Here is a 288,358-nt window from a genome sequence, read left to right on the forward strand (position 1 = left end):
TTTTTGCATCTACGTTCTCAGGGATATTGGTCACTAGTTTTCTTTTTTGGTGGGGTCTTTGCCTGGTTTTGGTATTAGGGTGATGTTGGCTTCATAGAATGAGTTTGGGAGTATTATCTCCTCTTCTATTTTTTGGAAAACTTTAAGGAGAATGGGTATGATATCTTCTCTGGATGTTGGAAAAAATTCCGAAGTAAATCCATGTGGCCCAGGGGTTTTGTTCTTGGGTAGTTTTTGATTACTGATTCAATTTCGTTGATGGTAATTGGTCTGTTTAGATTTTCTGTTTCTTTCTGGGTCAGTCATGGAAGGTTGTATTTTTCTAGGAAGTTGTCCATTTCTCCTAGGTTTTCCAGCTTGTAAGCATATAGGTTTTCATAGTATTCTCTAATAATTCTTTGTATTTCTGTGGGGTCCGTCGTGATTTTTCCTTTCTCATTTCTGATTCTGTTGATGTGTGTTGACTCTCTTCTTCTCTTAATAAGTCTGGCTAGAGGCTTATCTATTTTGTTTATTTTCTTGAAAAACCAGCTCTTGGTTTCATTTGTTTTTTCTATTGTTTTATTCTTCTCAATTTTATTTATTTCTTCTCTGATCTTTATTATGTTCCTCTGTCTGCTCACCTTAGGCCTCATTTGTTCTTTTTCCAATTTTGATAATTGTAAACATTAGACTATTCATTTGGGATTGTTCTTCCTTCTTTAAGTATGTCTGGATTGCTGTATACTTTCCTCTTAAGACTGCTTTCACTGCATCCCACAGATTGTTGTCATTTGTTTACATATATTTCTGGATCTCCATTTTAATTTGGACATTAATCCATTGATTATTTAGGAACATGTTGTTAAGCTTCCATGTGTTTGTGAGCCTTTTTGCTTTGTTTGTACAATTTATTTCTAGTTTTATCCCTTTGTGGTCTGAAAAGTTGGTTGGTAGGATTTCAATCTTTTGGAAATTACTGAGGTTCTTTTTGTGGCCTAGCATGTGGTCTATTCTGGAGAATGTTACATGTGCACTTGAGAAGAATGTGTATCCTATTGCTTTTGGATGTAGAGTTCTATAGATGTCTATTAGGTCCATCTGTTCTAGTGTGTTGTTCAGTGCCTCTGTGTCCTTACTTATTTTCTGTCTGGTGGATCTGTCCTTTGGAGTGAGTGGTGTGTTGAAGTCTCCTAGAATGAATGCATTGCATTCTATTTCCTCCTTTAATTCTGTTAGTATTTGTTTCACATATATTGGTGCTCCTGTATTGGATGCATATATGTTTATAATGGTTATGTCCTCTTGTTGGACTGAGCCCTTTATCATTATGTAATGTCCTTCTTTATCTCTTGTTACTTTCTTTATTTTGAAGTCTATTTTGTCTGATACTAGTACTGCAACACCTGCTTTCTTCTCGCTGTTGTTTGCCTGAAATATGTTTTTCCATCCCTTCACTTTTAGTCTGTGCATGTCTTTGGGTTTGAGGTGAGTTTCCTGTAAGCAGCATATAGATGGATCTTGCTTTTTTATCCATTCTATTACTCTGTGTCTTTTGATTGGTGTATTCAGTCCATTTACATTTAGGGTGATTATTGAAAGATATGTACTTATTGCCAATGCAGGCTTTAGATCTGTGGTTACCAAAGGTTCAAGGGTAGCTTGTTTACTACCATACTGCCTGACCTCACTCGTTTATTGAGCTGTTGTAAACACAGTCTGATGATTATTTCTTTCCCTTCTTTTTCCTCCTCCTCCATCCTTCATATTTTGGGTGTTTTGTTCTGTGCTCTTTTTAGGAGTGCTCCCATCTAGAGCAGTCCCTCTAAGATACCCTGTAGAGGTGGTTTGTGGGAAGCAAATTCCATCAACTTTTGCTTGTCTGGGAATTGTTTAATCCCTCCTTCATATTTAAATGATAATCATGCTGGATACAGTATCCTTGGTTCAAGGCCCTTCTGTTTCATTGCATTAAATATATCATATCATTCTCTTCTTGTCTGTAAGGTTTCTGTTGAGAAGTCTGATGATAGCCTGATGGGTTTTCCTTTGTAGGTAACCTTTTTACCCTCTCTGGCTGCCTTTAATACTCTGTCCCTGTCCTTGATCTTTGCCATTTTAATTATTATGTGTCTTGGTGTTGACCTCTTTGGATCCCATCTCTCGGGAGTTCTGTGTGCCTCCGTTGTCTGAGCAACTATTTCCTCCCCCAGTTTGGGGTAGTTCTCTGTAATTATTTCTTCAAAGACACTTTCTATACGTTTTTCTCTCTCTTTTTCCTCTGGTACCCCTTTAATGCAGATATTGTTCCTTTTGGATTGGTCACACAGTTCTCTTAATATTGTTTCATTCCTGGAGATCCTTTTATCTCTCTTCATCAGCTTCTATGCTCTCCTGTTCTCTGGTTTCTATTCCATCAATGACCTCTTGCATCTTATCCATTCTGCTTTTAAATCCTTCCAGAGTTTGTTTCACTTCTGTAATCTCCCTCTGGACGTCTGTAATCTCCCTCCAGACATCTGTAATATCCCTCCAGTCTTCATCCCTTAGCTCTTGCATATTTCTCTGCAGCTCTGTCAGCATGTTTATGATTTTTATTTTGAATTCTTTTTCAATGAGACTAGTTAGCTCTGCCTCTGCAGATCCTTTCTCACGTGTAACTATCTTGAACTGGACCAGATGTTTTTGCCTTTTCACGGTGATAGCAGTGGCTGTAGGCAGGTTGCAGTTGTGTCAGCTGGGAAATAAAGTCCTTTCCTGCTTGCTGGATTCCTTGCCCTTCTCCACTACCTGTGATGGTTACCTGCACTCCTGGAGCAGCCACCGGGTTCATCCCATAAGCTGCTGTGGGCGGGGTGTCCATCAGAGCAGCATGGAGCCCTGCGGGGAATGGCAGGCATGCCAGGTGCGCTCCTCCGTGCTAGAGGCGACCCTGCCAGGCAGCAGTGTGACAGCAGCAGCCTTTGGGTCTGGCCCAGGCAGCTGTGCATTGGGCCAGGATTCCGGTCGGCTGCTGGGAGCGCGCCTGCTCCCTCTGGCTCCGCTTTTGGTGCGCACGGGGCTCTTCCAGGCAGGCTTCTACTGGGCTCTGGCTTCACTGCCACCGGTGAGCATGTGCCATGCCCAGGTTGTTCAGTTGTGTCTCTGTGGGCTAGCACAAGCCTCTCCTTCTGCGCACGGATCTGCTCTCTGTTCTTTCCGGCGCTGCTGTCCCTAGTGCGCCTGCCACTCTCCTGCTACTGGGCCCATGTCGGGGTCCGCGCCCATTGGAGGAATGACTGGCAGGCTGCTTAGTGCTGTGAGGGGCTTCAGAGCTGCCCTGCCTCCATTTAGGGTGCCTAAGTTCCCCCAGTATTCCCTGCTGCCGGGACAACTTCATCCAGCTATGGGGTCCCTGTCTCTTTAAGACTTGCAGAAAGCAGTCACTTTTCTTTTGTCTCAGGGGTGCCAATTGTGGGGACCTTCCCACAAGTTTTGTTTTTCTGTTTCTCTAAAATCCAGCACCCCTTGCACCTTGTGTCTGCATTCCGGGTGCAGATTTCTAGAGCTGGTTGTTTAGCAGTCCTGGGCTTTCACTCCCTCCCCATTCCGACTCCTTTCTTCCTGCCGGGTTTTGGGGTGGTGGAGTGTTCGGGTCCCGCCTGGCCGTGGCTTCTATCTTATCCCCTTCATGTGATGCTGAGTTCTCACAGATGTAGATGTATCCTGTCTGTTGTACTGCATCCACTGTTGTCTCTTTTAGGAGTAGTTGTATTTATTGTGTTTTCATAAATATATATGTTTTGGGGAGGAGATTTCCTCTGAACTACTCATGCCGCCATCTTCCCATGATCCTCTCATCTGTATTTTTAAGGTGAATTATAGAAAACCAGTTTTAATAAAAGCTTGATTAATATAAGTCATAATGCCTAAATATCTAAATAAGACTCTGCTCAGAGTCTTATTTTCAATCTTGCTGGTAGCTTTCTCTAATCTTGTGGGCAACCTTTATGTCAAACAAATCTTTAGTTTGAAAATCTATTTGAAGTAAAGAAAACCATAGTTTGGCAATGATTTCTGTAATGTTGAAAATTAGCAACTATTGTCACAAAACAACAATGTACTTAGACTCAAATGTAATTATCTGTTTAATTGTTTCGTGTTTAGATTTCAAAACCATTATTTCATTACATTTTATATATCTTTACCTATCTCAACCCACGTAAGATCATTTACTTGTCAGTGATAGTTACATTTAATTTACTGTAAGTAACAATTGCCTATTTTGTACTGCTTATATTTTATTCCCCTGATTTTAGTTTGGAATTATTAGGCAGCTTATAGCCCTTATATTTAGTTTAATGCCTTCACAATAGACTTGCTGTAAATATTATTATTTGAACTTTTGACCACTCTGGTCATAAGGTTGGCATTCAAATCGATCAAAAATTATTTGTGATTTAAGTGAAATTCATTGAGTGAATACTTGCAAGAATGTATAAGGTGTTTCTTTTTTGACTTACTTTAGAGGTAAGTATCATTATTACTTTTACTTAATAAATCTACATATGTAGATTTGCTTTTGAATATTTTTGTTTCTTCCATCTGGTTCCCTGCTATTTTGAAAAGTTCATTATTTTCTGAGTAGGAAACATAAGTATTGAAATGATCAATAATTGCTTGTCATATTTATTATTTGCTTGGGTTTTATGTCATTATCTGTCACTGAGTCCAATGCCTCACCCCTGAAGGGAGACTATGAGTTTACTTACCTGCAAGCATAAGGATGAAGAATATATCCAGGTTATGGATAACCTGCTAGAGACCTGAGCAAGCATTTAAAGTTCCCTACATTTGAAAATTTTATAAGCCAAAAGATTTTTCTTAAACTACAGAAAATGATTTGTGTTCATCTTAAGTGTTATCTAATTATTTAATGTTGTGTTTAGATCCCAATCTCAATAATGCAAATTCTTTCGTTGAGAGAATAAATGGCACCATTAAAATAACTCTGCTTGTTTTGTTTCATAAAAATGCATGATATCACTATCATGGATATTCAATTTGCTTAGAGCACAGAAAGTAGTAAAATCATCATCATCATCATAATGATAATAATAGAAAAAGAAGAAGAAACTCAATAGGAATGGTTTCCATTTTTAAACTATTTTATGTCCCAAGCATTCTGCTCTGTGCTGTATGTGAATTAACTTATTAAATCATCTCACCAGAACTGGGGTAAGTACTACACTAGATAGATACTCTTGCCTGAAAAAAAATAAAGGAAATCCTAACTCAATAAGGAAAATTTATTATCTCATATAGCAAAACTGTAGAGGTCAAGCACCCCCAGGTTTGTTTAGTTCAGTGGCTGAATGATGTCATCAAGATCCCAGCTTTTTCCTTGTTTTCTGACCTGACCTTTTCAGCAGCTTTGTTCTAAGACTTCCTCCCTTCATGAGAGTAAAATGGTTATGACTGGGTGTATAAACATGAGAAGGTGTAATACAACATGTGAGTAACTTCAGTGTGACTTCCCTTTTCTAATGAGGGAAATTCCCCCAGAATCCTTCCAACAGACTTCTCCAAATGTAAGTGAATATGAATATAAACATAAATATAAATACGAGTAAATTATATGTTTATCTTTTGAGCAAGGTCAGGTCTCATAATCTTCCATACACTGTCCCTGGCAGGGAGGTTGGGATTTTAATGATTGGCTTAGACTAAACAGGATTAACACTGAGTCATCTGAGAGAGAATTAAAAACATGGACAAAATAGACAGTCTAGGGAAACTGAAAGTAAGATAGGGAACCACTTATGTCTACTAGAGATGTTATCCTTACTTTGTAAAAAATTTAAGTAAAGATTAAAGGAATGGTTAGATCAGCATTATAGGGACAGGTATTTGCAGAACATGAAGTCACTGAGGAGTTGTAGGGTTGGAGACATACAGTAGCTGGTGACAGTAAGACAATGTCTAATAGTGGCTTAGAGGGAAAAGAAAGGAAAGGGTAAAGGGAAGGAAAGAAGGAAGGAAGGAAGGAAGGAAGGAAGGAAGGGAGGGAGGAAGGAAGGAAGGAAGAGAGAGACAGAGGGAGGGAGGGAGGGAGCTATTAATTTTCAAGTTCTCTATAATAAAATACTATTCTGGGAAAGAATGGTATTAGAAGTCATTATGCACTTACACAGACTTTGGAACACAAGAACAGCATAATGAAAATATTAACTAAAACAAATATTTAGTGTTGTAGTGACATCCAAATTTCAGTCTGTTGAGCTATGTAAAAAGGTTACACTTTTCTAGGAAAAATATAAAGGTTTATATTAAGAAGTCAGAGTGCCATTTGTACTTTAATCATGTACTCATCTAAGTGGAAATGAGCAGGACTAATTCTTTAGAATTTAGATGCTGAGCTGAAACAAACCTATTATCAAATAACTGGATAATCTAACAGAGCTACAGGAAGTAACTTCTATAAAATAAATTCACTTCTAACATAATAAAATGATTGATTAAATCCAAGGATGATGGATAGTTGCTACCCTTGGATATGCATTTAAATATAAAAAAAAGCTTGTCTAAAGTTCAAAAAAATATTTTTTTTGATATTTAGAATTATGATTCTTTATAAAATATACATTATGATCAATATTTGTGTACCATCTTCAGTGATATTTGATTTTACTCTATTTTTTTATGTGAACAGGAGACATCAGACCAGATACTCATCAATGCTTTGCCTAATATGCAAAAAAGGATTTACTGTAATCAACTCTTCAGGAAACAAACACACAAGTCTACTCACATATAGTTTTTTTCTTTAAACAACACTTTCTAAATCCAGGCATAGAGGAAATATTTATAGGATATTTTCATTTATAAGGAAAAACTCAAGTTGCAATCATAAACAAACTGAGAAAATAATTCTGAAACATTCGATGAAGTATTTGGAAGTACTATAACAAAAATCATATGTCCCCCAGATTCATTAATATATATACTTATATATATATGTGTGTGTGTGTGTGTGTGTGTGTGTGTGTGTATACACTTATGTATATTTAAAAAAAGAACTTAAAGAACTTAAAGGTGTTTTTCCCACCCAAAATGATAGTGTTTATCTCAGATCAAGTTAAATACTACCCTTTAATAGCAAAAGTTCAGAAATTCTTGTGGTTTCTAAAATGTACTTTCTCTAGATTCACAGTGTTAACATCTTGTCTTCCTGGACTCCATTAAACATCATATATCTAAGATATAATAAAATTTATCATTCTGATTAGTGTAAGAGAAATTTCATTACATTTAAAAAATAATCTTGAATATGTGATTATAGGAAAGAAAAATTTATAGCTACTACACTTACTTTAGTGCATTTTTTTCCTATTAAAATCAAGAAGTGATAATTTTGGAAAGAAATAATGAACTTAGATCCTGGAGAATATTTATTTATGTTAAAACCATTTTGTATGTATTCAAATTATGTCTTCTTATAGAGAATTTATCTCATGGCAAACTTATTTTATTTTCAAATTTAGGAAAGGAGTCATTGATTTGAGCAGTTCCAGTAGTCTACATTTTTGTTTTATTTCATGAACCTTTTAAGTGATGTCATTATAACTAATATAATAGCAGGGAGTGTGATAAGTCTTCATTTCCATGGCATGTTTGCCAACAAGTTACAAATAACCTTAATTATTACTGATTTATGTAGCTATGTATATGTGTGTTTGGGAGTGGATTGCTAATTTCAAAAACCAGTTTTTGTGTTCTTTTGTTTTATTGTTTATTCTAAAAATATGATTTAATTTTTAATCTGTTAATGTGTAACAGTTTTCAATTTTCTCAGTAGCTTAGATTTAAAAAGTATTCATGCATATTTTGAAAATATTAGTTGTGTCCCTATTTAGCATTAGCAGCAAAGAAAACACAATTTACTTTCCATAAGTGGTTTTCTTCTGGCATTTTAAGCATGAATTCCTTAGGTTGAACTAATGTACTATAAAAAATAAGTCCAAATAAAATTAATCGCCTTACACTATCGGGTGATGTTCAGGTCAATGTGTTACCTCTCTTCCTCAAGGACCTTATTCCACCCATGGCTCTGCCGTCGTCCCCGGCTGGCCGAAGACAGCCAGGTGAAGGGAAAAGCTTTGAGAAAACATATGGTGTCCAACTTGGAAGTAAAACACATGGCAGATGCATGCAGTTTATTTGAGAGAACTCGGCCTCAAGGTCACAGTGAACATCAACATCTATATGGCTGGCAATATAGTTTAGCTATCTTCTCAAAAACGCAAAGGAATTCGGTGGTTTAGTGGTTTCTACCGTAACCTACAAAAAAATTTTCAGGAACTCAGCTGAAAGGCAAGCCAATGGAACCATTCCTACTTCCTTTTCCTGGCAGACAAATATCTAGCAAGTCAGATTTATTTTCTATCATTTGAGTCTATTTGATGTAGTACAATATACCCATTTTAAAATAAAAAGGTGTAAGAGAAAACAAAATGGAAATTAAAAGCCCACTGAAAACAGTGTACCTATTAGTTATGTCAGGGTGGTTAAAATCCCAAGGAGTCCAAAACCCAAGATGTGCCTTTAACTGGAGGCTGCCTCTCTTTCCAGCGGCTCCAATTTACAAAATATCACTCACAGCTTTCCTTGACTGATGGAAGGTTTAAACATTGTAGATTAAGCCACATATTTCCAACCAGCCTATTTTGGAGAAAAAAATAAATCTGGCACACTCTAGTAAATCTTGTTCTCTATTTTGAAAATTCTATTGGTGAACCACATGCCTAGAGAGATGTTCTATGGTCCCTAAAGGCCCATGCTTATTGTCCAAGATTGGGACTCATGTACATTCACATCCAGTTGCTATTCTGGAGCACTGCTACTGTACCTGGGTGGCTGGGGCTGCAAGGACTCTAACTCTTAACCACATATCCCTAGTCTGGATGCACCTACAGATGCTGGAGTGTTTTGGGGCCTCAAATAAAGGTGCCTCCTTTCTTGTGAATATCTCTGTCAGATCCATGGAGCCTTTAATGTGAGTGGACTTCATTCTGGGACAACTTAATTCTATTAGAGAGGTTCTAATCATGTTTCTTCTCCAAAGAGAAGATATCAAGGTCATAACCTGTGAGCCATCCTCTCCCCTGCAAGGAGTATCTTCAACCCCATGCAATACTTCATAGAGCAAAGAGTTTCTGACATAGTAACCTTTGTCAGGCTACATGTCCCTTGTATCTTTCTTTCACTAGGGCAAAAAGATGCCGAATCACTAGCATCACTGAGAAGGGTGCCAAGCCCTGAAAAAGTCTGAAAAGGGAAGGTCACCCAAAAGGCAATTTGTATTTTTCCCTATACAAAAAACTATGAGTGACTTCTCTACCAATAAAACATTTTTACCTAGCTTCCAAACATTCCATTATTCTTGAAAAAATCAAGCTCCCCAGCTCCTATCCTCAGTTAGAGGTTCAGGTCAAAACACCCTGTATGTCCCATTTTATAACTGGTTTGACATTTTAATTTCCATTTCCTTCCCATCGTCTATTAAGTTATAAAAAGAGGCAGGCAGTTTACCGTGCATTTACCACAATAATTTCAGTGCCTAGTACAGTACTGTAGCATGATGTAGATACACAATAAATATTTCTTGATTAAATGAATGTATCAAAATGTCCCCATTACTTAATTAAGCCAATTAGTTAAAAGTTAGTGGTTTTGTCATCCATATTGCCTCTTTTATCAAAGTGCGTGAAGTAGAAATAAGTCCTTTCTGAACATTGTTACATGTTTACATAAAAATACAAATAAATAAGAATGGCAGATTGAATTTTCTTTCATAAGAAGCAGTTTTCAATACGTGAAAGAAACAATAAGATGAAAAGCACAGTTTGGGTTGTTGACATTATCTGAATATCCCTCAGGTCGCCTTGAAAAATGACCTGTGACCTCTATCTTTTTTTTTTTTTTTTTTTTTTTTTATTGAAGGGTAGTTGACAACAGTATTGCATTACATTAGTTTCAGGTGTACAACACAGTGATTCAACATTTATATACATGATAATTCTAGGTACCAGCTATCACCATACCAAGTTGTTACAATATTTTGACTATATTCCTTATGCTATACATTACATCCTGGTTACTTATTTATTTTAAAATTGGAAGTGTGTTTATATATATATATATATATATTGTGAGGGCATCCCTCATATTTATTGATCAAATAGTTGTTAACCACAGTAAATTTCTGTATAGGGGGGTCAATACTCAATGCACAATCATTAATCCACCCCAAGTCTAATTTTCGTCAGTCTCCAATCTTCTGATGCATAACGAACAAATTCTTACATAGTGAATAAGTTACATGGTAAACAGTGCAAGGGCAGTCATCACAGAAACTTTCGGTTTTATTCATGCATTATGAACTATACACAGTCAGTTCAAATATGAATATTCATTTGATTTTTAAACTTGATTTATATGTGGATTGCACATTTCTCTATTATTATTTTTAATAAAATGCTGAAGTGGTAGGTAGATACGAGATAAAGGTAGAAAACAGAGTTTAGTGTTGTAAGAGAGCAAATGTAGATGATCAGGTGTGTGCCTGTAGACTATGTGTTAATCCGAGCTGGACGAAGGCAATAAACATCCATGTATGCAGAAGATTTCTCTCAGAACATGAGGGGGGAGGTTCTAAGCCTCACCTCTGCTGCTCCCCATTTTCTCACCAGATGGCCCCTGCGACTGTGCCTGTCTTAGGTTGTTCCTCCCTTGAGGAATCTTACCCGTCTCTGGCTAACCAGTCATCTTCCGGGGCCATACAGGGAAATGTTAAGTTGGTAAGTGAGAGAGAAGCCTTATTGTTTGAAAAGGTTAGCTTTTTACTTCTTTGCATATTTATGCCCTGTGGCTTCTATATCCAGCATTTGTCTTGAGGTGTCTTTACCACTTGGAAGAATTATGATACTCGGTAAATTCGACATGTGGCAGGAGTTCTATTTAAAGGTTGTGATTAGGTAGGAAGAAGGAAAGCTATAGAAGTAGCAGGCAGAAGAAAACCTGGGAAGATTGATTATTTCTTTGACATATCTTCTTGTAGAGTAACTTCAGCATGGATAGGTTTTAAACGACTAATTAAATTGTGCACACACATTAACATAATAGGAATATAGTTACCTAACCAAAGCATACCTGTAATTACCAGCCATCTCCAGTGAAACCAAGAAAACCAGTTAGGCACCTTAGGCATTTGTGAAAACTTATCTATGATATGGTGGATATTGTCCGACTGAACTTAAACAGTCTGAGAGAATTCAGATAAACTAGAACCACCCATTCCTGGGGACTGTTCATATTCCATATGTTCTTTTAACGATAAATAGTCTGTGGTTGTAAGATTTTGGAGTACTACAATTTGCACTTCTCCTAATTCTTGGTTGAGTTCCAACAGTATAGATCCAGTCCAATTTTTGTTTTACTGTATGCACAGGCCAGCTTAGATATCTCCTTCATCATTCCCATGGCAAGTCCAGGAACTGGTGGGATGAGTGCATCTACACCTGTGACAGTGCGTGGATCTTTGTTGGAGTTTTTTTTTTTTTTTTTGCTGATCATCTTCTGTCATGAGTCTTCCCGAGAGTGCTGATGTTGGAAGTTCTTTTTCATATCGTATCTTAGTTCATTTTTGGGGTAGCCAAATTAGGCTTTGATCCTCTGTATAAACACAAACAGACCCTTTGCCTACACTTTTATATGCCCTTTATATCATTGTGTAGAACTCATTAGAGGTCACCACATAGGAACTGCTTTTTTTTTTTTTAATCATTAATCTACACTTACATGATGAATACTTTGTTTACTAGGCTCTCCCCTATACCAGGTCCCCCCTATATACTCCTTTACAGTCTCTGTCCATCAGCGTAGCAAACTGTTGTAGAATCACTACTTGTCTTCTCTGTGTTGTACAGCCCTCCCCTTTCTCCCACCCCGCTATGGATGATAATCTTAATACCCCTCTTTTTCTGCCCCCCCTTATCCCTCCCTACCCACCCATCCTCCCCAGTCCCTTTCCCTTTGGTACCTGTTAGTCCATTCTTGAGTTCTGTGATTCTGCTGCTGTTTTGTTCCTTCAGTTTTTCCTTTGTTCTTATATTCCACAGATGAGTGAAATCATTTGGTATTTCTCTTTCTCTGCTTGGCTTGTTTCACTGAGCATAATACCCTCCAGCTCCATCCATGTTGCTGCAAATGGTTGGATTTGCCCTTTTCTTATGGCTGAGTAGTATTCCATTGTGTATATGTACCACTTCTTCTTTATCCATTCATCTATCGATGGACATTTAGGTTGCTTCCAATTCTTGGCTATTGTAAATAGTGCTGCGATAAACATAGGGGTACACTGGTCTTTCTCATACTTGATTGCTGCATTCTTAGGGTAAATTCCTAGGAGTGCAATTCCTGGGTCAAATGCTAAATCTGTTTTGAGCATTTTGATGTACCTCCATACTGCTTTCCACAATGGTTGAACAAGTTTACATTCCCACCAGCAGTGTAGGAGGGTTCCCCTTTCTCCACAGCCTCGCCAACATTTGTTGTTGTTTGTCTTTTGGATGGCAGCCATCCTTACTGCTGTGAGGTGATACCTCATTGTACTTTTAATTTGCATTTCTCTGATAATTAGCGATGTGGAGCATCTTTTCATGTGTCTGTTGGCCATCTGTATTTCTTTTTTGGAGAACCGTCTGTTCAGTTCCTTTGACCATTTTTTAATTGGGTTATTTGTTTTTTGTTTGTTGAGGCATGTGAGCTCTTTATATATTCTGGACGTCAAGCCTTTATCAGATCTGTCATTTTCAGATATATTCCCCCATACTGAATTGTTCCTTTTTGTTCTATTGATGGTGTCTTTTGCTGTACAGAAGCTTTTCAGAATAATATAGTCCCACTTTTTCATTTTTGCTGTTGTTTTCCTTGCCCGGGGAGATATGTTCAAGAAGAGGTCACTCATGTTTATGTCTAAGAGGTTTTTGCCTACGTTTTTTTTCCAAGAGTTTAATGGTTTCATGACTTACATTCAGGTCTTTGATCCATTTTGTGTTTACTTTTGTATATGGGGTTAGACAATGGTCCAGTTTCATTCTCCTACATGTAGCTGTCCAGTTTTGCCAGCACCATCTGTTGAAGAGACTGTCATTTCGCCATTGTATGTCCATGGCTCCTTTATCAAATATTAATTGACCATATATGTCTGGGTTAATGTCTGGATTCTCTAGTCTGTTCCATTGGTCTTTGGCTCTGTTCTTGTGCCAGTACCAAATTGTCTTGATTACTATGGCTTTATAGTAGAGTTTGAAGTTGGGGAGTGAGATCCCCCTACTTTATTATTCTTTCTCAGGATTGCTTTGGCTATTCGGGGTCTTTGGTGGTTCCATATGAATTTTTGAATTATTTGTTCCAGTTCATTGAAGAATGTTGCTGGTAGTTTCATAGGGATTGCATAAAATCTGTATATTGCCTTGGGCAGGATGGCCATTTTGACGATATTAATTCTTCCTAGCCATGAGCATGGGATGCGTTTCCATCTGTTAGTGTCCCCTTTAATTTCTTTTAAGAGTGACTTGTAGTTTTCAGAATATAAGTCTTTCACTTCTTTGGTTAGGTTGATTCCTAGGTATTTTATTTTTTTTGATGCAATTGTGAATGGAGTTGTTTTCCTGATTTCTCTTTCTGTTGGTTCATTGTTGGTATATAGGAAAGCCACAGATTTCTGTGTGTTGGTTTTGTATCCTGCAACTTTGCTGTATTCCGATATCAGTTCTAGTAGTTCTGGGGTGGAGTCTTTAGGGTTTTTTATGTGCAGTATCATGTCATCTGCAAATAGTGACAGTTTGACTTCTTCTTTGCCAATCTGGATTCCTTGTATTTTTTTGTTTTGTCTGATTGCCGTGGCTAGGACCTCCAGTACTATGTTAAATAACAGTGGGGAGAGTGGGCATCCCTGTCTAGTTCCCGATCTCAGCGGAAATGCTTTCAGCTTCTCGCTATTCAATATAATGTTGGCTGTGGGTTTTTCATAGATGGCCTTTATTATGTTGAGGTACTTGCCCTCTATTCCCATTTTGCTGAGAGTTTTTATCATGAATGGATGTTGAACTTTGTCAAATGATTTTTCAGCATCTATGGAGATGATCATGTGGTTTTTGTCTTTCTTTTTGTTGATGTGGTGGATGATATTGATGGACTTTCGAATGTTGTGCCATCCTTGCATCCCTGGGATGAATCCCACTTGGTTATGGTGTACGATGGTTTTGATGTATTTTTGAATTCGGTTTGCTAAAATTTTGTTGAGTATTTTTGCGTCTACGTTCATCAGGGATATTGGTCTGTAGTTTTCTTTTTTGGTGGTGTCTTTGCCTGGTTTTGGTATTAGGGTGATGTTAGCTTCATAGAATGAGTTTGGGAGTATCCCCTCCTCTTCTATTTCTTGGAAAACTTTAAGGAGAATGGGTATTATGTCTTCTCTGTATGTCTGATAAAATTCCGAGGTAAATCCATCTGGCCCGGGGGTTTTGTTCTTGGGTAGTTTTTTGATTACCGCTTCAATTTCGTTGCTGGTAATTGGTCTGTTTAGATTTTCTGTTTGTTTTTGGGTCAGTCTTGGAAGGTTTTATTTTTCTAGGAAGTTGTCCATTTCTCCTAGGTTTCCCAGCTTGCTAGCATATAGGTTTTCATAGTATTCTCTAATAATTCTTTGTATTTCTGCGGGGTCCGTCGTGATTTTTCCTTTCTCGTTTCTGATACTGTTGATTTGTGTTGACTCTCTTTTCCTCTTAATAAGTCTGGCTAGAGGCTTATCTATTTTGTTTATTTTCTCGAAGGACCAGCTCTTGGTTTCATTGATTTTTGCGATTGTTTTATTCTTCTCAATTTTATTTATTTCTTCTCTGATCTTTATTATGTCCCTCCTTCTGCTGACCTTAGGCCTCATTTGTTCTTCTTTTTCCAATTTCGATAGTTGTGACATTAGACCGTTCATTTGAGATTGCTCTTCCTTTTTTAAATATGCTTGGATTGCTATATACTTTCCTCTTAAGAGTGCTTTTGCTGTGTCCCACAGAAGTTGGGGCTTAGTGTTGTTGTTGTCATTTGTTTCCATATATTGCTGGATCTCCATTTTGATTTGGTCATTGATACATTGATTATTTAGTAGCGTGTTGTTAAGCCTCCATGTGTTTGTGAGCCTTTTTGCTTTCTTTGAACAGTTTATTTCTAGTTTAATGCCTTTGTGGTCTGAAAAGTTGGTTGGTAGGGTTTCAATCTTTTGGAATTTACTGAGGCTCTTTTTGTGTCCTAGTATGTGGTCTATTCTGGAGAATGTTCCATGTGCACTTGAGAAGAACGTGTATCCTGTTGCTTTTGGGTGTAGAGTTCTATAGATGTCTATTAGGTCCATCTGCTCTACTGTGTTGCTCAGTGCCTCTGTGTCCTTACTTATTTTCTGTCTGGTGGATCTGTCCTTTGGAGTGAGTGGTGTGTTGAAGTCTCCTAGAATGAATGCATTGCATTCTATTTCCTCCTTTAGTTCTATTAATATTTGTTTCCGGTATGTTGGTGCTCCTGTATTGGGTGCATATATATTTATAATTGTTATATCCTCTTGATGGACTGAGCCCTTTATCATTATGTAATGTCCTTCTTTGTCTTTTGTTACTTTCTTTATTTTGAAGTCTGTTTTGTCTGATACCAGAATTGCAACACCTGCTTTCTTCTCTCTGTTGTTTGCTTGAAATATCTTTTTCCATCCCTTGACTTTAAGTCTGTGCGCGTCTTTGGGTTTGAGGTGAGTCTCTTGTAAGCAGCATATGGATGGATCTTGCTTTTTTATCCATTCTATTACTCTGTGTCTTTTGATTGGTGCATTCAGTCCATTTACATTTAGGGTGATTATTGAAAGGTATGAACTTATTGCCATTGCAGGCTTTAAGTTTGTGGTTACCAAAGGTTTAGGGTTAGCTTCTTTACTATCTTACTGTCTAACTTAACTCGCTTGTTGAGCTATTATAAACACAGTCTGATGATTCTTTATTTCTCTCCCTTCTTATTCCTCCTCCTCCCTTCTTCATATGTTGGGTGTTTTGTTGTGTGCTCTTTTTAGGAGTGCTCCCATCTAGAGCAGTCCCTGTAGGATGCCCTGTAGAGGTGGTTTGTGGGAGGCAAATTCCCTCAACTTTTGCTTGTCTGGGAATTGTTTAATCCCTCCTTCATATTTAAATGATATTCGTGCTGGATACAGTAGTCTTGGTTCGAGGCCCTTCTGTTTCATTACATTAAGTATATCATGCCATTCTCTTCTGTCCTGTAGGGTTTCTGTTGAGAAGTCTGATGATAGCCTGATGGGTTTTCCTTTGTAGGTAACCTTTTTTTTCTCTCTGGCTACCTGTAATACTTTGTCCTTGTCTTTGATCTTTGCCATTTTAATTATTATGTGTCTTGGTGTTGCCCTCCTTGGATCCCTTGTCATGGGAGTTCTGTGTACCTCTGTGGTCTGAGAGGCCATTTCTTCCCCTAGTTTGGGGAAATTTTCAGCAATTATTTCTTCAAAGACATTTTCTATCCCCTCTTCTCTCTCTACTTCTTCTGGAATACCTATGATTCTTATATTGTTCCTTTTTGTTTGATCACTCAGCTCTCTTAAAATTCTTTCATTCCTGGAGATCCTTTTATCTCTCTCTGCATCAGCTTCTCTGCGTTCCTGTTCTCTGTTTTCTAGTCCATTAATGGTCTCTTGCATCTCGTCCATTCTGTTTTGAAGTCCTTCCAGAGCTTGTTTTATTTCTGAATTCTCCTTCCTTAGTTCTTGCATATTTCTCTGCAAGTCCATCAGCATGGTTATGACTTTTGTTTTGAATTCTTTTTCAGGAGGACTGGCTAAATCTATCTCCCCAGATTCCTTCTCAGGGGAAGATGTAGCAGATGCCGAAGCTGTCTGGGTTAGTCTTCTCTGGATCATATTTTTTTGCCTTTTCATGTTGACAGGTGCTATTGACTGTCAGCTGGGAGGGCCAAACTTTTCACTTGCTACTGGCCTTTCTTTACTGGGACAACTGCGACCCTTAGTGGCTTGTGTTGGGTAATTGCGTGTAGACTTGGTCTTTGTGTCTTGCCTGGCCGGAAGGGAGAAATTTCCCTTTCTGTGGGTGGAATTTGTCTCAGGCTGCTTCTCTGCTTTCGCAGCGCCCAGTGGGGTAATGGATGGGTGGGCTGCTTGACTGTTTGCCTCTGTGAGGGGTCTCAGAGCTGTTGCCCAGGGGGTTAGTGCACCCGGTTTTCCCTGTAATTTCCAGCTGCTGTACTCTGACCTGGGTTGTTTCCGTCAAGCTGCTAAGTCCCTGTCCCTTTAAGACTTTCAAAAAGCCCCCGCTTTTCTTTGTCACAGGGGCATCAGCTTCGGCACCCGCTCAGAGGTCTTACTCCCTGTTCCTCCAGTATCTAGGGCCCCCTGGGCACGTACTGTGTCTGCGCTCTGGCCCGGATGGCTGGGGCTGGGTGTTCGGCAGTCCTGGGCTCCGTCTCCCTCCCGCTCTGCCTATTCTTCTCCCGCCGGGAGCTGGGGGTAGGGCGCTCGGGTCCCGCCGGGCCGGGGCTTGTATCTCACCCCTTTCACCAGTCGCTGGGTTCTCGCTGGTGTAGCTGCAGTCTGGCCACTGTCCTGCATCTTCTGGTCTCTCTTTTAGGGCTAGTTGTGTTTGTTGTATTTTCAAAAGTATATATGTTTTTGGGAGGAGATTCCCACTGTCCTACTCACGCCGCCATGTTGGCTCCGCCTCCTCCTGTGACCTCTATCTTATCAAATTAAAATTGAGTATTAATTTTAGCTCTGATAAAATGGTCATATAGTAGTTGACATTTAACATAGATCACAGAAGTAAAGATTGCAATCTTTTAAAAAAGTTTTAGACTTATCAGACAAGGCATTTTCCTTCCATATTGCTGTCAAGAAAACTATGAATAAGGCTCTTTTTTTTTATTGTTGTCAGTAAAAATTAGAACTCCATAAATTAATTGGAAGGTAAATTAAGAATCAGCACGTGAGAAATGTAGAATCAATGTTCGTTTCACACAAAACCTCTGTACCATGATTAAACACACTGATTTGCAGCAATCATGATTTTTCACAGTTTTGTCTCACCTTTATTGATTAGCATAAGAGTGCTGTTGATGAGTGTTGGTATATAGCTCTTTTGGTTGTTACCTATCAATCTCCTTCTCACACAAAGGTATAGAAATATAAAGAGGAAGAAAAAGAAAAAAAAATAAGGGGAGGAAGGAGAAAATGAAGAAAGGAAAAAATATTATGTAATGTGAAGTTTAATTTTTTGTGTCAACTCGGTTATGCCATAGTAAACAGATATTTAGCCAAATATTCTAGATGTTTCGGTGATAGTATTTTTTAGATGAGATTAACATTTAAGTAAGTAAACATTGAGGAAAGCAGATTACCCCCCATAATATGGTTGGGTCACATACACTCAGTAAAATACCTTAACAGAAAATGACTTATCTCCCTGGATGAAAGAGAATTCTGCCAGCAGACAGCCTTTGGGAACATACGGCAGCTCTGCCCTCAATTTGCTGTTACCTAGTAAGTGGATGGCGTGCATTCTGATAAATCCTGTGAATCACTGTCTTCTGGCTGGTTTTCTGGAGTCACATAAAATAGTCTGTCCAGCATTCTTTCTTTTTGCATCATCTCTATCTGCCACATCAACTCAGTTTTGTCTATGTTGCTCACAACGGGACATTATTTTCTTTGTTCTTCTACAGCTGTGAGATTGCCCAGAACTCTCTGTTCCTTGCCTAAGTGTTAAATTCTCATGTACTAAGAATAATTCTTAGTCTTATATTCCAGCCTAGAAATGAAATACCCCAAAGTGCAACCCCTGGGCCACTTTCTTGGCCCCCACCTGTGTTTGTCAGCTAACGCATATGGCTATTTAGTGTACACTCTTCTTTTTGAGGCTCAACACTTTCCAGTTGGATTAGGTTGCAATTTAATGCTAATTATCAGTTTATAACCCAAGAGAGAAGAAAGGGAGCTCTTGAGGGAAAAAGGTCATCTGTTGCCTTTGCGGGGAAGGCCACTTCAGTGTCTTCTAACTGGGATAAATTGCTAGCTTTCACTAGGGAGGGGTGGTGAATCACATATATGAACTCTGAGGATTCAAAGAATCCAGCAGACACAACTTCTTCAGGAGCATCTATTTGGGTAATCTATCTAGATGACCTCATCCCACGTATCAGGGTCACTGATTTTACCAAGAATGGCTCTAGCTTCTTATGTTTCTACAGTGTAACAATACAGCTCATTGAAAACTCCTTGTTTGAAGGCTTGGATACCCTCCAAATAGTTCAAAAGATCGAATTATTGCAACTGCAGTGGCAGTCCCTTCCACTGAACCATTTTCTCCAGTCGCCAAAGGTGAAATCATGATCAGTTGGGACCTCACCTTGTGCTGGGGGCAATCCTCTCCTACTCAGGAGGGCATCTCCCTTGCCTGGCAGTTAGCAAGTGAGGCCCCAAGAGACAGTTCAGTTCCTCCAGAGGGGATAGGATATGAAGAGCTTTTTTTTGAGGAGATACCTATAAAAAAATGAGGGAGAAGAAGCAGGAGTAGGCAAAGAGCGGCTTCAGACTTTCATGCACAGATGAAAACTGTAAAATGAGACACAGAAATAAGGATTTGAGCAAAAGTGTCTCAGATTCTAGTTTAGATCTGCAATCAAGCGAGTGGAAAATTTCAAGCCATGCTTTTTAGGCTCAGGAGTTCCTTGGCTTTCCTATTATCACCCGCCTCAGTCATTGACTGGGACTTAACACTAATATGCTGATGCATCCAGAAGTATGGACCTAGAGCAAGAGATTCGAGTGGAGTGTTTTCAGGGCTACCGTACTGTTGAAGCGCTGACTTCAAAAATATTACTTAAAATATGCAAGCACTCCTATTTGAAAGTAATTTATAATTGTGACTTCTGACTTGAATTTAATAATTGGTCATACTAGCAAATTTCTATATAGATACAATCAAAGCATAGCTCTTGAGGTTAGCAAAATGGTGCTATCACCACCATGTGTTTATTGTTTCTGGACCTACTCTATTCAAATTGCAAAATAATGAAACAGTTTACTATTATATATCATACTGCTAGGCCTACAAACTTTTACACAATGAAAGCTGATAGCTCTACTGATCTCCCATGGCAGAATCTTAAAAGGAAAGGACATAGAGTGTGAGTTACAAATTTCAACATGAGGGAATGATAGCTGCCAGCTGTCTCTGTGGGGATGCTGTGGAATCCTAACATTTCTAACCTTATGAGAGAAAACAAAATTTAAATAAAATTACTTTCATTTCACTTTCAGATGCTGGTCATCTTATGTTAATTGAAAAATTCACTACTTTAATATCTGCATTCTGTCAGTATTCAAAACACAGTCTTCTCAACATATTCTAAGTAAAAGAATTTAAATAATTATATCAAGTCTTGCCCTAAGATTCTTTTTCTTTTTCTTTTTTTGGTCAGATGTTAGGGTTGGAAACTGGATGACATACATATATTCTGAGTTTATAAAAGAAAAAGTAAAAGTAATATTATTGTTCAACAGTACGAGTACATGGTTTTATTTGTCTTTGTTTTGTTTTGATTCCCAGCTTCACTAAGGTGTCATTGACAAAGCGTACCTACTTTCAGTTATAAAATGAACAAGTTCTGGTGATCCAATGTACAGTGTGGTGATACAGGCAATAATACTGTGTTTTATACTTGAATTGTGCTGAGAAGATCTTAAGTATTCTCACCATACACATACACACACACACACACACACACACACACACACACACACACACACACATAGCAATTATACCTGTTCTTTTAAAAGAAGAACAGAATTAAATCTATTCTTTGTTTTTAAGATTTTCTCTCATTACAGATATATTCATGTTCCCCAATTATTTTCTCCTCCCTTCTGTGAAAGATTATATTTCCTTATCTACCTCCCCATACAGGTGTGTCCTTTCAGGGAGAGGCCTAGACATCTGACTTGGTTGACCAATGAGCTTTGAGCAAGCATGACCTATGACAATTCTGAACAAAAGATTTAAACCACTGCATATTTTTGCCAGCTTTCATGCTGGTTTCTTCTGACAAAAGAATGACATGCCTCAAATAGGGAAACACTTCGACTTCCATCCTTGAACGTTTAGAGAGATACAAAAGTGCTGTAACACTAACTCACCACCCTGGAACATAATGAGATGATATAAGAATATTTTTTATAATACATGGGAGCTTTGGGGATTACTTGTTACTGCGGTAAAATTCACTGATAATAAAGCCGCACTTTTTACATTTTTTCTGAGAATGGTAACTGTTTTTCTGATTTCTGAATTGTGAAGTTTAATAGGTATCATGAGATTTAACTGACTACTTTGCTTATGTCTGTCACCAAATGTTGCATATTGTGTTTAATAATTAGAATTCAAATAAAAAAGAAAAAATTACAAAATTACATTGTTTGCCTAATTCAATGCTAAATACCATAAGGTAATTTCAGATTTGGAAAGGAAAAATGTCCTTTCTTTTGACAAATTTATAACCTAATCTGAGATTTCAACACAAACTTTTAAGAATACATTATGTTACGAGAACGAAACATAAATAAGTATGAATTAGCACATTTCTTTGGAAGAGTATACATTAATAGCTAAGTGATAATTTATCATTTGATTGTGTGGATGCTAACAAAATTCAAAGTATTTCATTAGAGCATATTTAAAATTTAATATTTTTATTAAAAAATTAATAAATTAATAATATGTATTTTTAAGATAAACATCTCATTCCATAAGAAAAATGTTTCAAAACATGATAAAAGTTTTCAAAACTTATTTATATAGCTTAAAATAAATATATGGATCTTTTTTCAAAAAGAAATCATACAATTACCTCCTATTATTCCATATTGTCTAACATACTTTCTTTACTAATAGGTAGTTGTCCAGATAATGAAGATAATTAAATATTTACTGTAACCAACTAGATGGGAAAGAATGAACCTCAACCCTTTAATCACATCATAAACAAACAAAACTCAAAATGGATGAGTTCTCATGTAAAAGCAAAAACTATAAAACCCCTAGAAAAAAAACACATGAGAAAATCTTTGTGACTCTGGTTTGGCAAAGGTTTCCTATGTTACCTGTGCTACCTTGAAGCCCCACAGTATTACATATGTCAACACATCACTTGCTGAATGTACCTACTCTCAATTAATAATTATTGGAAGTGATAATAATCATGATGCTACTTTATTCCAGGGTTCAATGAAGATCAAAATATTGTCATCAGGTTAGTGAGTAACCAGGTCCAAATGCTATCCTGAGGTTTGGCATTTTGTCTTTTTAGGAACACTCCTGGAACTATCTTAGCCTATGTTTGCCAACAAGTAGATATCCAAGCAAAAGTTTATATACTACCTTTCTATTAGCAACTGTAATTCCAGGGAATGGAGTAAAGTGTAAAAAATTCAAGTTAGGGAAGGGTGGTGGGAAAGCTAATAACTGGTGCATTATTGAGCTTTCCAGAGATTTGTATCAGATTTTAAAACCATTTCTCATCAGGCATTATGAACAATTGCATGCCAGGATGGTCTTTCGGGAGAAGAAAAAGGAAAGAATTAATTTGTCTCCTCTTCACATCTGTCAAGCATTCTTCCCATGGGAAATTCTCTGTTCTGCATTTTTGGCTGTGCAGATATGAATGGATGCTATGTTATCTCATATCTCAAATCTACAAAGATGCCCCCATGTGAGGGCCAAGACGTGTATGTTGTAGGCATAAGGCAGAAGCATTTTGCTGATGGGAAGACAGTTTGAGCCCAAACCGATGTGCTGTAGCTGAGACTGAACTATTGAGACCTCAAGGACTTGAACTGGTATGTAACAAAGACCTGACCCAGAAAGACAGGGAACATTGTCCATCACAGCATTGTTACTTCAGTCACCCACTTTACTTCTTCAGAGTCAATCACAGGTATTAAATTTCATCTGTACTTCTAGGAGATATTTTGTGCAAATGTTATTTTGTAATGTACTGTGTGCTTATACATGTATATGTGTTTTTACATGTGTATATATTATATATGTGCATATGTCTATATATGTACATATGGCCTATGTATGTACATGTCCATATATATATATTATTTTGTGTCTATGTGTACTACATGAGTATATGTATATTATTATTTGAACAATAAGAAATAAGAAATATAGGATTTATATTATTTTTATATATTTGTTATTTAACTCCTCTACCATATAGTTCATTGGTTTCTCCAGGATCTGCTTCAATTTCTAAGGCCACAATTCAAAACTCCACAAACTAATTATTGTTATATAATAGCACATAGAGCAGAGCATTTATGAAGTCCAATAATATTCAACCATGGTGGCTATATTTAAATGTTGGGAACATTTTAAATTTTGCCCCTTTTATATATTATAATATTTTTAATTTTAGTTAATAAGCATGTATTACTTTCATAATTTACATAGTACTATATAATAAATATTGGAATAAAAATGCATTTATTCAATTTTAATAAATTTAGAAGTGGAAAAAAATGTATGGTGGAATATTTTATTATTTATAATCAATCTCACATTTCATAAATAAACATATAAAAATCATCAAATTTAAATTTTTTATAATTAAGTAAAGCAAAAAATGGAAAAAGTATAAAAGTCCATATCGATGATAATATTTTCTATCATTCTAAGATGACTCTGTCATATCCATATTCTATTCACATTTTGTTTCCATTCTTGATATGTTCTCTATTTCCATACCACACTAATATATTTAGTTCATGAATTACAATACACACTTCAATTTCATAAATAGTTATTTGCATTTATAATTGAATTGAATTCAGGCAATTGTCCACATTTCTTATCCATGTGAAAACATAACTGTATATTTCAAATAACTAGATGTCTACTGAAGAAAAGACATATCTGGAGTCATCCAAATTGAATAAAATACTTTGGAATTTCAAATATATTTTAAATGTATAAATACTATATAAGTATTTATAATGGAGAACAAACCGTTTAAACAAAAAGTTGTGAATATAAGTTGAGAGCATTTAGCAGTTAATTAATGTTCATAGTGCTTCATCAAATCAGATATCAAATATATAATACATATGCCTATTTTCTGTTTTCCAAACATAAAGAAATATTCCCCAAACTGTTGTTTTTCTTTCTACTTTGATAATCATCATGAACATTTCTTATAGCTTCCTTAAATATATTTAAAAAGATATCCCTCTCTACTTCCACCATTTTCCTTCATTATTTGTAAAAGTTTTAACTTAGTAATGTATCTGAATTTTAAAAAAAACTAGAAAAAACATCAGACATTAATCACCAAAATTTGTTTCTAAAATGTGAATCTCTTACTTGACATTCAAGACTAATGTCTTCTAGCTTTTGAATATTTTATAGCTGTTTCTGAAAGGTCTAGTTCTGAACCTAAATATATGGCTTTGGTTCAAAACTAAGATTATCATTTTCCTTTTGAAGTATTATTCAATCTGGGAATATGTAGGTTAAATTTGATTGATGAGGTAACTGTTAACATGATTATCCTGATTCAATGAAAATAAATATTTCAAAAAAAATTATAAATGATTATTAAAAACTACATTGTATAAAGTAAGATCATTTAGACCTCCAATGTAATTTTACCAATATTTGGCTCATTTTTGTTATTACTTAGTTTCCTCAAAATATATGAAAGCCCCCCAAATTTATATTGACACATACTAAAATAAGCAATATTTTGTTATTGGCAAGGTCACAAGTATTTATTTAAAAATAACTGTGTTAGGCAGTGAGGTAGTTATGTTCTCTAGTTTTTATAACTTCATCTTCACAATAATGCTCCAAAATAATGAGTACTGTCTAATTAAAAAAATTGTGAATAATTTACCAACTCTCTTTTCCAGAAAGTGGTAAAGTAACAATTCAAAAGGGTTTTCTGGCTTCACATTATTTTTTTTCACTATATCATACTGGTTCTCTCTTAACTGCTTTGAATTACCAAAATATTTTAAGCAATTACATTGTTTTTAGTACCTGTTTATATTTCCACAGGCTTTTCATCACTCCATTCAACAAATATATATTGAACCAGAAATACTGATATTTAAACATTTTTGACCTATAAATATGACAAGTCCATATAGTTATCTTAATATTCGTTGATGTCTCCCTCTGTGGAGGGGATGCAGCATTCTATTATTTATACTCTGTGTAACAATTACTTAGTTTGTTGTGTAACAAAATAACATTTACTATCTCACACTTTTTGAGGGTCACGTTCTAGCATGCATTCAGCTGGGTCCTTTGCTTTAGTGTCGCTCACAGGTTTGAGTCCAACTACCAGGCAGGGCTTTGGTCTCTTCTGAGAACTTAACTGAGGAAGGACCCAATTCTAAGCTCACTCATGTCATCCAGAATTCATTTCCTTAGCAGGTTTTGAACTAAAGCCCTCAGTTCCTTACTATTGATGATTTAGTCTATTCTCAGATCCTTGCCATGTGGGCCTCTAGAGCTTACTTCATTAGTACGAAGATACAAGAAGGACCACAGAAAGAAAAGAGAAAGGGAAGCAATATGCAAGTCACAGTAATTTGTAACCTAATCTCAATAGTAACATCCTATCACTTTTGTCATATTATATTCATTAAAAGGAAGTCACTAGGTCCAGTTTACACTTACGGAAATGGGATTACGGAGGGCAAGAAAACAAGAGGTGAGGATCAGTGGGTGTCGTTTTAAGTCTGTCTACCACTACGATGAAGTAGATGAAGTGTCTGCTTTCATGGAGCACATTCTAGTGTTGCAAGGAACACACCAAAGGTATATATATATATGTGTGTGTGTGTTTATATATATATATATATATATATATATATATACACATATGCACATGCACACACACAAACATACAAGCACAACAATAAATACACAAAAGTTCTATGGGCTATTTAAAGAATGGAGATCAAAAGCAAAATGCAATTTTATACAAGATACTGAGGAAAATGAAAGGGAGCAAAAACCATGCAGATTTCTAGAAGGAAAACACCCAGCAAAAAAGAATAGGAAATGTTTAGATCCCTGAGATAAGTGGAAGTTTAGTGTTCGGGGAAAAGAAAGAGGCTCTTGTGGCTGGGGAAGCATAAAAGGAAAAAATGGATGGAAATACTTGGCTGAATCATGGAGGGCTTTTAACCTGTGCAATGACTTCAGATGATCCTCTGAGTGAGATGTGAATCATTTAGAGCATTTGCTGTTGAGAAATATCATGACCCAGAAAGGACCATTCTGAATTCTGTGTGGAAAATAAAGTAAGAGTAAAGTCACTAAAATATGACAAGACAATAAAGAAGACTATTTTGATAATCCAGGTAAAGTTATTGATGATGTGGGTCAAAGTGCTGGCTGTGGATATAGGAAGAGATGAAATGCCCCTGAATGTATTTCAGCGTAGATCCAGCAGCATTTCCTGACAGATTTGCTAAGAGAGAAATAGATCAAGGATGACCCAAATATTTTCACCTGAACACATAAATGGCGGAAGTGCTACTTAGTAAGTGGGAAAGATTGTGGAAAGAACAAATAGCATTAAGTGATTTACATTTGAAATAAATATTGGATGTGGAAATATTTATGTTGAGGAGACATTTCTTTATGAATCTGAAATGAAAGGGAAAGGAGGTTTGGAGAAAAAAATTTGTGAGTCATCAGAATAGAGATTGTATTTAAAACCATAGGACCAAATGAGATCCTCTGAAGAGCAATCAGAGATAAGGAAGAGAAAGGTCTGAGAACTGAAACTGGAAATATCCTCAATATGTAGAGTTTGGACTGATGAAAGTGATTCAGTAACAGACTCTGAGAAGATGTATGGTAAAGGAAAAACAACGGTGCTGTGGCAGGTGTAGAAATGAAATGGTCAAGGGAGATGAGAACTAAAATTCACCATCATATCTGACAGCATGAAAGCTGTAAGTGACTTTGATAAGAACTAGATCTGAAAAGGTTCTATCTCTAGTTGAAAGTGTGTTTCTCTAGGACGTCGCTTTTTGCCATGTAATGCTTCCACTAGTTTGAGCTCTCTGGGCTACTCAGCCCTAGCTATGGCAATTCCTGCTGGCTGTCTCAGCGTTCCTTCTGTGCTCCCTGACCAGTACCCACTCCTCTGATAGTAAGCCATTAAAGATGGCTCATTTGATAAACTTGGGGTAGGTTTTCTTCCCATCAAGTCTCTTAAATGATACGGGGGATCATGAATCCTTCACTGGAACTACTGACTTCACAGTACATGATATTTAATGACTAGGGAGCAATCAATACTTTACAGCAATGAAGCTGGTCTTTAGACTCAGGAAAGCTGGGTCCAGCCATGGCTGCTCTTCCTCCACTTCCAAGCAAATACGCATTTCAAAAATGATCTACTGAATTCCATGAGATGATGACAAAAATTATATTATCTTCCATATTAAGTGGAGTTTACACCAAAAAACAACAATAGCCATCTAGATAAAGAAGCAATAGATTGAGAAATGAATAATAATATATACATTAAAAGTAAATTCTAAATCCAATATTCTTTTTAATAAAGGAAACATTTGGCTTATTATTTTAGTGGACTTTAGTTTTAGAGCAGTTTTAGGCTCACAGCAAAATTGAGAGGAAGGTACAGAGACTCTGACTATACCCACTAAACACACACACTTGTGTAGCCTCTCCCATTATCAACATAACTCACCAGTGGCCCATTTGTTACAATTTATGAACCTATATTAATACATCATTTTCACCCAATGTCTGTAGTTTGCATTAGAGTTAACTCTTGGTGTTGTATATTCTATGGGATTGGACAAATTTATAATGACATGTATCCATCAATATGGTATCATACAGACTGTTTTCACTTCCCTAAAATCCTCTGTGTTCCTCATATTCATCCCTCCCTCAATCCTAGACACTAATCTTGTCAGTGGCCAAAGCAAACCGCCAATAACTACGAGTCTTTTTCCATCTCCATAGTTCTGACTTTTCCAAAATACCATACTGTTGGAAAAATAATGGTGGGTAGTCTCTTCAGATTGTCTTCTTTCCCTGGGTAATATGCATTATTTCCTCTTTGTCTTTTCACAACATGATAGTTCATTTCCTTTTAGTGCTAAAGGAGGAAATATTTTTTAAATGGAATATTTTCAGGAGTCAAAGTACAAATTAGATAACAATTGAGGTATTCTGGTTAAATTAGGGATGAGGAGGATACCTGACTGACCTTGGTTCTAGACCATCTCTGAAAAGCCCATTTAAAATAGCTGGTTTGAGAAGAGGGAAAAAGGGAAACAAAACTGTTTATTTGTTTATATCAAAGTTTCTGAATAACCTTTGAAAAATTAGAGCTGAAAAATTCTCTGCAAAATAAATTCAGCTTTTATATATTTATTTATTGTCCTTAATTTGAACATTTATTCCACAAATGCACACATGCTTAGTAGTCTTCTTTGCTGCCCAACAGTTTTAAGCTCATAATTTCTAAGCATCCAAACTAATCAGAAATTATCAAACTCATATGTGAATAAATACATAAGCCATTCACAGATTATACACACACATATCTGTATGCATACATATTTAGAAATTCTGATGAAAATGTCTTTAAATAATAAATATCTGAATATCAAAACTTACATCTATCATATTAAAAGGAAAGTAATAATTACTTCTACATATAAATATGGCTCCAATATTTTCCACAAGCAAATGTAAGTACTAGGGTTTATAAACTTACTCAACCTCTTTCTCATCATCAGAATTAAGCTTGATCACATTTACCAGTGTATGTATTTTTACTGTTGCTGACACAGTAGATCCAGTCAAGGCAGTGATTTAAAGGATTTTACTAAGCTGTTCAAGGCTCTTTTATTATATATTTATTCATGATGACTGGGATTCTGCACTGTCAGCTGGATGTATTATAATCTATCATTTTGGATCAGTAGTATTTCTAGGTTCATTTTGATTTTGTGAAGTCTCTCTTTTGAGTTGCCATAAATTAATTTAAAATTTATTTCCTTACAAAGACTTATGCACATTCCTATACTGATTGAATGCAAGTCCCTCAAGTATTTATTTTGACTTGAAACTACATGCATGGCAAAAAGAATTTAAACCTTGATAGATGGGTATTTTACTTTTACTTTTCGTGCAACAACTCTATATAATGATTAACAATGAAAAATTTAAAATTATGTGTGGTTTGTGAAGTTATTTTTGTTTAATATTATTACTTCTTATCAATATCATATTGAGTCAAGGAGAGGTATTTTTCATTTCTCTGTTATCAGATAATTATTTCATATAGATAAAAATTCCATGGAAAGCTGAAACAATTTTTTATGTGCTAACACTTATGTTGTAAATGACATTTATTCACAATGCTAAAATTTTAAAGACAATATGTTTATACTTAAAGGAATAGAGTAAACATTCTGTTGTACTTTTAATCACTTTTTATGACTTGAACCATCTCATAAATATCAGTTATTGGCTGGCAATACATGTTAGGTGGCTTTATTTTCATTGATCTTACATATGGATTTATATAGGTTCTTTCTTATAAGAGAAGGACCCACCCTTTCTTATGAACTGCCAAGGCTGTCCAGTAATTATGGGTTAAGTTTGTGCATTTAGTGTATTATCTGTGGCTGAGTTTAGATCTAAAATCCATCCCATGCATCTGTAAAAAGTTAATGGGTTTTTGGTCAATTACACTTTTTTTCCTATGAGAGGCTTTTTAAGAAACCACTGAAATCACAGTCCTATTATATTTGATTACACTACCTAAGATGGTCCACATATATCATCAGTGTGATTCAAATTAAAACAACAATGAGATAGCACCGCACACTGATTAGAATGGTCTAAATCCAGAGCACAACAAAATCCAATGGTGTTGAGGATGTGGAGCAGCAGGAACTCTCATTATAGCAGGTGGGAATTCAGAATGTTACATCCACTTTGCAAGAGAGTTTAACAGTTTCTTACAAAACAAAAGATATTCTTAATATACAATCCAGTAATTGATCTCCTTGATATTAACCTAAAGGAGTTGAAAACTTAAGTCCATGAAAAAATCTGCACTCGGACATTGACAGCTGCTTTATTCATAATTGCCAAGACTATATAACAACCAAAATGTCCTTCAGTAAGTGAATAAATTATGTCATATCTAGACATTGGAATATTACTCAGCATTGTAGACACTTTGAATTAAAAGTAAAAATATTGTATTGTGTCTGCAATAGCTACTATACGTGGTTCTCTAAACCAAAGAGTGTAAGAATTACTTGCTTATCTCACTGTCAAACCTGGTTATCCATTTATGGCTTTTGGGCTTCCCATTCTTAAGAACTTGTCATCTGCAGGGTTACAAGAACTGTTCATAGCAAATAGGGAACAATGTTCAGAGCAGAACAATGGTAAATGACTCATTGATCCGGGATGTGTGCAACACTTCGATATTTTGGATTCTTCATTGTAGCGGACAAGCAGGCAAAGAGAAACGAATAGTTTACTCCTTAAAATTAGCAATCCTCTTTACCGTGAAAAGCTAAACTTAACTATCACATGAAGAGAGCAAAAAGGATTACCCTGGAATTGAGAGAATCTAGTACCTTTAGTGTTTCCTAGTCAGGTAATAAATTCACTGGACATTATAAAATCCGGACAGTGATAGGCATTACAAACTTCAGAATCTTTAGGGATTCAGGTTTCAGTCTCCCCACGAGGCAAGCAATCTAAAACAGCCGAAGTTTTGGAAAAAGGGGAAAGGTATTTAGAACAGTTTGGTGAAGGAGAGGTGGTGAATATCTGCTATTGCCTTGGCACCAGCTGGAGTAGCAGGGTCTCCGCTTTTATCTTCCTATTACCTTGGGTTTTCCAGGGACTTGTGACTTACAACCACCTTGAAAGAGACTCTGTAATTGATTGGATGTATATCTAGGCTCTTCGGGAAGCATTAAGTATATTTTATACCTACAAATAATAGTGACCCTATGTTGTACTGTGGGAGCTAGTTATAATGTGGACAAACAATGGGAACAAGTCATATATATATGATCAACAGTTTTTAATGTGTCACCATATTGCTGCAGTTCCCCAACTAAACCCTCAGTTTCCTGCTCTGGCTCAGCTGATTTCACAGCTGGTGGACTCCGCTTTGCCCTTTTGCGTTGTGTCTTGTGTTCTTACAGTCCTGATGGCCAATAAATGCCTGGGAGTCTTTGTTTCCTGAAGGAAACATTAAAGGAGATGGGAACTGCCATTCTAGCTGGCTGAGCAAAGGGCTAAATAATACTTCAAACTGCAGGAGAGTTATCCTTCTGTAGGATGAATTTTGACCATGAAGTTAGGAGATAGGAGAGGCAGGTGATTGATAAATTTCCTTTCAGCATTTGTAACGTAATCACACTGTTGAGAATAGAAACTTCAAATTTCACTAGTTCTTCAATGAAGATTAATGAAACGATAATTTTTGTGAACAGCATAGTCACATTTTAGTCCTTCTTGGCCTTTAAAACTGGAGTTCTAAATTTAGGGCTTTATACTAAGTGTTATACATGAGAGTAAACTAATTTTTCATAATAATCATTTTTTCCCATATGGTTTCTCTAATCAAATTAAAGCATCAGCAAAGATTGCATCTGTAACATATCTAGTTTTATAAGCCTGTAGTCTGAAAAGTCATTTATCTTTTCTGGTGTGTATTTTAGAAAGTCTAATTCAGTCTGCTATTTTGAAATTGTTTGGTTCTGTTGGAGCAGCAAACTAGATATTAGAAGTGATTTTATTTAATTCAACCAATGCTTTCCTCCCTTTATATAGATATATTTACATTTTGAAAATTGAGTATGTGTGTAATAATTTTTAAAATACTTGATTCTTAAAATATATATTATATCAGCATGCTTTAAATCAAAATTCTGTAAAGCATCCTGTTTCTGGATTAAAAATGTATTTGATTTGTTTCTCTATGTAGTTTATATAGATGTTTCTTTTTTTTTTTAAGATAACTATTTTTTATTGAAGGGTAGTTGACACACAGTAATACATTAGTTTCAGGTGTACAACACAGTGATTCAACATTTATATAGATGATAATTCTAGGTACCAGCTATCACCATACCAAGTTGTTACAATATTTTGACTATATTCCTTATGCTATATATTACATCCCGGTTACTTATTTATTTTACAATTGGAATTGTGTATTTTTTTTTTTTTTGTGAGGGCATCTCTCATATTTATTGATCAAATGGTTGTTAACAACAATAAAATTCTGCATAAGGGGGTCAATGCTTAATGCACAATCATTAATCCACCCCAAGCCTAATTTTCGTCAGTCTCCAATCTTCTGAAGCATAACGAACAAGTTCTTACATGGAGAACAAATTCTTACATAGTGAATAAGTTACATAGTGCACAGTACAAGGGCAGTCATCACAGAAGCTTTCGGTTTTGCTTATGCATTATGAACTATAAACAGTTAGTTCAAATATGAATACTCATTTGATTTTTATACTTGATTTATATGTGGATACCACATTTCTCTCTTTATTATTATTATTTTTAATAAAATGCTGAAGTGGTAGGTAGAAAAAAGATAAAGGTAGAAAACATAGTTTAGTGTTGTAAGAGAGCAAATGTAGATGATCAGGTGTGTGCCTGTAGACTATGTGTTAATCCAAGCTAGACAAGGGCCATAAAACATCCACGTATGCAGATTTCTCTCAGAACGGGGGGGGAGGGGAGGTTCTAAGCCTCACCTCTGTGGATCCCCAATTTCTCACCTGATGACCCCCCTGCGACTGTGCCTGTCTTAGGTTGTTCCTCCCTTGAGGACTCTTACCCGTCTCTGGCTAACCAGTCATCTTCCGGGGCCATACAGGGAAATGTAAAGTTGGTAAGTGAGAGAGAAGCCTTATTGTTTGAAAAGGTTAGCTTTTTACTTCTTTGCATATTTATGCCCTGTGGCTTCTATGCCCAGCATTTGTCTTGAGGTGTCTTTACCACTTGGAAGAATTATGATATTCGGTAAATTCAATATGAAGCACGAATTCTATATAAGGGTTGTAGTTAGGAAGTAAGAAGAAAAGTTATAGAAGTAGCAGGCAGAAGAAAACATGGGAAGATTGATTATTTCTTTGACATATCTTCTTGGAGAGTAACTTCAGCATGTATAGGTTTTAAACTACTAATTAAATTGTGCACACACATTAACATAATAGGAGTGTAGTTACATAACCAAAGCATACCTGTAATTACCAGCCATCTCCAGTGAAACCAAGAAAACAAGTTAGGCACCTTAGGCATTAGTGAAAACTTATCTATGATATGGTGGATATTGTCCAACTGAACTTGAACAGTCTTAGAGAAATCAGACAAATTAAAACAACCCATTCCTGGGGACTGTTCACATCCCTTATGTTCTTTTAACAGTAAATAGTCTGTAGTTGTAAGATTTTGGAGCGCTACAATTGGCACTTCTCCTAATTCTTGATTGAGTTCCAACAGTATAGATCCAGTCAAATTTGTTGTTTTACTGTATGCACAGGCCAGCTTAGATATCTCCTTCTTCATTCCCATGGCAAGTCCAGGAACTGGTGGGATGAGTGCATCTACACCTGTAGCAGTGCGTGGATCTTTGTTGGGGTTTTTTGATGATCATCTTCTGGCATGAGTCTTCCCGAGAGTGCTGATGTTGGAAGATCTTTTTCATATCATACCTTAGTTCATTTTTGGGGTAGGCAAATTAAGCTTTGATCCTCTGTATAAACACAAACAGAACCTTTGCCTACACTTTTATATGCCCTTTATATCATTGCGTAGAACTCATTCGAGGTCACCACACAGGAAATGCTTTTTTTTTTTTTATCATTAATCTACACTTACATGACGAATATTTTGTTTACTAGGCTCTCCCCTATACCAGGTCCCCCCTATATACACCTTTACAGTCACTGTCCATCAACATACAAAAATGTTGTAGAATCACTACTTGCCTTCTCTGTGTTGTACAGCCCTCCCCTTTCTCCCACCCCCCCATGCATGCTAATCTTAATACCCTCCTTTCTCCCTCCCCCTTATACCTCCCTACCTATGCATCCTCCCCAGTCCCTTTCCCTTTGGTACCTGTTAGTCCATTCTTGAGTTCTATGATTCTGCTGCTGTTTTTTTCCTACAGTTTTTCCTTTGTTCTTATACTCCACAGAAGAGTGAAATCATTTGGTATTTCTCTATCTCTGCTTGGCTTGTTTCACTGACCATAATACCCTCCAGCTCCATCCATGTTGCTGTAAATGGTAGGATTTGCCCTTTTCTTATGGCTGAGTAGTATTCCATTGTGTATATGTATCACTTCTTCTTTATCCATTCATCTATCGATGGACATTTAGGTTGCTTCCAATTCTTGGCTGTTGTAAATAGTGCTGCAATAAACATAGGGGTGCATTGGTCTTTCTCATACTTGATTGCTGCATTCTTAGGGTAAATTCTTAGGAGTGCAATTCCTGGGTCAAATGGTAAGTCTGTTTTGAGCATTTTGATGTACCTCCATACTGCTTTCCACAAAGGTTGAAATAATTTACATTCCCACCAGCAGTGTAGGAGGGTTCCAATTTCTCCACAGCCTCGCCAACATTTGTTGTTGTTTGTCTTTTGGATGGCAGCCATCCTTACTGCTGTGAGGTGATACCTCATTGTAGTTTTAATTTACATTTCTCTGATAATTAGCGATGTGGAGCATCTTTTCATGTGTCTGTTGGCCATCTGTATTTCTTTTTTGGAAAACCATCTGTTCAGTTCCTCTGACCATTTTTTAATTGGGTTATTTGTTTTTTGTTTGTTGAGGCATGTGAGCTCTTTATATATTCTGGACGTCAAGCCTTTATCGGATGTGTCATTTTCAAATATATTCTCCCATACTGTAGGGTTTCTTTTTGTTCTATTGATGGTGTCTTTTGCTGTACAGAAGCTTTTCAGCTTAATATAGTCCCACTTGTTCATTTTTGCTGTTGTTTTCCTTGCCCGGGGAGATATGTTCAAGAAGAGGTCACTCATGTTTATGTCTAAGAGGTTTTTGCCTATGTTTTCTTCCAAGAGTTTAATGGTTTCATGACTTACATTCAGGTCTTTGATCCATTTTGAGTTTACTTTTGTATATGAGGTTAGACAATGGTCCAGTTTCATTCTCCTACATGTAGCTGTCCAGTTTTGGCAGCACCATCTGCTGAAGAGACTGTCATTTCGCCATTGTATGTCCGTGGCTCCTTTATCAAATATTAATTGACCATATATGTCTGGGTTAATGTCTGGATTCTCTAGTCTGTTCCATTGGTCTGTGGCTCTGTTCTTGTGCCGTTACGAAATTGTCTTGATTACTATGGCTTTATAATAGAGCATGAAGTTGGGGAGTGAGATCCTCCCTACTTTATTCTTTTTTCTCAGGATTGCTTTGGCTATTCGGGGTCTTTGGAGTTTCCATATGAATTTTTGAATTATTTGTTCCAGTTCATTGAAGAATGTTGCTGGTATTTTCATAGGGATTGCATCAAATCTGTATATTGCTTTGGTCAGGATGGCCATTTTGACAATATTAATTCTTCCTAGCCACGAGCATGGGATGAGTTTCCATCTGTTAGTGTCCCCTTTAATTTCTCTTAAGAGTGACTTGTAGTTTTCAGAGTATAAGTCTTTCACTTCTTTTGTTAGGTTTATTCCTAGGTACTTTATTTTTTTTGATGCATTTGTGAATGGAGTTGTTTTCCTGATTTCTCTTTCTGTTGTTTCATTGTTAGTGTATAGGAAAGCCACAGATTTCTGTGTGTTGATTTTGTATCCTGCAACTTTGCTGTATTCCGATATCAGTTCTAGTAGTTTTGGGGTGGAGCCTTTACAATTTTTATGTACAGTATCATGTCATCTGCAAATAGTGACAGTTTAACTTCTTCTTTACCAATCTGGATTCCTTGTATTTTTTTATTTTGTCTGATTGCCATGGCTAGGACCTCCAGTACTATGCTAAATAACAGTGGGGAGAGTGGGCATCCCTGTCTACTTCCCAATCTCAGAGGAAAAGCTTTCAGCTTCTCGCTGTTCAATATAATGTTGTCTGTGGGTTTTTCATAGATGGCCTTTATTTTGTTGAGGTACTTGCCCTCTATTCCCATTTTGCTGAGAGTTTTTATCATGAATGGATGTTGAACTTTGTCAAATGCTTTTTCATCATCTATGGAGATGATCATGTGGTTTTTGTCTTTCTTTTTGTTGATGTGGTGGATGATGTTGATGGACTTTCGAATGTTGTGCCATCCTTGCATCCCTGGGATGAATCCCGCTTGGTCATGGTGTACGATCCTTTTCATGTATTTTTTAATTCGGTTTGCTAATATTTTGTTGAGTATTTTTGCATTTACGTTCATCAGGGATATTGGTCTGTAGTTTCCTTTTTTGGTGGGGTCTTTGCCTGGTTTTGGTATTAGGGTGATGTCAGTTTCATAGAATGAGTTTGGGAGTATCCCCTCCTTTTCTATTTCTTGGAAAACTTTAAGGAGAATGGGTATTATGTCTTCCCTGTATGTATGACAAAATTCCGAGGTAAATCCTTCTGGCCCGGGGGTTTTTGTTCTTTGGTAGTTTTTTGATTACTGCTTCAATTTCGTTGCTGGTAATTGGTCTGTTTAGATTTTCTGTTTCTTTCTGGGTCAGTCTTGGAAGGTTGTATTTTTCTAGGAAGTTGTCCATTTCTCCTAGGTTTTCCAGCTTGTTAGCATATAGGTTTTCATTGTACTCTCTAATAATTCTTTGTATTTCTGTGGGGTCCGTCGTGATTTTTCCTTTCTCGTTTCTGATACTGTTGATTTGTGTTAACTCTCTTTTCCTCTTAATAAGTCTGGCTGAAGGCTTATCTATTTTGTTTATTTTCTCAAAGAATCAGCTCTTGGTTTCATTGATTTTTGCTATTGTTTTATTCTTCTCAATTTTTTTTATTTCTTCTCTGATCTTTATTATGTCCCTCCTTCTGCTGACCTTAGGCCTCATTTGTTCTTCTTTTTCCATTTTCAATATTTGTGACATTATACCTTTCATTTGGGATTGTTCTTCCTTTTTTAAATATGCTTGGATTGCTATAAACTTTCCTCTTAAGAATGCTTTTGCTGTGTCCCACAGAAGTTGGGGCTTAGTGTTGTTGTTGTCGTTTGTTTCCATATATTGCTGGATCTCCATCTTGATTTGGTCATTGATCCGTTGATTATTTAGGAGCATGTTGTTAAGCCTCCATGTGTTTGTGAGCCTTTTTGCTTTCATTGTACAGTTTATTTCTTGTTTTATGCCTTTGTGGTCTGAAAAGTTGGTTGGTAGGGTTTCAATCTTTTGGAATTTACTGAGATCTTTTTGTGGCCTAGTATGTGTTCTATTCTGGAGAATGTTCCATGTGCACTTGAGAAGAATGTGTATCCTGTTGCTTTTGGATGTAGAGTTCTGTAGATGTCTATTAGTTCCATCTGTTCTTGTGTGTTGTTCAGTGCCTCTGTGTCCTTACTTATTTTCTGTCTGGTGGATCTGTCCTTTGGAGTGAGTGGTGTGTTGAAGTCTCCTAGAATGAATGCATTGCATTCTATTTTCCCCTTTAGTTCTGTTAATATTTGTTTCAGGTATATTGGTGCTCCTCTATTGGGTGCTTATATATTTATAATGGTTATATCCTCTTGTTGGACTGAGCCCTTTATCATTATGTAGTATCCTTCTTTGTCTTTTGTTACTTTCTTTGTTTTGAAGTCTGTTTTGTCTGATACCAGAATTGCAACACCTGCTTTCTTCTCTTTGTTGTTTGCATGAAATATCCTTTTCCGTCCCTTGACTTTTAGTCTGTGCATGTCTTTGGGTTTGAGGTGAGTCTCTTGTAAGCAGCATATGGATGGATCTTGCTTTTTTCATCCATTCTATTACTCTGTGTCTTTTGAATGGTGCATTCAGTCCATTTACATTTAGGGTGATTATTGAAAGGTATGAACTTATTGCCATTGCAGGCTTTAAGTCTGTGGTTACCAAAGGTTCAGGGTTAGCTTCTTTACTATCTTACTGTCTAACTTAACTCGCTTGTTGAGCTATTATAAAGGTGGTCTGATGATTCTTTATTTCTCTCCCTTCTTATTCCTCCTCCTCCCTTCTTCATATGTTGTGTGTTTTGTTCTGTGGTATTTTTAGGAGTGCTCCCATCTAGAGCAGTCCCTGTAGGATGCCCTGAAGAGGTGGTTTGTGGGAGGCAAATTCCCTCAACTTTTGCTTGTCTGGGAGTTGTTTAATCCCTCTTTCATATGTAAATGATATTCATGCTGGATACAGTAGTCTTGGTTCAAGGCTCTTCTGTTTCATTGCATTAAGTATATCATGCCATTCTCTTCTGGCCTGTAGGGTTTTTGTTGAGAAGTCTGATGATAGCCTGATGGGTTTTCCTTTTTAGGTAATCTTTTTTTTCTCTCTGGCTGCCTTTAATACTTTGTCCTTGTCTTTGATCTTTGCCATTTTCATTATTATGTGTCTTGGTGTTGCCCTCCTTGGATCCCTTGTCATGGGAGTTCTGTGTACCTCTGTGGTCTGAGAGGCCATTTCTTCCCCTAGTTTGGGGAAGTTTTCAGCAATTATTTCTTCAAAGACACTTCCTATCCCTTTTTTTCTCTCTACTTCTTCTGGTATACCTATAATTCGTATGTTGTTCCTTTTTGTTTGGTCACTCAGCTCTCTTAAAATTCTTTCATTCCTGGAGATCCTTTTATCTCTCTCTGCATCAGCTTCTCTGCGTTCCTGTTCTCTGTTTTCTAGTCCATTAATGGTCTCTTGCATCTCGTCCATTCTGTTTTGATGTCCTTCCAGAGCTTGTTTTATTTCTGAATTCTCCCTCCTTAGTTCTTGCATATTTCTCTGCAAGTCCATCAGCATGGTTATGACTTTTGTTTTGAATTCTTTTTCAGGAAGACTGGCTAAATCTATCTCCACAGGTTCCTTCTCAGGGGAAGACGTAGCAGATGCCAAAGCTGTCTGGGTTAGTCTTGTCTGGATCATATTTTTTTGCCTTTTCATGTTGACAGGTGCTATTGACTGTCAGCTGGGAGGGCCAAACTTTTCACTTGCTATTGGCCTTTCTTTACTGGGACAACTGCGACCCCTATTGGCTTGTGTTGGGTAATTGTGTGTAGCCTGGGTCCTTGTGTCTTGCTTGGCCGAAGTGTAGGAATTTTCGTTTCTGTGGGCGTTTTGCCTTAGGCTGTTTCTCTGTTTTCGCAGCGCCCGGAGGGGTAATGGACGGGAGGCGGGGCTGTTTGGCTGTTTACCTCCATGAGGTGTCTCAGAGATGTTGCCCAGGTGATTAGTGCGCCCTGTTTTCCCTGTAATTTCCAGCCACTGGGCTGTGACCTGTGTTGTTTCCATCTAGCTGTTAAATCCCTGTCCCTTTAAGACTTTCTATAAGCACTGGCTTTTCTTTGTCCCAGGGGCATCAGCTTCGGCACCCGCTCAGAGGTCTTGCTGCCCTGTTTCCCTTGTTTCCAGCCTTCCACGCATGCACTGTGTCTGTGTTCTGTTGCGGGTGGCTGGGGCTGGGTGTTTAGCCGACCTGGGCTCCCTCTCCCTCCCGCCGGGAGCTGTGGGGATGTGTGCTCGTGTCCCGCCGGGCCGGGGGTTGTATCTTACCCCTTTCACCGGGCTCCCGGCTCTCGCATGTGTGGATGTAGTCAGGCTGTTATCCTGTGTCTTCTGGTCTCTCTTTTAGGATTAGTTGTATTTGTTGTATTTTCAAAAATATATATGTTTTTGGGAGGAGATTCCCACTGTCCTACTCATGCTGTCATGTTGGCTCCGCCCCTACATAGATGTTTCTTATAAAATTATTTGGAAAATATAAAAATACTTTATATTGAAATTATACTTTCCCTTTTTTCCAACATTTGCAATGCAACTACATTATTCCCTCTAAAGTACATATTGACCTTATTTTACTAACCCTATTTTAAAATGTACACAATGGATTTTATTATTTCAATGACAAAATAAATATTTCAATATAAAAAAATGAGAATTTAGAAAAGACAAAATAGAATGATTTGCAGTTTTGGAAAGGACTTGTTTATATATGTTTGAATCTTCTTATTTAGGAAAATATGAACCATTATTTTATTTACAATTAATAAAGAAAACACAAACTAATAACAGAAATTTGTTAACTGAAGAAACATTTTGATATCCAAACCGCATAGGCCATAAATAGTTATGCAGTTTTTTTTTAATGCCAAGTGGTAAATTATTAGGGTAAAATACTATTAATTTCAAATTCACACATTGCAATTAAATGTCATGAAACTCTTACTGATGTTCTGCCTATGCTGAAAAAGAAATTGCTATTTCTTTACTCAGTGTGGATAGTTCTGCTTTTTAATTAACATGAAGCCAAGAATCTTCCTTTAAAACACTCTATTCCCAGTAGTATCCTCTTCCAATTGTTAATGAAAAATAAACACTGAGTCTACTAAAATTGGTGCGTGGTTTATTTGGGACTCATTTCATTTTTCTTCCCACAAAGTCCTGGATCAAATATGTGATTTCACCTCTACTACAGAGGATGTTCTGTCTTATTTTTTATGCACTCAATGGAGTATTATATTTATTCTCCCCTGCCTTATTTCTCCAATTTCATTCAAATAGTAATAGAGGAATGAGGAGTAAAAAGGGTTTATAATTTAAGGAGACAGATGCACTAACAGATGGACTAGATAATTTTGCTTTAATGCCTATGGAAAAGGAAACAAGGTGATATATTTCTCTGATGGATAAGAGGGAATAAAACAGCAGACAAATAAATAAAACATTTGTTAGACATCAGCTAAAGGTGATGATGAGGAAGGAAATCTCTTAGTTTTGTAAACTTCTAAAAGTTAAGCTAGCCCATGACTGCTTAATGAAACCTGACAGGCCATTTTTTTAATACTTTTGGATTTTTTAAAGGTATATATGTATTTTGTTTTCCTATGATTGGTATATAATCTCACAAGTGGAAAAACAATTATTTCCCAAAATGGGGCAGCAGGGAGGGGAACCCCTCCTTCTCTCAGTGGATAGCTAGCAGATTAGCAAAAAGATAAATACATCCTTTTATTAAGATTTCTCAACTTCATATCCTCCCCACATTTGGACAATTTTGAACACATTTCTTTGTTGCAGATGTTTATAGGAGGGCAAGCATCAGGGTGATCACTCTATTCCTTCTAAACAATCTAAAGGTAGTAATGGGAAGGAGAAGATATGCCATTTCAATTTTAAAATACCTTATTATAAAAAATCTTAACCATACAGATAAAAGAATGTACCCACATTTTTACCCCCTACATTCTAGAATTAACAAATCAGTATATTACATGTCTATCTGACTACTCATGCATACTTCTGTTCCTTTGCAATCTATCTTATTTTTCTGATTCATAAAGAAGGATCAAAAGAAAGCCCTTGATCTTTCAACATAGGAAACTGAGCCTAAGTACATATGACCTAATCTCAGTGACGGTCTGCTCACTTGGTGGGCCCTATCGCCTCTTTCAGGGCTGAAAGTGTAATGAAACAGGACAAGAGAAAGGAGAGGTGGAGGCTCGCTCTGAGAGATACGTGTTGGGCCAGTGCTTAAACCCCACAATTAGTTATGAAAAGGCAATTTAGATTTTTATCCAAAATTCATCTTTTCTTCCTTCTTGTCTTCACCAACACAGTAATGAGAAATATAATTAATATGGAATCTGGTAAACAACTCAATGCAATACAAAGTACTTTTAGAAAACATTCATTGTATTTAAACAAAATCCTGTATTTTTAATAGCTTTGGGAATTACTATGTACAATTATATACAGTAAAAACTAATAAATGAATTGAAGGGATTACTCAAAAATATGTAAATTATGCTGCTGGATTTTCAAAATTCCTCCACACTCTTGTTAATTTGTTGTAAAATGTACTTTACAGTTTCCATCCCAACCTGTCTCATGTTTAAACTTCTACTTGAATATGTCTTACATATTCAACTATTCCAACTAAGACATTTGTCATACAGAATGAATTACAGTGAACTTGATAAAGAGTATCAGAAATTAGAATCAAAATTGATTACAAATTTCAAACTGTGTGCATCACAAATGAAAATGAAAATGTTCTGAGTTAAAACCATTGTATTTCCAGATGGGAAATTCATTTTACAAATGCACAATTCTTAACATGCTCATTAAATATGATTGCAAAATGAACAGTTGAAAGGTAAAGTCTAACAACTGAAGACTAAATGTGACTGTCAATGGGAAATATGGTGATACATTGAGATAGAAGTGTACACAATTAATGACAATATTTAAACCAAACTAAATTATAATACCTGTCTCTCGGCACTCAAAGAATCAAGAAAATTGAGGCAATCATGATTATAATTAGGCTGAAAATACAAAAGCATTTTTAAAAGATATGATTTACAGTATTTTAACTAGATCTGAGTAGGATATCAAAAATTTTGCAGTGCATTTCTTAGTCATTTCCTGATCTCTGCTACCAGTTTCAACAGTGTGTGTGCTGGGATTTCTTGGTTCCAGTTGTGGATTCCTGATTCCCAATCTTTCTGATTGTGGCAGAGGCTGTAATATCCCTATAGGGTCAGTTTTGTGATGTTCTGGAAGTCATTTCTAGAGTAACAACTGAGACATTGTATAGCCTACCTGTTTTGGACTGAACTGCATCCGCCTAAAATTCACATGTTGCAGAACTCAGCATGTGACTCTGTTTTGAGATAGGGCCTTTAAGAAAGGTCAGTTATTTAAAATTAGGTCATTCAGTTGACCTCATGAAATCTAACTGGTGTCCTTCTCAGAAGAGAAGATGAGTACATACAGAGCTGCCCTGGGGCACAGAGGGACATGCTCAGAGGGACAGCTTTAGGAAGAGACAACAACAGGGTGGCTATGTTCAAGCCAAGGAGAGAAGTTGCAGAGGAAACCAACCCTGGCAGGACTTTGATCTTTGACATGTGCCCTACAAAACTGTGAGAAAATAAATCTCTTTGTTTAAGTCACACAGTCTGTGGTATTTTTTAATGGCAGTTCTAGCAAGCTAATACACTGCCATTCCTAAGATTGTTAACCTAAATTCCTATACTTAACTCTTTCTGGTAAAATACATAGACTATTCCTTTCCCTGGATTGAATACTGATGGGCATACTATTTAAGAGGAAAATTAAGTAACAGATCCTTAAATTGTAATCTGGGATTTCTTAACTGAACCAGTTGGATGTGAAGGATAAGATGATTCTGTTCCTCTTGGAAAAAGGAATTAATTGCATACAACACACAGTGACATAACAGTGAAATTATCACTAAAGTAACCTACTACAGACAAGACTTGGGCAGGGTGAGTGGTCTCTGTTTGACTATAGTTTGAATGAGTCATTTAAGTGGGGTGGGAACAATGATGGTGACTTAAAGTACTGAGACTAGAAAAATGACAAGCTCTGGGCTTAAAACATCACTTGAAGGAGTGAAAACAGTTAAATAGATAAACCAGAAAAGAGAATATTTGAATGCCCTATTAGATAAAAAATTGGTCAGTGTAATTTTTCATTAGTCAAATATATTTTAAGTATATTTAAAAATGAAATAAAATTTCTAATTCTAGTAAAGATAAAGTAAATGGTACTAAACTAGTCCTACCACCACAAATAATATAAAACAATAATATGCATTAAGTAACAGTTTCTTGTTAATGAATGGCAGATACCACAAAACAACAGTCCCTGAGAGGACAAACTAATGAGGTGAGCAAGGGGTAGTCATGGATCTTGACCTGTGACACTTTTACCCACTGAAGAACCAGGAGCTGAGGACCATGTAGAGCAGGAAGCCTCACTAGCTGAAGACTTCTTCTTCCTTCTTGTTCCAATTGTTGCTTTTATATATAACATTCTCTTACCTGTTTCCAGAAAACTCTTTATTTGTACTTTCATTACACACCTGAAAATTCTTAATCCCTATTTGACATTGATCTTCCCTTCTAGTCTAGGTTGGTTATTGTTTCATCATTTACATGGAGAAATATCAGTGCATCCACTTTGGCTCAGAAAAATTGCTGAAACAGAAATGACAAAGCAGTTGAAAAATGTCAACCAATTTTGTTACCAAAAACTAAAGAAAACAAAACAAAAGATTTAGTTATCATCCCATTAGTGAACAAAAAATATTACTTGTTTGTCAGTTGTTACTGAAAATACATTGTGGGTAAAATGGCAACATTTCCAGAATCTCTCACCTGGCCTTAGTACATCTGCATATCAATAGGTTCCAAAGGGTGGAGAGAGGTAGTCCACGTTCATATCAGTAGTTAATTACAAGGGGGAGTGAGAGCATGTCTGGACATGAGAGGTTGGGTGGGGTCCCTTTTTCTGCAGCTGGGTCATGAGAGACTCGGTGAGCAGAAGTGAATGACTGCTTGTCAGCAATAAATGGTTTCTCCCACTTTATTTCTCCCTTTCACTGATTTAGGTTCCAATAGTATTTTGCCCCAGGATTTTCCCCCAGAGTTATACACATATACAAATACTTTTAAAAGTTCAACCTAGGTTTTATACTTCTCTAGGTTTTAAATTAAAAAAATTGTATGCAGCACAATTTTAAATTTAATGAAAAAAATCAAATGCTATGAAAGATTTTTGTTGACTGATTCAGTGGAGTAGCAAATATTTTGAGTTCATTTTTTCATGCCATACATACATAAAACCATATCACATCAACCTTCATATTAATTTTATATTCCAAAAAAATGATCAAGTATCTTTCCACTTCTGGGAGCTATAAATGTTCTAGAGAGCCTGATTTAACTTCATCCTGTATGTGTAGCTACAACTTAAACATCTTGAAGTTTTGTAAAGAGTACTAATAGATAGTCCCATACATGTAAGGCAGATTTTAACTGTTTACCCAAACAGTTGAAATAGTTTATATATGCATGATGTTAAATAATGAAGTGAATTATTATGCTAGAAAGACTTGCAAACTTAGTATGCTGAGCAAATATACAATGCATTATCTAAGACTTGATTAATTTTTAAAGTTAATCTTAAAAAATAAAGTTGGTTTGATTACTTCTTTATGGCAATTCTGGTGGTTTTCACATGTTCTCATTACTTCTCAGCAGAATCCAAGATAGAAAATTTAAAAGTACAGCATTGAAAATATGCGGGGGAGAGTTTGAATGGTTATATATTTCATTAACACATAAAATTGTGTAAGAAGATGAGTGGAAATTTTTTAAGACAATCACAGAATACTGGTTTCTCCCTCAAGTTTTGTATATTTTACAGAAGCAATGTAATAAGAATTTGTACATGTTAAGGAAGTGTCAATTGTTCAATGGCAAATTAGCTCATTTTGTGTCCTTGAGTTTAGTTTATGCAATTAAATTTAACATACATTTTTTTTTCATTTTCTGCTAAGTGCCAAGCTATTAGGTACAGAGAGATGGAAAGGGAAACAAGGAATCATCCTTTTCTTTAAGAAGTCTCTCTCAATAGTGAGTGTTAGATCAAAACAAAACACCAGCAACAAAAACCAACCCCAAAATCCAATATGAACTTTGCTATCTATATTTGATTGCATTCCCCAGATGTTAGGACTAAATTGCACCCCACCACAACCTGCAATTTCATATGTCGATGCCCCAACACCCAGTGTCCCTGAAAGTGATTGTATTTGGAGGTAAGTCCTTTAAAAAGGTGATTAATTTAAAATGAGGTTGCTAGAGTGGGCCCTAATCCACTGTCAGTGGTGCCCTGATAGGAAGAAGAATTTTGCACACAAAAGAGACACCAGGGATACACATACAAAAGGAAAGGCTATATTAGGATACAGCAAGTAGACAGCCATGTACATGCCAAACCTGCCCTCAGCAGGATCTTAGACTTGCAGCCTCTAGCACTGTGAGAAAATTAACTTTGGTTGTTTACAACAACTAGTCCGTGGCATTTTGTCACGGTAGTCCTAATAAAATAATATACAAGATTCCAGTTCATTTTTTAAAAATTATAAATTTATTTAGCATATATTTGACAACCTGTTTTTCACTGGGTGTTTTGCAATTAAAAGCAATGAATAAAAAGACATCATCTTTTTTTTTATTGAAGTATAATTGATACACAATATTGTATTGGTTTCAAGTATACAACAAACTGGCTTAATAGTTACATACATTAATACATTTTTACCCCAACTAGTGTGGTTACTATCTGTCAACATAGAAAGATATTACAGAACCATTGCCTCTATTCTGTATTCTCCATGCTACACTTCCATTCCTGTGACCCACTTACATTATGACTGAGATTTTTGTGCCCCTGTACCCCCTTTGCCCATGTTAACCACCACTTCTCAGTGTCTCTGAGTCTGCTACTGTTTCATTCATTTTGTTTTGATTTTTTTATTTAGATTCCACAGATAAATAAAATCATATTTATTTTGTCAAGAAAGATATCATCTTTGTAAGTTTGAACAACTAAAAGAGTGGAAAAAATACTGAATAAATAATGACAATTTTGAAGACAGTGACATTTTTTGGTGGTTTATTACAACAACAATTAACAAGAGACCTCAATATGGAGTTATTTCAAATCTTTTAAATTCCTGTAGGTTGTGTTTGGGTTACCAAAGAAGGTGTCAGAGAAGGAAGAAAGTATTCCTCATGAAAGGAACCCAAGGAAAGAGAAGTCACTGAATTTTATTAAACTGAAACCTAGTTGGTAAAGTTGATGCAGACAAACTGAGTGGAAAACTGATTTGGGGGCAAAACTGAGAGAATGGCAAGGATGTAAAAAATGGCTGTGCAGGTTGTGTTTATCTACAATATATTCAAATGGCAGAAAAATGTTTTCAACAGAGCAGAGATGAATTTTTTTATTTTATTGTTTTCACAGTTTTGTTGAGGTACAATTTATCTACAAAAAATATCTTGTATAAAAATCTCTTTTATGGCATTCAGTTTTATGAATTTTGGCAATGTTATATATTCACTAAACCTCCACCACAACTGAGATATTGAACAGACAAGATGATCCAAGGAATTCCCTTTAGTGCCTCTGTGGTTGATCCCCCAGCCTCGCCATTCCTGCACCACACAATCACATATCTGCCTTGTTTCATTTTATCATTATTATTTTTTTACCCTAGAATTTCATGCAAATGGAATCATATAATTTATATAGAATCTACTATGTTCAAAATTTTTTCACAGCCTGTTTTAAGTATGTTTCCAATATTTTATTTGCTTTCTGATCAGCCTTCTGTATAGTATTTATACACTACAATTTGTATGGCCATTTACCAGTTGATGAGTATTTGACTGTTTCCAGATTTTAGCTACCATGAGTAATGCATCTATGAACATTCATATGAAACTCTTTGTTTTGATATATGCTTTCTTTTCCCTTGGATAGCTTTTTAGGTCCATTATTTATGTTATATTTGGGTAAAATAATTGACATAAGTTCATAACTGATTTCAAGAAGGTGATCATGACAAGGAAGAATTCAAGTATAATTCATAATGTTCGGTCTTGAAAGAGTGTATGAAAATGATTTTGGCATTTTCGGAGATGGAAGGAAGTTTAAAGAGAAAATTGTGACTTACAGTTTAAAGTCATTAATTTGAGAGTCTATCTTAGAGGTAAGTGGTGATATTAAATATTGAGGTGAATGAAGATCTTACAGGTAACAAAAATGTTTTTGGCTAGAAAGCACATATATTGTAATATGATAAAGGCAAATAAAATTCATGAGATAGAACAAGATTAGTGACCAGCAAATTAAGTCCAAGGGCCAAGTTACCTATTTTTGTAAATTAAATGCTTTTTTACAATTGCTGCCCCCGTTGGTTTATCCATTGTCTATAGTTGCTTTTGTACTATAACCCAGAATTATGTAATTGTGACTAAACCCAGATGACGCACAAAACCTAAAATATTTACTCTCTGGACTTTTACAGAAAAAAAGTTTGCTAACCCCTTGGCATTATTATCAAGAGAATATAGAGTTATAAGTAGAAACAGGAAGACAGTGTAGACAAGAGAGTCAAAACATTCTGCCTTTAAAAATAATGTGAAGGACAGAATCTAAATAAAAGATCCAGAGAGGTGTATAGACTATAAGGAAAGAAAAAATAGGAAAGTGTGCTGTTACTGAGTCCAAGGAAGCAGAGTTTCTAGGAAGAATGTGAGAGTGACTGAAATCAAGAAACATGAGGATTGAATAAATGAGTATATGGAAGTAACTGATGGATTTACAAGAACAATTGTAATAGAACAATTGAAATCCAATGATGCTGAATGGGATTGGAGGACAGTGTTAGCGCACGTAATGAGGTAATGATTGTATTCAATGGTTATGACAGTGGGAAGAAAAATGATTGAGTTGTTGTCCAGGAACTTTTTGCCTGTTCTTCAGCAGGATAGTAGGGACCATTGGCTGTAGTCTAATGGAACAATAGGTATCAGTTAGTTCTCTTGGAGAAATGGCTGAGTATAAAACTGGGGCAGGAAATGAATAAGATGAGTTTGGAGCATCTGGCATTGGCAGAGTAAAGAAGTACTCATGCGAGGGAAAAGAAATAAGGATGGCCGTATGTGAAAAGGACATATAATCCAATAGAAAAAGTCCCCAATAATCAAAATTAGAAAATTTGAGGTACAAAATAAATGAAGTAGTATCGTATTACAATCCTTGATCTAATATATACACATCCAAGAGTTCATACTATGGTAAATATATAATTCAATAAAATAAATAAATGGTGGATTATAAACAATATCCCTTACAGATAAATTCCTAACAATTATGAAGATTCTCCACCCTTAAGAACATGAAGCATAGCTGCCCATTCTTTAAGTATAATAACTTTATTCCAAAGAGTATAGTGTGAAAAGGGGGGCAAAGAGGTAAACAGTGGAGAAACCTGACAACTTCCATAACTTTTCTCTCCAAAACCCACAATCTCAGTCTAATAATGAGAAAACCATCAGATAATACCAACTGAAGACCATTCAACAAAATACCTGACCAGTTTTCTTGAAAACTGTCAAAAACAAAAACAAGAGTTTTTATTACTGCCATAGCTGAAAAGATGCTAGAGAGACTTGACTATTACATGCCATATGGCATCCTCAATAAGGATCTTGGAATTGAGAAAGACAACTAAAAATGAGTAAATCTTAATAAAGAATGAATTTTAGTTAATAATAATACAACAATATTGGTTCATTAATGGTGTCAAATGTACTATTCTAATGCAAGATGTTAATAATAGGACAATTTGAGAATGAAGTACATGGAGGTCTTTGTATTATCTTTCTTTGCTAATTAAGCCTATGGTAGAAAGTTCCTTAAGAAATTAGGCAGTATTTATAAGAATTCTCAATAAACTGTTTCAGTTTGTTATTCAGAAATCCATTATATTTTTATTGAAGTAAAATTGACATACAATGTCCTATTAGTTTCAGGTATACATCATAGTGATTTGAGGTTATATACATTAAGAAATGATCCCTCAGTAAGTCTAGTTACCATCTACCATTACACAAAGTTACTAAATATTATTGAGTATATTCTTTGTGTGATACATTACCTCCCCGTGACTTATTTATTTTATGACTGAAAGTTTGTAACTCTTACTCTCCTTTGCCTACAATATAAAATACATTACGTTTTAAAACTTAGTCTTTCTTCCTGGAAATATACACAATGGAAGCTATGCCAAGGTCATTTTTGTGGTTTTTCAGTATCACTATCAAGGAGATACAAAACTGGGTCAGCAGGCAGCATGCTCGGGTGGAAATAGGAAGGAATTGTGGTTGATAGAAAGGAGGCGCAAAGATGGATAAAGAAACCAGAAAAGGAAGGTATCACTCTTATCTGACTTAACTTCACAAACCAGATAATGATTTTCTTAGCTGTTTCTTTTAGGTTTGGTGATTAGTTGTGTTCAAAGCTGGGAGAAGTCCCAAATTTCTTTTCCATCAAAAAGGGGAATTTAGCTGAAGCCACATTTTAAGATTTACCCCAAAACCACCTGAATCATTTGGAGAAAAGACATCAACCAGGATTTTTTGATGACTTCCTGATTAACAGCAGTTGATTTATTATTTCTAAGGAGCATTTCTTGCTTGGGTTTATCATATTGTTTCTTTTATAACCTTAAAATGAATACTGCCTTAGAATTAAACCACATGGCTTATGACTGGCAGTAAGCAACTGTTACACGACATGGCTAGTGTGGATAAAATGAGAGTTCCTGGGCCAGGATTCTCACCTGGCCCTGGTTGACTAGCTCACTGCACACCTGGGGGCAATTTGACTCTATATAAAGAGCTCTGCCCAGTGCTCTGGGTGCAACACGCTGGCACGGCTGCAAGGCTTCAGGAGAGCAGAGCAGAGGCTGGAGTGGTGGCAGCACCAAGGACAGAGGCCCAGAGGACGGCTGTGCAGACAGAGGGTCCCAGAGGCAGAGACAGGCTTGCTGCATGCAGACTCGCTCTGAGTGAACAGGATTTTAGTGACTGACCTGCCACCTGGAAATAAAGTTGGGTATAACCCTTTCAGCCTAAGGTTTTGCTGTTATTTCTTTGGTCACATTGAATTCATAGCGAACTCGCCCAGAGCTGAAACCCTTTGGCAAGACAGCTGGAAACCAGGTTCATTGTTTTCAAACACCTACAGGAATATGAAGTAAAGGCATTTTCACTGCATGCTCCTTTGTCAGATTCTGCTTTGTTCTTAGACCATATGTGAATATGGATGGATCATATAAGTAGCTACTTAAGGAATCAGAATAGTGTCTAAAATTGTGAATGTTGGTGTGATATAAGGGCTACAAATTACTCATTATTTGTTGCTGAAACTTCAGAGAAGACAATTATGTGTAATATTTTTTTTTTCTCACATTGACTGAATTGCATCTTGTAACCCATCTGTGAATATAATCAGCTCACAAGTGCCCAGGTGATGCCCACAAGTGTGTATGATTTACTTGAATTTCTCCATCACCTGAGGTGCTCAGCATTTTTGATGACTCCACCGTCACTGGTCCCATTACAGTAAGATGTGCTTGGGGTTTAGGAAACTGGATATAGTGTGGCCTGAAAGTGGAAAGGATTTTTCTGGAAGCTCACCTTGGGCATAATACAGACTTGTTAACTTAGATAGGGACACAAGAGGGAGCTATTTTCAAGGAAACTGACCATGCTCAAGCCATGCACCTTCAAAGAGGAAGAAAAAGTCTGATCAAATTAAAAGATGGTGATCAGGTGAGCTGGTGGCTCAGGCTGTATGTGTGGACACATTCTGACCGAGTTAACAAATGGCAAACCATCATTGATAAGTGTGGGTAAATACACAACCTTATTTATCATGACCACATATCAAACTGTTAAGGAATTTGAATTTGCACTTGTATCTCAAAAAATATATTGTGCTGTTGCTTTGAATGCTATATTGTTATTCTCATAAATTCTTAAAACGAAGTTAACTTAAAGCAAGGACATTCCTGTTTTATACTGTGCATTTAATTATGATTCTGAACCCAAATGAATGTGCGGGTTGAGCAGACTGGGACTCCATAAATGGAAATATATCCATGCTCAATAGATCTAGTAATGCCACACCAAATACAATCATATTGAAGTCTTCCCTTTTCATATACACAAAAGATTTAGAGAATAGTGATGTATATGTTGAAATACGTGCAGCTCATAAATCTCTATGTAGATGAGTTCTCATAAATCAAACTTGCCTGTGCAATAAGCAATCAAAGAAATAGTGTTTTCAGCAAACCAGAAATCTTTGAGTCTTTATGTCCATCCAAGATAACCCTTCTGACTGCTAATAACATTGGTGTTTTTCTGCCATTGTTCAAACTTTATAAAACTGGAGGATGCAAATCATAAGATTTGATTGTCTTATTTTAAGAATTTTCCACCACATTCAAACATGTTGTTGTGTGGAGCAATAATTTGTTTATGCTTATGGCTATATAATATTCCTTTGTATGACTACTCCATAATTTGTATATCCATTTGGAGAGGCACTCTTTTAACTTCTCATTTTAGGTTTTCTCAGGAAAGATGATTATTATTCTGTGTTTTGAATCTCACATTAATAAAGTCAGAGAAAACTGAATTTTATTCTTGAAGTATTTCTCTAAAAGACTGATATTTTTTCACCTTTCTTTTATTTAGAATGTTCTTCTCACAAGGGACTGATCTTTATGTCTCAATTTCAACTGCCCCTCCCATTTTATAGTGGCTCAAAGCCAAGTTACTCATCCTTCAACAGTCTTTAACATCCATCACATGACCAGGATGGACATTTGGCCCCTATGGTGAAGCCAGATGCCACATTTTACTCACCCATCTGTTTTCAGCTTTTATTTTTCTGTTATTTTGCCTTTGGGGAATTCCTCTTGTTTTCTATGAGCTTGCAAAACCATTTAAAAATAAAAGTAATGATGCTTTATGTAACATGTACTTATTTCACAATATGAAGACTTGTCAGACATTCTAGCCAACTGAAACGTCACAAACAGAAATATCGTGCAACTTTTTAGCGTTGATCATTTTACTTCTATTCACATAGAAGTTGTGAGAAGAAATCCATGTTAAGTTTTATTTCAGGAATAAGATGTGTGAGTTAATTACTTTAAAAAATGCACACTCCAGTTGTTTATCATTATTTGCTTTTTTCAATGACTTCATGAACATTATCATATTAATTATTCTAATAACCTTATGTGGATTTAAAATGTTGAAGATCCTACTATCATAGTCACTGTATACATCTTCCATGTAAATATCAATATCATATTTCTTGTTTTAGAAATATGAGAATCTTATGTGGTCTTGGTGAATACAATGGATAATGTGCAAGTAGATCGCTTTATTCCCACTTCAAACAAAAGGCACTGAAACACATGAAAAAAATATAGCAAAATGAAAATGTTTAATGTTCTTAAGTAAAACATCTTTGTATTGTGTATAGATGAAAGATGAGTTTTAATATAAGTATGTTTTCTTTTATTTTTAATTGAAAAGAATTTCAATACTCTAGATATAAAAATATAGATAAAAATGGTTCAAATCATACACATTAAGTAAAAAATATTCTGCTTTCAAATCTTGTGCTTCTATTTCTTTAGTATCTCTGAATGTTCCATTTTTGGTGAGAGCCCTTTATGGATCATTAACTCCATTTCATAATTATATTTCATAGACTGTCAATACTGGATCAAAGTGTCACAGCTCTTATATTCATAATCATATGACTAGAATTGCTGGTGACAGAAGTAACTGGCTTACTACCACTTTTGGACCTCTGGGGATAAACAGTCAAATGTTAATTAAAAAAATAGTTCTATTTCTGATAAAATGCCATGAAAAATTCTTATTTGTTTTCCAGTTTAATAAAACACTAAGCTCTATAAATATTTGCAGAAGTGATTCACAAATGTGTCCTTTCTTTGCATTTACTATCATGTTGTTCTTACTGGAATAAAAATAGAGACTATAGAAAGGTATGACATCAGTAATTCCAATTATATAATGAAAATTTCATTGAGCCCTTTAAAATAAATTATTTATAATACAATTATAGTATTCAAGCAGCATATGAAAATATCTTGCTGAAGCTAAGATTAATTCTTGAAAGATGTATTTTATTGAATACTTCACTTTGCTACATGTACACTCAATGCAAATGTTTGGGGTTTTAAATGTGAAGCCCAAAAGATAGTAATATGAGGTTTCTTTCTACTTTGTGAAGTTGAGACCTTGCTAATTCTACTTAATATAAATGGCCAATGTTCACCATACTAATATTATGGATGTAAGGTAGATGGCTACTTGAATTTGAAAAATATTGGAACTTTTGGGAGAAAGGAATTGAGGGAGGCAAATAACTAGAATAGTGTATGTATGTGTGGTCACAAATAATTGGATATCAGGAATGCAATGAATTAGGTTATTTTTTATAAAATCTGAGGTAGAAAATTTTAGATAATTGATTTAAGTTAAGTAAATACACAATACTTTCCAACTGATGCTACAGAGGTACTAACTATTCAAAACAGTTATTAACACAGTCATATCAATAATAAAAAAATGGATAGGTATATTTCTGTGTATGAATGGATTACCATCTTCTTAAGCCAATACAAAAATGAAATATAAGTATTTAAGTAAAATCATACTAATTTATATATTTTATATATATATACATAATTTCTATAATATATTGGTTATAAAGATGAGTATATAAATGCATGTTTACATAAATGTTTATGTAATTTATATTTATACAAATTTGAATCACATATACTTTCTTCATTAGATTGATTATATAATATTGATGTATTTCTGAACTTGTGGAACTAACCTATGCACTGCTCCTTTCATAGATGTTTAGGTACATCTATAAATAATGGAAAAATCAAAAGTTAGTAAATAATAAAAATAATTCATTAATGTGGTTTCATAATTAGATAAACTTTGGGGTTTAGCTATGATGAATTGTCATAACATATCAATGAAGAAATCATGAGGTGCAGAAAGAAAGAGAGACAGACAGAGACAAATAATAGACACACACAGAGTTTAATGTTACCTCTCTTGACCTATTTACAATTCTTTGTTAGCACACTTTCTTTTATTCTTCTGATTAAATAGTGTGACTTCACTTTTTTCAATAATGTATTTGAATCTTTTTTCAAATATAATTTTCTCTTTTCTTTTTCAAGTCCTTTTTTGAACTTCTTTGCTTGAGCTCATAAGGCCTTTTCTGTCTTCTGAGGGTTCCAAAGGAATTCTTGAAATTTTGAGGTGCGGAATCAGGCTTTCCTGTGTATAAAAAAGCAGCTCTAAAATCAGTGTACAGACTAAGGAGAGGCGATTGCAGTTGCTTCCTTTTCTTTCCCTATGGGCAACTCTTACATGGGATAGAGTCATCATTTTTCCATAATATTATCTGAAATTTTTACAGAAGCAAACTTTTAATTTCTTAAGGTTAATCTTCTAGTTATTTTCCTAGTTTTGATAAGATCCCTGAGGCCAGGAATTTTAACATAATAATTAACCCCTTTTGCAACACAGGCTGCACACATAATAGGTCTGACATGAAATAATATTTCATACAGTTCATACATTTTAAAAGGTAAATTATTATTCTCTAGTAAGATAGCAGTTTCAGTTTGGGGATTGGGGTGAACCACTTACTGTAGATCACCAGAAATCTTAAACAAGGATAAAAAACTTCTAGTTATATAAAGTTGTTCATGAAATCTCTTGAAATCCTTGTAATAAATGTATTATAATAGTATATTTAGATATTAAAATATAGTTAATTTTATTTCATGAAGTACATTCATTTAAAATCATTAAAGATAAAACTCTCAGAGAAAGTAAATATATTTCTAACTATGCGGCAGTTTGAGAGACTTTAAAAATGTATACAATCCTGACTCATTGTGTAGATTGTGTCCTAAATCACTATTTTTAAGAGATGAAGAAACACAGTAATATGTTCTTATAGTGTTCTCATGATATATAATATTACACATTCTGTTTTATGCATTATTCTTATGCATATATTATTTTTATACCAGTTGGACTTATGGCTTCTATAATATGACTAAATTCTATACACACCTCTATCTTTTACATGACCATAATACATAGGTACAAATTAGAAATTAATGATACATTTAAGGTATAAAGAAAGAAATATAATTTAATACTCTTAGTCTACTGTTATCACTAGTGAAACACTACTACTGAGAATACAGGAATTTAATTCAACTACTGGTTCAAAAGAAATTTAAACTTTAGGAACAATTTAGGAAGCAGTTATTTATTTATAGGAAAACAACAAAAATTGACAACATGAGTAAGATGATTTGGAAAATATTTTACTTTTATACTATAAAGTAATAAAATCTTTTGTATTAGTATTAATTTTATAATTTTGTTATCATTAATCTACAATTACATGAAGAACATTATTTTTACTAGGCTCTCCCCTACCCCAAGTCCCCCCCACAAACCCCATTACAGTCACTGTCCATCAGCATAGTAAGATGTTGTAGAATCACTTCTTGCCTTCTCTGTGTTGCACAACCCTCCCCTTTCCCTCACCCCCCACATTATACATGCTAATCATAATACCCCCTTTCTTCTTCTCCACCCTTATCCCTCCCTACCCTCCCATTCTCCCCAGTCTCTTTCCCTTTGGTAACTGTTAGTCCATTATTGGGTTCTGTGATTCTGCTACTGTTTTGTTCCTTCAGTTTTTCTTTTGTTCTTATATTCCACAGATGAGTGAAATCATTTGGTATTTGTCTTTCTCCGCCTGGCTTATTTCACTGAGCATAATACCCTCTAGCTCCATCCATGTTGTTCCAAATGGTAGGATCTGTTTTTTTCTTATGGCTGAATAATATTCCATTGTGTATATGTACCACATCTTCTTTATCCATTCATCTACTGATGGACACATAGGTTTCTTCCATTTCTTGGCTATTGTAAATAGTGCTGCGATAAACATAGGGGTGTATCTGTCTTTTACAAACTGGAGTGCTGCATCCTTAGGGCAAATTCCTAGAAGTGGAATTACTGCGTCAAATGGTAAGTCTATTTTGAGCATTTTGAGGAACCTCCATATTGCTTTCTACAATGGTTGAACGAATTTACATTCCCAACAGCAGGGTAGGAGGGTTCCCCTATCTCCACAACCTCACCAACATTTGTTGTTCTTTGTCTTTTGGATGGTAGCCATCCTTACTGGTGTGAGGGGATATCTCATTGTCATTTTAATTTGCATTTCTCTGATAACTAGTGATGTGGAGCATCTTTTCATGTGTCTGTTGGCCATCTGAATTTCTTCTTTGGAGAACTGTCTGTTCAGCTCCTCTGCCCACATTTTAATTGGATTATTTGCTTTTTGTTTGTTGAGGTGTGTGAGCTCTTCATATATTTTGAAAGTCAAGCCTTTATCGGATCTGTCATTTATGAGTATATTTTTCCATACTGTAAGGTTCCTTTTTGTTCTATTGACGGTGTCCTTTGCTGTACAGAAGCTTTTCAGCTTGAGATAGTCCCACTTGTTCATTTTTGCTGTTGTTTTCCTTGCCTGGGGAGATATGTTCATGAAGAAGTCACTCATGTTTATGTCCATGAGATTTTTAGCTATGTTTTTTTCTAAGAGTTTTATGGTTTCATGACTTACATTCAGGTCTTTGATCCATTTTGAATTTACTTTCGTGTATGGGATTAGACAGTGATCCAGTTTCATTCTACTACATGTAGCTGTCCAGTTTTGCCAGCACCATCTGTTGAAGAGACTGTCACTTCCCCATTGTATGTCCATGACTCCTTTATTGAATATTAATTGACCATATATATTTGGATTAATGTCTGGGGTCTCTAATCTGTTCCACTGGTCTGTATCTCTGTTCTTGTGCCAGTACCAAATAGTCCTGATTACCGTGGCTTTGTAGTAGAGCTTGAAACTGGGAGTGAGATCCCCCCGGCTTTATTCTTCTTTCTCGGGATTGCTTTGGCTATTCGGGGTCTTTGGTGTATCCATATGAATTTTTGAACTATTTGTTCCAGTTCGTTGAAGAATGTTGTTGGTAATTTGATAAGGATTGCATCAAATCTGTATATTGCTTTGGGCAGGATGGCCGTTTTGACGATATTAATTCTTCCTGGCCAAGAGCATGGGATGAGTTTCCATTTGTTAGTGACCTCTTTAATTTCTCTTAAGAGTGTCTTATAGTTTTCAGGGTATAGGTCTTTCACTTCCTTGGTTAGGTTTATTCCTAGGTATTTTATTCTTTTTGATGCTATTGTGAATGGAATTGCTTTCCTGATTTCTCTTTCTATTGGTTCATTGTTAGTGTATAGGAAAGCCACAGATTTCTGTGTGTTAATTTTGTATCCTGCAAATTTGCTGAATTCCGATATCAGTTCTAGTAGTTTTGGAGTGGAGTCTTTAGGGTTTTTTATGTACAATATCATGTCATCTGCAAATAGTGACACTTTAACTTCTTCTTTACCAATCTGGATTCCTTGTATTTCTTTGTTTTGTCTTATTGCTGTGGCTAGGGCCTCCAGTACTATGTTAAGTAACAGTGGGGAGAGTGGGCAGCCCTGTCTTCTTCCCGATCTCAGAGGAAAAGCTTTCAGCTTCTCGCTGTTCAGTATGATGTTGGCTGTGGGTTTATCATATATGGCCTTTATTATGTTGAGGTACTTGCCCTCTATACCCATTTTGCTGAGAGTTTTTATCATGAATGAATGTTGAAATTTGTCGAATTCTTTTTCAGCATCTATGGAGATGATAATGTGGTTTTTGTCTTTCTTTTTGTTTATGGGGTAGATGATGTTGATGGATTTTCAAATGTTGTACCATCCTTGCATCCCTGGGATGAATCCCACTTGGTGATGGTGTATGATAATTTTGATATTTTTCTGAATTTGGTTTGCTAATATTTTATTGAGTATTTTTGCATCTATGTTCATCAGGGATATTGGTCCATAATTTTCTTATTGGTGGGGTCTTTGCCTGGTTTTAGTATTAGGGTGATGTTGGTTTCATAGAATGAGTTTGGAAGTATTACCTCCTCTTCTTTTTTTTGGAAAACTTTAACGAGAATGGGTATTGTATCTTCTCTGTATGTTTGATAAAATTCCGTGGTAAATCCACCTGGCCCGGGGGTTTTGTTCTTGGGTAGTTTTTTGATTACCACTTCAATTTCTTTGCTGGTAATTGGCTTGTTTAGATTTTGTGTTTCTTCCTTGGTCAGTCTTGGAAGGTTGTATTTTTCTAGGAAGTTGTCCATTTCTTCTAGGTTTTCCAGCTTCTTAGCATATAGGTTTTCATAGTGATCTCTAATAATTCTTTGTATTTCTGTTGGGTCCATCGTGATGTTGCCTTTCTCGTTTCTGATTCTGTTGATGTTTGATGATTCTCTATTTATCTTAATAAGTCTGGCTAGAGGCTTATCTATTTTGTTTATTTTCTCAAAGAACCAGCTCTTGGTTTCATTGATTTTTTTCTATTGTTTTATTCTTCTCAATTTTGTTTATTTCTCCTCTGATCTTTATTATGTCCCTCCTTCTGCTTACTTTAGGCCTCATTTGTTCTTCTTTTTCCAATTTTGATAATTGTGACATTAGACTATTCATTTGGGTTTGTTCTTCCTTCTTTAAATATGCCTAGATTGCTATATACTTTCCTCTTATGACTGCTTTTGTAGCGTCCCACAGAATTTGGGGCTTTGTATTTTTGTTGTCATTTATTTCCATATATTGCTGGATCTATATTTTAATTTGCTGGTTGATCCATTGACTATTTAGAAGTGTGTTGTTAAGCCTCCATGTGTTTGTGAGCCTTTTTGCTTTCTTTGTACAATTTATTTCTAGTTTTATACCTTTGTGGTCTAAAATGTTGGCTGGTAGAATTTCAGTCTTGAATTTACTGAGGCTCTTTTTGTGGCCTAGTATGTGGTCTATTCTGGAGAATGTTCCATGTGCACTTGAGAAGAATGTGTATCCTGCTGCTTTTGGGTGTAGAGTTCTATAGAAGTCTATTTGGTCCATGTGTTCTAGCGTGTTGTTCAGTGCCTCTGTGTTCTTACTTATTTTCTGTCTGGTGGATCTGTCCTTTGGACTGAAAGGTGTGTTGAAGTCTCCTAAAAATGAATGAATTGCATTCTATTTCCTCCTTTAGTTCTGTTAGTATTTGTTTCACATATGCTGGTGCTCCTGTGTTGGGTTCATATATATTTATAATTGTTGTATCCTCTTGTTGGACTGAGCCCTTTATCATTATGTAGTGTCCTTATTTATCTCTTGTTACTTTCTTTGTTTTGAAGTCTATTTTGTCTGATACTAGTACTGCAACACCTGCTTTTTTCTCCCTATTGTTTGCATGAAATATCTTTTTCCATTCCTTGACTTTTAGTTTGTGCATGTCTTTGGGTTTGAGGTGAGTCTTTTGTAAGCAGCATATAGATGGGTCTTGTTTTTTTATCCATTCAGTGACTCTATGTCTTTTGATTGGTGTATTCAGTCCATTTACATTTAGGGTGATTATCGATACGTATGTACTTATTGCCATTTCAGGCTTTAGATTCGTGGTTACCAAAGGTTCCCGGTTACTTTCCTTACTATCCAAGAGTCCAACTCAACTCACTCAGTATGCTGTTACAAACACAATCTAAAGGTTCTTTTCGATTTCTCCTCCTTTTTCTTCCTCCTTCATTCTTTATATATTAGGTATCATATTCTTTACTTTTTGTCTATCCCTTGGTTGACTTTGGGGATAGTCAATTTAATTTTGCATTTTCCTCACAATCAACTGTTCCACCCTCCCTACCATGGTTTTACTACCTCCGGTGACAGCTATCCAACCCTAGGAACACTTCCATCTATAGCAGTCCCTCCAAAATAGACTGTAGAGATGGTTTGTGGAGATAAACTCTCTCAGCTTTTGCTTATCTGGAAATTGTTTAATTCCTCCTTCAAATTTAAATGATAATCTCACTGGATAAAATAATCTTTGTTCCAGGCCCTTCTGCTTCAGGGCATTAAATACATCATGCCACTCCCTTCTGGCCTGTAAGGTTTCTGCTGAGAAGTCTGATGTTAGCCTGATGGGCTTTCCTTTGTATGTGATCTTATTTCTGCCTCTGGCTGCTTTTAACAGTCTGTCCTTATCCTTGATCTTTCCCATTTTAATTACTATGTGTCCTGGTGTTGTCTTCCTTGGGTCCCTTGTGTTGGGAGATCTGTGGATCTCCATGGCCTGAGAGAGTATGTCCTTCCCCAGACTGGGGAAGTTTTCAGCAACTACCTTCTCAAAGACACTTTCTATCCCTTTCTCTCTCATTTCTTCTTCTGGTATCCCTATAATGCGAATATTGTTCTGTTTGGATTGGTCACACAGTTCTCTCAACATTCTTTCATTTTTAGAGATCCTTTTTTCTCCCTGTGCCTCAGCTTCTTTGTATTCCTCTTCTCTAGTTTCTATTTCATTTATTGTCTTCTCCACCATATCCAACCTGCTTTTAATACCCTCCAATATGTTCTTTAAAGATTGTACCTCCAACCTGAATTCATTCCTATGTTCTTGGATGTCTTTCTGTACCTCCATTAGAATATTGATGATTTTTATTTTGAACTCCCTTTCAGAAAGAGTCATGAGGTCCATATCATTTAAATCTTTCTCAGGAGTTGTATTAACAATTTTACTCTGGACAAGGTTCCTTTGGCGTTTCATGTTTGTACATGGTGCCCACTAGTGTCCAGAAGCTCTACTCTGGAGCTTCTCATCCCCTGAAGCAATGTCAGGGGTCGCAGGTGAGCGGTACTGGTACCTGGGGGGAGGAAAGAGCTTTTTCCTGCCTCCTGGCTACTGTGCCTGTCTCCACTGCCTGAGCCAGTGGGCTGAGCACACAGGTATAAGTTTTTGTCCCAGAGCAGCCGGATATGGATCCCTGCTTTCCACAAGCAGCCGGAATCCCAGTCTCCCCAGGAACTCTGCCTGTATTAACTTTGCAACCCGGTAGTCATGCGAGTCTCATGAAAGCACCATGAAATGTAGGTTTGTGCTCCCAGCGCAGATCTCCGGAGCCAGGTATTCAGCAGTCCCAAGCCTTCCGCTCCCTCCCTGATCAGTTTCTTTTCCTCCCGCTGGTGAGCTGGGGTGGGGGAGGGGCTCGGGTCCCAAGGATCCACAGCTCTGGTAAGTTACCCTGTTCGGTGAGGTCTGCTCTTTTCTCCAGATGTGTGCAGTCTGACACCATCCTCTTTCCTGTTGCTCTCTCAGGATTAGTTGTGTCCAGTTTTAGGAGGAAACCTCTGTCTCTCCTCTCACGCCACCATCTTTAATCCAAAAATCCGTATTAAGTTTTATATGTTTGCCATGTGATATATATATATATTGATCTGTTAAATGTTTGAAGGAAATAATTATCAGGCAACTATTCGTGTTATTTAAATTAATTAATTGTCTAAAGCCTTTCTGCCATCCTTTATCTGAAATATTCAGGACCAGGTGTTTTTCAGAATTCAGACTTTTTAATTAAATAATTTAGTACAGTGAATATTTCATGTATCATAGAATGCTCAAATGGATCTGGAGTAACATTCAGAATCAAACAAATTAATATTCATAACAAATGTGATTTTTCAAGAGTCTATTAGTAGCAAAAAGTTTATTTAACATTTATTTGCAGAGTATTAAAATTATTTTTTAAATTGTGGGACAATAATTAACATAGTATATGTTACTTCTACGAGTAGAAAGGTCATAGGCCAAGCTAAATACTTCTACACTTGCAATAAGTGTTAATTACCCCTGGTTGTTTGAAAGTCTTTGAGAAACAGGCAATTCACTGTTCTATCACCCTCACATTAAAGTTGGACCTTTGATGATGAGAAAGATAGAAGGTCCATAATTACTGAAGCTGTGCAGAGTAGATAGCCTTTGTAAAGACCTCTTCCAGTCGTATCTGCCTCAACAAAAATTTCTAAGCAACCTTAAGACCAAACGTTACATGATGACATATTTCTATCATGCCAAAAGATTCTTCTTTTCAAAGAGCTCATAATATCATGTTTATCATCACTGCTATCCTCATCCATTTCTATGGTAAGCCCTAGTTTAGTAATTTCACCTTCTCAAGAAATGTATAAATAAATAGAGCCTCATAGTGAATAGGCACCATGTCATGGATGTCAGCTCTCACTAAATTATTTTATGCTTTCAGCTGATAAATATCGACATATATAGCAGAGTTTGAAATGATTTTCTAATTAGTGACACAAATCTTTTATAGTCTCCACTTGCAAATTCACTTTCAAACACGACTGAGTCCAAAGTCTCTACTAGGCATTTGCTAATGGTGACTTACCAGATTTGCTCTTAATAACTGGGTAAATAGCATTCTTAACTTTCATCAAGTGTTGAGCCTGAGAAATGTGTTAATAATAGCAAGTTCACAGCAAAGCAATCAGTCAGTGTGATTATATGTGTTATTCGTGGAGGATAAAGTCCTTGTCCCAATATTGTATTAGAGATTTACACTGAGTGGAAGTAAAACTGCTGAAAAGATCACATTTTGCAGAACTGGGAGGTAATGTGAAGGGCAGTTTTCCTGGAATAATACAATTATACTCTTTTATGCCCACACATCTTTACTACAAATAGGTTGCACTACTGGGGCACTGTGATTATTAGAAGTGTCAGAAAATATTTCACTTACCTATACTTTCATGTTTTCATTAAACTACTTATCTAAATTGCATACACCTTTCAAATATCTCAGATGTTGGCTTTTTCCTGAACATGAACTACAACTTTTTAATTTATGTGCCTGCAGCATTTGCGTATCAAGAACTACTTTTGTGTGTTTAGCATTCTTAAATATTTTGTGATATTCATTTAGAAATGATCACCTCTTTTGAAAGATGCAGCCAGTCTTTTCCCTAGTGCTATAAACTATATTTTCATGACTAAGATTTTTATAACATATTTAATGATACATTTTTCAATGTTATTCTAAGTTGTTTCCTGATCAGCATTTTTCACCATACATTTTATTATATTTTATTTTATTTATTTATTTTTTGGTATCATTAATATATAATTACATGAGCAACATTGTGGTTACTAAATTCCCCCCATTATCAAGTCCCCACCACATACTGCATTCCAGTCACTGTCCATCAGCGTAGTAAGATGCTATAGAATCACTACATTTCTTCTCTGTGGTATACTGCCTTCTTCATGTGCCCCCACTACATTATGTATGCTAATCGTAATGTCCCTTATTCTCCTTCTCCCTCCCTTCCTGCTCTCCCCCAACCCAACAACAGTCCGTTTCCCTTTGGCAACTGTTAGTCCATTCTTGGGTTCTGTGAGTCTGCTGCTGTTTTGTTCCTTTAGTTTTTGCTTTGTTCTTATACTCCACACATGCGTGAAATCATTTGGTACTTGTCTTTCTCCGCCTGGCTTATTTCACTGAGCTAATACCCTCTAAGTCCATGCATGTTGCAAATGGTAGGATTTGTTTTCTTCTTATAAATGAATAATACTCCATTATGTATATGTACCACATCTTCTTTATCTATTCATTTATGATGGACATGTAGGTCGCTGCCATTTCTTAAGTTTATTTCTCCAGCCTCTTGAATATTCACACTAAATTCAAAGAGTGAATCATTGTATAATGTAGCCTATTTCATGGCCAAATGGCTGCTAAGTGACATGTTCACTTCCTCATTGAGTATCCACTCAGGTAACACAAAGTCAAGATCTTCATTGCATACCCATTCAGTATTTCTCTATATTTCCCTGGCTCTTGGTCATTGCTATCACTGTATGACTTCATAAACTGGCTCAGATTCCTTAAGTTCTACTTGGCAAGTGTCTGTATTTCATATTGTTTGGCAAGATACCTCAGAAATGCACACTACCACATTCATTTTGTTTTTATCATTTCTTATATATTGATGTTGAAAAATACCACCTTATCATCTAGCTCTCCTCATGCAAATATTTTTATAAATTTTTTATATTTTTCATGTTTAGACTATTACAGAAAAATTAAGCAATGTCACAAAATAAGAACACTAAGCTAATCATCAGTAATTAGCACAGGCTTTTGTTGGTAGGAGTGCTGAGACCTAAGAAATCCCTCATGCCATTTCAAATACTTTGGGGCGTCAAACATATGGTGAAATAAAAGACACCTTTTCTGTTCTCAAAACTTCTACAATGTCATGATTTTGGATTAATATTGTGGGCCTATAAATATAAACATATGAAATATTCAAATCATAAAGCATGAAGATGTAACAATTCACTATATTTGCTATATAAAATTTAAAAAGTGTGTTCATTGCTATTGAAAAATTAATAGAATTGCATTTGTGAAGCTAAGAATTAGAGTTTAAAGTCCATCTTGTAAATTTATTCCACTAAATTATTCTAAACACGGTATTTAATAAAGATAACACATTTGCACATTAAATTTTGTATTTATTCTCACTGATATCCTCTCATCTGATCTCCACAAAATAATTGTGAAGTAAGACAAATATTACTATCATGTCTTATGAATAAAGACATAATGGTTGATGGATTAGATGGAGTTGAGAAGCATAAAGAAAGGTAGTTACTTGATATTTAATTTTTAAATATGTTCTTTCACATTTTATGCAGCAGTTTCTGGATTTGCCTTATAACAAATTGATTTTATAATTAAAAAAGTGATTCTGACTTACAAAGCATAGTGAAAGAGATATGAGATAATCCATTGTACTATCTTGTGCATCAGAAAAAAATGCATAGATATAACCTCGCCTGGCAATCACCTCCATCCTACCACAAATTTGTATAATACCTTAATATCTGTGTAGAAAATTCATTCATATGTCTGTCCAAACATAAATTAAATATTGGACTACACAATAGGTTGCATCAAGTGTATAAATGATGACAGTATTATCCAAACCAATAATTGATTAAAAATTTTTCAATTAATTCATTTAAAAGTCTTCCAATTATAAGATGAATAAGTTTTGGGGATCTAATGTACATAATGATGACTTTAGTTAGCAATATTATATTAAAGACTTGAAAATTGCTAAGAGAGATTTAAATGTTCTCACAAAAAAATGAAGGGTTATTATGTGAGGTTATGAGGTGTTAGCTAATGTTATATGTACATTATACATGTTCTATATATATAGAATATGAATATATGTAGATGTATATATACCTGCATTAAATCAACATGTATGTACATGCATTAAATCAGCAAGTTTGCACCTTCAATTTACACAATCTTGTATGTTAACTACAATTCATAAAGCCAGGAAAAAAGTCACTGAATAAATGAGAATTAAGTTCCAAATTCTGTGTTCTGGATTGGGAAGCAAATATGTAGACATAATCCTTACCATTAAGGGCTCACATACTTTTCTAGAAAGCTTAGACATATAAATTATTACTAATGAATAATGCAATCACTCATAGGAAAATAAAGTAGCTGAGACAATCATTAATGGCAGAGTTGTGATTCTTCAAACCAATGTTTATCGTTATCCTCTACTACTAAGTAATTTTGTTTCCATAATATCTAGACAGTCACAACTTTCTCTGAAAATTTTAAGTATTTAGAATCTAATCATGCCATATACTGTGAATTGCATGTGCATTGAAATATTTTTTAATCATTAAAGCATGTTTCAATCAACATTTGAAGGTAGGCAAAACTGTAATGAATAAAATGGCAAGTAATAGAATTAGATAGAAATTATTTGTTCAGAATGTCTGAAATTTTATTTAATTATATGCCCATACAAACACATATACTCATAGAAATATTAAAAGAAAAGCATCAAACTGATATTTTCATCCTGTTGCGTAATTGAAATATTAGTAATAATTGTTTTATTTATGTTAATTGGTATTTCCAACCTCTCAACAATGGCTTTATAAAGACTTTATTTAATTAAAAAATATGTGAATATATAAAATTTTACCTGAAGTGTTGGATCTTGTTTATTTTTCCTTAACTGCACTGAAATTTTAATGGGTAAAAAGAAAACGAGTCCAATCCAGAAGATTCATTTTAATGTAGCAGGAATAAAGGAGTTAAGTTGTGTAGTTTTCTATTAGAGGACAAGTAAGAAATATTGGAACTGATGCTACTGACTTTTATTTTATTATATAAATATTAATTACTTTGGGAAATACATATGTGTGTGTGTGTATACTTATACATATATTATAGTTCTCAATAAATGTATTACCACAATTTTTTTCAGGTATAATGTCTCATGCTTTATGCACATAGGATTAAAAAAGGAAAAAAAATAAAATAAAGTCACTGAGCTGTTAATGATGCAAAGTGGGTGCCTTATAAGACTGCATGCTCAATGCTTTTAATTTAAAATGAAAGAAGTGTCTCAGAAACATTTATTTATAAAGTGGAAAAGATGATGCAATTAAAATAAATTGGCTGGCATGGGTTAATTATCTTTTTCTTACATTTCTGGATGAATCTTTTCTTTAAGAACAGGTTATAATTTAAGTCAATGCAACGCTCTATAGAAATATCCACATGAGAACCAGAGTTTGACTAGATATTATTTACTAGTGCCTTTTTCAGACCATTGGATTACTTCTCACAAATCATTAATATAGTTCTCCATTATGCTCTTCAAAGTCCTAATTTTAATAATCCTATTTCTGTCTGGTAGATATTGTATCATAAATATGAAATGACTTCACCTGACTTCACTTGAAATTCACTTAATTTTCAACTCTGTTAGCAGTGAGGTGAGAAGAAAATAATTTCATTCAAAATTATAGAACAAGGTTGCTTCTATCCTAAGAAGCTTTGTAGCTACTCAGTGTCCTAAATGGAGTTATGGTTTATTTCATAGCTTTATATGAGTGATTACATCCAAATCATACACTTTTTTCTTTCTGTATCTTTTGTGTCATTGCTTATCAATTTCATGATTATTTCCTGATCATTTGTGACATCACAGATTGGTCAAGTTCCTGTATCTTGATTTGAATCAGGTAAACTTCAAGACATAGACTTGAGCATTATCTCTCTCTCTCTCTCTCTCTCTCTCTCTCTCTCTCTCTCTCTCTCTGTCTCTTTGAAACCTAAAGCATTCATAGCTAGTTTGATCCTTATCATTTCATTCTTGTGATAATAGAGATATATAATGAATGAGTTTCCTATTTTTAAAAATGCATGCATTATTTTTAGTGAGTATATCTACATCCAGATGCACTACTGGTGTGTTGATAATTGCATTAATCAGTACATGATTTTCTATTTGACTGTACAAATTCTCATATTAGGAATTTATGCTGTAGCAACACCCACATATAGGTGTGTGAAGGTGAATACGTAAAACAATCACACTCAATATTATTTATGCTGGTGACAAGGGAATATTCTCAGCAATAGGAAAATGACTGACAAGATTATTCTACATTCATATTTTAGCTAATCTTAATAAGGAGATATAACTATAGATGCTATTGAATATATTCTTATCTATTTTGTAGTGAATAAAGGAAATCTGTCAAAATATTTTTGTACTCAGATTTCAATGTTGTAAAAAACAACAATTAAAAGAAAAAATATTGGTTTTTGTATGGCTTCCTATGAATATGCCTTTTGATCAAATGATAAAGAAACTAACTACCTTTTTAAATCACTGGAGAAATAATTCTTCCTCCATATCTATGTTCTGTAATACTTTCTTAAGCTATACATGCAATCTTCCTACAGAAATATTTTTTAAAAACATTTTATAAATTATATAGTATTTTCCCCCAAATAAATATTAACATGATAATAGTCACCCTTCCCACTAACAGATTTGCCTTATCCAATAGAAAATGTTTCTTCTGCTGTGCAAGGGTTTAATTATAAGTACAAATCCCTTCTTATATATAACTGCTCTCCTCGTATCAATTTCCCATTAATTTTTAAATATGTTTAAACATCTCCCAATTCAAAAATAATAATTAAATTAAATTTGAAACACTTTCTTCCTTGGGAATAATTGTATTTCCTTGGGACTATATATTTCTGATTTTCATCCAAACTTTCTAAACACTTTCTTACTGCCTTTTTGGGCACAGCCTGTCCCTACAATGTCAGCTTCAGGGTTTCAGCATTAGTTCCTTATTTCCTTCTCTGACTTCACTTCCCATGTATCTGTAGCCACTTCTGTGCCTTCAGTCTTTCTTTGCTGAAAGCTCTTCTATATCTCCCAACCAGGAGTTTTTCTTATATCCTACACATTTTATAAAATTTCTTAGCGGATATGATATCAGCCTCTCAATACTAATAATTATAAAATAAATTTAATATCAAAACATGCTTCCTGAAATATCAGAACAAATGAGCCATCACGAAACAACCCAGAATCCCAGCCCCAAATCTGGAAATCATTTTTCCCGCATCACTATGCTAGTCAATAATGAAGCATTCTGATCCTGTCCAATCTATATTCTTAATATCTCTGAAATAAGCCCAAACCTGTCTCTTAAGAAACATTTTCTTCATTCAGATAATTATTGTTTCTCACCAGAATTATGAGAAATTATCTCCTAAATGAATGAATGAAAGAGATGTTTGTACAGTGCAGCTTTGATGAAGCCAATGCTCTGTTTTTATGCTTGAGTCCTTGTTAGCGTGGAAATAAATTATTATTTACATTAGTAAACTTCTTTAATATTGCTATGAATTGTGACTTTGTGGTTTGGCACCTTTTATCTCTCCAGTCTCAGATATCCTATGTTCATCAGCGCCCCACTGTATTCTTGTCCTTCTGAATAAAATATACTATAAATTTTTCCTTTGCTTATGTTCTAGTCCCTGCAGCCCTTTAAGTCAGAAAATTGTTAGAGACAATCTCCACGGAAAAGTCTTTCTCAAAACAAGCCAGGTTAGATATTACCCCTGTGTACCTAAATATTGTTTCTCCCTATTATGATACACATCACATAGTATTGCAAATGCCTAGTCACTCAATAGCTTCTCTGTTACAGGCTACCAGACAGGTTCAGAGTTCTGTTCATTATAGAATATATTTTCAGTGCCCAGCAAAATTCCTGTTAGGAAGGAGGTGCTTGTGAAGTACTATTTTAATAAATGAACAGATCAATGAAAGAATGAAGTAAAGACAATATATTTTTGCCTCCCCTGGGAATGATTCACAATGTACCCTTATAAAAATATCGCCCTAAAAGATACCTCAAATAAAGTTAATCTAATTTAGCATGTACTTAAAGAAAACACTTAGCAAGGTCTAGTATAGCAGAAGTTATTCAAAAGAATTCATTCAAATTGTTAATTCCATATCATTTTAATTAAAAATGTGGTGAGTTAAAGTCTCCCTGACCATTGAGTTATAAGGTCAGCATTCCCTTCCCTTTAATATTGAAAGGTCTGTGAGTGTTTTGATGGGTAGAAAAGATGGTATTTGACCTTAGTTGGAAAATCCTGGTTATAAATTGTTTGTAGTAGATCAATTCCAGATCTGTGGTTTCAGAGGCACAGATTCATAGAGACTGTCAGGTAAAACAAAGAACTCCTCTGGAGAGGAATGGGAGATGCTTGATCACTGACCTGCTCATTCTGCCTGGGAGGTAGTCCGCCACAGTGAAGCACCTGGAAACCAAACCTATTATTCTGGCAAGAGAGCACAGGTCTGATGTGGGAATAATGGATCAGAAAAACAGTTCATAATGTCCCAGACCTTGCTCAGCTGTGAGTCTCTTCATTGCCTAATTATCACTAAAGACAATAATCTTAAACTCAATTGAAACCTCGATTTATAAATCTGATTTTACATCATGATTTTTTGTGTTAGATCATGGACCCACAAAACTGTATAATGTTAAAAAATTACGATTTTTAAGTAAGTTTTGTGGTTGTTACACAGTAATAGATAACTAGTAAAACAAAGGGAATTAGGTTAGTCTCAATTGAAAAATACATGAAGATGAAAACACAACTAATTTAATTTGGCCATGAAAGCAGATTTGATTTTATGTAAACAAAAAAATCCTTTAACAAATGAAAATAATTGCATATTATGACTACAAAAGTGTGAGTAATTTTCAAAATATCAAAAACCCGGTCATGTGTACTGAAAAACACATTCCTTGTTATAATGAAGTTGTCCACATTTACTAAGACATATATTATTATTGATGGGAGCATTAAAAGTGGGGCAAATTTAGGTGCATGGTAGGTTTTGTGCCATTGGTGCTTACAAAACAAAGGACAAGTTGAACATTTTAACAGCATTGCACCAGCTGTGCTCAGAGTATTAGTGCTCTGGCAATAATCACAGCATAGCACACACCCTAAGGTGCTAAACTCACTTCCTGCTGAGAGTAATGCTGAACTTGCATACATACTCAAAGTACTAAGTAGGCAACATTTCATTTCAACACAAATAGCAGAGAGTAGTTCTTCAGTTGTTATTTTCTGGGCAAATGAGCACCTCACTAGAAAAAGGCCATATCAATAAATCTAATTATAATAACAAATTCTTCATTTTTTTGTCCACAATACAATTTCTTACGAAAATTACCAATGTATACTAATAGAGAAAAAATATTTTAGGAATACGTTCTGCTATCTTCTCAAAAGCACCTGCAGGGCCGTCTGCAGAGCACGAGCAACATCTCCCTATTCAGGGCTGAGACTTCCAGGGACCAGCCACTGAGAATGCTGCTTGCAGACAGGTCACAACTGAGTCCTTTCCCAGTTCTCGCCTGCCGTTGAGGGAGGTATTTCCCTCATTTTCTTTATTTCTCATTCATTTTTAAAGTCTGATTTCACTGGGTACAGACTTCTAGATTGGTGGGGCTTTATCTCTCAAAACTTAAGTATTAAAACAAATTTTTTTGCTCAATATTTAAATATTTAACTCTCTCCTTGCTTTCATGGTCTCTGAGGACATTTGGATGTAATTCTTATATTTGTTCCTTTATAGATAACACGGATGTTTTTCCCTCTGGCTTCAGGATTTTTCCTTTATTTTGATTATCTTCATTTTGGAAATGACATGCTGTGATATGTGTGTTGTTTTAGGCAGTTATTATTCTTGGTGTTCTTTGAGCTTACTGTATCTGGGTTTTGGTATTAATTTGGGGAAATTCTCCATCATTATTATTTCATATATTTCTTTTGATCCTTCCTCTCTTCCTTCTGTTACTGCTTTTCCCATTACACATACATTATACCTTTTGTGGTTTTCCCACAGTCCCTGGATATTGTTTTTTTTTTCTACTCTTTGTTCTCTTTGCTTTTAAGTTTTTGAGGATTCTGTTGATATTTCCTCTAAGAGATTTTTTTTTTACTTTAGCTGTGCCCAGTCTACTAATAAGACCATAAAAGGCAATCTTCAGTTCTGTTGCAGTGATTTTGATCTTTAGCATTTCTTGTTTGTCTCTTTCTTTGAATTTTCATCTCTCTGCTTCCATTGCCTATCAGTCTTGCATGCTGTCCACTTTTTCCATTAAAATCCTTAGCATTTTAATCATAGTTGTTTTAAGTTCTCGGACTGGTAATTCCAATACCCTAGCCACCGTGTTTGGTTCTGATACTGGTTCATCAAACTATGTCTTTGGCCTTTTGGTATACTGTATATTATTTCTTGATAGGCAGACACAATATGCATGGGACAAAGGGAACTGCAAAAAATAAGCCTTTAATAATGTGATGGTGAGGTGTGGGGGAGGGGGGAGCAGTCTCCAGTCACAAGTGTTTTTCATTTGTTTTCCCCTCCACCCCCATGCCTCTTGGGTGAGAAGGCATGGCTACAAAGTGCTAACACTGGGTATGTCTCTTCCCTCAGGTTGTGAGGCTCTGATAATAATACCCTGCAGTTTAGGCTCTGGGGAACCAGTTTCCCCTGAGGAAGGCTTTAGGGAGAAGAGCAGAGCGCTTCGGGATATTTCAAGGGGTTCCCTCACCCTTTCCCCTGCCAAAAGTCTGAGAGGATTTTTGGCTGATACTTAACTGACAGAACCTGAACAAGCTCCTGAAAGTAAATCTCACAGTATTGCGGGGACCCTATGAGTGGGTGCCCCTGGAATTTTTAATGCTCAGACTTGTCCACAATGAGCCTCCTGAAATTTGTTGACTTCAGTTCGGATCTTCTGCCCCTGGCGCTGGTTGCTTCGGTGATTCTGGTCACTAGCTTCCGCTCCGGTAAGCCAAGACTCCTTTTCTTGCCGTTCTCTCCAGTGTTGGGTGTAAAAGTTTGTGCTACGTCTTCTGTTTTCTTATGAATCCAAGAAGAGCTGTCAATTTTTCAGTCTGTTGAGCATTTTGGTATTGTGAAGTAGAGACTTTCAAGCTGGGTACACGTGGAATAGGAAATGTCGAAAGTTGAGAAATAGCAGTTATAAAACCAATGACTCACAGAAGTTTATTAGAAAATGAGTAAAAATTTTTTTTTAAATGCAACAAAATGACCGTTCTGGAAATGGAAGCACTCAAGTCAAAATGTGGACTGAGCCTCGGGGGTGTATTGTCCTAAAGCAGGTTATGTACTGGGAAAGTGGTGACTGTTTATTCCTGATTATCACAGTGATTGCTGACAGTATTAGAATGTTCTTAAGTGATAGGGAATTGGTTAGTGGTTCTCTTTGTCAATTTTAGGGAACAGTTCAAATTTTGTTTATGATTTCCAGAGGCATAAGCAAGAAATGACTCAGGTTCAGTTTCTTGCAAAATAAGTTACATTAAGCTTTACTTGTGCGACTAAACAGGTTTGTCTGCTTAAGAAATTTTCAAGACTGGTCTCCATTTGTGTTTGATTATAACAATTCTCCCCTTTCGGTCATTCTTTTAGCAGGCTGAGAGGATGACCACCAGGATAGCCTAATTCTCGGTTACCACTTTTGATGTAGTCATGCCAAAGAATCACATGTTCTGTTTCCATTAGTTGAATCATCAGGCTCATTTATGTGGTTATTGTTAATTTCACCCACTTGTCCCATCCTGATGAATACATTTGGTCTGTGAGTGGCTGACAACAGGCACTCAAAACCCTTGAAAGTATACATCTTAGAGAGGTTAATATAATTACCATAAGGAGAAAAACAGCCAAGGATTGAAAAATTCCCCAAAGCAGAGTCCCAGGAGCCAAGATTGAATGAATTAAATAACTCCAATGGGTTATAAGATTCAGGTTCGACCTTTCTAAATCAATTTACAATGTTTTGGATAACATATAATTGGGGTTCCAATTTTTTTTGAGTTATTTACATAGGCACAATGTGATGCACTGGCAATCACATACCCTCATTACTGATACAAACATACATGAACATGAGGATGTTTTATTTCAGAAGGTGGTGGTATAGGTGGGCTTCCACTTAAATTAACTTCTATGGTGTGAGCAACCTGATAATTGAACTAGAGTTTTTATGAAAGCAAAAGAAAAGCAAAGGTTAATATTTCAGTCAAATTATAAATTTGGTTTCTGAATGTGGAGAATAGCCAGTTGAGAAAATTTCTAGATTTGAGTTTGGAGCATCTTTAGATGGTGGAATGAGGACTGTAGTTTTAGTTTGATGGATTTTTCTAGTTTGTAGTTGGACTATCTTTGATGACATCATCAAGTGTTCTGTTGAAATCTCCTGAGTGGCCCATACAGCCACAGGCCTGAATGTAGTCCTTACACAATCTGTGGTGGTGGATTTCTGAACTTTGCAAGTAGATACAAATAGGATTAGAGACCCAGGTCAACTTAGTCTTGCAAAATAAGCTAAATTGAGCTTCACTTGTGTGACTAAATTGTTTTTATTCCACTCAGGGAATGTTCAAGGCTGGTCTCCATTTGTTTTTGATTTGAATAGAAACCAGAAGACATCTAGACATTTTTAAATACAGGTTAAAATTCATACATATTTATATGTTGTGAATTGGTATTTAGTAAAATATCACTTTGCTTTAGATACATTATTCATAATTTAAGTAATGTTGACAAAGTTTACATATATTCATCATAATAATATTGGAAAATGCAACATCTTGCAACTAAACATTATTAAATGTATATACAGCAGTGACACTGGAGAAGAAAACTAAATCCAAGATTAATTTATAGTAGTTGAAATTCCTTGACATCTTTACTTTTAAAATCTAAATTTACTTTTGTAGACATGTCTTAGAACCATTATGAATGGGATTAAAGATAGATTTTATTTCCAAAGTTAAACTGTATACTTTGTATTAGTGGTCAAAATCATGTAAAAGTAAAATTATTTACATGTTTTTTTTGTAAAAGAAGAATGTCTCAGCAAAAAATTGATCATATGTAGAAAGTCAATTTAATTATAACTTGCATATTGCTCTCTAGGTGTTTAGTTAAAAGTTTGCAGGTAGTATTTTGTACAAAGTAACCCCTAGTAAAGATATATAAAGATAGGTCAACTCTCAAGTGACATAGAAAATCTGACCACTTTCTTAAGTTAGAGATGAAAGGACCCAATTATGTTTGATGTCAGTCTTCAATGGAATCCTAAAGGATCTATGTCCTGGAATGCTGCATTTACAGCTCATTCTGAGTCTTGCAAAAGGATAAATTTCAAGATCCAAACTATTCTAATGAATAGGGTATCTGGAAAGCCATTCTTCATTTAAGTGCATTTAAATTACATGGGCCTACAACATCTGAGCAGCTGTGTGACTTTGGTCAATGTTCTCTTTGTTTCCTTCCGACTTATTTCTTACTCTTACTACATGAATAATGATTTAAAAAAATAAATTTCAGAATTTGTATTATATAGAATAAACAATTGTGTGTTAAGATACTGTTTCACTAATTTTCAGTGTAACAAATCTGTATATATATCACTGCATTAACCATTTGTTTATTCGCATAAATGTGCACAATAGGATATAAATTCCTTATAATAATTTATGTAGTAGACTACATAAATAAAAGTAATTTTGTGAAATAAAAGTAAACTGTTCATATGAATAACATAATTTCAGTAACTACATATTGAATGTATAATATAAATATTATTTGCCATTTAATTGTTTTTAAAAACAAAGGAAAATCAACTCATGGGGTTTACTAAATTTTGAATATTCTTATATGAATATTGTGATTGTTCATAAGTTATATTTGCTATCTGCAGTAATACCAAAGGTACCTGTTGAGGGAAATGTTATCTTTGGAGTGTTTGTTTTTTATAAAACACAGCTGAGTCCCCTCTATACTTTGGAGGTCTACATAAACACTCTTCACATAGTTTTCTCCATTAAAGAAAGGAAGGGGAAAAAATAAAAAAAGTAATAAAACCTAATAAAGACAAGCATCATTAACTTTGATAAATTTACTGAAAATTTGTGGGGCCACATTGCATATTGCATGGCTATCTTCCCTCTCCTTGGTTTTTCTAGTCTCTTCTGGATTCTAACCCACCTTCAGCCGAGAACTCAGTTTATTTTAATTTTTTTCCTTTTATCTGGATTGAAAAGGCTCTCATCAAATTTTATCTAGGATCTCAGCTGAACCAGATTCCTTACATTTATAAGGATCTACGTTCACTTTAAGGTAGTTCTGGTTAGGGGAAGCTTTTTTCTTTGTCAGAGATTAAACATTGGTAGCGTTTTGCAAATTTGCTCCCAAAAAGCTCTTCTAGCAGGTAAGGATAATACAAGGCACTTACTTATTCGACTGGAGATTCCTTCTTGGTCATCTCTAATTCTTCTCTCATTTTTTTTCTCAATTTTATAATCTTTTGGCCTAAATTGGGTCACTGATTCTTGATTCTGTTCTATTCCTTTGATATTATGTGAGCTTCTTATATTCAACCTTGACCCATTTTACACAGAAGGTCTGTTTCTCTCCAGCCTGGTCAGATCTGAACTAGACTCTAGCAGATCCTAAGTAGCTGAATGATGTGTAGCGGCCTTTCTTTCTGAAGGGGAAGCATTAGAGTTTATTTGTGGCTTGGAAAGAAAGATGAGAACCCAGTCTGTGCCTTCCCTTGCTTTCCCATACTCGGAATGAGCATTATCTTTATGGTTCAGATCCCTACATGCTGGGATAAATAACCAAAGGTAAATCTCTGCACAACTTACCCGTATGTCCAGACTGCCTCCTTCCAGGTGAAAAAAACGTTTCTTCTATCAAATCTGTTTATTTTTAGAGTCAGAACACTTCACACTTCTGTCACTATTACCATTTTATTTTAACCTCTTGACTACAGTTGAATTCACCTCCAAAGATAGTTTGATGAAAATTTGGCATGTTCTCCATTACTGCAACAGAAATGTGGACATCTTTTAACAGTCTTACGTTTTTTTCCTTTAATTTCACAAGTGCTGCTCTCAGCTGATGATAATCACTGAGTTATTACTGGTCACATAAAATCTGTTAGAACTGACTCCAGCTTGGTAGTAAACTGGTAGGTTTATTCTGATAAGGACAATTCATATTTTTTGAGAGATTTGACATATAATAATGAAACTATTTTTTAAAAGCAGAGAAGGTGCTATTCGGGTTATCTATTTCTTACCAAGGGAGTTTTGTACTTTAGGTCTTTTGTGTCTTTCAGGGAGTTTGCCCACTTAACTCTAAGTTATTTTGTGACATCCATTGTTCATAATATTTCCTTACTAGCCTTTTTTAATATTTGTAGAATTAGTAGTGATATGACTTTCATTTCTGATATTGGTGTCTTTCCTTTTTCTTCTGATTAGTCTGATTAGAGGTATATCAATTTAATTGACTTACTTAAAATCATCTTTGGGTTTCATTTTTTTTTTCATTGCTTTATGTTTTGATATAATTCCCCTTATTCTGCCTATTTGGAGCTTAATTTCATGTCTTTTTCCTTGTTTCTTAAGGTGAAAACTGAGTGGTTACTTGAATCTTTTCTCTTTGTTAGTAAGAACATGTAGTTCTACAAGTTTCCCTCTAAGTATTGTTTAGGTTGCATCCAACATACACATTCTGTTCTTATTTTAAAGGTCAATATAAGATTTCTTTTTATACTTTTTATGAAAGTCATTTACCAAATGTTTGTTTTGTCAGTAATTTCTCCCAGAATGTGGCTTATCTTTTCAATCTCTAACAGTGAGTTTTTCGTAGCATAGCTTTAATTTTATTAAACCCCAATTTATTAATCTTTCATGGATTGTTTTTGATAATGTGTCAAAAACTCATCATTAAACTTGAGGCCACTTGGATTTTCTCTTGTGTGGTCTTCTGGATTTTAAAAAATAATTCTACATTTTACTTTTAGTTGCATGATCTTTTCTGAGTTAATTTTAGTGAAAGGTGTAATATCAGTGTCTTATACCTTATCATGTTTCATATACACTTAAATTGATCCTGCACCATATGTTTAATAAAAATATTCTCAGTTGAATTGCCTTTGCTTCTACTAAAACTCAGATGACTACATCTCTGTATGTTTAATCTGGAATCTTTATTTTTCCTATCAATCTATATGTTGATCCTTTCTCCAATACCGTGCTGTATTGAATATTTTAGCTTTATTAATTCTTGAAATTGAGAAGTGTAAATCCTAAAACTGTTCTTCTTCAGTATTGTGCTGGCTACTTTACATGTTTTGATTTTACATGTAAATTTTCTAATCAGTTTTTCAACACCTGCAAAATAGCTTACAGGTGTCGAATTTGGATTACATTGAATATGTAGATCGAGTTGGAAAAAAGTAACATTGTAAAAGTATCAGTTCTTATCTCTGAAGAGACTCTCTCCATTTATTTAGAGAGATTTTGTAGTTTTCTGCATAGAATCTGCACATATTTAGAGATCTTATAATCAGATTTATGTAAAAGTATTTGGGTTTTTATTGCTGTTGCCAATGGCAGTGATTTTTTAAAATGTAATTCCATATTATAATTGCTCATTCTAAGTATATTTACCATTTATCTCATAACTTCGTGTACTTATGTATTCTAGGGTTTTTTTTTATTCTTTGAAATTTTCTAAATAGACAATCATGTCATCTGTGAACAAATACAGCTTTATTTCTTCCTTCTGTTGGGAAGGAAAGGACTCGGCTCGGTGTCGTAGGGAAGTCAGATATAATGAGACAAGAGATCAAAGTCAAGAAAACAAAGTAAGTTTTAATACACTCTGCACAGAGTAACAAAGCAGGTCTGCCTAAGTTAAGACAGGCTGCTCATTCTGAGGCTTCTTTTTTGTGGTTTTGGCAGGGCAGAGAGGTCCTTGATTGACAGCTGTCAGCTCTCTAGGCTTGTTCTGATTGGTGAAATAGGGACAGGAGCTGTGCTGTGCCTGCGCCTCTGATGTTTCTGATCGAGGGGTCCCTGGACATTACCTGAGTCACTCTTGGCCCCTGTGGCTTCATCTGATCAACCCTCTGAGTCATTTCTGGCTTTCTGGCTCTATTTGAGCAACTCCCTGAGTCATCTTTGCGGGCCCATGCTCCTTTTCATCCCGCTCATTTCTGTCTGTTTGCCTAACACTTCAAAATCTGCGTGCCTTCCATTTTCTTTCCTTGCATTTTTGCCCTGCCAGTCAGAAGTGCCATGTTCAATGTTGTTGAATAGGAATGATGAAAGAGTACATTCTTCCATTGTTTAAAATTCTGATAAGAAAGTAACAGTTTATTACCATTACAATGATGTTGAATACATGTTCTTTTCCAGGTTGACACAGTGTCACCGTATTCCTAGTTTTCTGACATTAATCACTGTAAATTAATGTGGATTTTTTCACATGCATTTTTTCTCTGTCAATTGACATATCATATGATTTTTCTTCTTTTGCTTATGGATGGGGTAAATCCCATTGTTTGCTTTTCAAAAGTTGAACCAGCATTGTACACGTAGAATAAGTGTGCCTTGGTTGCATTAGTTGAGAATTCTTACATGTATTTTCATGAGAGGTATCAGCCTGCAATTTTCCTTTCTTGTAATACCTTTATCTGTTTCTGATATTAAAGTAGTGCAAGTTAGGCAATGATTGCTCCTTCTTTTTTAAATTTTTCTATTAAAACATGTAAGAACTGGTTCCAATTCTTCCTTAAGTTCTTGGTAGAGCTGACCTATGAAACTATCGAGGACTGATTTTCTTTCGAAGAAGGTTAATAATTATTCATTCAATTTTTCAATAGGTACAGGCCTATTTAGATTACCTTTTTCCTTGTAAAAACTATGGCTGTTTGTATCTTCAGTGGAATTGTTCCATTTCTTATCATCACCAAATTTGTAGATATAAAATTGGCCTTAATATTCATTTATTGTCCTTTTAATGTCCATTAAGTGTTCATGAGATTGAATTAATGTGCATAAGACTGTTAGTGATGATTCACTCTTCAGTTTCTCATATTAGTATTTTATGTCTTTTTATTATTCAATTTGGTTAGATGTTTATCAATTATATTGATCTCACTGAAAATACAACTTTCTGGTTCCATTGATTTTTCTCTGTTGTTTTCCTGTTTTTCATTCATTGGCTTTGCTCCTATTTTTATTGCTGCTTTTCACTTGATTGCTTTAGGCCTAAAATGATCATCATTCTGTTTTCTAATGTGGAAGTATAGATTATGAACTTTAGATTTTTTTCTAACATGCATTTTACTGTTATATATTTTCCTCTACGTAACTGCTTTCACTGTGACCTACAAATTTAGGTAAATCGTGTTTTCAATTTCATTAAGTTCAAAACTTCTTTTAAAGTTCTCTTCAGATTTCTTCTTGATACAAATGCTATTCTGAAATGTGTTGCTTAATCTTCTAATAATTGAGTATTTTTTCAGCTACCTTTCTTGTATTGATGTATCTTGGAGTTCCATTAGTCTTACAATAGCATTATATGATTTGTATTTTTTTTATGTTTAATTGATGGGATTTTTGCCCAGAAGGTGACCAGATTTCCACATGGGCTTGGGAGGAGTGTTTCTTCTACAGTTGCTGGATGGAGTGTTCTGTAAATGCCAATTAGATCAACTTGATCAATAGTGTTACTTGGTCAGCTAGTACCTTACTGATTTTCTGCCTGCTTTATTTATCAGTTACTAAAAGAGGGGAGTTGAAGTATCCTTTTTTTTGGTCTTTTTCACTTTCTCTCTTGCCCCATTTTGATTCTTCTATCCTTTAGTGCACTTGACTGATTATGGCCTCCATCAAAATATTCTGTCTTTCTCTCTTGCTCTCTCTCATTGTTACATCATTGCAACAATAAAGTATATAACAATAATCAATGCATATGGTTATGATTGTACTTTAGCACACTTGTTTTGACAAGCCAACTAACTGTATTTTAAACTTTAAAAGACATACAAATCACTTGGGAATCTTGTTAAAAATGCAGATTCCTGAGCTCCACTCTAAGACATTAATATTGGATTTGTCTACTTTGATTTGAAGTTCTATCATTTTTTGCCTTGCCTATTTTGCATACATGTTAATATGCAGACATATTAAGTGTTAGTGTGTCTCATTGGGAAATTAATACCTTTATGCCAAGTCTGCTTTCAGCCTGATATTTTCCATTGTTCTGAAGTCTGCTTTTTCTGAAATGATTATAGCTACTCTTTTTTTCTTTAAGCATGGTATATCTTTCTTTACCTCTTCAGTTTAACTTATCAGTGTCTTTATAATTAATGTTTCTTGTAGACAACATATATTTTGATTTTTAATTTGTTTAATGTACACTGACAATCTCTGTTAATGCTGTAGTTAAAGCTTTTACATTTAAAGGGTTGTGGATATTGAGATAATATATACAATATCTGTAACAGTCTTTTATTCATTGCTTTATTTTTTCTACTTTTATTGCCATCTTGCTTTAATTGAGGATTTTTTAAATTAAAGTATCATAGATACAATCTTTTGATGGTTTCTCATATACAAACGAGCGGTTCAACATTTACCCATATTCTCAAGCCCTCACCCCCTCCACTGAGGTCCTTGTCTATCAATTAAGTAATGTTAGAGAGTCATTAATTGTACTCTTCATGCTGTACTACCATCCCAGTGACCTACCTATATTGTGATTGTGAATTATTGTGGCCCTTAATCCCCTTTTCCCTCCCTCCCCAACCAACATCCCCAACCCTTCTGCTTTGGTAACCACTAGTCCCTTCTTGGTGTCTATGAGTCTACTGCTTTTCTTTTGGTTCCTTCTGTTTCACTTTGTTTTTATACTCCAGAAGTGAGTGAAATCATTTGGTATTTGTCTTTCTCCACCTGACTTATTTCACTAAGCATAATATCCTCCAGCTCCATCCATGTTGTTGCAAATGGCAGGATTTTTTCTTTTTATGGCTGAATAGTATTCCATTGTGTATATGTACCAATCTTCTTTATCCATTCATCTATTAATGGACACTTAGGTTGTTTCCATATCTTGGCTATTGTAAATAGTGCAACAATGAACATAGGGGTGCCTGAGGAGATGTGTTCAGGAAGAAGTTGCTCATGTTTATATTTAAGAAGTTTTTTTCTGTGTTTTCTTCTAAGAGTTTTGTGATTTCATGACTTACATTTGGGTCTTTGATCCATTTCAAATTTACTTTTGCATATGGAGTTAGATAATAATCTAGTTTCATTCTCTTACGTGTAGCTGTCCAGTTTTTCCAACACTAGTTGTTGAAGAGGCTGTCTTTACCCCATTGTATATTAGTTGACCATATATGTGTGGGTTTATAACTGGCCTCTTTATTCTGTTTCATTGATCTATGGTTTGGTGTTTGACAATTTTGGAGAATTCTGACATTATTAGTTCAAATATTTCTTTCCTGCTACTCTTTTATTACTTCAATTTTTTATGTTATTTCAGTTACAGATGTTACTCCTTTTTAATTATCCCACTGTTCTTGGATTTTCTTTTTATTCTGTTTTTAGTTCTTTTTTCTTTTGCACATCAGTGTGGGAACTTTCTATTGATGTCTATTAACATATCTTCCAGCTAACTGATTCTTTCATTGGCTATGGCCAGCCTACTGACACACCCATAAACAGTGTTCATGTCTGTTACATTGTTCCTGATTTTTAGTATTTCTTTTTCTTTATTTTTGCATCAGAGACCTTATCATATTAAGCACAGTTATTTTAAATTCCTTTCTGATAATTGTAAACCATGTCATATTTAAGTGCAGTTCTGATGCTTGCATTATTTATTCAGTGTCATACAATTGGTTTGAAATTTTGTTGTTGAAAAGCAAAGACTATGTTTTGTGTAACTGGAACTGGGGTAAATAGACCTTCAGTATGAGGTTTTTTATGGTAATTTGGCTCAGAGTTGGGCTTTGGTTAACATTTGCTATAGCTGTAGGTGCCAGTGGCCTCAGCTTCCTCTGTTATTATAGTTTTTGACTTCCCTGTTGTCTTTGAGTTACCTAAAAACTGCTCCCTAGACACTCTCTGTTAGAACCTTTCACTGTAATCTACTGGTATTATATTGGAGTCTTGTTTATGTGGTGGTAAAGTATGGGGGACTGGAAACATCCTGTAATCATATAATTAATTCTCAGTTCTTTCAGTGGCCCTGTGCTCCTGGGTTCTGACCTTCATTAGGGTTTCTTAGCTTTCCACTCCCCTTATGTGAGATTTGGAAAGTGGGAAGGGATTTGAGTCCAGGAGATTCCCTTCCCCCAGGTGGGATAAGGCTCTGATAAAGTCTTTTCCAGAGTAGCCTGTCATATGGTGATGTCTCTGGGAATATTTAATAGAGTTTTTTTTTCCCTCCTGTCAGAGCCAAGAGCATAACTTTATTGGTTCTTTGCTTTCAGAAACTAGTGGGGTTCCTGGAATTAAGATGCATAAAAGTATAAGGACCTTCATAAGACTATGACTAGGAGTTTCCTTCAGCTAGTCTATGCTCAGCTTCCAGCATGTGGTCACAGTCACCATGTGTTTCTCTCAGCTTATGGCTTCAGGTCTCCTGTTTTAGATAAGATTGATATTGGCTATATCTCTCTGGTAAGATTGATCTTGACTAATTCTCTGGTTTAACTGTTTCCAGATTTTAGGATGACATTCTGCCCTGTGACCTCAGTTCTCTAACAGATACTAGAAAAGTTGACTTTCAATTTGTTCAGCTGTTTTTCTTCTGTAAGGAGCAGAGCAATAACCTCCAAGGTCTTAACATGTCAGAGCTGGAAACCAGAAGTGTGTTCAAATTTTAAAATTCTATCTGACATATATGCCTTTCATTTCTATGAAATATAATTAATGCCATTTTAGAATTTCCAATCTGTTATCTTTTGTGTGCCTGATTGTTGTGACTTTGTGCTTTTTTTGAGATTAATTATTTTTCAATCATTACAAATTTCTCCTCCACTAATTTTACACTTATAATGCATACTATTTCCATATTTTTAGGTCATGAATCATTGTCATCACATTGAATATTAAGGTACTTTTACTTACGCTTTTATTTGCTGCCCCACTTATATATATTTTGTCATAGATTTAAATTGTTTTAAGAAACCAACACACACTTTATTACTATTTTACACAGTCATTGTAATTCAGAAGTTCCAAATATTTAGTCCTTTCTATGCTCTTCATTTCTGATTGTGTATGAGAAAATCCTCACAAATTCATTTTTCTACTGCCTAAATATATCCTCTAGGATTTTATTTCAGATAATGTACTTGTTTGTCTATGCTTTTAGGGTTTTAGTTCGCTGTTTTTGGGGGGATAGGATCTTCTATTAAACTACCTCAACTCATTTAGATACTGAGTTTTCATTTTTGTCTCCTTAATCTCATAAAATTCTCAAAACAAAATTTCAATTTTCCCAAATTGGCAAATGTACTTAGGTAAAAGTGGCTTCCACATGTGTTTACTTCTTTGTGTTTGAATTTCACTTCAACTGTGGTTGGTAAATCCTTATTCTCTGAAATACCATATGATTTCAAAAAGATGTCTTTCATGTATCTGTTTATGGTATTAAGCAGGATGGTTGTCTGAATAACCTAACCTACCATTTCTGGAAGTGAGAACTAATTTTTATTATTGGTAAGTAAGAAATGAAAAACAATATTCATACAGATGTCTTCATCTGTGTGTGTGTATATATGCATGTATGTAGGGATGTATATATATGTACTTGTATACCTTTATACCTTACAGCATGTTAGGATACTTCTCTTAGGTACTTAAAGGAAATGGTGATGATACTCTTAGTAGCAGTGTGAGCAGCAGTAGTGAAAATCAAAGCAGAGAGGTACTTTGTTGTATTGCTCTTAGGACTTAGTCACTCCAAAAGCCTTAAACACATCTAACTAGAAAAAAGTTATTATGCCAACATGATATTATTATAGTGCCAACATGATAGAAATACAATAACAAGCATTTTGACCTTTTGACAAATATACTACATTGAAATAACAATTAATTTATTCTTAGAATGATAGTGAGATACATACTAAACTTATCTCCCTTTAATGGGAGAAAGACATTCTGAAATTTAATGTAATTTGTTCAATATTATATAGCTAATTTGTGGTGGAGTTGCCTTAACCTGGAAAATCAATTGCCATTGTAGGTGGCCTTTGTAACTTGTAAAGACAAAGCAGGTAATTTTAGTGGATCCATATAACACTTAAAATGATTATATTGTGACACAATACTTACATAATTCTGTCAAACCAAAGCTGAGGCTTTTTCATGTGTATTTACTGGTCAAAGTTAATTTAAATTCAAGTTCATTATTGTCATATTCTTGACAATAAGAAAATATATTATGTGGAATAGCACTAAATATCTTGGGCCCAAAGAAATTAGAATGAAAAATCAGAATGAGAAAAGTACTGAGAACACTGAAATTAGTAGAACACCTAATAGTCAAAACTAATACTTACAGACTGCTTATTAGCAGGAATACTTTAATTTTAAAGCAAGAAATAGAAAAGTATCAAACTTTTCACTGGAGATAATGATTCATATCCTTTAGTGACATGAGACCAATTTCAGCAAGCATTTCACCAAATTATTTTCCATTTCCTTTTATGGCTTCCAAAGCAAAATATGAACCGAGTCAAAAGCATTTTCTAAGTTTTAAGTGAAGTTTTCAGTGTAGAATTCAAGTCTGAAGCATGTTGACTTAGTTTTGCCCAAACCTAAGATCTTTTCTAGCAACAAAGACAAACCTTATCTTTGTCTGGCTACACCCCTCCACTGTACAGTGTGTGATTGTAAATTCCTATAGCCATCCATCCATCTGTCATCCCAGTTTTGGTCATCCCAGGATTAGTCTCACTTTTATGATCCTAGTAATTATTACTTAATAGGACTGACAAACACCTATATGTAATAATAGTGACATGAAGGAATGGATATGTTTTTAATACAGTTGTGCAAACTATAAGATACAAGACGAATTATTGTTTTAAATGTCAACTCCGAGAGTCATCTTAAATTTTAAATGAAATAATCAGGAGGAATAATTTCAATGATTGAAATGTTAGGACTTTCTGTCATATCCATGAAAATAGTTTTGACCATGATTTTCTTCTGTAGATAGAAACACCAACTCAGTCCTTGAAAATATGAAACTGCCAAGTGTACAAGTGGGAGCATATTTTTAAATAAAACAAAAGTACTGAGGAATACAGAGTTGAAAAATTGAAACAATTATTGTCCCTGAGAGCTTAAATTCAGATGATTTGCAGTATCCCATAAATATATGATGCTATTTGCTCTATTTATAAAATGTACCATTTGACTCACTTACTTTATGGTATTTATATCTCCTATGGCCACACTTTTAGAAAGCTATTTTTATGAAAGCTTTGGAAAGGTCTTTAACTTTTTTGCTGTCATAAACTTTTCAAAGGTGGTGACACAAACATTGAGTTTTATAAAAGAATCCACAACTAATACTATGACTTTCTCTTACTCAATATTTTGTTGTAAATTTCAAGGAAAACATATACTTGTATTTTTAAAAATGAGTTCATTTTCATATTTAAGCTTTTTAAAGTTACATATACACATTGATTTTAGAAATAAGCAAAAATGTTTTCCTGTGCTAAGTAAATGTGATTTTATGTATGAATTTCTAGTTCTATTTTTCTTGAGCTCTCTTGAAATTCAGCTCAGATAAAGGCGATTAAAGTCAAATAAAAAGGTTATATAATCAGTTCTGTGTAATTTTTCTACCTTTCCCTTGTTTATGTACAGCACCATCCTTGGTTTTCTGTAGATACAGGGGGAAAACCCTTCTTAACTCAGGTCACAAATATTACAGTTACAATCAAACTCCAGAAACAGAAGTGTCCTTTGTAACAGATCCCTACCCTTTTCTAAAACAACAGTAACAATAAGTTTGGCTAAGGACCTGTGAGAATTTAAGTAGCTCCTTTTCATTTTGGGCCTTTTATTATAATGGATGCCTGCAACTGAGAATCAGTTCCCTTATGGGGAAGTGGGGGAAACCTGGCTGAAAAGAAAACTAACAACAAAACCAAACAAAAATTAAAGCAATCTGGGAAAACATATGTTGAGGGTTTTCTTTTAACCCATTCTCAATTGAAAGCATGCATCACACTTCTTAGGGGAAAAGGAGAATCCAATTTTATACTATAAAACTTTCTACAAGGAAAATCAGAGGTTATTTCCTCTTTTTAGATAACCTCTGAGGGTTATATAAAAATTCAGAGTAACAAAATCTTTTTATGTTTGAATAGCAAAGAGTTTAAGAGAAAATACTTTGTTAGTTTCAAAAAGGCAGTTCTATTTTCTTTCATTCAAATGTGAGGCCTTATAGCTATTATCTTTAGGTATCTTAAGGCTAAATATTCATGTAATTCTAAGTTATGAGGAGAAAGTAATTAAAATACTTGGAAAACTTAGTAAGAGATTTTGGAAGGAATGCAGATAGCAAGCTGTTTGAAGACCTTTGGATGCAGCAGTTATGAAGACCATATCTTATGAAGCTGAGCGGGTATTTTATTTTCTTTTATAAATAGTGATTTGCTATTTACAGTCACTTACTATTTATGAAAAATGCTATGCTTTAGAGAATAAGCATGTACAAGACTTATATTTAAAAGATCCAAGAAACAGCCAAGTTCTTCCTCCCAGAACAACAGCAAAATCTCAAGGTCCACACTTATCCACCCTTACAGTAACTATTCGTGATGCATTTCCTCTATTGAGAATGGATTTTTCCTCCTATTTATTATGGTTACTAAATATTTAAAAATCTGGGGTCTCTATTCTGGAATTAAGCTCTGTAGTCAGTATTTTTTTTAATGTATATATATTAAAGAAAGCTAACACATAGATATTTATAATATTTTAAAAATGTATCAGACCATAGTACCACATCATCCAAATACTCTAAATATTTTCATTTTAATGAATTAAGTTTATAGTATCTTACAAAAACTCTTAAAATATTTAAGGGAAATTGCACAATTGACTAGAGAAATCATCTAATGTAAGAATTATCTCCATGGAAAATATAATTGTACATAGTTTATAAATATTACTTTCCTGGTTGCAGTATGTTCAAACATACTGCCAAAAGAAAACCCTAGAGGCCAATTATAAGATTCTTTCTTCATAATGATATCTACAAAAAAGAAACTTTAGATAATGGCTATTAGATTAGAAACAAAGGAAACAGTGTTTGTGTAAAAATATAAGACACATGGTTGATATTACCTGGGTTTGTTAGTCACTAGATTCCCATGCATCTGGATATTTTCTTCATCCCATCAAGTTGACCAGAAAGAGTTGCCTAAGCATTTTCTCAGGAATGTAGTATTCTCCCCAAAAGAGGTAAATATTATGCAACATAGATGCCCTAGATCAGGTTGGAAACAATTTTTGTTTGTTTGCAACCCTGTAAACTGAGATTTGCAAAATGGCAGGAATCATTAAAGAACCATAGAAAGCTAAACTCTGATTAAATTTCATTCAATGTGAACACACCCCCATTCCTCAATGAATAGCTCTGGGGCACTGAATCCTGGCACTCTAGTTAGTTGCAAATGCAAAATCTTTTATAGTAGGAAGAGCAAAGTTCATAACTCTTTTCAATTATTTTTGATAAACCATAAACAAGGATTTATTTGCATTTTTAATTCTATCTTTGGGTATGTTAAAAGCAATATAGTTTTATTATTATTTGGGAAGATGATTTATGGTATCCATTTAAAAAATTTTGAATTTCAAGTTTAGGGAATATGGGTCACACTTGAAATAGGTACAAACAAATGTTTCTGTTTGCATATTTGTTTTTGTGTCAAAATATGGCCAGTCTATCAGATCAAACTGACAAATCAAACAGGCTGCAAACTCCTGTTGTCCTTCAAAAAACACTCTGCCTTTAACTAACTTTAACTAAATATTCCTCTCCTGGACTTTGCCAACTCTTATTTCCTATAACCCATTGAGCCTCTTTCCTTTGATTGGCCTACACATCAATGGCTTCTCTTCAAGATATTACTAAAACACAAATATCTCTTATTCCTCATTCCAACTCTGCCCATGGCAACTGTCCATGTCTTAGAATCCAAAGGCTTAACTATATTTTTTAGATGGGAAATGAATAATGTGTCTCTCTCTTCAACATTTACCATAGCAGCAGGAAAAGAACAAGTTAATATTTTAAATAATTATCTCAACAAATTATTTGTTTAGCATATATGTTCTTTCACTCCATTTAGTAGAAACTGGTGAAAAGCCTAATTTCTAGTAAACTCTGGAATATGGATTTATTCATGTATATATGCCAATAGAAGTTTATCATATTAATGTAAAAGTGATTATATTCCTTTGAAATATTTTATTTGTATATATGTACACACACACACACATATATATACATATGCATATACATCTAAATTGGCTGCAAAATGAATAGGAGTAAACTCATATTTTTATTACTTTATTCTCAACACTGACATAATGTACTATTTATTTTTTTATTTTTCCTGAAGTACACAGACTTCAAATAAGATATTTCACATGGTAGAATTTGGGTTATGGTCTAAAATAATAATATTATTAAAGTTAACAATGCCTTATGACTTCCATTAACTTATCATTTTCTGAGCATTTTTAATGAAAACTGTTATAGTTATGCCATTGGATTACCTAATGTAGGTCTTTTCAGATGTTATTTAATATTAGTATTAATGGAAAAAAACACTTAATTTTATTGTCCATTTCTACCATTTTACATTCTACTTTAAGCTATTAAAATAAATCATAGCTAATATACATGTAACTAGGTTTCATAGTTCAACCAACTCTCCAGCAATCTTTCATATATTTTAGCTTTAATAAACTAGAAAGTAAACATAGAGCAGTATTTCAATACTTATAAATATTTCAATGCTAAAATATTGCTATACTTGATTTTCTGATTATTTAGAAATAAAATGAACCTGAGATATGTAATTACAATAAATTTGGGATGGCTAATTATAGTTTCATGGTGTATTCCAGCTGTAGCTGAATGAAACATCATTAAAATATGTATCTTTTAGGTCTGTTTTCTTCATTATAGGGTAAAAGAGAGTCAAGGTTAAGTGTGGTTTTTCCAAGTTCATGAGCAAATTTTATCATCTGTCATTTTAAGCAAGTAATATTAAATATTAATCTTACACAAATTTAAATTCACATAAAAATATGGCAGATACGCATTTTCTTAAAATCTGTGATATTCTAGACAATGTATTTTTATTCAATCTTAAAAAAGAAACAGGTTATTAAGACATGAAAAGATAGAGGAACCTGAAATGTAGATTAATAAGTAGAGGAAGCCAATCTGAAAAGGTTGCGTTCTGTATGATTCCAACTATGTGCTATTCTGAAAAAGGCAAAATTATGGAGACATAAACAAAAATTCTAGAAGAAAAACAAACCAAAAAAAGGACATATTTTTATTAGGCTAACGTAATCTTAGGATAAATAAGTGGAAATGTTTGGAAATAAATTTCAAATATTTCATGGGTGGAAAGATACTCTGTAGAGTCTTGGTTACCAAAGTGTAAAGTTTTACTTTTGCTCTAAAGTGAGTGAGAAATCAGTTGAAGCTTCTAGGCAAGAGAGTACTATGATAGGCCTGGTTTCTGGAAAATGGATCTCACCATAACAGTTCACCCGACTGCATAAGAGATCAGCATTATGATAGTGCATTAATAATGAGATGATATAGATATAAAGACATTTGACTGAAGAAATTACTTTATCCTGACATATTCTACCACAATAATATTAATGGACACAATTTTTTCTTTGCTCACACATGCTTTGTTGTAATTACCTTTTTATAAATTTAGAAATTTAAGTGGGAAATTTAGTATAATCATTTGTTCAGGAATCTTAACCTGTATTCCTTTTGTTTCTTAACTTGCAATAATTTGACAGTCAACTCTACTTTTCCACTGAGACCACCTTCCTACAGCCATCAGCAATCTCTATTGTTCTCACTTCAGGGAAGCCTTCTAGATGGTTGTTAATATTGGCTATTGCAGATTGGAGCCAAGATGGCGGTGTGAGTAGAGCAGTGGAAATCTCCTCCCCAAACCACATATATCTATGAAAATATAACAAAGACAGCTCTTCCTAGAATAAAGACCAGAGGACACAGGACACCATCCAGACCACATCCACACCTGTGAGAACCCAGTGCCTTGTAAAGGGGATAAGATACAAGCCCCTGCCCCACGGGACCCAAGCACCCCTCCCCCAAGCTCCCTGCGGGAGAAGAGTAGGCAGAGCGGGAGGGAGACGGAGCCCAGGACTGCTGAGCACCCAGCCCCAGCCTTCCAGACCAGAGTGCAGACACAGTGCGTGCGTGCGGAGCCCTGGATACTAGGGAAATAGGGCAGCAAGAACAGTGAGCGGCTACCGAACGCCTGGCATGGGAGGACATAAAAAAAGTGAGAGGCCAATTTTTTTTTTTTGCTGTTTTGTTTTGGTGAGCGCTTTTTGGAAGTCTTAAAGGGATAGGGACCCCAATACTAGGGAAACAGGGCAGCAAGACAGGTGAGCAGATGCCTGAGGCTGGTGCCAGAGAATAAAGAAAAACAAGCGGCCATTTTTTATTGTTTATTTTTATTTTTTTAATTTAACAAATTTCTTTTTTTTTTTTTTGTGGTTGTTGTTTTGTTTTGGCGGGTGCTTTTTGGAAGTCTTAAAGGGGCAGGATGGGACACTTAATCCAGAGGTAGCGAATCCGGGGTTCTCTGGGCACCCTAATCCCCTGGGCTGCAGGGAGCTCGGAGGCCCCTTATGGAGAAAAATAGCCTCCAGGCCGCTCCCCCTCCAACGGGAATCCACCATTTTGGAGCACCAGCCTGAGCCAGGCCACGCCCACAGCAACAGCAGAGATAAACTCCATAGCAGCCGGGCAGGAAGCAGAAGCCCTGTCTGCGCGCAGCTGCCCAGCACAAGCCACTAGAGGCCGCTGTTCTCCCAGGAGAGGAAGGCCACAAACCAACAAGAAGGGAAGTTCTTCCAGCCGTCACTCGTCCCAGCTCTGCAAACTATTCCTATCACCATGAAAAGGCAAAACTACAGGCAGACAAAGATCACAGGAACAACACCAGAGAAGGAGACAGACCTAACCAGTCTTCCTGAAAAAGAATTCAAAATAAGAATCATAAACATGCTGACAGAGATGCAGAGAAATACGCAAGAGATATGGGATGAAGTCCGGAGGGAGATCACAGATGCCAGAAAGGAGATTACAGAAATGAAACAAACTCTGGAAGGGTTTATAAGCAGAATGGATAGGATGCAAGAGGTCATTGATGGAATTGAAACCAGAGAACAGGAACGCATAGAAGCTGACATAGAGAGAGATAAAAGGATCTACAGGAATGAAGCAATGTTAAGAGAACTGTGTGACCCATCCAAAAGGAACAATATCCACATTATAGGGGTACCAGAAGAAGAAGAGAGAGGAAAAGGAATGGAAAGTATCTTGGAAGAAATAATTGCTGAAAACTTCCCCAAACTGGGGGAGGAAATAATCGAACAGACCACAGAAGTACACAGAACCCCCAACAGAAAGGATCCAAGAAGGACAACACAAATACACATAATAATTAAAATGGCAAAGATCAAGGACAAAGAAAAAGTTTTAAAGGCAGCTAGAGAGAAAAAGGTCCCCTATAAAGGAAAACCCATCAGGCTAACATCAGACTTCTCGACAGAAACCTTACAGGCCAGAAGAGAATGGCATGATATATTAAATGCAATGAAACAGAAGGGCCTTGAACCAAGGATACTATATCCAGCACGACTATCATTCAAACATGATGGTGGGATTAAACAATTCCCAGAAAAACAAAAGCTGAGGGAATTTTCTTCCCACAAACCACCTCTACAGGACATCTTACAGGGACTGCTCTAGATGGGAGCACTCCAAGAAAGAGCACAGAACAAAACACCCAACATATGAAGAATCGAGGAGGAGGAATAAGAATGGAGAGAAGAAAAGAATCTTCAAACAGTGTATATAACAGCTCAATAAGCGAGCTAAGTTAGGCAGTAAGATACTAAAGAGGCTAAACTTGAACCTTTCGTAACCACGAATTTAAAGCCTGCAATGGCAATAAGTACATATCTTTCAATAGTCACCCTGAATGTTAAATGGACTGAATGCACCAATCAAAAGACACAGAGTAATAGAATGGATAAAAGGGCAAGACACATCCATATGCTGCTTACAAGAAACTCACCTCAAACCCAAAGACATGTACAGACTAAAAGTCAAGGGATGGAAAAACATATTTCAGGCAAACAACAGCGAAAAGAAAGCAGGGGTTGCAGTACTAATATCAGACAAAATAGACTTCAAAACAAAGAAAGTAACAAGAGGTAAAGAAGGACACTACATAATGATAAAGGGCTCAGTCCAACAAGAGGTATAACCATTCTAAATATATATGCACCCAACACAGCACCAGCATATGTGAAAAAAATACTAACAGAACTAAAGGGGGAAATAGACTGCAATGCATTCATTCTAGGAGACTTCAACACACCACTCACCCCAAAGGATAGATCCACTGGGCAGAAAATAAGTAAGGACACGGAAGCACTGAACAACACAGTAGAGCAGATGGACCTAATAGATATCTACAGAACTCTACATCCAAAAGCAACAGGATACACATTCTTCTCAAGTGCACATGGAACATTCTCCAGAATAGACCACATACTAGGCCACAAAAAGAGCATCAGTAAATTCCAAAAGATTGAAATCCTACCAACTAACTTTTCAGAACACAAAGGCATAAAACTAGAAATAAACTGTACAAAGAAAGCAAAAATGCTCACAAACACATGGAGGCTAAACAACACATTCCTAAATAATCAATGGATCAATGACTAAATCAAAATGGAGATCCAGCAATATATGGAAACAAATGACAACAACAGCACTAAGCCCCAACTTCTGTGGGACACAGTAAAAGCAGTCTTAAGAGGAAAGTATATAGCAATCCAAGCATATTTAAAAAAGGAAGAACAAGCCCAAATGAATGGTCTAATGTCACAATTATCGAAATTGGAAAAAGAAGAACAAATGAGGCCTAAAGTCAGCAGAAGGAGGGACATAATAAAGATCAGAGAAGAAATAAATAAAATTGAGAAGAATAAAACAATCGCAAAAATCAATGAAACCAAGAGCTGGTTCTTCGAGAAAATAAACAAAATAGATAAGCCTCTAGCCAGACTTATTAAGAGGAAAAGAGTCAACACAAATCAACAGTATCAGAAATGAGAAAGGAAAAATCACGACGGACCCCACAGAAATACAAAGAATTTTTAGAGAATACTATGAAAACCTATATGCTAACAAGCTGGAAACCCAGGAGAAATGGACAACTTCCTAGAAAAATACAACCTTCCAAGACTGACCCAGAAAGAAACAGAAAATCTAAACAGACCAATTACCAGCAACCAAATTGAAGTGGTAATAAAAAAACTACCAAAGAACAAAACCACCGGGCCAGATGGATTTACCTCGGAAATTTATCAGACATACAGGGAAGACATAATAACCATTCTCCTTAAAGTTTTCCAAAAAATGGAGGAGGAGCGGATACTCCCAAACTCATTCTATGAGGCTAACATCACCCTAATACCAAAACCAGGCAAAGATTCCACCAAAAAAGAAAACTACAGACCAATATCCCTGATGAATGTAGATGCAAAAATTCTCAAAAAATACTAGCAAATCAAATTCAAAAATACATCAAAAGGATCGTACACCAAGACCAAGCGGGATTCATCTCAGGGATACAAGGATGGCACAACATTCAAAAGTCCATCAACATCATCCACCACATCAACAAAAAGAAAGACAAAAACCACATGATCATCTCCATAGATGCTGAAAAAGCATTTGACAAAGTTCAACATCCATTCATGATAAAAACTCTCAGCAAAATGGGAATGGAGGGCAAGTACCTCAACATAATAAAGGCCATCTATGATAAACCCACAGCCAACATTATATTGAACAGCAAGAAGCTGAAAGCATTTCTTCTGAGATCGGGAACTAGACAGGGATGCCCACTCTCCCCACTGTTATTTAACATAGTACTGGAGGTCCTAGCCATGGCAATCAGACAAAACAAAGAAATACAAGGAATCCAGATTGGTAAAGAAGAAGTTAAACTGTCACTATTTGCAGATGACATGATACTGTACATAGAAAACCCTAAAGACTCCACCCCAAAACTACTAGAACTGATATCGGAATACATCAAAGTTGCAGGATACAAAATCAACACACAGAAATCTGTGGCTTTCCTATACAGTAGCAAAGAACCAACAGAAAGAGAAATCAGGCAAACAACTCCATTCACAATTGCATCAAAAAAAATAAAATACCTAGGAATAAACTTAACCAAAGAAGTGAAAGACTTATACTCTGAAAACTACAAGTAACTCTTAAGAGAAATTAAAAGGGACACTAACAGATGGAAACTCATCCCATGCTCATGGTTAGGAAGAATTAATATCGTCAAAATGGCCATCCTGCCCAAAGCAATATACAGATTTGATGCAATCCCTCTGAAACTACCAGCAACATTCTTCAATGAACTAGAACAAATAATTCAAAAATTCATATGGAGACACCAAACACCCCGAATAGCCAAAGCAACACTGAGAAAGAAGAATAAACTAGGGGGGATCTCACTCCCCAACTTCAAGCTCTACTATAAAGCCATAGTAATCAAGACAATTTGGTACTGGCACAAGAACAGAGCCACAGACCAATGGAACAGACTAGACAATCCAGACATTAACCCAGACATATATGGTCAATTAATTTTTGATAAAGGAGCAATGGACATACAATGGCGAAATACAGTCTCTTCAACAGATGGTGCTGGCAAAACTGGACAGCTACATGTAGGAGAATGAAACTGGACCATTGTCTAACCCCATATACAAAAGTAAACGCAAAATGGATCAAAGACCTGAATGTAAGTCATGAAACCATTAAACTCTTGGAAGAAAACATAGGCAAAAACCACTTAGACATAAACATGAGTGACCGCTTCTTGAACATATCTCCCCGGGCAAGGAAAACAACAGCAGAAATGAACAGGTGGTACTATATTAGGCTGAGAAGCTTCTGTACAGCAAAAGACACCATCAATAGAACAAAAAGGAACCCTACAGTTTGGGAGAATATATTTGAAAATGACAGATCCGATAAAGGTTTGGCTTCCAGAATATATAAAGAGCTCACACGCCTCAACAAACAAAAAACAAATAACTCAATTAAAAACTGGGCAGAGGAACTGAACAGACAGTTCTCCAAAAAAGAAATACAGATGGCCAACAGACACATGAAAAGATGCTCCAATTCGCTAATTATCAGAGAAATGCAAATTAAAACTACAATGAGGTATCACCTCACACCAGTAAGGATGGCTGACATCCAAAAGACAAACAACAACAAATGTTGGCGAGGCTGTGGAGAAAGGGGAACCCTCCTACACTGCTGGTGGGAATGTAAGTTAGTTCAACCATTGTGGAAAGCAGTATGGAGGTACATCAAAATGCTCAAAACAGACTTACCATTTGACCCAGGAATTCCACTCCTAGGAATTTACCCTAAAAACACAGCAATCAAGTTTGAGAAAGACAGATGCACCCCTATGTTTATCGCAGCACTATTTACAATAGCCAAGAATTGGAATCAACCTAAATGTCCATCAATAGACGAATGGATAAAGAAGATGTGGTACATATACACAATGGAATACTACTCAGCCATAAGAAAAGGGCAAATCCTACCATTTGCAGCAACATGGATGGAGCTGGAGGGTATTATGCTCAGTGAAACAAGAAAAGCAGACAAAGAGAAATACGAAATGATTTCACTCATCTGTGGAATATAAGAACAAAGGAAAAAATGAAGGAACAAAACAGCAGCAGAATCACAGAACTGAAGAATGGACTAACAGGTACCAAAGGGAAAGGGACTGGGGAGGATGGTTGGGTAGGGAGGGATAACGGGGGGGAGAAGTAGGGGGGTATTAAGATTAGCATGCATGTGGGGGTGGGAGAAAGGGGAAGGCTGTACAACACAGAGAAGGCAAGTAGTGATTCTACAACATTTGCTATGCTGATGGACAGTGACTGTAAAGGGGTTTATAGGGGGGACTTGTTATAGGAGAGAGCCTAGTGAACATAATATTCATCATGTAAGTGTAGATTAATGACACCAAAAAATAAATTAATTAATAAAATAAAGCAGTTCCTGTGTGGAGACCTCCAATGAGTTCTACACAAGGGTATAAAGGGCATATAAAAGTGGAGGCAAAGGGTCTGTTTGTGTTTATACAGAGGATCAAAGCCTAATTGGACTACCCAGAAAATGAACTAAGATACGATATGAAAAAGAACTTCCAACATCAGCACTCTCTGGAAGACTCATGCCAGAAGATGATCATCAAAAAACCACAACAAAGATCCACGCACTGCTACAGCTGTGGATGCACTCATCCCACCAGTTCCTGGACTTGCCATGGGAATGAAGAAGGATATATCTAAGCTGGCCTGTGCATACAGTAAAAGAACAAATTTGCCTGGATCTATACTTTTGGAACTCAACCAAGAATTAGGAGAAGTGCAAATTGTAGTGCTCCAAAATCTTACAACTTCAGACTATTTACTGTTAAAAGAACATATGGGCTGTGAACAGTCCCCAGGAATGGGTTGTTTTAATTTGTCTGATTTCTCTCAGACTGTTCAAGTTCAGTTGGACAATATCCACCATATCATAGATAAGTTTTCACAGATGCCTTAGGTGCGTAACTGGTTTTCTTGGTTTCACTGGAAATGGCTGGTAATTACAGGTATGCTTTGGTTATGTAACTATACTCCTATTATGTTAATGTGTGTGCGCAATTTAATTAGTAGTTTAAAACCTATACATGCTGAAGTTTCTCTACAGGAAGATATGTCAAAAAATAATCAATCTTCCCATGTTTTCTTCCGCCTGCTACTTCTATAGCTTTTCTTCTTCCTTCCTAATTACAACCCTTAAATAGAATTCGTGCCTCATATCAAATTTACCGAGTATCATAATTCCTCCAAGTGGTAAAGATACCTCAAGACAAATGCTGGACATAGAAGCCACAGGGCATAAATATGCAAAGAAGTAAAAAGCTAACCTTTTCAAAGAATATTGCTTCTCTCTCACCAAGTTTACATTTCCTTGTATGGTCCCGGAAGATGACTGGTTAGCCAGAGACAGGTAAGATTCCTCAAGGGAGGAACAACCTAAGACAGGCACAGTTGCAGGGGGGCCATCAGGTGAGAAATTGGGGATCAACAGAGGTGAGGTTTAGAACCTCACCCCCTCTGTTCTGAGAGAAATCTTCTGCATACGTGGATGTTTTATTGCCCTTGTCTAGCTTGGATTAACACATAGTCTACAGGCACACACCTGATCATCTACATTTGCTCTCTTACAACACTAAACTATGTTTTCTACCTTTATCTTTTATCTACCTACCACTTCAGCATTTTATCAAAAATAATAATAATAAAGAGTGAAATGTGGTATCCACATATAAATCAAGTATAAAAATCAAATCAGTATTCATATTTGAACTGACTCTTTATAGTCCATAATGCATGAGCAAAACCAAAAGTTTCTGTGATGACTGCCCTTGTACTGCTCACCATGTAACTAATTCACTATGTAAGAATTTGTTCGTTATGCTTCAGAAGATTTGAGTCTGATGAAAATTAGGCTTGGGGTGGATTAATGATTGTGCATTGAACACTGACTCCCCTATACAGAATTTTATTGTTGTTAACCATTTGATCAATAAATATGAGAGATGCCCTCACAACAACAACAACAACAACAACAACAAAAAAAAAAGTACCCACTTCCAATTGTAAAATAAATAAGCAACCGGGATGTAATGTATAGCATAAGGAATATAGTCAAAATGTGGTAACAACTTGGTATGGCAATAGCTGGTACCTAGAATTATCATGTATATAAATGTTTAATCACTGTGTTGTAGACCTGAAACTAATGTAATGTAATACTGTGTGTCAACTACCCTTCAATAAAAAATAATTATCTACCAAAAAAACAAAAACAAAAACAAAATATTGGGTATTGCAACTCCAGGGGAAAATATATTTCTAGCCTGGGGCATAAAAACCTTTGAAACCAAAATCAGCCAAAGGGAGAAATAAAGTACGAGAAACCCATTTATTGCTTACAAGAAGTTGTCTACTACTGCTCGCCCATGTCTCTTGCTACCCAGCTGCCAAGACCCCACCAAACCTCTCTGGTCCAGGTGTGCACTTGCTCTCCACACCCCTTGTAATCACCTACTGCTTTAGAGGTGGACTACTTCACACACCTTGGAAACAGCTATTGATACCCACAACTATTAAGCATTATTTGACATTACAGATAATATTTTTCCTGAAACATTGTAAAACAAGTTCTCTGACTCACTTCTTACTTAGTGACTGCTTATTTTTAGAAAACTTTGTGATCTCTTCATGTATGCAGACCATAAATGTTGGCATTCTTTGCTGAATTTGGCCATCTTGTGTTCCTGTTTTTTATGTCATTGTGCTGTATGATTTTATTTTCTTCTATAATGAGCATTGGATAATATACATATATTCAACATAGACTCTGTAGACTCCATACCTGCACTTTTATGACATTCTGAACAAATCAAATTTCCCACTGACACCAAAACTTTAATTTCCCACCTCCTAAATCTTTTCCTTTTCCACTATTCCTTTTCTATGTGAATTATATCTACACCATTCATTTACTAAACTATAAACCCACCTTGCCTGTGTTAGTAAGCCAACTTCCTTAGTAGGTCATCCAATTTAATTGCATTTCCACTCTGTTGGCAGAAAGGTCTTTCTAAAATAAAAATTTGATATTGTTACTGCTCTGGTTATCTCTTCAATACTTTTGCCAAATCTGGCCCAAGGTGGTAAGAATCACTTGTAACAGTTATGGTGTAAACTATGATGTTGCATTAAATAGACCCCAAAAAACAACATAAAGTGATTGAGAAAGATGGAAGTATACTTCACTTGGCTGTGGTGCAATCATTTTTCAGGGAACTTCTTCCCTTTCATCATTCTGTCCAAGTGTTTCTCTTATCTACATGATTCAACAAGGTCCAGATAGATATTCCTATACCAGAATGTGAAAAGTGAAGGAAAGGAATTCTAGGGCCAACACCTTTGAGTTTAAGGAAATCACCTGAAATATTCTATCAATCCTTACATCCCACTGTCCCAAACTTAGTTTCCAACCTAAATGAAAGAAAGCAAGGGCATAGAGTGTGTAAATGAAATGTCTATCTAACAATTAGTAAATTATCTATAAGGTAGAGGAGGTGTACCTCTAGCACAATTTACCGCACCATCAAATTCAGCTCATCCTTCTCATGCTCATATTCTGTGTTTCAGCCATTGGGATTCATATTAATTTCCTTTAATTATCTTTACTTTCTTGATTCTTCATGTAGGTCATGCTGTTCTCTTTCTAAGAATAGCTCTGTTTACTACTGTCAGTTTCTGTTACTTGTAGCTAGTGAAAACTATCTAAATTACAGTGTTTCACAAGGAACCACTAAGGACGTTTTGACTTATGATTGGCTTATATTTGTTGATACCTTTATTCAAAAAATATTTATTATTCATGTTTTTCCCTTTCAATAATTGAAGTATTTTTATTAATAATTTTACAAAGCATTATCAAAATATGTATGTATGAATGACTAGAAAATGTTTTCCTCAAAGCTACTGAGGATTTTGGTCTATATTCAGTCTTCTATGAGTTCTGGAATGTTTCATGTATGTTCTTAGATAACCTCTGTTCCAGTTATTCTGGTATCTTCTGGAATGCAGAATTCTAAGATTGGGTCTCTATTTTCTGTCTTTTATAGGTATTGCAACACTTATCCTTTTATCTCTGTCCTTTCCATTTGATTGTGTCAGATTTTCTTTTCAATTTTATCTTTCATTATCAAGTGTATGAAGTTTTCTTCTTGAATTGTAATGAGATTTAGACATTTTTGTTCAAAAATTTAACTAATTTCTCTAATAAAATATCCAGAGTTCTGCTCTTACTTTGATAATTCAAAATGACATTCTTACAGTCTACTGCAAGATTTTGTTTTATAGGTGTCAAGTCAGAATATCTCCCTCTTTATTTACATTCAATTGAGGCTCTCCATGCTATCCCACGTTTTGCCAACAGATGGAACCACTTTTAATTTGCTTTCTTAAATGTACAGAGGAATTAGCAAGATGATGTCCATAAACTGTAGATCAATACTTAGTGTCTAGGAAACATTGACTATTATAGCTTTCCTTGAATTTGTCTTATTCTCTACAATCCAGTTTCTGACAAGAAAAATAAATGGATTCTCTAAAACATTAATTCTGCAATCTTCACTTCTACATACTTCCCTTCCATTTCCTGACCTTAAAACAGTCCTGTTTTGTGTGTGAGAAATCTCTTCCCATGTGTAATATGCATCCAATCTACTTCTCTAAATTTGTTCACATACGCTCATTCTCAATATATTTCCCTCTCTCTCTCTCTCTCTCTCACACACACTCATATGCACATACACACGAACTCCCCAAGTGTCACATTCTCCTTGGAGGTTTAAGAAAACATTTACAAACTGCAACAAGAACTATTGATGCATACTATGTGCTAGGCATTATTCAAGGTGATTGGAACACAACAGTGAAGGTATTAGGCAGAGCCTTTATCTAATATATTTCATATTTTAGAGACCTGATATAGATAACAAACAGCAAATAAAATTATAAAGTATGTGAGAAAGTAATACACCTAACATAAATCGTAGACTAGAGCATAAGAATTCTGAGACTTATTTATTTTAAAGAGGCTGGTCTAGTATGTCTTTAGAAAGCCTGACCACAAACAGGAAGGACTGGAGGTTGGTATTCATGCAGGTATGGGGAAGGGGGTTTTCTAGGTAGTGGGGAAACCCAGAGCAAAGCCTTGGTGTCCATGAGAAATAGCAAATGGGTTAGTGAGACTCAGGGAGGCTGAATGAACAGAGGCAAAGAAGAGAAGAGATGATGTCAGAAAGAGAATGGGAGGTTACATTGCCTGTAGCCTCCTAGGTACTAGGCTTTGACTTGGTTTTTGAGCTCAGAGCTTTGTGCAGTAGAGAATCGTGATCTGATCATGAGTTAACAGGATCTCTTTGGCTGCTATATTGAGAACAGACAGTAGGAGCAAGGGACAGAGCAGTGGAATTGTGCAGCAATCCATACTAGAGGTGGTGGAAACTTAACACTCTTACCAGATAGAGCGAAAGAGGTGAATTGTAGTTGGATTTTTTAATATAATTTGAAGGTAGAGATAATATCTCATTCAATATTTCAGAAAATCATGGTATGAGAGGAGAAGGATGCCTCTGAGATTTTGAGACCAAATGACTGGAAGTTTAAAGCAGCTGCTGTTAACTATAATGGAGAAAATTGTGGGAAGAAAATAATTTGGAGGAAACATCAGTAGTTCACACTAGAGCATATTGAACTCAAATCTTTATGACTTCTATTGTCAGTAAATAGTGGGATGTGTGAGTACAGAGTTTATGTGTGTGTTAGCTCAGGCTGCTGTAACAAAACACCACAGACTGGGTGGCCTAGACAACAGAAATTTATTTCTCACGGTTCTGGAGGTTAGAAATCCAAGATCAAAGTGCCAGCCATTCAGTTCTTGTGAAGGTTTGCATCCAGTGTTGTAGACAGCTGCTTTCTCACTGTGTTCTCACATAGCAGAGGGAGAGAGATTTCCCTCTTGCTTCTTGAGGGCTCCACCCCCATAACCTAATTAACTTCCAAAGGCCCATCTCCAAATACCATTACTTTGGTGTTAGGGATTCAACATGGGACTTTGGAGGGGGCATAATTCAGTCCGTAATATTTAGTCAATAATAAGAGAAGGAGATATAATTTGAAATTTATTGTAGCTAATGCCCAAAGATATTGCCCATCTCATGAACCACATCTCCCTCTATCTATGATCTTGGATTGTCTTCTCCTCTTAAATCTGAGCTGGTTTTATGATTCTTTTGCAACCAGTAGAATGTGGTCCCAGTGATGATGCATGGCTTTCAAGTGTTGATAAGAAATCTTGTGGCTTCCATGTGGATTTATTGTAACACTTGCTCTGGAGGAAGCCAGTTGCCATATTAGAAGTTTGACTAACTTGAGATTATTATGTTGTGAAATGCAAGGTTGCCCCAAGGACAAAAGAGGGTATCTCCATAGCCCCCAGTTGTCCCAGCCATACCAGGCAAGACACCAAACATATTTTAAGTGGAAAACTCATTCAGCCTTCAGATGACCCCAGCCTGTCCTACCAATAGAGTACCAACTGCATGAGAGACCCCAAATGACCACTGTTTAGCTGACTGCAGTCAACCTGTGTAAGCCTTGATAGAAAACAATACATTTTTTTCAGCAAAGTGTTATTAGGTGGTTGTTACATCCCAAAATTTCAGTGTACAGATAGTACCTAAATCCACATGTTGGGGTACATTCTCCAAAACAATGAATATAATAAGAAATAAGAAGTAAGCCATATACAGAGCCCCAAACAATGTCTTTAACTTATAGGGGAAGACAATGGCAATAAATAAGGATGCCAAGTCTAAAATTTTTTAATCAAAAGGGAAAGAATCACCAGGTACAATTTATTCAGCTAAATAGATTATTCTGATCTAGAGTTAACTATTGGATTATCATTTTGGGATTGAGAAATTGGTAGCCTTGGAAAGAATGGCAAAAACCTTAATTTAGTTGAAGAGAACATAAGAGAAACATCATTTGGAGGCAAAATAAAGGAAAAATTAATTTATGGGGAAGGGAAAAGAGTGAAGAAATTTTAGTAAAGATTCTATAAGAGAAACATCATTTGTAGGCAAAATAAAGGAAAAATTAGTTTATGGAGAAGGGAAAAGAGTGAAGAAATTTTAGTAAAGATTCTACTAACAGTTTTGACCATATTTCATAGATCAAACATGGAATGCTGAAATACTCAGTGATCTACAATAGTAAAAAGCTGTTAGTACCTCTCTCAGTGAAGGAGGGAAGAGTATACTTTAAGGCCAGAGTTAGGTAGAATCATAGGACAGGTGCCAGAAAATAAGCTCCAAAGTAGAAAAGTAGCAGGAGAAACTCAAACTCTCTTCCTTCTATTGTCTGATGTCTCCTTTGACCAACGTGTGTCATTGCAAGTCAGTCTGGGGAATATTAGTAGGGCCTGCCTACCAGGTGCAGTGCATGGCAAAGAAGACTGGGGCATGGAATGGTGTGGGATGCAGATGGGAGAAAAATATGTCACTATGGAATACAAAAAGGAAAACGAGTTTAATGAAAGGAAGTAAGGCTGAGGATTGATGACAACAAAATCAATGTGGTTTTCAAGAAGAATATTTGACACTGACTCTGTTACATCTACGTTTAAAGCTTTAAGTTTTTAGTGTCTATTCGACAGGTGCCTTCAGATAAGATTTTTAAATGCTATTCTTTGACATTCTTTTCACTGTTTGTGTACAATGAACTTATTTGCATTGGTCATAAGCGTGTGCATTTCCACTTTGACGATTAAAAATGATATGGCAGAATGAAAATAGGAAAGTGTCAAAGGGGAGCAGAAAATTGTGCTTTTGCTAAAATAATACATTAGCATCCGAATAGAAAGCAAGAAAGAAATCTATCTAGAGAATCCGGAATTTGGGTTGTGGGCTGGGTTAAAGGTGGGAAGGAGGCTAGGAAATATAGACGGTCAGTTAGCACAGGGAGGTGTTTTTATGACTGTGTATACATGTATTGAGGGTATTTCATAGACTCTGTTGCCTTTCACATGAACACAGCACATCAGCTGAACAGGGGAGGCATGTTTACAAGAATTTTTCCATTAATAGATTCAAAACATAAACTGGACAACTCAGCAGATGCATAAATGCCCAAGGATTTGGCAGGTATTACTGTAAGGCCCCTGTGGACCCACCTTCTTCATTATGCCTGACCATTCACAAACCCTCTTTGCCTAACACAGACTAGAGCTCTTCACACTTACGATGGATTCTATCCATTGCCTTAGGTGTCCTTTGGGTTTTGTTTTGTCTTTAAATAGCAGAGAAGCAGAGTAGTAGTTTCAAAGGATGCATATGTACTTGTAGGAAAGATTTATGAAATTGGAATGAACTGATATGTGCCCCCCAATTAAAAAAAGAGTATTGACTTTTATACAGAAGAAGGAAGTTCCCATATAGGTACCCTTCCTAGGAATTTAAAGGAATTGGGAAAGTCCGAATAAACAAAGATGCGATTAATAAGAAGAAAACTATTACTTGCACTGCATATTTTGTATTTTATTTTAATTTTGAATTGATTGCACTTTGTAATAGTTCACATAAGCCAAACATTTTTTTAAAAAGCTTGTTTTAAAAAAAACCTTGTTTAAAATTTGCCACTAGAGGCAAATTTTCTTAGATTTATGCATTCTAAAATGTAAAATGAGACCGTACACCACTCCTTTTCTTTCTCATTTTCCTCCTTTAATGATTTCCTAAATTCCATGGAGTTCAGAGAATTATAAACATTAAATCACCCTGCCTGAGCTCAGGCCTTTACTGGTGTACTATTTCAGCATATTGCCATTCGGTAGGAGGAAAACTATTTCTAGTTATACTTATGGGTGGATATCTTGTACTCTGTGAAAGAAAAAAGTTTCAAATAAAAAAATAGGGGCTAGAAAAGAGTTGATTTTGTTAGTTGAGAAGTCATGTATCGCCTTTCCAGTGTCTCATTTCCTAACACAAATCACAATGATCCCATTTCTCTCTATTTTAAGAATGCAAAAGAGGTTTGTAGAGATTATTAAGACAATCTACTTAATGTAAACTCTTTTGAATTTGCCAAATTCTCAGAATTATATTTAGATATGTTATATACTGACTACTTAAATAATTATTGTCAAAAATATCAATACTGCTAATGCTAATCCTTACAATATATAGCAGTGAAAAAAACTGCAAATAAAAACACTTTAATCTCTCTTACCTGAAAATATTTTTATTCATAAAATTATTTCTATTGGAATAAATAAAGCAGTTTGAAAAAAAATCCCAGTAAAGGTGCTGAGCCATTGTAATTGCTTTTTTCCTCTTGTGAATGGAAAAGGGAAATAATAGTAAATCAAGAGATGTTATTATGTCAAATAGAATTAGAAAGATCAAGTTCATGCCTAGAAGTTTTAGGGTGCCTATAAGGATATAAAATGAATTATTAGAGCTGAAAACACATTTTAGTTACATTTGAATGTTGTTTAACTGGGGTAGATTGTTTAGTTATACTACATTAGCCACAAATGAATTCTGTACCCGACTAGATTTGGCAATACTGAAGAACAGTGGAAGAGAAAAAATATTGTGAAGCATATAACAAAATCACAAGTAATCATTGTTTTCAAAGAAAGAAACTTGTTTTAATATATTCAAACATCAATTTTTCCCTCTTTCCAAAACTAGTCATTTGAGGTTTTTCAGCAATCTTTCAAAAGCCACTTAACAAACAAAATCTGTCAAATAACAATGCTAGTATATGTTTTATTTGACAGACATAGTTTAGGCTTTTTAAAAACTCTGTTTATTGCTATATACCATACTAAGGTATATTTGAACACTAACTGATCTAGAAATACGATTATTCAGAAACTTTAACTAATTTTACTGTTTTTATGTGTAGAGTTTGGCATGAGCTATGATTCAAAGAAGGTAATTATTTTAACACAATGGAATTTTTGTAAGGGCTACACCTTGCATATGTATTTTGTTCTTATTGCAATCTTTGAGGAAGTATCAGTTTTCTTTTTAATATTGCATTTATTTTATCCAGATTATAGTTCTTTAACACAATTGCATACATTACAAAACATAGATTTATTGCTTTTCCTATCATGAAGTAATCAGATCTTGCAAACTGCTAAACACGATATTTGATTTGATTTGATTGTTTGAGTCAATGACATAATTGTTTTCACAATACAATTAGTTGGTGGCTTTTTAAGTTCTAGTTTCCTCATTTTCTTAATAATGAACACAAATATTTACCCAATTATTCTAGGTTACAATCATGGGAAAAAGAGATTGTTTTGACATACATGGGCCAAATATATACATTCATCAGAATCATTAATCTATTGAAAATTATTTTAAAAATACTTGGAATGGAAGAGGAAAGTTTTGGAAAAAAGACAAAATCTCAAAAATAATGTAAAACAATGGATATCTAATGTATAATGAAGATGGAAATATCCAGTAAGATATTTAGGGGAAAAGAGAAGATGGCATTGTACACGAATCTCTCTTAAAAGCCTATATACTAATGAATAATGCACAGAATAAACAGAACTAATAAGAATTTCATCATAAGAAATTTCATCTATTTGACATTATTGGGGAAACAAAATTAAAAACTAATAACCCTAACTTTGATGGCAAGAAAAAATGGAAGGCATGGCATGACATGTCTAATAGAACAGAACAGAAAGAATCTTAAGTACATGTCATGACAGCGTAATCCTGTTTACCCATCTATGTGACTGATGCTTTTGAAATGATAAATTGTTCCAAGGTGAGAATAAGAGACAAAAAGGAAATAACACACCTAGAAAACTGATGAACTGGTCCCTTTACTTGATGAAAGATTAAATTAAATAACTACTAATATACTGAATCTTTGCAACTTTGGTAATGATATAACTATTTTAAAACACCATGGATCTAATAACAACCCTTTAGTAGAATTAGTGCCTCATATCGAAAATTACCGAGTATCTTAATTCTTCCAAGTGGTAAAGATACTTCAAGACAAATGCTGGACATAGAAGCCACAGGGCATAAATCTGCAAAGAAGTAAAAAGCTAACCTTTTCAAACAATAAGGCTTGTCTCTCACTTACCAACTTTACATTTCCCTGTATGGCCCCGGAAGATGACTGGTTAGCCAGAGACGGGTAAGATTCCTCAAGGGAGGAACAACCTAAGACAGGCACAGTCGCAGGGGGGCCATCAGGAGAGAAATTGGGGACCAACAGAGGGGAGGCTTAGAACCTCACCCCCCCTGTTTTGAGAGAAATCTTCTGCATCCATGGATGTTTTGTTGCCCTTGTCTAGCTTGGATTAATACTTAGTCTATAGGCACAGACCTGATCATCTACATTTGCCCTCTTACAGCACCAAATTATGTTTTCTACCTTTATCTTGCATCTACCTACCACTTCAGCATTTTATTAAAAATAATAATAATAATAATAATAAGGGAGAAATGTGGGATTCACATATAAATCAAGTATAAAAATCAAACGAATATTCATATTTGACCTGATTGTTTATAGTTCATAATGCGTGATCAAAACCGAAAGTTTCTCTGATGACTGCCCTTGTACTGTTCACCATGTAAGAACTTATTCACTATGTAAGACCTTGTTCACCATGTAAGAACTTTTTTGTTATGCTTCAGAAGATTGGAGACTGTTGAGATATAGGCTTGGGGTTGATTAATGACTGTGCATTGAGTCCCCTATACAGAATTTTATTGTTGTTAACAACCATTTGATCAATAAATATGAGAGATGCTCTCTCAAAAAAAAAGTATGTAAAAGGTATAATTCTAATAATACAGTAGTTATTTTAAGTGAAATAAGTAATTCAAGATGTATACATTCCAAATGTATACATTTTTGCAAACCAGTTTATTATAATTTAAATAATTTACCCTATTATTTAAATAGTATCAATTTGGCAGAGAAACAAATTGGATTTATTAGAACATGTTGTACAGCATGGTTAATATAGTCAATGATATTGTAGTTTGTATTTGGAAGTTGCCAAGAGGGTTAATCTTAAAACTGCTTGCCACATGGAAAAAAAAGTAAATTGTAAGTTTGTATAGAAAAAAAAAAAATACCATGGAACGATTGTTATAAAAAGGATATGCTGATTTAAAAAGCTGACAAATAGGCAAGTGCTTAATTGTGATAAGTATTTTGTTCCATGAATTATAATCTCAAGGGAATAATAATAATAAGTGGTTAGAAATGGACATAGATGTAGAGTACTGTTTTTGCAGGCAAGTGGTCCCTAAGCAAAAGCATTTCCAAAAAATACTATATTCTATGCTTTGTATTCAAACCAGTTTTACTATTGTAAAACCAAAAGCTTCTTTATCTTTTCAATTCTTGTACCCATAATGTTGTTTCCGTTTAGATATAGTGATAATCAAGATTTCTCTACATAATGATCTTCCCATTTCATAATATAATCTTAATTTTTAATCTTTTGGAAATTGTTAATTAAAACTCATTCTGTAAATCTTAGGATATATTTTACAAAAACATCTATAATGATATCCTTTAAAGAATAACCCATAAAATAGAAATGTATTGTAATAATTCAATTTCCCCAAAATATGGCAGAGAAGGAAGCTTGATTGTAACTGACCCTCATAATTCTAGTGCCCAGTGAAGAATAAGGCCACACAAACTAAAGGATAGAACCACTGAATTAACAAGGACATTTAGGCCTATCTATTTTCTTTTTCTGATGCTTGCTTTTCTGCTTTTCTGCTGACATTTGAGTTTAAGAAACAGACTACAGTCCCTGAAAATAATTGTGTCAATGTCTTTCCTTCAAGTATCTCCCAAGACCTAGACTTAAGTCTGGAAAGTAAAGAGAACCCCATAATTGCTTTGGATGTAAATTATACTAGTCTATCAAGCTTACTAGGTTACTAATAATTATCCAATAATATGTTCACTGCTTTTCATTTGGCTGCTTGTCAGTTTCTTAGTTTGGAACGGAGAAAAGGTCAACAATTTTCAATCTCAAAATTACAACAAAATAAGCACTTTTCTTGGCCATACACACTCCTCAGGTGAGGAATGTCTCTTTTTCCCTTAGTGTCATCTTTCTTAATAAGCCGTATTTTGTGTGGCTTAGACCTAGGACAAACATGAATAAGGTTAGCAGAAATTCTAGAGGAAGTACAAGAAAAGTAAAGAGCATAGAGTAAGGGAAAAGACGAGAGTGATCTGGATCCCAGCAGGAACTGTAATTCAAGAACTCAAATGCCCTAGTTTGCTTATCTCTCATGAAAAATATGATCCAGATTAGGTAGAATATATTTTACTGGATGTGTGATTATTTTTAAGGTAATTTCAAGGAGATATGGCAAATTATTCCTTTTGCCAGATTCTATCTAACATGAGAGTCATGGGACCATTTGAATATAAAGACATTTCTGCTTAAGTGTTTCACTAGATCTGTCTCCTGATGTGATGGTGTTAAGGTGTATAGCTGCATTTAGAATTTCCTTCGGTCTAAGAGTAGCCAGGGTTAAAAAGTCCTTTCAAGCCTTGTGAATGTGTGAGCCCTACAAGTTCATTTTAATATAATTACTTTTCATTGAACTGGAAGTGTATTTAATTTGGAATGCTATTAAACATGTGACAGTGAAGTCAGGTAAGGGGCCCAGCATTAGGTGTGCAATTCACGCCTTTTATCACTGGAGGAAAGAAGAGGTTAAAATGGTCACTAAGGAACACACAGGATGGATGGATTTTTGAAGCTATTTTCTGAGAACTCTATTTTTGGGGAATAACTATTAAGGGGAGGTGGAGCAGGAGATTTTCTTCACTTAGAGGAAAAGATGACACTTGCCCAGTAATTCAGTGTTGTGTCAATTTTCCTAGCGTGGTACAATTGTGTCATGAATCTCCTCTGCCTTAGGACTGAGGGGCTTAATGGAAACATAAGAGGGAATATTTTTGTTATTGATTTTTGTTCGTTTGATTTGCCATGTTTTATTTTTAGGATAGTCATATGCCAGTTTTGACTTCAGCAATCTTTTCATATTAAGGAAAGGGAGACAAAGTATATTCTCCTAAATATTTTAGCAAATGTGGACTTGATTCACTTTTTCCTTTATTATTTAAGGTATTATTAGTGTCCTACCTTCAGACAGCTTTTTTGTTTGAAATGGCACAATTCATGAACAGTAGCTAAGTAATCAAATAAATTACGATGAGGAAAGGAGTTTTCACATAATAGAATGATCATTTGAGAACGATGTATTATCATTCTTTCAGTGGAGATTCCTGTCAAGGAATAAAAACGGCTAACATAAATGTCAGTTAACTATAAAAAGGAAGCAATCTCTTCCTGAAACATTTTTATATCCTATTAAAAATTAGAATGGAACAATGACGAACATATAGGCGTATCCCTACAATTACATGATTTCAATTTAATCATGAAATAATCTTATATTTACAGAAAAAAATCATAGAAGTGTGGTTTTTTTTCTTTCTTTCTTTCTGTGAATGAAGCAGAAACTTTCCAATGTATAGGTATTTAGAAGGATTCTCTCTTTGACCAACTCTAGTTTGGATTCTCTGAGACCTCATCTTAAGTAGGTCTCAACTTGGCTTATACTAAACAAACACTAACGTGCAGCTCAAGATTGTGTCCTTACAATGACTTTAGCCTAAGAAAACTCGAGGCTGCCAAACTGTTTCCTCTAGCCAATACCTGATAAGGACCACAGCCTTCTAGTCGTGAACACGTGTGAGTGCACATCAATAAGTACCAGTTAGCAAACCCAGATGGGTTTCACATGGACTGAACCCCGCTTCCCAGTTTCTGTAATTTTTTCCATTTCTGATTCTGCTGAAGACCCCACTGTTCCCCCTCCCTACTGCCTCATTCTTCATTCATTCATTCATATAGTCACTCATTATTTATGATATAATTGATATGCAACTTTGTATAAGTTTAAGGTGTACAGCCTGTTGATTCGATACTTCTATATATTGCAGTAAGACCACCACTAGACCTTTAGTGGACACCTTTATCACATCACAAAGTTATCATTTCTTTTTTATGGTGAAAACATTAAGATCTAGTCTCTTAGCAATTTTGACATTTATAATAAAAGATTGCTTAGTATAATCACTATGCTGTGTCTTAGATATCCAGAACTTATTTATCTTCTAGTTGCAACTTTGTACACTTAAACAACATTTCCCCAATTCCCACATCCCCCACACAATGGAAACTACAATTTTATTCTATTTTATTTTCCCTTCACAATGCCTGATACCCTCTGCATAAATCAGAATGGAGCTCCATCTTTTAATAGTATCCATTATCTGAAACCCTACATAATATACAGAAAATACAAGAATTAGCCATGTCTTCAGTAGCCAAAATAAATTGTCAGGTTTTCACCACCTCACAGCTCTGATGCCCTCAGTCACAAAGCAGAGTCATCACTGCCTCCAAGTGGTGTTGCTATGGCTGACATATTAAGTGCCTTTCATGTTAACTAGTTATAATTCAACTTGTGTTAATACAGCATTTTGCAACTGGTTTAGAATATTTCTTCCAAATGCTGAATTAAGTGTATTAGATTTTAGAATTTTATTTCCATAATAGTACAGACCCCTTTCATAAGCCAGCTCTGTGAGATTGTACTATTAAAAATAAGCCATACAAAAAGAGAAACACTGCCATTTGCAACAACATGGATGAATCCAGAGGGTATCATGCTCAGTGAAATAAGCCAGGCAGAGAAAGACAAATATCATATGTTTCACTTTCTGGTGGAATATAAATAGAAAACAGAACAGAATGAACAAAACAGCAGTAGACTCATAGACACTGAGAAGTGACTGGTGGTTACCAAGAGGGAGGGGTTGGGGTGGGTGTGTGGGGAGGGGGAGGGGGATAAAGGGGCACAAAAATTCTCAGTCATAATGTAGGTTGGTCATGGGAATAGTAGTACAGCATGGAGGATATAGTCAGTGATTCTGTAGCATCTTCCTATGTTGACAGATATTAACCTCACTAATGCGGGTGAGGACTTAATAGTATGGGTAACTGTTGAACCACTGTGTTACATACTTGAAACCAATATAAGACTGTATATCAAAGATTCAATTTAAAAACATTAAAACATAATAAAAATCATTCACTATTCCTCCTAGGGAACAATGATACTTCCCCACTCCAATGATTCCAGGATTGACATGTAACTTACATAATCGTATTAAATATAAGCAGAAATGTAACACCTCTGAGGGTACTTGGAGAGCCAGGGCATGGTTTGCCATGAGTTCATTTTCTCTCTGGTTGGGCAGTCCCATCAGTGTGGGTTGTTAAGTGAATCTATGGGCTCACTTAGAAGGGTGACATGCAGTTGACTTAGGATAGACATGTTGATTAGCTGAGAAATACAATGTAGTTTCTGTAAGCCAAAAAGATTTGGGAGTTCTTTGTTATGTAGGCGTAACCTATCCCATCCTAATATACCAAGAAAATTAATGAATTAGCATAGTATGGGTATTTTTGCCAGAGCACAGGCAGTGCCACAAGGAGAACATTACAGGTGAGCTCTGAGACAGCCATAACAAAATGGTACTAGATGCATCATAGTTAAATCAATAAAACAAAAAGAATAAATTAGATCTGCTATATTTTTGCTGTAGTTTTTAAAAAATTCACTCACTTTGTTTAAATGCCTTCTATGTAGTCCTACTTAAACAAATTCAATTGCATTCCCCTTGCTGTATAAAATAATTTTTCCCAGTATAATGTTCATCCTTCCAGCCAACTTTATGTACCTTTATAAACATATGCACTCATACTATATTGTTTTGTTATGTAAATTTTTGAAAGTATATTCCTGACCTTGAGACTTTCTATTAATATAATTATCTAGTATATTCATTTTAACAACTGTATCATATTCCACAGAGTGTATACTTCAGTTTGTTTACATGTTGATGAGCACCTATTTCTAATTTTTCACCATTATAACCAAAGTTCCACTAGATTTTCTTATACTTTCTACCTATTCCCTGTACATATGCTTATGATATGAACTAGTAATCAGATTGGCTGTGAATTCTTCCAGCATTTTCCTCTTTTCTTATAAAAAGTATAGCAATTCACACTTGCATAAGCAGAGAAGAGCAACACTAATTACTCAGACATCTTTACAAACATGTAATACTTTCATATCATTACTTTCACAAATGAAAGGGTAAAAATTAATCTCATTTTTTGAATTTGCATTGCTCAAATCAGTAGTGGTTTTGAGAATTTCTTAATATATTCATTGGCATTGTGTTTGCATTTGTGTGATTTTCCGATTGCATTAGTTGTGTATTTTTCCTTTGGATATTCATCATTTTATTCCGTTGTTGTGTACGATTTATCTTGCGAGTGATCTCTGGTAAAGATTGTTGATTACTCTTCTGATTTTTGGTAAATTATTATCACACATCTTTGAAATAATCTTTTTCCGTTGTTTTCATTGTGCCTGCAGTGATCTTTCTGATACCTTTTGCTATAGAATAGCAATGTTTGTAAAACCAGGTAGTGTTTCTTCCTTACTCTTGAGCTTCTATGTAGAATCATCCTCAGTGGATTCCTGAACTGAAGCTGTGATAGATGTTTCTGAAGCTTGAAGCCCAGGAGTCCCATAGGTTGCTTGAATTGAATGATATATTTCCTTTACCTTTTCTTTTCTATCTGATCCAGACCTTTGCTTTTCTAACATTCTCTTGCACATTTGATGTTTCAGTGCCTCTCATGACAGAAATACGAAATCAGATTCTCATGTTTCTCCCAGAAACATCCATTATTCCAAAAAGTTGTGTGTACCTTTTTTTCCCTCAGTTAATAATTTCACCAACAAAATATTTTTCACTTGGTTCAGCCACACATATACTTAATAAAGAATTACCTTACTTGAATCTCCTTTAGTACCTTTCATCTATTTCTACCTTTTTACAAGGTTCTATAATGCCTTCTATACTCTTGACCTTTGGGGGAAGATAAGCCCTGAACACATAATGATTAAATAGATAAGACCACCTAAGTATTTATTCAGTATCAGGCTCATCTTGAACACAGACCTAAAGCCTCCTTTTTTTCTGTCAGCAATAAGGGTGATATTTTGTTATTTTCTCATTTTAAAATCTACATTTCAAGTTCTTAAGAACCCAAGTAGGGAAGAAGTGTGCAATTTATTGATCCCCACATCCCCTTTTGAAAACATTATGTTTAATACCTAGAAATTGTTTATTATAGATAATACAGCTATAGTTTGAGTTCAACACAAGCTAAATATGTTTTTTCTTTCCTTATTATTAATTTCCTATTCTATTTTCTTATGGTTCCCTATTTTTGCTGCTTCAAGTTGACTTATTTATATCATTGCTATCTTGGTAAATCTCCTGTAGTTCTCCATTTATTTATGATTATAATCTTTCCTTTCCTGGTATTCAGTATCATCAGGTGATTTCTCTAACCATTCGTTCGAAGTAATATGTCAAAAATTTCTACTACAAATTACTCATATGTGTTCTAATCCCTCACCCCAAATCTTTTTTAAACATTCTGCATTTAAATTGTATTTCATTTAGTTCCAGAAAGACTAGCTTTCACTTTTTATTCAAATCTCTCTCTGTCATCCTCTCTCAACTAAAATAAAAAAAAAATCTAGGAATAGGAAATTTCATCTTGATAAAATACAATTGATAATCAATGAGTGGGCCAATGGATGATTTGTGGTTTATTACAACAACATATTGTACACTTATCAAGATGAATACACAGTTGAAGTAAAAAATATAGACTCATTTTGGCACTATCATATTTTAAAAAGTCACAGATACTGAATATACCCTGAATCAATTTTTATAAATTAAATATTAAATAATAGTGTAAATACATTTTCAGGAATACTTAGAAGCATACAGGGTAGAAATGTTAAAGATCAAATATATTAAAGGAAAGCAATGATGCTTACAAGGCTCAAGAAGGAGAAGCAGGGTGGAACAATGGGGAAGGGTGTAGAGAGTTTACATTAGTGCTGAAAAATTAATGTCTTCAATTTACACATCCCTTAGGCAACTTTATTTTTATTTCTATAACAATAGACCACTTTTACTTGTTCTTTAATCTCCTATAAATAGAATCATATGAATCTTTTTGAAACAGGATTCTTTTTTCTTAACATGTTGTTGAGATTCCTCTGTTTTTAGTATAAACAGACTGATTTTTTGTTTAATAGCTAGCAATGCTTGATTTTACAAATATGACAGTATTTTATTTTTCTTATTGATGTATACTTGATTTGTTTCTAATTTTTGAATAGTATGACTAAAATTGATATAATTATTTTTATAAGAATCAAGAACCTGACCTGGATGGAGACAGGAATATTGAATTTATGAGGCTTCAATAAGTTCTAATTCCATTTCTTGGGAAGACAGATCTGACTGGCAGGAAATAGCAGCAAAGACCCTTAGAAATTGGAAAGTGACATTTTAGGATATAATGTAGGATTCATGATATTTTCATTATGAGATTACATGGGAGATTCCTTCATTTCTCCCAAAATGTTTGGAATTTGTTCAGATATTGAGATGGAAAAAATAAAAAAATCAACAAAATGCCCATTTACCAAGTCAGATTGTAAGCTTAGCCCAAGTTGTAAGTTGACAACTCACAGATTCAAACCTTCCACATAGTCTCATCTGTTGCAGCTCAGCTGCTCCTAACAGTAAGTGGTTCTTTAGTACAGTCAGAAAATGCCCGTGGGCTGCAGCCTTTGCCTTAAGGAATTTATGTAGAAAATTTTACCTTTCCTTTTGTAAACTGTCCAAGATGATTGGGAGAATTTCCTCACCCCATAGACCTTACATATTTTATATCCTTCATAGTGTTCTGTGAGAGTAGTCATTCAGTCTCTTAAATCTTTGCTTTCACTGTACACCTTCTCCAGGTGATCACAGATTACAATTTAATATATTTTTTCCACTGCAGGCCAACATGGCCAAGATCACCCAATAAGACTAGCAGAATTTAAAATGCCTTCACCTTTTTTAAAAATTTGAGGTACAACATAAAACTTCATAGTAATTTCAAGTGTACAACATTATGATTCAATATTTGAATACAATATTTTTGTGTACAGTAAATTTGTATCATAATACATCCAGTTATCCATCACCATAGATAGTTACAGTAATTTTTTTTTTGCTTGTGATGAGAACTTCTGAGATCTCTCTTAGTGTCCAGCAGAAAGACAAACATGAGTGGGATGAAACAGAGAGTGGTGTTTACCAAATGATTCAGGTTGTTGATCAGATAGAGCCAGAGAGCCAGAAATGACTAAGAGGGTTAATCAGATGAAGCCTCAGGGGCCAAGAGTGACTCAGAAAATGTCCAGGGTCTCCTCCAGATAAGAAACACCAGAAGTGCAGGCCTGCCCATCCTATGTCCTCATTTCACCAGTCAGATCAGGCCTAGAGGACCAAGAGTTGTCAGTCAAGGACCTCTCTGCCCCACCAAAGGTCATAAAAGAAGCCTCACAATAAGCAGCCAGGCATGGCAGGCCGCTCTGTCACTCCGTATGGAGTGCATTAAAACTGACTTGGCTTTCTTAGGTTTCCTTTCACATCTCACTCCAACTGACTTCCCTGCAACTCTGAACCGAGTTCCTTCCTAACATGAGCAACTTTCAAATACGCAGTACAGTATTATTAAGTATAGTCACTATGTTGTGCCCCACATCCACAACCCATGACTTATTTACTTTAAATATGAACTCTTGTACATTTTGACTCTGTTCACCAGTTTATCCCACTCCTGAGCCTGAAATTCTGGCAACTACCAATCTGTTCTCTGCATTGATGACCTAGGTAAGATGCCTGCATCTTTAACATGGTCAGACAAGAAGGGATTGCAACATTTCCCTAAATAATTGCCCACAACTCCTATTGACAATGTCTGAAACAGTTGGCATTTATTTGGATGGCACAGAAAATGACTGGGCAATTTTTAGCACAGATTGTCAGTTAGCTCACAGAAATCCATGGGATTCTAGATCTTGAAGACCAGAAGCTAGGCAGAGCTGGAGCTGCCTCAAAACCATGCCACAGGATCAGCACAGCTCCTGCCTCCTGGAAAAAAAAGAAAAAGAAAAATTTACAGGGCAGTTTTCACTGCTGCTTTTGCCAGCATCAAGTAAGAGATATTTTTTGTCCTGGAAAATGCACATAGCTAATCCCGGGACCACTACCAACAATGTATTCTCCGTTGTTTTGTATATTTGTCACTAGCTCCTACTTCCTGGGTGTTTCCAATGGGTTGAGGTTAGGTGACATATCCGTATGTTAGGTAGGACACAAAGTGTGTTGGACAGCACCTTTCAGGTTAGTTGCAACATGTATAACCTTCCAATTTTAACAAGATAATGTGTATCTTATGTACAGGCCAGTTTTGTGTTAACTGAGGTTCAACTCCTCTGAGTTCTCATTTCAGGACCTAGGGTGAGTGAGCAGAATGGTGTGATATCTGTGAAATATGCTTTGATGTTACATACAGTCACCTCTGCTCACATTTCATCCATGGAAAGCAGGCTACATGGCCAAGTATGATGTTAATAGGACCGGAAATTAGGCTCCTACTATAAAGAGGAACTTAAAATAACTTGGCAAAAGGCAAAGATGTAAAATCCTTTTATAGTGAAGATAGTGGATAATTGGAAAGAATAATAAAATCTACTAAATCATTGTATTTTCTTTCTATTGTGTGAAGTGAGACTCATTGATCTTTTTTTGGTAAAATTCACCAAATATAGGAAACGATTTCAGATGATGGGCAGAGACATTATAATTGTTCACTATAGTTCAGTGACACTTCTTTTGAAGATGTATAGGGTTTACAATTGTTTGGCTTCTTTCTGATTCTTCTAGGATTATTAGTCACAAAGGCAGCATCTCCAGAGACAGCAGACATCATTCCTACCTGTTCAGATAATACATTAATACACACGATAAAGCTTACCTACTAAGGGCCTTAAACTGTTCCCTTTAGAAATATTTCATTTTTAGAATTTTATGGAAGTACCCCCATGGATTTAGCTGTAGTACTACAAAAGATGTCTAATTAGAGCTAGATTAGATATTATCTGATTAAGAAGTATGGTCTAAATATAGCATATCCCTGAGATAACATACTTTGGAAAAATGGCAGAATTTCTTCAGTATACTTTCAAAATATCTGTGATCAGGCTACCAATGTTAATTGTTTGGTAATAATGATAAATTTTTTTGAAATTTAACAATGCATTCCAAGAGGAAATGCCCAAGAAACTGAATGCCGTTTAGAGGAATCTTAAAATTCCATAAAACTTAATTCTACAGGAGCAGAGGGTCTATTCCTGTAGGGAGGATACAGATTATCTTTCATATTTCCCTGTTGATATGATACTGAAGAGATTTAATATGCCCAAGTTACCAGCCAGGATACCTCCTGTTCAGATTGGGAAACTAGGAAATAAATAAAGGCAATTTTTAGGAGTAAATTTAAGATTTTAAAACATTTTGTTGATGAAGTTCTAAAATTCTATTTTTACAGTTTGTTCTTGCAAGTCACTTACAAAAAAAACATAAAACACTTTGTATTCTGGAAAATTCTAGATTAAGGGGTTTGTTCAAAAGAGAGTAAAAAAAGGAAGACATGCATAATTATGGAAAAATGGAAAGAGAGCAAAATAATTTGGAAGATTTAAAAGTCAATTTTGTTTTCAATGGGGACAGGATAATATAGGTTAATTTGCTTTTAAATTCATTAACATCTAAATAAAGACGATAACTTAAGTAGCACTGAAGTCGTACTCTAAAAGGCAGTTTTTCAGAAAGAAAATTACACAATATTTAAGTGAAAAATAAAGTGTCTTTTTAAAGTAATAAGAAAACTCTTGACCATTCAATGACTGCTTTTGGATAAGTTTGCTTACCACTTGGGGAATGAGATATAATGATTCAAAAGACGTATAAAGTTAGTAACTCAGATGACCAAATACATACTTTCAAGGTATATTTTGGTCTTCATCCACAGTTCCTGAAAACACCTCATAGTCTTAGAGTTTAAAAGGTATGTTATCATGTTAATGAGAGACTTTGGATCCCACCCAAGGGCAGAGGCTGGAGGTTGAATCAGCCAATGGCCAATGATTTAGTCAATAATGGTGACTCAGTGAAACCCTCACAAAACCCATGTGAAGAGCACATCTCCCTCTGGCATCCTGCTTCTCTGTCAAAGAGAGCTTCTACCTGCCACTTAGCTAGTCCCCAACCTCCGCAAGGATAGATGCTCCTTTATTTGGGACTTTGCCCTGTGTAGCTTTTCATCTGGCTGTTAACTTGTATCCTTTATGGAATCTTTTATTAAACTGGTAAACGTGAGTGTTTTCCTGAGTTCTGTGAGCCACTTTAGCAAATTAATTCAACCTAAGGTCATGGGAACCTCCAATCGGTAGCCAGTTGGTCAGAAGCACAGGTAACTGCCTGGGGCTTGCTACTGGCATCTGGTGTGGGGTGTGGAGGGCAGTATTATCAGATGGAAGTCTTAACCGGGGAAATCTGGAATCTGGTGCTGTTTCTGGGCAGACAGTGGCAGAGTTGACTTGAGTTTTTGAATACCTTGCTGGTGTTCAACAATTGCTGGGACTTGTGGAAGACCGCCCCACCCCCCCCATCTCCTCTCTCTCTCTCTCTCTCTCTCTCTCTATCACACACACACACACACACACACACACACACACACACACACTGGAATCGCTCAAAAGGAATTATACAATTACTGTTACTACTACTGATGTATACAAAACACAGGGATAAACCTCAAAAACATGAAACACTATTCTACAAAGGGAGAAGGGGTACAGCACAAAAACTTACGAAGAACCTAATTTTATCAACCAGGGCTGTGCCAGGGAGAGAGAAACCACACCAGTAAATGAACAGGAAATTTTTATTTAAAAGAAGTTTTATTTAGTAAAAAGGTCAATGGAGAACTTTAAGAAATACAGATGTTGGAATTTCAAAAGATAATTACTATTTTAAGGCTGAGAGAAAGTGAACAAGTATAAAACTAGAAATTCTAGGCAAGTGCACCAACCTGACACTGAGCTTCAGGCATCTGAGGAAGAGGACTGCGGCCGAAGGAACAAGCAGTCTCTCTGTGACAATGACACACAGGGGGGTCCAAAGCACTGTGCAAACCTCAGGTGGTCTGTAGGAGAGCCCACTGCCTAATGATGGAGACAGAAGCTGTGGCTGTGAACCACAGCAGGTCTGAGGCGTGCCCACCACTGGCTGAAGGAGAACCTTGCCAGTAAGTGCCAGCCACAGTTTATCTGCAGAGAAAGTTACCAGTGTCCCCAGTGATCCCAGCTGAGTCTCTGGCCACTGTGTGAAAAATAGCCCATTACAGGTAACAAAGAAAAAACAAAAAAAACTTTGTTCCTCTGCGTCTTAACAGTGTCCTTCCACACCCTCTGTTGGCCAAGTCAAATATAAAGCTAGCTGAATAAGGAAAGAAAATGTCTAGAGTCCATCTTTGATGTTTCTAGATTTTTCTTACAAGTCTATGTAAGCTTGAAATTATTTCAAATGTAAAAACTTAGAATTATTTTTCATAAATTGTTTAATGGCTATATGAATAGATATTCAATCACTTTAATAATCAGAAACAAAATGTAAGATATTTATGATTGTCATTAAAAAAAGTTCTATCATGGTTTATTGTTTGAGGTTAAAATATAACTATTGAGAATTAAATGGTACAGAAATTGAAAACAAAATTTAAAGCAAGACTATTATTTGAATCAGACTTTCTACTTTTAAAATGTATTCCAAAGAATTCATCACACATATATGCCAAGATATGGGCACAAAAATTTCAATGGGTCATGCTTTGTAATATTTAAAAATAAAAGGCAATGTAAATATATATCAAACAGGGATTGGTTAAGTAGAATATGACAATAAATGCTCTGGAATACTATGAGTATAGTTATCCAATCTATTAACAAGTAAGGAAAGAAGTCAATGTAAACGATGATAAAAATCACCAGTTGGAAGTTTCAGCTGGCATGTGTGTGTGTGTGTGTGTGTGTGTGTGTGTGTGTGTGTGTGTGTGTGTTTGTATTATATATATATGTATATACATATATGTGTGTATTTATCTCTAATTTCAGCTGGATATATATAAAGCATATTGTTGCAATAAAAAGTCTCTCTTTCTCTCTATATATAAATATATATGTTAAGGGTTGAAAAAAATCTTACCTGATCTGTGAAAATGGTTAGCTATAGACAGATCAAGTAGAACTAAGTTATAACCACTTTACAACTGATTATTATTTTATTTGTGATTATTATTTATTATATTTCAGATATTAAAAACTATAATGCAATAGAAAACACATATGTGTACCTAAGATTTATATATATTTATAATTACAGATCTTAAGTGCTATTTATATCACATTAAATCTGTAAATATTATGTTTTGGAGAACATAAAGTTACATTTGAGTTCCTTTTGTCCTGTTTACTCACTTGGGAATTATCTTGTAGCAATGACTAATAAAACATGGTCAAAGTTATACCTATCAATAAATAAAAAAACGTTCAAAAATTGATTAGTATAATGTATTTTTTTAACATATGCTAAAAATGTAATTCTATGTTTTATATCTAGATATAATAAAATAAGTAAAAAAAATTACGGTAGAAACCCATACTAGTCATACTAATATAAGACTGAGAGATAAAAAGTAACTGATATAAAATTGAGGCTCAGACAAATCACCTTGTGTAAAATTGATACAGATCTTTCTGTATAATGCCAACACACACACACATGCTCACACAAACTATAGTAACAATAGTAAACTTGATTTAAAAATATGTTGGTAAATGATGTAAAGTTTATAGTGAATTTTACAATCCAGTAGAATTTCAATTTGCATAATATTCTTTATGAAATTTCTCCCCAAAATGCATTTAAAAATGAGAAAAATCTTTGGAACATATTTTTATTAGGAAAAAGCAAGTGCAAAAATGATTAATGGCAGATAAAAAAAACAGAGAAGGATCTGTTCTTTTGTACTAAATTTTTAACCATCTTCCTCTGCCTTCCATAAGTGAATAGTTTTGGATTCCACATTCCTCCTGTACATTTTCCTATTTCTAGTCATTAATCTCTGCTGATTTTTTTTCTTCAGTACTTCCAGTTTTACCCTTAATTGTTTTTTTAACCATTAACTTTTACTGCTCCACATTCAATCTTCACAGCCTGTTTAACTTGTGTTACTAGTCTATCTCCCCCAAACTTGTTTCACTTAGTTCAGTTTCATCTACAATTTAGACCTCTCTAACATGTTAGCTTTGAGCCAAAGGTGATTACATTTATTTAAAGGAAAAAATTTGCCACATTTTAAGTCTTAATTCCCACATTTGGCTTTTGGCTGCTATATAAGACAGTCTCGATTTATAGAATATTTCTATCATTGCAGAAAATTTTCTTCAACAGTATTGATGTATATATATTTTTAGCACTGTTTTGCTAAATTAATTTTATTCTTAAAAATTTGTCATGGTTGCCTATTGTCTTATATCTTAATCAGAGGAAGCAATACACTATAAAGAACAGAGTAAAGACTTTTGGAGGACAGAATGTTAACTCTAAATTTATTCTGAGTATATAAATTGGAGGTGAGAATTAATTTTAAATGAAGTTGTGGTGATTACCTGAGAGAAGCTTTGCAATGAATTAGTATTTCTCTTGTCCCTTTTCCACACTTGACATCCCAGGTCATTTTAAACTTTGAGAATTACTGATATTTACAGCATTTTGAAAAAGTAAGTGGATGCCTACATATCACACACTTGTAATATCAGTGAATTTCCCTTTTCTTAAAATAGAAATCATCCTTATATATAACAAAGAGATTACATTTATTGTATATAATAACATGGTGGAGTTATGCATCAAATCAGCAGTATTTTAGAAGGATAATTATTTGAGACAATAGTTTTGCTATAATATTAAATAAAAACTTGACATTCAGTGTGATAGTGTGTGTGTGTGTGTGTGTGTGTGTGTCCCTGTGTCGATGTAACTATAACAAAGCATGTGAAAAACAGACTAAAGGAAGTAAGCTATTGGCATCATATGTTTTCTTTCTTAAATTCATTCATGCTATTCCGTGCTTTTCAAATATTTCCAACATGAACATGTGTTACTTTCATCCTAAAAACCAGAACAACAGCCAAAGCCTTTTTTTTTACTCAAAATTGTGAAGAATGAAGTATAAGATGACAAATATAATAGCATTTAAAATTCAGAAAGCATAACATAAACCTGTTGTTAATGATACAAACCTGTCTTCTGTTTGCAAGTCCTAGCTCTATGACCTTGATCAAGCTACTTAGGGCTTTTTAACCCTTTCAAAACTCTGGAATTATAATATTTACTATTTTGAATCATTGCTTAAATTAAATAAAGAAATCAATATACCTAACATACTACTTGGAACAAAATAACCATTTTGTAGATATTAGCTAACAGTGACATTACAGCCTTTTATGTACCTTTATAATCAAATGGTCAGTATGTATAAGCTTAGATTTCCTATAATGTTTTGTGTATCACTGGTACTAACACATATTAATAATAAATAAGAACCTTTTAAAGGCACACCTGACCCTGGAAAAGTTCAATTGATTTATACTCATAATTTCTAAATGGCGATCAGGGCAAATCAGAAATTTGAGCTGGCATTTCACCTTGCCATGCCAACTGTTATCTCTAAAGTTACTTTTGCTTTGATTGTAAACACTTAAATAAGTACTCCTTTGCAAATCAAATATTTCTTTGACTGGTGATTACATTTTAGATTTAATGAACATAATCTGACAATGCTACCAAAATCAAATTTCTACATTTGAGAATCTTGAAATCCCTGCTTTCTAAGGAGACGATCCAGGGGAGTTGGGCTGATGGATTTGGGAGATCAGTGGAACCAAACATGCTGTAAGAATGAGGAAATGAAATATTTCTCTTCTCAGTTGCCGCACATTAACATTCCATATCCAGTATTTGATAATTTGTAGGGTAAAGTTGAATCAAGTACTGAATTTGGCCATCATCTAGGGTCAATGATAAATTCATAGAAATAAAAGGATCAGTTTCTGCTCATGAAAGTCTGATCCACTTAAAGCGAACATATAAGTCATGAAAAATGAAACTATACAACAGATGAAATGAGACCTGGAATTATCAACTGTGCTTAAATTAGAGGCTCAAATTTCAGAGGACAAGTGTAGCCACTTTAATTTCAAATAGATGAGATTTCATGGGATGGGATTAAAATTTAGTGCCAAAACAGGGTGATATTGTGACTTCCTAGAGCAATTTTGTATCCTCTTCTGTTCTTGCCTGTTATATAAGCGATGCAGTATGATCCCTCTAAGAGTATTTTTAACTACTAAATAATTATTATTGAAAGCTACTTCCATCCTATTTCAGACGAAACCTTGTTCAATATTTCTGGGGTGACAAAAAATGATATTGCCCCTGAAATCAGGTATTCACCAGTTTTGTTGTTTTTGTTAGAGGTTGTGTGGGGTAGTGGCAGAGGTATATGAAATATGAAAGATTTGGGAGATTATATGGTTTTCTTGAGCAAATACAATTTTCTGGAATCTAATGAGTGTTTGAAAATTCATACCTTCAAAAGTCAGTTTCTATCATTTATTCCCCAATAGAACTTGGAAAAAACATGCCCATCACTCCTAGACTCAGTATGTATACATTTATATAATATGCATTATAAATACAATAAATACAGTAATATAATGCATTATAATCAATGAATCTATGTTTCTCTTACACCTTTAAAATCTAATATGTTATCATCATATTTCACACCATTTTTTATTGGATTTTAAAATCATATCAGTAATAGCAAAACATTATTTGTATACTTCTATATGCCTGGCATATTACTAACTGCTTTCTCTGAACCATACTCAAAATGAGCACATGAGGTATATACTACTATTATGCAGCTTTTGTTAGGTTATGCGCAATTCTGCTCCACCTTCAATACCTTAGTGGCTTACAAGAGTGAGTTTTATATTTTACTCATGATACATACTGTCTGTGGGTTATCTGTGGCTCTATTTATCACAGCCTCTTTATTCCGAGATTCAGGTTTAAGGATCAGCTTCTATCTGAGACATGCAGTCCCTGTGGAAGAACTTGGCAGGTGAAGGCAAAATTTCACGGCGTTACACACACTTCTGCTGTGGAGTGGTATGTCCTACTACATTCACATGTTATTGGCCAAAGGCACATCTCAGTATTAATCTTGTCAGTGATCAAGAGGTATGCATTCCCCCAGGTGGGGGACACTACAAATATTCTGGCACCAGGAGTGGTGTATATGAGCCTCTTGTGGAAAGGAGGAAATAATCTGAAAGAATAAAATCCTTTAGGCACTTTTCCTATTTTACTGATAAGATAAAAACCTTAATCAGTGTCACACAGCTGGTCAGAGTTATAACTGGAGTTCACCTCAAGCAATTTAGTTCCCACGTCTACTTGATGATATCCTATACTATTTTGTGCTCTGACACTACTTATTCAACCCTATGTAATCTTGTATCCCAGACACAAGACCCTCATTACTCTGTGCCTTTGCATTTGACTAATGAGCAAGCAGAAGGGATCTCTGCTGTTGAGACTTCCTAAGTGATTCATAGTGAATGTTCAGTTACTATAAGCAAAATATGTGGCCAGGCATATCTGTGAGAGAGGATCTGCATTTCAAAACACAACTGTTTTATACTTCTGGAAGTGTCATTCCAGAAATCAAATTGCAACAGCTTCATGCCCAGGAACAAGTGATGGGGACTCATTTGGTCCTTTGAAGAACTTGTAGTCTAATGAGCTGAAATACAAAGGACTGGAAATTCCTGCACCATGGTGCATCTATAATTGCTACATTTTTGTATTTGTCTCTTGCTTCAAATCAGCAGGTTGTCTTGAAATAACCTACTACTTAACAGAGAATATTAAATATATGCATTAATGTTCTAGTTGTGGCTTTTATCAGAAGGTGATTAGTGTCATTATTTTAAGATATAAATAAAATGTTCTGGTTTATTATAAAGAAATATAGGTCTTTAATGATAACCACATGATAAACTATTTACTGAATGTCCTGAAAATAGAATGTAAATAACTATAATAGCACATTTATAAAACACCATTGTTCTAAAGAAAGCCTAACGTTATGTTAGCAGTAGGGAAATCAGGCATTAAAGTAGTACATACCCTAATATCCTTTAAATGCTATTTATTGAAAATTATGAAAAAATTTATTATTATTTAATTATTTCAATTATTAAGACATGGTTTAATAGGAAGGGGAAACTTTAAATCTGTAGGGTAATAATAGATAAATGATCATGAAATTAAATAAATTGCTTTTGAAATGCAGTAGTGTGTAAACATGTGTAATAGGCTGAATAATGTCCCTCAAAAATATCAGGTGCTAATATACAGACTCAGTTAATATCAATTTATTTAGAAAGAAAATGGTCATTTTGGCATATTTGGTAAAGTTTAAGATCTTAAGTGGTGAGTCTTAAATACAATCACATTTATCTTTATAAGGAGTAGGCAGACGGAGATTTGAAATACAAAGTAGGAGATATGAAGATGGAGTCAAGAGATTGGGGTAATGTGGTGCAAGCCAAGGAATGCTGGCAAGCACCAGAAGTTGGAAGAGGCAAGCAATAAATTTCCCCTTAAGCTTCTGTATGGAGAACAGCTGTGCCAATACCTTGATTTCAGCCCAATAACATTGATTTTGGGCTTCTGGTCTCCAGAACTATCAGGCAATCAATTTATGTTCTTTTAGGCTACCAAGTCTGTAGGAATTATTACACAAGTCACAGGAAACTAATACAGATTTTGTACAGGAATATGGGAGTTGTGTAACAAATGCCTAAAAATCTAGCATGGGCTTTGGAATTGAATAATGGGTAGAGGCTGGAAGAATTTTATAAAAACATGATAGAAAGTACCCAGATTTGTATAAACACTGTTGGTAGAAATGTGGATTAAGGGCACTTCTGGCAAGGGCTCAGAAGAAAATAAGAACATGCCATTGGAACCTGGAGGAAAGGCAGTCCTTTCTGTGCAGCAGCAGAAAACTTGGTTGAACTTCATCCTGTGTTTTTGGAGGAGGAGAATTTGTAAGCAAGGAAGTAAATATTTAGCTGAGGATATTTCCAAACAAATCATTGAAGGTGTAGCCTGCAAAATGCTAACTGGGCAGAGATAAATTTAAGAAAAAACTACGCAAAAAAGAATCAGCACTTGATGGTTTGGGAAACTATCAGCATATTCAGATGGTGGCAAAATATGATAAAGTTAGGAGATTAGCTGTTAAGAAAGCATGCTTTGAAGAAAAGATCAATGGTGTAGCTTTTTAGTAGTACTGAAGAGATTACATACATGATTCATGGATTTCCTCAACCATGTCAGCAGAAGCCTGGGATGGAGATGGATTATCTGGGAAATATCTGTAAAGAGTGCCTCATCTAAAGGTGTAAGTCACTGTGATATACATGGGCAACCTACAAGGTTTTGGAGAATAATATACCACCACAAATCCTATTGGCTTGGATTAAAATGCATAGACACTGGACAAAGTGAAGAAAGACCTTTGAACTACAAAAAATCTACAGGCAGGAAACAGCATGATAAAACTATTGAGCCCCACACATACCACTCAAGTAAAAAGGAAAGGTAATTCTAAGGGCAGAGACTATCCCAGAGACCATAGCAATAGACTCAGAAGAAGAGGTATAAGCCACAGCAACAGAAGCTGAAACTGTGTTGCAGATGGCAGAATCTTGATTTACAGAAGGTAGGTCAAGAACATATATTTCATGTGCACATAAATGTTTGGAGATTGGAGAGAAGACTAGTAGGCTGAATAATGTTCCCTAGAGGTATCGGGACCTAATCTCTTGAGAATATAACCATGAGGTATATGTTACCTTATTAAAAAAAAAATGCCTTTGCAAAGTCTTTGTAGAATCAAATCAAATAAAAATACTTGAGATAACTATATGGAGTTATCTCGGTGATCCCTAAATACAGTCACATATATTTAGGTAAGGAGACAGAAGAAGACTGGATATATACATGAAGAAGACTGGAGACATACATACACAAAGAAGGCAATCTTACTGTGGAGGCAGAGATCGGAGTGATGTGGCACAGAGCTAGATAAACTGGTGGCATCAAAAGCTAGAAGAGGCAAGGGAGATATTCTACCTTCAGTCTTCTGAGGGACTGTGGCCTTGCCACTAAACCTTGAGTATAATTCAGTGATACTGATGTCAAACTTTTGGCCTCCTGAAGTGTGAGAGGATGAATATATTTATTATTTAAGCCACCAATGTTGTGGTCATTTGTGGCAGTCATAAGGAACTCACATACTCTCCTCTATCTGAATTATAGTAACATTTTCTTAATAAACTTAAGATATTATAAAAAGTTCCCAAGTTTCATAGTGTGAATATCTACTTTTTTACAATTACTTATACTTATTTCATTAATAAAATCAAATGCCTGTCTGCACAAATTCCAAGTCTGTATTTCCTATCTCCAGACAACTGTGAAGATCAAATTGTCTAGCAAATATGTCCTAATGTGGTTTTAATTCTGAAGTGACATGTAACCACGGAAGAGTCATTATTTTTTTCTCTGTGCTGTTCTCACTACAGTCTGGTAGGCTTCCTTGTAACCTGAACACCTGCATCTCTCCCCAGAGCTTCCTTATTTTTCCAGTCCTCTGGATTTCACTGAGATTTGTCCAGAGCTCCATTTTCACCGGTTTTTCAAACTGAACACAACTGCAAATAACTAAAGTTTGAAAGTTATGCTCTTTCTTACAGGGAAGAGCAAATGTCCTGCAGCATTTATCTATATTTTTTCATCTCTGGTAATTATATTTGATGATGATTACATGAATGATGATGATGACTGTGATGTGTGTGTATCCAGAGTATGCTGTGTAGTGTAATGTAGCTTATAGCCCTGGGATAGGGTGATTGCATACAAAAATGAAACATCCTCACATGGTAGTTTTAAGCTAATACTTAACACAGTTTATACATATATTCAATTTATCCATTAGCTGGTATAACATGAATAATATAAAATATGTTTTTAGTTTACATTGCCCCATAGTTGTTTATCTAAAGATGAGTCCATATCTAATGGTTACACTCTTACTCACTCTCAGTATAAATGTCAAGGTTTTCCAACTTAAATCTCCTCAGCAAGGCATTCAAAGCTCCCAGCTCCATATTGTCTTTGTAGATTAATTTCCTACTAAAGTCACTTGTGTATTTTCTGAAATATTGGGTGTTTTTACAGCTCCATGCTTTAGAAATTTTGTTTCCTATTTCTGAAATAAATTTACACCCTTATCTTTGTATATAACTTCACATGCTTCAAATTGAAAAAGTAACATTCTGTATACAGTTCCCTCTATTCCCCCAGGAAAATTTAGCTGCACTGCAGACCATTTGTCCTTTGCCTTTATATATCTCCATTATAAGATTTACCATATAATAGTACCATACAGATCAGTACCTGCTTCTGTAGACAAAAACTGCTCAGGGAAAATGTCTATAATACAATCATTTTGTTGCTATAGCTTTATAATCAGATATTTTTGGGCTAATTTATGAAGTTATTATATGTATGTTTCGGAAAAGATGATATAAGGTGAAAGATACAGCATTTTGCAGAGAAAAATATTTATTTCTGGCCAAAAAGATGATACAAACATAGACCCACAAATTAAATTTTTGAATTTGTCAAAGAATTCACTTCTCTTCAAAAATTCCAATAAGCACTAATCTGTTTTTATCCATAAGTATAATTTAAACTTGAATAACTCTGATTGCAGTTTTCTAATTCGACTGCAGCACCATTCTTTTCCTAAAGTTAAATACATTCTCTACATCAGACATGTTTTCCTAGCATTTTCTCAAGAATATTAAAAAATGATCAAATCTCTTATTTTTATTGAGAGGAAAGTTGAGATATAGTGTGATTCTTCAATATATGTGCAGCAGATCACTGTAGATGAAACAAAGTGGACCTTCAGTCTATCCCAACTGTGTTTTTATAATTGGTGTTGGCATTGAATTGCCTTCCAAGCAATTTGACATGGTTTCCAAGCATTTTCTTAATATTACTTAAATGACCTCTACTAGACTTTGGCTCTGAGAATATTGGTATGGGATATTCCTCTATTGTAACTTTATTATTATCATTATTTTGGTGCCCTAAAGATTAACAGTAACAGTTGTGAGAAAGGGCATTTTCACAGTTAAGTAACAATACACATGTGAATTCAGTATTTGGGATTATTATATAGTATAAAAGCCATCATCTATGGTGTTTTGATGGATGATGAGAGTTCAAATAGGATTTTCAACATGGAATTCAAGGGATATTTTTTAAACCAATTTACAAAGGCTAAAATGTTAAGGTTTCTGAAGTCAGTGAGAAGAGAATGATTGTTTTTCTTTCACTAATACAGAGCATCCTGGAACCCATTGGGAGTCTTGCATGTTTCTTAACTGAAAGCAATTCTAGGACTAAGAGTTGCGGTCAATGTTTTTTTTTTTTTTTGACTATCTCTCAACGGAAATATCAGAAAGGTCACAGTGGAATCATTTCTCATATTCACATTACATTCAATGGCCTGATTGATCCAGAAACTAGAGAAGATGTAAAGATCTCAGAATACCTACAATACTGCCTTCTAATGCTACCTGGGAAGGAAAGAATGTCAGGGGATTCAGTGTTTGAAAGAGTTGGAGTACTGAAATAGGATATGCTTATTGGTACCATCTCTCAACAAAGTACTGATTCACATTTGATGAAAATGATGATAGAATTTTATATAATTCTAATATTCTGGCAAACTTAGCTTAAATGCACTGTAGGAATAGATCATCCTTTTTGTCCCTAATTCACAATAGGGTGCACACTTAAGTTACAGAAATATTAGAACTCTGAATTCTGAATTTTTTGAAATCACAGTGAGGTGGGATCTTGTTTCAAGTCTAACTGAAGTATTTACTATATATTTGTTTTTTCTCCCAGATCTCCATTAATATTTTTTACCTAACCAAATTGTGTTTGGATTAAATTAAATATGAACACATAATGGGCAACTGAGAAAAATTCTCTTCATCTCTTAGCTTTCAAATAAACTGTTAGGCAGAGAGAATTATCCTGAGCCTGTTTCAGTTCTAGGTGTGAATATCTTACATGTCCTGGTTCACTATTATCTAAACTACAGCCAACAAAATTTTATGTACAGACTCATTTTGACATGATATTTAAAATTAATTTTCTCTATGTCTTTATAGTAAGTCAGCAATGAATGGAACACAGTAAAGATGGTATAAATGAAATGCCAAAGATAGAGCAGTTGCAATTGCAATAATATAGAATGTAATTAACAAAAAAATCAATTCTAATTAAAAAAATATGTGCTTAATGAAATGAAAAAAGCTCACAATGTACTGATAATTAAAAGTAAACAGATTATGACATTTTCTGTATAGGGTCCCCAAGTTTATTTTAGAATACACAGATATGTGTCTATATTCTGTGTAGTATCAGTGCACAGATAAAATATATTAAATAAGTTAATATAGATGTTTTTTTACTAACTGACATACGTATTTTCATTACCGTCCACCTCAGTAATCCCCAGTGTAGAACTGCAGGTTTTTGTTCTTGCCGCGTCGTTTTCCTACTTTCAGGAAATTTCGAGGGCTTTGCGTTGCCCTTAAAGGCAGAGCTTTGCTCTTCTAACAGGATTGCTTGTGCCTGACTGGGAGTGTCTATTTCAGCTGCAGTGTCCTGATCCTGGATACTGTTCTATTAAAATTGTTTCCTCTACTTTTCTCCAATTTCTGCCTTCCACTCTCCTCCTTATAAAAACGCACAGCTCTGGGCTTTCTGCAACATCAATTATATATGATTCTGCTGATTAATCTACAAGGGAAATATCAACACATTTAGCTACAGAAAAAGTTACATTGGACTGCCTCATTTTTTGTTTTTTCATTTTTCTTATTCATTTACTTTAACTTTTCCTCCTAGGAGTTGGCTGTCCGTACGTCTGTTTAGCTTAGTGGTCAGCCAATTATTGGGCCAAAGGGCGTGCACACTGCAGGCGCGTGAAGGCTCCATCACTGCCAGAGGATGGGCATGTGAGTTGCGCAGAACATTCAAGGGCCAGGAGGACTTAGCTGTGCATACACTTGAGCTCTCTGTTCACTCTTGTTTCTCTCCTGCCCAAGCCTGTGATTCCCAGCAGTCACAGATGTGTAGATACTTTTTTTTTTAACTTTCATCTCTCTCTCCATTTCCAGGATTTCCCGATTAAGTTTCTGGCTGGCCTTCTGTTCTTCTAACTAGGATCCTAGACTTAGGCTTTTAAAGCTTTGTTTTTTTTCCCCCCCTTAAGTTCCAGCTGAGTTTGTTAATATTACTGAGAATGACGCTGGGCATGGGTGAGCTTTTGCCCTCCACACCTCTGTGGAAGCAGAGTTGCTGCATTTCACCACCAACCTTGACCTGGCAAATCAACTACCAAGGATTAAAGAAGTAATTGTAAAGCATTTTACAAAACTTTGAAGTGCATGCTAGTAAAACCATACCGTATCAATGTTAATTATATGAGGCAGCTAATGCTGGGCCAAAAGTGTGCTAAGTGAAAAGAAGAATCTTTAAACCTTTTAATTTATATTAATAGTTTAGGAAACTAGAAACAAATGAGCAAATTAAAAACAAGCACAAACAAGGAAAACATAAGAAGCAAAACAGTAACAACAATATTAGATAACAGATGAAAAATACAAAAAAATTGAGAGTTTTTAAAAATTAATTAATAAACCAATAAATTAATAGCCCTCTAAAAAGATGAGATTTAATAATATCAAATCAGGCAAATATTAAGACAATATTGAAATAACTAGATTTTGTCAAGGCTAACCATGGGTTAGAAGCTGAGGATTAAATGTAGAATGGAAGTTAAAGAGCTAAATATCTGAAATAATGTATTCCTGTTATTTTCTAGGATATTTGGAAAAAAGTAACTGATACAATTAAAATGTAGATAATAGCTTATAGGGTGATTACTTCATTAGTGTCCATGACATGGTTTCAATACAAACTGTTCATCTTATTTTCTATGCATCTTATAATGATTTTAGCTCACTGGACTCAGTAAAGAAGGAAACCAAAAAATGAGTGACAGCTGACTAGTTTAGCATATGGGGAAATAATTGGAATTCTTCAATGAAGCCAGATATCCCTGCATATAAAGTTATGCCTTACATGTAAATTATACTAATCAGCTAGAAAGAGTTAATGCGGCTTCCAAAGGCACTATTCTTACTAGGGAAGAACAGTTAATGAACTGAGTGAATCTGATTCATAGAGCTTAAGAGCTTAATATAGTCTAATCTACACTTCTTTTTTTTACAGTTTAGGATCTTGAAGCATGGAAAATTTATAAGTTTCTAAAATTCATGCCAGTAGTTAGAATAATTCACCCAATTCAGTGTCCATTCTCCTACAGCACATTTTTAAAGCCAGTTTAATAAAATTTATTGAATTTATTTTAAATTTAAACATCTTTAATATTCATCTTAATATGTAATTTTCCAATGGTAAAGAAGGATTGGCTTTTGCACAGTTACTTGTGCTGAGTTTATTTGTACCAGTTTTCTGTCTCATTTTTGACTTCTGGGAGAAAATACATACTTTTACTGATGTTTGTAATGTTTGCTTTATATGAAGAAATAAAAGAACAGATGACCTCTACATGAAAATTATTGCCAAATAATATCATACCTTTTATAATCTATGTGTATAATTAATTGATTTGTTTTAAAGCAAGTAATTTTAAAAGTTCATGGAATGGAGTTATAGTACTTATTCTCCTATACTAGAAATATGGCTAAATCTAAACATAAGTATAAATATGGTTACCACCATATTGTCGATAGTCTCTAATTATCATCACCATGTGTTCTTGGAAAAAGTTTTCTGAATGTGTAATTTTCTATAATAAAATTAGGATTATACAAAGGCTGCTGTCCTACTTACATTCTGACCTTTAATGCATAAATTAAAGTCAATCTTTGCCTTATGGTTTTACCATTATTTTGTTAATTTCATCATGTATTTATATCATGAGTAAATGTACTTTATGTTATCCTATACCTCAAAGCTATAATGAAGAAAAATATAGCTTCATCCTCCAAAGATTCACATTCCAGGGGAAATTGTTTTATTTTCTGTTTTCTTATATAAATCAATATACACAGACTTATGAAATACGTCTTCTTTATCCATTCATCCAGTGATGGACACTTAGGTTGCTTCTGTATCTATAAATAATGCTATAATAAACACAGGGGTACATGTGTCTTTTCAAATTAGTGTTTTCTTTGGATAAATACCCAGAAGAAGAATTGCTGGATCATACAGTATTTCTGTTTTTAATTTTATTTGGAGCCTGTTTTCAATAGTGGCTGCACCAATTTACATTCCTACCAAAGGTGCATGAGGCATGTACCTTTTCTCCATATTCTCACTAACACTTGTTATTTCTTGTCTTTTTGATAATGGCCATTCTGATAGGTATGAGGTAATATGTCATTGTGGTTTTGATTTTAATTTCCCTGATGACTGGGGATTTTGAGAATTTTTCATGTGTCTCTTTGGAATCTATATATAGACATCCGATTATCCCCTGACTGGATATATGACTTGCAAATATCTTCTTCCATTTAGTAGGCTTCCATTTTGGGTTTCACTTCTTATGTTCAAGTCTTTAATCCATTTTTAGTTAATTTTTTTTGTTTATGGTATAAGATGGTACAGTTTCCTTCTTTTGCATGTGACTGTTCAATTTTCCCAACACCAACACCATTTACTGAAGAGACCATGCTTTCCCTGTTGCATATTCTTTCCCCCTTTGTCAAATATTTGACCATGTATGTGTGGGTTTATTTCTGGACTCTATTCCACTGATTGATGTGTCTATTTTATGTCAGAACTCTGCTGTTTTCATTACTTAAGTTTTGTAATATAGTTTGAAATCCAGGTGTGTGATGCCTCCAGCTTCCTTCTTCTTTCTCAAAATTGCCTTGATTATTCAAGATATTTTGTGGTGCCAATTTTAGAATTCTTTATTCTATTTCTGGGAAAAATGTCATTGGAATTTTGATAGGAATTACACTGAATCTGTAGATTGCTTTTAGTAATATGGGCATTTTAACAATTTAATTATTCTAATCCTTGTGCATGGAATGTCTTTTCATTTGCTTGTGTCTTCTACAATTTCTTTCATCAATGTTTTGTAGTTTTCTGTATACAGGTCTTTTATCTCCTTAGTTAAAGTTACTCTTGGGTATTTTATTCTTTTTGATTGAGTTATAAATGAGATAATTAATTTATATTTCTGACAGTTCATTGTTAGTGTATAAAAATGCAACAGATTTTTATGTACTGATTTTGTACCCTACAAGTTCATCAAATTTTGTTTCTTATTCTGTTAGATTTTTTGGTGAAGTCCTTAGAGTTTCCTATATATGCATAAAATCATGTTGTCACAAATAGTTAGTTTTGTTCCTTTCTTTCTAATTAGATGCATTTTATTTATTCTCCCTGTCTAATTGCTCTGGCTAGGATATGTTGAATAAAAGCAGTATCTTTGTCTTGTTCCTGACCTTAAAGGAAAAGCTTTTAACTTTCCACTGTTGAGTATGATTTTACCTAAGGGTTTATCATATGTGATCTTTATTGTATTCAGGTATATTCTTCCAATAACCAGTTTTTTGGGAGTTTTTATTATAAATGAATGTTGAATTTTTGTCAAATGCTTTTTCTTTAACTATTGAGATGATCTTTTGGTTTTTAGTCCTTCATTTAATTGTGTGCTGTATCATACTGGCTGGTTTTTGGATGTTGAATCATTCTTGCATACTTAGATTAAATCATACTTGATCATGATGAATAATGATCCTTTCACTTTAGTTAAATTCAGTTTGCTGGTATTTTGTTGAGGATTTTTGCATCTATGTTGATCAAGGATATTGGCCTCTAATTTTCTTTTATGGTGATGTCCTTGTCTGGTTTTGCTATCAGGATAATGCTGGTCTCATAAAATGAGTTTGTAAGTATCTCTTCATTTTTTTTGAAAGACTTCAAGGAGGGTAGGTTTTAAATATTCTTTGAATGGTGAAATTCACTGGTGACACTGGTTGGTCTTGGAATTATGTCATTCAGAATTTTTGGATTACTGATTTAATTTCCTTCCAAAGGATAAGTCTATTGATTCATTCTTTGAAGATTATATGTTTCTAGGAATTATCCATTTCTTCTAGGTACAATTATTTTTTGGCATATGGTAATCTCTTATGATCCTTTGTATTGCCTTGCTATCCATTGAAGCATCTCTTTCAGTTTCTGATTTTATTTTTCTGAGGCTTCTCTTTTTTTCTTATTCAATCTAGCTAAAGTTTGCCAATTTTGTTTCTTTGAAAAAATCTAGCTCTTATTTTCTCTGATCTTTTCTATTGTCTTCCTAGTCTCTATTTTATTTACTTCTGCTCTGATCTTTATTTTTTCCCTTCTTGTATTACCTTTGGGCTTTGTTTAAATAGGTTTTCTAGGTGCCTTAGGTGTAAAGTTAAATTGTTTATTTGAAATTCTCCTTGTTTCTTGGTGATAGTCTTTATTGCTGTAAATTTCCCTGTTAGAACTGCTTTTGCTGAACTCATAGATTTTGGTATGTTGTTTTGCATTGGGATGTAGATTTTGCTTTGTGCTTACCATGAGGTGTACATATAACAGCTTATACATATCTTATATATATAAGTCCATTTTAAGTTGATAGCTAGTTAAATTTGAGCACATTCTTAAAATACTTTTTGTTTTCAATGTTACATTTATATCTTTTTTATTTTGCATAGCTCTTAACTAATTTTAGTTATGCTTATTTTTACTACTTTTGTCTTTTAGCCTTTATACTAGCTTTATAAGTGATCAATCCACTACATTTATTCTATATTTACCTTTTCCAGTGACATTTTCACACTCACATGTTTTCCTGTATCAGTTCCTTTTCTTTTCAGCCTAAAGAAGTCCTTTTACCATTTCTTGCAAGCCTGGCTTTGTAGTGATGAGCCCCTTTAGTTTTGCTTGTCCTGGAAACTATCATTCTTCAATTCTGAATGCTAACTTGCTGGATAGAATATCCTTAGTTGGAATATTTTTTTCTTTCTGCACTTTGAATATATCATGCCACTCTCTTCCAGACTGCAAATTTTTTGCTGAGGAATTTGCTGTTAGTCTTAGTGTGACTATGATTGAGGCATGCAAATATATAAAAACTTTGGGACTACAATAATAACTCCGCTAGACTCCAGTCCAGGTGATCTAGAGGTGTCCCTTTGGCAATAGTTACAAAATTTGGGGCTCTAGATGTGTGTATGAGCTCCTTTCTGGGAGCTCCTGATGAGATATAGTGAGGTCAAGGGAGAGCATAACAAGTTGCCCTTACATAACAAGTTGTTTTCCTCTTGCTACTTTGAGATTCTCTCCTTGTCTTAAACTTTTGACATGTGAATTATAATATATCTTGGTGTGAGTCTCTTTCAGTTTTGTCTTGTTTGGGACTTTTTGGGCTCCTTGAATCTGGATATCTGTTTCCTTCCCCAGGTTAGGGAAGTTTTCAGCCCAACCTTTCTTCCATTATTTATTTAAGTAAGTTTTCTCTCCCTTTCTCTCTCTCTTCTCCTCTGGGACCATATAACATGGATGTTTTTTTCTGTTTTCTGTTGATAAATAGGTCCCTTAAGCTATTTTCAGTCTTGATTTTTTTTTTCTTTCTGCTGCTTTGATTGGGAGAATTTATTGCCATGTTTTCCATAGCACTGATTCTTTCTTCTGCATCATCTAGTCTACTGTTGGACACCTCTTGTATATTTTTCAGTTCAGCTATTGTATTCCTCACATCTGTGACTTCTCTTATGCAAATGGTCTATCTCTTTATTGAAATTCTCACTGTGTTCATTCTATCTTCTCCTGAGTTGGATGAACATATTTATGACAATTACTTTGAGTTCACTAACATTTTTGAGGTTTTGTCTTTTTTTTTTTTTACAATGGAACATATTCCTCTGTGTCTTCATTTTGTTTGACACTCTGGTTTATTTCTATGTATTAGGAAAAATAGCTATCTCTTCCAGCCTTGAAAGAGTGGCCTAGTATAAGAGATGAACCTTATTATTTAAACTTGCCCCATAGTTCTTGGTTGCCTCTCAGAACTTTGTGTCTAAGGACACAGTTGTTGAGAGCATGCCAAAACTTGTGTGTGTTCCAGAGGGAGGGATTTCAATAAGTATCTAGTTTGGGGATGGGAAAATAGACCCTCAGGTAGAAGATTATAAAGTATGCAAATATATAGAAAATTTGGGACTATAATAATAACTCTGCTAGACTCCAGTCCAGGTGATCTAGAGGTGTCCCTTTGGCAATAGTTACAATATTTGGGGTTCTAGATGTGTGTATTGAGCTTTTTTCTGGAAGCTCCTGGTGAGATGTAATGAGGACAAGGGAGAACATAAAGATGACATCTGCTGGCCTGTGTTCCCAGACTACACTTCTGTAACATCTAGATGTGTGATAAACCTGAATACTGACTCTCAGTCTTAAGTCCCAGGACAAGTAAATAGGCCTTTTTCACAGGAAGATTGGGGTTGTGTTTCAGTCTGCTGTTGAGGTAGCCTTTGAGACCCAGAAATGAAATTCCCTTTGGCCACCAGAGCCAGGTGCTCAAGTGGTGTCCCCTTATGGGCAATGCATGCATCTTTGTCAGGGCCACAGGAGCAGCATGGGGTCAGGGTATGCTCCCCAGCATTAGCAGGTTAAGGGGAGAGAGTAAAAATGGTGCTCACCAGCACAGGTCCTAGCAAGGAGAGGGAGAACCAAAGAATGGCACCTGCCAGTGCCTCAGTTACCCTTAGAGAGTAATTATAGATTCCTGCCTCTCTGACAGACTCTTTAAGATTAGCAAATGAATCCCATGTGTGTTGGCACTTTTTAAACCGTTGAGTCTGTGGTGGTCCTAGTGCAAGTGGGTCTGCACAGCAGCCCTTAAGAGCAGAATCTCTGTTCCCTAGAGCCCTATGGTTGTCCTGGATGTAAGCCCTGTTGGTTTTCAAAGCTGAATGTTTCAGAGGCTCATCTCTCCAGTTCAGGTACCAAGGCTTGGGGTGCCTGATAGAGGATACAAACTCCTCACTGAGGGTGAAGCTCTGTGTTTTTTAGATTCCTCTGCATTGTGAGTTGCTGTCCTGAGTATGGGGTTTTGGTAAGGCCACATTTCTGCCTCTCCTACTTGTCTCAATATGGTTCTTTAATCTTTTGTTGTGGAGATGTGGTTCAGCTGCTTTTCAGGTCTTTTTGAGAAGCAATTGTTGAATGCATAGTATTGTTATGTCTGTGGGAGTAGGTGTGTTTAGTATATTTCTGCGTTGCCATCTTGAACTACTGTTAGTAATTATTTTGCCTTTAGAACCATTTTATTTAATTTTAGTAGTTAACCAGCTTTTTCAGGTTCTATTCTTGCAGTGCAATACATCTAGAATTTAATACTAATAATAAAAATAACAAAATTGCCAACCCATAGAATAGATTCTTTAACATAGTTTTGGAAAAATGGAAACTCAGGCCAAATTTTCAGAATGGTATATAAACTATTGAATGACAATAAAATATTCATTGTTATAAAATATGTAAATGAAAAATTTGCTATGTGCATAAGATTGTCTTAAAACAATGATTCTTAGTCTTAAAAACAAAGCAAAATAAAATGTTGGAAAACTGGAGAAAGTTCAATTGATTAATATCATTGTAGGAATTAATAAAATATCAATAAAATATGCAAAGTAAATTTGAACATAAAAATCTAATAAAAAAGAAATGATTGTAAGTCATTTTAGAAACTGAAAATAAAGAGTATAAATAATATAAAATGAATACTGAATGTATGTGGAAAAAATTTAAAAAAAAATTTTTGAAGACATATATCCCCAGGGTAGAACATATTACTTTGTTAGTATAATTTTCATGCAGTAAAGAATAAACCCTAGAATCAGGTGTTTTATGAATTTCATTACACTATGTTCAGCAAATGTGGTTGGCATTATAGGAACTTGTTTTAGGGAAAATAAGAGTTTAAGTGTTTAGAACAGTTCAATTTTTTAATGTATTGTATGAGCACTTGAAAAGATATGTTTACATTTAATCATGGCATAATTTAAAAGGTTCATATTTGCTTAGAGACATTATATATATTATTCCATTCATCTCTTTCTCCTCCCATTTTTTTCTCTTAGTGTTCTGATATAGATACAGATCACTTAGTGTCTTATCTTTAATCTGTGTCTTTACATCTCTATTTGTACAATTTAATTGGCTATATATATTTTCTATTTAGTATATGTCCATGTCAGTTATACCTGCATTATATAATCTATTATATAACATTTGAAAATTTAAGTTTTTTTATTCAAATGTTTTTGCCTTAAATCAACATTATGTGAAATGAAATATCTGGCCCTCTTAATTTATTTCACTTTTTCTGGACTGTTTTATTCATTCTTACTCTTTCTTCTACATATATATATATGGAATATATAAATACAGGATTTCTTTTTCATGCTACTTAAATTGATGTATCTTACTAAAAATAATTGCATTAAAATGTATATTCGGTACTATTGTTATTGTCTTATTTTACATGGATTTTTTTTTGATTATTAGTTTGTAATAATTTGATATTCTATCTTTGATGGTATATACATATTCTACATTTTGACATGTGTTCTGCATTTCTTTCCTTTTTTGTCTCACATTCCACTCGGCATGGTCTCCTGTAGCTGTTCCCACCAGTCCGTCATTTCTCAGGAGTTACCGGTGTCTGTTTTTCTGCTTTGCTGTGTTTTGATGGCTTTAGAAAGTAGGGCTCAGCTGGGCTGTTGGTAGTATAAATTGTTGGATTTGCTCTCTCCATTTTTTCAGTTATTGAATTGAAAGTACTGTGCAAGGATTTATTCTATTCGATAAAGAGTACTGGATAATCCCTCAATTCAGGATGGACTCCTGAGCGTTTGCCAAGGCTAGAAGCAATTTGATATTTATATCCTTCTGTTGCCAACATGTAACCAAAAACTGCTCTTCTCTTCTCACTTTCCAAAGCAGATACAGAGAAGAAAAAAAAATACTGTTTTTGGTTTCAGTGATAGCAGAAGACAATTGCATGGTGCTTTGGGACATTTTTCTTTTAATGCCATATACTCATTACGACTTGCTGACATTTTGTTTGTTTTGTATTATTTTCTTTTTTTATTTTATCAATATTATATGTAATTTTATTAGAGAATATAGAGCAGGTTATTGTGTTATAATAAACATGCTTCCAAATATCAGTGGATTAGCACCACAAGTTTTATTTCCTGTTCACATCACAGTCTGTTGCAGGCCAACCATTACTCATTGGTGATATGAGAATCAGGTCATTTTATCATGTGGATGAAGATCTTGAACACCCAAATTCCAGGGTCACTGCAATGGGAAATGGTGTGCAATAGTCCAACAATTAAAGAGCAAATCTGGAATTGTTTTACATCACATATGCCTATATGCTACTAGTCAGTATTCAGTCATATGGTTCCTAACTTAACTGCAAGAAAGATTTGGAAAGTCAGATTTCTGTGTGCCCAAGAATACATCCAGTTATTTCTGACACAGTAGTTTGGTTCCAAATCATTTTATTCCTATTTCATACATAAACATTCTCACCCCTCCCTGAGAGAGGCAATATAAAGTCCCATCTGGTCACTGATTATTGCTTGGAGTCTATGTGTCCAGCTGCCATCAGCTCCAGATGTTACTGCCTTTAGTCTGGAGACCTACAAATTTAAGAGGTGAATTATCTTCCCCTTTCCAGCACAAACACACAATATGGAGTGATGGAGCAGGCACAGGATACACATAACAATGACTCTCTTTTGTAAAGGGAAAAAATGGGAGGCATAGCATAGGAACTGAAAAACAAAAACTTAAATCCCACTGGGAAGAGATTTTAATAAATTTTCCAGGCACACACATACACAGGGAAGGGGTGTGTGTGTGAAAAAATTACCTTAATTAAACTCTGCTCACTGGAAGGAACACCTTGTCCACTGTTCTTTGTGAACTCTCTCTTACTCTGACCTCTGAGAACTTCTTGTTCATATTCCCCTTGGCCACATCTAATTTGGGGAATGGAGGCTGGGCATTCCTTGAAGGTAAAATTCCTTTACATTCCTCTGTAAATGAGCCTTTCATCTCCTAAAAGAAGGTTGGGGCCCAATGCTTTAAAAAAATATATCTGGAAGATTTAAAGTCTTTTCTGGATTAGCTAATGGTTTCTTGGGGAAGCCTGCAAAAACTTAATAAACTTCAGATCCATTTGTTTCTGCCACCTAAAATTCCCTTTTGGACACAGATGTTAAGTATATCAGCTTCCCTGCTTTCTGGCCCCATGTCTTGCTTGCTCTCATTCTCCTACTAGAAATTCTCTCTTATTCTCTAGCTAGAAACACATTAGCAGCTATAGTGTTTGTGGGAAAAAAAAAAAACAGATGCGTGAATTGTCTTTGATGTTTTTTTCTGGGTCATTTTGTTAAATCAAGATTCTTTTAACAGTCTCTTTTCCTTAAAATGTTTTTAAACTGCATTTCAGAAACATTCTCCCCTACTCTTAGAAAATCTTGCATTTCTATATTGTCTCTTATCCTTCTCAAATATTTAAAAAATCTGCTAATAGCCACAAACACATACTACTGTCTTTTCTAATTATTGTACGCTAGAAGTCTGCCTTCAAATTTATAGCAGACGGCTTTCAGATTTTCAGTCTCATACATCTGTTGCCTTCCTGCTCCTCTTACAGCTGTTATATTGATGCTTGAACTTGAGAATTAAGGCTTTGAGGTATATTTTCAGCCCTTAATAGTGTATCACCCCACCTCTGTATCAATTTATTTACTAATCATAATACACTAGATTTTCCTATGGCAATAAACTGCCAAGTCCCAGTGTCATAATGCATTAAAATTTTATTTATTGACCACCTCATTGTGTGCACAGCCTCTCTCTCTCAAATGATGATTTTGTGACTTCCATTTTGCAGCTGTGCTATCTAACCCCGTGCTTCCAAGGAATCATGGAAGGGGAAAAACGGGCACCCATAGAATGTGTTTAAAAGTCCACCTGAAAGAGGCTTGCTTCAATTTTCTTTATATTCTGTTCCCTAGAACTTAATTGTATGTCCTCCAAACTGACTTCAAGGGAGGCTTCAGAACGTGATGTTTCTGTGTCCCTAAAGGAGAACAATGTTGAATTTTCTGCCATACCTGCTGTCACAGCAAATTAGCATTAAAATTAGAATGATCGTTCCTGTGCCCTTTTCTGCTTTAACCCAAGCCAAGAAAAAAAATAAAAACACCCTGTTTACTTTTTAAAATGCAGCAGTGGACACCATTCATCTATTTTTGAGTAAATGAGTTTCCTGTTACTGAAATCAATTACCTATCTGTGTGTGTAGACTGACAACCTATATCCCCTAACTCAGCATTCCCTTAAATATGAGTTCTCATAATTTCCCTACTTTTTTTCTTTCCTTTGGTTTCTCAGTCACTCCGGCCTTTTTTTTTTTTAATTCACCCTACCTTTGGAAGAGTAACCAGGATCAGGGCATAGATTTCATTTTAAGGAGGGTGCATAAAGCTGTAACTTTGCAAATTCTAAATAAACATTGACCTATGTTAGAAAATACATATGAAATACAATATAAAACGACAATTACATCATTTCTTTCTCTAACCAAATCTTTGTAAATTTTTACCCCCTTGTGGCAACTTCCAGGTATAACTGTATTATTCTGCTATTCATCCATAATAAAAACTACAGGATTTATCCAATGTTATTCTTACTGGATGTTTTTTTTTGTCCTCAAATGCATTGTTATGGATCATAGGGGCCTAATTCAATGAAATTTTTTCTTTAAAAGTTGACTCAGCTGGTTGAAAAACGTGCTTTTCTTGACTAATTAAGTCTGGTCAGTTTGGAAGTCTGGTCACTTTAATTAGCTATCTGAGATAATGAGCTCCATTTCTCATTATTCCAAGATATTCTACTATTTGCATGACTTTGCAGCTAACTTTTAAAAATCTACTATATCTGCAAGAATTACTACTTTCCTTCTTATCTTTGAGATTCTCTCTGAAGATACACAAATAAAGAATAGTAGCTAAGATTCTTTGAAGGTGATGCCTATTTTTTCCCACAACTTTATTCCACAAAAGAAAAATTCTTATCACTTCTCCAACAGTCTTATCACATAAAGTAACACATTCATCTTTAAAACAAGATTGATTTTTATCATAGGCTTAATGACAAGATCTCTAGGAAAACCTATACTGTTTGTTGGGGGCCAAGGTGAGAGGAAAAGATCATCTTCCACCTTAAGTCTAAAGTATAAGTATTTTAGACACTTTTTTCTTCAGTTAGAGCACAAGAAAATTATTTATCTTTTAGGTAAAAAGTAAGGACAAGGCCAAAATATTACTTTTCCCTACACTGGCAATGAGGCTTTGATACATAAACAACACTCTTTATATTGCTATCCTAATTAAGATGTTATGAGCCACATCTATTAATTTGATTTCATGACCATAAATAGGAGGATAAATACAGGGCAGCTTATTGATTTTATTACCAGCTATTGTCATAAATATAAATATATGGACACATTTACCTGAATAAATCAAATAATCATCTAGATGCACTTATAACTTAGACATATTCCCCCAATGCAAGTGACACATTGTAGTCTCATTTTGGGAGAATGTTAATGAAATATAATTTAAATTGGGTACTTTCTGCAGTTTTCAGTATGGCAATTTTTGAAAGTACAATAAATATTCCATTCCCATTGTACTATATTAGTTTTTTAGGTAACCCTAAGAAAATTCCATGCTTAGGCAGTTTATTATAATTTCATAATTAAACCAACTTCCTTTTAGTTTGCTGAAATCTGACATCTCTCAGAAGTATATTAGTAACAACATTTCGTTTCTTGTTTTAAAGTGTGTTTACCTATTAACTCAGGTCCAGTTTTATAACTGTAAGGCCCTGGGTAAAATGGAAATTTGAGTTTCCTTCAAAAAGTAGGAAAACCCCAGGAAAGTGCCATTAATGGTACTTAGACACACATTTTTTTAATTATTATTTTTCCCACAGTCTCTCAGCTTGTGATGGTGATTTTTATTTGCTATTTAATGCCATTCTAAGTAAAGAGAAATTTAAATTTACTAGCCAGAATTTTGCCATTCATCTTTATATAGTGCAATGTCATTTTTTAAAAACTGATTTTAACTATAAGAACAGTGTAAAAACTACACATAACTGTTTAGGTTTTTATGTTACTTCTTGATAGGTGACCATCCTTCCAGCGTGTCCTACATTTGACTTACTGATGAATTAGGAAAGAATGAAAGGAAAAGGAACCAACATGGGGCCCCTTCTGAGTGGCTTGAGTACCATTCTTCAGAACCGAGGAATTCAAACATGAATTGTGACCAGTTATTCACAAGAGAATATGAGTGAATTTGCTTTTGCATTACTAATAGAAAGAATCTCATAGGAGAGGAAGTAATGATAGCAAAGTAGCTCTGAATTCCTCGGAGTCTAGAAGTTTAGAAAACATAAGAAGGGGAGGAAAAGTTCATAAATATTTCCTAAGGCTGAACAGGTCCAACTCTTCACATCTGGAGAATATTTCTAAAGCAGAAACTTGCCTTTAAGTCTAATCGCTTGACAAATATGTGCCTTTTATTTTGCAAGTTTTATTTTAAACTTACTGCATAGAGGGCATGAATCACATCCCACATACATGGTCTGCAGATATGGTTTGTGTATCTGGACTTAAATTCAAATTCGGTTACCATTTCTCACGTTGTGAGACATGTAATACTAATTTAGTGTCATGGGGTTTCTATGGATTTCTAAAGAGCAAATGGTTCTAAGATAGAGGGATAATAGCATTGTCCTCTAAAGACATTGACACTCTATAGCCAGAGGGTCTCCTTGGCATTATTTTTCCCTCTCAGACATCTTCCTTCTAAACTGATGTTTGTCCATCATTTGTCCATGCCGGGCACTGCTGTTTTTCTCATGCTCTCTCCTCTTCAGGCCTGTGGTCTCTGTATTTGATCTCTGCCACCTCCATGTGCACTAAAAATATTATAAGGCATCTCTCTTTTGGGGCTACTGGGAAAGGTGTGATCCTACTGTAGGTGTCTCTGGTAAGTCAGGCCATGTAGACATTCCTTCCACCGTGTGGACCCAAAGAACTGGAACATTCCCCAAGCTCACTCTGAGGTTTAGGGAACACATCCTCTGCTCTCAGAGACCCCACTTACCCAAGTTCTGTCCTGGAGCTCTGTCTCTGGGGTCCACCAATGCTGAACACTCTATCCTCTTCACTAGTGCATTTTCTATTTGTATCTAGAATGGGGCACAAAACAACTTACATGTATCTTTTACCAAAAGTGAAAACTTAGGCTCATCAAAGTCAAAAGCCCAGAATAGGGTATTTCTATGGACTTCTGTTGTCCCTCATTACCTCTTTTCCTAGGGCCATGAACATGATATACAACATCTGCATGCAATAGGAAGAAAAATGCATAGACTAAAAGTACAGTATATGGGATGGGAAGGAACAGTTGCTATCTAAAAATATTTATATATGCAATAATTGCTTTTGGGCATAGCTCTCTGAAATCAATGAAATGAAAAAAAAACTTTCATTTCTTTTTCTTTTTGTAAAGCAATCAAATAGAAGTGAGAGTTCAGTCAGTAAATGACTCATTTCTTTTCTTTATATGAAGGGAAAAAAAATTAATGGAAGATCTTGCAGAGACAGCATTTGTTATATTACTAAATGCAAAGAGTAGATATGGTATGGCTCATTATGTAAAACATATTGAGGAATATAATGGACACCACTTTTAAAAGCATTTTTCTGAAGACACAGATTTAAATGACCTAAATTTAGTTATGTATTTTTACACATTCATTAATTTATTGTGGAGATATTCAATATAATGTACCAATTCCACTGTAAAATTACCTATAATAATCTTACTCTTAATACACATACCACATACACTTTGAAATAGGCGTGAAAGTCCACAGTGCCCTAAACTCTAGGAGGGTACAAGGAATTCCTTGACCACCTCGAGGTATGAATGAGCTCCATCTCTCTCCCGCTAGCTCCTCTGTCACTGTAGATTAGATCAAGGAAGAACCTCTGGCAGAGATTCAGTCTTCAAGTATTTAGAGCTGATATGGAGGGACATCAGGCATCTAAGCAAGAGACCAGTGTACGGTTTGTTTTTTGTGGTTAAGGTTTTTGTTGATATATATTTTTTATGTAAGTATAGTTGATATATATTATATTGGTTTCAAGGATACAATATAGTGACTCAACAGTTATATACATTATTAAAACCCCACCCCAACTAGTGTAGTTACTGTCAACATAGAAAGATGTTATAGAATTGTTAACTTTATTCTCTGTGCTGTATTTCATCCCTGTGACCAATTTATATTGTGATTGTGATTTTGTGCCTCTTTCACTTATTTTAACCATCTGCCCCAACCCCTCCCCTGTGGTTACCACCAGGCACTTCTCAGTGTCTATGAGTCTCCTGCTTTATATGCATTTTTTTTTTTGTATTTTTAGATTTCCTATATAAGTGAAATCATATGGTATTTGTCTTTCCTTACCCGACTTATTTCACTGAGCATAATGCCCTCTAAGTTCATCCATGCTGTGGCAAATGGCAGGATTTCTTTCTTTCTTTATGGCTGAATGCCTTGAGGTTTTTTTTGTGTTTTTTTTAACTGCTTCTAGCCCATCACCCTTTATATCCTCCCAACACTTTTTTCTTCCAACATATGAAATGTATTTTAAATCCAATTTATTCTTTATATCCCTAAAAGTTTTAGGATGGATTCTTATTTTCGTAGTTTTCAACTATAGAAATTAATTTTTAACTGATTTCTTTGTTGCTATTCTTTACTTTCTTCAATTGATCATTATTGTGGCCACTGGACTATCTTCTGACAAGTGTTCATTTGTCAAGATAACAGCCTACTCACAAAATCTTGGCATCTCCTTGTTGCTTATCGAATGGACTGTACAAAACAGGGACCTCATGCCACAGAATTGCTCCAGGAGCCTTGATCCTTGGTATATAAAAATGTTGCCCCAGTTAAAATATTCTTTTGATTTCCTTCTTTCTTCATCCAAATCTCTTCCTTTTTTGCACTCCAAATATTTCAACAACCCTAGAAGTTTCCAAAGTCAACTTAAAAAGGAGGCGTCTCCAAAATTGGCCATTTACTTAGATAAATTATTCTTCACTCAGTTGATTTTCCTCTGTACTCCCTTTTACGTTTACAATAGTTCCTGCAAGGATCTTTTAACCACCCGAAGCTATTCTACCCCAGAGGTCTTAATTGGAAACACTCCACTCTCTTACTCCAGATACTAGGTTTCAAGGAATCTCACATTCCCAGTTAACAATATTGCTCGCCTAACTGTGTTCTAAAGTTTTACTTATTTATGGATTTTTTCAAATGTCAGTTCTGGGAATGCTTTTTCTCAACACCCATTATCCATCAACTGGAAAAGTACATCTTTGTCAGCTGTTATCAAAATCTGTGATTATTAATTTCAAAGGCATTCCGTTATAGTGGCATAATGATCATTACAAAATCTATATAGTTATCTTGGACTAATTTGATGACTAAATTTATTAGTAACTTTAAGAAGATACTGTCTTACACATCCCTTGATGTAACAGAAAAATAATTTTATATGATAATCTGAGAATGAGTTTTCCTATAGATTGCAAACTTTTGCATAAAATGATTAAAGGTTTAAGCAAGTTATCATGCCTTCTGATATAAGGCACAAATTACCCAAAAATGTTGTTTACCCTATTTTGCTAGTTAAAAAATAAAATGGAAAGTAAAAATTGAATACAAATAATACTTTAGATAACCAACCATCAACCTCTATAAAAAAAAAAGCCATCTTATCTGGCTTTGTAATATATGCTTAATAAAAAGCATTTCAGTATTAAAACTGTACTATACTATGACAAAAAAATATTTTCTTGCCTAAGACTCTGAATTCCTCTGTCCCAGGTTATCCTAAAGAAAATGTCAGTTTAAGTGTTGGAATATCAATAAATTGCTATACACAAGCCAACAGCAAAGGAAATAGAAACAGACCAGAAGGCAATATTTATTTGTCTCTTCAGAAAATAGCTTTTTAATGGTTTCAGCCCTTCAACTGATGAAGCTGTATTAAAGATAAAAACAGATTAGTTACTTAAAAAAAGTGATAAAATAAGACAGGAGGTAATACTGTTTGGGAAGGTAGTATATTTCTGGCCCTGCTTGCACCATATTCTCTAGGTTTCAGTGTATTCTCCCATAAAACAAGGGACCCTGTGTGGCATAAAACTTTCAAACAGTAGTTCAACATTGTTTCAAAAACCTGATTAATAACTGTAGACCAAAAAGATTCTCCAAAGTTTCTTCCTATGTTGAATCAACTGAAACACTGCTTACATTTTCAGTTTGCTTTAAAGTTTTTGACTTAAATAACTGTCTCTGCCTTATTTTAATAGCAAAACAGTATTTCAATAGATTTTATAGAGTTATTGGACTACTTTCCATTTTTCAAAACTATTTCATAAAAGAACAAATGTAAAGAATTATCTAAAGTTTATTTTTAATTTTTATAACTTGTTCATTTTGAAATAGTTTTAGACATATTCTCAATAACAATTTTCATGTACCTTCACTCATCTTCTACAAATATTAACATATTATATACCATATAAAATTATCACCCTACTAATACAATCTTATTGTATCAGGTGACAGTGATACAGTCATATTAAAAATTAATCAACACTTGTCAGTCATATGTCGCCAATAGTCACACTTATTTCCTTTTATTTTTTTCTTTCATCTAAAATCCAGTCCAAAGTTTCACATTATTTAATCAACATGTGTTCTTAATATCGTCAAATCAGGGATAATTTCCAGTCTCCCATTATCTTTGATGACATTGATACTTAACAAGTAATGGCCAATTATTTTCTTCCCCTTCTAAAAACCATTCTGCAATTATTGGAGATAAAAAGGTTGAAGAAACAAAGTAACCACTTAGTCAGACTCTCTCCTATTGAAATTTAGCCTCTATTTCAAATGCAATGTGTCACATCTTGTTTCATGCTGGATTAGGGTTATTATGTGAACATTTATTTCCTCACCCATATTACACAGGTGAAACAAATTTGACTTGTAGAGCCTTTTCCCCTTAGTTTAACTTTAACATTTTTGTTTATTTTCCTGCTTTTATTAAAAGAAAATTTATGGGGGTATAATGAAAGGCAGTGAATTGAATACCCCTAATTATTTTATTCTGCTATTCAAAACATGAAATATTGTTACTAAAAATAGACACAAACTTAAGTAGTTTGTTATTTTATTTACTGTTTTTGAGACTTTGAAAATATAGAATTTGGGCTCCAGGAACTCTAAAGTCCTTTTTCCCTCTGGACTATATTAAGCCTTTAAACCCTTAAAAAGAATTCCTCTGACATTTTATTCAGAAGTAATCATCTATGCCAAAATGAAAAGGTATCAATGCAACATTCAAATATGTAGTCACTAAATTAATGTTTGTGAGATAAATGGCTTCCCTATTCATTCATTTGAGCATCTAATTCTCTCTTAAATCTGAACAATAACAACTCCCAACAAATTGGACACTTTACATTCCAAAAATGGAAATAGAGAGTAAACCTTAAATAATCAGAATAAGTAAGAGTTTTAATGCATAGGAAATTGTAAACTGTTTTATGTAGTCTCCTGGTAAGTGTTGATTGATTGTGGACTTAGACTCCTGTTACTGGCAGAGGCATTTTCTGGTCTGATGTTTCTTCTGCCACTGATTAAAGTAACTAGGAGATAATTCTAAAAACAACACATGGAAAATGGTGTTTAGACTCCTAATGCTGTTTAATCTTAGGAACAAAGTTAATTTGGAGTAAATTATGGGAAAAATAGCATCAATATAATAGAGCTCATTCAAGTCTATGTTGTAGATAATTCTTATTGTTTTTGTATTTACATCTTTTTTCTTTAATACTTCTCAAATATTTTCAAATTCAAACTACAAATAATAGCATATATACATAGCATGGTCAATTTCTTATTAGGAAATTGAAAACAAAAACCACATGAGATGGCATTGTACATCCATTATAGGACTAAAATTAAATGACTAACATATCCATGTGTTGGCAAAGATGTGGAAAACTGATATTCTCCTAAATTCCTCGAGGAATGTTAAATAGTACAACTGTTTTGCAAACTTCTTCAAGAGTTTCTTAAACAGTAAGTGTACCTCTATGAAGTAACTCAGTATTTGCATACAGCAAATTTGTGTAAGAAATTTGTGTAAGAAATACAGCAATTTGTGTAAGAAAAAATACTAATACAAGTGGAAATTAATCTATGGTGGCATCAGTGGCTACTTGGATGCACTACAAAGAGGCATGAGGAATCTTTTGGGGTGTTGAAAATGTTCCATATCTTGACTGTGGAACTAGCTGTAACATATGAAACTCAACTCCTGTACTATTTACTTAATTTAGTCTGACTCTTCTAATTATAATGTGTCATTACTTATTAGGAGGTATTCTCAATTTATGTTGACTATGAGTTACATATGCTGCACACACCACAAATCAAATTTCCAAGAGACCTATTTTCATTGCACTATAATGCAAACATACTGCACCCCCTCACTAAAATTTTCCTAAATAGATAACTTTCAGTCCAGCCCTTACCAACCATTTTTACCAGGCTTCTGAAGAAACAGACTAACATTTATGAGTGCATATTCATTCCAAGCGTATCTTTATATTCTAATTCAATAGCTTCCATTCTAAAATTATCAGATTCTACAAAAATCAGATCTAGCTGAGAAAATAATATGAGCAATGATTATTGTAATTTTATACTTTAATTCCCATGTAGGTCAAACGTGAACATAGTAAGTTTAGATTTATAGAAAACTAAGTAAATAATGACTGATCTCAATTACAAATGTGAACTACTTTTTATGAATTCTTTCAAAGTGAGCATTGGAAGTTCTCTCACTTTTGGAACAGCTAACCTGCAACAGATCATGAATGAGCTTCTGGTTTCATGACATCATATTAAGGTACAGTGTATATGAGGACCTTTGGTTAGTTAACAATATTGTCTGCTAATGTACATATTAATATCACAGCTGGAGTCTGCAGGAGGAGTATTTAGTGATCCTAGTTGCAGGAAGCTTGGGAGGTTAGATAATAAGGCGAGATTCTATGATGAATATTCAGGATAACCTTTGGACCTTTGGCATGAGATGAAGGCATATATATTATATGTTTCTGCTTTATTCTATCATTTCAACCTCACATACAAGGATCAGGTAATAAAAGTTAATTTATAAATGAACTGGATGAAATATAATAGAGAACTCTGTGGCCTGTAGCAATCAGGGAAATGATACTTTTTAAATAACACTCATATTTATTATTTCTATCTAAACTATAGGGACTGGATTAAGTCTACAGTATGTCAGGTTGAAGACTAAGAGAAATAAAAAAAATGTAATTCTGTCAAAAATATATGATGCTAACAGTATTACATTAACAGTGCTTTCTCCTACACCCCCCTAAGCAATTTCAGTAAACAACTGGTTGTCTATGGTCTGATTTTGTCCTCAGCCTAAAAGTAAGAACAGTGATTTATTACTATCAGATTAATGTATTCATTGGTCTTAATTTTATATTTCTATCTATCGGCAATCAACTTTCACAAAATAACTGATATAGAAAGACAGCAACAGAAGTAAAAATTAAAATGATTTCTTTCTAATTGTGGTAAGAATATAAGACCTGCCAACTTCTACATCACCCTCTTCCCTCCCCACTTCTCTCTCCTTCCTTCTATTTCCTTCCCATGGGCCTCCCCACTCTCCTTTCAGGAAAGTCATTAATCTGGAGATGGAGATGGGGTTCCTATTGATGCTTTGGCCACAGTGATTACTCTTACATTTTGTATTGTGGTTCTTCTAACCTTTGTCTGCCTCTGTGGGTTTGTCTCTTTAAGTTACCAGAAGCCTGGTGCTATTCTGTATTTCACACTGGAGGAAGAAAGAGGGATCTAGATGCTGGTAAGGACCTGAGTTGTTAGTTTGGAAATAGAATGGTGGTGTGAACAACTCTCACAGAGGTCATCACTTTATGCCATTCCTGTTAAATTTCACAATTAATCTTAGTTCAGGGAATGCAAATAAATGTGTTAATAACAATAACATAACAATGACAAAAAACCCTGGGAGTGATTATTTTAACAAATTTAAACATGCATAATATAGTATTGTTAGCTATAGGCACAGAACAGAAGAAATCTAGAGCTTTTCATCCTGCAGAGCTGAAATTGTATAACCATTGAAGAGCAACTCCCCATTTCTCTTCCCCTCCTTCCCCCACCTACCTCAGCCCCTGGCAACTTGATTCTACTCTCTAATTCTAGGAGTTTAACTATTTTAGATACCTCAGTAGGTGGAATCATGCCGACTTTGTTCCTTTGTGATTGGTTTATTTCACATAGCATATCACCCGGTTAATCCATGTTACTGCATATGCAGGATTTTCTTTTTTATGACTGAATAATATTACATTATATGTATATACCAAATTTTCTTTCTCCTTCCATGGAAATTTACATTGTTTACCTTTGCTATTGTGAATAAAGGTGTAATGAACTTGAGAGCGTAACTATCTTTGGATGTATACCCATAAGTGGAATTTCTGGATCATACAGCATTTCTATTTTTAAGTTTTTGAAGAATCTCTATACTGTCTTTCACAATGGCTGCAGCAATTTACTGTCCCAGCAACAGTGTGTAAATGTTTCTTTTCCTTCACTTCCTTGTCAGCACTTGTTATTTTATTTTATTTTTTCTTGATAATGGCCATCCTGACAGGCATGAAGTGATACCTCATTGTGATTTTGATTTATATTTATCTGATGATAAATGATGTGGGGGAGCTTTTCTTATCTGGCCTTTTGTATCTCTTCTTTGGGGAAATGTCTGTTAAGGTTCTTTGCCCATTTTTAAATAAGTCTCTTTGTTGTGTTGCTGTTAAGTTGTTCCTTTTTTATTTTGGATATTAATCTCTTCTCAGATATATGGTTTGTAAGTATTTTCTCCCATTCTGTAGGTTGCTTTTCTACTCTGTAGATAGTTTGCTTTGCTATCCTTTGCTATGCAGAAACATTTTAGTTTGATAGAGTCCCACAATTATTTTCCTGATATGTATATTTTTGTTATCATTAACATATAATTACATGAAGAACATTGTTTACTAGGCTCTCCCCTTCACCAATTTCCCCCAACAAATCTCATTACAGTCACTGTCCATCAGCCTAGTAAGATGCTGTAGAATCACTACTTGTCTTCTCTGTGTTGCACAGCCCTCCCCATGACCACCCCCACAACACCATACATGCTAATCATAGTGCCCCCTCTTTTTCCCTGCTCTTATCCCTCCCTTACCACCCATCCTCCCCAGTCTCTTTCCCTTTGGTAACTGTTAGTCCATTCTTGGGTTCTGTGATTCTGCTGCTGTTTTGTGCCTTCAGTATTTCTTTGTTCTTATACTCCACATATAAGTGAAATCATTTGATACTTCTCTTTCTCTGCCTGGCTTATTTCACTGAACATAATACCCTCTAACTCCATCCATGTTCTTGCCAATGGTAGGATTTGTTTTCTTCTTATGGCTGAATAATATTCCATTGTGTATATGTACCACATCTTCTTTATCCATTCATCTACTGATGGACATTTAGGTTGCTTCCATTACTTGGCTATTGTAAATAGTGCAGCAAAAAACATAGGGGTGCATCTGTCTTTTTCAAACAGGGCTGCTGCATTCTTAGGGTAAATTTCTAGAAGTGGAATTCCTGGGTCAAATGGTATTTCTGTTTTGAGCTTTTTGAGGGACCTCCATACTGTTTTCCACAATGGTTGCACTAATTTACATTCCCACCAGCAGTGTAGGAGGGTGCCCCTTTCTCCACAACCTTGCCAACATTTGTTATTGTTTGTCTTTTGGATGGTTGCAATCCTTACTGGGGTGATGTGACATCTCATTGTGGTTTTAAATTGCATTTCTCTGATGACAAGCGATGTGGAGCATCTTTTCATGTGTCTGTTGGCCATCTGAATTTCTTCTTTGGAGAACTGCCTGTTCGGCTCCTGTGCCCATTTTTTAATTGGATTACTTGCTTTTTTGGTTGTTGAGGTGCATGGGCTCTTTATATATCTTAGATGTCAACCCTTTATCGGATCTGTCATTTATGAATATATTCTCCCATACAGTAGGATACCTTTTTGTTCTATTGATGGTGTCCTTTGCTGTACAGAAGCTTTTCAGCTTAATATAGTCCCACCTGTTCATTTTTTATTTTCTTTCCCTTGCCCAGGGAGATATGTTCATGAAGAAGTTGTTCATGTTTATGTCTAAGAGATTTTTGCCTGAGTTTTATGGTTTCATGACTTACATTCAGGTCTTTGATACATTTTGAATTTACTTTTATGTATGGGGTTAGACAGTTATCCAGTTTCATTCTCTTACGTGTAGCTGTCCAGTTTTGCAGTACCATCTGTTGAAGAGACTGTCATTTCCCCATTGAATGTCCATGGCTCCTTTATCAAAAATTAATTGACCATATATGTTTGGGTTAATGTCTGGAGTCTCTATTCTGTTCCACTGGTCTGTGGCTCTGTTCTTGTGCCAGTACCAAATTGTCTTGTTTACTGTGGCTTTGTAGTAGAGCTGAAGTTGGGGAGTGAGATCCCCCCCACTTTATTCTTCCTTCTCAGGATTGCTTTGGCTATTCAGGGTCTTTGGTGTTTCCATATGAATTTTTGAACAATTTGTTCCAGTTTGTTGAAGAATGCTGTTGCTGATTTGATAGGGATTGCATTGAATCTGTAGATCCTGCTTTGGGCAGGATGGCCATTTTGATGATATTAATTCTTCCTAGCCAGAAGCATGGGATGAGTTTCCATTTGTTAGTGACCTCTTTAATTTCTCTTAAGAGTGTCTTATAGTTTTCAAAGTATAGGTCTTTCACTTCCTTGGTTAGGTTTATTCCTAGGAATTTTAGTCTTTTTGATGCAATTATGAATGGAATTGTTTTCCTGATTTCTCTATTAGTTCATTTTTAGTGTATAGGAAAGCCACAGATTTCTGTGTGTTAATTTTGTATCCTACAACTTCACTGAATTCTGATATTAGTTCTCTTAGTTTTGGAGTGGAGTCTTTAGGGTTTTTTATGTACAATATCATGTCATCTGCAAATTCTGACAGTTTAATTTCTTCTTTACCAATCTGGATGTTGGCTGCGGGTTTATGATATATGGCCTTTATTATGTTGAGGTACTTGCCCTCTATACCCATTTTGTTGAGAGTTTTTATCAAGAATGGATGTTGAATTTTGTCAAATGCTTTTTCAGCATCTATGGAGATGATCATGTGGTTTTAGTCCTTCTTTATGTTGATGTGGTGGATGATGTTGATGGATTTTTGGATTTTGTACAATCCTTGCATCCCCGGAATGAATCCCACTTTGTCACGGTGTATGATCCTTTTGATGTATTTTTGAATTCAGTTTGCTAATATTTTGTTGAATATTTTTGCATCTATGTTCATCAGGGATATTGGTCTGTAGTTTTCTTTTTTGGTGGGGTGTTTGCCTGGTTTTCATATTAGGGTGATGTTGGCTTCATAGACTGAGTTTGGGAGTATTCCCTCCTCTTCTATTTTTTGGAAAACTTTAAGTAGAATGGGTATTATATCTTCTCTGTAAGTCTGATAAAATTCTGAGGTAAATCCATATTGCCCAGGGGTTTTGTTCTTGGGTAGTTTTTTGATTACCCCTTCAATTTCTTTGCTGGTAATTGGTTTGTTTAGATTTTGTGTTTCTTCCTTGGTCATTCTTGAAAGGTTGAATTTTTCTAGGAAGTTGTCCATTTCTCCTAGGTTTTCCAGCTTATTAGAATATAGGTTTTCATAGTATTCTCTAATAATTCTTTGTATTTCTCTGGGGTCCGTCATGGTTTTTCCTTTCTCATTTCTGTTTCTGTTGATGTGTGTTGATTCTCTTTTTCTTTTAATAAGTCTGGCTAGAGGCTTACCTATTTTGTTTATTTTCTCAAAGAACCAGCTCTTGGTTTCATTGATTTTTTTCTATTGTTTTATTCTTCTCAGTTTTGTTTATTTCTTCTCTGATCTTTATTATGTCCCTCCTTCTGCTGACTTTAGGCCTCATTTGTTCTTCTTTTTCCAATTTCAATAATTGTGACATTAGACTATTCATTTGGGATTGTTCTTCCTTCTTTAAATATGCCTGAATTGCTATATACTTTCTTCTTAAGACTGCTTTCACTGCGTCCCGCAAAAGTTGGGGCTCTGTGTTGCTGTTTACATTTATATCCATATATTTCTTGATCTCTATTTTGATTTGGTTATTGATCCATTGATTATTTAGGAGCATGTTGTTAAGCTTCCATGTGTTTGTGGGCCTTTTTGCTTTGTTTGTACAATTTATTTCTAGTTTTATACCTCTGTGGTCTGAAAAGTTGTTTGGTAGAATTTCAATCTTTTTGAATTTACTGAGGCTCTTTTTGTGGCCCAGAATGTGGTCTATTCTGGAGAATGTTCCATGTGCACTTGAGAAGAATGTCTATCCTGTTGCTTTTGGATGTAGAGTTCTATAGATCTCTATTAGCTGCATCTGTTCTAGTGTGTTGTTCAGTGCCTCTGTGTCCTTATTTATTTTCTGTCTGGTGGATCTATCCTTTGGAGTGAGTGGTGTGTTGAAGTCTCCTAAAATGAGTGCATTGCATTCTATTTCCTCCTTTACATCTGTTAGTATTTGTTTCACATATGCTGTTGCTCCTGTGTTCGGTGCATATATGTTTATAATGGTTATATCCTCTTGTTGGACTGACCCCTTTATCATTATGTAGTGTCCTTCTTTATCTCTTGTTACTTTCTTTGTTTTGAAATCTATTTTGTCTGATACTAGTATTGCAACACCTGCTTTTTTCTCCCTGTTGTTTGCATGAAATATCTTTTTCCATCCCTTGACTTTAAGTCTGTGCATGTCTTTGGGTTTGAGGTGAGTCTCTTGTAAGCAGCATATAGATGGTCTTGTTTTTTTATCCATTCTATTACTCTGTGTCTTTTGATTGGTGCATTCACTCCATTTACATTTAGGTGATTATTGAAAGATATGTCCTTGTTACCATTTCATTCTTTAGATTCGTGGTTACCAAAGGTTCAAGGTTAACTTCATTACTACTTTACTGTCTAACTTAACTCGCTTGTTGAGCTATTATAAACATTGTCTGATGATTCTTTATTTCTCTCCCTTCTTATTCCTCCTCCTCCATTCTTTATCTGTTGGATCTTCTATTCTGTGCTCTTTTGTGTTTCTTTGACTGCTTTTGTGGGTAGTTGATTTTTTTTTTTGCCTGTAGTTAGTATTTGGTTGGTCTACTTTCTTTGCTGTGATTTTATTTTCTCTGGTGACATCTATTTAGCCTTAGGAGTGCTCCCCTCTAGAGCAGTACCTCTAAAATACCCTGTAGAGGGTATTCCCTCAACTTTTGCTTGTCTGGGAATTGTTTAATCCCTCCTTCACATTTAAATGATAATCGTGCTGGATACTGTATTCTTGGTTCAAGGCCCTTCTCTTTCATTGCATTAAATATGTCATGCCATTTTCTTCTGGCCTGTAAGGTTTCTGTTGAGAAGTCTGATGATAGCCTGATGGGTTTTCCTTTGTAGGTGACCATTTTCCTCTCTGTAGCTGCCTTTAAAACTCTGTCCTTGTCCTTGATCTTTGCCATTTTAATTATTATGTGTCTTGTTGTCGCCCTCCTTGGGTCCCTTCTGTTGGGAGTTCTGTGTACTTCTGTGGTCAGAGCGACTATTTCCTCCCCCAGTTTGGGGAAGTTTTCAGCAATTATTTCTTCAAATACACTTTCTATCCCTTTTTTTCTGTTTTCTTCTTCTGGTACCCCTATAATGTGGCTATTGTTCTGTTTGGATTTGTCACACGGTTCTCTTAGTACTGATTCATTCCTGGAGATCCTTTTATCTCTCACTGTGTCAGCTTCTATGCATTTCTGTTCTCTGGTTTCTGTTCCACCAATGGCCTCTTGCATCTCACCCATTCTGCTTTTTAATCCTTCCAGAGATTGTTTTATTTCTGTAGTTTTCCTCCTTACTTTGTCTGTTAACTCTTGCATTTTTCTCTGCAGCTCCATCAGCATGGTTATGACTTTTATTTTGAATTCTTTTTCAGAGATATTGATTAGGTCTATCTCTCCAAGCTCCTTCTCAGATGTTGTCTCTGTGATTTTGGTCTGGATCAAATTTTTCTCCCTTTTCATGGCGATAGAGATAGTTGTGGGTAGCTGGCACATGTGTCGGCTGGGAGAACATCCCGTCTTGCTGGTTTGTGGCCTTCCTCTCCTTGGAGAGCAGCGATCTCTAGCAACTTGTGGTGGGCAGCTATGCACAGACTTTGTCTCTTATTCTTCCCCAGCCACTGTGGAGTAAGGTCCATGGTTGCTGTGGGCATGGCTGCTCTCAGGCCGCTGCTCTGCTATGGTGAAGCACTCAAGGAGGTGGAACGGGCAGAAGGCTGTTTATCACCATGAGGGGCCTCAGAGCTGCACTGCTGCCCAGGGGGTTAGGGCTTCCGGAGTTCCCCGGCATTCCCAGCTGCTGCGTTAAGTGTCCTGGGATGCTTCCGTCCAGCGGTGGGGTCCCTGTTCCTTTAAGACTTTCAAGAAGCACTCACTTTTCTTTGTCCCAGGGGTGCTGGCTGTGCGGACCAGCTCGCAGGTTTTAATGTTCCATTTCCCTAGTATCCAGCACCCCACACATGCACTGTGTCTGCGCTCTGGTGCAGATGGCTAGGGCTGGCTATTTAGCAGTCCTGGGCTCCCTCTCCCTCCCTGCTCCGACTCCTCTCCTCCCACCGGGAGCTGGGGTGAGGGGCCTCGGGTCCCACCGGGCTGCAGCTTGTACCTTACCCCTTTCACCAGGTGCTGGGTTCTCGCAGGTGTGGATGTAGTCTGGCTCTTGTCCTGTGTCTTCTGGTCTCTCTTTTAGGAATAGTTGTATTTGTTGTATTTTCAAAAATATATATGGTTTTGGGAGATTTCCGCTGCTCTATTCATGCCACCATCTTCCTGATATGTATTTTTTTCTGATATTTTTAAATGTAGTTCTGCTTTTACTCTTTTTGTTGTCTATTATTTTGATGTAATTTAAAAGATCATTCCAAGAAACCAGTGTCAGAAGTTTTCGCCTAATTTTCTCTTGAGTTTTACAGATACAGGCTTTACATCTGGATCTTTAATTCATTTTGAGTTGAATTTTGATAGGAACCTTTTTGAATATGTGAATGCATTGAACAGTATGACTATTTTAACTACATTAACTCTTCCAATTATTGAATGTAGAATGTCTTTCTATTTATTAATTTCTTTCATAAATGTTTTGTAGTTTTCAGCGTACACATTTTTAACATCCTTGGTTATGTTTATTTCTAAGTATTTTATTTTTTTTTGATGATTTCATATATAGGATGTTTTCTTAATTTCATTTTCATATTACTTGTTAATGTGTAGAAACATCTGATTTTTGTATATTGTTTTTGTATCCTACAAGTTTACTAAATCTGTTGATACAGTTCTAAAATCTTTTTCTGCGTATGGAGTCCTTAGAATTTTCTACATGTAAGATCATGCCATCTGCAAATATAAGTAATTTTACTCCTTTCTTTCCTGTTTAGATACCTTTTATTTTTCTTGCCCAGTTTCTGTAGCTAGGAATTCTAGTATTGTGTAGAATAGAAGTGGTGAGAAGAGTGGGTATCCTTGCCTTGTTTCTGACATCAAAGGAAAAGCTTCCACTTTTCATCATTTAGTATGATGTTAGCTGTTTTTCACATGACGTATTATGTTGAAATAAATCCCTCTACCTACTTTGTTGAGTTTTCATCATGAAAGGGTGTTAAATTTTGTCAAATTATTTTTCTGCATCTATTCAGGTTACTATGTGATTTTTATTCTTCATTCCATTATGTAGCATATCAGATTAATTGATTTTCATATGTTGAAATATCCTTGCATTTTAGGTATAAATTTTACTTGATCATGGTCTATAGCACTTTTAATGTGCTCTTGAATTTGGTTTGTCTTTTTTGTTTTTTTTTTAGAATTTTTGCATTTGTGTTCATCAGAGATATTGGTCTATCATTTTCTTTTCTTGTAGTATCTTTATCTGGCTTTGGTATCAGGGTAATGCTGAACTCATAAAATTAGTGTGGAAGTATTCCATCCACTTGTTTATTTGGATGAATTTGAGAAAGATTGGCATTAATTTTTCTTTAAATATTTGTTAGAAATCACTAATGAAGCCACAGGGCTTATCTGTTTCAGATGGTTCTTGATTATGGATTCAATATCCTTCTATGTTATTGATCTTTGCATATTTTCTCTTCACTCATGATTCAGTCTGGGTAGGTTTTCTGTTTCTAGGAATTTATCCATTTCTTCTAGGTTGTCCAAGTTTTGGGGGCATATGATTGTTCATTGTAGTCTCTTATTCTTTTTATTTCTGTGGTATCAAATGTAATGTCTGATCTTTCATTTCTTTACCTGATTTATTTACCTGATTCTTCTCTTGTTTTTTCTTAGTTTAATAAAAGGTTTGCCATTTTGTTCATCTTTTCAAAAAATTAATTCTTAGTTTCATTGATTTATTTTGTTTTTCCATTTTGTATTTCATTTATTTCTCTTCTAATGTTTATTATTTCCTTCCTTTTGCTAACTTTAATTTTAATTTGTTCTTCTTTTTTGGGTTCCCTATGATGTGAAGTTAGGTTATTTGACATCTTTTTTAACATAGGGATTTTTGCTATAAATTTCTCTTTTAGTATAACTGCTTTTAGTGAAAGTTTTAGTATATATTGCTTTTGTTTGTTGATATTTTCTGATTTCCATATATATATAAAGAAATATATATATTGATCCACTGTTTGTTATAGAGAATGGATTTCTACATATTTGTGAATTCCCCAGTTTTTCCTTCTCTTATTGATTTCTAATTTCCTTCCTAAGATACTTGGTGTAATTTCAAGTTTGTTAAATTTCTTAAAACTTATTTTGTCTAACTTGTGATCTATCCTAGAGAAGTTCCATGTGCACTTGAGAAAAATGTTTTCTGATGCTCTTGAGTGCAATGCTATATATATATCTGTTAAGTCCTTTTGGTCTATATTGTTGTTCAGCATATGTATGTTATGTTGTTTTTCATAAATCTGGGTTCCATTTCCCCCCTCAAATGTGGGAAGTTTCTGCTTTCATTTCTTGAAATAAGCTTTTTCCCCCTTTACCTCTGTTTTCTCCTTCTGGGCATCTTATAATGCACTTCTTGGCGCCCTCTAAATCCCTTAGTCTTTCTCAGTTACTTTATTTTTTTGGCTTCTCTGATAGGCTAATTTCAAATGGCCTTTATTCTCGTTCACTGATTCACTTTGCTTGATCAAGTCTCTTGTTAAACCCTTCTAGCAAATTTTTCAGTTCTGTTTCTATAGCCTTCATTTCCACAATTTACTTTTGGTTCTTTTTATATTATCTATCTCTTTGCAAATATTCTTAGGTACTGAAACTACTTAATTGAAATCTGTATCTTTCATATAGGTATTTTGGTTCATATTATATATTGCTAAATTGGTGTTTCTGTGGGTGATCAAGGGCTAGGACTCACTATTCTACCATGTTACTCTATGTAAAGATCAAAGTAAGACTGATTTTTATGCAGTTTCCATTTCCTCACCTCCTGTCTTCTTTGATAACTGATTGTAATATATGCAGCTCTATACCACTTCTCCTCTGAAACTACTCTTTCCAAGGGAATCAATAACTTTTTTTTATGGTATCATTGATATCATTATGAATGTTTAACAAGAAAAACAATGTGGTTACTACATTCACCCTTATTATTGAGTCCCCCTGCCAAACCCCATTTCAGTCACTGTCCATCAGTGTAGTAAGATGCCACAGAGTCCCTGTTTGTCTTCTCTGAGCTACACTGTCTTCCCCGTGATCCCACACACACCATGTGCACTAATCATGATACAGAACAATCCCCTTCTCCCTCCCTCCCTCCCCGCCCTCCCCTTCCCCTCCCCTTTGGTAACCACTAATCCCTTCTTGGAGTTTGTGAGTGTGCTGATATTTTTGAACCAATAACTTTTTAATTGAAACATGCATTGATTTTCTAGACCTTTCTGATGAAAATTAAAATATTGATGACTTCCACTCTGAAATTCTCAATTTGGTTCTCTTTCTTGTATGTGGACAGTACTTCTTTGAGCACTTGAGTTATTTGTAAATCACCACATATTTGTGTACTAGGCTAGGGATTTTCTGGGAGGAATTGTTGTTTTAATAAATAGGCCCTCAGTTTTTACTGAATTGATATCATCAATGACAAAAAAACCTCTTTACTATTGCGGGATTGGACATTTTTTTGAATGCTGACTATCCAATCATGGTTTTTCTATCTGTGCCATGTGAAAAATGCACAGCATTACTAGGAAAGATCATATTAATTACTTTAGTTAACACGTGACTTCAGAAACCTTATATAAATCTGCACGTAACTTCTGGTTATTTGTACAGTTGTGGGAATTTTTCACCACCAAATGCAAATACCAGGCTAAAAATATTGCTTTGTTGTACGTGGAGGGTATATTCATCACAGTAGTACTGTACATCTAAGAAAGAAAGTAACTAAAATGTTGATTACTATAGTAAATCTCTAAAAAGAAAAGAAAAGATCCTTGATCCTTAATTATTATGTCTCACAAGTTCCCTGCTGAGTTTCCTCTGTTTCTCTATATGTAAATTTTAGAGTTTTTAAAAATTTTTTTTCTCATATTCTAGCTATCATCAGTATCTAATGAACTTTTCCATATTCAAGTTCCTTAGGCACTTTAATGTTAATAAAAAATAGACTGGCCTGCTCACACATCTTTTTATTTTGTTCCCTCTTTACTTTTTTCCAGTGATGACATAACTATATAACTTGACTCCCAAGTTATAGATAACAAGATAAACTGTGGTATCATCTACTTAGACTGATTTTACTTCCTAATTTCATATATATTTTAATTGGTTAGATGTTCATATCTATTTTATCATCTTATCTTGATTTTACTACATCTACAGAATGATTCTATGGTTTAAAAAATGTGTTTTATTATAACATATAAATGTTTAAATCCCACATATGTGCTCATTACTGTTCTTAATGCAATATTTCCAAATATTTAGGTTTTTTCATATCAAATATATATTTTTAAAAGTTTATTTTTTACTTAGTAGCTCACATCATTTTAATGAGAATTTTTCTAATAATTCAAACAGTACTGATGGCATATCTTACCTTTGTTTTGCTAATCTCTAACTGCAAAGCCTTTGAGTTTAAGTTCAATTTCCTTATTTTTTTCTGATTTTGGAATCACTAACTGACATAATTCTCATATCCAGACATAAAAAATTCAAAGGAAACTAAGTTAATAAAAGTACTGTAAGATTATTATCTTTAACTACTTGTGAAATTTTCATTGTCTTTTTGACCTAAAAAATCAAGTAACTTCTCACACTTCAAAATAAACGTGTGATAAAAAGAAGACACTTCCAAGTAAAATTTTAAAATTACTCCTTAATACTTTTAACCTCATTCTCTCACTGGTCTTAGCACCAAATGTGAATGTTTAAAATCATTAGTTACAATTTTATAAATGCATATTATATTTTATACCAGATGGCCTTTTCAGTTGCCTATATGTAGAAATCTGACATTCAAGTAAAATAAACACCTATGAGTTCGTAAAATAGGTATCCTTTGAGCACCTCAATAATAATGTTTGGAAATATCATGAAACATCAACCTACTTCAGGTATGTTCTGGATATGTTTGAGATGAGCAGAGATGTTTGGTGGAAAACATTGGAAAGCTAGTTGATATGCCACTGTGGAATAGCCTTGTGAGGACATGAGATAATCAGTGTACAAGGGAGGACCTCACTAAAAAGGAACTAAGATAATTCCCTAAAGTTGACAAGAGAAAAATGGACATATAATACGACCAGATCTCTTATTCGATCTATAAAATAAAGGTAATAGACTAAGTGTATTTTGGAGGGTTTTTCATTGCTTTGTCTCTAAAAGCAAAGACTGGCAACCAAATTTGTCAAAAATAAAGAAGTTATTATGTTAATAAGCTAATGAGGAAGAAAACATCCAACTATTCAATTATTAACAGAATGTGTATCCTTATATAAAACACTCTAATATGGTTTTCAAGTAAAGAACCATAAGGTGATTTTCCAGTAAAAGAAGTATAAAATGTATATTATATATTCATTCATATATACATATATATGAATATCATTTTTAGTATATGTATATAATAATATTTTCATAAGTAGTAAAATGAATATTTTACAACCCACATGTTCATTGACAGATGAATGGATAAAGATGTAGTAGATAAACACAGTGGATTATCATTCAACCTTAAGAAAAAGAAAATCCTGACATAAGTGACAACACGGAGAAAACTGGTGCCCATTATGCTGAGTAAGATAAGCTGCTCACAGACAAATGCTGAATGATTCCACTTATATAAGGTATCTAAAATGTTCAAACTCACAGAAACAAAGATTATAGTAGTGGCTGCCAAACGCTGGGGGATGGAAGAAATGGGGAGCTTCTCTTCAATGGGTATAAAGTTTCAGTTGTCCAAGGGGAATAATTTCTAGCTATCTGCCATACAACATAGTGCTTATAGTTAAAGTACAGTATAATGAACTTCAAAATGTGTAAAGGTAGACCTCATGCTAAGTATTCTTTTTTTTTTTTACTTTTTTTTTTATCAGACCCTTAGTTCTTTTTTTTTTTTTTTTGTAGATAATTATTTTTTATTGAAGGGTAGTTGACACACAGTATTACATTACATTACTTTCAGGTGTACAACATAGTGATTCAACATTTATATACATGATAATTCTAGGTACCAGCTATCACCATACCAAGTTGTTACAATATTTTGACTATATTCCTTATGCTATACGTTACATCCCAGTTACTTATTTATTTTACAATTGGAAGTGTGTACTTTTTTTTTTGGTTTGTTTGTTTGTGAGGGCATCTCTCATATTTATTGATCAAATGGTTGTTAACAACAATAAAATTCTGTATAGGGAAGTCAATGCTCAATGCACAATCATTAATCCACCCCAAGCCTAATTTTCATCAGTCTCCAATCTTCTGAGCCTTAACAAACAAGTTCTTACGTGGAGAACAAATTCTTACATAGTGAATAAGTCACATAGTGAACAGTACAAGGGCAGTCATCACAGAAACTTTCGGTTTTGCTCATGCATTATGAACTATAAACAGTCAGTTCAAATATGAATACTCATTTGATTTTTATACTTGATTTATATGTGGATACCACATTTCTCTCTTTATTATTATTATTTTTAATAAAATGCTGAAGTGGTAGGTAGATACAAGATAAAGGTAGAAAACATAGTTTAGTGTTGTAAGGGAGCAAATGTAGATGATCAGGTGTGTGCCTGTAGACTATGTGTTAATCCAAGCTAGACCAGGGCCATAAAACATCCACGTATGCAGAAGATTTCTCTCAGAACGGGGTGGGGTGAGGTTCTAAGCCTCACCTCTGTTGATCCCCTTTTTCTCACCTGATGGCCCCCCTGCGACTGTGCCTGTCTTAGGTTGTTCCTCCCTTGAGGAATCTTACCTGTCTCTGGCTAACCAGTCATCTTCTGGGGCCATACAGGGAAATGTAAAGTTGGTAAGTGAGAGAGAAGCCTTATTGTTTGAAATGGTTAGCTTTTTATTTCTTTGCATATTTATGCCCTGTAGCTTCTATGCCCAGCATTTGTCTTGAGGTATCTTTACCACTTGGAAGAATTATGATACTCGGTAAATTTGATATGAGGCACGAATTTTATTTAAGGGTTGTAATTAGGAAGAAAGAAGAAAAGCTATAGAAGTAGCAGGCAGCAGAAAACCTGGAAAGATTGATTATTTCTTTGACATATCTTCTTGTAGAGTACCTTCAGTATGTATAGGTTTTAAGCTACTACTTAAATTGCACACACACATTAACATAATAGGAGTATAGTTACATAACCAAAGCATACCTGTAATTACCAGCCATCTCCAGTGAAACCAAGAAAACCAGTTAGGCACCTTAGGCATTTGTGAAAACTTATCTATGATATGGTGGATATTGTCCAACTGAACTTGAACAGTCTGAGAGAAATCAGACAAATTAAAACAACCCATTCCTGGGGAATGTTCACATCCCTTTTGTTCTTTTAACAGCAAATAGTCTGTAGTTGTAAGATTTTGGAGCGCTACAATTTGAACTTCTCCTAATTCTTGGTTGAGTTCCAACAGTATAGATCCAGTCAAATTTGTTGTTTTACTGTATGCACAGGCCAGCTTAGATATCTCCTTCCTCATTCCCATGGCAAGTCCAGGAACTGGTGGGATGAGTGCATCTACAGCTGTAGCAGTGCGTGGATCTTTGTTGAGGTTTTTTGATGATCATCTTCTGGCATGAGTCTTCCAGAGAGTGCTGATGTTGGAAGTTCTTTTTCATATCGTATCTTAGTTCATTTTCGGGGTAGCCCAATTAGGCTTTGATTCTCTGTATAAACACAAACAGACCCTTTGCCTACACTTTTATATGCCCTTTATACCCTTGTGTAGAACTCATTGGAGGTTACCACACAGGAACTGCCTTTTTTTTTTTTTTTGGTATCACTAATCTACACTTACATGACAAATATTATGTTTACTAGGCTCTCCCCTATACCAGGTCCCCCCTATAAACCCCTTTACAGTCAGTGTCCATCAGCATAGCAAAATGTTTTAGAATCACTACTTGCCTTCTCTGTGTTGTACAGCCCTCCCTTTTCTAAGTATTCTTACCATAAATACAAACACAAAAAATTAAAGGGATAGAACAAACTTTGGGGGTGTTGTTTATATCTATTACCTTGATTCTGATGATCTCATGGTTATTTTCCTATTAAAAATATGCATTTCTTTGTATATTAATTACAACTCAAAGTTCTTAAAATGATTATGCGAAGAAATTTCTGTCATATTTTGTTCTCATATGTAAATGAAAGAGCTTGATATAGTCCATAGTATAGACAGATTTAATGTATGAGTTTTATGTTTTCTTTATAAATAAATGTTGATTTTGAGAAAATGAAAATTTTAATTGACATCATTGGCTCCCAGTTATATTTGATTTCCACCTTCTAAAAACAACTAAACTTTGTTTCAGGATAACTCTATCTCTACTTCTCAGAAGAATGGGGTTTTTATTTTTAGCTACAATAAAATGGCTTTGTTTAATTGCCTTGAGCTTTAAAAATTTTTCAAGAAAATTATCGTCATTCATGCTGTGCTCTTTCTTTTAGAATAACTCAAAATTGACTGAGTATTTTGGAAATCTTTTCATTATATTGAACAACAAAGCACATGGGTTAACATTTTAAAATGTCAAACACTTTTGCTTAATTTAACTTGTTTCTTCCAAGAAGTTAATAGGCAATATCAATAAATGGAAAATACAATTTTGACCTTCTCAATGGTCAAATTAACATTTTGTAATAAATCTATACATATTGAAACATGACTTATTTTTATGGAAATATTGCTTATCAATTCATGGAAGATTAAATAATGATATTGAGAACAAAATAAAAATAAAATAAATTACTCATTTTTTGCTTCACATTGAAATACCAATTTCTAAATTATTTTTCAATATGTAGTCATATCCTTAGATGCAACAAAAGAATTTTCTACAAATATGTCTTTTGATTTGTGAAAATAATAAACAGTCATTTGCCATTTATTATTATCAGTCACTAAGTAGTTTAGCAATACTAATTCACTTTCTCATTTTATAGCAATTCTGAGAAAGTCATTAGATGTGGAAATTGATGAATACTAAATTTAAGTAACTCATCCAATACTTGCAGCTAAAAAATGATAGAACTGAACTTTACCCCCTTATGTCTTGGCGACATTGAATTGTCACGTGTATGAATTTTACCATAATTAAGGATATCTGCTTTCTGCCAACAATCACACACACATACACACATATATAGCATGTATAAAATTGTATTCATATATATGTATATGTGTGTGTCAATGTGTATTACACAAATATTGTGTTTGTGATTCCCCAAGTCCTTTCAGTTTATTCAATTACCCAATCCAAATAATTTTTCTTCTTTGTTTCTCTGCTTGATCCTCATAAACAGAATCATTTCATCCTTTGGGTATTTCCTATTTTTACCACTCTACAACAGATAGATTTTAATTATGTAATTGTTCACTTGCTGCCTTTGTAGCTTCTCTCCTTGGCTTTCCAAAATCTCAGGTGCAGAGATGACAGATGAATAAAAACGAGGTTGTGGTCGTTCTATTTGAGCCAGTATCTTGCTGAATGCCAAAACCACTTCTGGATTTTTCAACCATATAAAGATATAAATTCCTTTTATTTTTAACACAAGTATGACTGAATATTCTGTTATTGATAAATACATACAATCTATCAATACAAGTTTGAAAATCTTATTTTATAAAATATCCTTTTATAACACAGTAATTAGTTATCTGAGGAGAGTAAAAACTCATCCCAAGACCTCTGATACAAAATCTTAAGCTTCATGTCAATAAGCTTGCACTGAATATTATTTTATTTAATTTTAAAAGTGAAGAAGAGTCAATATGTTTTTAAAGTTCTTTGAAATGCAACTTGCTTTCTGTCCTTGAGGATTTGCATATAACTTTTGTGGTTTGAATATTCTAATGTCTAATGTCTGGGTTACAGAGAGATAATGCATATTCCCTGCTCCCCAAATGTTTTCTGTGATCCCTGGATAGAATCTCCCTCCTCTCTCCATTGAGATGTTGTTTATGTCTGCAGAAAGAGTGTTATTGCAACTGTCTCTTTTGAATATCAAATTTATCTCAAGCAAATATGTACATATTGGATCCAAACAGAAGAACTTCAAAAGCAATACAAATAGCTTAGGTCCCTTCAGCTCAGGAATATAAATAGCAGATAGATAGTCATGGCCTTTAGTCATACAGATTAATTGTAATTTAGACAAAGAAAAGCAGAAAACTATCTGTACAGCATTAATCATAACAAAATCAGTCACTAATAAAATAATAATAGGCACCGTCTGAAAGTTCAATGAAATAATTTTCTAAATATGATCCTTTTGATTTCAATAGGAAATGTGCATTTAAGCATGTTTTATTCACCAATTAAAACAGTCATGGGATTGCAATAATTTAGTTATGTAGAAACTTCAAAAACACTTGAAAATTATATATTTTACTGATTTAGTTAGTTCATGTCATTTTCTTAATTAAATAATTAATGTTCCCTTTCACTATGTAATAACCAAATGCCCTTTAAATGTTTCCTCAGTGAATAAATTACATGTATAACTAAATTTTAATTTTTGGAAAGATGTAATTGAATAAAGATAAGAAATGCATTCTCAAAATGGACACATTAAATATAATTTCTAAGATTGTAGATATTTTCTTAGGAACAATCATATTTTTAAGTGAAGTGCACATAATTTATGATTCTAGTCATTATTTATTGTTTACATTGCGTCAGCTTTCCTTATTAAAACTAATAGAAGTGTGGTTTTTATAGATGTCTATTTGGATATTATTTAATATCCCTATTGATTATATTAAACAAGAGCTAGTTCCCTAAAAGCATCTATGTGTATCACATTATATGTTATCTTTTCTGGTCTCTAATCCATTTATATCCATTGAGATTGGTGCTAGAAAGTCTTATTACAGAAGAAGTTATGAACAAGAATCTGACTAGTAGTTTCTCATTTTACACAGAATGATTTCACATTTAAATAAGAAGATTTGTGTGAGTCATGATGATGAGATTCTAGAGAAAGTAAGGTATCATTTACAAGTGTTGAAAAAATATAATGGAATCTAATTTGCTGTATTCTTTGAAGTATGATATTCATGTTACATATTTCATAAGCAAAATATTTATACCTTGGTAAATTTGCAAATAATTTGACCTCTCTTACTTATCTTTAATTATGTTGAATAAGTGTTTGATTGACCAAGCACAGTATACATAATCAAAAGTCTGATCGCTTATCTAACATTCTGTATTTTCCAGATAGATAAGAAAAGGCAATAGCTGGGATATCAAGTGTAATTACTTTATAAATATTGTCAAGGTACTATTTTAGAATGTCAAAATTGTATTTATAATCTCAGAATTTTAGCTAAAAATTGGAAGCTGTGGACAATGGTGGATGACTGCATCCAGTATCTAATGTCTATATAGAACTTTTTGCTGGCAAAATCTATCCAGCACTATTAACCCCTAAATATGTCTACATGACAAAATAATAGAAATGTCAAAGATATGTTAATGAAAGAAGGAATTTGTAGCATTAACATGTATCTTCTGAATTGGATGACTTTCTTCATGAAGCTAAAGGAAGGTTGGAGAAGAGAATTACTGACAGAAGTTGAGTTTGACTGTAAGAGAGACAAGTGGCATCTCACTACCCGAATTGATAATTGGTGACTTGAAATAGCTTGGAAGTTGCTAATATTGCAATGGAATATTATTTTACTAATACTGTACTAATATTGAAATGGACACTTGTATAGTTATTTTTCAATTTTTATTTGCTCATGAGGTGACTTGACTGCCATATGAGACCTTACAAAAAGGGATAGGGAAAAATAACCAATGTTTCTTTGGAATAGTTCTAACATGTTAACAATGAAAGGCATCCTCTCATGAGATACTGTAAAGTATCCATCCAGGAAGACAAAAAAGACTAAGAACAAAGCCACTTGACTTCTTTGAATTAGACCATTAAATTAGCAGATCTGAGGTTCCATCTTAAATATGGTTAGGTTGGAATGAGGAAGGACATCTTTTTAGATCTATAGTATTTTCCCTTGCCTCAGGAACATTTGAGGTTTTAATCCTTGGTAGAATCTTCCTGGCTACAATAATTATGGTGAGGCTAAAATGAGCATACTGTTTCTAAGGTTAGTCAGAGTTCTGCTGCATATGCTGTGTATGGAATCTCCCACCTATACCATCTTTTGGAGATTGGTTCATAGATGTCATCCTCTATGGAAATAGATCACAACAGGAAGTAAGAACCTAGGGAGGTTTAACAAATGATGTACTGAAAGTAGTGGTTCCACTCACCCTGGTGGCAGATGAAATAAATGCCTCAATATGGAGATGGAGAAACAGTGAAGTGATCAGTTAACTAGAGAAGTACTGGAGTAAGAATTAAAAGACACAGTTGGCCATTGCATACAGGTAGGTTTAGACCTCAGGTATTGTACCTTTGTAGAGACATTAAGGAAAGGTCCAAGTAGGAAAAATAGTGTTTCATTGGGCATGGATCCTGGAAACCTAGAGACCAGATCAGTATTGTCTTAGGACTAGTGGAGCACCACACAGTAGCACAGGTGACCTAAGGTTGCTATGTAGTTACCTTAAGTTTGTACTAGATGTTTTCTTAGGGAGATAAGTGGGAAGAATTTGCATTAAAAGCCAGTGTGAGCTATGATTGACTAAATATTTAACCATAAAAAATAAATTTACTTGGAGGCCATTTTAAACCAGAGAATTGTTATCCTAAAAATATTTTTTAAATTTTTCCTGCCTTCAGAGGGATGAGCACTATGAACAAAAGGAAATCAGTTACAGGCCATTAAGATTTTTTATTTTTGGAACCTAATTTCCTACATTTCAAAAACTTAATGATTAATTTTCTCTATTGCACATGGTGCCAGTTAATTTACTCTTATAGAAATTTCCACTTGCATCAGCCCAGTTACTTTTTTCAATTTAGCAACCCATACCTGTTTTATTTGGATTTGCTACCAAGTCCTGAATCACCCACTGTGTAACTCATCTCATTAACACCCACTACCTAAAATGTCTTCCCTTTTTTTCCCTTTTTATTTCTTTCTTCCATTTTTCCTTTCTTTTAGCTTTGTTTTCCTTTTATTACTTGTCTATGCTTTTACCTTTCTAGGACCCAGTAGTGATAGGGGTGCTAATCCAGAGTAGTCTCTTCCAAAGCCTTCCTGGCTTTAAGTCGGCCCAGGTAATTGCCTTTCAGTGATATTACTCTCTTTGACCTGAAACTGTCTCCACAAATATTTTGTGTTAAATATAAGCCTGTACATCATCTAGCTGCGTGTTATAGAGACAGTTGAGTCACACTGAAGTTCCAGTCTAGGTGACTTGCTCAGACTCATAACCTGTAAATGGCAGAGCAAGAAATGCCATCTGGCCATGTGCCTGAGAAGTAGTCTAATGGCTTTTCCATTAGGTAGCCCTGAATTTTTTACAAGAACATTATGTGTAACAGATACACATTTAAATTTAGTTACATTCTTAAATATTTTTGACTTTTAGAAATAAAGATGACAGCTTTTCCTATATCCCATGGTTTTCAATATTGTATTTTAATATACATAGGTAAAAAACATAAGTTTGATGTTGGATATATTACCCAAAGTATTTATTGTCATCAACATCTCAAGCTCCTTTTAATTTTTATAGAAATACACAATTTGATATTGTTTCCAATATAACTAACAGGGATATGTATCTAGATCTTTCTGTAATGTTATATTAGTGGTGGATGAAATAACACTTTGTTTCTCAAATAAAATGTCCTCTGAAATTAACATATCAGTATAGGTTGAGTCTCTCCACAGTGAAGTTTGATTTGCTTATTCTTTCATTTAAAACTAGATGGCAGTATTTCTCAAGATGTATTCAGCGAAAAATGACCAGATTTCTGGGTTCTCGCCAGACATTCTGATTCAAGAGTTTTGGGTTGATGGCACAGAATTTGCATTTCTAACAAGTTCCTGGGTGTGAGTGATGCTGATAGTCCAGGCTCTACGTGATTACTTTTTTTTTTTTTTCACGTGATTACTTCTCTAAGTGAAAATACTAATTTTCCTTAGGGAATTGTCTATACAATAATTTCTTATATCAATTCATGCAATTGTGGGAAAATAGTAACTTAAAGTCCCCAATTTTATTTTTGAATTAACATTTCTTTAAAGATAAATTCATAAGTGAAAGCATAAACATAGCTATATATGTATAATATTTATGCACATGTATGCATTAACTCATGTATATAGAAACACACCATATATATTAGAAAGTGTGTATGTATATATATATATATATTCCTTTAAAAAGTATTATAGACACTTTCAAGGAGTATTTCCAATGTAATCTTAGGCAAAACATAAGAACTAAAGGCAATGCATTGAATATTATTCAAAATACCAGCTTCATTGTGAGCTCCTTGATACCAGGGACATTGTCTCTATTTTCCACCCTTATATTTCAAGGGTACAGTTTTGTTATTTTTACTGGAAAAAATTGTATTTGCTCTTCTTATAATAACAGCATTTTCTATTTTCCTTGGAATCAAATTACCCCTTACTATATACAGACATGTTGAGGCAACTAAATAAATTTCTATACCTCCCAGACCAAGTGGGAGAGAAAACAAAATTTTTTAATTGACTTTACTTATTTATTTTTTATTAAAGTATCATTGACATACGATCTTATGTTGATTTCAAATGTACAACACAGTGGTCCAACAGTTACCCATATTATTAAATCCTGACCCCTCTAGTGTGGTTACTGTTTGTCAACATATTAAGATGTTACAGAATCATTAATTGTATTCTCCATGCTGCACTACCATCCCTATGACCAATGTATATTGTGATCTTGAATTATTGCGCTCCTTTATCACTTTCCCCTGCCCCCACCCACCCTCCCCAACCCTTTCCCCTTGGTAACCCCTATTTACTTCTTGTCTATGAGTCTACTGACTTTATTTTTTAAAGTAGGTTTAGGTTCACAGGCAGAGATAGAGAGATTTCCCATATACAACCTACCTCCACAGATGCACAGCCTCCTCCAGTATCAATATCCTCCATTAGTGGTACATTTGTTATGATTAATGAATCTATATTTGATCCATTTTGAACACCCAATGTCCATAGTTAACATTACAGTTGGTTCTTGGTATTGTATATTCTGTGGGGTTGGAAAAATATATAATTACATGCATCCAAAATATATCATACAGAGTATTTTCACCACCCTAAAAAGCCCCTGTGCTCTGCCTGTTCATCCCTTCCAATATCAAACCCATAGTAACTGCTGATCTTTTTTCTGTCTCCATAGTTTTACCTTTTCTGTAATGTCATATAGTTGGAATTATACAGTATATAGCTTCTTAGGGTTATTTCCTTCACTTAGTAATATGCATTAAAAGCTTCTCTATGTCTTTTAATGGCCTGATAGCTCATTTTGTTGTGCTACATAATATTTTATTGTCTGAAATGTTCCACAGTTTATTTATCTATTCATCTACTAAAGAACATCTTGGTTGCTTCCATATTTTGACTATTACAAATAAAGCTGCTATACATATCCACATGTAGGTCTTTGTGTGGGCATAATTTTTCAGCTCCTTTGGGTAAACACTAAGGAGAGTGGTTGCTGGATCATATTGTAAAAGTATGTTTAATTTTGTAAGAAAATTCAAATTATTTTCATGAATATCTGTATCATTTCTGAACTCCCAGCAGCAAAAAGTGAGAGTTCCTGTTGCTCCATGTCCTGGCCAGCATTTGTTGTTAGTGCTCCAGATCTGGGCCATTTTAATATGTGTTTAGTGATAATGAAACATATTTATCCTTTCTGTGATAGACTATATCACAATATTGTGAAGAATATATATACATATACTCTCATTGTGATAGAATGTACACAATATTATTTTTACCATTTAACTACTTTAAGTGTATATGTATATATATTCATATATATATATATTATTGTGGTAGAATGTACACAATATTATTTTTACTATTGAACTATTTTAAATGTATAGTTCAGTACATAAAGAACATTCATATTGCTGTGTAATCATCACTAATATCCATCTCCATAATTTTTTCATCATCCCAAATTGAAATTCTATACTATCAAACAGTGACTCTCCATTCCTGTTTTCCCCAACTCCTGTTACCATTATTCTACGTTTTTTCTCTATAAATTTTACTATTCTAAGTTCCTCATATGAATGGGATCAACACAACATTTGTTTTTATATTGGTGTTATTTCACTACTCATAGTGTTTTTAAGGCTCACAACATTGCAGCATGTATCAGAATTCCATTCCTTTTTAATGCTAAATAATATCCCATTGTATGTATATACTACCTTTTTTTATCCATTTATTCACTGATGAACATTTGATTTGTTTCTACCTTATAACTATTATAAGTAATGCTGCTACAAACCTTGGTGAACAAATATCTGTTTGAGTCCCTGTTTTCAATTATTTTAGTTATATATTTACAAAGGGGATTGACTTTTTAAAATTTCTAATTTTAGTATATTTACTTCAAGTTTACAATTATTGTATTTCTTCCTTCTTTCAAGATATTGGTGTTAACATATTCATAAAAACATAACATTTAATGAAAGTTAATAAACTGTATTGTCCATGGAATATAATATACCTAAATATTTTAAAGTATTGGCTATATATGATATTTCAACTTGCCATTTTTCATTCAATGTATCTATTACATATCAAATACTATATTGGCTATTGTACAGGAAATAAAATGGTTCTGTTTACCCAAACTCTTGAGAAATGGTAAAAAATAGCAAGCTCTTAAACGAAGTTTTGTATTCAAGGTTTTTTATTTTTTTGGATCAAGTTCCTTATTTTATTTAACATATTATTACATACAAATGACAGATTTTTTTATCCTATAAAGAATACATACACTTTCTACATCTCCATTCTAGATAAGGTCATTGAGACCAACTTTCCACTGAAGGTTATAAAGAAAGCTGGATAATATAGTATTTAGAAATCTGCTTGTCAGCCACCAAGAGCTAACAAAATTGCCAAGAATTTCTGGGCCAACTTCCCTGGGAAGAAAACAAAACCTATACTGATATCTAAATATAGCATTTGGAACCATTTTTCCCCAGGGTGCGTTGACTTTGGTGAAAAAGGCAGCAAACTAAGAGGTGCTTCTGAGAACCTCGTAGGTACATGGGGACAAAATGTGGAGACCAAACTTGGCCATGCAGGGGAGTTCTGCTAACTCCTCACCCAAACTTTCATTCTGTGACCCTGAAAGAGCCAGGCAAAAATTTTCTGGCATATAACCAGAAACTAGCTTTGAATCACTTTAACCCTTGAAATTAATGTATTAAGACCTTGGTTTACTAATGGCCTGAGATGTCTGGAAAAAGCAAACACATTACATCAGAAGCAAAATATCATATTAATATCCAATATTAGGAAACATGTTTTAAATGTACTTTCTACATCTGATCAAGGTGACCAGACATACAAGGAGAAAAGAAAATATAAATATAAATAACAACTAGCAAGATTAAAAGATACTAGAAATACACCTATGGTGAATTCAGATGCTGGATTCATCAAGAAGAAAAAAATATGAGATGAAGATTTTATAGATATCTGAAACATCAACGAGCATAGTGATATCTTAAAAAATGCATTATTTTTTAAATTATAGAATAAAAATTCTTATCTTGAAGTAAGGAATATAACTGAAGATAGAAAGTCATTGAGATAGGGTAAGAAAAAAACAGAAACGAAGAATAATACAAATGATAGCTGTGTCAGTAAATTTAAGTTAATTATGAATGCATAATAATATCCTTTGTTAAAATATTTTTCATTGAAGTACAGAATGACAATGGCATATAATTTAATAGAGTGAACTGGATACAAATTTTTTATGTTCTTTGCATTATCCTGGAAAAAAGTGAACCTGCCAACTATCAGTGGATTTGACAAACTAGGAATACGTATTTAAAAATAATGATAAGAAAATTGTTTTAAAGTGCTTTGTAACTTACAAGAAAATAGAAGGGACATGCTATAGCAGAAAATATAATTTACAAATTATAGTCCATATGAGCTATAAAAACAGGATAAATATTTGATCTGTTGATTTATACAAATTCTTATGCATTACATAATTTAAAATAAATAAACATTTAGAATAACTGCTTTTCCCAGAAAAAAACAAATTAAAAAAACAACCAACCCAAAAGCTTTTTGTCCTATTTTAAAATGCTTTACAGAAAAAAGTTATTTTTACTAGCTATAAATCATTACTAGCTATAAATTATTTAGTTTATAGCTAGAAAACTAGGTGACCATATTCTATATTTTCTTTATATGTGTTTATAGGTTATATAACATCTAATATAGTTATGTATTTCAATATAAAATAAAGTATGTACACTATATATATAACATACATGTAGTTCATATAATCAATATAAATTGATTATATACATAAAATATCTATGCATAATATTCTATGTTGAGAGAGCTGTTTCACCAAAATTCTGTGACAGAAATGCAACTAAGTTTCTGTTTCTTTTAATTTTGTTAGAAACTGGAATACAAAAAAATCAAGAAATTGATACAATTTTTGATATAATAAAACTTGAAAGTGCTTGCTGGACTTGAACAAAATAAGTGTTGACACATTGGTTAATACAGAATTATTTTATTGTTATGAAGAAGAGCTAAACCTGAAACAGAGTAATGAAACAATTTGTTAAACAGTAATTTTCAGGGTATACTGGAGAATTTTCTAGCATACTTTGTCCCAAGATGGGGTTAGTGTCATTTTATCAACATTTGGGAGACCAGCATTTTTGATCTTTGCTTTATATAGTTGGTTGCATATTTTCTTTTATTTCTGTAACAACATTCAGTACTCTGTATATTCAAGCACCACCTATCAAGAAGTCGAAGGAAACAAAAGGACCATAGTATCACGTCTCATTGTAAGCCTAGCACTTCTGCTTGTTTAAATAGTTTGATCTTCAGCGGAAAAATTTAACAAAGCACATTAGTTACAGCTGCCAGTATAAAGCCTTTAAGTCTTGAATAATCACAATCCGGCCCCACCTCCATCTCTTTATGAAGATTTCCTTTACCAAGGTTAACTATTCTATATGCTTCTAAATTCAATAACACTTTTGAGTTCTTTCATTTCCAGAATTTTCAGCATTAGTCACTGTTGACAACTCTGTCCATATTCACACACAAACACACGCACACGTACACACACACATACATACAAGCATGCATGTCATTGTTTCTGAATGAATATAATGAATAAATGAATATAATACATTTATTTCACATCTATTTTGAATAGATGGCAGATATCCTTAATACAAATCCAAACATATACAGTAATTGTCCTTTGTAAACAATGACTTGCCTTTATAGAATCCCGCCATTTGGTTCCACAGTTTACTCAATTCTTAAAGGAATCAAGGAGGTCGTCTTTTATTTCTTTCTGTTCTTCATGTTTCCACACTTACCTCACAGGAAATACTGCATATTCAACTTAGTGTACATTTTTTCTATTTTTATTTTAGCATATGTCTTTTTCTATAAAGAATGCTTAACATGAGATTTATCCTTTTAACACATTTTTAATTGTTCAGTACAATATTGTTGACTGTAGGTGATCTCTATAGCTTATTCATCCTGTACAACTGAGATTTTATACTCATTGACTAGCAACTCCCGTTTCCCTTTCCTCTTAATGTTGGCAACCAACATTCTACTCTCTGCTTCTATGGATTTGACTATTTTAAATACCTCCTGGAATGATAGTATTTGGCCTTCTGTGACTGACTTCACTGAGCATAATGTCTTTCAGGTTCATCCATGTTGTCACATATTGCAGGATTTCCTTTCTATGGCTGAAAAATATTCCAATGTACATATCTATTTCAACTTTTTTCCCATTCGTCTGTCAGTGGGCATTAGGGTTGTTTCTATAACTTGGCTATTGTGAATCATGCTGCAGGGAATATGGGAGTACAGGTAACTCAGGATTCTAATTATAATTATTTTGGATACTCAAAAATAGGATCACTAGATGATACTACAGTTTTACTTTTAATTCTTTGAGGAGTCTCCATACTGTTTCCCATAGTGGCTGTACCATTTTATATTCCTACAAACAATACCCAAGATTCCAACTTTTCTTTATCTTCTCCAACACTTTTTAAAAATAATGCTTACCCTAACAAGTTTGGGGTGATATCTAATTGTAATTTTTATTGGCATTTCCCTGATAACTAGTGAAATTGAGAATATTTTAATCTATTGGTAACTTGTAGGGTTCTTTTAGAAAAATATATATTCCAGTAATTTGTCATTTTTTTAATCATATTATTTGATTTATTTATTGTATTTTATTTTTTGCTGTTGAGTTGGAGGAGTTACTCTTAAACTTTGGATATTAATCCATTACCAGATATATAGTGTGCAAATACATTCTCCCTTTTCTTAGGTTGTTTTCTCACTCTGGCCATGTACTCTTTGCTAGTTTGATGTAGTCCCACTTGTTTATTTTTACTTCAGTTGCCTGATATTACTTAATCTATTTTTAACATTAACATGCATATTTTTGGTTTGCTCATTTTACCTACACACTGTATTTGCAATATCTATATTCTTTAGAATAAAAAACAAAACAAAACACTATTTTGCTTTGGAGGTAAAAATCCAATTTAGACAATTCTAAAATTTCAAGTAAAGGCTCAAACAAAACAGAGAGATGGGGAGTACTGTATATAATAAGATTTTTGCTTTATAACTAATCATTTATATCTTATAAAGCTACTTCATTATTTACACAGGCACTGTAAATTTATGCCATGTTGACTTAGTAATTCACTCAACAGTATTTATCATGCATCAGATACTCTTGTTAAATGCTAGCAACACTGCAGTGAACTAGAGATATGCAGTCTCTGCTGTCAAAGTGCTGGTTTTCCAGACATTTTGAGCAATTAAATACATAATAGATGCTGCTGTCCAGTTTTCACCAAAATTCCCACTGGATAAACTTAACTGCCATGCTAGCCTTAAAACAGACTTGAAATGATGCTGTGCAACAGTGACAGCTCAGATATGGTTCCAATTCACAAACATTATGAGATACAGAATTATCATTGCTGCCAGAGGGCTTTATATGGAACACCAGAAGTCATTCTGTAAAGGACTCATTTATCTCTGTATGATGTGGTCCCTAATAATTAACATGGCCTCTAACCGAAGAATCTTGATCCTCTTCCGTAAAAAAAAAAAATTAGATTATTTTGGCAAGGTACACTGCCTACAATGTGCTTTGTATTTTTTTAGTTTATGGCTAACGTCCACATTGTTAGGCAAGATATTTCAGCCAATACTTGCAAGTGAAAAAGTCCCTAATCAGCTTCGTATAATGAAGCCAACACATTCACAACTTTCCTGGCATAACAATGTGTTTGCTCCACAAAAACAGTCCATTTAGGAAAACTCTCACTACTGAGGATATGTGAATAGCCTAAATACATTGGACAGCTTTTCTCTTGGTCACAGCTCCATCACCCAGTTTGAGACCAAGTGTTAATCTGTTATCTTCATTTTGCCATGGTAATTTATGATGCTGGAAATGGATCAGATAATTTTGAATCAAAATTTTCAGTGTATGAGCACCAATATAAAATTTTTTAAATTTTTCTAATTTTGATAAATAGCTGGCAGTGTCACAAATCATAAGAAAATGCATTGTCCCTTTAACAGGTCTGGAAGTTGGGTACATTGTTGGTTCTGCTACTTAACAGTGACAAGGCACAGTCACATCTATGTCATTCTTTTGACCCATTTCTCAGAAGATACTGCATTTAAACCACTTCAGTGTAGAAAGCAGTAAGGAAGGGCAGAACATACACATAGCACCTTCAGTGCTTTGATTTTGGAAATATTTTTTTCAGTATATAACAGAGTTTGTACAGCTGATTTCTTCTCATGACTCTAACTGAATTATAAGTACATCCTTAGACTAAGCACTGTATAAAAGTGGAATGAGATTATCATTATGGGCTTTAGTCATCATTCACTCTGGTAGTGCCTTATCTTCTCTAAGATCTAACATATTTCTTGTCTTTCTTGAATGAAATGGAATTCTATTGCCTAGTAACAAAGGGAGGGTAAGTGAAGATAACAAATATTGAACAGTGTTTCATGACAGCCTAAAACATAGGAACTGCTAAAGCTTTGGGCATTTCTCCTCACTGTTAAGGAAATGTAGGATTGATTATAACCTTTAGGAATTAGCATGTGATATAATTAAGTGTATAAATTTATTTTCTATAAAATAGATTTGGAATTAATATAAATGTTAAAGGTAAAACAAATATAATTGTGGAAATTTCTAATTTTTAAGATTAGTAAATAATACAATTTCCCAATTCAGCAAATTTTTGTCTACAGATTATATAGTTTAAAAGTAGCAAACAGTAGGCTTCTACATTTATGCCTCCACACAGTTATGATAACATAAGGCAAGATATTATTTTTAAGAAACAGCACTGTATATCTACTTTGATCTACTTATGATTTTTTAATTTTGCTTTCTCTACTTGCCCCAAAGTGGCCAGTTTATAAGAATTTTATCTATAATTATTCACTATTCATTAAATATTCATACTTTTTTCTTTATACAAACTATACATTTCCAATAACTTCAAAAAATGTGCAAAAGGTAAGAATGTTTACAATATTCATTACCTGCTTTTGATGAGTCTGACATAATAAAGATGATGAATCCACTTCTGAAGAAGTACTAAATAAGTTATCCTATGAAATCTTGAAATAATGCTTGCTTTAAAATAAGTAGATATTTTCACTGAATATCTTTCATTGCTTTTGACACAGCCTGCTGCATTTCAATGCACACAATTAACGGGGTTGATTGTTAGAAATGTGATGTCTAGGTTTCCACTAGCAGAGATTATGATTCATTGGAACTAGGATAGGGCTGTAGAATTTGGCCTCTTTATAAAGTCTTTCTATGAGAAAACATTGCAGTCAATGAGTTATTTTATAGTAAATTGCTGAATCAAAGCTATGTCAAATTTCCTGAAATCTTTCAAGATTATCCCCTATTACTCTTATTTCCTATATACCATTGAAATATAACAATAATTATTATTAGAGTTAGTATACGCAGTTGGTTATCTACTTAGCAATAACCCTCCTTCCCCTCATCTACACATACCCACCACTGACCAATAGAACCTATGTAAGGGGTGAAGTTTTTCATACTATGGGTATACTACCCCTCTCACCAATTATTTTAAGACACCAAATAACCAAATCATGTTATTTTTCAGAGAACAAGGCTGGATACAGGAATGGGTCTAGAACCTCAGTTTTTAAAAATGAGGAAAATTTCAATGCATTTTGAAAATGTTTCTTCAATATTTTAAGAAAACCATAGAAAGTAATAGCTGTGCCATCTCACTTCCAGTCTGAGCACACAGTATGTACTCAAATGAGGGCAGAGGCATAATATTTTGTACTGCTATGTAACTATTTTATGTATCTAGTATTTAAATAACCATAAAAAGTAACTACAGCTCCAAAGAAGCTCAGGCCTCAGTCTAATAGTTGGAAAATAGTTCTACCAAGTGCACTCTGCTGCAGGGGAGAAGAGCTACAACCCAGATTGAAGCAAGACTGACCACCGTATTCATAGGTTTTCAATTACACAAGCCAATGAATTCTCTTATTACTGGTCATTTTGAATACTTGTACTTTTTATTACATGCAGTTAAAGGAATCTTAACTGATCAAATATCTACAGGATTCTAGACTTCCCAAGTCTAGTCTTAGGTATCTAACTTGCTATCATATATATACAAGCTGTATGACTTACAAGTACCTCAAAAACAATATGCCCAAGCTATTGTTACCTCCAAAAGCCCGCTCCTCCTCTTACACCAACATGATGGCACATACCACATGACTCCACTGGGGAAATGGAGCCAGAAATCTGCAAGTCGTTACTGATACTTTTTGGTTCTTATTCTCTATACCCTGGCATCTAGATGTTAAACAACTTGGCCTACAAATAAAAGTCCTCACTTGAATCTTTTTCAAATTTGTGTGATGTAAATACTCCCACAGTGGCTGATTTTAATATACCAACATTCTCAATTTTCTCTTCTGCCAACTGTAACCAAAACATTTGAAGACAGTGTAGGGGTTCTTAGAGGGAGGTGCCTAGATCAACAATGTCACAGTCTCCTTTGAACCTGTTAGAAGTGCCCAATTCTTCATCCCTAACTCAAATGACTGAAAAAGAAAGAACCCTCTCTTGCTGGGATCTGGTAATCTATGCTTTAACCTGGTGATTCTTCTTTGTGAACCCATTACTCATGGATATTTTTAATTGTTATCCCAGTATATTGATAAGACTTTTCCAGAGAAACAGACCAGTAAGAGTTGTGTGTGCGTGTGTGCCTGTGTGTGTGTGTGTGTGTGTGTATGATTTATTTTAATGAATTGACTTACATGATTGTGGGAGTTAGTATATCCTAAATATGCAGGGCAGCCCAGAAGGCTGGAACCTCGGGAAGGATTTGTAATGCAGTCTTGAGGACGAATTTCATCTCTGAGAAACCTTGGCTGTTGCTTGTAAGAATCAATTGATTGGATGAAGCCAGCCCACATAATTGAGAGTAATCTCTTTCATTTATAGTCAACAGATTGTAGACGTTGGCCATATCTATGAAATACCTTCTCAGAAACATGTAGATTTATTTTTGATTAAATAACTGAGTACTATAGCCTACCCAAGTTGACACATAAAATTAATCATCACAAACAGCTAGCATTATCTTAATGGACAGAATTATTTTACTATATGCATATGTGCATAAATACATACACATAAATATATATATCTGTCAATCTCTATATACATAGTTATATATTTATATCAAGTGAGAAAAAAGAGTAAAATTAATATACATATGTAAGTATAAATATGGTTTAAAAGATGCCTGTGGGTGACAATTGGACAAGGGGTGGACTTAATGATGGTTGATTTTATTCGACAACTTGGTTGGGCTCTCATGCCCAGACAGTCGGCCAGACATTCTGGATATTCCTGTGGGGATGTGTTTAGATGTGATTAATATGTAAATTAGTGAACTTCAATAAAATAGTGTGCCATGTATAAAGTGGGTGGGCCTCATCTAATCAGTTGAAGGCCTCAATAGCTCCAAAAGACCTTCACCAAGTAAGAATAAACTCTGCCACAGACAGCACTTCAGCTGTAAACTATGGTATCAGCTCTCTGAAGTCTCTGGCCTGCTGACCAACCTTGAAGATATTAAACTTACTGGCTGCTGTAATTACATGATCCAATTTCTTAAAATAAATATTTTTATATATAAACACATCTTATTGTTTCTGTTTCTGTGAAGATCCCTGACCACCTGATTTATAATGCAGAGTTTTGTAAACACCCAAAATTGCATATATGATCAGATGTATAAAAAGCTAGGAAAATGTCTCTTTGGTCTATTTAGATAGATACAAAATCAAATATAATGGCTATAACCAGGTTGTCAATTTTAAGGCTAATGTATAGCATTTCTTCACTGTGATTTTTAAAAGAACATGAGACTTGAATACCCTCAGTCACAGTACACTCTTAATTCTCAGTTTTCTAAGAGGAAATTCTTGGTAAATAACTAATTCACATCTCATGTAGTTCCACTGATTTCTCAAGTATTTAAATTACTTTTCATGCATAGGATGTTTGAAAGTTAAAATTATGAAAAAAATCTCTAAATCTATACAATTAGTGTGTGGGTGAGTAGAATGCATTGTAAAGGAAAATTATAATATTTATCTATGAAAGATAAGCATGTTGGTGAATCACTACTCTTTTTTCTTATGTTCCCAAAAATTTAAAATATGAATTTCATAGGTATTCATTAAAGTTGTGAAGAAAGGAAGAGATAAAAGAAACAGGTAAATTTTACTGCTAAGTAACTATTTTATGTATCTAGTGCCTAAAATAACCATAAAAGTAACTACAGCTCCAAAGAAGCTCAGGCCTCAGTCTGATAGTTGGAAAATAGTTCTACCAAGTGCACACAGTTCTATTGGAATATTTCCCAAGATAATGCCTTCAGTATACTGCAGTCTAAAGCCCTGTGGTTTAGCTTCTTTCAATCCAGCTTCATCATACCTCCTACTGCATTGAACCTCTTCATCCCCAACATACACTAGAAATAAATTATTATCTGTGGTCTAGTAGAAACAAGTATGTGTGTTTGACTGCTCCTGGGAGACAGTTTAGAGATCACAGAGAGAAATACTATTACTATTTCTCACAATGAGATTTGTATGTTTTGTTCTCAAATTTTATTATTTAAAGATCTTCTGAACTACGAATATGTTCTTGTTCTTTCATTTTGGAGTAATGCATATTTGCTAACAATAACAGAGTCCACTTGTCTATATAAAGTGCAAGTTAAAGAAATTGCAAAGTAGTTTGTTCCATATATTAAAATAAACTATTTGTAAGAAATTGATTTTTTCCTTTTTTATAGAAGCAATTCAAATAAAAACATTACAAGTATCTTTATTTTCCTTGTTCATTTTGACAGGTTATTATTCACATGTACTTGTAAATTCTTCCCCTTTATCTTTCTGTCAAAAAGAATAAAAAAAAGGGGGGGAGGTGTTTATAGTATTATATTTGCTTAGAATTTTCTTGAATATAGTGTTTCAAAATATCAATCAATCTAAGGCTCATATTTGTTCCAAAGTCAGAATTTGTATTGAATTGAAAGAATAAAGGAGAAGGAAGCCAACAATGAAATTACAGAAATGAACATGGTGACTTAATGAAATGTTTCAAGCTTTTGCATCTGTGTATAGAATTTCTTCTTGCCCAGTATAAACACCACTTCAATCAGAAATTATTCCATGAATAAACTTATTAGTGTTGAATCAATTTAAAATGTTTACTGTGCATTTCTAAATGAATCATTTTATCAGTAACATATTTATTTAAGGGGTTGGTAGCCTTAACTAATTTGTTCTCCTACTGTTCATGAGAAAAATGTGGCATTAAGGTTAAAAACTTTCTGTCCTTCACTTTGTTGTTATTTCTCAGCATTTTTCAAAGATTCAAAATATTGGTCATGTCTTTTAGAATAAAATTTGTAATATTTCTTTGATTAAAAGGAAGTTTTTAGGTATCTCTAACTTATTTGGAGGACCATGTGATTATGATTGTAAATGTTGATTTCAGGAAATGTTTGGAAGGGAGAGCTTTTTCTATAATTTACTTTGAATATCTGAAATGCAACTGCAATAAAAATAACTCTTTATAAGAACTACCAGATTCAAAACAGACCTCAATGACTTAAACTAGTGGATGTGGTATGTAAGTGTAATTAAAATACATAGCTATGAATTATCAGCTTTCAATCAAAGCAAGTGAATACAAAGAATTATGGAAAAAAACTTAATGATTTCCAGATTCAGTGGTCAGCATTTCCTTAAAATGATAGTAATTGATGTTATCTAAAATAAACTATACCTATGATAGACTTCTATTTAACGCTCAATTTTCATTTCTCTGAAACTTTAACTATACCATAATGGAAACTTTATTTAGGTACTTAAATATTCATTTTCAGACTACATGTGATATAAATATTTTCTCATAAGATTTGAATGTTATGTCTACAGGGAGACATTTTTAAAAGACTCATTTTCCTTTCTCACTTCATCCTTTATTTTGGGGAAATAGTAAATTGTATAAAAGGCATTTTTTCTTATCTAAAGTAATTTGCTTGAACTTATATTTATTTAGTCTTTTTTTTAACATATAGTATTTATTTACTTGTATGTGTGTATTTTATTACCTTTTTTTGTTTGTTGTTCATATTAAGCAAAACATTCTTATGATTTTGATGATGTATTACTGTTCAATATATATGTAGGAAATCACCATACTTCTCAACATACATACCCAGGATTCCTTAATGTTCCTTTTTAGTTAATCTTCCCTAGAAATATGTCATTATAGATTCATTTTCTTCTCTTTAAAGTTTGTGTAAATTGCATTACTCAATATGGGCCTGATTTCTTTTGCTTAAAAGTTTTAAGAATACTAAAAAAGTGTTTTTAAAAATAGTCGTTCAAATTTTTACTATCACTAGGAATGTGTAGGACTTCAAGTTGGTCTACTTTTTTCAAAATACCAGTATTTTCTGCCCTTTTTAATTTTAGACATTTTGATGGGCTGGTACAGTAGAAAAATACTGTTGTCATAATTCTATTACCCTTGATGACTAATGATGTCAAGTATATTTTACTTTTTAGGCATTTAAATACACTGGGCTTTTTAGATTTATTCATTTATTTATTTACTAATGTCTCAAAAATAAGTTATTAGGTCGATTATATTTTTTCTTACTGATTTTCATGAATGTTTTACCTATTCTGGATGCAGTATCTTTCAGATATAGATATTGGAAGATCTTCCACCAATCTATGGCTTGTTTTACTAATTTAACTGTGTCTTTTGGTAAATGAGACATCTTAAATTCAATGTAGCCTAACTTATCTTTTTAAAAATGTAGTGACTTTTAACATATTTATTTACGTATAATTTACATACAGTAAAACTCATCCATTTTAAATATACAACTTGTTGATTTTGTGCCACTTAATAAAATCATATTACAAAAATCACTCTTAAGATTCAGCATATTGTTATCACTCCATGAAGTCCCATCAAACTCTATTGCCGTCAATTTCCTACATTAACAATCCAAACATTAATCCTCTTTCTGTAATTATATTTTTACATTTTGTGTATGCATAAAATAAAAACAAAACAGTATGTAATCTTTTGTAAGCTTTCCTCAATGAACATGACTTTTTGCGATTCAGTATGGTGCTATTTATTAATACTTTGCCCTTTATTATGACTGAGAGGTAACCCACTCATTGTAGAGATATACCATATTTTAATTGTCCATTCACCCATGGAAGAATATTTAGATTGTTTGCAGTTGGGGCTAGTATGAATAACGCTATTAAAACACACTCACCAGAAGTCTTTCTTAGGATCACATACATTTATTTATTCTGGAGATATGCGAAGAAATGTAATGGCTTTATAATCATATTATAAATCTGTATTTATCTTTCTAAGGTATTTTCAAACTCATCCAGAGTGGTTACACCATTTTGCATTCTCAGCAACAATGCATGAGAGTTTCCACATCCTTGACAATAATATTGTCAGTTGTTTTAACTTAAACCATTCTTATGGTATATAGTGGTATTTCAATGAAGTTCAATTTTTGTTTTCTGGAAGACTAGTGATATTGGGCACCTTTTCATATTCTTTATTAGTTATTAGCATAGATTCTTTATGAAGAGTGTTGTTGAAGACTGTCACTGTTTTATTTGGGCTTTCTCTTCTTTATCAAGATAAAAACATTGTTTTATTATCTTTATAATTTTTGCATTGGTTATTTAAAAATTTTAATCAGCCTTGCATTTCTTGTATAACATTCAATTATTTATAATTATTTTTACATTTGCTAGATTTGATGTGTGCTCATATAATGGTAAGGATTTGTGTACCTACATTTATGTGTGGTCTTGTTCAGCAGTTTCCTTTCCCTGGGTTATATTTGTCTGTTCTAATAGCAATGTAACACATAACTTATAAAATAAATTGGGTAATACTTCTACTTTCTCTGTGCTCTGATACTGTTTCTGTAGGTTTGGTATATTTTTCTTCTTTAAAGTTTGATAGAATTCACCGGTGAAAACACCCGAACCTAGATATTTTACCATGAGAATTACATATATTTATGAATCAACTTAATTGACTTAGGGCAATTCAAGTTCTCTATTTCTTCTTGACTCCATTTTGGCACAATGCCAATTTTGTTGACTTTACATAGGATTGCACCCAATATATATGCCAGATTCCTTCATCCAGAGATAAGATAAGATGAAATAAAAGAAAAAGAGAGGGAGGAAGAAAGTGCAGCATTTTATAGCTCTGCTGGTGCAATGACATTTGGATTGATTCCAGTTTGAAGTAATATTAATACCACTTCTTCATATGCAATTGGTCCTACAGAACAATGCTAGTAGAATATTGGAGGGGACTTCAAGAGACTGTGAATATAAGGAGGTTGGAACCATTGGGGGTATTCATGGAGGCTGGCTAATAAAACACCCTTAATGATTCTATACAAAAATTTTTTTTTCATGATAAAACTCACAGAACCCAAGAATGGACTAATAGTTACCAAAGGGAAAGGGACTGGGGAGGATGGGTGGGAAGGGAGGGACAAGGGTAGGGAAAAAGAAAGGGGCATTGCGATTAGCATGTATAGTGTGTGCGGGGTGCACGGGGAGGGCTGTGCAACACAGAGAAGACAAGTAGTGATTTTACAGCATCTTACTACACTGATGGACAGTGACTGTGAAGGGGTATGTGGGGGGGACTTGGTGAAGGGGGGAACCTAGTAAACATAATGTTCTTCATGTAATTGTAGATTAATGATACCAAAATTTTAAAAAAACTGCATGGAAGTCCTCAACTATCTCCAAATAATAATTTAAAAATATTAATTTTTGCATCCATTAGGTTTTTCGTGGATTTTGAGACCTGTCTTAAGGTTGCATAATCCTTCATAATATCTTGTTTTGATATCATTGTTTTGTTTGATTTGATTTGAAATCAAAGCTTGTTTTGATTTCATTGTGAAATATTCCTGCTTATTTTAAATGATAATCCATGCCTTAAAATGTATTTAATTTCATATTAGTATATGAAATATATGATGATAGCAGGCAGTATGCTTGGTCTCCACTGTGACTGTGCACCCTCAATCTCAGTATCTCAAAAGGGGAAAATTTGTCAGTGACTTTTAATTAAGTGTATTTTTTATTTCTACCATTTACATTTATTTATTTCTCACAGATTCATCTCTCTGCTGAAATTCCCATTTCTTTATCCATGCTGTCAACTTTTCTTACTTGAATTTTTAGCATATTATTTCTTTCCTTTTATTTATGTAATTAACCTGGTCAAGAGTTGATCTGAATTTTGATTTTGTTATTGCTATCCTTCACTTCAATACAGTACTTCAAATTTCTCTAGCATTGTGTTGTGATTTCCCTGTATTCTTGCTCCATCCTCAGCTTTAGTCCTACTGTGTGTTCCCATATCTCGGAGAAGCTCCCCATGTTCTTGTTCTTCACAGTTGTAGACTGTGATTTCCTGTTTTTTAGTGCTAGCTAACCTGTTGATGGGAGAGACAGTGTACTTGGTCTCTGCACTGCTGGTATGGCCTCAGTTTTAGGCAGACCATATCTCTGCATCTCAAGAGGGGGAATTTCTCAGTGATTTTGCCCATCCCCCATAATAGGTGATCTCAGTGATCTGGCCTCAGAATGACTTTCTCATTTCCTCTAAGGCATAAAGATTTTATTTTTGCAGTTTTTTCCCCCATCCTTTCTTACAGCTTCAAAAAATCTTCAACACTGTTGTGGGAGCAATAGTGTTTGATGTTTTTTTCCCTTAGATTTTAAGTATGATGCATTTTTTTTCTTGTAGCCATTGCTTTCTCATGTACCCTGCCACAGATGGGTACATACCTACATCTCATCTGTCTCGGAAGGGTCTGCATACTCTAGGATTTCTGGCTTGTTGGTTTCTCTTCCTACTCAATTCAATAGTTTCAGGGAAAACTATACCTTTTAAATCACCTCAAATTTTCTTGCTGACAGAATAAGTATGATGAAGTTTCTGTCTTTCTACTTCCTCAAGGGAACTTAGAATGCCCAAGTCTCTTATGTTTTAAATGAATATCCTCAGAAAGTATATAGATGAGCCTTGACTTTTGCTATTTGTTGTATATTTTTCTTACCTCATATTTTTACTCTATTTTCTCTCCTTTTCTGCTTTATTTTTGTTATGCAAGTATTTTAACATACCATTTTAATTCCATTGACTTTTAGTATTATTTATTTGCATTAATTTTTAGCTGTATCTGATCTAGGATTACAAATGCATCTTTATACAATAAAAAACAATTAAATTTAATGTAGAAATATTTTGGAGAACATAAGAACTTTGTAGTGACATGTTTCGATTAACATACTCTCTTTGTGATATTTATATTACATATATACATCATCTTTGTATGATGCAAATATATGGTGGTGTAAATGTTGTTTTCCATTGTATTCTTTACACAACTTAACAGGATTATATATTTATAATAAATTTTATATAATATGCAACTAAAATAATAAAAAAATATAAAATAATGCACACATGTTCGTAATCTACCACATATTTATCATATCTATTATTATTTATTCATTCCAATGTATCAAATTTACCAACTAGTGTAATTTCCTTTTGGCCTCAAGCATTTTACCTTTCTTTAAAAGTGAAGCTCTAGTAACAATGAATTATGAATATGTAATCATTTCAAATTCTCTCTTGAACAATAGATTTACTGAACATAGAAGTGTTTGGTGAAAATTTTTATTTCTGCATTTTGAGTACAACATTTTGGAACCTTCATTATTTATAATAAGTAGTAAACCATTAAGCTATTATTTCCTTGTATACAAAATGTGTTATTTTGATTCAGTGATTCCTCTTTACATGCTAGTTTCTTTTCTCTGAACTTCCCATCATTTGCCTCCTCAAGATGATAATCCTGACCTTCTTGGCCATCTGAGATGCAGATTATTGCATTGGGTCTAGAAAGGGCAGGCTAAATGACCTATCAACTTGCATTTCTAATTAGGTGTACTAATACTCCTTTAAGAGTAAAATGTTCCCAAGTGTCTGTCTATTTTTGCCCTTTTGTGTTTTCATATGTTTGTATCTAATATTTTTGTCCAGTATTTAGTATGTTTTTTGAAAAAGAAACTGGCTAGTATTTTCACAGCATTAGTAGAAATACAATTTTTTAATTAAGTTCTTTTACCTGTCTCCTCAAGCATTAAATAATGATGGCAAACAAAAGTTGGAAATGTTCTCTTAAAAAGTAATAGATTCATATGAATTATATCAAAATTTCTGATAAATTGTGTATGGACAATGCATCTGCATTTATCAGGATTCTCCAGAGAAACAGAACCAATCAACCAAGACATATAGACACATGAGATACGTGTGTGTGTAAATATATATAATTTATTATAAAGAACTTGCTTACATGATTATGGAGAAAGGCAAGTCCAAACCTCCAGTGTGGGTCATCAAAGTCAACAGACAGATGAGGTCTGCAGGCAATTTGCTGGAATTTTATCTTGCTCAGATGAGTCTTACTGTTTTATTCGGGTCTTTAACTAATAAGAATGAGGCACATTCACCTTATGAATGGTAATCTGATGACTAAAAGATCAGTAATTTAAATGTTACTGTTATCAAACACCCTCCAAGTTACATAAAATTAACTGTCATAGCATCCTGATATATGGAAAGTATTTCATCTAAGATTTCTTCTTCTTATTGTTATTATCATTGGGAGAAATAGAAAGGTAAGAGGCAGGAGAAGTGAGCAAGTTCTGTTGCAAGAAAGTTTTACTTTTTCATTCTATTATGATAAAAATGATCTTCACTTTATTCGCAAATAGTGCATGATCTTTAGCTTACAATTCTTCGAATGTTTTCTTACTTATGGATGTAACTATTACTTTAGAATATTCCAAGGGTTCATTCATAAAATCTTATGAATCACATGAGTAGCCCTTAATAAATCTTATCCCTTTGGTGGAAGGAGTAATTTGGGTAATTAAATAGATACATATCACTTGCTAGCTACTTTATGAATAAAGATGGCAAAATAGAGAATTTGAGCTAGTGTAATTTGATCTTTGACTAAATAGGTATATATCATTTTCTAGCTATGTTATGAATAAAGAATGGCAAAATAGAGAATTTGAGCTGATGTAATTTGATGTTTGATTGAAAATAAACATGTCAAAAGTTTCTTGAACAGAATCTCAAAGACAAAACTCCAAATCTATCTATTTGTTGTTCAGATTATTTCCCAGGATAAAATAAAGGAGGACTACTCTAATTTTGACTGATAGAAAAAAACTAAAGATGAAGTAGATAAGTCACAGAAATTTGTAAGAAGTCATTTGAATAAAACTACGCAAAACTCAAACTGAGAAACTGATTATCCAAATTACTTTTTTGAAACATATTTTAAAATACATAGAAATGTTGAGTGACATAGTTAATTGAGATCAGAATATAATAAAATATTGTAAGAATGACATTAAATGTTTTTCTCAGAATGTGAATATTTGAGATTATGTTGAAAGTTTTATATATTTTTTGTTGCTAGTAGCTAATATTATTTAACTTTTGAAAAGATATTGGTAAATTTCAGTACATCTTTGAAAAGTAAAATATCCAATTAATGTCAAAAGGGAATTTAATTGAAAATTACTGAAGTAAGGACAAAATTCAAAATTTCCTTCTAAATTTGTTTATATTCTCTTAGGCTATTAAAATTACTTTTGGACACTAAATTGTACTTATTAATGATTTCTAATTCTGTGGGAATATAAATGTCATTAATCAAACTAAGGAGTATCTTCGAATATAATAGTAAATTCTCAACTATAATGCTATATAAAATATAAAATTTTATAAAACAAAATATGTATATGAGCTGAAAACATTGTAAAATAGATACACTGTTAGGAAGAACAGTGGATTGTGTATTTAAGAATTAGCTCAATGAATACACAAACATTCTAAGCATATGTCATTCTAAAATCATTAGAAATGCCCTAGTCTTTCTTCTAACTTATGAAATCAATTGTTTCATTTGAAGAATAGATTTGAGCATTCAAACTAAATAAATAAGTGCTTCTTTTTCTCTTGATCTCAATTTTTACATGCAACATTAAGCACATGTGGCTGTATTCTGCTTTTTCTGTTGCTGAGGTGTATAGCTTCAAGTGTCTATAGAGGTTAAACCACTTCATCTTAAATGACTCTTCGACGCTCTTCCTCAGCCTATTTGGCCTAGAAATACCTTCAGGGGAAACAATTGTGTGTCTCGTGTTTTATGTCCTTTATTAGAATAGAGAAAATCGACGTGATTTTATGCAGTCATGATTCTAACATCTTTAAAGCTTAATTGAAGTAGAACCAACAAGGGATGGTAAATTAGCCAGAACAAGCAATGGTGAATGGCAATGAGGAAACCCTTATTATCTCAGTTCTGAGGGGCAAAGGGAGAGATGTGTTAATGGAACCTAAAGAGAATGGTACGGAGGGAGATAGCACCCAGAAAGGAATTAGGGAAATTCCACCAGTACCAAACTTTTACTCTGCAAAGACAGAACAAGATCATGGACCCAAACTGTCTTTCTTCCCAAGCCCACTGAAAGCAAAAAGGTAAGGAGCTTTAGATGATGCAGCCCATTGAAGTCAGCCTACTGCATCAACCACAGGGTCACGGGAAGAAACAGAGTGGTGAAAGGAATATATCCAGAACATATTTCCTGGACAGTCATTAAAATATTTCTTCTGTGAAACATTATATATTACTAGTTCACTACTTTGTTGGAAATGTATAACTTATGTATTCTAATGGGACAAGCAGAACTTCCTAGCACCAAGACAGCAAATCATTTCATTCATTTTTTTCTGATGAAAAAGATTAATACAGCCAGCTAAGATACAAGATTTCCTTAAACTATAAACAGAGTTGTAAAAGTGATTTTTGTAAGAATACTCATAATCACTTGAGAAGAAATCTGAGTTTCTGGAAATCTAAAGATAATCACATAATTATGCTATTTATAATTTAAAAATATTTTCTAATAATATGCATAATTTGGAAGCTAACAGAAACAACTTATATATATATACCTATATATGCTCCCATAATTATATAGTAATTTTTTCTTTTGAAGGATAGCAAAGCAAAAAAATAGTTATTTTGTTATAAACCAGAATACAGTTTCACAGTCTGCAACTTTCCCTTTGAAACATAAAATATGATACTGTTAAGACTCAAATATAATATAGAAAATGAGAACGTTTGAAGGGAAGCCTAAGGAATATAGCTTAATTAAAGTCTAATTTACATAAACAGAGTTGAATTTCTGAATGGATATGACAGTATGAGTTACAATAAATAGGATTTGAAAATACTGTGACAAAGTGACTAATCAAACAAGTTTATTAAAATGAAGCAATAGAAGTGATTGCATAAAGTCCAGTTATAGAAAAAAATAGGTATTCAAAATGTATGGCTCTCATTTTTCTTTATTCATGCTTTTCCAATTCCAGAAATCTCTTTTTCCTGTTTTATATCTATCACTGTAGATTGATGGGTGGATGGGTGGATAGATGATAGGTAAATGGTAGATACTTAGATCTCTCTCTCTTTATATATATATATGGAATGAATGTGGTCCCCGAAATTTGTATGCAGAAACTCTACCAACCCCAGTGTGATGGTATTAGGAGGTGGGGCCTTTGGAATGTGATGAAAATTAGATGAGGTCATGAGGGTGGAGCTGTTGTGAATGGGCTTAGTGTCCTTGTAAGAGTCTCTAGAGATCTTGCGGCTCTCTGCTCTCCATTATGTGAGGATACAACAAAAAGCCAGTGGTTTGCAGTAAAGATAGGCCAAAAACACCCACCCAGAACACTGAATACTGACATGGTGTTTTTCAATTGTGAAGTCAACATGTTTTAAAATGGACATCTGCATGCAACCAAATTACAAATCAATGTCAAGGTCAAATAAAGATATTTTTGGATTTGCAAACATTAGGAAATAATCTCTAAGACTTTGTTACAGTTAATTGAGTATCTTAGTCTGTTCTAGTTGCTATTAAAAAAATATCATAAACTGGGTGGCTTATAAAGAAGAAACATTTGTTTCTCACAGTGCTGGAGGCTGAGAAGTCCAAGATCATGATGCCAGCAGATTGGGTGTTTGGTGAGAACCCACTTCTTCATTGACATCCCCCTTCTCACTATAATCTCGCATGACAGAAGGTGTCTCTTCTAGGGACACTAATCTCATTCATGAGGGCTCCACCCCCCTGACCTAATCAACCACCAATTACCCCACCTCATAACTATCACCATGAGTCAGGGTTTCCACTTGCGTATCTGGCTTGGGGAGTGCGCATTAAGATTCAGTCCACTGCAGATGGGATGCAGCAAGATGAATTAGTGAACGAAGAAGCAGAGACATGTGAGGCCCGGTAAGGAAACATTCACAATGGCTTGAGAGTTTTATACTGAGGAGTATAAATCACCAATTTATGTAGGGAAGGGTTCCTGAGTGGCCTGGAATACCATGTGAGAAAGCTGGCATTTGCCATCTAGAATGCAGAGAAATTCACAAGTACATCAAACAAGACATCACAGAGATCTAGTTAATCTTAGTGCAATGACAGACAGCCTGAATGAATTTTTAAAGTTACAGACCCATAAGCAGCCAGAACAATCCTCAGATGCTGAAGGGATCCCAGAAGCAGAAAGCTTGTCCAGGCTCAGAAAAGTAGAAGTTTAAACACCAGGAAGACGTTTTCAAATGTGCACAGTATAGAGTCTGGGATTTAGGGGTGAAATTTAACATTCTATAATGTGAAAACACTAAGAAATAAAATCACATTCATAGACTAAGGGAGGGAATTCATTCTCTGAACAAGGCACTTTCTCAATATCCCTGTGTGAAAAATGTATAAACAAATTTAGTATTTATAATAGTGTTATTCTAGATATTCTTTTTTTTCTACACTGCAGGTACAATAGCTAAATATGCATTTGAATCTCTTAGTGGAAAGGAGTAGTTGCAACTATAATACTGCTTCACAGTGTAGCACTTGGGGAGGGCCCTTCGGGCATGTGATAATCCTCTGTACCACCACTTCTAGATTAGCTCCATCTTTGCAGCTCATTTCCCTTTCTTTCTCTCTATGGGTCCTCTAATTCTTGCCATCTTGCCACATTTTTTTTTTATCATTATACATGAAATTGTAGTGAACACTCCTACTGTTCCTCCCTTTTTCTGCCTTCTAACACCAGAACTGCAAAATATGATTAGCAATATTCAGCAAAACATGAATTTTCCATGTTTTCTGAGCTCAGCTGGACCTGAATTGCTACTCAATAACATTCTCTTATTTCCTATTATGTCTTCCAGAGCAGAATGATTCTCTGCTTAAATGAAGCCATCTCCCTCTTCTGTTATGATTCAGCATGAATGAAAAGACTGCTTAACCTTAACCTTTCTGCCATCCCGCATATTTTCTTTCCTCCTCTCCAAAGAAAGAGGTGGGGAGAAGAGGGAGAATCTTCTCCAAATTAAATCTGTGTAATCTGAGCCAATCAAAAACTATTCTCTAAGAACCTCGTCTATTAATTATTTACTGCTGCTTTGAACACCTCTCATTTTTGCACCAAGGGTCTCAGGCGTATTCAATTGCTCTCCAACAGTGACGATGACAGGAAACAAATGAATGAAAACGCAATATTTCTCCATCCTTTTCATTTCTCTACTTTTTCCTGCTAGCCTCGAATAAATGGCTAAGGGGCCAATTTGCCCAATTTACCCAACCTTCTGTAATTCAACCCCACACCATTTAAAGCTCTGGGTTAGTTTCTTGACACTTTTTCACCAAAACACTGATTCTTTTAGATCCATGGTCACTAGGACTATTATTTTTTTCAAATTCAAGGAATTTGTTTTCATACTTTTCGATTTCCTCAAGCTCATTAGAATATTTCATTGCAAATCTCTTCCTCCTTGGAATGCCTCTTTTGAAATATAGTTATTTACTTGTTTGTCATTTTCTTTCTAAATTCACATTTTAAGAAGTTTTCTTTAATGAACTTCCAGTTTTATTGGTATTAGCTCTCTCTCATGATCAGATTTCACATTATCAAATAAGTATTGAACTCTCACTTTCATTCTTTCATTTATGAATAGATTTATGGTGCTCTTCCTGGGCTTTAGACACTGGTCTATGCAAAATAATTTGTACCGTAAATGAAATTGAGAGCAGTTCCTGCCATAATTGTTTACATTTTAGCTTTACTATCCAAGACAATAGCCACTGGCCATATGTTGCTATTTGAATTACAAATATAAAATAAGTAAGTTAAATAAAATTAAAATCCATTTTTTCAGTCCCTTTTTCCACATTTTGTGTTATCAAATTCCACATGTTATAGCAGCCACCAAATTGGTAAGCCCAGATATAGAGCATTTCCATCATACAGAGAGTTCCATTGGACAATATTGCTCTAGCCAGAGGGGACAGATAAGTAAACAAAGTATTAAAGAAAACAAACAAACAATAAACATTGTACATTGCATGGGGAAAACAAATCATGGTGAAGTTATAGAAAGTGTGGGAGTGTGGAAGTGAGGAAAAATCTTCTTTAATGGTGTTCAGGGATAATTTTGTTAACCATTTGGTGCAAGTTATCAGTCCCTTTCTAAAATCTCTTCTCCATCTGTTTTTTAGGACACCGCACTCTCTTAATTTTGTTCAAAGGGATCAAGTCTTTTTTTGATTTCTTAGCAAAAGTTTGGAAAATCCAGGGCTCCAATCTTGGATGTCTCCATTTTACTCATTCCCTTATGATAGGTTCCATTAAACAGCTTGATATAATACCTGTGGGTTGCAAGTCATACCTTTCTATCCCTGTCCTAAACTCTAATAATATATCTTTTTTTTTTTTTTTAATTGAAGGTAATTGACAACAGTATTACATTACATTAGTTTCAGGTGTACAACACAGTGATTCAACATTTATATACATGATAATTCTAGGTACCAGCTATCACCATACCAAGTTGTTACAATATTTGACTATATTCCTTATGCTATACATTACATCCAGGTTACTTATTTATTTTACAATTGGAAGTGTGTTTATATATATATGTATATATATATATATATATTTTGTGTGTGTGTGTGTGAGGGCATCTCTCATATTTATTGATCAAATAGTTGTTAACCACAATAAATTTCTGTATACGGGGGTCAATACTCAATGCACAATCATTAATCCACCCCAAGCCTAATTTTCGTCAGTCTCCAATCTTCTGATGCATAACGAACAAATTCTTACATGGAGTACAAATTCTTACATAGTGAATAAGTTACATGGTGAGCAGTGCAAGGGCAGTCATCACAGAAGCTTTTGATTTTGTTCATGCATTATGAACTATACACAGTTCAAATATGAATATTCATTTGATTTTTAAACTTGATTTATATGTGGATACCACATTTCTCTATTATTATTTTTTTTAATAAAATGCTGAAGTGGTAGGTAGATACGAGATAAAGGTAGAAAACAGTTTATTGTTGTAAGAGAGCAAATGTAGATGATCAGGTGTGTGCCTGTAGACTATGTGTTAATCCGAGCTAGACACGGGCAATAAAACATCCACGGATGCAGAAGATTTCTCTCAGAACATGAGGGGGGAGGTTCTAAGCCTCACCTCTGCTGCTCCCCATTTTCTCACCAGATGGCCCCCTGCGACTGTGCCTGTCTTAGGTTGTTCCTCCCTTGAGGAATCTTACCCGTCTCTGGCTAACCAGTCATCTTCCGGGGCCATACAGGGAAATGTTAAGTTGGTAAGTGAGAGAGAAGCCTTATTGTTTGAAAAGGTTAGCTTTTTACTTCTTTGCATAATTATGCCCTGTGGCTTCTATGCCCAGCATTTGTCTTGAGGTGTCTTTACCACTTGGAAGAATTATGATACTCGGTAAATTCGACATGTGGCACGAGTTCTATTTAAAGGTTGTGATTAGGTAGGAAGAAGAAAAGCTATAGAAGTAGCAGGCAGAAGAAAACCTGGGAAGATTGATTATTTCTTTGACATATCTTCTTGTAGAGTAACTTCAGCATGTATAGGTTTTAAACTACTAATTAAATTGTGCACACACATTAACTTAATAGGAATATAGTTACCTAACCAAAGCATACCTGTAATTACCAGTCATCTCCAGTGAAACCAAGAAAACCAGTTAGGCACCTTAGGCATTTGTGAAAACTTATCTATGATATGGTGGATATTGTCCGACTGAACTTAAACAGTCTGAGAGAATTCAGATAAACTAGAACAACCCATTCCTGAGGACTGTTCATATCCCATATGTTCTTTTAACGATAAATAGTCTGTGGTTGTAAGATTTTGGAGTGCTACAATTTGTACTTCTCCTAATTCTTGGTTGAGTTCCAACAGTATAGATCCAGTCCAAATATTTGTTTTACTGTATGCACAGGCCAGCTTAGATATCTCCTTCATCATTCCCATGGCAAGTCCAGGAACTGGTGGGATGAGTGCATCTACACCTGTGACAGTGCGTGGATCTTTGTTGGAGTTTTTTTTTTTTGCTGATCATCTTCTGTCATGAGTCTTCCCGAGAGTGCTGATGTTGGAAGTTCTTTTTCATATCGTATCTTAGTTCATTTTTGGGATAGCCAAATTAGGCTTTGATCCTCTGTATAAACACAAACAGACCCTTTGCCTACACTTTTATATGTCCTATATATCATTGGGTAGAACTCATTAGAGGTCACCACATAGGAACTGCTTTTTTTTTTTTTTTTAATCATTAATCTACACTTACATGACGAATACTTTGTTTACTAGGCTCTCCCCTATACCAGGTCCCCCCTATATACTCCTTTACAGTCACTGTCCATCAGCATAGCAAACTGTTGTAGAATCACTACTTGTCTTCTCTGTGTTGTACTGCCCTCCCCTTTCTCCCACCCCGCTATGGATGCTGATCTTAATACCTCTCTTTTTCTGACCCCCTTATCCCTCCCTACCCACCCATCCTGCCCAGTCCCTTTCCCTTTGGTACCTGTTAGTCCATTCTTGAGTTCTGTGATCTGTTGCTGTTTTGTTCCTTCAGTTTTTCCTTTGTTCTTATATTCCATAGATGAGTGAAATCATTTGGTATTTCTCTTTCTCTGCTTGGCTTGTTTCACTGAGCATAATACCCTCCAGCTCCATCCATGTTGCTGCAAATGGTTGGATTTGCCCTTTTCTTATGGCTGAGTAGTATTCCATTGTGTATATGTACCACTTCTTCTTTATCCATTCATCTATCGATGGACTTTTAGGTTGCTTCCAATTCTTGGCTATTGTAAATAGTGCTGCGATAAACATAGCGGTACATTGGTCTTTCTCATACTTGATTGCTGCATTCTTAGGGTAAATTCCTAGAAGTGCAATTCCTGGGTCAAATGGTAGGTCTGTTTTGAGCATTTTGATGTACCTCCATACTGCTTTCCACAATGGTTGAACAAGTTTACATTCCCACCAGCAGTGTAGGAGGGTTCCCCTTTCTCCACAGCCTCGCCAACATTTGTTGTTGTTTGCCTTTTGGATGGCAGCCGTTCTTACAGGTGTGAGGTGATACCTCGTTGTAGTTTTAATTTGCATTTCTCTGATAATTAGCGATGTGGAGCATCTTTTCCTGTGTCTGTTGGTCATCTGTATTTCTTTTTTGGAGAACCGTCTGTTCAGTTCCTTTGCCCATTTTTTAATTGGGTTATTTGTTTTTTGTTTGTTGAGGCATGTGAGCTCTTTATATATTCTGGATGTCAAGCCTTTATCGGATGTGTCATTTTCAAAGATATTCTCCCATACTGTAGGGTTCCTTTTTGTTCTATTGATTGTGTCTTTTGCTGTACAGAAGCTTTTCAGCTTAATATAGTCCCACTTGTTCATTTTTGCTGTTGTTTTCCTTCCCCGGTGAGATATGTTCAAGAAGAGGTCACTCATGTTTATGTCTAAGAGGTTTTTGCCTATGTTTTCTTCCAAGAGTTTAATGGTTTCATGACTTACATTCATGTCTTTGATCCATTTTGAGTTTACTTTTGTATATGGGGTTAGACAATGGTCCAGTTTCATTCTCCTACATGTAGCTGTCCAGTTTTGCCAGCACCATCTGTTGAAGAGACTGTCATTTCGCCATTGTATGTCCATGGCTCCTTACTCTGTATCTTTTGATTGGTGCATTCAGTCCATTTACATTTAGGTGATTATTGAAAGATATGTACTTATTGCCTTTGCAGTCTTTAGACTTGTGGTTACCAAAGGTTCCAGGTTAGCTTTATTACTACCTTACTGTCTAACTTAACTTGTTTTTGAGCTATTATAAGCACAGTCTGATGATTATTTCTCTCACTTCTTATTCCTCCTCCTCCATTCTTTATATGTTGGTTGTTTTGTTCTGTGCTCTTTCTAGGAATGCTCCCCATCTAGAGCAGTCCCTGTAAGATACCCTGTAGAGGTGTTTTGTGGGAGGCAAATTCCCTCAACTTTTGCTTCTCTGGGAATTGTTTAATCCCTCCTTCATATTTAAATGATATTCGTGCTGGATACAGTAGTCTTGGTTCGAGGCCCTTCTGTTTCATTGCATTAAGTATATCATGCCATTCTCTTCTGGCCTTTAGGGTTTCTATTGAGAAGTCTGATGATAGCCTGATGGGTTTTCCTTTGTAGGTAACCTTTTTTCTCTCTCTGGCTGCCTGTAATACTTTGTCCTTGTCTTTGATCTTTGCCATTTTAATTATTATGTGTCTTGGTGTTGCCGTCCTTGGATCCCTTGTCATGGGAGTTCTGTGTACCTCTGTGGTCTGAGAGGCCATTTCTTCCCCTAGTTTGGGGAAATTTTCAGCAATTATTTCTTCAAAGACATTTTCTATCCCCTTTTCTCTCTCTACTTCTTCTGGAATACCTATAATTCTTATATTGTTCCTTTTCGATTGGTCACTCAGCTCTCTTAAAATTCTTTCATTCCTGGACATCCTTTTATCTCTCTCTGCATCAGCTTCTCTGCATTCCTGTTCTCTGTTTTCTAGTCCATTAATGGTCTCTTGCATCTCATCCATTCTGTTTTGAAGTCCTTCCAGAGCTTGTTTTATTTCTGAATTCTCCTTCCTTAGTTCTTGCATATTTCTCTGCAAGTCCATCAGCATGGTTATGACTTTTGTTTTGAATTCTTTTTCAGGAAGACTGGCTAAATCTATCTCCCCAGATTCCTTCTCAGGGGAAGATGTAGCAGATGCCGAAGCTGTCTTTGTTAGTCTTGTCTGGATCCTATTTTTTTGCCTTTTCATGTTGACAGGTGCTATTGACTGTCAGCTGGGAGGGCCAAAATTTTCACTTGCTACTGGCCTTTCTTTACTGGGACAACTGCGACCCCTAGTGGCTTGTGTTGGGTAATTGCGTGTAGAGTGGGTTTTTGTGTCTTGCCTGGCGGGAAGGGAGAAATTTCCCTTTCTGTGGGCGGAATTTGTCTCAGGCTGCTTCTCTGCTTTCGCAGCGCCCAGTGGGGTAATGGATGGGGGGGCTGCTTGACTGTTTGCCTCCGTGAGGGGTCTCAGAGCTGTTGCCCAGGGGGTTAGTGCACCCGGTTTTCCCTGTAATTTCCAGCTGCTGTACTGTGACCTGGGTTGTTCCCGTCAAGCTGTTAAGTCCCTGTCCCTTTAAGACTTTCAAAAAGCCCCCGCTTTTCTTTGTCACAGGGGCATCAGCTTCAGCACCCGCTCAGAGGTCTTACTCCCTGTTCCCCCAGTATCCAGGGCCCCCTGGGCACGTACTGTGTCTGCGCTCTGGCCCGGATGGCTGGGGCTGGGTGTTCGGCAGTCCTGGGCTCCGTCTCCCTCCCGCTCTGCCTTTTGTTCTCCCGCCGGGAGCTGGGGGGAGGGGCGCTCGGGTCCCGCCGGGCCGGGGCTTGTATCTTACCCCTTTCACCAGTCGCTGGGTTCTCGCTGGTGTAGCTGCAGTCTGGCCACTGTCCTGCGTCTTCTGGTCTCTCTTTTAGGGCTAGTTGTGTTTGTTGTATTTTCAAAAGTGTATATGTTTTTGGGAGGAGATTCCCACTGTCCTACTCACTCCGCCATGTTGGCTCCACTAATAATATATCTTTAACACTGTTTGATTTCTTTAATTGCATAACATATATGTTTCTCAAAATTAAGTTGACCCAAACCCATCTCCTGTTTGGAGACCCCAGTAAGATTCTGCTAATCTTAAACTAGTACTTACCTCTCTTGAATTAGTAAGTATCCCACCCTTCTTGTGGTTCAGGCCGTGATCTTGAAGTCATTAGTCACATAAGACATCCATTCCATCAGCATATATTGTTGGCACTTCCTTCAGAATATATTCTCTATCTGGCCAGTTCTCCCTGTTGCTACTGCCACAAATCCTTTTCTTCCTTCTCTCATTATTGCTCTTCATTAGACATGCAGTTGTCCATGTTCTTTCTGGAACAAACTACGCGCACTTATACCTTAGAATCCAATCACATGCTAATCTCTCCTCCCTCCTGGAACTCTCTTCTCTATCATCTGCAGCACTTGCTCTCTCCTTCATAAGTCTATGCACAGCTCTCTTACACTACAAACAGGTCAAGCAAAATGAAATAAGGAAATTGATCAATTGGACTTAGCAATGTGGAGATCACTGATGAACTTCAAGAACAGGTTTGCTGGAGTGGGCGTGAAGATGAAGTTCTAAATGCAGTCACTTAACATATCCATGAGGAAATACCTCAGCCTCCCTATCATTTGCTTCATTATCTACAGAATCAGCTACCAAAGATTATGTTGCTGGTGTTTGCCTATATTTACCATAAGGCTCTCCAATTTGCAGTTAAAAACCATTTACATGTTGCAACAGATTCTATCTTTTCAAGACTATCACATAAGTTCCCTTATTTTTCTATTCCATCTCTCTGCCATCAATGCACATCATATTCAGAAGTCCACATATACCCATGATTGCATCAGCATTTGCAGTTTTTCTTCTCTCTTTCAAGGTGGACTTTAGTTCCAAGTCATCATTTTTTACCTTGGCTGTATTAATTTTCAAAATGAAATTTCCTATTTTGTCATTTGTTATTGGGAAAAATTACTGGGTAATGACAGGTACCAAATGGAATATAATTTCTTTTCAGCTCCATTTTCCATTGAAGATACTCAATAGTCCAATATTTAAAAGTCCTCCATTTTTGTTATATGCTTCTCCAGTTAGAACTCCATCATCCCCTATACAGATCAATCCTTGAAATACTTACCTGGAAACACTTGCTCCGTTTCCTCACCTGCCCCTCTTTAACCCACACAACTTCTCTGACATAGCATTTCTAACATCCTCATTGATTTCTCTATCTGGAAATCTCATGGTCAATACCCCTTTACTTGGCCTGTGAACATTTACTGCCTTTGTTGAGTCTTTCTTAAAACAATTCCATGACATCACACTCTTACATTTCTCTTAACACTTCTTTCCCAATCTCCTTTCAGTCTTATCCTATTCTATTTGGTTAGTATTTTGGGGTATATTTTTACTATTTGCTTCCCCTAGCAATACCCCTTAACTGCTGTAACACCAATAATTACCTATATAAAGATCATTCACAAACTTCCATATCCATTCTAGACTCACTCTTTGAAGTTACAAATCTGCACCTTTGCTTGGATGTCTACTTCAAATGAAACTCATAGGTCCCTTAAGCTGGGTTTATAGTCTTCCCCCTTGGAAGAATTTCATTTCCCAGTCTTGTTTGGATTCTATATCACAGTGAATATAACCACCATTCATCAAATGTTACAATCCACTGACAAAAATAACTAACTTTGGGTGACTCTGTCTCTCTAATTTCTAATTCTCTACTACGTACTTTTCACTTTAAATCCTACATATTTCTTAATTTAGGACATATATCTCCATCTCCAAACCACTTATTTGTAATGATCACTAGCTCTCAAGTTTCCCACTGTAGTGACATTTTCATTTCCTTCCCTCCAAATCTCTTGCCCCTTCCAACTCTTCTTCACTCAACAGTATGTTTTATTTTTAAAATGAAGTTTTGATAATAAAGTAAATTCCTCTTATTATTCACTTAAATAGTTCCCCATTACTTGTAGGATAAAAAACAAAATAGAAGACCCTTCAACATCTGGGACTGACCTACTTTTCCTAGCTCCTGCAACAGGATGCCACTTGTCTGTGATTCATTTACACTGACACTCCATTTGTATGTGCATTCTCACATGCACTTTCTCATCCTCCTCTCACCTCTGTCCTTCTGAACTCACATTTTTTTTTACCTTCAGAGAATTTTGCTTGATTGATATGATGAGGTCATATTCATATCATAGATTCCCTAGCACTGTGGGTCTCTCTGTCCTAGCTTCCTGAGAACACATAATTGTAGTTGGAGATACATTCAAGTAAATATGCCATTCATTTCTATTTTCCTCCTATACTGTATCCTTCCAAGACCTGGTGTTTCTTGTCACATGAAATATGGATTCTTAGTGTAATGGCTCTGAAACTGTGATCCAAAATAAATTATTTGTTGAGTTAATTAAATTAGTCTACAATCTGATTCTAAACTACTTTTCTGATTTTATATATTATTATTATTCCTGTATATTTTTTCACTCTAGAATAACACTTTATGGCTTGTTCTTTTTGAACATGATTTTTATTTTTACACATTTGCCCCACATCCTGTGCTTTTCTCTCTGATTGAGGTACATTTTCACCTGGTTCTCCAATTCATCTTTTGGAATTATATACAAATTTGAAAGCCCACATTGAATGCTATCTCACTACTATAACATTTACTTCTTTTTAGTTTCCTAATTTAAAAGAATCTCTTCAAAGGCTTCACAATCTATGTTATGTTATGATAACTTTTATACTTTGCTAACTTTCATGTATATCCAAAAGGGATTGTCAGCTGGTTGAGTGTATGGACAGTATTTCCCTTTGTTTCTACACCTGCAATATTTGACTCAATACTTTGATGGCTAAACTCAATAATTTATTTATTAAGTTGAAATGCTCAAGGTTACAAAAGAATGATAAGTATCAGAATTCAGGTCAACTCACACCATTATATGAAGTAGTTATATTGCATAAAAATTTGTTGACAATATAATGAATAGACTCTTATTTAAAATCCAAGTTCAAATGGGTATGAAAATTATAGGTACATGACAGTCATACTTTGTTATTCAGGTTTATTTTTGATTAAATTAAAAGGAGTCCAAATGCAGAGTAATCTATTAGGCTTTCATTTGTCCAGTTGCCTAATACTTCACATTCTTGTGATCTGGGGATGTTACATAACACATACTTTAGTTAGCTCAATAACTTTGTAATGGTACTCTTTAGAATCACATTCTTAAGAGTAAATCATTAAAACATTAAAGCAATTTAAAAAATGATAGTATTAATGTTTCTTACATTTTGTTTATAGTTCCTAGCCTATGTAATGATGCACTTATTGATTTAAATTTTCTAAGAATATCAGGATTAATTATTTCTCAAGTTGCCTAGATAAAGATATACAATGTGGTCAATAAGTTTTGATGTTCATTTTAAAAAGTCAATACCTACTCATAAATTATGTAATATTCATTATATTTATAACTGAAGAAATAATTCCTTCTTTCAACTGAGCATGCACTTTTAAAACTCCTGTCTTTGAGAAAGATAGGTTGGAAAATAGAACTAATTTGCTGAAATGAATATAAACTCTTTTTATTAATATGTTTTACTTTAATACTCCTTTTTAATGCATGAAATTTTTATTACTGAGGAAACTTACAGGAATCATAGAACTGACTCAAACAGAATAACAAAAATCAAAAATATAGCAGCTTACATGTATCATTTATATAATAATATAATGATTTATATAATATCACCAAAATATCATTAGCAGATTGAAAGGGTAGGGAAGTGGCTGCCAGGTAGTAACATATAATACACGGAAAATTTGTTCTCCTTGTAACACCCACCTCCCCAGTTGGTAGCAACACACTCCATTTATACTACTGATGTATTTCCCCAGGGAATGAAGAAAGATTCTCTGAAGCAAAAATAAAATTGAGAGTATATCAATTTGAACATGAAATGACAGGACCCCTATTACTATGAATTGAATAGTGTGCCCCCCCCTACCCACATATTAAAGATTTAACCCAAAATCTGATGTTTTTAGAGATGGAACTTTTGGGAGCTGCTTAGATTTAGATGAGGTCATGAAGAGGGACACTCATGATGGGATCAGGTGAGAGGAGATCCCAGAGAGCTTGCTCTCTCCCTTTTTCTCTGTCACTGAAAGACACAGTAAGAATACTGCCCTGTGCAAGCCAGGAAGAGATGCCTCACCAGAAACTGACTCTGCTAGTAACTTATTCTTGGACTTTGAGACCCAGAACTGTGAAAAAATTAGTTTCCGTTGTTCAGCCATCTAGTCTATATTATGTGTAATGACTACTATAACTACCAAGAATCACACATAAAAATCAGACATTGTTTTTATATCACCAAAGTATGTTTAGAACTTTGAGTATGGCTGGAATTTGTCATTACAAGATATTTACCTTTGGGGAAGGAATTTAAACTATATAATGATCTTCCAAGAAAAATCTTTTATGTACTTTTTATTTGCACAAAAAAGATAGATTTATGGTTTCTGACAATTGCCTAGTAACTTGTAGTCTGTTCCTATCATCACAATCTGAAATACAAGTTTGTTCCTCAGTTAAAAACATATACTCTGAAAAGTGTTTAGGTGGTTTTCCAAAAATTCAGTCACCATTTATGGAATATCTTAAAAATTTTGCCAAGCAAGATATTAGCTTTACCTTCATACAACTCTACCTAAAATGAAAATTCAAATCAAGGCAATCAAATATTCTTTTGTTCTATATTCTTGAATATCATCCCCCTTTCCTTTGAAAGATGGTCATCTATTCATACAAAGATATTTTGAAACTTAACTGCCCATTTAAGACAGAATGAAGGAGTCTTGAAGTATCTAAGCTAAGCATTGTCTTGACTGAACTGAAGCAAGAACTCTGTGAGGGTCCCCTTGGTCCTCCCAGCCACGGCTTTCTGCAGCTACAGAACCTCATCTCTGGTGGTCATCACACCTGCTATGTCTAAATTTGCTCATTTACAATGAGTCACAGATTCTTTCAGGAGCACTGCAGCTGTACATGCTCCTGCACATCTGTATTTTCAGGTGTTATTAACATTAACAAGTTGGCAATCTATGACCTACCTTGTATAACGTTCAAAGGGAGGCATCCTTCAGACACAGTCCCCTGTTTCAGTGGTGCTCTTAAATAATTTGCTCCTCAGCCAGGATGAATTGGTAAAGACCCCAAAACTATTCCCTTGGAACCTTTTAGAGCAGCAGCATTGATGAGGGTCTTGGATTAAAGGTGTGAACATAACAGAGCATATATGAGCTATGAGCCTCCTCTGGACATTTGTTATCAACCTGTATGGTCTCCCTGTTCTTAGCAAAACAAAATCAATTTTCTTTAGATTTAGTTAGTAAATATCCTTAATAATGTGATCAGAGCCCTTTCAAGTTGTTAATTTGGTTGTGAGTTTTTTAAAGGGTGTATCCCAAAAGTTATATTTTATGGGATGTCATTTTACTTATGGCAACATCTATATTTCTGTGGGACAGTGAGATTCACCCTCATGCCATACCTCAGGGATAGAATTTTTCAGAGTAAAAACATGATGGACTAGGCAATGAAATATATTGGGAATATTTCAAAATTTCAACTACTTAGGTCTAAAATCATATAATTGTGTAGCTGGAAGAGATTGCTCCATTATCTTCCTTTATATCTTATAGGTGAGGAAGCAGTGCTTCAGAATCATTTACAAAGCGATTTATAGATCCAGGAATGGTACCAGGTATTCTAACATTCCACTGAGTCACAGTGAGTGTCTTTATAGTATTTGTTCTGTGTATTATTTAAACACTTTTTAAAATTCCTAAATCATTGCTAACTTTAAATCAAATATGGATACTAAACAACTGTATAGTCTTTGCAAAAATTAAGTTTATTTATTTGAACATTGAAATGGTGTTTTTTCCCCCAAACAAAAGTGAAGTGCTACGGTACTTTTTATCTGTATTCTATTATTTGAACTGTAACTCCACTGATAATCTAATTGACAATTGATGACATATTTTGAACTAATATTATGATAATATTTTTAATTTCAATTGGAGCTATGTAAACATTATTCATACAATTAACTACCAAATGATTTGAATTATATTTAATATATAATCTGGCATTTAATAACAATCAACACTAATGAAAGCATTATTTTTAAAATTATATGCCTAGAGCATGGAAGGGATCACATGTCTTGAATAAATAAATAAAACAATAAGTAAAATATTTTCTCCTTTTTAGAAATCATTCTGAATTCAGGAATGTTCTGTTAGTAAAGGATACTTTAACCATATATTTTAGGAAATGCACAAATATAAGCATAAATTATTAATTTTAATTTGTTTCACTAAAAAGTAAGCATTCATTGAAATATTATTTATTTCCAGGCATTTTAGGTCATTATTTATTAATTAGAGTCTCTGCTGTTCCACAGAGGATACATAATAAGTGTGGATATTTAAAAATAAATTCTTATGAGGAAAAGAAATTATGGCATATTTGTGACAGAAAAATAAATGTAAGAAAATCAAAGTAATGTAAATTTGCATTTGAATTTTAAAAATTTATCTACATTTATTATTGCTCATTATTCAGATACTTTTCTCATATACTCAGTTCCCTAATATTTTTGTTCACAAAAATGCTTCTTCTTGTATGTATCACCCTTTGACATAAACACAAAAACAAATCTGTTCTTGAATTTAGTTACAATGCTTTTAGTCATTATGTGAAAGTGCTAGTTAGCAAACAGTTCTACCAAATAAACTATCCTCAAATATTTCAACCAATACAGTCATAAAAATGTGTTAAAAAATGAAAGTTATTTTATTATCTCTGGGGCATGCAGAGCTTTAAAGAGGCAATATGGCAAGGGTGATAAAATCATGGATTTTGGAAACAGACTTTCTGGATTTAAATACAAGCTCTGTTTTAGCTTTTTAATGTTAAGGAAATTACTAATTGTTTCCATTTTTATACATACCTAACCAAAGTAACATTTGCTGAGTGATGGCCAATTCTACACTTCATCATCCCATACCTTGTGGAGGTTCTTGATTGGGTTCATACAGCCCAGAAATAGACAGGAAATTGGATTCTGGAAAATTTAGTTCCCAGTTTAACCAAATAGACAATAGGATAATCAGATACAACTTCCTTATTAGACCTGTGAGGATTATATAGTTCAATATATGTAAAGATATACAAACTACTCCTCCTGTCTATGGAACAGTCACCACTGTAGTACTTATGTCCCACTCCACCATGACCACATACAATTAGAAATCTTAACACCAACATGAGGGATATTATCACATATTGGAAAACAGCAGCACAAGATCATGATACCTGGCACAAGGGTAAAAAGAATACTGTAATTTCCCCTACTTACTTTCTAGTCACACTTTCCAGGACTCAAACAAGGAAGAGAGAATTCAAAGAGCGGCCAGCATTCTTCCTGATTTGAAGAGACAAAGATCAGATTTTGAGGGTGTAGAGGTAACTAGAATTTGCAGGACATAATAACAGACAAAAAGAGCTGCACAGAGAAAACTTTGGAGATATTCAAGAGAGTCTCCTTGAATCTCTGGGTGAATGCTGGTATGTGCATGTATAGAAATAAATTATAAGAAGCACTGAGAGACAGTAAGCTTAATAATTTTCTGTAGCTCATGTGGAGATGAGAATAGTATATGTTCTTATCAGTTGGACTGGAAAGACCTCATTATACACAGGCCATGAGAGAGGATCTCAGAATGTTTTCACCTTATTAACAGGGTCAAATTAGCCTTAGGTAAAGGCTGGTCTGGTCTCATTTTAAGAGTTACAAGTGAATCTCAAAAGGACCAAACTGTCTCTAAGTAAGCTAAGTACATGTCCCCACCCAAACAAAGAGTCCAGGACCACTCATTATAGTAATAAAATTCTGAACCCAAGAATTAAATTCACACCTGGCATCCAAATAACAACATTAATCTGACACAGAACTGACACAGTTAATGGACTTCAAAAATAAGGGTATTAATTTGGGTATTATAAATATGCTAAGTATGCTCAGTAATGTAGAAGGACACATAGAAAAGCAATAGCAAATATAAAAATGACCTAAGTGTAATCACCAGAGGTGAAAAATACAATATGTGAAATGAAAAATACATACTAGATGTGATTATCAACAAATTAAACAGTAGAAAGTTAACTGAACATGTAATCCTAGCAGTACGTACTATCAAAAATGAGTTTCAGAAAGAAAAAGAAAACATAGGAAAAATGAAAAAAGCATCAGTGAACTAAAGAATAATATCAAGTGGTTTGAAATATATGCTATTAGTGTTGTAACTTAATATTTATAAGAATAATGGCTAAAAGATCAAAATTTGGTTAAATCCATACAGCCATTAAGTCTAAGAAATAAAATGAGCCACAACTGCAATAAACATTAACACACACACATAATAAGGCTTACCTAGTGGTAAAAATAAGGTCTTAAAATCAACTAGAGAAAAAGACACAAGGTGTACAGAGGAACAAATCAAGTAAAATCATAACTTCTTATCAGAAATCCATACATGACAGACAACAAATGAAAATGACCATATTAATTTTCTTTTATGAAAGTCAGTCTAGGATTCTAAACACAGAAAAAAAGGTGTATTATAAAAATGAAGGGGAAATAAAGAATTTTTCAGGCAAAAAAAATCCAGATTTATTCCCCATGAGCCTGCCCAAAGGAAATGTAAAAATCCTAAAGGTAGAATGAAATTATACCAGATAAAAAGTAAAGAAAATTTTCAGAAAAAGTAAATACATGCGTAGAGTGTAGATATAAACAATGATGATTTTTATCTTGTTTTAATTATCTTTAAAAGATAATGTACTTTCTACATAAAAAATAGCAATGCTCTATGAAATATATGTGCCAGTAAAATTTCTGAACAATAATAAAAATTGAAGTGTACTTTTGCACTATTTATACATTATAAGTAGCTCAATTTAATCTGAAGGTAGGATAGTATGTTAAAGATGTCTATTTAAAACCATAAAGCCATCACTAAAAATGCCCAGTAGATCAAAAGTAGGTAGCTAATAAACCAATAGGAGATAATTTGTAATGACATTTAAAAATCCATAGAAGTTATGAAATAATGACAACAAAAGATAATAGAAAACAGATGGGAAAAGAAAAAACAAACAGGAAGATCTCAAATTTAAACTATACCAAAATTTACAAGAAATGTGAATGTTCCAACCATACTAATGAAAGTTCATCAAGTATAAAGCTAAATGATAAAGAAGACAAAAATAGTCACTCTGCAGACATCTCACATTAAATACAAAGGTATAAATAAGTTAAAAATAGAAGAACATCAATAAGTAAAATGAAAAGAAATGCCACTTAAACTTAAAAAGAACCTTGAGTGTCTCTATTAGTATTGGAATAGAGCAAGGATATCTACTTTCTTTGATATTTTTTTATTAAGGTATGATTAATATACACTCTTATGAAGGTTTTACATGAAAAAACAATGTGGTTACTACATTTACCCATATTATCAAGTCCCCACCCATACCCCAATGCAGTCACTGTCCATCAGTGCAGCAAGTTTCCAGAGATCCACTATGTCCCTTTTCTGTGATACTCTGTTCTCCCCGTGATCCTCTACAACATGTGTACTAAATATAATACCCCTCAGTCCCCTCTCCCTCCCTCCCCACCCACCCTTCCACACCCCTCCCCTTTGGTAACCACTAGTTCATTCTCGGAGTTTCTGAGACTGCTGCCATTTTGATCCTTCAGTTTTGCTTCATTGTTATACTCCACAAATGAGGGAAATCATTTGGCATTTGTCTTTCTCCACTGGCATATTTCACTGAGCATAATGTCCTCCAGCTCTATCCATGGTGTTGCAAATGGTAGGATTTGTTTCTTTCTTATGGCTGAATAGTATTCCATTGTATATATGTACCACATCTTTATCCATTGACCTCCAGATGGACACTTAGGTTGCTTCCATATCTTGGCTATTGTAACAAGTACTGCAATGAACATAGAGGTGCATATATCTTTTTGAATCTGAGAAATTGTATTCCTTGGGTATATTCCAAGAAGTGGGATTCTGGGGTCAAATGGTATTTCTATTTTTAGTTTTTTTTAAGAACCTCCATGTTGCTTTCCACAATGGTTGAGTTAGTTTACATTCCCACCAGCAGTGTAGGAGGGTTCCCCTTTCTCCGCATCCTCGCCAACATTTATTGTTCTTAGTCTTTTCCATGCTGGCCATCCTTACTGGTGTGAGGTGATATCTCATTGTGGTTTTAATTTGAATTTCCCTGATGACAAGCGATGAGAAGCATCTTTTCATGTGCCTGTTGGCCATCTGAATTTCTTCTTTGGAGAACTGTCTCTTCATATCCTCTGCCCATTTGTTAATCGGGTATTTGCTTTTTGGGTGTTGATGTGTGTAAGTTCTTTATATATTTTAGAAGTTAACCCCTTGTAGGATATATCATTTACAAATATATTCTCCCATAGTGTAGGATGCCTTTTTGTTTTGTTGATGATATCCTTTGTGGTACAAAAACTTTTTAGTTTGGTGTAGTCCCATGAGTTCATTTTTGTTTTTGTTTCCCTTTCTTGAGGAGATGGGTTCAGGAAGAAGTTGCTCATGCTCATATTCAGGAGATGTTTGCCTATGTTGTCTTCTAAGAGTTTTATGGTTTCATGACTTACATTCAAGTCTTTCATCCATTTTGAGTTTACTTTTGTGTATGGGGTTAAACAATAATCCAGTTTCATTCTCTTGCATATAGGTGTTCAGTTTTGCCAACAACAACTGTTGAAGGGATGTCATTTCCCCATTGTATGTCCACGGCTCCTTTATCATATATTAATTGACCATGTATGGTTGGGTTTATATTAGGGCTCTCTAGTCTGTTCCATTGGTCTATGGGTCTGTTCTTGTGCCAGTACCATATTGTCTTGATTACTGTGGCTTTGTAGTAGAGCTTGAAGTTGGGGAGCATATTTCCCTGTGCTTTATTCTTCCTTCTCAGGATTGCTTTGGCTATTCGAGATCTTTTGTGGTTCCATATGAATTTTAGGATGATTTTCTCTAATTCATTGAAGAATGCTGTTGGTATTTTGAAAGGAATTGCATTGAATCTATAGATTGCTTTAGGCAGGATAGCCATTTTGACAATATTAATTCTTCCTATCCATGAGCATGGGATATGTTTTCATTTATTGGTATCTTCTTTAATTTCTCTCATGAGTGTCTTGTAGTTTTCAGAGTATAGGTCTTTTACTTCCTTGGTTAGGTTTATTCCTAGGTATTTTATGCTTTTTGATGCAATTGTGAATGGAATTGTTTTCCTGATTTCTCTCTGTTCTAGTTCGTTGTTAGTGTATAGGAATGCCACAGATTTCTGTGTATTAATTTTGTATCCTGCAACTTTACTGAATTCAGATATTAGATCTAGTAGTTTTGGAGTGAATTCTTTAAGTTTTTTTTATGTACAATATCATGTCATCTGCAAACAGGGATAGTTTAACTTATTCCTTGCCAATCTGGATGCTTTTATTTCTTTGTGTTCTCTGATTGCCGTGGATAGGACATCTAGTACTATGTTGAAAAGAAGTGGGGAGAGTGGGCATCGTTGTCGTTTCCAATCTTAAAGGAAAAGCTTTCAGCTTCTCACTGTTAAGTATGATGTTGGCTGTGGGTTTGTCATATATCGCCTTTATTATGTTGAGGTACTTGCCCTCTATACCCATTTTGTTGAGAGTTTTTATCATGAATGGATGTTGAATTTTGTCAAATGCTTTTTCAGCATCTATGGAGATGATTATGTTGTTTTTGTCCTTCTTTTTGTTGATGTGGTGGGTGATGTTGATGGATTTTCAAATGTTGTACCATCCTTGCATCCCTTGCATAAATCCAACTTGATCAAGATGGATGATCTTTTTGATGTTTTTTTGAATTCAGTTTGCTAATATTTTGTTGAGTATTTTTACATCTATGTTCATCAGGGATATTGGTCTGTAATTTTTTTTGTGTGTGTGGTGTCTTTGACTGGTTTTGGTATTAGATTGATGCTGGTTGCATAGAATTAGTTTGGAAGTATTCCCTCCTCTTCTATTTTTTGGAAAACTTTAAGGAGAATGGGTATTAGGTCTTCACTAAATGTTTGATAAATTCAGTGGTGAAGCCATCTGGTTCAGGAGTTTTGTTCTTAGGTAGGTTTTTGATTACCAGTTCAATTTCGTTGCTGGTAATTGGTCTGTGCAGATTTTCTGTTTCTTCCTTGGTCAGCCTTGGAAGGTTGTATTTTTCTAGAAAGTTTTCCATTTCTTCTAGGTTGTCCAGTTTGTTAGCATATAATTTTTCATAGCATTCTCTAATAATTCTTTGTATTTCTGTGCTGTCCATAGTGATTTTTCCTTTCTCATTTCTGATTCTGTTTATGTGTGTTGTCTCTCTTTTTTTCTTGATAAGTCTGGATTGGGGGGTTTATCTGTTTTCTTTATTTTCTTGAAGAACTAGCTCTTGCTTTCATTGATTCTTTCTATTGTTTAATTCTTCTCAATTTTATTTATTTCTGCTCTAATCTTTATTATGTCCCTCCTTCTGCTATCTTTGGGCCTCATTTGTTGTTCTTTTTCTAGTTTCATTAATTGTGAATTTAGACTACTTATATGGGATTGTTCTTCTTTCTTGAGGTAGGCCTGTATTGCAGTATACTTTCCTTTTAGCACAGCCTTAGCTGCATCCCACAGATTTTGCAATTTTGAATTATTGTTGTCATCTGTCTCCACATATTGCTTTATCTCTGTTTTTACTTGGTCATTGATCCATTGGTTATTTAGGAGCATGTTGTGAAGCCCCATGTGTTTGTGGGATTCTTCATTTTCTTTGCATAATTAATTTCTAGTTTCATAGCTTTGTGGTCTGAGAAACTGGTTGGTGCAATATGAATATTTTTGAATTTACTGAAGCTCTTTTTGTGGCCTAGTATGTGATCTATTCTTGATAATTTTCCATGTTCATTTGAGAAGAATGTGTATTCTGTTGCTTTTGTGTGTAGAGTTCTGTAGATGTCTGTTAGGTCCATCTGTTCTATTGTGTTGTTAAGTGCCTCTGTCTCCTTACTTATCTTCTGTCTGGTTAATCTGTCCTTCAGACTGAGTGGAGTGTTGAAGTCTCCTAGAATGAATGCATTGCATTCTATTTCCCCTTTTAATTCTGCTAGTATTTGTTTCACATATGTGGATGCTCCTTTTTAGGGAGCATAGATATTTATAATGGTTATATCTTCTTGTTGGGTTGACCCTTTTATCATTATGTAATTTTCATCTTTGTCTCTTGTTACTTTCTGTGTTTTGAAGTCTATTTTGCCTGTTACAAGTATTACAACTCCTGCTTTTTTCTCTCTGTTAGTTGCATGAAATATCTTTTTCCATCCCTTCACTTTTACTCTGTGTATTTCTTTGGGTTTAAAGTGAGTCTCTTGCAGGCAGCCTATAGATGGGTCTTGTTTTTATTATCCATTCAGTGACTCTATGTTTTTTGATTGGTACATTTAGTCCATTTACATTTAGGTGATTATTGATAGGTATGTACTTATTGCCATTGCAGGCTTTAGATTCATGGTTACCAAAGGTTCAAGGTTACTTTCCTTACTATCTAAGAGTCTAACTTAACTCACTTAATATGCTGTTACAAACACAATCTAAAGGTTCTTTTCTGTTTCTCCTCCTTTTTCTTCCTCCTCCATTCTTTATGTATTAGGTATCATATTCTGTATTCCGTGTCTATCCTTTGGTTCATTTTCAGGATAGTTGATTTAATTTTGCATTTGCTTAGTAATTAGCTGTTCTACTTTCTTTACTGTGATTTTCATTTCCTCTGGTGACAGCTATTCAACCTTAGGAACACTTCCATTTATATCAGTCCCTCCAAAATAGACTGTAGAGATGGTTTGTGAGAGGTAAATTCTCTCAGCTATTGCTTATGTGGAAATTGTTTAATCCCTCCTTCAAATTTAAATGATAATCTTGCTGGATAAAGTAATCTTGGTTCCAGGCCCTTCTGGTTCATGGCATTAAATACATCATGCCACTCACTTCTGGCCTGTAATGTTTCTGCTGAGAAGTCTGATGTTAGCCTGATGGGCTTTCCTTTGTATGTGATCTTATTTCTTTCTCTGGCTGCTTTTAATAGTCTGTCCTTTTCCTTGATCTTTGCCAATTTTATTACTATATGTCTTGGTGTTGTCTTCCTTGGGTCCCTTGTGTTCGGAGATCTGTGGAACTCCATGGCCTGAGAGACTATGTCCTTCCCCAGACTGGGGAATTTTTCAGCAACTACCTCCTCAAAGACACTTTCTATCCCTTTCTCTTTCTCTTCTTCTTCTGGTGTCCCTATAATGCAAATATTGTTCCATTTGGATTGGTCACACAGTTCTCTCAATATTCTTTCATTCTTTGAGATCCTTTTTTCTCTCTGTGCCTCAGCTTCTTTGTATTCCTATTCTCTAGTTTCTATTTCATTTATCATCTACTCCACTGTATCCAACCTGCTTTTAATACCCTTCATCATGCTCTTCAGTGATTTGATTTCCAACCTGAATTCATTCCTGAGTTCTTGGATATCTTTCCGTACCTGCATTTGCATGTTGATGATTTTTATTTTGAACTCCCTTTCAAGAAGAGTCATAAAGTCCATGTCATTTAAATCTTTCTCCAGAGTTATATTAATTTTACTCTGGACCAGGTTCCTTTGGCATTTCATATTTATATATGGCACCCTCTAGTGCCCAGAAGCTCTATTCTGGAGCTGCTCAGCCCCTGAGGCAATGTCGGGGGTCGCAGGGGAACAGGATTGGTGCCTGGGTGGAGGAAAGAGCTGTTCTCCACTTTCTGGCTGCTGTGCCTGTCTCCATTGCCTTAACCAGTGGGCTGAGTACACAAGTATAAGCTTTTGTCCCAGAGCAGCCAGATATGGATCCCTGCTTTCCACAAGCGGCTGGAATCTCAGTCTCTCCAGGAATTCTGCCTGTATTAACGTTCCAATCTGGTAGTCATGAGACTATCATGAAAGGACCATGAAATGTAGGTTTGTACTCCCAGAGCAGATCTCTGGAGCTAGGTATTCAGCAGTCCCAGGCATTCCACTCCCTCCATGCTGTTTCTCTTCCTCCCACCGGTGAGCTGGGGTGGGGGAAGGGCTTGGGTCCTGATGAGCCACAGCTTTGGTAAGTTACCCTGTTCCATGAGGTCTGCTCTTTTCTCCAGGTGTATGCAGTCTGGCACCATCCTCTATCGTGTTGCTCTCTCAGGATTAGTTGCACCAACTATATTTTCTAATTGTATCCAGTTTTAGGAGGAAGCCTCTGCTCTCCTCTCACGCTGCCATATTTCTGCTAACCTACTTTCTTATATTTTTATTCAACATCTGACTAAAGGTTTTAGGCAGTTCAAAAAAGCTAAGAAAGATTTAAAAATGACTTCTTGAAAGGTAAGTAGAAAGTCCATCTTAATTTGCAAAATGAACTATTCTGTAGTTAAGTGATGAAGAAATAAACACTAGATTTACATGTATCTCCAGCATTTTTGTAGGCTAAATGGGATGACATATATATTTATATTGTTATATAATAGGAGCCACAAGGAATAGAAAAAAGGAATTTTATAAAATAGCAACAAAACAGATGTTAAAGGGTATCAGAATAGGTAGTATAATTCTGTTAAGATTAATAGTATTTGAGGGCTTAAATGACCTGCCTTGAAGAATTATTCTAGAGCCATAGTAAACAGATCTTGTTACTATAGGCATAAGAAAAAATATATCAATTGAGCCAAAAAAACAGAAGGGAAATAGATACACACACACAAGAGCAATTAAGTTTGGAAAAAGTACAAAGCAATACAAAGAGGGAAAAGAGAATATTTTTTGCAAATATCTGTGGTACCACTGGAAATTCTTTAAAATGGGAGATCTCTGCCTCTGTGCAATTTTTCTATGAATCTAAAACTTCTCTAAAAAGTCTATTAAGAAGGGGGAGCCAAGATGGTGGCATGAGTAGAGCAGTGGAAATCTCCTACCAAAATCACATATATTTTTGAAAATAAAACAAATTCAACTCTTCCTAAAAGAGAGACCAGAAGACACAGGACCATAGCAAGACTACATCCACACCTGCGAGAACCTAGTGCCTCACAAAGGGGGTAAGATATTAGCCACGGCCCGGCGGAACCCGAGGGCCCCTCACCCCAGCTCCCAGCAGGAGGAGAGGAGTCGGAGTGGGGAGAGAGAGGGAGCCCAGGACTGCTAAATAGCCAGCCCTAGCCATCTGCACCAGAGTGCAGACACAGTGTGTGGGGTGCTGGATACTAGGGAAACGGAACAGTAAATCCTGTGAGCGGGTCCCCACAGCTGGCGTCCCTGGGACAAAGAAAAGCGAGTGCTTTTTGAAAGTCTTAAAGGGACAGGGACACAACAGCTAGACGGAAACATCCCGGGACACTTAGCCCAGCTGCTGGGAATCCCAGGAAACTCTGGGCACCCTAAACCCCTGGACAGCAGGGCAGCTAGGAGGCCCCTCACGGAGATAAACAACCTCCTGGCCGTCTCTCCTCCAACGCGGCTCAGCGATATCAGAGTAGCAGCCTGAGGCAGGCCACACTCACAGCAACCGTCGAGCTAAACTCCATAGCATCCGGGCAAGAATCAGAAGCCCCGTTTGTGCACAGCTGCTGAGCAGAAGCCGGTAGAGGTCGCTGTTCTCCCAGGAGAGGAAGGCCACAAATCAACAGTAAGGGACGTTCTCCCAGCCATCACATGCGCCAGCTCTGCTAACAAACTCTACCGCCATGAAAAGGCAAAAGAATTTGATACAGATCACAACCCCTGAGAAGAAGATAGACCTAACCAGTCTTCCTGAAAAAGAATTCAAAATAAAAATCATAAACATGCTGGCGGAGCTGCAAAGAAATATACAAGAGCTAAGGGATGATGTCTGGAGGGAGATTACAGAAGTGAAACAATCTCTGGAAGGATTTATAAGCAGAATGGATAAGATACAAGAGGCCATTGATGGAATAGAAACCAGAGAACAGGAACACATAGAAGCTGACGCAGAGAGAGATAAAGGGATCTCCAGGAATGAAACAATATTAAGAGAACTGTGTGACCAATCAAAAAGGAAAAATATCCACTTTAGAGGGGTACCAGAAGAAGAAGAGAGAGTAAAAGGGATAGAAAGTGTCTATGAAGAAATAATTGCCGAGAACTTCCCCAAACTGGGGGACGAAATAGTTGCTCAGACTACAGAGGCACACAGAACTCCAGACAGATAGGACCCAAAGAGGACAACACCAAGACATATAGTAATTAAAATGGCAAAGATCAAGGACAAGGACAGAGTATTAAAGGCAGCCAGAGAGAGAAAAAAGGTCACTTACAAAGGAAAACCCATCAGGCTATCATCAGACTTCTCAACAGAAACCGTACAGGCCAGAAGAGAATGGCATATATTTAATGCAATGAGACAGAAGGGCCTTGAACCAAGGATACTGTATCCAGCACGATTATCATTTAAATATGAAGGAGGGATTAAACAATTCCCAGAGAAGCAAAAGTTGAGGGAATTTGCCTCCCACAAAACACCTCTACAGGGTATCTTACAGGGACTGCTCTAGATGGGAAGCATTCCTAGAAAGAGCACAGAACAAAACAACCAACATATGAAGAATGGAGGAGGAGGAATAAGAAGGGAGAGAAATAATCATCAGACTGTGTTTATAATAGCTCAATAAACAAGTTAAGTTAGACAGTAAGGTAGTAATAAAGCTAACCTGGAACCTTTGGTAACCACAAATCTAAAGACTGCAAAGGCAATAAGTACATATCTTTCAATAATCACCTAAATGTAAATGGACTGAATGAACCAATCAAAAGATACAGAGTAAGGAGCCATGGACATACAATGGCGAAATGACAGTCTCTTCAACAGATGGTGCTGGCAAAACTGGACAGCTACATGTAGGAGAATGAAACTGGACCATTGTCTAACCCCATATACAAAAGTAAACTCAAAATGGATCAAAGACCTGAATGTAAGTCATGAAACCATTAAACTCTTGGAAGAAAACATAGGCAAAAACCTCTTAGACATAAACATGAGTGACCTCTTCTTGAACATATCTCACTGGGCAAGGAAAACAACAGCAAAAATGAATAAGTGGGACTATGTTAAGCTGAAAAGCTTCTGTACATCAAAAGACACCATCAATAGAACAAAAAGGATCCCTACATTATGGGAGAATATCTTTGAAAATGACACATCCGATAAAGGCTTGACGTCCAGAATATATAAAGAGCTCACACGCCTCAACAAACAAAAAACAAATAACCCAATTAAAAAATGGGCAGAGGAACTGAACAGACAGTTCTCCAAAAAAGAAATACAGATGGCCAACAGACACATGAAAAGATGCTCCACATCGCTAATTATCAGAGAAATGCAAATTAAAACTACAATGAGGTATCACCTCACACCAGTAAGGATGGCTGCCATCCAAAAGACAAACAACAACATATGTTGGCGAGGCTGTGGAGAAAGGGGAACCCTCCTACACTGCTGGTGGGAATGTAAGTTAGTTCAACCATTGTGGAAAGCAGTATGGAGTTATATCTAAATGCTCAAAACAGACCTACCATTTGACCCAGGAATTGCACTCCTAGGAATTTACCCTAAGAATGCAGCAATCAAGTATGAGAAAGATCAGTGCACCCCTATGTTTATCGCTGCACTATTTACAATAGCCAAGAATTGGAAGCAACCTAAATGTCCATCGATAGACGAATGGATAAAGAAGAAGTGGTACATATACACAATGGAATACTACTCAGCCATAAGAAAAGGGCAAATCCAACCATTTGCAGCAACATGGATGGAGCTGGAGGGAATTATGCTCAGTGAAACAAGCCAGGCGGAGAAAGAGAAATACCAAATGATTTCACTTATCTGTGGAATATAAGAACAAAGGAAAAGCTGAAGGAACAAAACAGCAGCAGAATCACAGAACTCAAGAATGGACTAACAGGTACCAAAGGGAAAGGGACTGGGGAGGATGGGTGAGTAGGGAGGGATAAAGGGGGGGAGAAGTAGGGGGGTATTAAGATTAACATGCATGGGGGGATAGGAGAAAAGGGAGGGCTGTACAACACAGAGAAGGCAAGTAGTGATTCTACAACATTTTGCTATGCTGATGGACAGTGACTGTAAAGGGGTTTATAGGGGAGACCTGGTATAGGAGAGAGCCTAGTAAACATAATATTCGTCATGTAAGTGTAGATTAGTGACACCAAAAAAAAAAAAAAATGGCAGTTCCTGTGTGGTAACCTCCAATGAGTTCTACACAAGGGTATAAAGGGCATATAAAAGTGTAGGCAAAGGGTCTGTTTACGTCTATACAGAAGATCAAAGCCTAATTGGGCTACCCCAAAAATGAACTAAGATACAATATGAAAAAGAACTTCCAACATCAGCACTCTCTGGAAGACTCATGCCAGAAGATAATCATCAAAAAACCCCAACAAAGATCCACGCACTGCTACAGCTGTAGATGCACTCATCCCACCAGTTCCTGGACTTGCCATGGGAATGAGGAAGGAGATATCTAAGCTGGCCTGTGCATACAGTAAAACAACAAATTTGACTGGATCTATACTGTTGGAACTCAATCAAGAATCAGGAGAAGTTCAAATTGTAGCGCTCCAAAATCTTACAACTACTGACTATTTGCTGTTAAAAGAACATAAGGGATGTGAACATTCCCCAGGAATGGGTTGTTTTAATTTGTCTGATTTCTCTCAGACTGTTCAATTTCAGTTGGACAATATCCACAATATCATAGATAAGTTTTCACAAATGCCTAAGGTGCCTAACTGGATTTCTTGGTTTCACTGGAGATGGCTGGTAATTACAGGTATGCTTTGGTTATGTATCTATACTCCTATTATGTTAATGTGTGTGTGCAATTTAAATAGTAGCTTAAAACCTATACATGCTGAAGTTACTCTACAAGAAGATATGTCAAAGAAATAATCAATCTTCCCATGTTTTCTTCTGCCTGCTACTTCTATAGCTTTTCTTCTTCCTTCCCAATTACAACCCTTAAATAGAATTCGTGCCTCATATCAAATGTATCAAGTATCATAATTCTTCCAAGTGGTAATGATATCTCAAGACAAATGCTGGGCATAGAAGCTACAGGGCATAAATATGCAAAGAAATAAAAAGCTAACCATTTCCAACAGTAAGGCTTCTCTCTCACTTACCAACTTTACACATCCCTGTATGGCCCCAGAAGATGACTGGTTAGCCAGAGACGGATAAGATTCCTCAAGGGAGGAACAACCTAAGACAGGCACAGTCGCAGGGAGGCCATCAGGTGAGAAATTGGGGATCAACAGAGGTGAGGCTTAGAACCTCACCCCACCTTTTCTGAGAGAAATCTTCTGCATACATGGATGTTTTATTGCCCTTGTCTAGCTTGAATTAACACATAGTCTACAGGCACACACCTGATCATCTACATTTGCTCTCTTACAACACTAAACTATGTTTTCTACCTTTATCTTGTATCTACCTACCACTTCAGCATTTTATTAAAAATAATAATAATAAAGAGAGAAATGTGGTATCCACATATAAATCAAGTATAAAAATCAAATGAGTATTCATATTTGAACTGACTGTTTATAGTTCATAATGCATGACCAAAAACGAAGGTTTCTGTGATGGCTGCCCTTGTACTGTTCGCCATGTAAGAACTTATTCACTATGTGTGAATTTGTTCTCCATGTAAGAACTTGTTTGTTATGCCTCAGAAGATTGGAGACTAATGAAAATTAGGCTTGGGGTGGATTAATGATTGTGCATTGAGCATTGACTCCCTCTATACAGAATTTTATTGTTGTTAACCATTTGATCAATAAATATGAGAGATGCCCTCACAAAAAAAAAAAAAAAAGAAAGATACAGAGTAATAGAATGGATAAAAAAGCGAGACCCAACTATATGCTTCTTAGAAGAGACTCACCTCAAATCCAAAGACATGCACAGATTAAAAGTCAAGGGATGGAAAAAGATATTTCATGCAAACAACAGGGAGAAAAATGTAGGTGTTGCAATACTAGTATCAGACAAAATGGACTTCAAAACAAAGAAAGTAACAAGTTAATAAAGATGGACACTACATAATGATAAAGGGCACAGTCCAACAAGAGGATATAACCGTTATAAATATGTATGCACCCAATATAAAAGCACCAATATATGTGAAACAAATACTAACAGAATTAAAGGAGTAAATAGAATGCAATGTATTCATTATGGGAGACTTTAGCACACCACTCACTCCAAAGGACAGTTCCACCAGACAGAAAATAATTAAGGACACACAGGCACTGAACAACACTCTAGAACAGATGGACCTAATAGACATCTATAGAACTCTACACCCAAAAGCAACAGGATACACATTCTTCTCAAGTGCACATGGAACATTCTCCAGAATAGACCACATACTAGGCCACAAAAAGAGCTTCAGTAAATTGAAAAAGATTGAAATTCTACCAACCAACTTTTCAGACCACAAAGGTATAAAACTAGAAATAAATTGTAGCAAAAAAGCAAAAAGGCTCACAAACACATGGAAGCTTAACAACATGCTCCTAAATAATCAATGAATCCACGACCAAATTAAAACGAAGATACAGCAATATATGGAAACAAATGACAACAACAACACAAAGCCCCAACTTCTGTGGGAAGCAGCAAAAGCAGTCTTAAGAGGAAAGTATATAGCAATCCAGGCATATTTAAAGAAGAAAGAACAATCCCAAATGAATGGTCTAATGTCACAATTATTGAAATTGGAAAAAGAAGAACAAATGAGGCCTAAGGTCAGCAGACGGAGGGACATAATAAAAATCAGAGAAGAAATAAATAAAATTGAGGAGAATTAAACAATAGAAAAAAATCAATGAAACTAAGAGCTGGTTCTTCGAGAAAATAAACAAAATAGATAAGCCACTAGCCAGTCTTATTAAGAGAAAAAGAGAGTCAACACACATCAACAGAATCAGAAACGAGAAAGGAAAAATCATGATGGACCCCACAGAATTACAAAAAATTATTAGAGAATACTATGAAAACCTTTATGTGAACAAGCTGGAAAACGTAGGAGAAATGGAAAACTTCCTAGAAAAATACAACCTTCCAAGACTAATCAAGGAAGAAACACAAAATCTAAACAAACCAATTACCAGCAATGAAATTGAAGTGGTAATCAAAAAACTACCCAAGAACAAAACCCCTGGCCAGATGGATTTACCTTGGAATTTTATCAGACATACAGAGAAGACATAATACCCATTCTCCTTAAAGTTTTCCAAAAAATAGAAGAGGAGATAATATTCCCAAACTCATTCTATGAAGCCAACATCACCCTAATACTAAAACCAGGCAAAGACCACACCAAAAAAGAAAACTACAGACCAATATCCCTGATGAACGCAGATGCAAAAATACTCAGCAAAATATTAGCAAACCAAATTCAAAAATACATCAAGAGTTCATACACCATGACCAAGTGGGATTCATCCCAGGGATGCAAGGATGGTACAACATTCGAAAATCCATCAACATTATCCACCACATCAACAAACAGAAAGACAAAAACCACATGATCATCTCCATAGATGCTGAAAAAGCATTTGACAAAAATCAAAATCCATTCATGATAAAACTCTCAACAAAATGGGCATAGCGGGCAAGTACCTCAACATAATAAAGGCCATATATGATAAACCCACAGCCAACATCATACTGAACAGCGAGAGGCTGAAAGCTTTTCCTCTGAGATCGGGAGCAAGACAAGGATGCCCACTCTCCCCACTGTTATTCAACATAGTACTGGAGATCCTAGCCATGGCAATTAGACAAAACAAAGAAATACAAGGAATCCAGATTGGTAAAGAAGAAGTCAAACTCTCACTATTTGCAGATGACATGATATTGTACATAAAAAACCCTTAAGATGCCACTTCAAAACTACTAGAACTAATATCAGAATTCAGCAAAGTTGCAGGATACAAAATTAACACACAGAAATCTGTGGCTTTCCTGTACTCTAGCAATGAACTAATAGAAAGAGAAATCAGGAAAACAATTCCATTCACAATAGCATCAAAAAGAATAAAGTACCTAGGAATAAACCTAACCAAGGAAGTGAAAGACCTATCCCTTGAAAACTACAAGACACTCTTAAGAGAAATTAAAGAGGACACTAACAAATGGAAACTTATCCCATGCTCCTGGCTAGGAAGAAATAATATCGTCAAAATGGCCATCCTGCCCAAAGCAATCTACAGATTCAATGCAATCCCTATCAAATCACCAACAGCATTCTTCAGCAAACTGGAACAAATCGTTCAAAAATTCATATGGAAACACCAAAGACCCCGAATAGCCAAAGCAATCCTGAGAAGGAAGAATAAAGTGGGGGAGGATCTCGCTCCCCAACTTCAAGCTCTACCTCAAAGCCACAGTAATCAAGACAATTTGGTACTGGCACAAGAACAGAGCCACAGACCAGTGGGACTGAATAGAGTCTCCAGACATTAACTCAAACATATATGGCCAATTAATATAATATAAAGGAGCCATGGACGTACAAAGGGGAAATGACTGCCTCTTCAACAGGTGGTGCTGGCAAAACTGGACAGCTACATGTAAGAGAATGAAACTGGATCACTGTCTAACCCCATACACAAAAGTAAATTTGAAATGGATCAAAGACCTGAATGTAAGTCATGAAACCATAAAACTCTTAGAAAAAAACATAGGCAAAAATCTCATGTACATAAACATGAGTGACTTCTTCATGAACATATCTCCCTGGACTTCTTCATGAACATATCTCCCTGGGCAAGGGAAACAAAAGCAAAAATGAACAAGTGGGACTATATCAAGCTAAAAAGCTTCTGTACAGCAAAGGACACCATCAATAGAACAAAAAGGTATCCTACGGAATGAGAGAATATATTCATAAATGACAGATCCGATAAAGGACTGACATCCAAAATATGTAAAGAGCTCACACTCCTCAACAAACAAAAAGCAAGTAATCCAATTAAAAAAATGGGCAGAGGAGCTGAATAGACAGTTCTCTAAATAAGAAATTCAGATGGCCAACAGACACATGAAAAGATTCTCCACATCGCTAGTCATCAGAGAAATGCAAATTAAAACCACAATGACATATCACCTCACACCAGTAAGGATTGCCATCATCAAAAAGACAAACAACAACAAATGTTGGTGAAGTTGTGGAGAAAGGGGCACTCTCCTACACTGCTGGTGGGAATGTAAATTAGTTCAACCATTGTGGAAAGCAGTATGGAGGTTTCTCAAAATGCTCAAAATAGAAATATCATTTGACCCAGGAATTCCACTTCTAGGAATTTACCCTAAGAATGCAGCACTCCAGTTTGAAAAAGACAGATACACCCCTATGTTTATCGCTGCACTATTTACAATAGCCAAGATATGGAAGCAACCTGAATGTCCATCAGTAGATGAATGGATAAAGAAGATGTGGTGCATATACACAATGGAATATTATTCAGCCATAAGAAGAAAACAAATCCTACCATTTGCAGCAACATGGATGGAGCTAGAGGGTATTATGCTCAGTGAAATAAGCCAGGCGGAGAAAGACAAGTACCAAATGATTTCACTCATATGTGGAGTATAAGAACAAAAGAAAACTGAAGGAACAAAACAGCAGCAGGAGCACAGAACCCAAGAATGGACTAACAGGTACCAAAGGGAAAGAGACTGGGGAGAATGGGAGAGTAGGGAGGTATAAGGGCGGGGAAAAAAGAAAGGGGGCATTACAATTAGCATGTATAATGTGGGGAGGGGCACAGGGAGGGCTGTGCAACACAGAGATGACAAGTAGTGATTTTACAGCATCTTGGTATGCAGATGGTCAGTGACTGTGAAGGAGGATGTGGGGGGGCCTTGGTGAAGTGGGGATCCTAGTAAACATAATGATCTTCATGTAATTGTAGATTAATGATACCAAAATAAAAAATAAAAAAAAATAAGTCTGTTAAGAAGAAAAAGTATGTATATTAAAAACATCCTTTGATGCATACCTTTGTACGTCCCATCAAATATAAATATTGATTCAGGATAGATTATAGACCTAAATGTAGACCTAAAATTAAGGCTGAACATAGAAATTAACATTAGTGGGAAATATTTGTTAAGGCTGAAATTAGAAAGTAACATTAGTGGGAAATGTTTGTTATCATTTGTAAGGCAAATATTTCTCAGATATGACATAATAGCACCAAACAAAAAAAAATGAAACATTAGCCTTATTTAAATTAAAAAATAAATAAAACTTCTTATCACCAAATATATTTCAAACACTTTAGAAAAACAAGACTGAAATGGGGAAAAGCATTTGTAAACTATAAATCTGACAAAGGGCTAGTCCTAAGGAGAAAAAACTTACTGCAAAGTCGCCCTGATGATGGAAGTTTGGTGGAAAACTGCACCATAAACTTGGTGTTGGTGACATAACTGTACATTTGTTAAAACTTATCTGAGTATCAATTTAAAATTGGTGAACTTGGGGTATATTAATTGTAATGAACGTTTACTAAAAAAAACATGTTTATTGTCATGGCAATTATTAATGCATGGGTTGCAAAACTGATGAATTGCAAATAATGTAAACTTATTTTAAAACATATCTTCAAAAAGCTAACATAGCTTAGAAAGTTAACTGAGTTTTATACCTGTAAAGGGATATTACATACACTGTTGTGATTTGAATTGTATTCTCGCAAACATATAAATTCAAGTCCTCTCCCCTGGGACCTATCAGTGCAGCCTTATTTGGAAATAAGATCTTTGAAGATGTAATCGTATTAAGATGAGGTCATGCTGGTTAAGTGTGGACCCTATCCGAAAGACTGGTGTCTTCAAAAGAGAATAGAGATGGAGATACATGAGGAGATAGATGACAATGGAGATAGAGAATGGAATGATGCAACTCTAAGAAAAGGAAAGTCTATGATTATCGTAATCACCAGAAGCTAAGAGAGATAAGATTATCTTTCAGAGACTCCAGAATGAAACAGTCCTGCTGACATCTTGATTTTAGAGTCTAATCTGCTGCACTGTGACAAAATAAATGTCTTTTAAGGCACCAGGTTTATGATTATTTGTTATGGAAACTCTAGGAAATGATTGCATAAAATTTTTATAATACTGTTGTCATTATAAAAGCTATTTTGAAACATCCCATAAAAATTGCCTCAGGCAACGTTATGTTTTCAGCAATGTTCTCTATGCTGGAAAGACTGAGTTTTCATGGTGGATTTGATATATTAAATAATCAAAACTGATTATAGTACTTCACATTACTATAGATGCTGTAGTATCTGTAAAATTCTGTAATAAATCTTAAGATTCATCTTTAAGAAAGTTCTGAAAATATTTTAATAAGAAAATTAGTACATCTAGTAGTTACTGAGAGTTTGCAATATGCTGAGCACTCTGCTTTGCTTTGTCTCATTTAATCTTGACGCAATTCTGAGCAGTATATACGTTATTATTGCACTTTTAAGAAAAGGCCAAGGAATTTATAGGTTAGATGCTATACCCAAAGGTAGATAGTAGTACACAGTGGATCTACTAATTTCATTAAAACAATATTGTTAAATACCTACTCTATGCCAAGAAATCTTTTAGTGAATAAAACAGTGAACAATGGAACAAAAATGAAATATACAAATAAATAAATAAAAAATATATATATAAAACTTCTCTACAAGTAAGAGAATAACTCAACATAAACTGCTTCACATGAAGAAATTCATTAAAAGACAAAAAATATCCTGAAATATTCCTAACTGGAATTTAATATAAAAATATTTTCCTTTGGAAGAAAATACCATCTTTTCTTTAGATCTGAGCTTTTTAAATGAAAGAAAACCATTTCATGGTCCACAAAGATAACTCAAGAGAAATCAGAAACAAATTACTCCAAGATTTACCTAAATCTCCTGGGGTTTTATCAAGACTGATATTTAAAATTAACTCTCTGGGTGCTGACAGAAGCAATGCAGCATGATCATAGAGGAATTTAAGCAGAATTTTTGCTGAGCATCAATTTTGAAGTAAAATCCCTGTTGCCATTCTAAGTCTAACCTAAATTAATATTAACTGGTTTTTGGGAAATGTGATTTTGAAAAATTATTTCTGAAAGAACAAGAACAGCACAGGCAATGAGGGAAAAAAGAATGCAATATTTTAAGATTAGATGTTATCATATCTTACTCATTTTCTATACAAGTGTCCAAAAGACTTGCAACTAAGAATGAAGCCATTACAAATTGCATTCTGCAGACACATAATTTATGTGAGGAACAGTCATTAAAATGAAAACAAGTATTTAATGGAATATACATATGGAACAATGATGCGAGCAGGATTCTTCCTTACTGCCGTAAGGATATTATATAATTTAAGATTAACTATACCAAATTATACCAAACTTCAACCTAACTATACCAAATAATTAAGGCATAATTTAATAAGGTAAGGTGCAACCAAATCTTGGAAAGTTCTTTCCACATTTTGCTATTGAAGAATTTTAGGTGCGTTATTCTCAGGAAGAGATTTACCTTTTAAAAAGGTGTATCTTTTAGCCTTATATAGTGTGATTTGAAAGGGAGATAGACAAAAATCATGTGGATCAGTAAGCATGCAACTGAAATCACACAGGTATGATGTGATAAAACAGGAAAGAAAGAAAAAATGAGAAACAAACAGCTCATGGAGATATATCAGAGGTAGAATTTAATGCTATTGTCTAAAGTTATACTAACCAAAGGAAAAAATTACTAATACACAGGATTTCTTTTAAGATATTCATAAGGCAGATGGCAGAGGCCAGGGAGATGTAAGACATTGGGTAGGTAAGACAATCATGAAATAATAAAATATGAGTTCTAGAACATTTCAAGAAAAAGACTGATTTGATGAAAAGGAAGATATGAGGGCATTAAGATCAAACTGAAAACATGATGTAAGAATTTAGGGTAAAAATAAAAGTGGAGATTTTTGTGGAAAACTGTTTCTTAACATGGCATTTTCCCCACATCTTCATATTAATGTTATATCTTCACGTCATAAGAGAGATTTCAAGGGAACAGCCTCAAGATGATCTCTCAATTTTCAATAATCTTCTGTGTCTTCCATCATCCTCAATTCTTAGTATTTTTCTAGATTAGCATAAATGTATAAGTAGTAGAGAAATTTATTCTGGGCTACTTAATAAAGTAGATAAAAGATATATGCATATTGTATATGTGTATGCATATAATAATAGGAATGTGACCAGAATATATAAAGAACATTCAAAAAACAATAAAAAGCAAGGCATTCTAATGGAATAATTGGCAAATCAAGCTCTTCACAATAGAGGATATTCAAATAGTCAAAAACATATGAAGAATTATTTTGTTTCATTAGTCATAAAGAGTAAATGCAAATTAAACACGACTGTGATCTTGCCATAAAGATTAAATGGAAATAATAACAATTCCATGCATTGGGAGGACATAGAACAATTGGGGCATCATATGCAATAGGTAGGAATGTACATTAATAAAATCATTTAACAAAGGTGTTTGGTAGTATTTACTGTAGCTAGCCTATTCATTACTATGACCAAGTAACTTTATGTCTATGTATATGTCTACTATATATGTCCAGCCAAATACATTAATACTGTTCATAACAGTGACATTTATAACAGCTAACATCTGGAAAGTAGTCAAATGCCCATCTGCTATAGAACCTATTCATGAATTGTAATACATATATGAAATGGGAATCCATTTCAGCAATGAGAGTGAATAAAGTACAACCAAACATTAACAATATGGGTGAATTTCATATGCAAAATACTGGGGAAAACAAGTTAGATAGAAATAGTACATATGAGAAGACCCCTTTTATATTAAGTGAAAAAAATAGGCAAAAAAAAATTTTAGATTTCAGGGCTGTTACTCATTTTGGGGGAACAGGCAGTGGTAAATACCAACATAAAAAGGGTCCAAAGGAGACTTTGGGGGATCCAGTAATATTCTGTTTCTTCCAGTAGGCACTAGTCACAAGGATGTTTTCTTTCTATAAATGCATCAATGTGCAATTATGATTTTGCACCATTCTGTATTTGGTTATGATTTTAATTAAAAATTTAGTTTTAAAAATTAACCTGATAAATACTCTGAGAAGCCCTCAAAGCTATATAGCATGTAGTGGTAAATCTAGAACTGCTAAGCATGGATTCAAAATATGCATGTTTCATTAAAATCTGTGAATAACTTGCTATTATCTCTGCATATCTAAGAAACAAAAATGTAATTACTAGTTCTCCTTGAAAGAACATTTATGAATTAGTGTTATTAAATAAGCCAGTAGTTGAAAAGATTTTCATTTCCATTATTACAGGTAGCATGACTTCTCCTTTTATTAAAAACTATAATAAATATCCAAAGTCTCTGTTTATCATTTGTTTCATCAAGAATTTTGCATTTACAAAGTCAAAAAGAACACTTTTCCTTAGCTCCCTAATACTCTTTACCTTAAAACCTAAATTATTTTTGTAATTTAGTTTGAATGTGAAATTTAATGAGTCACACATTCTAACCATATAATTTATCTTAAAGAAGGAATTTTGTATGCTTTGAAAAAAGTAGGCAAAGTTCTTTTATAAACACATGCAATAACTTCACATTGTCCAGAAAAAATATTAATGTACCAACAGATTGCCTCCAGTACCATACAATATCTGAGATTAACTGGAAACTTCTATGGAAAAAAAATGTGAAGTCCCAAAGTATCCCTCTGTGAGCTGGTGATGACAGTAAGGGTGAGAAAATGAAGAGCCAGATGGATCTTTTTGTATAGGCAGTGTGCATATGCCTACGAACAATGCTTCACCAAGAAATAAAAAATTGTAGGTCCTTGGAAATATATAACCTGATTGACTTAATGTTATGTACTAAATAAAGTAGGCTAATTTTTTTAAAGTCTGATTTTTTACCATGAAATGGAGTAAAACATGTATTTTTATGTGAGTATGAAAAGTAGAATGAGAAAAACAATGTGGCCAAAGTGCTCATTAGTAACGGTGCAAATGAGGCAAACTTTATGATAGCAACTTACACTTTTCTGAAATTATGTTTTAAAATTAAAAAGTAAGATTTCCTTTTTTGGGATAATGAAACATAGACAAAGCGGCAAGAAAACTTTATCTTAATAATGAGAACAAGCTTGATCGCTAACAAAATAGTAAGATCATAAGGATATCTGGTGAAAAAAAAAAATTTCCAGTGACTGACATGCCTTTCCAAGAAAAGACGTGGCACAGAATTTCACCTATTATGTAACAATGAAAGACAGATTTAGCTACTATAAAATAAGTTCAGCGCAAATGGCATAAATTTTAATGAACTTTTAATGCCAGTAGGGGCTAGCATGATAATTTAGAATCTGTGGAAGCCCCAGAATTCAGACGAGATTTCCATCTATATGTCAACTGTCAACCCTTTTCACAACTCAAGCACTCATAGAGGAACTGAGAACTGGGAGATAGAAATACCGGCTGCACAGGAAGCATGGCTGTCAATGATTGACAGTGGAGAAGGAGCACCTAAAGCAATCTGCTTATATACCAAATCCTACATGCCTAGAAAGCATTAGTTGGCTGCCCTGAGCAGTATGCAGGAAAGGCATCCACATAGACCCTGGGCCTTGATACAAAGAGAAAAGCTCTCTGATGCTGGGAAGAAAATGGAGCCCCATCTTCCCCAGATGCTTCACTGCCAAGAAGTGGAAACTATCTGTCACTGGGGGAAAAACAGTACGTTGATCAGTATCGTAAACCCAGGTCAAGTCTGGTTGTCATTGGGAGGTGGAAAGTAAGCTTGCACTGACCCAAGGCTGCTGTGGGATGTTCGGATAGTTTGCCTACCACAGGCTTTTTAAATCCACGGCATTAAGCTATTTGCCCCTAAGGCTGAGCTGGAAACATACCACCTCTGGACATGCACTAGTATGAGGCACCGGATGGTTACTTCTGGGTGGGAGTGCCAGGAAAATGTGTCAAATTCAGGACCTTTCCTTGAAGAGGAAGCAGAGATTGTTTGCCATAGAGGGGTAGGAATGGTGAGAAAGCCTAAGACTTGAGATTCAAGGAAACAGGGTCTTCATCGGGTGGAAATGGAAGCAGAAACTGAAATATCTTTCCTCTGCTGCAAACCTTACATAGGGTAGTGAGCATGCCTGACTGCTGAGACTGCAGCCAAAGCACGGGGAGAAACCTATCCCTAGCAAAGTCCTCCTGGGCCTGCTGGAGGGTAGAGGAGGAGCAGGAACATTCAGAAGGAATGCCTCAAGCATTCCAGGCCTCACCCTGAGCAAAAAGCAGTCCATCACTAGAGGATTTTCAAATCTGTGGTGCACTGAATACAACTAAGGTCATCAAATAGTCCAAGCCCCACTCAAATACAAACTAGATGGACAGGAGGTGTTGTGTGTAAATACAATTTATCTCAGTTTCTCTTTTTTGACCCAATGGCTGACATCCAATCATCTAGTATGAGAAACATAAGAAAGCAAGAATATATGACCTGCCATGAAGTGATAGAATAAATCGGTAGAACTAGACTAGAATTATGCTCATCAGTGGTCTAAAATTAATGAGCTAAGATTAATTCGATATATAGATATATAGATAATGGTAGAAAGGTGAGGACCATTAATGAGCAGTTTGGGTATTTCAGAAAATATACAAATTTATGAGCAGAACCAAATGAAAAGTAAGAAATTAATCTCTCTATTTAAAGTGTTACATATATATTAACTATTGTGTATACACACACACACACATATATATAAACTCTTTAAAGATCCAAAAGAAAAAAGTTCAGAAGTCTGTTTCCTGTGAAAATGTATTTCAAAAATATTAATAAATAGGACAAAATCTTAAATAATACATCTCCTGCAAAATTGCACTTCCAAAAAATGCTTAAAATTTTTATAGTTTGAATCAGAAAGCTTTAAGAGCAATAAGAAAAAATAGGTTACTAAATACAAAGGATTTCTAAAAATACTATTTTTATACAAATGTTAAATTTTTCTAAATTAAAAACAAATAGCAAAGATTGTTGAATAGTGCTTGTGTAAGGGCTGCAGTGAAGTGACCATGGAGCCAGTTTGTGGAGTTTGAAATTATTGGCAGAGCATCATGGACCCTGAATATTTGAGGGTGTCGTGGTCCTATAGCAAGGCAAAAGAAAAGGAAAGGAGTACATTCTTCAAGTATAAAGAATAAATGGATTTGAAAGAAGAATGGATTTATGAAACAATCTAAAAGCCACTCTTATTGTGATAATCACAAATGAATTACAGATGTTTTAATAGCCTTTGGAGAAAGCTCAGAAGATTGGTGCTAACTGCTTGTCACCCACAGAAAAGAATAGGTAAATGGCAGTACAAGACATGGAAAAATGGATTCTAAGTCATTAGTGATTTCAGATGTTATTATGGTGGTACAAGTCAGCACTTTCTGAACTCCATCAAAAGGGGCCATTCTTTTGAACACTTTTGAATTCTGGCCTTAGAATTACAGGGGATTTTTGATAAAAAGAAGGTGGATGTTAAAGTTAAAGATAAAATAATGAAGTGTGTGTGTCAGTGAAGTCTGTGTTCCAGCTCATCTTCAGGACCAGATCACAGACTGGAAAGTTCCACACCAAACATTTTTCTAAAGCAGTGTGGAGGTTGAGAACAAAGATGTTCTATTTGTTGTCCAGTAAAAATCTGGAACATATCACTAAAATATAGATCTTTTTATCTAATTAGAGAAGAATTCTCTATAAAGTTAATATTTCCCATAAACATTTATAGCTCCAAGCACTGCATAGAATTAATTATTAATAAGCTAAGTAGAAAATTTACAGGGAAATGATTGAAAGTGAATATTCAGACCAAAATGATATAAGGAAAAGTCAGAGTCACTGGACTTTTGGTCTAAGTTCTGTTTTACTATCTCCTGGTGAGATTTAGAAAACTTAATAGAAGTTAGAAAGATAAAAAATATGTAAAAAATATAAAATATCTTTTTCCCTTCCTTTACTTTCAACCTGCATGTACCCTAAAGTGAGTCTCCTGTAGACAGCATATAGCTAGGTGTTGTTTCTTGATCCATTCAGTTACTCTACATATTGTAATTGATAATTTGGTCCATTTACATTTAAAGTAATCATTGATAGGAATGTACTTATTACCATTATGATAATTTTTTACTGGCTGTTTTTTTCTAATTTCTCTTTGTTCCATTCTGTTTCTCTTACTCTCTTCCTTTGCAGTTTGATTACTTTCTTTTGAGGCATACTTATATTTTTATCCCTTTGTCTTTCATGTACATATTGTAGGATTTTGCTTTGAAGTTACCATGAAGCTTACATATAACAGTTTATAACAGTCTATTTTAAATTGATAACAAGTTAATCCCATTCTAAAGCTCAATATATTTACTCTCCCTGCCAATGCTTTGTTTTTTGATGTCACATTTCACATCATTTTATCTTGTGTGTCATTTAACTAATCATTGTAATCATAGTTATTTTTGCTACTTTTGTCTTTTTAACCTTTATACTAGTTTTATAATTGATAGTTCACTACTTTTACTATATATTTATGTTTCCAGTGAGATTTATTCCTTCATAATTTTCTTTTTATTAATTAGCGCTATTTCATTTCAGTTTAAATAAGTGTCTTTATCATTTCTCATAACTGAAGTTAGGTGATGGTGTACTACTTTAGCTTTTGCATCTCTGGAAAAATCTTTATCTCTCCATCAATTCTGAATAACTTTGTCAAGCAGAACATTCTTGCTTGAATATTTTATTTATTTATTTTTTCTTAGAACACTTCAAATATCTCATGACAATTCCTCTGGCCTGCAAAGTTTCTGCTGAGAAATCTGTTGATAGCCTTATGGATATTTGGCTAATATCCAAAATATGTAAATAACCCATACAACTCAATGGGAAAAGAACAATCAATTAAATAATGGGCAAAAGTTCTGAATAAATATCATTTTCTTTCCAAAGAAGACATACAGTTTGCTAATAGGCACATGAAAACATTCTTGGTATATCTAATCATATATTACAAGTCGTTTTTCTCTTGATACGTTTAATAGTCTTCTCCTTTTTTTGAAGTTTGCATGTTAATTATGATGTATTTTGCTGTGGAACTCTTTGAGTTCATCTTGTTTGGAACTTACTGGGTTTTCTGAGAGACCTGGGTATCTGTTTCCTTCTCCAAGTAAGGGAAGTTTTCAGCCATTATTTCTTCAAATAATATTGCTGTCCCTCTCTCTCTTCTCCTCTGGGAACCTTTAATTTAAATGTTAGTCTATTTCATGTTGTCTCATAAGCCCCTTAAGCTATATTCACCTTTCTTTTTTTTTCATTTTGCTCTTCTGATTGGGTGAATTCTGCTGTGTTGTCTTTAAGTTGACAGATTCTTCTGCTTCATCTATTCTGCTATTGAACCCCTCTAGTGTTTTTATTTTAAGTTCAAGTATTGTATTCTTCAGCTCTGTGAATTCTATATGGTACTTTATTATATTTTCCATCTCTTTTTTGAAGTTCATACTCTGTTCATTCCTTTCCTCCCCAGTTTGGTGAGCATAATTATGACAATGACTTTGAACTCTTTATCAGATAGTTACTTCATTATATTTGTCCTGAGGTTTTATCTTGTCCTTTAATGTGGAACACATTGCTCTGTTGACTCTCTGTGTCGGTTTCTATACAGCAGATGAAATAACCACCTATTCCAGTCTTGAAGGAGTGGCTTCATGTAGGAAAGGATCCTGTCATTTAACCCCACACCAGTTTTTGTTATCTCTCAAAGCTTTGTACTTAACCAAAGCCTACTGCAGCCTGATTTCAAACTAAAGTACAAATCTATAGTAATTATAACAATGTTGTATTGACATAAAAGCAGACACATAGATCAATGGAACAGAGAACCCAGAAATACATCTATGCACATATGGCCAACAAATTTATTACAAAGGTGCCAAGAATACACTAGGACAATGTCTCTTCAATACACAGTGTTGAGAAAACTAGACGATGTGCAAAATAATGAAAATGAATCACTATGTTGCATCATATACAAAAATCAAAATAGATTAAAGACTTGTATATGAGTCCTGAAACCATAAAATTCCTTAAGAAAACATAGGTACTTGGAGGTGGCTTTTTAAATCTGAGACTAAAAGCACAAGCAACCAAAGCAAAAATAAAAGAGTGGGACTAAATCATTTTAAAAACTTCTGCCCAATAAAGGAAACCATTGATAAAATGAAAAGGCAGACTACTGAATGGGAGAAAATATTTGCAAATCATTTATCTGATAAGGGGATAATATCCAAAATATATAAATAACCCATACAACTCAATAGGAAAAGAACAGTCAATTAAATAATGGGCAAAACTTCTGAATAAATATCATTTTCTTTCCAAAGAAGACATACAGTTTGCTAATAGGCACGTGAAAACATTCTTGGTATATCTAATCATTAGGAAAATGCAAACCATAACCACAATGAAATTATCACCTCATACCTCTTAGAATGGCTATTGTTAAAAAGACAAGCAATAACAAAATTTAATGAAGATGTGAGAAAGGCACACTGTTGATGGGATCATAAAGTGGTGCAGCTATAATGGAAAACAATAAAGAGAACCTGAAAAAAAAATTAAAAAATAGGACTGCCATATGATTCAGCAATTCTACTTTTGGGTATTTATCTGAAGAAAAAAAACATTAAAAGTTATATGTACACCCATGTTTAGTATATACTTAGTAATGGCAAAAAAACACTGGTGTACACTGGTGGATAAATGGATAAAGAAATAGTGGTATATATAAAATGGAATATTATTCACCCATAAAAATAATGAAGTATTGCCATTTTTTATAACATGCATTACGTTAAGTGAAATAAGTCAGACAAAGACAAATACCATATGGTCTTCCTTATGTATGATATCTATATAACAACAAGAAAAGTTTGTTCAGATACTGAAGCCATAAATACAAATTGGTGGTTCATAGAGTGAGGATGGGAGGAAAATAGATGAAGAGCATCAAAAAGAATTAATTAAAAATAAGAAAGTTCTAACAAAGGGAAACAATTAAAAAATTTAGCAAATAAACCCAAACAAAAAGATGTCAAGGGAGAAATGTTACCATAAATTTAAAATGCAATAAAGCAAGCACTTATCAGAGCAGATTTTTTTATTGAAGTATAGTTGATATATAATCTTATTTTCAAGTATACAACACAATTCACCAGTTACCCACATTCAGTGGTTCACCCATCTCCCACATTGTTAAATCCTTACCCCAACTAGTGCAGTTACTGTCAACATAGAAGAATATTACAAAATCATTGGCTATATTCTCCATGCTGTAAAACCAGCCCAGTGACCAACTTATATTATTATTAGAAATTTTGTGCCCTTTTATCCCTCTCCTTTTCCCCACCAATCCACACAAGCTCTTCCCCTGTGGTAACCACCAGTTGCTTCTCAGGGTCTGTGAGTCTACTACTATTTGTTCATTTTGTTTTGTTTTTAGATTCCACAAATAAGTAAAATCATATGGTATTTGTTTTTTTCCAACTGGGTTATTTCAATTATAATAATACACTTTAGGTCTAACCATGTTGTTGCAAATGGCAGAATTTCTCTTTTTATGGCTGAGTAATAGTCCATTGTGTATAGATACTGCATCTTCTCTACCCATTCATCTTTTGATGGACATTTTGGTTACTTCCAAATCTTAGCTATTGTAAATAATGTGGCAATAAACATAGGGATGTATATATCTTTTCAAACCAAAGATTTTTCTTTCTTCATGTAAATTCCTAGAAGTGGAGTTGCTGGTTCATATGGTATTTCTATTTTTAGATTTTGAGGAACCTCCATACTGCTTTCCGCAGTGGCTGCACCAACTGATATTCTCACCAACAGTGTAGGAGGATTTACTTTTATCCACATCCTCACCAACACTTGTTATTTCTTGTCTTTTGGATTATGGTCTTTCTAATTGGTATGAGGTGATATTTCATGTGGTTTTTATTTGCATTTCCCTGATGATCATTGATTTTGACAATCTGTTCATGTGCCTATTGGCCATCTGTATTTCCTCTTTAGAAAAATGTATGTTTAGTTCCTCTGCCCATTTTTTGATTACACTAATGGGTTTAATTTTTTTTAATTAAAAAAATGGATCACTTGTTTTTCTGGTATTGAGGTGTAAGAGTTCTTTATGTATTTTGGATGTTAACCTCTTATCGGATAAATCATTTACAAATATACTCTTTGATACTGTAGGCTTTCTTCATGTTTTGTTGATGGTTTACTTTGCTGTACAGAAGCTTTTGAGTTTGATGTACTCCCACTTGTTTATTTTTGATTTTTTTTCCTTGCCCAAGGAGATGTGTCCAGGAAAAAATTGCTCATGCTTATGTTCAAGAGATTTTTGCCTATGTTTACTTCCAAGAGTTATATGGTTTCATGTCTCACATTTAGGTCTTTAATCCATTGTGAGTTTACTTTTGTGTATGGGGTTAGACAGTAATCTGTTTTGTTCTCTTGCATGTATCTGTCCAGATTTCCCAACACTAGTTATTGAAGAGACAGTCTTTTTCCCATTGTATCATATATTAATTGACTGTATATACATGGGTTTATATCTGACTTCTATTTGATCTATGAGTTTGTTCTTGTGCCAGTATCATACTGTTTTGATTACTGTAGCTTTGTGTTATAGCTTGAGGTTGGCAAGCATAATACCCCCATCTTTATTCTGGTTTCTCAAGATTGCTTTGGCTATTCATAGTCTTTTGTGATTCCATATGAATTTTAGGATTATTTGCTTTAGTTCACTGAAAAATGCATTGGTATTTTGATAGAGATTGCACTGAATCTGTAAATAGCTTTGGGCAGGATGGCCATTTTGACAATATTAGTTCTTCCTCTCCTTCTGTTAATTTGTGCCTTCTTTACTTCTCTCATTAGCACCTTATAGTTTTTGGAATATAGGCCTTTCACTTCTTTTGTTATGTTTATTCTAGGTATTTTATTATTTTTAATGAAATTATAAATGAAATTGTTCTCCTGATTTCTCTTTCCTCTTATTTGTTTTTAGTATATATTAATGCAACATATTTCTGTGTATTAATTTCATATCATAAAACTGCTGATTCCAGTTATTAGTTCTGATAGTTTTTAGGTGGAGTCTTTAGGGTTTTCTATATATAAAATCATGTCATCGCAAATAGTGACAGTTTTACTTCTTCCTTACCAAACTGGATGCCTTTTATCTCTTTATCTTGTCTGATTTTCATGGCTAGGACCTCAAATTCTGTGTTGAATAAAAGTTGTGAGTGGACATCCTTGTCTTGTTCCTGATTTAGAGGAAAAGAATTCAGTTATTTGCCATTAAGTATGTTTTCTGCAGGTTTCTCAAATATGCCTTTATTATGTTATGTTTTCTATATACCCATTTTGTTGAGAGTTTTTATCATGAATGGATGTTGAATTTTGTCAAATGCTTCTCAGCAGCTATTGAGATGATCATATGGTTTTTATCTTTCTTTTTATTAATGTGATATAACATTGATTTGTGAATATTGTGTTATTTTTCCATCCCTGGGATAAAACCCACTTGCTCATGATAGATGCTCATTTCCATGTATTTCTGAATTACATTTGCTAATATTTTATCTAGGATTTTTACATCTATTGTTCATTGGGGATATTAGTCTATTGGTTTAAATTTTTCTCTTTTTGTAGTTTCTGTCTGGTATTGGTATCAGAGTGATACTGGCCTCATAGAATGAGTTTGGAAGTATTCGCTCCTCTTCTACCTTTTGGAATATTTAATAAGGATGAATATTAGCTATCCTTTAAATATCTGGTAGAATTCAACTGCGAAGCCATATGGTCCTGAACTTCTGTTTGATGGGACATTTTTTATTACAAATTCAGTTTCTTTACTGGTAATTTGTTCAGTTTTTCTGCTTATTCCTGGTTCAGACTTGGAAGGTTATACTTTTCTAATTGAATTTGTCCATTTCTTCTAGGTTGTCCAATTTATTGTCATGTAATTTTTCATAGCATTGTCTAATATTTTTTTGTATTTCTATGGTGGTGTAACCTTTTTCATTTCTAATTCTGTTTATTTATGTCCTCTCTTTTATTTCTTGATAAGTCTGGCTAGGAGTTTGTCTATTTATCTTCTCAAAGAACTTGGTATTGCTGATTTTTTTATTGTTTTATTCTTTTCTATTTTATTTATTTCTTCTTTGATCTTTATTATATCCCTCCTTCCACTAACTTTGGGTTTCATTTGTTCTTTTTCTAGTTTATTTAGTTGTGATTTTAGACTGTTTATTTTGGAGTGTTTTTGTTTCTTGAGGTAGACCTCTATTGTTAATGTACTTCCCTCTTAGAACTGCTTTTGCAGCATCCCACATGTTTTGAACTGTTTTATTTTTTCCCATTTTCTCTGTGTGATTTCTTCTTTGATTTGTTCATTGATCCATTGATTATTTAGAAACATGTTGTTTAGCCTCCATGTGTTTGTGGGGTTTTTTTGTCTGTTTGTTTTCTTCATGTAATTTATTTCTAGTTTCATAGCATTATGATCTGAAAAGATGCTTGATACAATTTCAGTCTTTTTTAATTAACTGAGGCTTTTTCTATATTTTAATATATGATTTATTCTGGAAAACCTTCTATGTACAGTTAAGGAAAATTTGTATTCTGCTGCTTTGGGGTAGAATGTTCTGTATATATCTCTTAAATCCATCTGATCTAGTGTATAACTCTGAAAATATTTTATTTCCTTTGTATCTATAGTTTAGCTTTTACCTCAGCACAGGGTAGAAACACACACAAAACTAGCTAACACAATTGTTAAGCAATTGATATAGCATCTTTTTATTTCCCTCTAATAGAGACAATAATCTTATATGTGAATGTATATTTTTTAAAAACCTAAGTATAATGAATCAAACAATTCCACTCAGTATTCTTTCCTACTACTTTATAATCATATTTGACCTCTGTGCTTAATGTTAGAGTTGACTGGCTAGTTTTCTATTCTCTTCTCTTCTTAATTTTGACCTTCTAACAGTAGACAGACTGATTATTGATAGCTAGAAAAATCATTTTCTGCAATTATTTTTTTTGTTAATAAAATAATGAGCAAAATTAGTTTCTTCTTATATTAATACTGGTTCCTTGTTTGAATTGAGTAGTTATACTATTGTATATATTATTTTCTTGGCAGAATAAATACTAATTATTGGTATTGTGATGGTGTAAGAATGAGAAAACTGCATAAAAAGGGAAATAAACTCAAAATCAAATTATCTGGAACAATAAGATGTATTTGATTTAAACATTTTCTTTTATGTAAGTCTTTAAGTTGATTATTTGAAATGAGGAACTTAAAATTTCATACATTGCTTAAACAATAGAAGGCAGATAATATTTTTATGAAAAAATTTCAAGGTCAATAAAATGACCACAGAATGATAATTTTTGAATTCTATAATGGTTATAGAAGAATGTAAAGTTACAAGAGGCTGAAGATATAAAAGTTTTAGTAACTATATTATAGAAAAATATTTCACAATTTACATTAAAATGAAATTGAAATATAACATCACATATAATTAAATTTAAAAGAATATTACTGATGTGAACTCATTACATTAAAAACAAGCTAGTTTTGTCTTTGTAAGTAACCCTAGTGGCCTAGAGACTGGACCAAGTACCAGTAATGTGGAGTGATACTAAGTGCACTCTAGTGCCTACATTTTCATCAGTAATACTATTTCCCATTAAAAATATCTAGATTTCCTTTGAGAATGCTGCTTCCATGAGCTGGATTCAGAAAACTCAAAATATATATCTTCTAAACATATAAGGTTCCCACTGATAAAGTATGATAATGTAACTATCAAAAAGTGAATAGTTATACTAAGCTTTAAAAATTGAGTTTGCATGTAAAACATAAATACAAGAAAGTTAATAGTAATGTAAACTTTACCAAAAATAGGTGATTTCAGTATAAAGAAGATGCCAAAACTAAGAGTGTACAATTTTATTAATTTCTCTAATTTGGGAAATGTTGAAATATTTGGGTCTTCAGTTTCATTTGCTGTCTAAATTTCTGTTGTTGAAACAAGGGCTGTGGTTTCCATTACTTGTCAGAGGGGAGAAAGATGGATCCAGAGAGTTTCAAGCATGCCAAGTAGTTAATAGGTTTCACTGAGCACTTACCATTTGTTTTCAAACCAGAAATTGAATACATTGCCAGGAGGAAATGAATTTAGTTCTTCCAAATATATCATGAAAGAAAATTAATTGCTGGTATGTTTTCCAACTTCTTGTGAAACCACACAGTTCTAACATTTTTACTGTCGAACCGAAGAATAGAGCCTGCAGCCAGGCTGATCCAGTTTTTCCTTCAACTTCTCTGAGGTGCTAGGAGTCTCTGAAATCTAGTTTGGAAACAGTAATTGTAGAATATTAGCAAACAAGTCTTGTGGCCTCACCACCTTTGCCAAGACTGAGTGCTTCATTGTCACCAACATGTATAATTATCCTCTAAAAATAATAATTACCTGTTAAAGCATCATCCATTGCTATTGGATGATTCTTTAGGATCTTGGAGCATTAGGACTCAAAGATGTTTTTGTTATTACCTAAGTCACAATGCTTTTCCAAAAGTTCTACTCTAAATGGAAAAAATCATAGCAGTGAACCAGTGAGAAAGTGATACTTTTAGCTATAAACTTGGAAATAGCAATATTACTTTAAAAGAACAAGCACCATGTAATTAAAATTAAGTTCAGCAGTAGCTGCAGGCCATGGAGGAAAGTCTTCAATTCTAACTAAAACCCACAATAACAAGAAAAAAGGTGTTGTTTTGAAGATAAAGTGGCAGCTCTTCAGTTATACTAGATATTGAGTATTTTTAAAAATGATACTTTCATTGAAATACCACATGGACAGAGTTGGGAAAGTTCTAGTAAACAATTACATAGTTAATATTCATATATTTACTGTCCTTTCTACCTAGCTTTTCATCATTTTCAATGGTACTTGAAACTACTGATTGTGACTAGATTTGTTTTCTTCAATTCAACATTTTTTTCTATTTCCTTAAAGTCTATTGTGTTGAAACTAAATTTGCTTATATTGTCTTTGGGTAAAACAGTGATCCTGGTTCAAGTCAGAAATTTATACTATTCTCCTCAGTGTTTATATTTGGTATTATCATTAAAAGATCATGCATTGATGACTCTATTAGCTAGTCAATAAACATATGAATAAATTAAGTCATGTGAAAAGTAGCTCATAATTTAAATAGACTTAAATGAATATTCTGAAAATGAATTCCTGGAATTGTATCTTGTACCTGATGTCTGATGTTCTGTGACTTTCTTCAATTTGTATGTGAAAGTGTGTGTAGATAATTAAACACGTATCTATCAAAAAGTCAATTGTATGATTCACTGAATTGTAAAAAAGCACAATATTAAAATATTTTGAATAAGTACATGATTTTTATGGTTAAGAAAACAAATAGTAATATTATTAGAAGATAATCATGTACTTAACCAGGATTTGGGAAATTGCCTTTGAATACAAGTCATAGGAATATTCTTTACTCACAATTAAATAAGAACTGCTTTAATAGTTGGCTGAAATTTCAGATTCATATTTATTAACCTATTATGTATATAAAACTCTGCTAGGGGAAATGGAGAATTGGAATCTACAAAATACTATATTTACAGTGACAAGAGGCTGACAATATAACAAAGGACAGAATATATTCATAATGCTGACTGTTTTTCTAAGGAGATATTTTTCTACATAGAAAATCTTTATGGAGAGAGTGGCACAAAAGTGGTCTTAAGAAAAGCTGGAGATGAAGACTTGCATCAGATAGGAAGGAGACAAGGGAGGAAGTATGAACAAAGATAACACACTAGTTAGAAAGGTATCCATGAAGCCAACACAGATTTATCTGGCAGAGGCATGCAGGAAAGACTGGAACATTGGATATCAAGGCAAACTAATATAAGATTCTTCTGATTTGGTGCTTGCCAAAGAATAAGTAATAATAAACCTGAAAGGAAGTAAATAAGTAAATAAATAGTTCTAAGTGTGAGTTATCTTCAAAGTTCAGCAATCAATTTTTGTTTAAAGAAAAAACAGGAAATAAAAGATGTGGTTAAGTGGGTTCTCCAACTGGAAAATGATCTCTAGGCAAGGAAGCATAGTGTGTTATTTTCCTATTGCTTTTGCTTTCATTAATGATATTATTGCAGTGAATTGTCACTTAAAAGAAACTGTAATTTGAAAAATAATATGAATATATATTAATAAAAATATTAAGATTACTCAAATAAAAAATATCCAAAATATATAAGGGTCAACTCCTCCCCACCTCTAATTCATCTCTCTGGGAATAAGTAGTGAAAACTCTTTTCAGTGTGTCTATTTCTCATATATCTGCCCATAATTTTTAATTACATCCTTATACTACAATAAACATTTATCATTTTTAAATACCCATTGATTTCCTATTGTAAGATGCTGATTTATTTCTCTTACCATACCAAGTCCTTTTCCCTCTCCTTACATCTTCAGTTTCTGTTAATGCACCTCTGTGTTAAATCAATATTCAGGACTTGCATTATTTTGATTTCAGGAATCTATGTTTATGCTTGAACTACTCAGTGTACTTTCACAAAATTGCTTTTCATGTACAACTTTTTAATTTTTTAAATATGTTCTTGCTAATAGTTTTGCTGTATTTCCAAATGAATTCTATCCATTTCCTCACCTCAGTTTTGCACTCAGATATCGACAGTCAAACATATTCTATGACCTGTGATTTGTGTCATTTTTTTTGGAGACTGCAGCTCAGTCTGCAGTGTCACCTGCTTATTAAGGGCTTGAGACTGAGTCATTGGGATGGGAATGCTGTCCTGGCACCCTGGAGATTCTCTTACTTTCCCTACTCTGGTGTGTGTCTTCCTTTGAAGTTGCTCTATGTTCTTCTACTTCCCTTTTTCCTTAATTTGAATTATCCTTTATTCCTAACAAAGGGTATGTGAGAGGTTCTCTCTCTCTTTTTTTTTTCACTTGTGGTGTTTTTCTTTTATTTTCTTTAGATTGTTTTTTGGAATATCCACACCTAAAAAAAGCATCCATTTGTTTTTCAATTTATGTAATCATTTGCCTAAGTATTGGTTTCTAGATTGAAAATTATTTTTTCTGGGACAGTAAAATAATTTGATGTCCTTTGAAATGAGAATCAACTCCTTCCTTATGCTAGTGTATCTTCCTTTTCCTATTGACCTTTTCTTTTTCACCCAAATGTCCATCAACCAGTGAATGGATAAATAAAACATACAATGGACTATGATTTATCAATAAAAAGGAATGAGGTACTGATATATGCAATGATATGAATGACTATTGGAACCATTATACTAAGTGAAGACAGTCAATCACAAAAGACCATATATTGTATGATTTAATTTATATGATATGCCTAAATTGTCAAGTCTATAAAGACAGAAAGTAGATTGGTAGTTGCCTAGAAATGTGGGTTAGGTTGGGGGATATGGGCAGATGTAACTGCTCTGATATAGAATTTCCCTTTGGGCTAATAAATATATTCTAAAACTGTGGTGATGATTACACAAATCTGTGAATGTACTAAAAAATATTGAATTATACACTTTATATGAATGAATTATATGGTATGTGAAATATGTTTCAATCATGTATGTATGAAATATATGTATGACAATGGTGGGAATATGATTTAATTTTTTAAATACATCTGAAAAGCATTATTCATTTGAAATACAATATACCCAAACTTTTTTGGAAATAACAGCTTTGTGTAATCTTGCATCATTCTTTCTGAATTAAAAAAATTATTTTACCTTGGATAAAAATCAGTTAAGTTCATCAGAAATGTCCTATTTGTTATATTTGTATATAATAAGCCAAATTAATAAGCTCACTTTTGTACTCAAACATATGCCAGCTCTGACCTTTCCTTCTGAGTTGCCAATTTAAGCAAAATATACCCTTTTATTGCTGGAATTGTGTGCAGTAATTGTACCAAACTTCTCATCTTGATTTTACCTAGAAATGATCTGTCACTATATCATCATGCTGTGAGCACTTTCTGTGATAAAAGTGACTCCTATGAACCACTGTATAGCAATTTTTACATTTAAATAATTTATGAAAATGCCAGTGGCTCTCATTTCCAAAGTATAGCTGTCAGCACCACAAAATAATTACAATTTGCTGAAAGATAATGAGCAATGGGAGCATTTAAAAGACTTTTAGATTAGGCTAATTAAAATGATTTTATTCAAAGTCTAGTTAGAACTTAACATTGCTCTGCTAACTTGATTGTATGATGATTATAGTGCTTCACTATTCAATATAGATTAACATAATTCTGATATTTCATCATAATAATTGTGAGCTACACTATTCATACATCATAAAAGCAACCATTTCCTCCTCCTATCTGTGAAGAAAACTTAATTGGTTTGAACCAATTGTAAAGTACCCATTTCTCTTTCTCATAAACATAGAAACTGGATTTATTTCTGAATGAAATTATGCATGAAAGTTGTTAGGGTCATGATGAATACATTAGCAATGATATCACCATTGCACAATGTAAACAAGCCTTGTTCCCTTCTGAATGTCTTTAATGTGTGTGTAAATAACTCAGTCAAAGTATATTGTAAGTTTGGGTGAACACTTTATGTAACATAAATTTAATTATTTTGTATAAAATTTACTGAAAAAGTGCATGAGTAGGACTTTTCATATAATTTCATAATGATTGCCCTATTCCATGGAATCTGCTTATGAAGTAAAAAAATGTATATTGGAGGGCTAAACTGTGCCCCCCTCAAAAAAAATCAAACTCATGTGTTGAAGTCTTCACCCTCAGTACCTCATAATGTGATTATATTTGAATACAGGGTCTTTGAAGTGGTGATTAAAGTAAAATGAGGCCATTGGATGGTCCTAACTCAGTAAGATTCATGTGTTTATAAGAGGATATGAGGACCCACACAGAGGCCAGGGACACATGCAGGGTGACGTGGGAGAGTTTGGGAGGGCGCAGTGAGAAGGCGGCCATCTGCAGGCTGAGAACAGGGCCCTCAAAAGAAACCAAACATGTCAACAATTTGATCTTGGACTTTCAGCCTCCAGAAACATGAGAAAAAATATTTCTGTTGTTTAAGCCACCTGGCAGTAGTAGTTTGTGTTGACAGCCCTAGGAAACTGATGTTTGCCAAGAAATTACAGCATGGTTTTGCCAGCTTTAAACACCTAGTAATTAGTGCATTCACCTGTGTCCCAGAGAGGTTGTCTGAATTTCTCATTTTAAAATGGCATCTTTGTTGTAACATTTTACATATTCTCATCACATGCCTGTTCGTTTAAGATGTTGTCTCTGGACACAACATCTATTCATATTCCTTTCTAAGATCACTCTGGTATTACTCAGAATGGAAGATTAAAATGTACATTTTAACAAACTTGAGTGCAGTCAGAGGACTGGGTATAACTCAGGCTGTCTTTCTGCAGTTGTGCAAAAGTCAGAAAGCAGGACAAAGAAGGCAGCGTTTCAGCAACGCCAAGTTATAGGTCATCTGCAGTGGGTTACTCTGTAGTTGCAGCCGACAGAGCCTGGCTGCAGGCTTCACGAGGGTGGGTGGCTCTGTCAAGAGCCGTGGTGTCAATGGCAGCAGTAGTTTCTCAGTCTGGGTCCTGACAGCAATGGCGAGTTATTACAGACAATGCACCTGACTTCTGTTCCTCTAGCCCCATTCATGATTTGGAAAAACATGCAATTCACTGTGTTAAACCTATTTTTGCTTGAAATACCTAGAATGATTTGTATTTCCTGCTCTGAATCCTGAATTTTTGTAATTTTCTGTTTAATATAAGAGGATTTTTACCAGCAAAGGATTGAAAACCTGTACAAAAGTCTAGCACTATCAAACTAGATTTGGAGAAGGCAAAACATATTTTAGCAACTTCTACCAGATACATTGGGCCTTCCTTAAACAGAGGATTGACTGCCTTCTGGGTTGCCATGATGTTAAATGTGCAAAGGCCTGGGTCAGTGCCAGGTACAGAGAAAGAAAATGAATGAAGTAGGCTAAGTTTGAAAAAGATATAAAAGTAGACAGTGGATAAGGTATTCCTCAATATTTAAATAAGTTAACAAATCAGACATTAACAAGGACTACAATAGTGTGATTTTGCAGTATCACTTACCTTGGAAGAACCAGTTTATTTAAACCTAATATTTGTGTATAAGAAAATTCCAATCTGATATTGTCCTACTGCTTGTTACTCCTGCTGAGGTGGGGTTTCCTGTATGGGAATTCATGTTCCTGTTGGGTTTCTAAAGCAAATAATTTAGGAAAACTAGGGGTCTACTTTATGCTAGAACACTCCCTTCAAAATAAAGGCTAACTATTGCATATTAGAACTTTAATGGCTAAAAAGAAGCATAATTCTTGGTAGGTCTCCTTAGGTTTTGGAAACTTCATATTCCATGCTTGACAATAATGCTCCAACCAATTTATCATGTAACATTAAGACTTCTAATTTTGAGCGGGCAATAGAACAACAAAGGGCTTGTGTCAAGCTTGAAATATAGTAGCCCTGCTTCTTAGCCCATATGACCCATCCCATAATTCTAGAGCACCGTCATAAAGGTGATGTGTGGATCATCTGGCAAACCCAGTAAGAGAGATACAGTTCACAAACCCAGTGTTTAGGAACAGGAGCCTTCTATCTACAACTGACTGGTCAACACCTTTCAAAACATAGTTCCTGAGTTGCTACTGGACCCTGTCTAAAACCTGAGTGTTGAGCAATGAGAATAGATCATCAAGAGGCCATGTGGCCAAAATATTTCCATTATGGAATACTTATTATCAAGCAACCAGAATTGGAAAATGGCTGTATTGGTGAGAACTGAATAATGCCATATCAGTTATGAGGGGAAATCCTTCTAGTGGCCAAAACCTTATAAGATGTACTTTTTAATTCATGTTGTGTGGAAAGAGAAGTCAAATAAGTTAAAAATATATGTGAGTTCATGAGCAGAGGCAAAAATCATGGCAACTTAGTCAGGTACCTAGAAATACCAAGTTTAGAATGTGGTGGAAAGGAGTTCTGGAGAAAAGGCATGTTGGTGATGTAATAGGACCAAGCACACAATGTGGGGATGTTTGCATCATGTACTAATGTCAATGGCAGATCATCTAGGGAAGAGGTAGCAAGCAACCAGTGGAAAGAATGATTCAGCCACTAGGTATCAGTCAGATTCTACTCTCAGATATTGGTCTCTCAGAATGCACTATGCTGTAGAGGAAATCCTCAGAGATACTGCAGGCTCATTTTCTTGCCTACCACCACAATAAAACAAACATTGCAATAAAGTGACTCATATGAATTGTTGGTTTTCCAGTGCATGTAAAAGTTACATGCACTGGGTTTATTCTGAATTATAGTCTATTAAGTATATAATAGCACCATGTCTAAAATATGTACATAACTTAATGAAAATACTTCATTACTAAAAAGTGCTAATCATCACCTGAACTTTCAATGAGTTGTAATCTGTTTGCTAGTGGAGGGTTTTACCTCAATGTTAATGGCTGCTGATTAGGATGGTGGTTGATGAAGACTGGGATGGCTGTAACAATTTTTAAAAAGAAAATCAAGTTTGCTGCGCCAACTGACTCTTCTTTTATGAATGTTTTCTTTGAAGCATGAAATGTTGTTTGATAGTATTTTACCCTTAGTAGAATGTATTTCAAAATTGGAATCAATCCTCTCAAACTTGATGCTGCTTTTTCAGCTGAGTTTATGTGATATCCTAATACTTTGTTGTCATTTAAATCATCTTTATGACATCTTTTTCCAGGAACAGATTTCATCTCAAGATACCATTTCTTTGCTCATCCACTAGAGCAACTTCTCATCCATTAAAGTTTTATCATAAGGTACAGCATTTCAGTCACATCTTCAGGATCCACTTGTAATTCTAGTTCTCCTGATATTTCCACTAATCTGTAGTCGCTTCCTTCACTGAAGTGTTGACAAAATCAATGTCATTCATGAGGGTTGGAATCAACTTTTTCCAAACTCCTGTTGTTGATATTTTGACCTCTTCCCATGAATCATGAATAAACTTAATGGCATCTGGAATGGTGAATCCTTTCCAGAAAGTTTTCAATCTATTTTGCCCAGATCCATCAGAGGAATCACTATCTAGGGCAGCTATAACCTTATAAAATGCATTTCTTAATAATAAGAGTTGAAAGTCAAAATGACTCATTGATCCATAGGCTACAGAATGGATATGTTAGCAGGCATGAAAACAGCATTAATCTCATTGCACACCTTCTTCATAGTTCTTGTATGATCAGGTACATTGTCAATGAGCAGTTATCTTTTGAAAGTCATCTTTATTCTGAGCAGCAGGTGTCAACAGCAGTGAGCTTAAAATAGTCAGTAAACCATGTTGTAAGCAGATATGCTATAATCCAGGTGTTTTGTTCCATTTAGAGGGCATAGGCAGAGTGTATTTAGCATAATCCTTAAGGATCCTAGGATTTTTGGAGTGATAAATGAGCATTTGCTCAACTTAAATTCACTAGCCTCTAACAAGACAATCAGCCTATTGTTGGCTTTCTTCTCTCCACCTTTGAAAGTCCTATATGGCACCTTCTTCCAACAAAAGACTGTTTTGTCTACCTAGAAAATCTGTTGTTTAGCAAAACCACCTTTGTTAATTATCTTTTAAGCTTAAAGGACTGTTGTGGCTGGTTAGATCTTCTGATAAAACTTTCTCTCTATCAGCAATAAGGCTGTTTTGTTTCCATATTATTCATGTGTATCATTCACGGGAGTAGTAATTTTAATTTCCCTGAAGAACTTTTCCTTTGCATTCACAACTTGACTAACTCATGCAAGATGCCTAGCTTCTTACTTAGCTCATCTTTCAACATGCCTTCCTTACGAAGCTTAATCATTTCTAGATTTTGATTTAAAGTGAGAAATGTGTAACTCTTCCCTTCACTTGAATGCTTAGAAGCCATTGTAGGGTAATAATTTGGCCTACTTTTAATATCATTGTCTCAGGGAATAGGGTGGCCTGAGAAGAGAGAGAGAAATGGGGGAAATGGCCAATCAGTGAAGCAGTCAGAATACACACAGCATTTATCTATTCGCCTTCTATGGTTGTGGTTCATGACACACCAAAACAATTATAACAGTAACATCAAAGATCACTGATCACATATCACCGTAACAAATATAATAATAATGAAAAAGTTTGAAATACTGAATTACCAAAATGAAAAATTCAATAAATATTTGTAATTCATAATTCATATATATTTATAAAATCTGAAAGAGATAAAGAATGTCATCTTTAAAATAAGTATAAAAAGTTTGTTTATAAAAGGAGATGCCTATGTAAAGTGGCAATGAAAGGGTTTATTGTGAACAAAAAAATATCTGCTGCAGAGGGAATTAGAAAAAATTTAACCTAGAATTAAAATTATTATCCAGAATGGAAGTTGAGTTCCAGAAGGAACAAATGAACAAAATGAGAAATGCAATAAATGTGATGAAAAGAAAAGTGAACTCAGAAGGAAGTAGCTAGAGAGCTATTGTAAGGAAAAAAATAAAAAAATAAAATATATTAAGTCTAAATGAATACTAATATGAAAAAATGAAATCATATAATCTTTTTGAAAACAAAGGGATGAAGAAGATACATGAGAAATATTACAATAAAAATCAGTTATAACATATCAAAGTAAATTAAGATGAAATAATTGAGTAGAGATAGTGATTATAGGACAAAATGAACAAGAATATGATAAATTTAAAGACACCTGAGAATATATTCCTCAAAATTATGAAGCAAAAAGTGATAAAATTACAAGCAAATCCACAAATTGTATGTTTCTAATTTATCTGAGTAACATATAAATCAAGCAGTCAAAAAATTAGAATAAATATTTAACTATTATAAGTAAAATTATAAATACAAACTTCAAAAATTGACTTAAAAATTTCTCTGCTACAAGATATTTCCCAAGACATAATAAGACATATATAAAATGTAGGCTATATTATTGGAATTCATTCAGTGAATTTAGAAATTAACAATAAAAATGGACATAGAGAAACAACATTAAATTTACTTTGGGAAGTAAAACAACTTCTAATCAATAACACAAATAGGAAATAGTAAAAGTCATCAATGCAGTAGGTCATATCATAGCATGCAGATTTTCAAATAATTATAATGGCCTTTGACATTATAAACTTGGGATTTAAACATTGCATAAAGGTGACATGCACTGAATTAATGGCAAGAAAAGGTTTTGAGAGAACTGGAAAGAGATTGAATCAGAGGGAAGGAAAAAAGTGTTAGTTGTCAAAAAATTTATGAAAGAGTTATCAACAAAGAAATGCTACTGGTGGGAGGAATGAATTGGGATCTGATACTGAAACACTGAATTCAATTATGTGAAAGTCACTGATGATCTTCTAAAGAGATACATGAGATTGGTATAGAAGACTCACTGAAATGGATTTGACAGTATGCGAGGAGAAGAAACAAGGACTACCCTCTCCATAACTTTTGAGGAGTATAACTGAAGGCTAACCAGAATGACCCATTAGATGCTGAAACTTTGATAACATAAATGACAAATCAGAAACTGTGGATGTTTTGGATAAACTCCAATCCTTGGATAAAAGAGGACAGGGAATGGAGTACAAAAATGAGGGGAGTGACATTGAAAGAAGGAATCATTTCTTAATATTAACCAGTTATAAGTTAATATAAGTCTTTATTCCTTTTTAGAAATAAATGTGCAACTTCATACAAGTTGTATGTGTTAGGTCATATGAATCTACCTTGAGATAGGGACTTCATTATAAAATCATCTCAAAGTAGAAAATGATATAAATATTACAGATAACTAGAAATATATGTATTTTACTTGAAAAAGCCAACCTAAGCACTGGGCCTATCTTTTTAAAGCTGTTAAAATGATTAATTGGTATTGACTTTCTTTATTCATTTAATTAACACAGCAAATTTTGAGGATCAATTTTCATTTGTAATTTAAATATTCAAAATCTCCTGAGAAGCTGAAAGGAAAAGCTCGGTGTAAAAGGAAAATAATTTCAGTTATGCTTATTACTCATAAAATAATCCTATTCTCTTTAGAGTGTTCAGTGCCAGGATGTACCAACTGGAAGAGTGTAGTGATTAGGCATGTAAAATGTTGCTTCTCTTTCAATAAAAATGGACAAGATTTGTTGTTGTTACATAACTCTAGATGTATATTTTTCAGGGTGTTGAGATAATGTTATTATTACACTATTTTGTCAATATGAGTCATAAGAACATCAATGATTCATAACAGAAGTCACGGAGTTATTTTATACTAGCTCACCAGATAATTGAACCTAGAAACTCCCACTCAAAAACACTCCTCCAAGGAGAAGTAACAGAAACTCAGTAGCAATAGGATAGCCAAATAACTGATGAGGCAAAATTCTCTTTAGAAGAATTGTTAACAAATGCAGAAAGAAAAATAAGATGGAATTTAAAAATCACTAATTTACTTTCCAAAGGAAACAATGAAGTCAATAGTCACCAGTAGAAATTAATGTCAAAGGAAGGTCCATGAGAAGTTGGCAATGGAGGAATCAGACATCATAATCAGCATTACTAAAAAAGGGGAAATCAGACATTAGGTACCTTTTGATTTCATTTCAGTAGCAGTGTACCACCCATGAAGTGCTCTTGCCAAAAACAGTGATCAAATATCATCCAGCTTTTAAATTAAATTACATGCTCTTAGAATATGAAGGGATAAAATAATACTGGCCAGATTGACTCACCAGTGTGTTGTTTTGTATAGTCTAAAAGCTAAAAAGATAATGTTATATTTTTAAGTGGTTGAAAAAATATTAAGAGAATAATATATAATGTAAAAAATTACACTGTCATTCACATATTGTTGTTCATTAACAAATGTTATTGGAACACAGCACCAGTCTTCTAATATTATCTACAGCTCTTTCATGTTACAGGCATGTAGGCAGTTAGGCCTACAAAGCCTGAAATGCTTATTATCCGGCTATCTCATGAGAAAAAAGCAATTGGCCAAATTTAAAAAGGGGGATATTCTATAGGACAAATGACTTGGTTTTTCATAAAGAAAAGAATAAGTAAATATAAAATAAAATAAATCTGGAGTTCTTATATATTGCAAGAGACTTACAAGGCAATGATCAATTGCAATAATGACAAGTCACATTCAATTTAGAAAAATAAAACTGCAATATTTAGAGATGTATAATACAATATTTAGATTGGAAAAGACATGATTTCCAGAATTTGTCTTAAATACATAGTCTGAGAATAAAAAGTAAATAAATAGATAAGACTAGAAGTGGGTAAGAAGATGAAAAACTTGAAAAACACATATGGATTATTCTTATAGCTGGGAGCTGGGCCCATACTGACTCTCTGTGTATGCTTTCCATTTTCCATAATGATAATAACAGTTATATATATGCCTTCAATTAGACTAAGATTAAAAGGAGGATCCTTCCTTATAATATGTAAAACTCTGCTTCTGTCATAACTTTACATCTTTGTTATTCTTTATTTGCAACTGGGGATTTTTATGAATGAATGGCTTTTCTTTTAGATAGTTAAGAATAACAATGTCAACAAGAGATATCCACAAGGCAGTTTTGACTGTTCTGACAAATTCATGCAGATGCCTACTCTGCACTGTAAGCTGCTAGAGCCTTGGAATTATAGCTTGTATAAAACATAAACTCTTCTTGAGTTTTATTTCTTTTGGTACTTCTACTTGTGAATGTCAGCAACAGCCAATAAAATTGGATTCCTAGCACTTTATTTCTGTATTTATGACTCTTTAAATTCACTTCAAATTCCATTTCAAGACCTCTCATTTCTAATGTCTTGCCATTTATGCTTTGTCTGATAATTTTAAATGCTACTTTCAAGAAAACTAGAGCTTTATTCTGCTTCTCCTACACTAACCTTGAATTCTTCCAATGAATAAAATTGATTTCACATAAAACCAATTGATCTTCTTGGTCCTGGCACTACTTACTAGGTTTGCTTAAAATCCATGAAAAGACACCAGAAAGCTTTCCTTTTTATAAGTAAAGATTAATTCTCCATAGTCTTTCAGAGGAGGTAGTCAACAAATACAATTTCTTATAAAGCTTTGAAGAACTATTTGATATACATAGTATACATATTAGTATGACTGTGTGTTATATTTGTTTAATGAATGTAGTAGAGTTTTTTAATATGATCTACAATATAAGAAGTAAACTAATAATTATTTTAAAAATACTACTATGTAATTTGAAATTTAAGAGAACAATACTACATGTGAAAAGGTTGAACTTACATTGGCAAGGTAAGTACACTTTGGTTTATGCTATTGATTTCCCTAGTGTATTTTTCATTTCACTTATTGCATTCTTCACCTCTGCTTGCTTTTATATTCCTATCTCTTTATTGAGTTCCTCCCTGAGGTGAGCCTTTCTTAAGTCCAGTGAGCATCTTTATAAACATTTACTTTCATAATTACTTTTCTCAATTATTTAGTCAGTAATGGAATACATGCATAGGAATCCATACCTGTTCACATAATTAAGTCACGGATAAAATGTAATCACCTGCAGATTTACTTGGTTCACCTCTGCCTCCACATTAGAGATGCAGCAAACGTAACCTGTGTGTATATCAACACATTCCTTTAACCTTTCTATTACTTGGAGCTGCCACTCATTACAAATCTGCTTCCTATAGTTCATCCCATCTGTAATTTATCACAAAACTCAGCCAAACTCCATCATTGCTTATATGTCACTTGAGAAAGCTTTGCTTAAAATACTAGTAAACCTGGTAGTTCCCATTCATGTAAATTTCATTCAGATTTTTTCTCAAATGCCAAATCCTGATAAAGGACTTCAGTTATTACTTTTTCTAAAATTGCATATATTTTGGTAGAAATATTAAACAATTGCCCATTTTCCTTTCATGAAAATTCCACTTGCATGACATTATATAATTCCAATATATATTTATTGTCTCTTCTGGAATGTAGGGTCATTCACTGGAACAGGGGCTTTATCTGTTTTGTGAACTATTCTATGTCTTGTATCATGAAAGTGGCTGATGTATAATAGGGACTCTGCAAACATTTTTTGGAATGCAAGAATTCTTGCAGAGAGAGAGAAAAAAATCTGTCCACTTACATTGGATGACTCTCTATGATGTAAAAATATCCTTGTATTTTGTTATGCTTTTTATAAAAATACAGAGATCATCCTTGGGAAAATCACAAATAGTCCCACAGAGGGGAAGAATAAATTATGTAGAGAAAAAGAGTAATACCTGACCTTTAACTGAATAAATTAACAGCAAAAGAATTTGAGGAGTGAGAGAATTTAGTATTATTGACAGATATTCATAAACATACAGATAAATGAAATAGAATAGGTAACATATTCACAGTTAGAGATTGAAATTTTTCTCATCATAATCCACTCAAATATTATGTATTTTTTTATTATAGAAATAATAATGCAAATAATTAACAGTAATTATTTTTGAAGGCTATTAAAATGATGAAGAGCATGTATGAAAAAGACCTAGATCTTGTCTCTATAGTTGTATAGCTTGGTCAAGTCATGGAATTTTCTAAGTTTTACTTTGTTTATTAACAAATCAATAACAAGAAATGTAATAGGACTATTGCAATGATTAAATGGGATCATTAATAGCAAGCACTTGTGAAAGGGACTGGTTACTACTCTCCAAAATTAGTGCTTGCCTCCTATTACTGGATAAACAGCTAGCCTTCAGTCCTGATTCTCTTTTACTTAAATGTGTCCATGTGAGTAAATTCTAGCCAAATGAATGTCAGCCTGAGTGATGAACTCCACTTCCAAATCTGGTTCATAACATTTCCCATGCACTGTTTTCTTCTTCCATATTGCTGAAGATAAAATGACATGAGCCGTAAGGTAATTTTAGAAACCAAAAACAGAAGACAGCAGTTATTTCATTAGCCTGGATCCCTGAATGGCCACATGGAATAAAGTAGATCTGCTGACCCACACATTAGTATAATGAAAGCAAATAATAAACTTGCAATATTTTTAATCCACTTTGTTTTTTGGGATTTTTTTTTTTCTGCAAACAGTAAACCTAAACATAAAACAAAAAAATATGATACATTGAACATATTAAATACTGGTCCACTCTTAGTGTTATTTTAGCATCTTCTGTAGCCAGGCAACATTGTTTTTTTAATTAATTTACCTAAATAACTAGTCAGTTGTTATTTATTTCACAAGCAGAAATGATATGAAAATTTTTTCAAATGGCAAGATAAATGTCTAAATGCTGTCAAAAACTCTTATATTAAAGAATATAGCATTATTTACTACATAAAGTTTATGTTGAAAATTAAAATTGTCCTTGATATGTGAATTTTTCATGATTAGCTAGAATTAAGTGGTTAAGGTCACTTGTTAAATGATTTATTGTTAAACAATTTCAGATTTCATGTTATTCAAGTTCCTGATAGAGTAGTTTCACTTAATTTAAAGCCATAGTAGAATAGATTTAAAATGAATGATAACCTCTTTCTCTCTTCTCCTGCTGGAACTCCTGTAATGCAAATGTTAGGACATTGATGTTGTCTTAGATGTCTTTTAACCTATCCCCATTTATTTATATTCCTTGTTCTTTTTGCTCTTCAGCTTGAGTGCTTTCCATTACTCCCACAGATTACTGAACCATTCTTCTGCATTCTCTAATATGATATTGATTTCCCTAGTGTATTTTTCATTTCACTTATTGCATTCTTCACCTCTGCTTGCTTTTATATTCCTATCTCATTATTGAGTTCCTCCCTGAGGTGAGCCTTTCTTAAGTCCAGTGAGCATCTTTATAAACATTATTTTGTACTCTTTATCACATAGGTTGTTTAATTCTGTTTCATTTAGTACTTTCACTGAAGCTTTATCTTACCCTTTTGTTTTAAGCATATTCCTCTGTCTCCTCATTTTTCTCAATTATGTCTGTTTAATTGTATGGATTAGGTAAAAGGGCTATGTCTCCCAGTCTTGAAGATATGGCCTTGTGTAGGAACATCCTGTGTAGACTGGGTTTGCCTAGTGGTTTTGGCTGACTGACTGAAGGTGAATGTGGGACTGTTCCTAGCTGCTGGGGTTTCCAGAGTGTGGTTTGGGGCCTTTGGGGTTGGTGCTGGTCTGGGGCTTCACTGGCAGAGCTACCAGGGTGGAGGGACCTAGTGTGGGAGTTTCCTGGATGGGCCACAGCCAGGGATGTCCTGGAAGGGTGGCTGAGGGTAGAGAGAAATAGTCCAAAGTGATGAACTCAACACCAAAAAAAAAAAAAAAACTCTGATTAAAACCTGGGCAGAGGACCTGAATAGACTTTTTTCCAAAGAATACATACAGATGGCCAATAGACACATGAAAAGATGCTTGACATCACTAATCATTAGAGGGACACAAATCAAACCGGTGATGAGATGTCACCTCACACTAGTTAGAATAGCTAACATCAGCACAACAAGAAATATACTTTGGCAAGGATGTGGAGAAAAGGAAACTTTTATACACTGTTGATGGGAATGTAAATTGTTCTAGACTCTATGGAAAGCAGTATGGAGTTTTCTCAAAAAACTAAAAACTGAAATACCATATGACTCAGTATTCCCAATTCTTGGGATTTACCCAAAGAAAACAAAATCATAAATGCAATAAGATATATGCCTTCCAGTGTTTATTGTAGCATTATTTACAATAAATAAGATATGGAGTAACCTGTGTCCATTGATAGATAAGTTGATAAAGACATGGTACATACATGTAATAAAATATTACTCAGCCATTAAAAAATAATGAAATCTTGCCATTTGTAACAATAAGGATAGACCTAGAAGGTATTAGCCTAAGTGAAGTAAGTCAGAGAAAGACAAATACCATATGATTTCATTTATATGTGGAGTCTAAAAAACAAAAAAATGAGAAACAAATGCATAAACATGGAACAAATCGGTGGTTACAATAAGGGAAGTTAAACAGGGAGATGGATGAAAAAGGCGAAGGGGACAAGAAGTACAAAATTCCAATTATAAAATAAATTAATCATGGGGATGAAAGTACAGCATAGGGAACATAGTCAATAATATTGTAATATCTCTGTACATTGACAGATGATAACTACACTTATTGTGAGCATTTAGCAATGTATATAATTGTTGAATCTATGTTATACAGGTAAACCAATATAATGTTGTATATAACTATATTTCAAAAAAATTAATTATAAAAATAATTTACTGTTGTAGGCAGAAACTGAGATATTAACTCTGATGCATTATTTATTTAAATTCACTTTTTCACTTACCTATTTAAGCCTTCTCAATCTTTCATATGCTCATTTTCCTTCACATATATTTAGAGAAGGCAAGAAAAAAACCTCTTAATTTTTATTCTAAAAAATACAAATGGAATAATGTTTAAATGGAATAAAATTAAGAAGTATAAATTATTCTAAGGTTTATATTAAAACTTATGGACAGAAACTAATGGGGACCACGCAGCGTTGCATGACTTATTAACTGAATTTTGTTTTTTTAAGTAATCTGTCTTTAATACCTAATGATCTTGAAATGATGTAGGCAATTTATTTTAGACTAGAATACTGCATTCATTCTAGTAAAGTCACCCTCAGTCTTTCACAAGACTGTCATATGGTGTCTGTCCCTCAAATAGCTGCAGAGGCTCAAAGTCATAGGTTGATAACAGATTTGTCAATAAGCATTAGTGATAGTGAATAAATTCAGAGCAAAATGAAATTGTGGATATTCAATTACATAGCAATCAACATTGTTGATTTGTTTTAACACTTGAAAAAGAGTCCCAACTTTCACAGATTAACAACACACCATCTGTGTCCAAGCTTGATACTAATTGCCAGTAAAACAAACATTAAAGCTCATTTTCCAAACCTGCAAATTGTGACTTGTAATCAAATTCAAGGTGGTCATTTTCTTGAAACATTTACATGATCCTATAAGTAGGATAAACTGAAGACATTGTTTTTTCCTTTGGATTTTCCCCCTTAAGATTTTGAACTGTAGATGATAATAAATTTATACTGCATTTTTGTTTCAAAGTTTCTCAATTCGTTTTTATGTGCATGTATGTACTAACACATTTCAAAGTTTATCAAGAAAGAATTAATATATGGTTCTTCCATTAATAATAATTCCTACTGTCCCCTTATTTCTATAAATAACCTTGAGTCTCCATGCATTACTAATAAAATAGCAAAATGAACTATTTTCTTATTATATTTCAATTGTGAGGAGGCTGCATTTTACCAGAATAGAAAAATAAATGTTATACAGTGCTTATATTGAGGAAGAATCAGCATATTAATTTAAAAATCAAGTTTATATAATAGATTAATGGAGTCTAAGATGATAGACCAAATCTCATCAGCTGAGTTTCCAAGCAGGTTTGAGATAATAGAAGCCATCTTTAGCCAGGGCTGTTGTTACCTATAGTGATAGTAATAATCATCTATTGAGTGCTAAATAAAGGCAAAGCATGACTCAAATTCTAAAAGAAAGAAATCTTGCACTAAAAACAGAAAGGAGGAATGCTGGAGTTCTGGGCCGTTGGAACAGTAGAGGTCCCAAGTAATAGAGCTAGACGTTACTGGGAGAGAAGCAGAGTACTCAAGATGAGATGGAAAGCTATTGTCATATTACTTACTAGACTTTCTACTTTCCATTTTCTGGGTTAATCAAGATGTCTTAAATCTTGATTTGGAAGAACTCCCAGGCAGAAACAAATTTACAACATATACCCTGGACTTTGGCATTTTATCAAAATGACTGATTATAATTAAAGAGTTATGCCACTCACTCAATATCCACTTTTAAAATGCAAATAGGACATGGTAGTTAAAAGGGGGTTCACTTGCTGCAAATTAATTTGATCCACTTAAATTTCTAACAGGGTATAATTAGAGATAAAATGTGTGGGACCATTTAACTTGCAATTGGGGAGAATTGGGAAGGAGAGATAGGTAATTTGGAAGTCCAGCAAGTTTTAAGGTGGAGAATAAGTCTAAGAGTCGTAACAGAATCTGGTGCTATGTGGCTCACATTATTGTTTTAGAGATACTAATAGAGGAGAAAGAAATTAAATGCAAATTGAAAAATCTCACACAGAAATTAGATGTTATCAAATTATTTTTTTGACTAGTATAATGTGAATGAGAGAGAAATGCAATATGTCTAGAGAGCTGTAATCATCTTGCTACCATGAGGAATATTGGCGACTGTGTAAGTGGGAAGGTAATAATCATTTGATGGTTTGTAGTGGTCTTCATCACAGCTTTCTACTTTGAGATTTCATATTGCCCTGTATGCAATCTAAGTTGAATATAAAGCATGCTAAATGTGTATTAAGATGGAAGTATCTAGTATGAATCAAAACTGGTCAATTCCTGACATTTAAAACAATTCCAGACAAATCTGTGAAATGACTGAGTTGGATTTAAAGTTTTAATGTTGGGAAACTGAAGAGTGTCTTCAAGTAAAACATCTTGATTATAATTATATAAAGCATGATAAGTTTGCCCAATAACAGTCAGTTTCATGTGAACAGAGACATTTTGAATAGAATATGCTCTCTGGCAATTCAGTTTGTCCCTAAATTCCTGACATTATGGGTAAAAAGATTGTCCTGTACAGAGAAGCTTTTAGATAGATTCATAACGGAGCTGAGAATATTTAAGCAATCACCTCAAGATCAAAGGGATCCCAGGCTGGCAGGACTTGACATTAACCTGATTACAACTATTAACACATCTAAAAAAAAGAATATTGCTCAGAACAGGGTTTAGCCAAATATAGAAAAAAAAATAGAGGGGATTGCACTATTAAATATTGTATGATATATTTAACCTCTTTCCAGATGAACAGTCGCTTAGAGTGTGATCATTGACTATATTATTATCATCCCAGTTTTAAGGAGGCTATACCTAGTGTGAGGATAAATGTATCAGAGGACAAAATTGACATGTTTGGTTATTTGATGTGTCATGGCTGATACCCTTTGTTGAATTGGTGACCTCATTGTCTTCTTGGGTTCAAATCTTGACTGCTCCTTACCAACTTGTTACCGTGGGGAAGCTATGTTAACTGCCTAGGCCAGATTGCTAATCTGTGAGTGGGATGAAAATACTACTCTCTGATTGGGTTGAAAAGATGAAGAGAAGGAATTTATATATTGTGTACACAGTGCTTAAAATGCAATAGGCATGTGTAGCTCCAGGAGTAAGGGGGTTCCCCCCCAGAAGCAAATTCACTATGAATAGGGTATAACTGAAGGGAGACAGGGGAAAGGTACATTGGGAGAAAGAGATTTTATTGCTCACAGCTTGCTCATTTTCACTAGCCAGGTGCAGCTCCTTCCATCCCCTCAGACTGCAGAGCTGGGCTCTAGCCCCCTGCCCACCTCTTCTGGCAAGAACTCCATGGGTGGGTCCTTGCTGACTGGTGAGCACCAGACCAGTTAGGTACCAGGATGGAGGGGAGGAGAGAGTGGCCATTTTCTATCCAACTCTTGCCCAGATGGCTCTGCTGTGGTAAACACCTATTGGTATGTAAATGGCCTAAGGCCAAGTGGGAAATTTTGGACATTGTGTGTGAAAAATTTCCCATGGTATTATTATTATTATTATTATTATTATTATTATTATTAGACATAAGCAACTTTTAATAATAAGATGGCTATAAAAACATACTGCATAACCAGTAACCAATAAGGTAGACCCTACTGTTATGAAACACATTTCTAAATGAACTGAAAACCTAGTTTTTTCAGGTAAGAAAGTTTATTTTAAAAATAAATTCCAGTATTGAAACTAAGAAACTAAAACATACTTTATAGTAATACCTACTTTAAAGTATAGAAATTCAAGCAATTTAAGAATTGCTAAGCAACATTTTTTTTCTCGTATGTATCATCAGCTTACTCAACAGAGATTCATCAGTGTGATTTTTCCTCTTTGAAATGTTTCCAGTCATGTCTAAGTGATGCTTTCTTTTTGGCCACCAAGATTTAAATCAACAAAGAATTTAAAAAATTCAGGTACTTGTTCCAACATGAGCTATCAAGCAAGTTGAAAATTCAATTAGCAAATGATAACTGTAAATGTCCACAGAGGTCTGAATTCCAGTAGAAGAAAAAATAATAATAAACACAGAGAAGAATTGAGCTATAAGTCATAGCCTAAAATTTTCCTAAAGAACAGCAATTCTTCTAGTCTTCATTGTTTATTTACAATAAGTCCTGAATCTAGCTCCTAAGATATTATTTTTAATGAAACAATAGAATTATAAAATATTTTCAGAATTATTCATGAAGGACACCTACATATTAAAACCACATCATATTTGTTAGCCTATATAATTTCCAATTAGTGGTAAAAGCCTAAGTAGACTGAAATGTTAAAGATTGATTATGCAGAAATAATTGATTTTTGTTGAGTGAAATAAATTGTCGTATGGCTTTTGTTTTTTCCCTTGTAAATAAAAATTCAACTCACCTTGACCTTTAGTAATAAAGGGCGAATTATGGCAGACACACACTGCTCCATCTGCTTCTACATTTAGGTTTAATCAGAGCCCCATTTAAAATTTGTGCCTCGGCAATCATTGTATCACAAGGCAAAGGAACAGCAGAAATAAATGAGATGTTGCTTTGCCCTGACCAATTAAATCATGATTCAAGGTAACATTCAGGTGACATTACAAGTTGTCAGAACAGCAATGCACCATACTTGGGGAAGGAGAAAATGTGTGAAGGATGTTTATTTCCCTATCCAATATAAGTGACAAGGTTGAAATGAGAATGCTGGTGTGTCTATGAAAATATATCACTGGTTAAGGAATCCTATTATTAGGCTCAGTGGAAGCTCTGTCTTGGAGAAGCTTCCCGTACTGTGGGTAATTATCACAATCCAGCATGCTAATTGCTTTTCCATCTGCAGGCTCTGCTTTCAGTGAGTCTTGTTGAGCCCTGCTTGGCTGCACCTAGACTGCTACTTAAGGAGAGCAGCCCTTATCAAAGGACAGCAGTGACTCTGACTGTCAAATTGTAGAGAAGCATTATTCCAGGCTTTAAAGTTTGGAAACATTCTGGTCAACAGACTTTTGCTCAAATACTGTATATATCAGACTCATTCTAGAAACCGCCATATTCCCTAAGACTGAATAACCAGCATATGAAACAACATGGGAATGCAGTGAGCAGGGGTCAGCCTTGGTCTCCTTTCTGTTGGAAGGTAATGCAAATGCAGTTATACACCAAATGCCATTTGGAATTTCATGTGCAAAGAGCTATTTTCCAATAACACAATGGATTGTTCAGACAACTGGGCCTGGATTTTAAGATACTATAAATTGATTAATTTATACATATATCAATGTACATATTGATGTATTTTATATTTACTGTGTGTAAAATCTTATGCTTTATAATGTGTGTGTGAATCTAATTTAATAGAACAACCTTACGAGTATAGGGTTCTGTCATACTTTCAGAATAAGCAAATTGATATTAAAAATAGAAGTCAAGTAGTCCAAAGTATTTGGTAAGTTAAAATATCAAAGTTCAAATTCAAGCCTGTACGAATTAATAGCCATGCTTAATACAAATTTAAAATGACTATCTGAATGTGCATACATGTTAAGTGATCAAACAAGTAAAGAATTATATAAGAAAGAGGAGTTCAAACTTATCAGACTCACTATACCCATTTAATAATAAATACTATTGTAAAACTGGGAAGGGGAAATTCTCAGGGCAAAAGGCCTTTGAAACTGAAATCAGGCAAAGGGAGAAATAAAGTTTAAAACCTGTTCATTGCTTAACCAGGAGTTATCCCACATCTCTCTCTCCTGCTGTGGTGGAAGCAAGCCAATACCCACTGCCCCCAACCTCTCAGGTCCAGGTAAACCTTTGCTTGTCCGGTTAATTACCCATTGATTTGGAGATGAACTACTCCTCTCCACCCCTTGGAAATGCCCATTGATATGGAGATGCTCTAAAGCCAGGTGAGAGATTCTGGAAATATTGCAATTTTAATCACAGGCCACCCCTCCAGAAATCTCATTTTACAATCTACTTGTTCCCCATCTTCTGCAACGGTCCCTGGGTGAGAAAACTGGAACATTGTAACCAGACTAATGATGTATAAAATCATGATAATCCTCAAACCAGAGGATTCAGCTAGGTTCAAAGTCCTATAAAGATTAAGTCTATAGGTTCCCATTCCCTAGACAGGCAGTAGGGCTCAAGGCTCCTTTTCGGAGCTTCTCAATCAAATCCGCAGCACTGTCCATAAGACAACTGACCAGTCCCATAGACTATTTGTGTCCAACTTCAGGCCAGATTTCAATAAACCAGTGTACCTCTCTATCATGCCTGCCCTGTGGAGTCATATGGTACATGAAATTTCCACTTTATTGCTGATTGCAGCACCCATCCTTGTAATGCATGTCCAGTAAAGTGGGTACCTTGATCACTCTCAATCACCTGAGGCCAGACAGAGGCTGCAAATAGATGCTCTAGCCCCCTCTTCATGGTTTGCTGATCTTCACGACATGCAGGAAAAGCAACCAATAGTCCAGTAGCCATGTCCACACAAGTCATGGCATTCCAATATCCTTCTGATATCGGCAGACACCAAATATAGTCTATCTGCCACCTGACAAGGGGTTTCAGTCCCTTTACTACTGTCCCATGTTGCTTCAGGACTCAGTGTAAGTCGCTCTCAGAGAACACAAGGGACTCCTTCCAGGCTCTGCTGACTTCTTCAAAGGTCAATGGAAAGCCCATTGACAGGCTACAGCCCACATTATCTATTGCCCCATGTGCAACAAACACAGGCATAGCCATTGGGCCACATCAGAGGCAGGCTTTCCTTCTAGCCAACACACCTGGGCCAATGTGTCTGCTTCATCATTCCCTGTGGATGCCAAAGGCAAATGGCCAGTGACATGATATATGGTAACTGTCTTAATCTGACCAGAGGCCCATAGGTCTTGCCACAATGCAGCCCCCAAAGAAGTCGGTGACCAACCATCCAATTGACATGGTACCATGTTGGTAGCCAAAGGGTCAAGCCCCAATAGATGGCCCAGCTGTCAGTGCAGGCAACTATGGGGGAGGGCTCCTGGGTGATCACGAGCCATATTGCCCACAACTCAGCCCATTGACTGCTCTTCCCCTCTCCATCCTCCATCCATATTGCCCCAAATGTAGGATGGAAAGCCACAGCCCTCCACTTCAGGGGCTGGATATAACTAAAGCCATCTGTATACCAAATATCTTCAGGTATAGGGGCTTTCCCCTCCTGATAAGGACTCTCAGCTACCAATGGCTCAAAAGCAAGTTCTTTCTGCTCTCCACTGGTATAGGTCACTGGCCCCAATAAGCATTGGAGTTCTCCACTTAAGGGGCTAGTAGAGAGGATGCTGCACTGCTGTAAATATGCGCCCCATTTGTCCAGTGTAGGTGTCTGTGCCACGCCACTCCATGGCTTTTGGGTACAGTCTTGCACCCACCCCATGAAGGGATAGGTGGTTATTACCTTGGTCGGAGTTGTTCTGGTGATGAGCTCTGTAGCTAGCAAGGCATGGTACACAGCAGCCAGTTGCTTCTCTATCAAGGTGTACTGGACCTCTGGTCCTTTCCATATTTGTGACCAGAATCCAATAGGTTGGAATGTCTTTTCAAGCCTCTGCCAAAGACTCCATCCATAACTATCTTTGGTTATATGAAAATCTGGCTTACAGGGCCTTGATGAATCCATTACACTCAAGGCCTGTACAGCCATGACTGCATGCTTAGCAGCAGTAAAAGCAGCTACACAGGTTTCATCCCAGTCTCACCTGATGCCTTTTTGTACCACGTGGTATAATGGCTTCAGAATTTGTGCCAAGTGTAGGAAGAACACTCTCCACTAGCCCAAAAGTCCCAAAATCTCTTCTAGTACTCCCACAGTGGTAGAGGTAGGGAAAGCCTGGACGTTGTCTGTAACTGCTTCTAGGATAACTTTAGTTTTACCTGATCACACAACCTCCAGAACCATGCTGACAAACCAGGTCCCTGAACCTTGCTGCATTTCGCAGCCAATCCTTTCTCCTGTAGATGTTGCAGCAGTCTAGGGGCTGCCACTTCTAAATCTGTAAGAGAATCAGTCATGAGCATAATATCAATGTCATGGTACCGCTGTACCATTTTCAGTCTCTTCCATGTGGCCAAGTCCTGGGCTACAAGTCTGTGACAGACAGTGAGACTGTGGAGGTATCCCTGTGGAAGGACAGTGAATGTCCACTACCGGCCTTCTCATGTGAAGGCAAACTGTTCCTGACTTTGCTGTGCTATGTCAATAGAGAAAAAAGCATTAGCAAGGTCCACAACATAATGATACAATCCCATTTCATGGCTGAGGGGGTCCAGATTGTCTGCTATAGAGGGGGCAGCAGCATTCAAGGGGGATATGACTTTATTCAATTCCCTGTAGTCCATGGTCATATGCCAGAAGCTGTCTGGCTTTCTCACTGGCCACACTGGGGAATTAAAAGGACTATGAGTGGGCTTTATGATGCCCACCTTCTCCAACTCCTGCAGAGTTCCTCCAATTTCCTTGTGCCCCCCAGGCAACTTACACTGCTTAGTATTTGTCACTCACCTAGGTACAGGCAGAGCTACAGGTGGGTGCTAAGCATGTCCCCTCAATATTGCCTTTACCACACATACCCTCAGTTTGAACTCACCTGCAGTGGTCTATAACCACAGGCCCTGCAGGATATTGAACCCCAAAATATATTCAGGGATGGGAGAAATATACAGAGTATACTCCTTTGGGAGTAAACACCCTATCCCCAAAGGTATTTGGCTTTCTTCACTCTAATTGCCTTACCCCCATAGCCATCTATCACAGTAGGGGTCCCAGGAAAATGCTCATGGTTACCATAAATCAGAGAACATTCAGCTCCTGTGTGCACCAGCACCAGGACACATTGTACATTCACAAGGGACCAGTGAATTGCTAATACTACATGTGACCTTTGGTCCCCACCATGTCCTTCAAGGTGGGGACTTTGACCCCTCCTCAGTCAAACCATGATGCCTAATTGTCCTCCTGCAGGGATGAGGGCTCAGGCAGAGCCTGAGTACTGTCCCTCAGGAAGTTTGTCAAGGACATAGGCTGGGCATGAGGCTTTGACTCCAGCTTCTGTGTCCTGGACCTCAGTGGCTGGAACTGCTGCTCTGGCTTTAATTGGTGCCACGGTTCTAACAAGATTCTTTTGTGTGGCCCATCAAGTTTTTATTTCACTACCCCAACCTTTATCAAATCAACCCACATCTGGATCCTTGAGACCTTCACGGGGCCTTTTGCACCTCTCCTGTCAGTCATAGTCCGTACTTCCTTCCATGCCCTTATTGTTTCAACCTCCCCCAGATCTGCTAAAGTACAAGTGGCCTCACTTATGGGTTGCCCTATGTGGGGGGCAAGAATAGTCACTAGGGACCCAAGGAGACATGTGGGAGCTTATGCAGCACCAGATTTCTCATTCCTACAGTGAACACCTCCTCATCGGGGCCGTGTTCTTATTATAGATGATATTTTTCATGTCCAATTCCCTCAATACCTGTTAGAGCTCTACATACATTTTCCAGCTAGTGCTAAATGTGGTAAATCATTCTAATTAGGCCAAGCTGCCCTGATGGGCATTCCAGAAGTGTCTGATTCCCTGAGGCAGTAGTGATGGGCACTTTGCAACTGCTGCCAAAGGGAAGGGTGAGTCATTAGGGAAACCAATTTACTCATTTCAGTACCCGACTTAACAATATTTTCCACCCCCATATCCCAGAGACATAAAAGCCATGTAGGCAGAGATAACAATGGCTCCTGCCCATACCAGATGCTCATGTCCATCAGCTCATCCTTAGTATAGGGGCAGAGCATGGAGTGTGCCACAACCTGGAGAAGGGGTGGCTCCTCCCAGTGAGGAACCTGCGGTTATTTAGTTTTTATTTTTTAATTACAGCTGGGCGGGCCTTTAATATAGGAGAGGCTGGTGCCTCGGGTGGTGGCCTCAGCAACAAATCAGCCCATGGCCCCAACCCCCATGACTTCTCCCCACGGCTTCTCCATCATATACAGGGTTCAAGGCACTGCTCTTTCCTTCCCCTCCTCCATGGCCTCCTGCAACGTGCCTTCTCCTGCCACCTCCCCCCTCACCGCTGCTAAGGAATCTTCCAGGAGCATGATTCATTTTCCAATAACTGTCTTTCTTCCTTAAGGGCAACCCATTGGTCATCACCTGGCTCCTCCAAGCGATGCCAGAGTGTGTTTCTCTCCTGCTGAAGTCTCTCTCTCTACTTGATAACTCTCTTGATAGCCCTCTCTTTCTCCTCAATAACATTTTTCACTCTCTTGAGGAAAAGAGACCCTGTAATGCCAACTGCTACATGGCCACTCAGGGCCTCTAAGCAGTCTTCTTTCTCACAGAAGGCTAATTCTGTAGCTTCCAGTGTCTCCACTTTTCCCCAGTTCTGCGGAAGACCCCACCCCTCTAGGAAGTGCTTTACCCTATACCAATTTCTCACTAGGGGCTCCCAAATTGGATATCTCACAGATAGGGGGCTGCTGGGTGAAGCTGCAGCCTCTGGGGCCTTTCCACTATCTACAGTGGCTGTTCTGGGCATCTCCCCACCATCTCTAGGGGCAGCCAGCAAAAGGGTGGCTCCCATGTAGACAGATTTCGGGTTCAGAGGTCCTGCTGACTACTTCCAGATGTAAATCCAGGGTAGGGAACATCTTGGGGCAAAGTGCCTTTGAAACTGAAATCAGTCAAAGGGAGAAATAAAGTTTAAACCCATTTATTGCTTACAAGGAGTGTCCTGTGTTTCTCTCTCCTGCTGTGGCAGAAAGTGAGTGAATAACCCCAAACCTCTCAGGTCCAGATAAGCCTTCCCTCACCCAGGTAATTACCCATTGATATGGAGTTGAATTACTTCTCTCCATCCCTTGGAAATGGCCATTGATATGGAGATGAGCAAAGCCAGGTGAAAGATTCTGGAAATACTGCAATTTTACCCACAATTATTATTTAATAATAATTCCCTTTAAAATGCCAAAATTTAATTCAGAGAGAGTAATCAGACTTTACAATAAATTAATACAAGCAATTAAATATCGCCATTGGAATATAAGGAGAAATTAAAACATACTTTATAGTAATACCTACTATAATATATAAAACTCCAGGCTCAGGGAGGCAGGAGCCACAAAAGGTAAACATGTTCCACAAAAATCAGCATGAACTCAGCAATTTAAGTGGATAACCATTTGGGTGAAGTTCAAATAAACAAAGTACAATCTTACCTTGATTAGTTGTATTCCTAAAAAAATTTCAGTCTATATGAAAACCCCATGTTCACATGAAACACATGGTGTTTATCAGTTTTGAAGAATCAGATTTCAAGATTTGATAATAAACAGATTGCTGACCTGCACGAATGTGCAGGAAGACATTTTGCTAATTGTGTAGTGGTTGGAAGATCATTTTATATGTGGGACTGTTCAGTCACTACTGGATGCCTAATAACGCAGTGCACTAAAAGGCTGGAGTCATTCCCATTGATAAGGACAAACAAACCTCGTCCATTTCCATAACATTGCATAGTGCATTATTTTCTTTACATGCATCGATATGTGTATGTGTGTATATACACAAGTTACAGCACAGAAGAAGTCAGTATATTTAAATTGCTTTGTAACAAACTTTTCAACTAATGTATGTTAAAGAGCTTCCCAAGGCTCCAACACTTACACATCAGCGTCACCATGTTTGACATCTGCAGAGTACTGTACAGAATGTATTGCCATAATTAGCTGGCCATTTCCCTCTTGGAACCTATACTATTTTCATCTTTCTAAAAATCTTACACTCTTATCCTCATTTAGGATTGTTTTTCAGAGTTCCTGTATCTAATTTATTCTGATTACTGTAGAATTAACACAATACATGATTTTTTATATTCTTTGCATTGCTTGAATCGGTAGAGGCAGTTATAAGGGCTCTACGGCAGCATCTAAAGGCAGCATTCACACATCATTATTTGTGAAACTGGCAGTTTTAGTGGGGATGTGGGGGATGGTTTTCCCTGGAACCCCTGTATTCAGCTTATTCAAGAAGATTTGTGCCTTGAGATATTCCAAGACAGTGAAGTTTAGGAATATCCCACTATTCAAAGCTATTCTAGGGTAACAAAGATAAGCACTTATCTTATGACCCCCCTTGAGAAAATGTGCTTACTCTTCAGGATAAAGACACACTCTCCATCTTTCTGTCTCTCTCATTCTCTCTCTCAGGAGAGCAGCCTGGGCAGGTCACCAGCAGCCCTGTATAAGAACAAAGTTTCAGGAGCTGCTCTCCTACATTGCCCCTCACTCCATGTGCAGGTACCATCTGAGCCACATTGCATCAGTTGAGGAGACTGGACTCAAGGAACTGACACAGTATGTGACTCTGGCTTCTGCTTTTTCTGAGAGTAATGAAACTCTAAGTTCTGTCAGTGTGTGTGTGTGTGTGTGTGTGTGTAGCTATATATACACACCAGAATGAGAGAAGCAAACAAATGCAAAACATTGCATTGAACACAGAAAAAGTGTATTTTCTTGTGACTGGGCAAGTTAAAGAATTACATATGCTCTAGTTTTTGCATTTGTTTAATAAGGAAAAATAACCAGACAGAATTTAAAAACCCTGTAGCCAATAAATGTTTTAAAGTTTTATGAAGATGCTTATATGCAATAAAATATTTATTTCAAAGCGAATTATGCATCAGATATCCTGAAGCAACTGGTGTGTATTCCATGCCACTTGCTACAAAGGCATAAGGTAAAGGATATATAGAAATCACATGTGCCCTTAAAGCTTCTCCCTATTTCATCGTCTCCCCAGGCTTATCATCAAAGGCAATGTAAATGCAATTAGATCTTGTGTCTGGAAGTATGAGAACTAATATGAAACCACACTCTAAACCATAATCTTGCCATAGTTCCATGAAATAAAATTACATTATTCTAGAAAATATATCATCTTGACATTTTGAAACAATGAACTCATAAGTGAAGAGTTACATGTACAAGGAATTTCTGATTAACACTTTGTTTATTATTAAGCTTAAGCCAAACAGAATATTTGTGTTTGGTTAAAAACAGTGGTGAAAAATATCAGTGCATCCAATATTGTGTTCTTACTCAACTAGTCAGAGCTTACTTTTTTTAAATTTTAGGACAAGCGTCTTAATTCAATTGTGTAAGACTTGCGAACCACCACCAAGCAATGGCTACGCCTTACCTAAGTTACTTTTCACTAGTTAAAAAAATAATTAGATCTCTAGATTATGATACTGTGAAACCAATTAAATTGTATCCATATATTTCTAGGGTGTTTTACTCTCTTCTGCATTATCTTGCTGAGAGCAAAGCTTTTTGACTAGTTAGCTCCTAAAAAGTAAGCCAAACGATCTTTAGTAAGATGATAATTGTTGAACCTTTAAAGCCATAGTTTGTTTTAAATAGGGTGCTTATTGAACAATAGTTACTTTAATAATTATCTAGATTTGCTTCATTAAAATAGTTGTACTCTGTTTTGCTCTTCCTACTCTATCCCAGTTCCTGGGCAATTCTTAACTAGATAGGGAATTCACTCACATTTGCATCTCCACCTTCCCTTGAGCTTACTGTGTCTCCTTCATCTGTATGTCATATTATCCAATGCAGCTACATTAATGTAAACATAAATAAATATGTATTATTTATTAAGTCTCTCTAACATTTAATATTTTAAACACCTACAATGCTTTGTTATATCATTAATCTCAATTTTATAATAGTATTTCTATTTTACTTTTTAAACACTGTTTATGTTTATAGGTAAAATCATGTGAGTAAAATGTATGTAATAAAATGTTATACACATAATATTCCTTGAACAACCAATGCTTAAAATGGTTGAAGATTCTTGAATAAGTGAAAATTTTGTAGTTCACTTTTCTCCCTTTTGACACTCACACTTATTTTTAAAATTTGTCTTCCTTTGTAGGACAATCACATTTCTTTATAACTGGGTCTTTACATTTCTCTAGATGTGCTAAATGTAGCACACCTGGGCATTGTTCACATTGGCTGAATGTCTCAGAAACGTCTATCTCAAGTGTAATAAGACATGTGTATGGTTCTCTTGGTTTGTGCATTCTGACTGATCATTCTGGGATCCTTTTTCAGGTTGGCATGCCCACCCCACTCTGAGGCAGAGATTAATGTCCAAGTTTCTTACAAAGTATGCATGCTATCAACACTTGTTGGAGAGGGATGGAAGCAGGAATGTCAGAGGGAAAAGCTGGGATGTGATGTAGTCTCCCCAAAGCCTCCACTCGTCCTGTAGGGGAGCATCAAAAGCTGAGATCGCCCTTTATAGAGTTGAGGTTAGTGAGTGGGCTTGTGTGGTGTAAAAACATTCTGGCTTTTAATTGAATACAGAAATTGCAAACTCATTAACAGACATAAAAGGTCTGGCATTCTGGATGATGGCAATGCAGGCAATCAAATTCACTTCTTTGGTAGAGATTTCAAAAATATTCCCCAAGACACAGATAAAATAATAGAATGAGAGCAGATAAGCTATTTAGCCCAGTATCAGAACTTGTTGACTCACAAACACTAGCACATTTATTATTTTACAAAGGTGATATCATGGTTTCTGACTTGTGTTGATTATTGTTATTACCATTATTATGATCATAACCTGTATATTCTAAATAATATCATCTAATAATTTAGCTTTTAGGTACCTTAAATTCATTGTTAAACAGACATATTGTCTGACATGTTACAATGCCCCTGCCTAGGTATGGATTCAGCTATGGGTAGAACATAACTATTAATCATACATATCACTCGATTTATTTACCTATATTTAATGATGATAACTGAATTCAGTTGTACATCATTTAAAATTGTTTCATGATACGACATTGAAATGGAAAACAAAAACAGTGCACTTGCAAAAATTGCTTGTTACACCAGAAAATATAAAGGAAGTAAAAACTGCCAAATATCTCTGTGAATGGATCATAAAAATTATGTTCACTGACTTTTAAGAATACTGCTTCCTTCATTACATTATTTCATTCTAAACATTTTTTGGAAAATTGGGAGGATTTCTAGATGATTATTATTTGTCTATTATATCATTTTAAACTATTATACACATTGCTCAGCTTTTAAGAAAAATCATGATGTTCAGCTTTTTGGCTATTTTCCTTGTAAGCTGTGTCAGTTTTGCTGTTCAACCTATGAAGTGCATTTATTTTTTAATTAAAGCAATGAAAATTTTAAATTCTAAGACCTCTAAAACTTTTTTTTTATAAAGCTAATACTCCCTGAAAGTCCCTCTTAAGTGTAATTGACTGGTGACTGTACTATACTTATTCTGATTATTCACCTTTTTGCTGTTTATTGATTCATTCCCTCTGTTCAAAGATGGTAGATTCTGTTATTTTATTTACTTATGTATTTATTTTATTTAAGAAGATCTGGTTCTTTGCTAATTTAGAGAGGAACAAATTCTGCTTTTGTAAGAGTTGTTCTGGTAGTGTATCTCCAAGGTGTCGGGCTTCCCTGTCCCGCTGGAATGATGGTTTGGGAGAACAGCACAACTATACAGCCGAGCCATGGCCTGCTGTGCCTTGACCCATGAGCTCCCTGAGTGTCCAAGCTGGAGAGAGAACTGAGCTGATTGACACATTGACCTGATGCAGTTCTGCATTTATTCAGGCTGAGACTGTCCAGGGGGCTCCATCTGTCTATATAACTGTTGCCATTAGCTTAGAGCTCTTCTGAATGACTCTGACTTCAGTAATAGTTTTTACCTCCCTTTTTTTACAAGGACTGGACGCAGTACTCTTTGTGTCATTGTTTTGCTTGCTTTGTTTTTCCTTCACCTGGATCTGTAACTTTTTTTTCCTATTATTTATATATTCTTCAAATTCAAATGAATTTAGTTTTTTAAAATGGTGTTATTTCATGAAATTTATATAAATATGTTTTACCTCTTATCATTCAAAAACCACTTAATCTTTATTTGATGCATTTAATAGTAAAATCGAATCATATATAAACTGATTTGGGACTTTCAGTTTCCTTTAAGATGATGGTGACATTTATAACATTATTTCAGTAGCACAATATTCCACTTTTATGAGTTTAACATTATTCATTCAAATTAATGTATTCAATATAAATAAATAACACTAGTTAATTTAACAAATACTTGAACTGAATTAGATTTTGTAACTATTTGTTAAGTGAGTAGATTAAATTTGCAGGACAGGAAGATCATCACTCAATAGTTAATATCAATTCATCTTTCCGATCTAGAACATTCTGCTTTCAAAATATCAATTGTTCAATTGCAAACATTAGGGATACAAGATGCTTAAAAAAGATAAAGCACAAAGGTGATCAATAGCCTAATAACCTGAGACTAGTAGCTACTGAGTGCCTCTCATAGAAGATGTGGGGGGAAAAAAATGCATGCTACTCACATCTTAAGTTTATTAATATATTCATCTGCTTCTCTAAATACATACTTTGATACATAATTTTTAATACTTGTAACAATTGTACAAGTAATTGTCCCAATATATTTAACATTTCTTCAGCAGAAAATTAATCTCCAAATTATGGTCATTCCATTTTCTCCCATATCTTAGGATTTTCAGAATCTTCAGCCGATGAAATCATATAACTCAATATAATCTTATCTAATTTGTGTATTGTGTTAGTTCTCAGTGACTTGGGGGCTGGATTTTTGAAAAATTGACTTCTTTGTTCTATTATAGTGACTACTGCAGCCTGCAACAAGGTTTACCTTTTTCACATCTGAAAACAGAAATCCAGCAGTAACTAGTTAGTTTTATCAGCTTATTACTATTTCAAGAGTTTCTCCTCAGGGATGTTGTAGTAAGCCTATTAGAGACACTGGGTCCCATTTACTTTCATGATAATACTTTTTCCCCTTGATTTTCCTCAGAACTAGACATTTTTTTATTGAACTTTGAGAAGAATATATTTAGTTGCCAATATGTTGGTTGAATTATTTTTGAGGACAAAACATAATGTAGAGTATGATATATTCAAGTTTTAGAAATTCTTATTTGTAAATTTTCTCTGATATACTGCATTATTAAATTAATCTATTTTCATTATATGTAAATATTCTTTGAATACATGCTTATACAAGCTTTCATTTCTTAGGGAGGTATAATTTGAAACAGCCAAATTAAATAATACATTTTACATTCTTGCACTATCACAATTCTTATTTTTACTCAGGTTACTTTGGAAATTGCTGCTGTGGCCAGACACAACTACATTTTATTTTTTTAAATGATGTTTGGGTGTCCCAGTAGCCAAAAGGATCTCACTTATTATCCACCTATGACAGCCCCATCTCTCCTAGCTTGCTTGCAAATCCAATCGCTAAACTCTATTTTGGCTTCAAAATCTTAACTATATTCATAGTCTTACTTCCACATAATACTTCTCTGTAGCTTTTCTCATCTTAACTTTCCTCAGATTAATTTTACTTTCCTCAGTTCAGTAAATATACTTTGGTAAGTATCACAGTAACATTATACTTATTACCAAATCCACTGGATACATTTGGTCTTCATCTGTCTTTGTCTTTATGAAATACTTATCACTCTTAATCAAAAAGGCAATTTACCAGTGAGGATGCCAAGAAAGCCTCTTTCCAGAAGAATTCTGCTTCATCCAAAAGAGAGGTCCCCAGAAGAACTCTGGATGTTATTAGGAGATCCAGCCTCTCCTATTTTTCAACTTTGCTTAGTACTAATTCTGCTGCAACAGGAAGGGGTCAACCAGCAATAAGATATATTTTTAGCATGCTAATCTGTGTCACAGGAACTTCTCTGAATGGTGTGAGTTCTGTCTGTGAGAGAAACTCCAATAAGAGGAATTTCTGATTTCAAAAATGGTCATATCTGTTTTTGGCAAAGCTCCTGGTAATACAGCTGTGAGTTCCAGGCTTCCAGTGAATTATTTAACACCTAGAATCCCTTTGTGTTTTGTGAAAGATAAACTAAAGAGAATATCTTTGTATCCATGTGGAGAGATGCAAAACACCAAGAAAAATAATTAAAATAGGACAAGTCTTATGAACGTTTTCTGGAACACAAAGAGTAATATAAATGTTAATTTTCTGCTTGCATTTGTGATTTCCAGTAGGTGGTTTTTCTCTAATTCCTACCTTCTGTGACTTTTTAAAATGTTGGTTAAAAAGATTATATAGACATGTCTATATGCATGTTAAATGTTTGTTGCATCCTAGGATATTAGATATATTACAGTATGTCTTTTCCTTTTCCTTTTATTTTTGTCTAAAACTTTATTAGATAGGTAGATAAAGAAGATATAAAGGATTAATTGATGGATATTTGCAGTACAAATGAAATAGTTTATCATAATGTTCAGTCATAAATACAAAAAATATTTTATTCCCAAGTATCATTTTAGACTGACATGGAATAAAAGTTATTTACAATTTTCCATGAGATTCCCTTTATGGCAGAACTTAATAAATTGAAAGGTATTCAGGGCAGCTCTCCAGACATGGGTAGTGAATAGCAAGTTCTTAGTTGACGAGAAATCTCATTAATATTATTTTTTTCATAATTATTAATAAAAGAAGGTTTAAGAAGGAAAACAAAAATTATTGTGTGGTCACTTGTAGGTTATATCTAAGAGTTTTATCAAGAGATTTAAGAGGAAAGGGATAGAAGAAAAAGAGAATCATGTTGATGTATTTGTAGAATGTGTTTGTCAAGTGGGTGGTTTTTGCTCATCTGCCAATTCTTTGGAAAATCTCAGATGGTCCAGTTTAGCTAAATATTTATTAATCTTATTTTTCTTCATTGCGCTTCTCATAGTCTGGAAAAAAAATTATCTTTCTGTTTATTCATTGTATGTATCCCTATTTTAACATATACACAAAGACATTAGGAACTCATTTGTTGTTCTGTACCCACCACATATAATGATGTGTGGTATATAGAAAACATTCAGCAACATTTGTTGAATGAGCTAGTGAACTGACATAGTGACAGTCCTGGCTAGAAATTGCAAGTTTCACTGGTCATGAGTTACAGAAGTCAAATTACCTCTTGGTGTTTAAGACACATATTGGTAAGCATGGAGATTAAAGAAAATTGATGTCTCAAAGTTAAAGTGGAAACTTAATTAACTATATGTGTCCCAGATGGAGAGAAAAGCACAGATGCCAACTGGATTTGAAGGGTCCTTTGTCATGAGAACCAGGAAAAATTCTACAGCTTGAGTGAACAGACCCAAAGTACAGAAGATAAATAGCCACTAATTCAACTTAAACTAATGTCAACTGTTGAGCTTAATGTGTTGCCATTTCTTAAGTATTCTGTCCCTTATACACAATACTGCTCATCTATGTGTGTGTGTTGAATATCCATAAGCTAGTCCATTGATGCCAAAGTTTGACATTTATAGACTAATTACAGAATAAAGGTGTTAGTGAGAGGTCTCAGAAAACAATGCTACAGATGTAGATAGGGACCAAATGCCAAATAATTAAGTAGCTTTCATTTCCCTAAGGACAATGGGAGGCCATTATGAATTTTAACTGAAGAAGTAATAAATAATGATTTATGTTTTAAAAATTGTATTAAAATTATTTTGCATTTTGACTGCCATGTAGAATATGGGTTGGAAGTAGGCAGGCAAAAAGATTAAGGGGTCATTGCAGTCATCCAACTTACGGAACATTATAATAATGATCTGATCTGGAATTGTAACAGTTGGGGTAAAGTTTACAACCAAAGTTATCCAGGAAGTTGACTGAAATTGGCAAGTGAATGGATATTTGGATATTTGAAGAGATGGAGATGCTTACTTAGGACAGCTGTTGGTACCGTGTAATAAGTGAAAGCCTCCATGTAATAAATAGATTCAATGAAGAGATGTGATGAATTTTAGTTTGGACCATTAAGTTTGACTTGCTTGTATGATAACCATTTGGCACTGGCCCTAAGAAAAGAATTAAAAAGGAAGGAAAGAAGCAAAGAAGGTATGCCAAGAGTTAGGGGGTGCACAGAAGAGCTTATGGCCAATGATCGTCATTTCATTTAGAAGTAAACTTGAAAAGAGTGGTTGATATGGGATGATGAAGGGAAAAGAAGGCCTCTGATCCACTCAAATTTTAAGTAATATTCCCAATACAGTAAAAGAAAAAAATTGAATGGATGAAACATCAAGAAATACATTAATGAATTAAATCAAATCTATACTTCAAGGATTTCTTTCCATCTTCCTGAGTTTGGAATATTAACATGACCATGTTCAAGGGAACTCATGTCACAGAAACATTTTTAATTATTAAAGAGAAGGGTACAAACATCTGTTTTAAAAATGTGAATAGAAACTGCATAAAACTTATATTGTAATTAGTACAATATAAACAGACCAAGCATTTTCCAAATATCATATGTTGATTTCTAACATTTGTATATCACTACCATTGTGTTAGGCACATATAGTAATGCGCATTCTCAACATTAAGATCCCTCATGAGAACTTTAATAGGTAGGTGCTGTTATTATCCAAACTTTATAGATGAAGAAAATGAGGAACAGAGAGGATAAGTAGTGATCTGAACCTAGTTTCTCTGGTGCCAGGGCCTGTGTTCTAACTCCTCTGCTATGCTCTCTCTGTAGAGATTATACCTGACACACTAATCTATGTAATTTGTCAGTTATTTCATCATAAAAGGCCATATTTATGTCTCTCTGGTCTGTTTCTCACTTTGCAAATGCAGACCTTCATTATATCCAAATGCTTACAATTATACACATCTTAAAACAAGCCCATTCTGGGTCAAGAGGTTGCTTTCTTGATAGATTCACTTTAATGTTATCAAAAATTAACATTTCCAGATGCATCCATCTATACCCTGCTATTAATTTACTGAAAAAGAACATAGTCACTTGCATAAGAAAGAACATTTAAGGAAACTAATATATATTATAGTCCTCATTTTCCTGAACTGAAGGGTTCTCATTGGAGAACTATTTATGTATCTTGGATCTGCTGTCAATGAGAAACAACAGCTTGGGAAGGTAAGGAAGGATACTGAAACTTAGTAATAACTGAGTAAGTGTTAAAATAAATTTAGGATTTTAATTTTATGAGTTTCATTATATCTTTCATAAACTCACCATGTGAGAAGCTGAGGAACAACATATAAGCAATGGTGTGAGCAGAATACAATGCCTTTACTGCAGACACCATAAACAACATTTCTTACATTTTCTTATTAAAGCTGACAGGACAGAGGAGTTTCATTTCATAGATCATTTCCTTATATTTTACTGAACTTAAAATTGAATGAGAGCAGTTCACTCTGCTCCTGATTCACCTTGAAGACCACTCAAAGCTTCACTTGCTATGTATTCAAGGACATGTTCATATGATTTGAGAGAGCCAATCATTTAAATCCTTCCCTACTATGCAACCTGGCTAGACTTCATTAATTTTCAACATGGACACTAATGGGAGATGCACAGGGATAAGCCACAGACAGAACCAAAGACTGGTCTGCCTAGGGATGATCCTGGAAAACGGGCAATAATGTCACCCAGTTTCCTAATAAATTCTCTGTGCTGAGAATTTGTTCCTTTATATTATTACTGTTACTTTTACCTTATGAAAGGAGCATGTGCAAAACCAGAATCTCCACAATAGTGAGGCAGACTGGGTGGGGATAGAAACTCTCATGAACAAAAGAAAGCCTTTCCTCTCCAGTGAAATTCTGACTCAAGATGGATGGGGTCACCCAGAGGTGACAGTTCCAGTGAGCTATAGGGATATGAGGAATGTTTGCCTTGCTATTTCCTTATTTATACAATGTTTCAGTGAATTTGCAAATTATATGTAAAAATACAATGTCTTGTTATCTTTTATGGTTATCACTACATTGTACCATTTTAAGAAACAAAAATTTTGAAAAATACTAATCATTTCTATAAGGCAGCTTCTGCACTTTTGTTCTGCTATCAAAAATTAAATTGAATATGCTTAAGCTCATCTTTTTTTTTTTATTAAGGTATTGTGAGAGCAACATTGTGGTTAGTACATTCATGCATATTATCAAGTCCCCCCTCACACACCCCACTGCAGTCACTGTTTGTCAGCATAATAAGAGGCTATAAAGTAACTACTTGTTTTCTCTGTGCTATAGTGCCTTCCCTGTGCCCCACCCAGCGTACTGTGTGCTAATCATAATACCCCTCAATCCCCTTATCCCTCCCTTCCCACTCACCCTCCCCAAATCCTCCCCTTTGGCAACCGCTAGTCCATTCTTGGGTTCTGTGTATCTGCTGCTGTTTTGTTCCTTCAGTTTTGCTTTGTTGTTATACTCCATTGATGAGTTAAATCATTTGGTACTTGTCTTTCTCCACCTGGCTTATTTCTAGCTACATCCATGTTGTTGCAAATAGTAGGATTTGTTTTCTTCTTAAGGCTGAATAATATTCCACTGTGTATATGTACCACATCTTCTTTATCCATTCATCGACTGACAGACACATAAGTTGCTTCCATGTCTTGGCTATTGTAAATAG

At 34.8% G+C, this 288,358-nt stretch overlaps 1 pseudogene; it reads left to right on the forward strand.

The window, feature by feature from the left end:
• Positions 1-72,974: 72,974 nt before the first annotated feature.
• Positions 72,975-240,107, forward strand: LOC130682661 (UBX domain-containing protein 2A-like; annotated as a pseudogene).
• The last annotated feature ends 48,251 nt before the right edge of the window (positions 240,108-288,358 follow it).

Source organism: Manis pentadactyla, chromosome 2 (genome assembly GCF_030020395.1).
Source record: "Manis pentadactyla isolate mManPen7 chromosome 2, mManPen7.hap1, whole genome shotgun sequence".
Lineage (NCBI taxonomy): Eukaryota > Metazoa > Chordata > Mammalia > Pholidota > Manidae > Manis > Manis pentadactyla.